This window comes from Pogonomyrmex barbatus, unplaced genomic scaffold, assembly GCF_055798465.1.
Source record: "Pogonomyrmex barbatus isolate J1 unplaced genomic scaffold, ASM5579846v1 scaffold2, whole genome shotgun sequence".
Lineage (NCBI taxonomy): Eukaryota > Metazoa > Arthropoda > Insecta > Hymenoptera > Formicidae > Pogonomyrmex > Pogonomyrmex barbatus.
In genome coordinates, this window is record NW_028297116.1 from 20,780,684 (window position 1) to 21,069,041 (window position 288,358).

At 38.0% G+C, this 288,358-nt stretch overlaps 1 protein-coding gene across 2 annotated transcripts; it reads right to left on the reverse strand.

The window, feature by feature from the left end:
• Nucleotides 1-31,561: 31,561 nt before the first annotated feature.
• Ddr (discoidin domain-containing receptor 2) lies at nt 31,562-200,191 on the reverse strand. 2 transcript variants are annotated; one of them, XR_016138987.1, is made up of 20 exons: nt 199,167-200,191; nt 154,794-154,861; nt 106,743-106,988; nt 101,339-101,441; nt 87,047-87,278; nt 74,691-74,838; nt 72,487-72,666; nt 67,978-68,117; nt 67,282-67,489; nt 64,093-64,248; nt 61,092-61,267; nt 52,980-53,100; nt 51,637-51,788; nt 50,273-50,586; nt 47,399-47,590; nt 44,412-44,504; nt 41,903-42,044; nt 37,867-38,016; nt 36,820-37,090; nt 31,562-36,486 (listed from the first exon to the last, which is right to left on the reverse strand). XR_016138987.1 is itself a non-coding variant. In XM_011643757.2 (19 exons), the coding sequence occupies exons 3-19, from the start codon at nt 106,921-106,923 to the stop codon at nt 36,929-36,931; spliced, it is 2,850 nt and encodes a 949-aa protein (XP_011642059.1). In that variant the 5' UTR covers nt 106,924-106,988; nt 154,794-154,861; nt 199,167-200,191; the 3' UTR covers nt 31,562-36,928. The 2 variants fall into 2 exon arrangements, 1 of the variants encoding a protein (XP_011642059.1); XM_011643757.2 differs by having other exon boundaries at nt 31,562-37,090.
• Between the last annotated feature and the right edge of the window lie 88,167 nt (nt 200,192-288,358).

Consider the following 288,358-nt stretch of genomic DNA (forward strand, 5'->3'; position numbering starts at 1 on the left):
TTATCAAAATAGAAAATAATTAATTTTTCTGCATTTGGTAAAAATAAAAATATACAAATTTCAATATAATCAAAATGAGAGTTTTTTTGTTAAAACTCAGATACGTTAAAAATTCATATTCAATGAAATGACATTATTAGAAAATTACAGCTAGATATCAAAAAGTAGAATCAAATATTGGAAAAAATTTATCTTTTAATTCTGTTAATGACAATTTAATTGTTATTTTATTAAATTAAACTGCTTCCTTAAGATAGATCCTGCGATAATCTTAGAACTTAAATGGGAAAATGCAGTTTCCTTCATCCTACTTAGAAGAAAAAATACTTGTTCTATTCTCCTGATAAATCATAGAGGACTGATACTAAATTCTACGTAAGTTTTTGCAGGATCTCGTGTTAGGCTTGAGCTAGACGACCGAGAAAGTCGACGAATAATGCGCACTCGCGTTATTTATCGCCAGCAGGTATGGTTGGTGAAAAGTTGCCGTGATATCTCGGCGAAGAGGCAAAGTAGAAGAGGCCCTTGGCACCCACAAATCTGCAGAAAGATATTGGCAGTTTGACTGGACCCGTTCTGTTCCCACTTTTTTGTCGCGGTTCAATTCTTGGCCGGCCACTCGCATCAGAAACATTTTGTCCTCGTTACTTTGGCATAAAATTAATTTTCATGATTGTATAATACTTACACTATAGTATAGTGTAAGTATTATACAAAAACCGAATTTTTCTATTTTAATTTTTATTAAAGTTGTTTAATCCAAATGGTTTTTAGATGATCAAAAAACTCAAATGCGAAGTTGAAAGTCTGATATTCAAAATAGCAAGTTTAATATCGCAAACTAGAATATAAAAAAATTCATGCATTTGCATAAAAATTGCTTGTGAGTTTATTCATGACAGCAAAAGCTTTAATAAGACTGGTTGTGTTGTTGAATAGAAATGCATATCACGTACAGTGTATGTAGTGAATTACAGAGAAGTATAAACCAGGAGGTACACGGTAGAGATTCGCGATCTAAGAGATATGGAATTTGGTTTCATGTGCTAGGATTTTGCGAATGCTCCGCAAGAAAGCATTCTCGGCTTGAATGCACGCGAGAATTCGATAAACGGTCGATCACACGATGCGCACGATTGACTCAATTTCGGCTCGAAATTAATGAGCGCTAGAGTTTTACGATCGGCATTCGATCGTACAATCGTGTTCATTATTTCGCCAAAATGCGCTTTTCTCTCGCGTTGCATTTGCGTTTTGAACGGCGGCGCAGTTTCCATGCAAAACCGCGTTTACGTTGTTGTATCGCGAAGTGCTTTTGAAATTGATACGTCCATCCAACCGTGGAAACGCAACCCGTAATGTACACATTTTCTGGCATCCGATCACCTACATCCCGAGTTACACGCAGATCAATTTTTATCATTAGTATCCGAGCGTTCTTATGAATGTTTCATTGTCATTCGCGTAACGGTAACGGCCGCCGCGCGCGTTGTTGCTGCGTTGCTATGTTGCTGTTGCTGTTGCAGCCTGATGCGTGCAAATTCTTGATTTTCACTCGTATCCTCGCTGGGGATAACTCGCCAGAAACTGACCGTGGCAGTAGGTAGCGCGCCAATGAAATCCCGCGGGTTCAATTTTTTTCCCCGACCTCGTTTCTGTTCGATCTCTCTTTCCCAACGAGCGATTCTTCCGCATTTTACATTCTGCCGTCCACGTTGGCCGCCAACACAATACGCACGCACGACCGACCGCAAAATTGCAAATGCATCGCCATTCTCTGTGCGACCTTCCCTCTTCCTCCTCTCGCCCTCTGTCTCTTTCTCTCTCTCTCTCTCTCTCTCTCTCTCTCTCTCTCTCTCTCTCTCTCTCTCCTTTTTTTTTGTTTCACGTGCGTCTCTTTATCTAGAATCATAACTTTTTCAACCAGTCGATAAACTGTGCGTAACCATGCGTGTACGCAGCACCGTTTGTATCGCATCGCAGGTGCAGCAATACCGCAGGTGCTACAGAGGCAAACCCCGTGTCGTAACAAATCCCCGGAAAACGACAGCTACCATGATTAACTCGTAATAAGCCAAGGAAAAGGATACGTTAATAATTAAGTTTACAAGCCGATAGGTAAAGCCGGTGTCTCGGCAATAATCGTCGGCGATACAAACTTCTCATTACGGAGAGTAATTAAAACGTGCGAATATTAAAATGATGACCTTAATTACGCGCACCGTGCACGTTTGTTGTTAACTCAACTGCGGAAAGCCACTTCTATAGCTGTTGCTTTAATCCAATCATAAGAATTATTGCGCGTAATCACGTATATTTAAATGTCCCGATTATTTATTCACGATATTTATGGAGACAGGATCAGTACATGATCAGCGTTAATTATCGATACGGGAACAAGTGATACAATTACTAGTAATCGATACTATTATTCATTTTTACTATTATTCATTTATAAAATAGACCATCAGTCATATCCAAGTCATCAGAATTAAAAAAAAAAAAACGACGTTATCCTTAAAAAAAATAATTCTGTTCATTGTTGTGCTCGTATCAGAATGGATTTCGTTAACTGTCGGTATCGCGACTCTTTTACGCATACGTATGCAGCCGAGCATATATTAGATGTTACGGCCATCAGCGCTGTTAGGCTGCTATCATGGAAATATTTTCGCGGTGAACGGACGATTGCGTGTCACGCGTTGGTTGCACGCGAAGAATTTTGCGGCTACTTCATAACCATGAACCGCATCGATGACATACGGGTCGTATATTTGACGTATACCGCTGACATCGGTCGATCGATCGCTTTATTATTTTATATATCTCCGGTATCATTGAAGGACCGCAGCTGTGCGTATTTGACAGGTAATAATGATTTCAATAAGACCAGAAAGATATAACTGCGATCCGATAAATTTCAATTTTCTTTTTTTTAATATGGCAAAAAAGTCATCTTAATTAATTATTTAAGATATAATAAAGTTTTTTTTCTGTCACTTAAATTGCTTTTGTCACTTTAATGCAATGTAACTACATTTCTATTTTCATCGATTATTATCTATATCTTCTTCTTCAATTTTAGATAAAGGCGATATTAAAAAAAAAAAAAACAGGTTTGCAGTACAAAAATATAATAATAAAAATATAATCTGAAAAAATATAATTTTTTAATAAATTTGCGTATTTTTAAATATTTTTAAATAGATGCGCTATTGCAAAATGCATACTTGGCCTCGGCGAAAAAACTCCGATTAAAATTAGATCCGCTTTCCAAGTGACCATCTAACAATTATCTAATCCTCTTATAAAATAATAAACGGGGTGTCAGTGACATCGGGCTATCGATCAAAACTCGTTACCTTATTTTACGGGGGAGAGGATCGCAAAGGCACTGGCCGACATCTCACCCCGAGGAAATAATAATTCATCGTTTGATGCGCGATCGCGAGTGAAGCATCGACGCTTCGATGAATTAATAATAAACACGGTGCATCCGCATAGGATGTTGCTTTGCTAGGCGTGCCGATGTTCGTCGCAACTACACTATTCCGGCTCGACCGATCGATGATATTAACGGTTAAATGGAAAATGCACGCCGAAGTGAAACGGCACAGTTATTTGGGTCAGCCGCGGGCAATTCTTGATAATGTTATTATATTTGACAAAAGGGATCAATTTAAAATTTCCATTTTTTTTACGTGGCATTTAACGCAATGACCAATGTCGAAATCTAGGAGAGATTTTTTTTTTTTATATAGTTGATCCAGCAATAAAATTTTCCATTGTTAAAGTAATCTCTGTGCTCGATATTAAATTTTAACATAGAGAGATATTCTTAGTTATCGAATGTGAGACGATCGAATTAAATGTAGAACGGTTATTTATTAATCTTCTGATTTTGTTTGAATTATGAATAAATTGTGTAATTGAATTGCTACATGCGATGATCGAAACTAATTCACACGTTTTAAACAGTAATAAGAGAATGGATGCATTTATGATAAATTTGCACGATAAACACGATTAACGTAAGCTGTATATGTATTTTAAACTCTGAGATTTTTAATAAAACAAACATGCGTATATATAAACGCGTTTGATTTAGTTGTCAACGTCATCGTCATAAAAACGGGAAAAGGTTTTCCTATTAGTTAGCTATTTTAAGTTGACATTTAGACCTACGCATGTTACATCTTTCGCTTTATTATATTGAGAATAGTGATGTTCACGTGCAACGAATATACGAGTCGTTGAACATTGCCAAAGAGAGCAAAAGAAACTAAACAAAAGATACCAGATTGTACATGAGATATTGGATAAAAATAATATAATAATTCTGATGGAATTCTCGATTTTTACTGACAGTTTCCTCGCCTCTGAGAGTTTCTCCTTAAATCTTCATTTCTATAAATCCATTCTCTCGTTCTTAGAAGCACAATGGTGCTGTCTTGAGAGAGATTCGTATTAATGATCTTCTCTTTTCAAAACCTTAATTTACTGACTAGACTGTGAAGAGGTAGCCATAATAATTCATGCTATTGAAAACTCTTGATAATAATATTTTAATCACTTTTACTAAAAACATCATATTTTTGAAAGATTGGAAATAAAAAAAGAAAGAAATCCTATATATATTTAAAATATTTGCTTTCCCCGCCTTTTAATACGAAAATTTTGCGAAAAAATATTGGTTTACCTTTTTTTAATGATATTGATATGGTGGTTGTAAAATAAAATAATATCGTGCATGCTAAGAATTGCGCGGTAACGATTATTCCCTCTAACATTATTCTTTTAAGTTTAAAAGGAATCGTTTATCTCATTTTATATCGCAGTCGATCGCGCGTGCTGCTCAGCTTATCATGCTCGGCGACGGCGAGCACCTCGAAATTTACTTCTGCGTACTTACATGTACACGTTTGTCGCGTTTCGTCGAGCAGCTGATCGATCACACGCCCGACATCCGTGGAACGTGTCTTTTGTGTCCCTTCGGAGGATATTCGCGTCGAATCATCCTCTCCGCGTCAGGCACAAAAGTGTCGGGTAGGCTTTTTTCGGCTCTGCCATGCCTACAGGTGTAAATCCGTAAGCAGAGCTCACCGAATCAAGATTCTGCTTAAGATTTACGAGGATCCTACTTCGTCTCTCCGGTTCTTCCTTTAGCCGTTATTCCCCTTCGCGTTCCTCCCGGCATTTCTCTTTCGGAGGGGAATTTCAAGCACGCGAAATTTTCTGCACGGCCATGCAAATTAATACCGCAAATAGTAATCCCGCTTCATCGTTCGGAATAAATCTACGAAGGCGACAACACACCGGGAACGTAAACTCCTTGCCGCCCACCTCGTTTACGGACGTGCTCGAAATGTTGCGGTTGGAAAGCGGCCTGTATCATCTCTTTGCATTTGTCATTGTTCCAAGCGCTCGTTTACGGTCTTCCATCTTTTAGAGGTAATAGCGGATTACCCGTTAACCCTTTACCCATCAAATTTATATATTCAAGTAGCGACTGGGAAGATAATCACCCGAATTATAGCGGAATGCGAAGAATGAGCAGATGGTCTCTCTGGGATATTTGAAACGAAGAAAACGTGACGCATAATTTTACAATCATTTGGATTTTGGAGGAGAATTAGTTACTTAAATTTCCTAAATCTTTTACTCATTGATTAGTTTCAGATATTGAAAAATCACCTTTTCGTAATGCAGATAGGTAATAAAATCAATCTTATTAACTTTTGCTCGATTTAATAATCAATAAATACGAAATATAACAATAAACGTCAAGCAATTTGTATGCAATTTATTGTAGAGCACTTTGTATAGATGAAACAAAATGCACGAGTACACTATCGTTGTATCATCGGACATTTGCTTTCGGTTGATCGAAGGATTTCATGTACCACGCACAATCCACTCGAAATTATGGCGGCGCATTGATCGTGTAATCCGCGTACATCGTTATGCGATTACGTAAATTCATGCTTTTGAAACATGACAAACGATCGGCCACGTGACGGAATATATTCCGCATGTTGCAAGTATACAATTCAATTTTTATTCCCAAACGGATCCCGTTAGCCGGTATTTCGATGAGACAACCACGATATACGATTCGATTCGGACGTAATTTATGGTTTTCGCACGTTATCGTTCCCATCTAACTCGGGAATAATATCATCTTTACAGTTATCGATGTCTCGAGGTGGTGGCTCAAACTTCGATTTCATCCGGCGATGTTCCTTGCAATCCGTTTTCGACCCTTTTTTGGACGAAAGTCCAGGAGTTGAACGATTATTCACTATATGCCGTTTAAGATCACGACTGACAAACCTATATATTATAATGTATCTATATTACATGAATTACAAATTATCTATTTTTTCAAAAATCCACTTTATCTTTTATATTCTTTTTTTATATTCTTTTATATTCTTTTATATTCTTTTTTGCAGTAATAAATTTTAAATAATATGTTTTCTTCATAATATGCTTTCTATGTTTCTTCTTTTAGAAATTACAATTTATTTTCGACTAATGGGATGAAATATTTAATTATATTTTTTTAATAGCTCATTTGATAATTATTTTTAATGTAATCTAATTAATAACAAGCTTAATCGTCATAGAGTTATTATATCTAAATATAGTTGGTGTATGATTTTATTTTATCGGGAATCTTCTCTGATGGGGAAATTAAGGGTATGAGACATTTTATCTCGCAATATGTTGTTTCAGATTGCATCTAATTCAAATTGATGGTTGCGAAAATTTCTATATTTATACCGATCGGTGTATCGCGAGGAGAATGATCTGTAATCATTGTTTACCTAAGTGTCTTCTTCTTCGCCACCCAGAGATAATATATCGCACAAATTTATGCACGATCACGCTACGTCATGGGCAAAGTACTCTATAATTTGTCATGATAGTATCATAAAATATACCATACATCCTATAATAGCAATTATTGTAACTTGTCATTCGCCGATGATGGAGTGCGATGAGATTATCCAAATCACGCGCGTGTGTATGAATAAACTAATTGATCGTAATTAAATTTATTATTTATTATTCAAAAGAGTGATGCGCGATCGTGATATATCTAAGATCTTGATATTTTTTTAATAAACAAAAATCCATTCTCTCCGGGAATTTCTCATTTCTTTATTATAACATATTTGCAATATTCGTGTGTGTTTTATTTTTTTAAATTTTCTGCAGATTTGAGGGGTTGAACGCATCAAACTCCAATCACGGATGGTAACGAGAGCCGCTATATGGCAGTTTATCGGCATCAGTGATCCGTAATTATAATTAAACGTTAATCACGTAAAACCAGAGCCAGTATGCCGCTGAATTCGATTGCCCCATATTAGAGGATGAGGGATGAAAGATGGGGGGAGGAGAAGAGGGGCGACGAGTTCAATGCTGGAATACAGAAAACGATTGTCCTGCCGAACATTAATAATATAACTCAACATTGTCCACTGTATCCCTATGATCGAAGTCTCACTTAATTATCACTGATTTATCTCGCTTTGACAGTTTATAATGCAGTTTGCATGACTGATTATTATGCTTGATTAGATTTTGCCTATTATACAGAGAATTATAATAAATGGTCCTTCATGTAAAAATTACAATACAAAATTATAATGTTAACAGTAGAGAAGTAGGACAAAAAGGTAATTATAAAGTTGACTCTCTCTTTAATCCAAATCCTTTAATCCTTTTGTATTCTAAATATTAAATTGTTTAGCCTTTTCATAATAGGATATTCATACAATATTGAATCACTCGACTAAACATATGATGTTCATACGAGAGAAATTTGAACATCGCATAGGAAACCATTCCGCGTGGTGCAAAATGATAATAATTATAATTAGCGGGTAATATGTTATTGCAATTAATTACAATTGAGAATCAACGTTAATTGATATCGCGCGGGCGTAGACGTAAAAGCATGGAAGTAATTAAATTCGGCGGATACACGGGAAGGAAGATGGACGGCCGCGAGTAGAGAAAACATCTGTCGTGGGCTGACATTAAGTACATACGTTCGACATCGTCCCGTTTTCGGGACGTTCCTACGATCCTGGTCGTTAGAATCGAGCATCCGTCCTGTACGAGAGAAATTATGCACGGGTTTGCGAAGACGCCGTCATATATTATTCAGGATTCTGTTCATGGGAGTTCAACGACGGCACCGCACGAATTCATTTTACTTTTGCTCGTCCTCTCTCGGACGGGCTTTTTAAATGTTCTCTTTTCAATCCTAGACGATAAATTAAATATTACTTTCATATTTGTGGCTACCAGCTGCGCCCGTGAAGCTATACATACATTCATATTCCTTTTCATGAATGCTCGGAGGAATGTAAAAGCCACATAAGCTACGTGAGCTCGCGAGTCTTTCAAAAATTCTACAGGACATTGAACTTAGTTTTAAGTCGTTCCTTTGTTGCGTAATTGCAAATTCTTCTAATATCTTTTGTTCGAGTCTAACGAACAAAATTTCATTCTCTTGATTTTGTGCGTGAGAGCATGTTTAATATACCAACTAAAAAAAAAAATAAATCCTGTCTTTATAATATATTTGATATATCTTTATATATATATATATAATAATTTACATATATTAATATGTAAATAATTATAAAGAGTAACAAGATTTCATCTTTATATTCGATTTGACAAAAATAGAAACATTAGGTCTGGATGATGGAAGAAAAGAAATAAGTTAAAAATCGTAAAACTGCGAAAAGTTAAATCAAAAGTAGTTCGGAGGGATCGAGATTCTTTTAATTTCCGATACGTCGGGAGTGAGTCGGAAGAACACGCGTTGTGCGGTGCGGTCATTGCGAAGCAAGACCGGGCAATTTATGAATTATCAATAACTGAGGAAACCGACACGTGTCTGTCTCACCGCAAACAGTAATAATCATTTAATTGGATTACATTATCCGCGACACTGTGACCACAATATTCCACAACTGTGCCAGATATGTACACATATACGAGCGACCATCGGAGAGGGTAGCGCGGGCTGCAGTGAATTCATCTGACGCAATAATCCCGAATGACGTGCTTTTGCGAGTGCCTTAGAGTAAACCGATTACCACATCGGTCCGTAGAAGGGAGGCAGGGAAGGACCGGGCGAATGGAATAAAGTTATTCACGCGAGCAGGGTGAGAGCACTGGCCAGGAATCGCCCGCCATTCCATTCCATTCCAGAGATATACGTATGTGAATACGTGGTATGGCATCTACCTTTATTACTAGGGAGTCTTTTCTCGCTGTATCGTGTCCAGATCGTAGGCTCCATTTTTGTAAATATACGAGAGTAATAAAAAGATTGCACGTAGGTGGCCTGTAATGCGTGAGAGATCGAAGAATTCAAAGGGAATTGAGTGAATTGAGTTAACTTAGTCGGGCGAGAGAACGGGAAATTAACGTGGAATGATGATCCATTTCATCATGCAGAGTATGGCGCGTGCACGAGCATACTTTACATAGCAATTTCATTTATTGCTAATTTACGAGGAAAAAATATTCAACAACATTGTGGAGCGATATAATTCCGCGTGGAAGGGTTATTCAGTAGTTAACAAATGGAAAGGATTACGCGAGGACAATGAAATGTCTGGAAAATGCACAAGGACGAGATGACTAAAGTTATTCACGCGTAAGGGCCGGGAGCAGCGACCAGGAATTGCCCGCCATTCCATTTCAGAGTGGTACGTAGATGCTCGAGGACATCGGGTGTACCGGAAATATCCTTCCTTAACGTTAAACCTCGCGATCTTTCTCGGGCAAGATGCTTCGTGGCAATTTTACACCAAGTCTTAATTACGTTATCAAGCGATCCTCTTTATGCACGGTCATCACGCCGACTGCTATTTTTTTTCTTTGCGGCATTTGTCCTCTCTAATCCAATTAGAAATCTTTAAAAGACAAGGAATCCTTCAGTCAGTGACTAAAATTAATTAATATATTCTCCGTAATGACTTTCTTAGATTATTGCTTTATTGAATTCTTATTTGGTCAATATAATTCAAAGTATCTATTTTCTATAGATAGAATGTATATTTTAGCGAACAAAGTCATTTGAGAGAAATGGAGAGAGAGCAAGAGGGGGAAAAAGAGAAAACAAAAAACTAAAGTAAAACTATATTTAAAGATGCATTTATGGAAAATACTTAAGTTAACTATATTTTTTATTTCTAACAGATTGTGTATATATTTTTATCTACACGCAGATTTGATATTTATAAATCGTATCATTTCGCAACCTTTCTTAAAACTTCATTGTTTCTCAAAACGTTTGTCCGAATTTTCTATACACCCTATGCACGTAGCGCTCGCACAGCCCGCACGGAAGTGAACGCAACAACCGTCGTGTCGTGGACGCCGTGGTTCTCGGTCAGGACAGGCATGCAGACGATGCGTCGTGGCTTAGGAGCGGTGTCCTGAGTGCCCGCACGTCACCCAATTCGGATTCCTATATATTCTAGGGCCGAGTCATCCCTCGCGATACTCGTTTCTACCGTCCAATAAAATGGAAATGTCCCCGCTGCTGACATGAGAAGCCTAGGAGAGGAGAGGTAAGGTATCCGGGGGGAGAGAGAGCACGGATCGCTTTTATTGTCCTGCTGCAGTAAGCAGCATCCTAGCATCACGCGTAACGTGGTATGGAAACACGCGTCAGCGCGGAACACTACTTTCGATCGGACGCGTCGAGTGCTTTTCATGGGGCTTGTGTCTCGCTGTACTTTTGTATCGAACGAATAGGAAACGACGGTCGAGAGAAGGGCACACGTCGCACACGTGGAACAACGTTATTGCATGCACATCGGGGAAACCGAGGGACCGTAACGAATTCCGAGTCAATTTCGCGAGATGGTGAAGGATGTTGCGAGGAGAGGTTAATAAATATAATAAATGGGACTACACAGAATGCCGAAAATATCTCGGTATGTAAATAGACGATAATTCGAACGATGAGACACGTATAGAATAGCGTGTATTTCCAAAGTTATCTTCGCGGAGTCGAAGCTTTCTAGGGATGAGCAACAGTGGGTGACAATAGCAACGGCTTAATTGAATTACATCGACCGCAACATTGCGGCGCGTCAGGAGGTACGCACCCACTGCTTTTCGTGACTGCTACCGTCTCATTTACCGTAATTATTGAGCCAACCTAGTATAGGGAATCTATTAAATATACATTAGAATTGACTTAGATTTATATCAAATTTATTTAGACGAAATTAAAATTAGAAATGAATTATGAAATGTAATATTTCCTGTATGCAAATTAGTAGATTTCCATTATGCATTAATCCATAAAAATATTTGTTATAATCATGTATACAATTACATATACATAGTGCATCTTTTTATGTAAAAAAAAATATTCGTAAAATATTCGTCGTATTTATTTAACCGTATTTATTTAATTTAATTAAAAAAAGACGCACAAAATCTTGCGCGATTGCGTCTATATGTCTACAATTCTTTCTATTGCCTATAAAAAATAATATTGTATTTCTGCTACACAAATAAACGGCGAATACGGTGCGAGATATCTAACAAATTTCGTAAAACAAGTACGACACGACAATCTGCACTTGTCTGATCTCGAACTGAGATAGTAATGCTGCGACTACCCTCTAAGGGAGTAGTAAGTGGGATTAAGGGATGATATAGAGGGTTATCCATCCTATGTGTGCATGACACCACCTTCCTTCACATACATGGCTGTCAAGTTTTTGATAAATCGAAATTGAAAGATATTCCTACCTTACTTGGTAAATGTTGAACAATCAGTCAAAAGAGGAAGGAAAAAATTTTTTCTAAAGATAAAGCTAAATGAAAATAACAAAGCATAATACTTTCTGTATTATATATACCAGATGTGTCACATAATCCGATACGATAAACTTCTTCCGTAAAAAGTGATATATTGTATAATATCTTTTTTCAGATATTTTCGAAAAATGAGATAATAATATTTCAAACGTAATGTCATATTAATCTTAATTGACGATGTTACGGGTGGAGTAACGCAAATATATTATATCAATAACTCGTGAAAGACGTATTGTCCGGGTAAAAGCGAATAGAGATAAACAGCGTTCGATGCCGCAAGAAGAAAGACGTGTATATGAAGTTACGTTATCGAGGAAGAGTTGGATATAACGTGAGCTATCGGGAAGTAATGGGTTATCTGGTACATACCCATCCAGCAACCAAACAGATCCGTACCTCCGAGTAGTCAGCACGCGAATAGATATACGTCGCTTTTCAGCCTCCGAGTCGAGATACGTTCGTTGGTCGCTCAGCGAAAGCGTGTCTTCGCATACCACCGTACATATAAGGACGAAGAGACACGTCGCTGTGTTCGCGTCTGCGTCCGCTCGGACGGGGGATGATTTTTGCGAATAAAACGAAAATGCACTCGATAAATCGAATATGCACTCAGTTCAGAGAAACTATCGATTTTTCGCGCGCGCGCGCCACCGGAAAAATATGGGTCACACGTGCGAACGTTAGCCTCGCGTGAAAATTTGTTTCCGGGATTTGTTTGTCGGGAATCGTAGCCGTCGCGCCGCGAGCGCATGAAAGCGCGAGAAAAGTCGATTCCGGGGGTTAAGCGTGGATGCACTTTCCGAACACTCATCCGACTCTATGAGTAACGGGAGGCTCCGGAATACCGCCAGTTCCGTGTGGGTTGCGCGTTACATGAGGTGTATGTACGTTGCCTCCCGGATTGCCCGGTTATTGGCTGGCCTCCAGAAAACCTTATTGTATGTTCTTCTATTACGCCGCGGTAGATAGCAATAATTTACTTTGTATGTCGCACGTGTTTCCTCGATCTTTACGAGATTCCTCAGCATGCTTTCAACTTCGATTTCGCATGTAGAAACTCGGTACACCGTCGCGACTATACACGCCGATACTTTTCTGTATCGAGAATGATAAAAATATCGAGAGACTTAAGAAACGTATGCGCAATAGTTTGTCTTTTTATTTACGGTTTATATTATGGTTTTTACGAGACATTTCGATAAAATTGATAGTTGAGCGAAACGCTCCAAGAGTTCTTCTATTGTAAATCCGCGCAGAAATGCACGAAATGGGGGGGGGGGGGGAGGAATGTTTAGAATTACATATTTTACTGGCAGCAGGCCGGAGTGCGAGTACTTGCGTTTTGGCTTCTTTCCAACGAATATTATAACACGAGCTTGTCGTTTACAATGCGAATAAGCAAATTACAATGCATTTTAGGCTACTTAATATAAATTGAACTCATATGTCATACTTGATATGACTCGTATCTTGTTCCTGTCTATTGTAAAATGACTTAAAACAAAAATAATTAAAAATTCAAAACTATTTTTGGTTTTTCCATCAAGTAACTATTTAAATAAATAAATAAATATATATATATATATATATACATACAGTTATATAGTTTTATATATATAGTTATATATATATACATATATATATATATATATAAATTCTCTGTGATTGGAGTTTCCAACTTTTGCAAAATCACCAAACACATCGAACAGTATTAATGTAGATGCAGGGATTCGATAATATCACTAATGCCGAACGCGAGCACAGGCGGTATGAAATACTCGTCTCTATAGAAAATCTATAGTTTGAAGAGACAATATATATGCGTATGGCGGAAATGTTGTATAATATGGAAGTATAGTCAGGCAGGAAGATTACCGCCAGATGAGCATCGGTTCTACTCATTCGTCGTAAACACGGGATAGGACTAGAGACATACACAAGCGAACTTAGTAGAGTAGATGAGACGGCAGTACCTACCGAGTGCCTTCGGGTTACAGCGAATAAATGAGCGTCATTAAGCGGCGCTGTTTTAAAGGACGGTGACTCGTTTGCACCGCCGAAGCGCATCTCGCATTTAAGCTCAAGAATACTCGACTTTTCCTCGTTTGTTCTTTGACTATCGCTCTATTAATTGTGGCCATTAATCATGCTATTCACATTATACTATGAATGAACGTAAGCAAGGTTATGATTATGGAAGGCTTATTTACAATTAATTAAAATGTTAATTAAAATATTATTAACGTATTTATATTTAGTTTGCCATTTTTTAAATTATTATTTTAATAAATATAAAATAAATATAAAAGAAAGATTACGAACTTGTTGGTTAAACACACATAAAATTTTATGTGTGTTTTTCCTCTTTTCAAGCGCGTAATTGATTATATTCTACATTGATATTTTCAATGAGGCAAAGCATAATCGATTAATAAATATTATGGTCTTTTATTTGACAAAGAAGAACGTACACTATCTAATAATTAAAATATAATTTTCTATTGGCATTTTACGGACTTTATTTAAAATAAAGATTTACGAAGTTACTTTGCAGTCTAGTTTCACGTTAAGACCTAAAGGAAATTGTAAATGCGATTCTGCGCAAAATGTTAAATCAATTACATAATGCGAAGGTTTCACTTATCGTTGCTAATAAGACTAAAATAACGCTACTTACTTAGAGTTAATTTAGTGATAGTAACGTATGCGTGTGCGTGCATACACGCGCGCGAAAGGAGTTCCGTTGAAAAGGTATTCCAAATTGAATTTAGTTACCGTGGCTAGAACCGGTATCGTATAATGCCGCTTTAGTTGCAGAACGTTGTTGCCGAAGCGTGCGTTTGTATAATGCTACACTACTTCGTAACTGGGTACTACCTTTACGTAGTCTTCGTGCAGTATACTCATGTTATGTATGCGCTTTAAGACTCGACCTTTTCCGTACAACTGACACGCAATTTTCCTGACTTTTCGTAACAGCGTAATATCGTGTTACATCAGATCAAATAAAAAGAAAACTGAATATTTCCTGACGTAAGGGTCGATATTGCCTCATTACGCATGTCAACGTGATGCATGTATTGGCATATCGGCGCATGTCAACAAATTAAAAATAAAATTTTATTATTAATTTTATCTCGTGTCTAATATTATCATTGTCATATTGAGACTTATAAAGGTAATTACTACATTGGAAATTTGAAAGGAAAAATTCTTTTTTGGGAAGCCAATACATGGATGTTTAATTATGTATATCGCACTATTAAAAACGTTTGACATTTCCTGGAAGTCTCAATATCTTTCGAGTCGATTTTAAGTCGCCCGAGAATAGCTTTGACCGCTTGCAATGTGTTAGAATATGACTAAAACCTTTTTTAAGAAAGCTTTGCCTTTCCTCCCTCGATTTCCTCCCTCAACAAGTGTTACGACAAAGGGCTATACCACGACTCACTGAGCTTTAATCGAGCACAGCTTGCACGAGGTCGCTACATATGTAGTACATGCGTTGCGGCAAAAGATGTTTTCGTCGCTTTGATTCACTCTTTGGAGGCAGTGAGAGCGATGGGAATGTCGATTTATAACTCTAAATCTTAAGCCCCAAGCTTAATCATTCACGTTACCCGGCGTGGCTTCTACATTTCGAGTATTCTCTACGCACCTCAAACGATAGAAAACCGATGGAACGCAATAGACAAAAAAAAATGAAACGAATCAAAGAAACGATGCGTTGCCATTTCTGGAATAAAAACAGGCGCTTTGCCAAGACGCTGAATGTTATCGCCTGTGCTTTAAGATGCTTTGCTTCTACCTTGCCTTTTTAATGAATATAAAACGAAAGGACACGAGCGTGATGCCACTTTCATAAATATTCGAATCCATTTTATCGCTTTATATGAAATTGCTTTCGGTCTTTTAGACAAATAAATTGTTAAGTTTTTTCATTTTTAAAAATCTTATTGAATTATGTGAAAAATTTTGTTGTTTGTAAAGGTTTGGTTCAATACAGATCTGAAAATAATATTGTTAATCATTGAAATACATATACAAGATGTTTAAATTGGTTGCTAGAATATAAAAAAATGTTTACAGTACTATCACACATTTAAACGTCCAACAAAATTATTTTCAGATTTATATCTAATCAAATTTAGTTACTTCTGCATAACCATTTTTCTTATATTTGTAATGTAAGCTTTACGAAATATATATATACATATGTTCGATATTCTTGTCAAGATATTAAAAAAACTTTCTCAGTTATTTCAACTCTTATCATCCGTTTACAATTCTATATTAATCTTCTTTAATTTATTTATTATTTAAATTAGCTTTTCATACAAATTGGAAAGAAGAGAAATTTCTTAATCTAAAATAATGTTTTTAATGTATTTGTAAAAGTCTTATTCTATTATAATGTATAAATTTCATATATTTATTACATTAATGGAGTTATATATGTGAAAACTGTATTGGAATGTCAATATTCCAGACAATAACGTTATACGAGCCATTCCGAGCCAGATTATTTTAGAATTAGTAATTTTATTTTTGTATCCTCCCGTATCAATAGTTATTACAGTATGTAACTTGTTATTGTGAAAACTATCAACAACGGCTATCGCGTAGCGTATTATTATGCATTGTTAACAGGTATCAATTAGATTACGTTTCACGTGTGCCTGTGTGGCACACAACGGCGATAAAGTAAATGCAGTCGCATTTACTGCGACAGGTAAACGAGGAGAACAATGTTTTCATTTAGCAAAAGCGACGAAATATCTAACAATGTTCCTTAACTGGCCGTTCGCCTGGTGCGTCTGGCCTATATTGTACGGCTTAATGTATGCACTTTGCGTTTCACATTACACGGTATTACCGCATTACCTGCGCGCCAGTGCGGATTCGTAAAACAAACACATCGGTTCGAATGGCGTAGTTACAGGTAGCACCGACGTGGCAATTCCGAAATTAAGGGGAAAGGGTTAGACGCGCGCGCGCGCACGCGCGTGAGCGCCCGCGCGCGGGGGCGCGTGGGCGCGCCACATCCCGAAATTTAATAATCTCGGTAAGTACACACTTTCCGGTGCATTATCGCGGATAGCGAGTCGGGACGCAGCGCGCCGCAAAGCGTTAAAAGGCAACAATGAACGCCGTGAGCTTTTCCTGGCGCTGCCCGTGATTTAATGCGCGATCCACCGCTCCCCGCCGGCTCTCATATATGTCACGCGAGCACACGCGTGCACGACGTATCACGTGCGGCACGATGAGGGTCCAAGGTGAAGGGAGAAAAAAATAGGGGAGACCCATGAGCCGTTGGTCAGCATGGAGTCTTTACACCAAGGCTCCTGCGAATGTTATAAAGATCGGATATATTATTGATGACCTCGCGTTCGCACAATGTGTTCAATCGCTGACGAAGCGAAAGACGTTTTCGTGCTCCGGATTTAAAAAGTCCTCCGATTGTTTCGGAAGAATATCGTTCAGCTGCGCGTGCCAAAAGCGAACCGAAAGATCAGAAATGTACCAACGTTTTTAACAACGCGTTAAATTTGACACAATTATATATTCCCGATAACAGGATTATTCAGAAGCGTGACACTGTAATATTTTTTACGATACAATCAATGATCTCATAAAAGTTTCTAATTTTTAATAAAATTTTATAATATTATATTTAGTAATAATTTTATCATTTAGTAATAATTTTATCATTTTATCATTATTGCCATTTGCATAAATTTGATTAAATTTTTCTTTTATTAAAAAATATTACAGAGTTCGTTTATATATATTTTACCATCGCGACCGGTCACTTATATATTCGCCATTAAGTTAATTATCCTTTTGCTATAAATTTCAATCTACTCTGGAAACATTTTTCACAATTAAATTAAATCATATTTGGCATATCATTCCTCACGTGCTTAATATATTAATTCTCCGTAATGGATACTTTTTCATTCAACATCAATATCATTAATTCGAATTTTATAAGGTTGGAATCTCGAATTTCAGGTCCTGATTAAGATTCAAGAATATGAAAGCGAATCGTACCAGCGAGTCGGTCGCTTTGAGAGTAAATGCTTTCATTAGTTTTGATGGGGCAAAGCGTAAAGTGGTCGTACTATCACCGAAGTAAATTTCAAAGGTAAAGAATTACTTAGAGAATGTCCCTTCGGCAATTATTTCAGACTGCTATTTAAAAAAGGAAGTCCAAGACTTCGGTTTAATAAAATTTTGTCCGCGTGTTCCGTGAAAAACAGGCAATTTCACAAATAATAAATGACATATCGCGTGACTCACGATTCATCGTTTTTCGCAAATACAAATACATTCTTTTTTCGCTTTAGGGATCTATGCCGGACGCGTCAAGTGTACAAAAGAACGAATTTTTGGGATTGTTAGAGGGTCATCTTACATTTACAACACGAAAGATCCTCTCCAGTCGGAATCATTTAAGAGTGCGTACGCATGCTGAAAGCAAAAATCGCGGACGCGCTGTATGACGCACGGGAGGAAATGGAATTTTCGTACCTGCATCCCCTTTCTCGAGGGGAGCGGGGTGGACAGAGAGAACATTAGCGTCGTCTCGATTCTCGCCCCTTCACTTAAGAAAAAAAAGGTTTAGTCACGTTCGCTCGAACATCGATCGGCCTTCGGTTACGAGGTACCGAGGACTCGACTTCACTTCGTTGTGTTCCTCGCCCTGTCGTACCTTTCGTTAAAAATTCCCTCTCAGCTAGGATTAAATTCATGTACGTTGCGAGACTGCCGACTGCGTTCATCGGTGAAAGCTGCGATTTCCCATCTTTTCATCTTTCAATGTTTCGCGACACTCTAAGACGTTGGGAGATGCCGTTCAAAAATCATCGGTGGCTTTTAGCTTAAATCATTTTGCTTAGCGATGCGTGTCTCGCGCGAGTTGCATTTCCGTCATGGAGAGACAAGATGGAAAAATACGGGGAGCTCGTTACTCTTGGGGAAGATTTAAATTACAACGAAAGAAAGGGGTAGCAGTTTCCGTATAAACGTAGCGACTTACGGAGGATTTGTCTGCTTTACGTTGCTTTTACCTGCATTATTTCTTCTGCTGTCAAGAAATTTTTCCGTCTTAAAATGAAATCGCGGTACTATGCGTCGCGTAGCATTCGACGCGAATCTTTTTACATCCCTCGCTTTTGTCGCGTGGGTTACTTTACGCTTCCCTGCGTAGTGGGCTACTTTTGCGATTGGGGTTTGACTTTAGAAAGTCGACCATGGGTCGACTCGCACGACTTCCCGCCCGACAGCTTCTCCAATAAAGGCTGTATGCGAAATAATTTTGCCGAAAGTTGAGTGCATTATGATGAATAGGTGGTTTTTACATTGAACCTATTAGGCACAACAGCTGATGCTAATCAACTGGAGGAATTAAGTCGAAGAAAGAAATTAAAACGTAACATTGAATCAATGCATATATGACAATAAAAAAATGCAAATTTTTTTTTAATTTCCATTAAAATCCTCTAATTTAAAAAACAGGAAATAATGAAAATAATAAATTTCATGATATTTTATAAACAACAACAAAACGCACACTTAAAAATATTTATTTAGAGTCGATAAATTATACTGACAATAGAGATTAATTAATATTAAAAATTTTTAATCTTATAAAAAATGCTAAAACTGATACACTAAATTGACACACACAAATACACATCTTATAGTTTTAAGTTTAAAATAGTTTTAAATATCGGATGCTAATAAACCAAAATGATGCGAACTATGTTACGAGAATATTAAAGCATGTCATATGCAATATCATATTTGCAATATGTTTTTGAATACAAAATTAAATTTTAAAAATTTTGCAAGTGGTACAACGTATACAAATATTTTCATGCTCTTGTTTGATTTTAATCTGTAGAGTGGAGAAAAAGATTAAAATATATATTTGTAGGCTTTGGAAAGCTTCATGGTGCGCCAGAAATTCGATATGTGGCGTGTTTTTACTGTGCGCAATTTTAAATCCGTTATATGTAATGCAGACGTTATTATAACGTACCGTTAAAGTATCCAATTTCACACGATGGAACGGTATTAGTTCAACTGTATTCCATAGAATTACATTCAACCCCGCATCGTAATTATATCATATTTAACATGGCAATCATGCTATACTATTCAGACACGAAATTAATGTCGGTTTCTTTCGAAATTCTCGTGTCGACCGAATATTATGAAATAAATATTATAAAAAATACGCGAGAAGTTTAATCAAATCGAAATTAACTGTTACATAAATAAAGAATTTTAATAAGCGATTTCTGTATGCTACATGTAGTAGAAAATTTATCTAATTTTAATCTCTCGTTTATCATGTAACAATTGATAATATCAGAATAATTACAAATATATGTATAAATAAACTGACAAATAGAAATACATATTCAAAGATTTTAATAAAATTCGAGAACGTACAGATAACAATAAAAGAGGAGATAATTTTTTTATCGTCGCGACTGACTGGTTAATTTCGATTTGATTTTCTGTTAATGGCAATCGAAACAGCAAAACGTATATCTACTATGTCATCATTTAATTTTGCTGATGTTTAGCACGCAATACGGCCCAATAAATTCATTTTGCAATCCGATCTGGCTTATTTCGTACGTGTAACTCGAGATGTGCGTTTTCCAAAATTGGTAGCGTTCAGTTGCATTGACTGCAACAATTTTAGTCATACGATTTATACTATAACAGAGATATTTAATTTTATGATTCTATGAGATCTCTCATTTAAAAGTAGAAAAATGGCGCTTTAAACATTGATGCAATAACTCAAGTTTCTCTTTATTGTCAGTTTTCCCATACATAACAGATTTTATGTAATTACAAAATGTTGTCTCAGTGACATTAGTTCATTTAACAAAATTACATTGCACCCGTCAAGAGGTAATAATTTATTTAACATTATTTAATATTTTAAAAATTATATAAGTTATTATTTAATAATTATAATGTTATAATTTTATCTCGTACCGTGCATTAATTCATTATTAAAATATATGAGAAAACAAATAACAATTGATAAAAAGAATTATAACTTTCTCTGATAATAATGAAAATAATGAAATGACATAAAGCTTATGACATTTTGAATTATTCATTATTTTTAAAATAACTCGACACTTTCCGGAAAAAAGACTGTTTAATGTCAAATTTTAAGATGAATTTTGCATTTTGTTATTATAGTCTCTTTTTCTTTTATGTTTTTATATCATTCTACTTTTAGGTCATGGCTTTATCTCTCTCTAGCCTTAGCTGTTCTTTCCGACTTCTCTTTAACTCTTAAATTATACGAGTATCCTACAGTCCTTATACACGTCATGGAGCATCTCTTTAGTCTTTTTGCGCATGTGTGTCACTAACGCGAGCAGAATCTCAAGAAAGAAATATTGCCGCGATATACTTGTTGGCATAAAAATGACTGAAATATCTTTTATATCTTTTTTACGTAACATTTTGAAGCTACGGAAATCGTGAAAAAGACAATGATAAGTCTAATTTGTTGGAAAATATAAAAGTAATGAATTCGGAAGAGAATTATATAAATAGTTTGTCTTATATATATATATATATATATATATATATATATATATATATATCTGGAACAAGTATTCTGCAAATTTCCAGTGAAAATGAATGGTTTTTAGCAATCCGATATCGCATGGCGAATTGAGTTGCTTTTAGTAGATTGAAGTTGATTGCGTAGATCAACGTCGCTTGATCCAAAATTAATGGAGCATAGTCCCAGCGTTTGCGCGTGCGAAAAAAAAAGCCATTTCAGTCGTACGGGCCAGCGTATGAATTTCATTAAGCTATTTCCATTGGAACCTGATTTCATCTTTCATTTAGCTGTATTGGCTGGAACTTCGCGAAGCAGCCATTGACGATGTTATAACTTTGTTTCGCATTCACGTATATATACCGACCGAATAGCTATACACGCGATACATTCGACTTCATTGTCGAGTATGGCCGGGCCCGGGTAGGAACTTTGCAAAGATCTCCCCGCGATCCGGCGGATCGGTGAGTCTTTGTTCACCTTTGTTGGCCGCCGTATCAACATCCGCATCTCTCGCAGCGGAGATTCCTCTATGGCAACTCGCGTTACATATACAGGCGATAAACGGCATTCGCACCTTTTATTTTCAATAAACGACAATTGTAGCCAAGAATAGTTTCGTTCATTCGCGGACGTGTTACTTACCGCTTGGTCATTGAACAGCAAACTCCGCTCTGAGGCAAACAATGGCGAATACGTTTTGCTAATGTACGCGAACGATCGAAGAACAGGCGTGAGAATCGGCTTTTAAACTATTACTTCTTTTAAAGCGGAAACTATTGTCCCGTGACCGTTTAATTCCAAATAACCAATTGTCTACGTCTACATTTTCTTAAAATCTTTGGAAAAAAATCCTTTTCTTGAATGACTTAAACTTTTGTATCGATATGTCAGAGATGTACATATTTCTTGTAAGTGAGCTACGACTTTATAACGTCTATGGAATACAGTTAATAACGTATTTATTGAAGGAACAAGTTTTTCCAAGAGATAAAAGAGAGGTTGGCGTATGGTGTACGGATTGGGTTAATTTAATTGAGTAATCGTGAATAGAGGATGAGGCGGAAAACATTTCGTTGTGCGGAAACACACACCGTGTACCCGCCTCGTTGTTTTGAGAGAATAAAACGATCGTATGATATTTATTCGCGATATATCGTTTTAATTGAAATTTACATGAAGCAAAAAACTACGTTGCGCCCACGTAATTTTCGAATTGGCAGGATTTTATGTTGCTGCTAAAATTTACGCGTCTATTATAAAATTGTTTGTCTCATGCTTTCCTCTTTATTTCATCTTTTTTTACGCACTTTGCATTACATATTATTCTATGATAAAAGCGCATTTTATTAATGTATTAATTTTTTACATAATGTCATAAGTCTTTTATCAGTATTATTATATCATTTAATATATTAATATCGTTAATATAAAGCGTTCAGAAAAAGCATAAAAAATGAATAAATAATAAAAATTGTAGTAATAAAAATTTATATCCTAAATATAAGATCCCGTCATTATGACGTCATTTTGCTATTTGGGATATAAGTGTAAAATTTACTTGTTGTCACTAATTATGATATTTTTTTATTTAATGAAAATATCGTTTATCTAATTTCTGCTTATTTAATTTCCTTCTGTAGAAACATTTCATATGCTATATGGCTTTTTATATACGTTAATAAACTATTTTATATAATATTTCAACGTCTCTTATAATTCTCTTTTATATTATGAGAATCGATTGCACGAGTAAGGTTTAATAGCATGAAGAAATGTGATATTCGATCCGTTGATCATTCTCATGACAATTCCGCAGCTTTTTAAAGTTCGGGAAATATAGCTGAATGGATAGCACGCGGAATGAGAACTTCCGTGTCTTCGTTTATTTCTGCGGCATCGAAAGTCTGCTCACGTTCTCATCCGTTAAGCTACTTCCTCGACGAGCAAACATCCAATAATTCCGTTCGTACTTTTTTTCGCAGAGTAAAGCGTCACGGCTAAGATAGATTCGATTGCTCTCTAATAACGTAGGGAACTTTAGAGGATATTTTTAAGAATGCGAAGAATAAAATACAAAAATGCAACGATCAGTAATAATGGCCAATTAAATGGTAATGCAAATTAAAGTAATTTTATATGATTTGATATTATATGTATATTATAACGTTTTTGTTTTATTTTTACGCTGTAGTACATCACGTAGCCACAAGCTAAATAAAATAATATATCCCGCACGCACCTCTTTTTCTCTATATTACACAGAAGCAGCAGGTGCAAACGGCACTAGCCGCTGTTGTTACTTTCAAATTAAGAAAATTAATGTGAATGCGAGTCTGGTACTTCACGAAATTCCCTCCCTCCATATTCTATATTCTCCGATATATAATAAAACCCGCGGGTGCAGTTGGCCTGCCCCGAGCTAGCTGAGGTCATTACGGATTATTATTGGGTCGGCGATGTTTAATATAATTTATTATCAGGAGTATATATATATATATTAGATATATTATCGTGCAACCTTCCCTTTTGCGAATTTCTCGTTTTCATTAAATATCGAGGAATGCGACGTTGGGCCCCTCCGCCCCGTCGGTTTTTCACTATTCATTTGGTTACGGGAAATCGTAAAAACCGAATGTTTGCATTGAAATATTTAGGCTGATGTGTTACATTTCTCTTTTAGTAGGAAAGCGAGCGCGTCAAATATTTTGTCATTCAGAAATTGAGTAAATAGCATTTTAGAATCTCTCCAAATAGCGGATATTCGATATGTGGCAGGGTGGTACATATGCGTTCGCCCGAAAATTTCGGCCTGTCGTTATTCGATCGCGTCGAAATAAATTATAAACGACGCGGATAACGCGATGTCGTGCGACTTGGCATGCGTGTCATTTACTTGGCGGAGATTAGCTGAATCTAACGCGTTTTACCAATGACTTTCGCGCGCATTTCTAACGGCCGATTGTATATTATAGCAATATATTTAACGACGCGACCTTCCGTGTTCCCGCTTTCTGGCGACGGGTGGAAATGAAATTTTCCAGCGTTACAACGAATTGGTTATTGCCAGGAGCGATATTTCCTACCGTACACGGCGCGGGAATTTACAGCCGCTATAAACGATCGATTATCTTTCGGTACAATGTAGCGGCAGCATCCGTCCGTGCAATTCTATGAGTTCGGCAGTAAATATAGTTCAGGGAGATAACCTTTTAGAAAAAGAATTTTGCAAAGCGCGACAAATTTTTTAGAAATGTCGATTAAAGATAACGTTTTTCAATTTCTTCGAAATAGAATAGCAGTATTTTTGTCTTCCTTATTATTTGATACTTGTAAAATCTCAAATAACCTGTTATTTGATACTAAATAATACAATATTTTTCATTTTTGGAACACCGTTACCGCATATTGCACATGTTAAGATAATTTAATTATCTGGACACTTTTACATCGAATTTAATTTAATTCTGCAACTTAATTTTCACTTCGTTGCTGCAATATTAGAATATATATTTTAAGAATTCAGCATATATCGATTTGAAAAAAGAATCGGAAGATATAAAGATAAATCTAAATACGATGTGACTTAAATTTATTGGTTTTTTTATTTCTTGTCAGGTAATTTGATAAAAAGTAATATACCAGCAGTTTCTTTCATTAGAAATGAGCAATATATGAGAATTTGAAAAAAACAAAGGGGAAAACGTCAAACAATTATATTTACCATGCTGTATAGCCGGAAATAAGAGAAATTTAATCATGAATCGACAATATCATTGTTACGCATTTTAAACGCTCGTATGATACTCAAAAACACGCAGTGTTCGAATACCATGACGAGAATCGACAAATTTGACGCAGTTTTTCCCATTTGTATGAATGCCGTTTTCAGCATGAATAACAATTCCCATTTATAACGAGAAATATTCGTTCGCTGGCGATAACGAGACGCGGATAATAAGAGAATAACTAGCATCACGGAAACGTAACAATTTAGATAGCCAATCCATCTTCGCGCATGAATATATTTTATTGCGTTTACCAATAATTAGCCATTTGATATAAATACGAGAATCGGTTGTTTTAATTGTTTATCAATCGTTTAAATTATCACTGAGAAAAAATGGAAAAATCCACTTGTGATTGAACAAAGTAACTTCTTCATTTTTATTATAAAATATTGAATCATGTAGGGTATCTTACAAAAAAATAACTGCCCGTATCGACTGTAATTAATGTTCGTAAAAATTGCAATAGAATAGGCGATTAATAATTCCCTTATCTATTGCTTGTTAAAAATGAATAAATCGGGCAAAATATTTGTTTCAATAAATAGTTGTCGCCTCGATATGCGTATAAATTATTAATCGCGGGAATTAATAAATCGCTCGAATTGACAATCGCGAATTATAATAATCGTAGAAAATGATCACATTTCGAGAAATAATAAAGGTGGATAATGTACATTTTGTATAATATAAATAAAATAACTATCAATAAATATATATATGTTCAATCTGGAAAAAGATTAAAAAATTAGAACTTCTTATAAAAATTAAATGCAATTAATTAATTTAATAATTATCAAATAATCATAAAAGTTTTAAAATCTCTTAAAATAAAACTTAAACATAAAACTATTTTATATAATTTTAACATATTTTTTGCTTTTTATAAATAAATGCACATACATATTCAAAAAAATCTTTGAATATTGTTTCTGTCCTTGCACCAGCTGATATGATGTTCAATTCTAGAAAACTATATATGGCGGCCAAACGCAAACTTCAGATAGTATTTAAAAAATGTAATTTGAGCGAAAAAAATTACAAATCTAAATTTTTCGACAACATTTTTATTCAAACAATTAATTTTTTCTATACGCATGATATATATATATATATATATATATATATATATATATATATATAAAACTTATTTCATCTTTTTTTGTAAGACTCAGTAAATAAAATCAACTAAAAATCAACTAAAAGTTTTAAATTTCAAAAATATTCAGAATTTGACTTTTATTTACAATTATATTTAATCTACAATTATACTTATACTTAATCTTAACTTTCTATCTGTTTTTTCTTATTTTTCATTATTTAAACATTAAATAAATTCAAGAATACAATCAATTAAAATACATTTAAAATTAATATTTAATTCTCGTGACATTTCTAAAATATTTAAATTTTGTTTTCGTATAGAATATTTGGTAAAGACATGATAGATTAAAACTTTACAATTTATTTAAAGAAAGTTATTATTATTATTTATTACTTTTTATCAAAGTATATTTTAATTATAAACAATTTCGTCAACTATAAATCAATGCATAATTCCAGGATTAAACATTTGTTTATTCATAGCCTATCCTAGTCAAATGAATTTATGAGATATTACATCTCATAATAATATTTGCAGATCAATTATCTCAGATTAAAATAATAATTTATCATTCACTGATACAATGCGCTGCAGACTACAACTACGTTGATCAGCAAAATGCAAATATAAAATCTAAATTAAAGTTAAAGACAAAATAATTAAGTCCTCTAATACTGTTGTATTAATTTAATTCTTTATTTGTTTTTTAAATAAACATTTAATTAAATAATTATTTAATTAATAATTTAAATATATATTTCGGAAAGAAACTTTCCCTTTTTTAAATATAAACTTTTGTAATACATTTATATTAGTGAAAATAATGCCTTTTATTTTAATCTTTATTTAAAGTAATTCAGATAAACTCAATAATCAGTAATCAGATCATTCTAATAAACGCGGAAAAAGTTAATTTTTGTAAATAGTAAATAAAATATAAATAGTAAATCATTTATTCTAAAGTTTCTCCACCATTCGATATCGTCTAAGTGATGAAGTCTCCATATACATACACACATACATACGTAACACAACACTTGTAGAAACGCGGTTAATTATGGTCATGTCGGACTTCGTATGATATTTGCGATATTAATCGTGCACGCGATCTCACGAAATATAGAAAAGTATTATTACTAAACAATCGATTTTTCGTTATTTTAATCATTTATTTCGACAATTTGTTGAATTCTTGATTGTTACTCTGCTTTCGTTCCCGAAATAATAATGGATGAACTATATTTATATAAGAAATAATCGAAATGAAAAACTCGAAGAACGATGCTAGATAGAATCGTGTGATATGTCTATTTCGATAAGTAGATTTTTTGACATATTTAGAAATTGTTACTTGTAAAGTTTATTAAATATGTAATATGATGAATGCTATTCACCTTCAATACATGATATTTGACATGATACATGATTATATATGATGGTGAAGGACATTAGCGAAACAAATGAAGTGACCGATGAAGCACCCGATTTTGCAAGCGATTTTGTGTACAAAATAATTCAAGATATATTATAATACAAAAAAACGAATTCTAAAATCTTTCCATACGATTATTTATTGATATACTAATAAACGTTTTTCCCATTTTATCGTTAAATTTTCATCGCAAAAGATTGCAAGAGAATTCAAAAATGTCCGTGGCATTTCGCTATAGTACATGACATTACAAACAATCGAGTTAATTAAGATAAACACGATCATCCATCCAAAAATATGCGTTCGAAATTTATATTGTACATTTCGATTGCACGTTGATTTCACGGAATGCATATATGTATTATTAATATGACTAGTATCATGCTTTTTTGCGAATATTTGACTCTCACAATTTGGTGATTTGTATTATTTCGTATTCACAATTTGAAAATTGAATTGCATTCAAACCGGCGAAATGTTTAAAATGCAATAAAATATAAATAAATCCGTCTCATATTTAATTCTAATGAGAAAATTGTCATTTTTAAAATAACCTAATAAATCAAATATATCTAATCGTAGATATTAATTAATTATGTGGATTAGCATATTTAGCGTTAAATGTTCATAGGAAAAGATTTAATAGGAAAGTATTTAATATTGTGTTAGTTATATTTATCACAATTGCCAAGAATATTATAAAAATGCAAGAAGTAACTCATTTCAATGTTTTGTCACATGAATGCCATGATAATGGAATAATTTTGCGTAGACAGCCAGTCATGCATTAAAATAAATGTCGCATGCTATTGTCACGCCAAAAAATTTAAGACAAATTGTGTCATAAGTATATGTTTATATTAAATTTTCATCAATTTTAATATGACTTATCTCATTTAGTCTTTTTTCATTGAGAAATATATATTAAACTATATATATTGCAAAAATAAATGATTCTAGTAGTAAAATAATAGCTCTGTAATAAGCTATAGAATATATATATATTTATTTTATTACTAGATATTTTTTATAGATATTTCTTGTGGATTACATATATTTCATTATATATACTACACATATAAAATATGTATATATTTATCCTCCGTATCTTATATTTGAAATTAATTATTAATAAATAATAAGTCACTTTCTATTAGTAGACTCGATCGATCCGACATCGAACTCATATATTACTTCACGCTGTTAATTCGAAAATTATGGTCAAATTACATTTAACTTGTGAAAATAGCGCGACGTAAAATACTTTCAAATTCACTCATCAATAAAATAATATTTTAATTTTACCCCATTATCGAAATGATAATTGTCATTTTCTATTTTCTCGATTTCTATAAAAAAATATTATAAATAATTCGCAAAAAACATCTGTTTTTGTAAATAGTTTTTGTTTTAATACAAATCATTAATTATAATAATAAAATTCAAACCATCACGAACGCTCTGATAAGGTAGAATCAAGATACCCTGCAATAATCCACATTTAATTTCCCTGATTATGTTTAACTGAATTCAAGGATATACAAGGAGTAAAGTTATATCCTTCATTATGAAGGAGGAAATCTATAGCCGTGTATTGATTATGCTGAACTCGACTGGAGCAGAGCAATCCTTCATTCCCTCGTCGTTACCTTGGGGCCGAGTTTCCGGGTTGTTATCGTACATTGTCGAGAGAACGCAGTATCCCACTGTTCATAATCCCGTAGGACAACGAGGGATTGGTGAGGTCACGGGTGAAATGCTTTACGATGAGTTAACATCGACTGTGTCTTGCTTTTTCCGAACAGACTAATTATAGCATATGTAGAATATTACCGCATAATAGACAGCTAGCTGAATTTGACAGAAAAAATGAGAACGATATGCTTTTTTCAACTAAAAAATGAGAGAACCAATTTATGAAATGATGAACCAATTTATAGTCGATTTAACTGTTGTAACCAATCTATATATATCTAGGTACCTGTCGCTTATATAAATTGATTTAGTATTGATATTTTTGCTATTTTTTTGTGCTCTCGTTCTTTTTTTTTTAAACAAGTGCTTGGCGCTTTGAAATCTACATAATTTTTAATGAAAAAAAAAAACAAAAGGCTTATTTTACGTATATTACACTCAATAAATTTCTTTATACATTAAATATTGATACCACATAATTGATGTTTTTCCGGCGGCAGATAGCTTTTTGTCCTACATACGCCTGAATTATTAATAGCTCCTTTACCTTGCGGGTATCAAAATGGTCGGACTGCTTGCTCGGGGGAAAAAACGAGCATTCTGTCGTACGTAATCTGATTGGACGGGAAAATTTCCGAAGGTGCGAGCGAAGGACTAACACCAGCGTGATTCCGGGCTTTCTCACATTTCGCCCCTTGGCTTTCTCTCGTCGTAAGGTGGCAAAGCAACACGCGATACAGGGTATCGGAGTACTTGCCTCGCTTGCTTCGCGAGTTCTTATCAGATGCCAAGGCAAATCCATCGTGCAAATCCATCTCGATAAGAGCTATTCGTAGAAATAACTACATGGCGGAGTCCAATTATACACGCACTCTGTCGTGGCTCTCTTTGTCCACCGGCGGCGATATCGCTCACGGTGCGTGTCGCCGCAAGGCGAATCGCCCACGTTCGATGGTTCGAAAACGCAATTCGTTTTCATTAACCGCTCGGTAAAAAGTTTACGATGGCAGGGCGGCACGAGAGAAAGTAATGATTTATCGTATATCCCCATCGATACTGCGACCGACGCGGAGAGTTCTGAAAGAAACGCGATATTGTGCCATTGACGTTGATCCAATAGAGCTCGTTGAATTGGTTTGATTGATTTAAAGTTGTTTCAAGTGGCTACGGACATTTTTCACGAAATTTCGACAATACGCGTGGCGCGGGCCATTCATCGAACAATTTACGTCCGTGGTAAAGTGATTTGTCGAAAGAAAGTGTTACTTTAATTCCGAGAGAGTGCAATCAAATGACAAGCGAGAACCGCAGGCTGATTATTTCGCTTACACTACGAGGAGAGAGAGAGAGAGAGAGAGAGAGAGAGAGAGAGAGAGAGAGAGAGAGAGTTTCCGTAACAGAATCCAGAGAGAAGCGATAGCTACGTCTCATGTCTACCTACGTCAGTGCGGTAATGAATCGGAGCGATTTAATTAAAGAATGTTTTCACGGGAAAAAAGAATATCTCGACGAATCGAGAAACTCGAGCGTGCAACCCGTTTAAATTAAAGGCGGAAGGAAAGAGGGGAATGGAGAAATAGGAGGAAGTAAGAACGAGTACCTCGGGATAATGGAAAGGTTGCGTCTGAAGATATACTTTACAGCGTAGCGACGTATTTTGGAAATATTGCCGAGAATATTACTCGCGATGCAGGACTTACTTAAGTTCACTTAATTTACGTAATTACATTCCCGCCGTCTCTGGAATAAAAATAATTTCGAAGGGAAGGACATTAAGAGAATATAAAAGGATTATATTGTGGAAATATAATATGTTGTTTGCACACACATGACAAATGAATTTATGAGATACGCACGCATGGAAAATATCATGATGGCTTTCTTCTAGGCGATGTTATCTAGGCGCGTATCTCTGACAAGGTAACTTAAAGCCTTCTCGAAAGCGGAAACACGTTATGACTAATGTACTTACCTTAGCTTCGCGGTCTTGCTCCGAGCGTCGGCGTACGAATAAATTGGGTTCTGCGAAAGGATCCATAGGCCAGACACAGAAATCAAAGCGTTGAATATTTATTGTAAACGAATCGCTATGTACAAACGTATTAAATACAGATGCATGACATTTATACAGGATCGCAAGGGGAGAGTAGGACAACCGGGAAGGTACGTCTGTGATCGCGTACAATAGTCAATATGCCGATAACAATAGATAACTGGCCCTACACTAGCCGCTCTGTGCGCAGTCTGCTTATTTACAACCCATTTCGCCGTTTATATTTGCACGCAGAGATTGGCGTGTGCCGTTTCGCCCGTGCATGTCTAGCAGCCTGGAACGACGATATTTATTTGTAAAGGCTGTCGCGGCGCGCGCGCAAGGGAGAGAGAAGGAGAGAGGGTGAGATAAAGGGAGGGGAGGGAGACAATGAGAGAAGAGTGAGAGAGAGCGCACGCGCTCTCTATTTAAATTATTCGACAGACACGGTAATATGATAGACGAGTGTGAACTTGAGATATATGACGGGTTCTCTGCACGAATCAATACAGCTTTATATCGCACGATATTCTGAATAATTTTGTATTTTGACAAATTAGTGAACTCAAATACTTACAAATACTTTGAAAATGATGGAAAATGATGGAACTATGTGAAACGTTAAATTTATCGATTATTTTTCTATATATTAATTTTTACGTAATAATATGTAAATTTTTTTCATTTGTTCACGAAAGAAGATATTTAACAAAGAATTATAATTACCACATTTTTTACGTGCGCGAGTCATTTTGCGAGTGTGGTTGCAAATGAGATAAAAGAATTCGAAATTGGCACGCGATACATTCGGTCGATAACACAACGCAAGGAATGCAGGAATTTAATTCAATTTGTAATGCTGTTCCATTTTGTTCGATTCTATCCTGTATTTTAGCAAAGCAAAGATCGTGTCTCTCGGCTGATACCTCCTCGATCCGCATTGAGAAACGAGCATGAAGAATGAATAGTGAGGGATGAGGCGGACGAGGGATGAGGGGAAAAGGGCGAAAAAAAGCACGGCCGCGTGTTTCGTAACGAAGGCAGCAGATATTAAATTCCATCGGCAAACGCGGAATCCGCGTGTACTCGGAGCGTCCGAGTTTCGACTTTTGTTTGCGTCTAACGGCGAGAGGCGAGTGCGCGATCGGGCCGCTGCCATTGGCTGCGTACGCATGAAAAATAGAGCTCGTTTGAGCTGGTAAAAGAGAGAACGCGTTGTTCAACGAAAATCAGACTCCCAGCGAACGTGGATACGCTCGAGCGATGCCCGAATAAATTGTGTAAATCTTTTTCGTTCACCAGAGAAATGGTAAAGTTCTTTTCTCATTGAATTGTATTTCGTACCACTGCCGAAGCACATTTTGCGATATTGTCTTCTTCGACATATTGGTCGATGCATTGAATTGTGTTACGTATTAGGCGATTAAGTGACGTTTTGTCAGAGAGAAAGTTCCGAGACGGTATAAAAAAATCTTATTTTATAAATTTTTCAAATCTTCCTCTAACTCTGCTACAAATGTCGCTTACCTTTATTAACTTAACGCAGCTTAATAGTTAGCTTAATATCACTGTGCGCGATTTAAAAGGCTTTTGCAGTGGGAGGAATCGTGGATTTTGCGGCCTGATCCATTTTCAAACATCTCGCCGATGCGCTCATTGAGGAAGAAACATATAATGCGAGATCAAAGTCGATGCATTTACAACAATTAGGGTCTCGTTATTAAAAATTGTACAAAGTGTCTTCTTTTCCGTCTGCTTAATAGATTATCGCTACGTTGAGAATAAATAGTCGGCGGAGTTGATTCAATTACGTAATAATCTACAATAATTTTCACATTTACGGTTTTCTCTGAACGTCAAGGAGAACAATCTTCCTACAGAAAGAACAGTCATTGTAAATTGACTTATCAAAATCAATCATCTTTCAAAATAAATAATAACGATATGTACAAGATATGTCGAATTTCCAGTGATAATTATGAAAGGTCTCTCTCCATCATTAGAAAGATATGTCATTATTTAAAGCATATTCTTCTTGTTGTATAATTCACTACATTTTCGTTAAATATTAATACAAAACGTTTATTTCCAACAATTCACTTATTTTATTAAACCGATATATGAAGCTATATGCGAAAAATTCCAATTTTGTATTTCTTTTTGTAGGAAGAAATACATATAACGTAATTCGAATCACGTTCGATCGTGCAGGAAGCTTCAGTCTAAAATTATTACTACGTTATATATTTTCTCAAATAATTATATATACATCAGCCCTGTAAAAGATACATCTGCGAATCCTGCAAAATCAAACGTTTAGATTTTCTGGTAATTCACATACATTTGAAAGATTAAACATGATTAAACATTATATAAAAACTCAAGATAATTCAGAAAGTCAATCACTGGACCTCGAATTGAAATCATGATGGATATCACTCGATATATTCGTTTCGCTAACGCAGTGGCAGTAATTCCTTAAGATAATATTCTTAACTCTAGATATAGAATTATCAACATGTCATATTGTAGACAATATTATAGATTTCTCGTCTTCACAATTAGTCAAGCAATAATTCAACGAAATTATGTAAAATCCTTAATCTATTGTTTATTTGTCGTTGTTGACTTATAAAAATTTAAATCTTGAGCTGAATACTAAATTTATATAATGTTTGATTAAATAATTGTAATTTAGATGTGTATATAAAGAGACATTTTCAAAATAAAACAAGCAAAATTATTATTAGAGAATAAAATAAGAATAAAGAAAATAAAGTAAAAATTAAAAAGATATTTTTTAATAATCCCTATTTATTTAAGAATAAAATAAATTTCTCAAAGAATACATTACAAAAAGCAATGAGAACTCTCTTGCATAATTTAATCATACACATTCATTGCTTATATGTTCTACTTTTAATTATTTTACAGATCACGAGCATGAGTCTCTTAGCCTGCACCAGATTACACACCTAGAACAACATATCGAAATTTACGCGACGTGCAATCTTTTGAACGTCACGAAATATCTTTGTGGTGTTTTGCACAACTATTTTTTCCTTTCGCTACACAGAATCGTTCTAACAAGTATATAAGTCTTTCAGTATTTCATACTAATGATAGCCATTTACCTGGAAATGTATTTTACTGATGTAACATACAAGTAGAGAGCCAAAAAATTCAGAGAACAAATGATAATCAGAATTCAATCATTAAATGAGAGAAGTATAAGTAACTGAGAATATCATATTAAATATTTGTGGCCTCTCGTTCACAGGGAGATTTTTATATATATCAAATCAAGCAGAAACATTTACCGGGTAAATCGCCCTCCTATAAACTTAACGTCAGGTCACATGTGCTCCTTTTTCCTCTAGAATCACGATACATGCAACTTATGGCTTTCGCCAAAGCCGAGCAATGGGGCACGAGTGAAGTTTCGTGTAACGATAGAGTTGACGACCCCAAAACGATTATGCGACACAACCGTCAATAAAATGCCGGTTTCCGAATAGATAATAATTTACATCGTCGATTAATCCTTTAACATTCTTTACACACTTTATATGAATTTATATTGCAACCTCTAATGGTATTGTCAAACATTTATGCACTTCGGCTAAGCGCATCTTAAGCTTAAGAGTAGTTTAAGGAAACTTAACGTAAACTTAATGCGGCTTAAGATTACATCTTTTCTCATACCCTTCGAAAAATGCTTTTTGTACGGCGCAATGATTAATTTTACAGAACGTTCCTCTTAACTCATTTCATAATTTTTTTGTGTATTGATAAGCTCCTTGAAACGACGTTCGTATAATTCTTTCTGCGCGCCACAGTGGCGAGTGTTCAATTAAAAAGTTAACGAGAAATCGTCGTCCGAGTGAATTGGAAGGATATTGGTCTTGCAATTAAACGGTCGGATGAACGATAATTAGCCTGTCTTTACATTTGTCTTCTCGAACGATAGCTTGGAAAATAAACTGGAGCAAAAATCGCAAGCAATTTCGTTAAACATCGCCGGAAACACATTGATTAATATTATAATCGACTCGATCGTGTATACTCACAATAGATTTTGCTTTCCTAAAAACAATAACTGTTTAATTGTCTTAAAAACGATATATGTATACATGTATATATATATATATATATATATATATATATATATATATATATATATAGATCTATATCTTTGGAAAAACAGGTTTCTTTCGCAAATACGTTTTATGAAACTGACATATAAAAGGCCCGAGAACGAATAACGTAATCCCACGTGAAAGTCGGCGAAACTCCGACCCCGGATAAAGGTCCACATTTTTTTTTTTATTTCAAGGGTTGGAGTTTAGAAACGACTACGTTATTCGTCGGCGGAAATGTTACGTACAACGCGCGATTTTCGAGTCCGATCCACGTATATCCCGAACGTGACATGAGTGCCGTTACGGCGGGAATATCATAAGCTTGTTTGCTGACAGTATCAATTTCGGAACAGCGTATGTGCGATTTATCGAACGTGCTCCCCGCGTATTGCCAGCACTAGTGACGTTCCATTTCGTATTGAATGCCACGGATCAAAATCATAATCTATCCATTTCGATTGCACGAACGTGGATACGCCATGGATGTTTGGTATCATTATCGCGAGGCTGGTTATCCCCGTTTTGGTCAATGGGCAACTTTTGTAGACGACTGATACAAGAATAACGACAGAAGAAGGAAAACGTAAAGAAGTTGCGCGAGAACAAGTCGGAAACTCGAATATCTAATCAAGTATGTAAAATCGAATTTTCAACGACGACGATACATGTAAAATTAATAATAAACTCCGCAAATTGAAAAATAATATGCTCATAAAAAGATTAATATTCTATTGCTATTGTCAAACGTTTCATTACGATGGATCTTGGTGAGACAGATGTCAGTTCATCCGATAACAGTCTGCAGCTTTGATTGGGATAAAGAAATGATTAAAAAAGCGAATTTTGTATAGGCTACGTTTTCGTAGTTTGAACACGGACGCTACAGGCAGTGATTTGTGCGATTCAGCTATCGATGACATTCACAGCGCTATTTACAGCGATGTATGATGACGGTAACAAAGAAAATAGTGTTAATGTCGTGAACCGTGAAAAATTCTGAGCGCGATTAGCTTGTTCTTCCCTACGTCTTTTACATGCGTCATCGTACAATATAATTATCATCGACACTCGACCATGCTGTTGCAAATGATTCATGTTCATTACAGACGATTTATAGATCATCACCCTAGATACTAACTTGGTCTGACTTGGTCTGACTTGGTCGATGAAGGGCAGTTCCACCAATTGCCGTTTAACTCGCCAATCATAGAAAGCCGGATAAGATTCCAGCCTTCTAGTTCTCTATATCAAGTATCGTTCGACTCACCGGGCTTGTAACCGAGATTTTTTCGTTGCAGGAACAAGTGGATCTCGCGGAAGTTTGGTCGGTCAACGTCGTTCCTTTGCCAACACTCGCGCATCAGGTCGTAGATCTCCTTAGGACAATTCTTTGGCAGCGGCAGAATCATCTGTGTGAAATAAGCGCAAGTCGATTCTAACGTCATCGTTTATACATCTAACGCGAACTGAGCATTTTGTGGTAATGCATAATAAATAAACATGTAAATGTGTAGTTTCGCGTACGAGATAAAAAGCAGATTGTTTACTCTCATTTCAATTTAACGCGATATTATTAAAATAAACGAAACGGAATTAAAAAAGATATTTCGTAATTAATTGTGATATTTATTATGTATAATTAATCGTTCGTAAATATTAATGGTCTGCAAAGCCGAGAGAACAGAATAACAATTCTTACAGGGCGCGTGGTAGTTTGAAGTACTCTCGACGTTGGTAAAATGAACGCGACGGGCTCGAGTGCGACGCAATATTTATTACATTATATGAATTACTAAGCAAGTAGTTCTGCCATTTTCATGAAAACACATTCGCGACCCACTTTCGTAATTACATGTTCGACACCGCGCGCGTTTATTTAAACCTGCTTTTTCAATGACGTTAATTGTCCTACAGTTAGTCTCAGAGAAACAGAATACGTCCAAACTACTTCCGAAAGGAGCTACGGAAAAAAAGAACAAGAGAAAAAAAGAATGCAGTAAAAATCTACGGAGTAAGGTAATCTACGGAGTGAGGTAAGGCTGAAAGACGGAATAAATAGCGACGTTCAAAGCTCTGAAAGCTTCGCGAGGCACTCGACGCGAAATCAAGTACTCACTGTGCTCATTACATTAAGTACGCCGGACACAATGAGGAAAGAAGTCAAAGAATTACTCCGCGCACTTACCTTCCGCTCATCCTCCTGATAAAAGTAAGTTGCGTTCTCCACTATCCGATGATCTGGAAACTCTTCGAAAGGCTGTTCCCGTGCGAACGTCAGAATTTCCCACAGCGTGACGGCGAACGCCCAAACGTCACCCTTGCATGTGTGCCTTCCCTGTATAATGCAAATACATCGAAAAAAATTTTACAAAAGTTCGTTTGTTATATTCGTTAGACAGTTTTTTCACTATTTGCAATTTAAGAGCGCTCGAAATTTATTACACTCTGTGATATAATTGGACAAGTGTATTTTACAATGCGATATATATTTGCGATGAATATTGAATCATAAATATTAATTAATATCAATTCCGTCTGCAATGTTACACGCATATAAGGATTTATTAGGAATAATAATAAAAATATAAATCTAAATATAAATCTTTTTTGCGGCATACACGTTTAAGTTAATATCCGTTTTTGGTAAACCGCAAAAATAATTAAAAGCGCGACTTGCTCGGCGCAGAAACCTAATGTTTGAGCGTGAAGGAGTAATTTATGGAAACTGTATGCGCCTTCGAGTTTCCCAAAGTTCAACCGAGTAACTCAGTTAAGCCCAAGCTTCGCGGAACGCCATAAAGCAGTTACATGATTTTACTCTTTTCCTCACATTGACGGTTGGATGTACCTTCCGCTCCCTTTGGCATGTGTATGAGCCGTCAAGCAAAATAATTATATGATAAAATATTAACGACAAACTATATAAAAGCTTTAATAGTAAAAGTTTTATTTAAAATCAGCGATGCAATTATGTAACCATAATGTTTTCTAAAATGACAAAGACAAAAGATAAATACTCTTGTGTTAATTATAAAAAATATAATTACATATTTGCTATTAACAAGGTTTATAATAATTTTGTGAAAACAAATTTATTTCGAATTACTTATAAGATTATGGAAAGAATTATAACGAAAAAAAAAAAGAACAAAATGTAAATTTAAAAAGGAGATTATAATAAAGTTGGTATATAATATCGAAAATTTGAATCGATTTACGATGAACGATTGTGTATTTGACGTAAACTTACTTCGACTTAGGTACTTAATTATATAATTTCTACTGCCGGTAGTATGCTGAGAAGATTGCATATGCGTGTAGAGTTTGTAGTTTGCTCATGTTTGGGAGGATCTTAAGACATGATTCGATTATTTATGAAGTGCACGATACAAAATTATACGCGCATCATTACTTCTACATTAATTCAAATTGTTGGAGCTAAATAAAGCGCATGCGATGAATAACGATCTATGCAAGTAATGAATCAGTAATAATAATAAAATATAATATAATATTAATACATAAAGTAAATATCATTTGAACATATATATAAAAGAAATAAAATAAAAAATACAATTACCCTCTGCAATTACTCTCTGTGTGAATTAATATTTATCTATTTAAAAAATTTTATTATGTTTCATTTGTTATTTCCGATAAGAAATAAAAAAAAATTCTTTAATTAAAAATAAACTAAATATACCGTCATAATGGCTTAATAAACTCTGTGATAATAACTTTGCAATTGCCAAATAATTTCTATTATGAAGAATGATCTGCACGATTGCAAGATTTGATATGATCGATATGAAACTATTAAATCGACACTAATCCCAGGTAATTCTTGAAGCGATATTTCGCACGTAGAAACGGGATCATTTCATTAGCGGCACAATGGCGGAGGTTGGATAAATGATGGGCAATAATGAAACATTAATGGCGCAGTCAGTTTGAAACGACGATGCCAACTAGCTATTCAATACTATATTTCCCAGCCTCATTTCTGTTTCGTCGAATTACCATTTTGATATTAATTTGCCATTACACGAGTACGATAAATACACACTTCCGTAAATGACAACAAAGAAAAGAATATCGATATAATATCTATGCATAGTTAATAGATACTAAAATTTAATTTATATCTTTGATGTATAATTAATTTTCCACATGAAATGGTAATCAATGAACAAAAGCGTGTAATAGATTTGAATTTATGTAATATATAAAAAAGTAACGATAACTTCATAATTCATAAAAGTATTAACAATTTATAAAATTTTTTATCTTTATATCTTAATCATCACATACACATGCATGCACGCACAGAGACTTTTAAAAATTATTTATGACACTTTGCGACATTAAAACGATTAAATCTATAAATTACTATATTTTTAGTTTTATTCTTTGTATATTTAAATAATTAAATACTTAGACTGTCAGTTAAATTTTTTAATAATTGAGATTTTATATTTAAGTCGCTTTTACAATCTCTAATTTTCGAATATTTAAAAACCTTATTATAAATATAAACCTAATTTATAAATATTTATGCGATCAAAATTATTATCCGCATAAATATGTTACATATTGTTACATTGCAAATATACTATTAATTGCGCTGCTATTAAATGTATTATTATTAGTCGTCGTCTGTAGTGTCTGACTATAGCACGGATATTCCACTGAGCGCGCTCGTAACGTAATGTTTTTAAGCGCCAGCGAAAAAGTTCACTTCCGATAGGTTCTAGTCGGCACATATTTTTCCGAGCACATATTTTTCGCGAAAAGTAAACGTGACTATCTTCCATCGTCGTCCGCGTTGTAACGCCAGCGGAAACAGTCATGTTCGACGCGAAACTCGCGAAGCGGAACGATTGTGTTTGGATTGTCGAGCGGTTAAGCCGAAAAAGCCGCTCAACATCGAAAATGAATTTCCAAACGAGTATCACATATTTTCTCCGGCACTTTTATAGCTCAATGATGCGTATCGCGCGCGCTGCGATGGGGCAAGCTCAATTCGCTAATGCCAACGTGACCGCAGACGACTCTATCGGCCTGATGTCGAGCGGTTTCGCGGATCAACAGTTTGATATTGACACGGGCAATCGAGAAATTAAAGGCAAGATACATTAAATAAAATGTAAAATCTAATTATCATTCAGAAATAACGGAAATTAAGCTTTGTGTTTGTCTTAACTTTTGATAAAAAAAGAAATTTAAAAGAAACTTGTTCATTTCCCATGAGTTCAACAGAAATCTTTAATATGATTTATTTTGCGAAATGAGAAAGATTAACAAGAAGAATAATCAAATTACACAATTCTAAATCAATTTTATCACACATGACTTGACGCGTGGTATCGATATCAATCGAGCGATATAATTCGTTTAAAAAACGGAAATATCGGTAAACGTAATCTCATTGGCAATAAAGGAAAGCGCGTTTTACGATTCATTTTGCAATCGTGCACACACACACACACACACACCACACACCACACCACACACACACACACACACACACACACACACACACACACACACGCGCGCGCGCGCGCGCGCGCACGCACATTTTTGATAATCCGTGCATCGAAATGCTTTCCTTTTGATGCTTTTGTCGCGTTTATAAATTTGTAAAGGATATTTCTTCACTGCAGTAACCGTGATGTGCATTTATGATGGATAGCGAAAAAATGACCGCGACTTGGGCAACGCGCGATGTGTAACGACGGACAGGGGTTTTACTTCCAGATGTGAAAAACAATGGAAAAAAAGCACACGTCCGAGCGAAACCGAATTTCATCGCGTGAATGCGTAGCCGTAGTTCGTCAAAACGACACGTTCCACCCATGCGTAGAGTGAAATCAAAACGACCCGACGCTCGTCCTCTCGCTTTTGTCCCCCTTTTCTATTTCGCTCGTTTACGAGAGAAAGTCGTTTGTGCCAATTTGATTTATCCTCTTTTTTTTTTATCTATAATTCTATCGAACTTTCGCATCGCCGATCTTTATTGCCGCTAACGTGCGAGCGCTCGTCTAAATCGGAAGCTTCCGGGAAAAGCGCACACGCTAACGCCGCACGAGCGCTAAATCTCCCTGCCCAAAGGGGAAAAATATCGAGAGAGAAAGAGAGAGAGAGAGAGAGGGGGGAGCGGGAGAGGAAGAGAGAAAATATCTAGTGTTTAAATGTACAATAACTATTCATTATACACTCACCATTAGCATTGATTCCCATGGCATCCATCGAATCGGTAATGGAGGACGTCCTTCGACACGGAAGTAATCCGCCGCATATGCGCTTCGTCCACTGCCCAAATCAGATACTTTAACGGTACATCCGCGGCACACTATACAATTCCTGAAAAACATTGAAAAATATTCGCCTCTTAATTTCTGTGAAGCCCCCCTCTTTTCCGCCCCGCGGGGATATATAACATATCCCAAAATATTCCCATCTCGCAAATTTTGACTGAAAAACAATAGAATTATTTTTTTGATCAAATTAACACTTCCATTCTTTTTATTAACGCTGGCCGTGAGATCTCTGCTAACTGCACAACTGCAATATTCTATCGGCTCGTATCGAGTATACGGCCAAATGAATATGTGTTTGTGCGTTCTATTTTTTATATTCTGCACGTGGCAGCCGTATCAAAAACAAACAGAAGAGTTTATCGAAATATCGTACAAGCATAACTAAATGCTAGTTTTCCAGTCTATGATTTTTTTCTCGTACAGTTAAAAAAAGATTTTAAATTAATATTTTTTAATTTAATTCTATACGTAGTTATAGACATGTTTAACTTTGTAAAACGTTACATAACACAAAGATATAAAATAAATATGCATTGTAGAGAAAATTGTAAAATAACTTGGTGATAACTGTAAAATAAATCAACAATCATTGGACAATAAATTTTTCAATAATTAACGGATAAGGATTCTTTAATGGAACATCTGCGTGGCTAATGCGTGAAATTGCATCTCATTTGCGAGCTCGTGGAAGCTTGCATTTAAGCAGCTCACGGCAGGTTCATTGCGAGCATGTCGAAAGCGACGGTCGTTTCAAGTTTCGCGCTGATTTGCGCGTAAACCTCGCCGTTTATCGCGCTCCACGGTAAAGGGGTGATTCGTGGAGCGACGAGGGGATGGTTTAGTAGCTGCCACGACGCTTTTATTTTACGCGCAACGCTGGGTACTTTCACACCCGTTGTCAACGTCTGCGCGCTTTGCCTGATTTGCCGGCAAGTTTTTCTACTTCTGGCACCGTAAAAGCCTTGCTCGTCGACCATTTTTTTTTGTACCCTCGGGAATTCAAACGCAATCGCGCTCTTTTACGATTTGTGAAATCGCCCCGAAACGCGTAAATGCGTGTTAAAATAATTGCGATTAAAATAATTACGATAATTAAGATTTCAACTCTTCGTGTGCGAAATACAAGATATGCCGAAAGACTTAATGAAAATTTCGAAAGACTATTGTTTATGCAAGATGGTTGTAAGTAATCAATAATGTTTTGAGAAAACAGTGTCTGAATTTGCATGACATAAATAACAAATTCGGTTTAGCTATCACTTTGGCTATAATTTGATTTATTTTTCATTCCATTTCTGTTGTGACTTTGATACAATTTTCAAAGATGGTATCTAACATGACACCGTTTACTAACTAATAGTGGAACTATTTGCCGCATTCGCCATTAGAATTTAACTCCGTGAATCAAATTCTATAAATCATGAAATAAATTTCATCCCTTTCGTCTAGCTTCTTGTACCCTCGCTACTGTTGCGACAACGATCGCGCCACGAGGCATGATAATTAAGGTTTACGATTAGAGTTAATAATTCGAACACGTGGCCCGAACCCTTCCGGCCATGCCTATCCCATTCTCTTGCTTTTAATAGCTCTACGATATTGGTTGTCGTGCCGCGCTGCCGGCGCTGTCGGGTTTCAAGAGTTTCCAAATCGCGTGGAGGGTGGAAAAGCGCGGTAGGGGCAAAGCGGAATTGTTACATATATGAAAAGAGAATGAGACGATAAAACAATCGACCACCGTAATAAAGCAATCGTAATGCCCAGAGGCATGCTTTCATACGCTTACAGAGAGACCGAATAGAGTATGCATTTGTTTGTTTGTTTGATGCATGAAACGATTCTGTCTAGCAATCATTGTGAAGCATTGCAGACAGAGATTAAAAACTTTTCTTCCGCAAATAAAATTAAGATCAGATACATTTAATACATTTTCCACTAAAGGTATTGTTATAATAGAATGTATTGCATAACAATTCATTCACAGAGAAACACATTAAAGACATATAATTAATCATATGAATCAATACATGTGATTGTAATCATGATATGACTGCACATTCTTTTCAATTTCTTTTGATCTTGAAAACTAATATATATATATATATATAAATAAAACAATAAAATACATCTGAAAATTGTTGAATTATTTTATTGCATAAAAATATTAAGAAATCGCCTTTTTTACTGTAAAAATGAAATAAAATTGATTAGTTTATCGGGAATATCTATCATTTCATTTTCCGCGTTCGTTCTCGTATAAGCTTGTCAGAGCGAAAGGAAGATTGACGGGTGGTGCGGTACGTGTATTTAGTTTCGCTTTCAAGACAGCAAACCAATAATATGGCAAACAACAGCTGCTCATTAATGAGCGAGCCCTCAAAGCAACTTATGGGAAACAGCGCACGCTTACCTTGTGGCGAGATCACGATGCACGAAGTCCATTTCCTCGAGATACTTCATACCGGATGCTATTTGCGTGGCCATGTAAACCAATGTGCCGAAACTGCAACATGAAGAACGGGGTTGTGAAGTTTACTCGGAGAAACTCCTCGGTATACATGGCCGAGGCGTTTGTAGCGTCAACGCCACAAACAGCGGACACTCGACAAACATTTTTGACGCAAGTAAAATAAGATATTCCCGTTACTTAAACTAGTTTATAAAGTAAATCAAGGAGTTCAGATTAACTTGTCGCGTTCTCTTCCGTACACGAAGACATATTTTATCTTTCATAACTAAGGACGATGCGAATCATTATAATGAAAAGGAATATTTTTCCTGTACTGGAAGTAAGTAATGCGTGGGATTTAATGTTTCCACTTTAATTTATATCAGAAAAGATTAAGACGACTTCTTTATCTTGTGCATACAATAGACTCGTTTCTTCATTATTTTTATATCTCCAGCAAAATTGAATTTGAAAATTGGATTGAAAATGCGACAAACAGGTATGATCAAGTGTTAGCATTCGCTGAGAAATATTCGTCGACATAGCTACGCACTAGGTTTTTGCTATTTTTGCAATATGTAGGATACGAATCATTTATATTGAAACGGGTCGACTGCGTGGAATTTCTGTGAAAAATACGCCGATAGAATCGTTTCGATGATAACATCCTATCACACTTAATGTTGTTATGGCATAAATGTATATATACATGAAACGAGAAAATAATTTGAAAAGGAATTACAAGAAAAATTTGTATTTAGTTAATATATTCCTATCTTATTATTGGTCATATTAGGTAGATTTGTTTTCAAAATTAAAATTTTTGAACTCGCTGCATAAATTATAATATAGAAATAACATTTTATTGGAACAATATCATATGTATAGTATATTTGTTTTTACACTAATAACAATTTGTAAATGACTTTTCCTTAATGGAAGTATCAGTACAATTATATTATTCAATTGTGATATGTAAAATGTTAACTGCACGAATTGAGTTTGATTTCTACGCACGCTTTCAACTTATTAAAACGGAGAATTTTCAACGTGCGATGTGTCTGATATCGCGCCGTGTAAAAATTACCCGTGCGACTCAACGTTGCGATTCTTAAAGCTTCATTTGCGACATTGGCGAAATGCGATTCGGTTACCTAGAAAGCGGCCATGCTGAAAGCTCGACTATCCTGGATATTGGATTTGCTCGTGCGACAAACTGACTGCAGTTAAAACGGCGACTCGCAGAAATAAATGAAAACGATTTCATTTATGAATGTCAGTACATATGTATGTCGGCAATTTAATTAACCACTTGGAGGATACTGCCGCAGATGCGGCTGTTAAGCGCAAGTCGTTTGTATACGTAAGCGTTTAAGTCGCGCGCGATAAAATTATATGTACTTGGACGATGCAACGTGCGATTAGTAGCAGATCTATCTTCAGATTTTTCAAAAAATATTCGATGAAAACATACATATATCTCACGTATTATCACAATCAATATTGGCTTTATTTCACATCCTAACAATGTGTAAAAAGAATTAAAAAAAAAAAATTTGTAAAGGAATTTGTAAACGAAAATTAAAAACTATGATGGTAGGATACAAAACTGATATTTTTGCTATTGTAACTGCGGAATAGTAAATAACATATCTCGCATTGCATAGACGCGAATGATTGAATATCCCGTACATCAATATTTTCCGCGGCACTTGATGGGAACAAAGCGCGATCTCCGGCGGCTGCTTCATCTCGCGCGAAAGCTGAAAACGATCGCGCGGGAAAACACGCTTCGCCGACACCTGTCACGAGCACCGATGATCCTCTCCGTCGCTCACCTCTCATTTTCAGCCGATTTCTCGTATTTCGAGTACTTTCCGTACTAGTCGTGGCCATTGCCCGTTTTCACGCGCCCTCTGGACGTGATTGGAACTGACATTCTTCGCGGCGACAGAATAAAACAAAAATTCGCACAATTCTTCCTATTCGAGTAGGGAACATATTGTATTCAAGTACGATCATCGTATATTTATGGCAACATAAAAAGTAATCATTCTACGCTGTACAGTCATTTACATAAATCATTTCCCGTTGACGCTTTTGCGATATTGTATAAATTGTAAATATTAGCCACTTCTTCATCAGAAAGTCCGATGAATATCTCGATTTTAAAATTAATATATAGTGACACACAACAATCTTGATCATTAACCTAATTATAATAGTCAATTAATATACGAAACGTTTCATTTTAATTAGTGGTTATATTAAGCAGATTTATTTTATTAGTTTTAATTAAATGGATTTATTTGTCGATAATTTAAAGATGAAGTTGTAATAAGCGCACTTACACGAAAGTACGATAATCATATCACGCGAAATTTAGGACACGTCGAAATATGGTTCATTGATTTTATGTCAAAATGGTGATGATCACATAATTGCATAATATCTATTTCGGATGATATGTTATTTACTTCGAGTGTCGCAATGCCGATTGGCAGTGTGCATTAAAGCGGACATTGATAATGTATCGCTTTTAAAATGATACAATGTTACAAATTATTCCGCGCCGTAATATCAAATTTGTGTTCATTAAATTATGTTAATTACTCGAATAACGACCGTATCCGATACGCATGCATTTTTCGTCCTGTACCTGTATGTCGCGGCCGAGCCGAATTCCCAAACGATCTCTTAAAAACGTAACGGCATGTATTTATGAACAACAGAGGACTATTATGGGATATGCCTTCGATGATAAAACATACGTTAACATCTAAAGTGTGATGTAAATGATCACCGGTGCGTTGTCAAGGAATAAAAATACAAAAATTTTACATAGGATCATATCATGTGCACATCCGATATTACGCCACCTCTGTATAACGATTGACGTATTAAATGGCAAAAGTCTACACGTTAGAAAAATATTATGTTTATCATACCTGAGCGTCTTGGCCGTGTGTAAATTCGAAGTTTCAGCGATATGACTCTGCAGGTATTGATTCAAATCCCCGTACTCGCCGTTTTCCAATACAATGCACATGGGATCGTCCTCGAGGCTGGCACCGAGTAGCCGCGCGACATTTCGATCGGCGAGTCGTACCAGTCTTTTTGCTTCCTGTTGAAATTCTATCCTGGAAAACACATGGAGCATGCGGAAGTAATATCTTGATAGGTGCCCACGATACCAAGGCCACGAGTATTGAATACGGACGTGGATATATACACCGGAAAAAATGTAGAGATATTCCGTTCCGGTATCGTTCGCTTGTTTCTCGAAAGCTTTCGCTGTCTCGTGAAAGAGAAAGAACACGACGCAAAAGCGAAGGCAAGGAGGAAACCCACCCGGCAGGATTATAGCGCGAGTCACGAATAATAACAACCACGAATAAGAAATTGCAACTATTGTGCTGCACGTGTGAGTAAATTTTAACGAAAGCATGATATTAGCTAAGCCGTTAAGCTAAATAGTGAATTCGACAACAACAAGATAGATCTGATAGATAGATCTGAAAAATTGAAATCTGTCTTTTTGAATTTTTGACACTCGTAAAATAATTATCTCTTCATACTATAAAATTCAAGAAATAAAAAATTTATCATACAAAACGATTAATAAGTTGATTTATATATTCGGATAATTTCAATTTTATCTGATCGTAAAATGTGATCATTTCATAGACATTATGATACAAGATAATTCCTAATAATCCTGTGATATTTGTGCAGTTATTAAAAATTTGCATTTTTATATTGACTTCTGCGCATTTGCATAGACGAGCATGCTTTTATTTAGAGAAGAACACGAATATAAATTTCAGATAAATGTGACGTATTATAATATTGACTTCCATTGATGAAATACGCATTTGGTCGATCAGCATGCTTTTGTACGTCATATTAATTTTTGAGAAATATTTAAAAAATCGATATTTTTTTTTTCACCGGGTACGCACGCGCGATGTAAAATTATTTAATTGAAAATGTCAACACGGAAAATAAAATCCTTCTTGCAACGGGAAATTCAATCGTCAGGCGACAAGATGTAATAGGATCAAAAAACGAAAATCTATCAAGCAGATTGGATTGACAGACTTTTTCGGAATGTCTGCCATAGCCAACTGAAGGAAGAGCGTGGAGAAGAATAAAGGCCGAGGATGATCGCGCTCTAACATGAGTTGCATCCATTTCGTGGGCTTTTCCCAGTCAGCAAAATGTGTTTTGTAGACAATGCTATTCGTGATCCTGTCTGCGGGGATAATCCTTTTGCTACTGCGACAACACGGCGTCGGACCGATGAATCCGGTACGACGCGCTCCGCTGCCTCTACCCATCTCTATCGGCCTATTCCGAGTGAAAATCGCAATCGTCCGGCGAACAAAACGTTGTTACAGAGACATCGCGAATGCAATAAAAGGAAAATCTTTTATTGGCTGACATAGTGCTCACGGTTGAATTGCAAGAATCCTCGTTCACGTTCGTCAATTCACATCGTTTTCATATTGTATTCTTAAGTATTTCTTGTAAAAAAAAAAAAAATAATTTCTCTTCAAAGTGAAACAGTATCGAAGCATTACGCTGTATATAATTATGTACAATGCGAAATGCGAGACATTACTCGCTGCAATTTGTAATTTTTATCCATTGTATTTTATATTCATTATATAGATCGTAAATAATTATTTTTCTTTGCACGATATTATTCAATAAAATTAAACATATTGCGCCGAGTATCGTTGTAATCAGTGGTTGCTGGTTTTCAAATATTCCAATGAAAAATCTGGGATGAAGCACGTACAGCGCATACGCGCTGATTCGCTAAGTAGGTCATAATGGTGGATTTAGATGGGAACGGGATTTTCGAAAATTGCGAAGCATAAATAACATTCCGGATAAACAAGATTATTGACAAATATTTCATGTCGCCGGTCGCGCCCCCCCCCCCCCCCCAGAAAAAGACCCTTTGAATACAGAATATTTTTATGTTTCCAATTTTCTAAAGGTGAGAGAACTCTCTTTCCCTCTTTTTCTCCCTCTCTCCCCGCTTTATGAAAAATTATATTGACGCGGACATGCGCATGCGAGCACGGACGAGTTATTCGATTACATGCCAATCATCGATCGCTTAAAGCCCTTCCGCATTATCCGGCCGCATCTACTTAATGCGCGTAGCGTGTCATTACATTCGGAATCACTTTGCGCCGCTTTATTGAATTACGTCATTAACACGGCGCTCTATAATCTATTGAAATAATTTTCTATCGCTATACGTACTACTTTCTTTTTCCGTTTTTATTTGCTATTAAGAGCAATTATTTTCTGAGAATCAAAGCGTAACATACATTGTACATATTTGCGACGATGTTGACGTTGTACTTTAATCTTTTTCGAACGGTAGAGTCAAAATGTCAAGTGATTTTACAGTATTTAATAGTTTTAAGTATGTAATAATTAATGCACTGCATCAGGATAATGACGGTAATTGCTAAAATTTAAGTGTTACAAAATTTCACGTTATCATATTATATTACGTTAAATATTGTTATCATTCATATAAATAGTATCGAGTATTTGTATTCGTAAGATACAAGAATAGAATATATGTCAAAGCACACGATGACTTTTCATTATAAAATAGATAATGTGCTAAAATGAAAATGTTGAGATGTCAATTATCATTTGCGACCGCTGCTGTATCCTATTGATTATGAAAATGATTATTCTCCTTGCCAAAAGGCCAAACATTTAATATTCATAACTCTCGCTTTTATATAAACTTTTATGTAAATCAGAGAAAATTTATATACGGTTCTTACCTAAGAGCATCAGAAGAGCCTGGTTTTAAGGATTTAACAATAACTAGATCGCTAGTGGTGTTCCTGAAGATCTCGTCATATCCGGGAAACCTGTCAACTTCGCAGAGGTGAACGTCGCCAAAGTATCCGCAGCCAAGATTTTCAACGATGTTGAGCTTCTCCCGTGGAAAATCAAGGACGCACTCGGGTATTTCCTCCTCTTCCTCAGTGAGCATATCCTCCGGACTGTAGCTAGTTATGCTGCTGGAAGCTTTTGCGCTCATTGGCGGTGGTGTACTGGGCGTCGGCGAGGGTGGCAGTGGTGGTAGAGGACTCTGCGATGATACACACGCGAATTCAAAAATTATTTCTTCTCGAATTAATTTGGTGTATCAATATGCCATATAAATATATACCGAAGCAAATACTTGTAAGCAAATATTTGTACTTTTATTCGCTGGACGAAATTATGAAATGTGAAAAAAAAATACGATATTGCCGTATAAATGAAATGGAATAAATATTCCTTCTTTTCTATATATCAAGGAAAATATTTTGATAAATATTTAAATAAAAGATAATATTGCGGCTCATAATCACGATATTACTCTTTTTCGATACAATCTTGCTTTCCCGTAAATTAATCAAATCTGATAATATAATCAAACAGAAATACACAAATGCACGCTCCCCCTCATAGAACTACTATAATCAATAACCACGCCCTTTACATTATCGCTCTATAATCTGTGTATGCCCACGAAAGATGTTTTCTTCGCGCTAGTTATGATTGATAGTGCTCCGTTGTTTCCTCGTTTTTCGGTCATTAATCCTCATAATTCACAGGATGAAGTATTTTGCGTCGTGCATATTGTGTAGAGTAAACAACCCCGGTTGAAAACGAGATTAAGTCGGAGTCGATATACATATATAATACAATGATATACGCCATTAAAATATATTTTATGCAGCACGTAATTATCATAGTCCGTATAAATATTTCAACGCTATGAAAAGATTATTCATCATATGTTATTTCCATTTATCTTCGTGAAAAAATATTTGACTACTTATGCGAGCATTATTTCCGTGGAAGTCGCATTCATATTGCGCCATAGCGGAAATATTACACGTATATTTGGACAATCTTACGGCGTAGAAAATTGAAAAGTCAAGCGGTATAATATTCGAATTAACCTCGTGATTTACATAAGCTCCACTGGCCGGTTTCGCAAGGTTGCCTCCCTTTCGGCGATCGTGACGGAGATCCGACGGTCACGAGATGGTATTTGACACAGTTTCGCGTTCCGAAGTGCTCGTGTTAATGCTAGAGGAGGGCTTAATCGGCGCGGATCGCATGTCTACCGTACATTTTTGCGACTCACCTTACAGATCTCCGTACTGGCATAATACTTTTCCGGCGGAGGTGGTATGGGCGGCGGGTTAGATGGATATTCTTGGACCGCCGGAATTGGCCTGGCAAGATTGATCGTCGAGTTAAGCAAGAGCGGAAGAACCGGCTGCACCTCGTTGTTCCCTGTCCGGATGACGCGAGAGCGAAGCGGGAAAGAATCAAGAAATTCGACAAAGTTAAAAATATAATCACAACTAGTCGTCGACGAGAGAGAGAGAGATTGCCGCCTGCAAACGCCTTCTCCCGTTCCCTCGCGTTGAGTTTCCAAGTTTCGGGAGATCGTTACCATTTTTTAATGAGACTCCGTGCAAGCGCTGCGAAACTCCAACGTCGTCCAACTGCAGCAAATGAAGTTTTTTCGGAAACTCGGAGAATGAGAGGAGGAGAATGTCTATTTCAATTTATTACGGTATTGTTACGATATTGTTACCTATCACACTTCTCGCACACGCAGGCTCACTCATACGGTAATCGTGAGACATTCGTGGACAATCGCAAAATTAGACTCCCGACGCTGTCAATGGATCATAGCGTTGCTGCCGTTACCGATAATAAAGTTAATTAATCAAAGACCTCAATCTAATTCGATTAAACAAGGTCGCGCGACGCAACAAACAGTCTCTCTGCGGACTGCGACTCCCGCTGTGTCCAGCAAGCTGTGCCAACTACGAGACGCAATGGAATAGTTTGTCGACTATTCCAACTACGTCGTGCGGCCGCGGCAAAACCAGGCGCAGAGATTCGAAACCTCGGCTTGACCGTCACTTGGGACAGCCCGTTAGAATTCCCGCGATAACACGAAACTATCCATGTCGAGACGAGGCAAAGTCAGCGAATGCAGAAATGGAAACGTCTTCGGCGAAATTGAACATAACCGAGACGCGGAACGGTCAATTTCTGACTGTTACCGTTGCTGAAAATAACAAATTAATTTCAGACAAAATTTATAATGTACAACAGACTGTCAATTATCGGTGAGATTGATTAGAAGAATGAAAAACAGTCTGTAAAATTTAACAGTATATAAAAATTTTTTAAAATATAATAACAAAAAAATAAGACTGAAAACAATTATTTTGCATTATTGGCGAAAGCGGAACAAGTTAAGAATCTGCGAAGAGATTGATTCGACATAAATTTAATGATCTCTTAAAAATCTTGCAGCAATTATGGATTTATACAAAATCTTCGATACGTGGCATATTTAATATGGTACCTTATCGATAACCTTTCTCTAATCCCGACTAACAACGAACCGAATTGTAGATACGAGCGGAAACGAGTGTAAGTGTGACTTTTAATATTGATACCAACCAGTGTAATCCGTGGTTTTGTGTAACTGCGGCGTTGTTGTGCTGTAGGTGGCTGGATGATATTGCGCTGGAAGTGGGGGGCAAATTGGCCCCTTGTCCTCACCCTCCTCTGGCACGGAGACCTGCGACCGAATATCGAGCGTTATCATTAATGCACCTTACATTTATGCACACGCCGACCATGTATATCGCGCGGTAAAAGCGATATACTGTCGGTTACTCTCTCCTGTTTTCCGCTCTCTCCCCCTGCTCTTGCTCTCCTCAGTATATTCATAGCCGACGAAACGAGGAGACACAGCGCGAGGTCCCAAGAGGTTGGCGCCGCGTCTGGTTATTGTGTACCGAAGCAGCAAATACCCATTGGCCTATCGACTTGTTACGTATCGCCGATTGAGTAATTTTATTTTACGGCACACGCTACCGTACAGTAGACAGATGGTGGAAAGTAGCGCAAGCTTATTTTTGTTACCGATAGAAAAGATAATGCCGAAATGACTCCCTAGCCATTCGCCAAGCTTCGTAAACATGCTTCTCTGTTGTTCGTTTCGATATAATTTGAATTTAAATTTTATGGATATATTTAAATATTACGAAATGTTTTATTCTTCAATCTGTGTCAATTCTGAAAGTCGTTAATGTATTTTCTATAATGTGGTATCGCTCGCATTTACATACAAATACATTAAATTTATCTGGAAGATTGTGACTAGTATATAATATAAAGCAAAGTAATTTGAGGACAAGAACGAGATTTCTTTCTGCTGTAGCTGATAAATATATCAAATCTTCACGTAAGAAATTCAATTTTAGGGTCATGCAAAAGGATAGTTAAAGAAAGATCATAATGAACATTTGTCTCATTTCTCAAATATTTAATAGAAATCACGAAACATCGGTATTAACAGCAAAGTACTCTCGATGTTGTGGCGTAAGTTGCATTTGCGTTTCTCCATTAACGGGATTCGTCATGGTAGCGCGCTTTCATCTAAAATGCGACGGTAAAACCGCGCGGGTGCCCACCCGTAAAGCTCTTATCTCGCGTCACTTCCTCTCGACGCCTTTATCTTGGTTCACAAACCGTACGAAAGTGCACGAGGGTCTGGACGATCGAGCCCGACATGCCACCTCAGGAAATTAGCAGTTTTATTATAACAAACAATATAGGGTGCCGCAGACACTGGGGGGATGTTTACGTCGCGGCTCCTCGTCACTTTTCTTCGCACGATAAGACAACTCGCGGAGATCGCAGGAGCACGACGGCTGTTGTATACAGTGTGCGCGCGCGTGTATGCGTGCGTGCGTGTGTGTGTGTGTGTGTGTGTGTGTGTGTGTGTGTGTGTGTGTGTGTGTGTGTGTGTCGCGATATAATATCCATTGATTTTTGTGTTGCTCCAGGCATGGGTGCCGAGGCTGACTTGCGAGGACGTAGGGGTGGGTGTTAATTTCCGTTTAGGGAGCGTTAGAGGGTGCCAGACTGATGAGATGCTGCGGCGCAGCCGTTAAGATAAGATAACCACTTAGCCATCGGGATTCTACGCGAGTCTCACTACTCTGCCCTCTTTTGCACTGTCTCATCGACGTGTACATATACACATATACGCCCAGTGTTACATCCCCCGCCGCTTTTATCTTTCTCGATCGCTCGCGTTTCTAGTACGAGGACTCGCTTCCCGCCATCGGTTTTAACCATCTAACATCTCTTTCTCCATTAGGGCTATCTGAAGTCCTGTCGCGACTTTCCGCGCCCTTATGGTCGAGCATTCAAAACGATGTCGACAGCGATCCTCGTTCCCACCGATCGGATGCCGAAACGGCGTCGCGACGCCGCGATGGCGGCTTGGAAGTATTATTGTTGCCCGAGAGATAGTAATCCAGTTTATGGAAACGGCTTTGCTTATCGTCGTGCAAATAGTCCAATCGGATATAGCAAAGCAATTCTTGACGCTAGAAAGGATCAAAGTTCGCAGCTGCTAATGAGACAATCGATTTAGATCGATGTTTGATTACACCAACCTGCATCCTGAACGCATGATTGAATACCGTTGCACGACTTTTAATATTATTATTATCAAGATGATTAAAAGTTTATTTTCGTATCACCGGTCTAGCGTGAGATCTTGTTTGTACGTCATATGTACCTGACAGAGAAGAAGAGAGACGCGATGAGCAACTATTAAGAATTTATTAATACGCGAAGTTACGAGAGCCATCGCGTTAACAAGCCGGCGATAAATGGAACAACCTGAAATAACTCGCTTATTTTTAACGATAGAAAATAACGTTTTAAAAATAAAACAACTCGGCATCTAACAACTTATTCATTGCTTTTTTTTTCATATTATCCAGTTTAAACAAGACCGAGAAAATAAGTTTTACAGACTTTGTGACTGTGATATTTTTAAAAATATGAACTACGTATTTAACAGCGATGATTCAAAAATAATAAACATTTTCTTTCGATCGTTTAATACATTAACAAAATTTTCACTCGTGAGGGAAAAGCTAAATTATTTGGAGAGGTGGACTTTTACTGACCTTGTGATTTTAGGAGCCTTTCATTGTCGATACAATCATGAGACGCGAAATAATATAGCTTTTTCCCTTCACGTGTGATATATCAATCGATCGTACAAAAGGACCCTACGGATTCATGCATTCGTGATTCCTTTCGCAAATCCGAACACGTTCGATTGGCCATGGAATGGTTTTATCAACGTATCAGTCGTCCGGCATTGTCTGACGTCAAAGAGGGGAAGCTTTGATATCTTTTCTTCTTTATAAGTTTGGTATTCTGAACACAGAATATCGCCTGGTGAAATAAATTATCGGCGCTAGAGGTGCAGAGAGAGCTTACATGCACACGTTCCGCGGGATTTATCGAAGTGGCGTATTTGTTCAGAGATATTGCGTGTTTGCCCGCATACTAATCGCATATCGAATTCAACCGCGATTACGAGATCGGCAAACGATAGCACCGAATAATCTCTTAACGAGGGCTGAATTAAAGGTGCGTTTAAATTGAGTGGATTACTGATAATTTACGTGAACCGATTCCCGTCAATTTGACCCTTCATACAGGAATGACACGAGGCTGTGAGATCTGATTTCAGATAAAGAAGAAACAAGTTCGTCTTTTCCATATCATCGTAAATATGATAAAACGCAATCACGCGTTTGCAAAATTTTATACACTTTTTTATGCAGAAAAAAATGTGGAAACAACAAAATGTTGGAAACTGAAATTTTCTGACGCGTGTAATGCGTTTTATATATTTATATTTATACGCAAAACGATTTGCTCATTATTTGCATTACTATTTCTACCTCCGTTTACGCACGTTACTAATTCGAGAAAAATGTTAAACTTATTAACTTAAATGCAGCCCGCCGGAAATACAAACGGTGATGCGAAAGGAGTGCTGGGTGTAGAGACGGAAACGAGAATCGAAATCGTGAAACAGGTTACTCGACAAAATCCGTGAAGTGCCAGCGAAAAGATTTCGAGCACAAAACGATCCTCCATTAATTAGCACCAGAGTGCTTTTTGCAATTTTCATTACCATGAGTACATCTTCGCCTTCTTTCCGCAAAAGGCTGCGCGACCCGTCCGGAGCTGTTTGCACATTTTCCAACTCTGTCCAAAAGTGTTTCTCATACGTTTCACTTGTTTCATGTTTTTTAATAATTTTTCATAGCACTGACCTGCTTTTAATTAACGCATTCTCGTCTTCTTTCTACTTTGGCATATTCTGTTGTCACAAAACGTTCTGTCCCTTGGATATTATAATTATTATATCTAAAGAGTTTTCAGCATTTTCAACTTACAGCGACACTTTTTAAACTTCCAAAGAAATTTATGACAATTCTCAAATGTTTCTGCATAAAAGCACCGTTTCTTCTTCCTTTTTTTCCTAATTCTGTTTAAACATCGTCAGTCTTTTCCAACAATTTAACAGATAATTTTTTTAACCATCGAGTCGTGACAGTGCACATACATAGATATATTTAACTCATGGCTAGGATTACAGCGCACGAAAATCAGAGAGCTTGTTAGTTTAAATTAAAATAATCTGTTTTCACTCGACTGTCTCTCGTATCGAGTCCCTTTCCGAGCTAAACTCGGTAATCGCATTACCACTTACTTTTGCACGGGGTCTCTCCTTCAGCCGTACTCTTTTCGCATGAAAATGCAGAATACGGATAAACGCGCGCGTTTACAAAGCTGCGCCTCACATTCGACGATAATAAATTTTAAATTTATTATATGAATGAAATCACGAGCGTATTTGTTATTGTTTGTCCGATACGTCCCGCGCATAACGCATATGATTCACGCACATGCCCTTAAGGCAATGTTGTAAACGGGTTTATTTATTGCAATCCACTGATATGTGGATAATTCAATATAATTTGATTTGCTAATTTGCGAAAAAAAAAATAGCCTGACCTATAATACGCGGATGAGCGTTTACGTAAATTAAATAATCCCACGCAATGAAATCTGGAACAAGAATTTGCTGCATCGTAAATTCCCGGCGAGGAGGGAAAAAAGAGCGCAACACTTCGCGGAGCTTTAAGCGATATACTATCCCGGAGTTTCCCTCCAACGTATTAAAGCAGACCGATGGAGCTGCCGTGTCAAAAAAGAGCGAGTCTTCCATCATACTCGCTCTAAATGGGATCAGACAGATCGATATGGTGTCATCCACGAAACAAAGTTTAGTTTTCACAGTTCATGATGCTCGATAAATCGTCGGGGTCTTGTGTTCTGTAAATTGTCTTCCTGACCACTCCCGATAGAGGGATAGGATCAGTTTCTACGACGAAATGGATGTTCGAACGTACGAAAACTCGACGCTGATAAATAAAAATGTACCCCGTGAAAAATGGCGGATTCAAACGCGGGATCATTTGCGATCGATAACAAATGAGCCGCGGTGATTAATAAGTTGTAGTTTGCAGTCATAGAGTGATTAATTAATTAAGCGCTGGTAGACGATAATACAGTATTTAGCAAACGAGAGGCGATGAATAATTATACCGCAATAAATTGGCGTCTATTTAATTAATGACAGTTCGTGGACAAACAGACCTCGAAAAAAAATGTCGGTGTTTTCGATATGGTTAAGCAGATATCGGATTTTCGTCGGATTGAATCAGGTACACGCGAGCAAAGTGCGAACAAAAGAAAACGTTGTTCCTTCCGACCCGTATTGCTCGATAAATTGACAGCGGTTTCTACCTGGCAGACATAATCTGCCATCTTCTCTGGAGATCCAACGTGGGTCGCAGGTTGCACCCAGGGCAATAGGGTCATTTCGTGAGGAGGAGAGGAAATCGGGGGTGGCTCGCGCAACTTCAAGACGGGACAAGTAGCAGGTGGCTAATGCCGGGAACGTTGGAGCAGGAGGAAGAGGAGGGAGGAAGGAGGAGGAGGAGGAGGAGGAGGAGAAGTGTCGGTGAAGATGGGCGAGGAGAAGAAGGCGTTTGGAGTATATATGACGCCGCTTAGCGGCGGGTGAACGACGAAGATAACGCACGTCTTCCCGACGACGACGGCGTCGCAATACGGCCATTCTGGCAGCTCTTTTAATTAAGTGGAGTCAGCTCGACTACCCGTGCACTTCTTCGGCGGCTGGTAAAAACTTAGCCGTGGAAGATATTGGGTTGTCGAAGAATATCTTGAGTGATGTATGGTAAAAGCGGGAGAGAGACGTGTGCGCATTGGTTCGAGCTTCGCCAAGCGAATGAAAAATATTACATAAACGCGTTCCCCTTTCGTGTTCCCCCCGCTCCTCCCTATATTTACCGATAGCCAGAACTGATTGAACACGATTAATTAATTCCCGCGCATATTTGCTAAATATATGAATATTATGATTATTTCTGCATATCAAATGTGATATGAAATATTATATAGATTATCATTTTCAAACTGTAAACTCTAATAGTAGAGAACTTGCTTGCTAGAAAACTTCTTGATTCCTAGAACTTTCTTTCACCTCATTTATCATTATTAATAATGAGCCGAATGAAATATTCCGAGTGACTAATTAGTCACCCTGATAGCTAATGTCGCCATCGCGAGTCTTCAATTTATTTCGATAGGTTGTTAGCGTCGTTATTAATTGTCGACTGTCGCTTCGTACGTTTCTCTAGTTGCCTCCATCCGTGCAAACAGTTAAGTTAGGAAAGCTCCAAGGGTTTGCAAGCTCAACTGTCTGGCACTCATTATTTCTCATCGTTCAGCAAGTCGTTAATTACTGTCTTCCGTTATATCCCGCGAAAAAGGATGGGAAAGTACTGAAGCTGTCCATTTCTACGAACGAACTTCACTTTGCTATTAATCCGGTTAGAACAACAGTGGCTTGGTAAACATACGCGAAGTTCTCAGAGTTCTTTCTTTTCTCCGTCTGCCTCACTTTTCTCGCTCTACTCAGTATTAACTTTTTGCGTAACACGTTCAATTCTCTTCTAACGTTTTATTCCTCATTCTTACTTTCTCGCCTCTCATCGACGGCACTTTCTATCTATAGACATTACTTACTGCAGAATTCACTTCTTACCTTGTTACCTTGCACTAACCATCACAAATCGTCGGTTTGATTTCGCAGATAACAGCGGTCTAATCAAGTAACAGAAGATACGAGTGTACACTTTGTTCCTCGATTTTTCTCTCTTCGGCATTTTTCTCTCTCAAACGTGTTCCGATGCTATTTTCAAGCCAATGTAAAATTTAATTGTTAAGTGATCTTGATGTTGATCAAATGATCTTTTATCGCACGAAATGAATTTCGAGACGTAAATCATCACGCTGCGTAAAGAGCCAAGTTTAACATTTATAGACTATACATCGTGAAAGTCGTGCAAACTGTCCACCGGCGAGGGCGGTAAACGCGCGACGTTAATAATTCTTGTTGCTTCGTAGGACAGGAGTCGGAGCGGAATTTACGACAAAGTTAGACATTCCGCGTTAGAACGAGGTGCGAGACTGAAAACGTCTCTTTCGCCGGAAAACGTTTCCAGCGGGTTCTGCCGCTACGATGGAATGCGACGTCAGAGAAAAATAGGATCGTTCGTGTGCATCACAAGATATTTTTCCTATTCGTTCTACGCATTGTATCGCGATGGGAAAAAGTGACGATATTTGTCATGCATATAATTTGTTTAAAAAAATCTTATTAATCATAATTTTTTTTTTTATAAATATAACTAAATGTAAACTATTATTATAATTACTATTAATGCGTATAAGTTTCACGATTGTGTGAATCGCGAAAAGATAAAAGCGCATAACGAACAAGCGTCTTTCTAATCGTCTCGTTCTAGCACGATCTCGTTTGCGACTTCGCCTGAAAGAAAATATTTGATCGCCGCATTTTCCCCTCTAGTTACGCGCACGCTCGTACCTAAACCGATGTACGTAATAGGTAGGTATAAGTTATTTTGCGCGATTGCTCAAAAGCGCCGTAAAATGACCTGAAAGCGTAAGTAAATAGATGTGCCTGTTCGGTTTATTAAAGTCAGAGGCAAGACTACGGCATTAAACCAGGTTGGAAATCGAGCAAAGAAAAATTGTGACCGAAAAACAAAATCGTCGTCATTTAGTGAATTGTTAACATCATTGTTAACATGATAAATCACTATACAAAAGACTATCTACTATACTTGAATCTTTAATTAATAATTTTTTTCTTTATGCGTGTTACGTCCAAACCCTAAAATTCTTTTCTATGTAAAATCTCGAAAGAAAAGTATGAAATAAAAGGGTTAATGCTGATATTTCATGTAGCGTATGACAAATTATGAAAGATTGAATATATAAAGAATTTATGGAGATTCAAATTCTTCACTATTCTTTCTTATTTTAAGAAATACTATTTTCGTTTACATGTATTTCAAAATGAAAATAAAACGCCAGTAGATTGCTTATGCTATGAGTTTATCTCGCTTATGATGAAAATGAGTTTACTTTTACATGATAAAAGAAGATCATTTTACTAGAAGTCGAAAGATTTGTGAATACATAGAGAGTCTGCTGACTTAATATTACAGCGGTACTAAATTATGTACATAGACATGCATACATGTAGTAGTCGATCTTTATAGTAACCTTGAGATCACCCTGTTGATCGTAGAAGGTTGACGGCGCGAGAGCAGCCTTGAGCCTACGGTTCCTATAGAAGATGAACATGATCGCCGCGAGCAGCATCACAATTACGGTCGTCAAGATGCCGATAACTAAACCGACGAACTGCCTCGATTCTGGTTCCTTGCTTTTATCTGGAACTGAAAAGTGGATATGTGTGTAAACAAAGTGTATCTATATAATATATACGTGTATATATTGTATATATAAACGATTGAAGGTGTATATATAGTAAAACAGATGCACCCGTCATGTTTGGGGATACGGAGGGAATTGATTAGCTCAACGATTAACGGGTTACACCGCAAGCTCAGTGATCTTGTACATTGTCACTGGCTTAAACTGCGCTCTAGAGATAATTTGCATTAATTAATCGCAACATCGATTGTAAGTCCTAAGGATTCGAAGCCGGTCCTTAACGTTTAAATAATTGTCCTTTGTGAATCCTTTCGTGTTTTTTTTTTTTTTCTAAACGATTATTTGCTATAATTTAATCGATCATATATTCAGTAATTCTTTCCGTGAGAAATCCTTTTCATCATCTTTTTTATCTTTCTTTATTCCGTATCTTTTAGAATAATAAAAATTAAATGTAAATTAATAAATAATAAAAATTAACATCGAGATTATAATTGCATCATTTAACTTTTTAGTAACTGCTAATAATAATATGATTCTCCAGAATAAAATTTTCCATTTAACTGAAAATCAGGATTTCTATTCTTGTCATTACAATTGATAAATTTTCAGATAATTGTGATTGCCATTTTGAATCAAGCGCAGTGGAATACCGATAATCGTACTGATAACAAAAGAATTTCCTATTAATAATATTTCGATGTTGTTACAGACAGCTGAACCGTGCGTGTACATGATAGCGAAATCACTCGTCCATGATGCTTGATGCATCAAGCAACACGACCTATCACCGTGGATAATCCTATCACCGCCGAGGTAACCTCGCATAATGTACGATGGAACGATAATGATGATTGCGTTCATCACGAAGCTCGTAACTAGATCACGGTTGATCAGTGCCCGGCTGAACAAAAACAATATTCGCTGATGGCTTTCGTAGTCTACCGCAACAGCCTGATCATCGCTCGAGTATTTTATAAATCAATAAACAGGACAAGAGAACGATCTCATAAGTCATTAAGTTATTTCATAATTATCTAATTCCGTGATATAATTGCTCGTTGTCAATATATTTGAAACAAGAGGTTTATACTCAGACATTTAACATTATTAAATAGCAAAGTCATAAGTACAAAATAATAAATATTTAATTTTTTCACATACAATGATATTAAGGTACTTTATTAATAAATAAAAAAATAATTATTAAAATAATTAATAATAAAGAAGAAATTTATCTTAATGTTTCTTCATAAAAGATAGAATAATTTACAACGCACGGAGATTGAAATTGAGCCACTAACTTTTTCTGATGAACTGCGATAAATTCTTTTCTTCGTCTTTCCTCCGAATAAAAATATCAGAAAGAAGAGAGGTTAATTTTCCGGATAAAGATATATCTGCGAAACAAAAAAGATTTATCTTGTTTCATGCTCTTGTTAAGTTTTCGTGTTGATCTCCTTTTTCTTTTGCAAACCAATTTTGGTATAATAATGTAGCACAACGGTCAACAAGAATGCAAAATATTATTCTTTCTAATATATCGTTGAACGTTTATTACATTAGTCCGCAGATTATTATCGCGTTCGCGCATTTGTACTTTTCTGCGCGGTGTAATACGTAATGAGTATTTGGTATACACTGTGCTGCAAGTGAGAAAATGTAAATGCCTCGTCCTGCTTTCTTGCGCTTTATCTCGGACGGATTTAACAGACGGACACGCAAAGAGCAATTCGAGCAATCGTATACATAAATATACAAATCTATTGAGCACGCGAATTAGATGCTGGCAACAGTTATGAAGAAATTTCAACAAATCCGACTAGAAATTTCAGCAATTCATCTCCGTGTGATTGAAAGATTTTACTCTTTCGCAGTACAAGTCGCGGAATGTCATCAGAAAGAGAGATGCAAATTAATTCGCCGTCCATCTTATCGTCGAGAATATTAAGTGTAATTAATTAGCATTAAAAGTTTCGTTAATGGATCTTGGTCTTTTTAGTAGTATCTCGATACGCCACGCCACGACATCTCAGTCGAACAGAAAGTTAAGGAATTAATCAGGTTAATTGCGCGGCTTTTGTAAGGATAAAAAAGGTATCGTTCTATTGGTTAACAAACTCAGCGCAGCCAAGGGACAAAAGCGACCATTTTCTTTCATGACATTTCTTTTGCAGGTAATCGAGGACGTTCCGAGGGACTACTCGATGTACTTTTTCGCGCAGTTTTTTCGCTCTCACAAGGTTTTCAAGCCCCATCGTCACCGTTTCTCCATTAATTGTGGTGTAAGGACGCACATCAGAAAGAAGATTTCACCAAAGATGCGGCTTATTACCTTCCAACTTCATACTATTATGACGTCCTGACATGAATAATAGAGAAAGTCAATTATCTGCGTATAATATTTTTCAAATTACTATCTCAATGTATCAATTTTTATATTTTTATATTTTTATGTTTTATATAAGTTTTCATGCATTCATTTTGTCCCAATTTTAGATTTTTTTAATCCAATTCACAACTTTTAATAATCTGAAAAAACTGAAAAAATTATGTGACATGTGCCATTCATAAAATATGGATTCGCGATAAATGTACATTGCATTTTAATAATAAAATATTCAAATTAATATTTCTGTAATAAATTGCTAGCACAATCGTCGTGTAATGATTCTCTTTCCCGACATACAATTCATTCATGATACATCGAGCTCATTGTTATAAAAGATGACAAGGAGAAAAAGCTCGGTGAAAAGAGCGTCAATTACGCGGAAAATTATGAACGTAGCTTACCGAAATAACAATAGAAAGATCGGACAGGACTTACAGGTGTTATCTTTACTTTCCTCCTTATTAAAAGTAGCCTTCACTTCGTCTCTCTGCAGTGGACCCTCGTTATTTTGATAGGGGCTGCCGGTCGCCAGTACAATGGCGCTCTTGTTCTTCACCTCCTCGTCCTCGGTATTGTTCCATTCGGAGATAACTGTGCATTCAGGATTACAGCTAATGAAATCCACACTCGTCAAGCTCGCATTAAATAGCCGAGCCAAAAAATATCTCGCCCACCGTGCGTATCGTACGGTGAGGAAAGCGTTATTGAAGCTAACTAGATTAATTAATGACTAGGTAAATTCCATTGTAAAATCACCGATAATGCACGACTAATCGACGAATTATTAGAAGCGGATTTGGTATTTGGCATTGCGATATCGGCAAAGAGAAATGTGCGCGATACTCAGAAACGTATTAAATTCTGTGCGATGTCTTTTGACGTTTTCGATCGGATTGTACAAAATGTCCTTTGTGGTCATGATGTGGACACAGAGGATTTCATTTGTATGCGGGATAGTTTTCTACGACATCGATCGTTCGAAAACGAACAAATATCGCGACCAGAATTTAATTCGCGTCACACGCAGCTGGAATTTCCCGTTAGGCAAACTGAAAATTAGTACCGCGGCAGTTTATCGACTAATGGACACCGGAAAATATTCCAATTTTCGAGCAGTTAGACGCGGTTCGTACGCGCAATTTATAAAAAGGAAAATTAATCGAGGTGAGGCGCGATTGCCCTTGATGCTTTCGCTGGCTGGGGTGGAAGCTCGCGACGCGGCTCGCTCGGTGGAAAACTCGATGTCGGTGCCGAGGGGACGCGGACAAGCGAGAGGGGGTGAAGGGGGGACAGGGGGGCGATATATTTTCCTATCGATGACGCGGCTCAACGAAGCGTTTGTGCGACGTGAATACGAGTTATGTGGTATACAGGTGACGAGGAACATTGGTCGTTTCTGGGCCGGTTGGTCCAACTTATCGCTCGCAGTCAGAGGAGGGGAGGGGGAAGGGGGAGGGAGGGTGCGCCGGAGTACGTCGAATGATTAACGACGTACCCACTCCCGCGGTCGGCCTGGTGCAACGAAGCGACACAGAACTTTCGAAAGCTTGCATTACCAGAGACCGGCAGCTAAGTTCCGTCTCGGATCGTTTGAGACGGATTAAAAGAAATATCGGTGATCGATATGCGGTTCCGTCGCATGTCGGATTAAACCAGCTCATTGGCTAAGTTGCCGTAACAGTTGCGTTTTGCCGTTGTAGGGCCGCGGACATGATCCTCTTGACCGAACTTGGAAGACTACGGGAACACCAGTCTTACGCTGGTGCTGCAAAATACATTGTCTACTCTATATCACATTAAAGTGAGAAACGCGCTTTTAATTCCTAGAAAAAATTCATGAAGCTTTCTATCGTGGAAGTTCTAGCGAGCGGAGGAGATTACAGTTTTGATTCTAACTTTGCGTTCGTATTTAAAGAACCTGGAAGTTCTCTTAAATAAGCTATATAGTCGTAATAGCTTTACAAACTCATAAATGTTTAATAAAGTTTACTATTCTTATGCAATTGTAATTTACCGCGTTTCTCGATCGCGATCCCTGTTGATATTTTACGTTCTGTAATACTTTCCGCATATGCATTTCCGATCTATATGGGGATTTGAGTTACTTCATCTAAGCAAACAAAACTATCGTTTCTGCAACAAGTAAAGAAGAAAATACAACAAGCGCGTTTCTTGAATTTGCAAAGGGGAAATGTTTCATTTTGGAAAATATTAATCTTCAACGAAACGTTACTAGATAAATTGTGTACTGATGAAGAAATTATGCGTCGTACGTTGTTTAAAAAAAACAATGTGATATTACAATGTGCAGTTTCGTAGAAATAATTTATAGTTAGAAGTGAAATACGCCCGAGTTTTATGTGCCACTTGATATGGTGACAAAGAAAATCACTCGCTTCAGCGTTACTCTGTCGAAGTTATCTTTCGTGAAAGGAAAGAACACAGCGCACTGAGAGAATGATTAACGACGGCTTCGCTCGTCTGGCTCGTGCAACATTCCGGCTTTTCGAGACAAAACTTTTTGAGAGTGTATATCCGAGTGTGCGTCTATGTGTGAATGTATATGTGTGTGTGCGCGCGCGCATGTGTGTATGTGTGCCTGTCTATGTGTGGTAAGTAAGTTTCGTTTCCGGTCCGTGACCACGTGCTCTCATTCGCACAACGTGCCGTGGATACTTCTGCTTTTTGCCTTTCGCGGTACTTTAAAGTCAGGCGCACAGCAGCGTGGGACTAAACGATTTCAGAAACTTTAAATGTTTCACACTGTCTTTTATTCGGGATACGATACTACTGTCCGGGCAATTCCGACAGTAAATAGTATATGTAACTGCGAAGAATGTTTCCCTTTTATGCTCGTACATATTACGTTTATTTTATCAAGATCTATAAAGAAAAGGAGCGAAGTAATAGAAAAGAATTATTTATTTTCATATTATAAGTGGCGAGAATATATGACATAGCACATATGACATAGCATTTATAAATTGAAAAATAATAAAGCTCTTTAGCTCGGTATATTTTTTAAATATCTTGTCTCATTACTTCTCTTTAATCGATTTTGTGTATATTGAATACTTTTTTATATCTCTACTTGAAGTCAGTGAAATTCTCTACAAGAGAAGTTTATCTTATATCAGTTTTAGAGTTGTACGTATCTACCGTACATTTTTCTCGAAACTACCCTACCGTCGGAATAATTTTTCTCTTCGAGTTTCGCGCGCACGAGCTTCGAGACGATTTCCTTTCTGCCGTCTACAATATCGTCGTGCTCATATCTTCGATAAAAAGTATGTCACTTAAAATTGGAAATCATGTCGGATCGCGCGGCCGTAATAAGACGTTTCGAAGCTATTCTATTTTTAGATTTCAATTTTCGGGACCGGCTACTTAGATTTTCCATTTAATTTAAAAGTGCGTTTACAGGAAGGAAGCCGCGCGCGAGAAAGGACAAAATTCCAGACGATGTTTTAGCTTCGCCATTACTTTCGGTCATTGCGAGGGCGCGCGAGTGTTATTGAAAGTAACGCGCGTTCGGGAGATAAATTTCGGCTGCACGTGGGATGGCACGTGGGAGGAAGGAAAAGGGAAGGAAGGAGGAAGAAAGGGAATCGATTTTTCTCTTACCTGATTCGAAGATTACCTCGCTGAGCATGATCCACCGTGCGGCGAAGTAGAGCTGCAACTTTAGGAAGCGGCCGGCGCGCGAATGCAGCTTTATGGTGACTTCGCGCGCCTGCTCGAGCACCTGATCGGGTATGTAAGAGAAATGGACAGGCTCGCCGGTAAACTGGTTACCACCTGTGCCGAGGTAGACCTTCGCGTATGAGAAAACCTGCGAGAGCAGCAAAGAGATCGTTGTACGTGCGAGCGCCTTATCGGGAATAGAATCAAGCGATTGGACGGCGCTCGAACGAGGTGGAAACAGTCGCGCGTGATCGTATCGCTTCTTCGTCTTCGGGGATGTCGTAAGACGTATCGTTCATATCGCTCGTAAAATCGAATTAGATCGAACGTATACATAAAGTGCCGTTATATAGCGGCGGAAACACTATGCTCGCTGTGTAATACATTTTAGAGAGATAGATCGCGCGGATGGAAAATAATTCGTCGAGCGAGCGCGAGACGAATTCGCCATCGATGAAAATATTAAGCTCGCAAACAGGCGGCGCCGCCGGAATTGCTGTAAATCGCGAGGAAATGTTTTTAAAACCGCGGTAAAAGCGCGGAGGCGTCGCCGAATGTGTGATCGTGAAATTTACGGTAGTTCCCCGGAACTCGTAACTTCCGAAATAATGTCGGTAACGGCGCGAAAGGCGATACCTGCACGTCCTTCGTGAAGTAATTGTTCATGTGTAGGTGTATGGCAGTGAAGTTCCTCGAGTAGTCGAACTCAAAAGTTATTTCCACCGGACGTCCGAGCATGTTGGGTGTGTCGTTTCGCCAGCCGACCCATTCATATCCTTGAACAAACAGATTATTCGTTATAATACTTCGTAACTTTGACGAATCCTGAAAAGAAGATAAAGTCAAGTGCCATTGGCTAAAGCTGGACATCTTTGATATTGAACTTATGAAGTCTCGAAAGATTATTATTGAGTTTACAGTGAGAAGTGACAAGCAAATTCTTCGAATTTTTCTTTAACAAAAAATTATTAAAAAATTTATCAATGAAAATTGACTTTTTATTGAATAATGGTATATGATTGTATACATACAATGTATTACTTATTTGTGATTTTTGTGACGCTTTTTAACAATAATTGAACGTTTGTATGTTACATCAAATTCATCTTTTACACATAGAGAGAGAGAGAGAGAGAGAGAGAGAGAGAGAGAGAGAGAGAGAGAGAGAGAGAGAGAGAGAGAGAGAGAGAGCGTATCCAATAAAAATTGTAACCTATATATGTCACGTAAAAAGATTCCAATACATGCGTTTGAATTAAAAAAAAAAAAGTTTTATGTTGCGGGTTGTATGGTACGGTAAACCATTTATAGGTGCGGTGTACGCACCTATAAACAAGACAATAAAATCTGTAACGCGAATAGTGGACAATTCGTGCGTGACATCGAATTTATTTGAATGTAGTGTAAACGAAAAACGTATGCATGAAATAAACAAATGTCTAACATTTCCATGATAAATATATGTTATGTACATATTACATATAAATGATGAATGTAATAATGAAAAACGTAGGAACTTTTTTGTAAATTTTAACTTATTACTTATACTTATTAATGTTTACTTATTATGTTTATTAATGTTTAAGTTCTAATTATTATGGATAAATCGATTAGGTAAAGCATCAGGGGAGGAGCAGACGGAGAAAGGATTTTATTTTTCCACTAAAAACTTAATAAAAACTGATTTTCAATGAGGTAATACCAAAAGAAGTTTCGTATAACTTAAAGTCTTCCAGGAACGAAGTGCTGTGCTATGCTGCCGTTTTACAACGAAGATAACTTAATAAAGGTAACTCGGTAACTTAAATAATTTGCAAGCACGTGACCTTCGCAATTTTCTTGGGATTCAAAGACGTTTTCTGTTATGTAATGCTGCCAGAAGTCGTGCGAGGGTGTCCGCTTAATAGAATTTAAATTACCCGTTTCAGATTCGCAAGTTGAGCTCTCGCGTGGGACTCGTATGCTTCCTCGAAACGTTAATTACGTTTCGAGTTTGTTTTCGTGCTTTCTGTTCCTCTCACTTCATTTCTCCCGGAAATGTTCCGCTTGGTATATAGCAGCGCGAGAAGCGTGGTACGCGATACGGAAGAGTTTCGAGCTATGGAGCAGCCGCGCGCGGCAGGTTATTGCGCGAGTCTCGCCATTAGATCCCACTATATGAGTACATGTGGAAACACACGTGTCCCGCGGGAATATGCGGATTGAAAATGGACTGCAATAACCCTAAAGCCTGGCCGGCACCGGCGCGTTATGCGTTTCTCAGAAATGTCTCTGTTACTTTCAACATTGGTTCCGAAATCTCTAACTACGCCACGTAGCTGCATTTTTCCATGTGAATGTCTACACGCGAACCCGGCTTATCACTGTTCATCATTTATTGCGCTGCACTCACCGGAATTAATAACGAAAAAAAAAAAAAAAAAAAAAAAGAAAAATGAAAAAAAAAGTACTCGTATTCCCCCGACCAGCATTTCTGCGGAAAAAATGTACATGGAGTGATGATTGGATTTTCGAATACATGAATACTTAATAATTTAGCTTTTTTTAAAAATTTTAGATGTTCAATATCTGTTCTCAAATTTCACACTTCTTGGCTGTTTTTATTGATAGTTTTCAATAAGTCTAAATGTTTTTGCGTAAATACAAATGTAAGAGAAATAACAATATCACGATGTATTCATAATCCTTCAACATTTTTCATTTATATTTTTTTTTCTGTTTCCTTGACACCTTTTTACATATCACGAAATGTTGATACATAAATCCTACTGTTACCGCCTTAGAAAGATCTGTTCTTTACACTATAAATTTTTCCTTTATCTTTTATGTCTACTTCTTGAAAAAAATCCCCGAAAAAGAGATGGTTGAGATAAGGAAAGAAAAAAAAAACGACGGGGTCCTCCAGTCTCAAGTCCAGCATTGCTGCTTCCGCGTTTCGATTTATCGCTCTCTCTGGAAGAGAATAGCGTGTTCGTTGTAGCGATATAAGAATCTTAGAGTATATTAAAACTTAGGAGAATTTCAATCACGCAGTTTGCATTGTACGCCCGCACGCGACTTTGTGTTTGGATTCCTGTGCGACAACTACTACGATCGTCCCTTCCGTTTTCAACAATATACCGGGGTTCGCGCGGTGGCGTTATATCGCCCTGACCTATCCGCTTTCATATAGCCCCCTTCCTCCCTTAATATCGTCCCTCGAGTAAATAGTTTCCAGTTTCCTGTCGTCGCCGCCTTCGGCCGCTATCTACCATCAATTCTGAACCTTCACGAGGATCGTAAGATAACCACGCTGGGTGGATATATTGTACCAACACCTCCGCCAGTTGATGATTTTCTCCTTTAAAGCGTTTCGGAACTGTATAGTTACGAGCATACAATGCTCGTAAACCAAATATAAGGATGACCACGAGCTGTCAACTGCCATACGTTTCATCGATACTTTATTAAACAAGAAAGTAGTTTGTTACAAGATCATTGTACTATTTTAATTGATATAGATAATTATATAATATGTAAATTTTCCGTAGCATTGAGAAGATCTATTTCAAGGATCTTTGGAAATAATTTTTTAAATAGTAAATCATTGTTGATCATTTCTTTCTACGAAAATTCATAAATATATTAAAAATACTATTAATATATATATATATATATATATATATATATATATATATATATATATACAATAAATATATTTTTATATGTATTTCTGTAATTCTTTTTTTATTTTTTAGTACTCGATTTCTTTACGCAATTCTGAAGTATTTTTAAAAGCTTTCGTATGGAGGTGCCGGTGCAAATATCGATCTTGACTGGGAAATTCATCTCGACTGGAGGAATATCGGACGACGATGTTTCCCGGTTTAAAGAGAGTCGGGAGAAGTTGTACGCAGTTTTGCCGGGTTTAAAAGTTTAAGAAGGCGGAAGTACGATGGTGTATCCGAGTGTACCAACGGCGGTGAGGGGTATCCTGTGGCGTAAATGGAAAGACACAAATGTATCCAGAAGGCGAGTAAACAGCGGCGACTGGTTGCAGCCTAGCTCGCGGTTCAATATAAATGTAAATTGGAACAGATTCGAGCGGCGCCGTGGAACACGTTTGGCTCCGGAGCCCGAGCTCTTTCGCCGGCCCTCTCGGCTTTTCTGGATTCCGCTGACCCTTTCGACTTTCCCGTTTACACACCTACACACCTGGGGTTAGACCGACAGAAAAATTTCATTTTCATTTTGGCATACGCGCCTCGGAAAACGGACGCATCTCACGTCACGACGACGACGAATATTACACCTGATCAATCGTTCGAAAAACCATTTCCCTACACGAGCACATCCTTTTCAATTAAATTTTGACGGTCATTTGGTTCCCTGAATAAAATCCGTAGGACAGTTATCATTGACACCACGACGACGCATTACTTCCAGCCGGTGTCACGCGCATTAATCATCGCTTCATTAAATGGAAAAAACTTTTCAGACTGATCAAACGTATCCAGCAAATCGATTAGGAAGTGAGCATCCGTTAAAAACAAAAAAAAAAAGAAAAAAAAGAGAGAAAACATATCGGCAAAGTAACATGTGTTTTTGATGCGCGAAATCAAGCGAATAAAACACGTGTAAATTGAAAATTCATGAAATAACGAAGCAAATATATCCGTTCTAAAACGGAAGTTATCCGAGATATTTTCATAGAATTCTCGTCACACATTCACATATTTCAAATTATATGCGCTACGCTACGGGGAATGCATTTCATACATAACGGCTATGTACAGGGATACTGATGTAGTGTTTTAATGTTATTCAAGATACGTTGCGCGCGCTCTTATTTCATTCACGCTCTTCTTACTCGGTCGATTACATTAATAGGAGTGTAAGACGGTTTGAAACAAGAGGCGTAATCGCTCCGAGAGACGTGCAGTCCGCGTTACAAGATTACAACACGGGTTACAGGATCTCGGGTTCGCTATTTAGCTCGGAGAAAGAAGTTAACGAGTAAGATAGCGTGAGATACCGATAGAATAAGAAGACTGGACGGTGGGGCGGACGGGGGTGGCTCGCGGAGACGGCTCTATCACGCTAATCTAGACACGATCTAGCGCTGGCGCTAATCTCGTTCCCTGCACGAAGCAGTCCGTGCCTTACCCTTTCCGTTGCCGCTGACGTCCAATCTGAAGTTGTCGGGACCCTTTTGCCCGTCGACAAGTTGACCAAGTCCCCCGGAGAGGTAACCCGCTTCTTCGCGGCCATCGTACGTCCTGTCGGAAAGGTCAACCTCGGAGCCTCTCTTGATTCCTTGGGGCATGGAATACGAGACGAGACCCTCTGGAAGAACAAGAAGAAGTCAGATATAAAGAATATATAAGCTCCTGAACTATGCATCATCACGTTGCTACGTGGTCTAGCCATGAACGTTTTCTCCCGACAGTACGTGATAAGATTGCGGATATGGTTACGGGTAAAGCGCACGTCGTCGGGAAGAAGTAACGAGGGTCAACATTTTTAATCTCGGTGCCCCGAGGATTACCGGGATCGATCTGAGACGGTGTCACGCGATAACTAGACTAGAAGACTTGTGCTTTGATGCGAACGTCGCCGACGTCGATCTCTCTTTCGTTGCGTCAACGTGTCGCGCAATTTTCGTTAAAAATGCGCCGGAGCGAGCGACTTATGTCAGAGCAAAATGTGCTCCTAGACTGTCAGACGTCAATAAGCACGAATGAGTTACACGGTTTTGTACTTGGGAGGGAAATGTCTCTCGCTGCTCGCTCATACCAATCGGATATTTTTCCGTTCAGTAAATTGTTTTCACAAATTTCAGTATAAAATATATGCGCAGAGATATGCTTCCCTCACACATTTCGCAATGTTTACACGAAACAGTTGTAAAAGACCGTTTTGATGAACGCGTCGATAGAACAAAAAAAATCAATTCAATTTGCGTAGCTTTTTCATCGATGACACTGGACAATAACAAAGCGTCGAGCGTATTTATTGCAACTGCCTATTGTAGTTTCATTAGCGTCGATGATAATAATAATAATAATAATAATAATAATAATAATAATAATAATAATAATAATAATAATAATAATAATAAACCCTTGTCAAATGTGGGAAGTATCTCATTACGATAATTGCACAACGTGTAATTCCATGTCTTCAATATATCTTCCGTCTACCACTTGCATGATCTACGGTCCTTGCCTCGGTAATGGCCCGAACGTTTGCTAATGCTATTCGTAAGTCACAATTTATTTTGCAAGTCAATATTATTGGCAGCCACTGTAATTGTGCGTTTAAACGATATAACGATGGTCGGAGCTATGCAGATGGCACAGTTAGCGGCTGCCGCATAGTTCGTCGAGGTTGGATTAATGTAGACGCAGCTGTGGCTCACGGCCCACGGTGATCATAAATCTAACTTAATCTCAGATTCGGGAGAAACTGACGCGTTACATCGGCGTCTCGTCAGATAGTCAGCGAAGGTTGACGATTCACGAAAATTCAAGTCGAAATCTCCCGGCAAACGGAATACGAATCGATTACACGTGCTTCAATGTGCCGTCACACACATCTTTATATATTATTATTTAATATTATTAATATTATTAATTTATTGTAATATTATTATTTAGTACTGTTACAAGTTTCTTATTCTTTATTGTGGATAAACGTGGAGATTTTATAAGCAGTTTCATGATAAGAATAAGGAAGAATAAGGTTTATGACTAAATTTATATTTGTCTGGCACTGAATAAAAAATTTCCACCGTATTCTTTTTTCGTATGCCCTTTCTGATTCCACAAATCTGAGTTACAGTCGAGATTAAAGTGGCTGCAATCTCTCGTCAAGAAGTTCCGGGAAAATGGACGCAGTCCGTAGCCGATGTAAAATATAAAATGCATGATAACACGCAAGCGATTCCAAAGGGATTTCTACCGCTTGTTTCCAGTTTTATCTTTACAAGTGATAGTGCAGGTGTTAATGGAATCGTATATAATTGCTTTCGCTTATACATAGCGTGAAATTGATTCATCATCGTAACTATTATCACGTTAAAATATATAACGGCTCTCTAATTTGATTAAAAAAAAAAAATCCAATTATATCTTTTTACATCTCGAATAATTTTATATATTGCATCACCGTTTTGCGTGCAGTTAGCGATAAAAATTTTTTCAGATCGGACTGGAATATTTTTTTCCATTTATCGCAAGCATTTAAAATTGCTGAAATATGACGATCCAACTATATTTTCGTTGTAAGCGAAATGAGCAGCAAGTTGCTTGCAAAATAAATAGATGAGAAACGTAGTGAAAAGGAATATGTCCATATATTTCACTCACCTGTCCATGGACAGCCATAAAGCTCTACGCGCATACATACTATACGCATATGAGAGGTGTAAGGGATAAAACGGATCTTTGTCGCGACAATAGCTGGATCGAAGATCTGTTCCTCTTCCGAATATGGATTGTTATTGCCCACCAGAAGCTGCAACAAGAGAACAAAAAGATTGTTAATACTATTGTAGGCAAAAATTATTGCGATACGGAGACAAGCGAAATATCCCAGTTATCAAGAAAAACTGTAATTTGAATTCTATGATTTGTTCCATACGATATTTTTACTGAAACGAGGGGGTTTTTATGTTGCCTGTGTATGTATACACAATAGAGACGCACGGTGAAATAGTTAACTTTAGTCACATCCAGATATTTCTGTTCCAGTTGAAAAGCAGGAAAACAAATATGCATTTCATAGTATTCGTATAGAACCTGTTTTTTGTACTGTATGTAGCTTTTTATTTTATTATTCAGAGGATCACACGCATTTTTCATGCTATACAATTTCGCAAAAGATAACATTGAAAAAATACGTTTTTAATTCTATTGCTGTACAAACTATGTAACATTTTCAAATCCTTTTATATAGAACATATATATATATATATATATATATATATATATATATATATATATATATATAGTATTTTTTCCCTATATTTATTATTTCAAAAATGTCACTTGAATTGCGATATACGTAAGGTATCAAAATACCGTTGTCGCAAGTAAATCCGAAAAGAGATAACGATCTGTTATCTGCAATTTGTCCATCACGATGCATGAGGACACATGCAATGTGATTGCATTTGGGAATGAGGCTGTCCGATGTTCATTGGAACATGTTTACAGCACTAAGAACGAATCTCACGGACCGGAAGCGCCATTTTCCGGATCCGATTAGTAAACAACAGTCCGCCGTGAACCTCCTCTAAATGTAAATGCAAACGTTAAATCTAGACTGGAAGCAGAGGCTTCCCGTTCCTCCCATTCGCATTCTGCAATGCTCCATATATACATTCGCGTCTCTCACGTCGTATCGCAGAGACGTGCACGGGGGTATCGTCGTCATCGACGAACACGAGATTAACAGTGAAATACGAATGTCAGCGCGCGTCCGAGGAAGAGATCAAGCCTACCGATAGGATCGACCAGGTTGTTTGAGAAACAGGGTCTTAAATTTGATATACGTGTATATTACCGCGTGCGCTGATAGACATGTTAGGGATAATAATACTGTATCTGCACCGTGTTTCGCTCGGAATGCTATGTAATTCAGTAGCTGTGTCTGTATCCTGTTCTGTTTTGCATTCTGAGCATTTGAACGGATTAGCGGTTCTCATCTCCCGTTATATTCGCGTCGTAAAGTTTTATCTGTAATTACAAGCTTATCTCATCGCTAAAATATTGATAATACGCGAAGGATCATAATACTGTTAATCGACATGCTTGTTAACTACACGAAAGATGGTCTGTAATTATCATTAACGTTTGAAAAAGTGATTTTTCTTTCTTTTCCCTGGCATTAAGATAAGAAATTGGTACGATTATAACAAATCTTTTTTTGAAAATTAATCTAGTCGAACAAGTCGGTCTGGACAAGTTATATATGATACATTTGTGATATATTTGTTTTTATATTCACTTCGTTGTACCAATAGGAGATAGAATGGGTTGAGTCTGATGATGTGAAGCTTTTTGTGATAAACACTATTTTATAGATATATTTTCATTTTCCAAAGGTATATTTTATATATGCTTTTATTTCCAAAAATCAAATGTCAAAGGTGTTTAATCAATTTGAAAGTAAATTATTTTTACGAAAATTGAAGAAATCGCCATAAGCTACTTTTTATTTTTCTCAAGCTTAGCGATCAATATATTGCTTAATTGCCATTCACGTTAGTACGAAGTAATCCATATCAGCGTGCAGATTATAGAATCGTGTAGAGAGCGATACATGACACGTTGGATCGTCCAAACACGCCGACCGTCGTCATCCCGAAGAGCAACGGGTCCGCGTTGAAATATGAATATTCGCGCGATACCAGACATCTCTCTCTCCCTCTTCTCTCCTCCCTTTCCCACTATTTCTCTCTCTCTCTCTCTCTCTCTCTCTTCCCCCCTCTCTCTTCACTGAAAACCGAGTGCGGTCTAAATACCGTGCACAAGCGGAGTAGATGTGACACAAACGCTAATATGCTCTATACACAGAAACGGATCGTGGCTCGAAGTGGACATCAGCGACCATTGGCCTTTGCTTTGATTTGTGTTACTGGCGGTACCGCGATTAGAATTTCTAACCAGGAATCTGTTATTTCGCGTTAATCATATAAAGCGTAGAATCTGATGTCCATATAGCCGAGAGGTTGAAACTCGGAACATTCGTGCTGCCGGAGCGTCGTTTTGGAATTTCAGAATTACAGTGAATAGTGGAATATCTCGCGTATCCCAACGCTGATAGTTATTTACTCTTTGTTCGTTTATTTATACGCAACCTGATATCACCCTTTTATTGACGAATGTCATAGAAATGTCGCATATCGTTAACAGAGGTGGGCAAAAGTGCAATTTAAATTAAGCGACGAAATAAAACTGGCAAATTTAAACTTCAAATTTACTCCAAATATCCCGTTCTTACATATGTCATATTTAAGGATAGTGGAATCGTGAGCTTAATAAGTTTATAGATAGTATAGAAAGTCCGCAGCTGTAAACGGCCCACGAAGTTGTAAACGGCACGCAAATGGAACGTGCCTCTTGAACGGTGGGCCGCAACGGCGGAGTGGAGTTTCCGCTATATCGGCCGTCTCGAAACGACCGACCGCGGATGCATTACAACTGCAACTGCAACGTGCTAGAATACAAGCCAGACCGAGGTCTACGCGATAGGAATAATTAATACACCTATATATAAGGACGCTAGGGGGGTAGGAGACGCTTCTACGATATCGTCTCACCGACACATAAAATTGATGTCTACGCTAGGGGCAAGTGGAATCTCCTTCTGAACGCTTTGCCCGAGTCTATAATTTGTCGGCACAAAGCTGAGAATAGTCTCGGCTGTCTTAGATTATGAACACTATGATATCCAGGTGATATTTCTAATAATATGCGTATAAATAAAAGACAAATGTATGAATAATATGTTTGTAATATCTGCCATTTTTAATATTTACATATTTATGATACGACTGATTTTCAATTGCCGTTATTTGTTTAACAATTTTAAATAAAAAGATTGAAATGTATCTTACAGATTATATTTATTTTACATTTTGGATGAATTATATTTATTCTACATGATTGGATGAAAAAAATAATACCGTTGATGTTCGTTTATCTGCGGTTTATCGTGAAAAATAATTTTCGTGTTTTTCACAAAAATATTGCTGTCCCCATCAAAATACGTATTTGATAACTGTTGCAATTTTTTTTCGCATATGACGGCTATTAAATAAAATCGAAGATAAAATTTGCGGTGTCGTGATGCTTATTGTTGAAACTCCGAAAGTAAAACTTCATTCGTAATATCGGTTAATGCGATTGCGAAGTGACAACTGAAAAAATGTTAACGGACATTTTTATAGAAATTTTACGAAATTTCATGCTGTTACGATTATACGTGTATGTATACTAAATTTCATATGTGTAACGCTTTTTAATTTTAATATATTTCAGCGTTAAAATTCGCATCATTTTGCGATGCAATATATCGGCGAATTTTTACATGCTCGTTTTTATATTCACACAATTAATGCCATCGATTTCGTTTATACTGCAGGACAGTCGACCTCGTTTTGTCTCAGTAATAAAAAACCTCGCATCTTATCCTGAGATCTCCTTCCATTGTAAGTGTAAGGAAACAGTTCTCAGGAGAGAAACTTTGAGAAGGTTAGTGGGTCGATCGAACGTATTTCGGTACAAGACAACGAAAGAAGGAAAGTTTATGTTACGCTTGCGCGTTTATGATCACCTCGTCTCAAGCCGCTTAAGATTACGTCGTTTCAAACGCGACCAAGCGATGTGCTTTAAAACAATTATAGGTATACCCCAAGTTTGCGACCAACAATCTTTTCAAATTACAATTTTCCACATAAACGAAAATCGTTCTGCGATTTTCTTTAACGCGCACTTTTACTGTATGCAAATTGTTGCAATTATTTTTCTCGGCTATTACAAGTATCGCTCGCAGTCTATAAAATAGCAGAAATTGAATATTATCACGAAGAATATCGTCACGACGATGACTTTTAACATTTATTTAAATAATACGTAGTTTTATATTCCGAATGATTAAAAATTGACACAGGATTATTATAAGAATCGTTAACACACCGAGTTTGAGATAGCGTTCATTAACTCGCAAGGGTCAAAAGGTCGAAGCCAGATAACCCGGACAGATGGATCGTCTTACGGAGGCGAAAAAGCGGAACGGGCTTACGCGGCGCGTCCTATTTCCGCTCGCCCGGCCTGTAGGCAATTACTTTCCTGGGGGCACCCTCGTGGAAAGGAGACCGCTTCTAATCTGTTTGCGGTCGAAATCATGCTCTCTGCATTTCCTTAATGAAGACTGTTTCACCTTAACATCCTTAATTTCGCAAAGAATCACGTCTTGTATATGCCGCTTCGTTGATGTGCGAAAGTCATTGTTTCCGTTCATCCCCTTTATAATAATATGCTGGAACGTTCATTAATTTTTGTTTTACATCCCACGCAATTGGATTACCTGATAAAATGCCTGAATTATCTGACAAATTAAACTTTCTTCATCTAAATTTCCCTGAGAATCTCATTATTAACCGTAGAATTACCATGACTTGTGACATTGTGGCGACGTACGTTCCCATTCTAATTTGTCTGTAGCATGACATTAGATTCCCTAATACTTTGCTAACAAACTAGTGCTTAATTGTAACATCCCTAATTCCAAGAGGAAGGAACCCTTCTCTATCTCGATTAATGTTAATTAATTTAATGTTAATTAAGGTAGAATTCTATACTAAGCGTTATTTCGACTTTTCATTAAAATAAGATTCAGCGGAAGGTGCGCGGTTTAATAAAATTAGCGTTACAACGTATAGCGTATAAATTATGTAGACGCGGTCGAAACAATGTTGTAACGTGCCCGAGAAATCTAGGATACCCTGTATAATCTACTCATGAGTGAACAAAGTTGGCTCGAACGGGTCTTTCTCTCTCATGTATAAGCGAGTGCTTCGACAAGTATAAAACCGAGGGAAACAAACCTCCTCCCCCGAGTAGCAAGGAGAAGGAGGATTTGACCCTTTCGTACGTCGGTCCGAGTGCTCTCATCCGGATTGAAACGCTCCTCTATCGAGACTGGATTTCTAACGAGGCTAGTGAAGAGAGGAACAGAGACCGGCACTGTAAAAAGAAGGAGAAATGCGCACAATATATAGTGGAAAATTGTCACCGGTTCATGCGGTAATCCGCTAATAGCGTGTCCGCATACATACGGCCGTACGTACCGATAATCCATAATCCATCGATACTGGGTAGAACCAATGTGCATATGTCCACATGGTAGAGAAAGCGCGGGGTATATATATATTTTATCTGCACATATATTTATGTCATACCTGTGCGGATTAAGAGCAATTTTATGGCGATCTTCCATCTACGGCTATCGATTATTGAACTCCCGTGAAAAAGAAGAGAGAGAGAGAGAGAAAGAGAGAGGGGGGGAGGGGGAGAGAGAGAGAGAGAGAGAGAGAGAGAGAGGGGTGGGCGAGATAGATACATATACGCGTAAAAGTTTCCTATGCAAGTTTATCGTATTCTTTAATTCCATCCAACTGAAACAACTGAACTGCATTTTCTTTCCGTTCGAGAAATATGGTTGATTTTTCAAAAGCTTATATCCCGTAAATCCAGTGGAAAAATGGAACGGTAGCTGTTCTGGTTCGCCTGAACGGCTTTTCTTCTTGATTTGTCTGACTAGACACGGACCTCCGCTACTGACAACGTTAAGGATAAAACTGAACGTTAAGGATGAACTTTTCATTTCTGAATGGAGTAACTGAAGTTTGGATTTCCAACGTAAACATAATCAAATATTAAATTACATAATTTTGCTATTTCTCACGATTATACTTATACACGACTATACTTTATACGATTACTATACTTTATGATGTGAAAACTCCATGAAATTAGATTACGTGACCGTAGATATGAGATGTTTAACCTTCCTAGAATTTATTAGGTGCAAGTTATTGTTTGCGAAATCTTCGCTTGTTTGCTCCGCTAAAATTTTTCTTTATAAAAATTTTAACGTGATAACGTAGTGGGTATCAAAATTCGCTGCGTCACAGGTTCAGTGATTACATAATGAGAGCGGTTCTTAACTATTCCTTGTTTATTTTTTAATATTGTACATCCGAGCAATTTTACTGCGCGCGAATACCCGCGATAATGACCATCACGTAATGACTGGGGAGCCGAACAGCATTTCGTAATGGTGCTCGCTATATTGCAATTTGAATTTCGTTGAAATCGGTGAAAAAAAGGGGTGCCGGGTGCCGCGGAATGAATATGTTAATTGGCTCTGGAATTGGCTGTCCCTATCGGTGATTGATTAAAATTCGATACGTCGTGACGCTGCCGCGTTGGCCGACCGAACGATGGACGAGAGGGTGAAGAGGGCGAAAGAGCGGCGAACACGACCGGGTGGGAAGGGAGAGTTAGCATGACTGCAACGAACCGGCCGTTCAGGGAAGTTACTTTGCGGATAAACGAGATTGAAATTTCGATGGAAATTACCGCCGATACCTGTGGACTTAAGCGAACTGTCACCAAGTCAAATAGCAGTGACGACTTGTCGATTACGTCAGAGGGTGCGCCATCATCCAGCATGCCAGACTAAGAGAAATGGAAAAAACGTTTTCGATGTTCGCGTCTTAGTTCACTTTCCGATATTCCGCGTCTTGAATTGCTCAAGAAGTCGACTGTGGGATTACACAAAGATTGACGATATTCAAAAGTCAGAAGATACGTGTTTTTCAACTATTTTATCAGTTTAATCGCTCAAATTAGAATACATTCCAAAAATTTATGATCCGACGTATATTGTAAATTGTTAAGTTTTCAATAATCTTAGCCGCATACATTTTAAAACTTACATATAATACTGGGATATATTTTGCATAGCAGAGTGCGGTGAGGAATTCTGCTATGCAATAACTCTCATGGTATAGGATTTATCGTAGTGCATCTCTGGGAATATTATCGTAGAGAGAAGCTGCCGAGTCTTGTTTCTTGCATACGTCATCAGCCTTTTACTGAAATCCGCAAGATTCGAGTATACAGAGCATAGCGTAATTCATGATACAATGAAAAAAAAAAAGAAACATGTAATGTTTGTTTCGCGTAGGTAAAAGTAGGTAAAAGATTTATGATAAAAATTATTTTATTATTTTTTGAAAATTATTTTTTAAAGATTATTTTTAACTTCAAAGATTTAAGAAGATTAGTATTTACAAGAAAGCCAAACATGAAAAAGATTATTTGATTTCGAGCTTAAGAGTTAATAGAGATCTGAAGGCGGTGTATTGGCACTTTTCCAATCTTTAGAAAACGTTGAAAATACAATTTCCGCAAAAGATAAAGCGGATAATACATAAAAGTTGGAGAAATACGAGAAAAAAATATAGTTCGCGTGAAAGAATAAACAAATTCATTTAGCTCTGTCGCGACAGGTAGGTTCAAGAGCCGCAGCGAGGACTGCTCGTATTACAGGGAAGACGTATACGAGTTACCGTGGGTGTACCTCTCTCACAAAGTCTCGTCCGTGCCGGTGTGTCGGCGTTAATGAAACACGTCCACCGTTGGCAATTGTCCCGCCGCAGGCACGACAGCGGCCGTCCGAACGTAAAAGGAAGAGGCGCGAGCTGGTTGGCTGCTGTATTCCGCTCCGTTTCCATCAGGTTGCATCCAGCAGCCCGAGGTCCGGCTACTCTCCGGCGTTTCGTGAATTTAGATGAGCCCGGCCTGTCCGGCTTAATTCACGTGCACCTCATAAGAAGCGAGTCATAATCTCCCTTTCGCACGGCGCGCACGTTCTATATTTTTGTTTCGTTATTGGAGTAATGTCGCAGCCGGTGACCGTCGGCCGCTTTTTTCGGCCTGAAAATGTAACCGGTTCGTTGCACGCGTCAGCTCGGCGAACGTAAAAATATAGCTCAAGCTCCCTGTGCCAGACTTTCCGTAATATTCATCGTGTTTATCGCGCTGCGTTTGCACGCACGATCGTACAAATACGAATAATTACGTAGTCGCGAACTATATCTTTAGACGCGAAGTATATGTTTTTGTTCTCTAAATTTTTGCGCGGAGATTTAACGCAACATCAGACGCGCGTATCATTTATCATATGTTATTATTCATTTTTCTTCTCTGTGTTGTCGTACGTGATATATTCATCGCGTCAATTCTTAATTGTCATGTATATCTCTGCATTAACTTCGCTGCATCGCCATTATAACAAAACGAGGAAGTACTTGATCGGATACCGAAAAACTCTCTTTCACGTTACCTGTTTCGTCTGAGATATGAAAACGGGAGCTACATCTACCGTGGAAAAATGCCTGCGGAAAGCTCAGGTCACGTACAACGGCGCGATAACATAGTCGCTCTTCCTATTCTTCGTCTTTCTCTTTCTTCCTCTCACTTCCTTTCGCGCTCATCCCCCTTTCGTTTTCTCATTCAAGACTGTTCGTTCTCCCCGCCCGTATTCAAAGTGCAAGGAGCAAAAGGAAAGAGCGCGTGCACAAAGATCACATGCCGCCTAGATTGAGGCTGCAGGGTAAACGTTCGTGTTCCCTCGTACTCTTTTGCTTCTGGGCGTTCTGTCTCTCCTCCACCTTCGAATCTCCGGCTTGCTCTCTCGCTTTGAGCAAATCTGCGTGAAAATGGGAAGAACGTCTAGTACGAATCATGCTGGAGGGATAGCGAAAAGTGTGTACGTTGAACGTGCGCCTATACGTGCACGAGGGAGGGCATAAGTGAGAGAGAGAAAGAGAGAGAGAGAGAGAGAGAGAGAGAGAGAGAGAGAGAGAGAGAGAGAGAGAGAGAGAGAGAGAGAGAGAGAGAGAGAGAGTAGTGAGAGATAACCGTGGCGAATATCAGAGCCCTTCTGATGACGACGGGGTCGAATAACGAGGCCTCGCCATCCACGATAGGACACGGTTCGGAGTTGAAAATTACTTCCGAGTCACGGAGCTTTTCCTGCGGGGCCAGATGACGGCGACGACGACGCCGACGACCCTCCGACGAGTACCAGCCGGAGGTGAGTTATGATAGTCTATCGAAGTAAGTTCGTTACCGATGAGATTCTTGATTTTCTATTTATCGGGAGACCGTAAGGCAGCTAGGTAATAAGTCTCTTCGTAGCCGTTGCCTCTCTCTCCCGGACGAAATTAGTTCTTGAAGGAAATATATTGCGGATGCCGAGGTAAATACTGAAAAATCCCAGTACTTCGGGTAATCTTTTTTCTATTACGACCAGCAATTTGCGACGGGGCACGATAAATTCGCGCGAGCGAGTGAATTTTAACACTTATACGTGATAATATCATATCGCCGGCATTGAATAATGTTCGTGGAAAGATAGAGCGCCCGGGGCGATGAAGCGCGCGCGAGAATTCAAGAAGATGATTACTGAAAAAGCAAATAAAGGATGCTTATGAATGAAGGAATCATGAATGGGAAAAATCAACATAGTCAGAAACGAGATTTCGGATTCTATTATCCAGAAATAGAAGAAAGAAAGAGCCAATAGTGGATTTTATCGGAGGCCGCAAGAGAACGGCAATGCATTTTCTCGCTTGATCACGGAACTCATTGATCCCACGTTATTATTAATAGGTTTGTGCGCGCGTATACTCTCTCCGCATAATGGAATAAAAATGTAAAAAAACAGCGAGCACGGCTCGAGAACGCATCTACCGATAGTATTTGAAAAATGAACCATGCTCGTTACGATTGATTATGACTTACTGCACCATTTTGGTAAGCGGAATAAATGCACTCGCTTTATTGTGCATCCATTAAAAATCCATTTACCAATGGCAGCTTGTGGATTGTAGGATAATAGCTGCAGCAGCACTCGGTGTCCGATAGAATAGCTTTAACTACCGATTTTCTATCGTCTTTAATTATGCCGTTTGATCGATTCACTCACCAAATTTTTTTCTGTCTTCGTGACTAATTCACAAGTCATTTTACCACTAAAATCTTTAGAGAGAGATACGAGAATATATATTGTAATTGCTGCTGCCTAATTAAATCTCAATTTAATAAATTTTATACTGTATAAATCCATATGTTTAATAATAATAATTCTCTTGACAGTCTTCTTGTACATACTTTTCTGTGCCATTTTATGTATCATTTAGAGTGTAATAAATTGTAATATACCAATTATCTTTTAAGTCTTCAATAATATGTATTATTTGTGCTCAGATAAGCCATAACTAAAACTGTTTACATGAAACGCTCTTATCTAATACGAATTTAAGATTACGTCCATAGAATCTGAGTAGTTTCGTCGCCACAAGCAAATCGCTTAACCGCCGTGATATATTTTGACGGGCTAATGGATATCGCGTACGGATTATCATGCTAAAGAGACGTTAATTAACACGTCGCATCCAGTAATGGCCGTTCAACCGGGACAGAGGTTCTCATATATGCAATACCCGTATCGTGTACGGCGTTTCCTAGATAAAAGGAGGACGGAAATTAACATCAATACTGTAGATTGATGTTAACTGAACTAAGTTTTATATTCCGCATATATAATTTGACGGAAATTTTATGATTTAACACGACATACTTAGTTTCTTATATTATAAAAATACTAATTAAAAGAATATATTTTAGACAGAAAGAGAGAGAGAGAGAGAGAGAGAGAGAGATTTGCATTATTTTTATAAAATAAGACATTGATTACTAACTTTAATTCAAGTCAATCAATTAAATTATTAAGTCATATTAATAGTGGGATAATGCAATATAAAGATTGCATAGTTCTTTCCATAGAAAAATGTCATGAATATTCGATCTCAAAGATTCCGAGAATTCAAATTCTCGGAAATCTATCGAATTAAATGATTCCATTTCTATTTGATGTATTTACTGAAATGAATGAAATCTCCAAACTCGCTTTTCTGATAAAATTATGTTAAAGTTATCATTTAATTCCTATAATTCCTAACTAATAGATAAATATAAATCTTTAGGTAGATAGATCCAGATTGTGCTCAAAAAGTCATTATATGAAACCGTTCTATAAACAAAACTTATAAAAAAATATTGAAATAATTATATATATTTATATGATAAATATAGAATTCATTTTATATCCCTCGCTTATCAGATTAAAAGCAGACGGCAGTAGCTTTATCAATTCGTAACTATACTGAATAAGTCAGGAGAGGGAACTTGAGTTAAATCCAGGAAATCGAGCCGTTTCGTACGGAGTCTGCTAATTTCCCCTCGACATATGTAACATATGTATAAAGTGAAATAGGGGCATTAATATCTACTCGTAGCTATGTAGTAATAAGTAAAGGAGTCGGCAGATACTCCATTATAACTAAAAGAGCGTACATATATTTGTAATAGACATTAGCACAATGATATATAAGATTAGTATAGCGTAGACTGCATTGGACGCTATATCGAGCAATCCGTCTTCACAATGTGACACAAAATGACGAGATTTATTGGCAGAAAATAAATTTCGTTTTACGATTTTCCAATATTTCATCTTCAATCCCAACCGCACAACGCCTGTGTAAAACTTTCACGCGGAGCGTCGAAAGAATCGAATTTCGACACATTGCCGCGAACTTAAAATAAAATTCAATTGAAAAGTCTGATGATTTTTTATAGTATCGTGCACACCGAAATGAATTACAATCAAACTGTGTTGAATATAAAAACCGCAAAATTCTTTTGAAAAAGAAAATGTTTTTCTCTTTATAAAGATTCTTTTATAATAATTAATATATACATATGTTCATATAGAAATATGAACTATGTAATAAATATAATAATAATCATGTGTTTATACATGTCTAAATTCGGTGTAATATTATTTACAAGTGTTATTAAAAATGTGCAATTCAGCAATTTTTCAAATTCATTGTCAGCTGTCTGATAACAAGCACACAAGCACTTCAAATAAAGCTAAGCATTCGCGTATAAACATCGATGGAGAAATTTGGGGAATCACCTAATATCTACAGATGTGCAGTCAATTCTGGCTTACGGTTCCCAGGAAAGAAATCTCGAGCGCGATTCGATCGATGACCTAGCCAGATGGTACCTACCTCTATGCCACGTCGATTCCTCCATCGCACCCACTTGTTGAACCCCGGCCGCCAATACTCGACAAAGTACTCCTCGGTGTACTCGACCCCGTGACCGTTGCCGAATCTGCCCTGCGTCCTGGTGGACGTCAGTAAGCGCGGAGCGTGCAGATTCACCTCTAGGTATTCCTTGCCTTCCTTGGTTACCATATTTCTCGGGCACCAAGCGCCGCCACCCTTGTCTTGTCGTAGCCTGAGAAACCGAGAAATTATACCGAGGAGTTATTACGAACGCTCTTGAGGGAAGTACGTCGCGTGAAAACACGCGAGAAACGCACACGTACAGCAGACGCGACGTATATACGTTTCGCGTGACAAACGCACAGGCATTCTCTCGTTATGCTTTTCTAACCGTGCGTGTTATGACGGCTACCCCGCTCGTATCGAGAGGAAGATAGTAAAAATGATATCTAGAATAGAGGATATATATATATCACGATTATCGCGGATTTATTATACGGATGGTATAATTAATGAGATTCCCGTCCTAGTTCTCTTTCAAGATCAACAGCCGCCTGCGTGTAAATTAATGACGGGGCGATTGATTTACGGGCGATCTTTGAATCTGAGCACGCTACATCGTCGAGGTTCACGCGATATTGATTATGAATAACTTATTTTGCAGCGAAGCTTTTATCGCGATAGCAGCTTCTTGTGGACAGAGGAAAATGGAAGTAATTTTTTCTCAGGGCTCTTGGAGAGTTCGCAAAAGGAGAAAGGAGACTGATGGTTAATAGATTCTATGAAGAAAAATCGTGATCATAAAAGACTTATGTATAAATTTAAGGAGAGATAAAACAATAGAGGATCTATAATTATAACTTCGTACTAATTTATATTTTCAATAGAATTGGAATTCTATAAAGCTTTATTTTGATATGTATCACGAAGCTAATAGATTTCAGAAATTAAGAACAGGGTTGAAATAACGATGTATTAGAAAATTATTAACTCAAGTCATTAACTCAAGTCATTAACTCAAGAATCGATAATGGTCATTTCAGAAAAAGTAAATCTGAGAGCGATTATATTCTACTCTAAATTAATAATCGATTCTTTTCAAATTTTATTTATTTCAATCAAGAACTAAATTATGTGAATATTGCTTTTTCCACAGATATACATATATTCCAATATTTTACATGAGTAAAAAAAAAGGAAATAAATATTGAAAGTATCGAGTATTTCGCAACATCGCTCTGGGAATACGCGGAAGCTGCAGGATGCACAAGGCGTATTCTGCCGGCGTCTTCCAATTCTCTGAATTTTCAAAGCTAGTTACTCTGACGACGAACCCGCTAAATTAAATTCCGGAAATATATCTTTTGTCAAGAATTTCATGAGGCATCGACTCGCTAATTAAATCTTAAAACGAAACTCCGCGCGAGCACGATGAGGAAGTTTATAAGAGACACGATCACGTTATTATTATCAGGTGTTATTTCCGACACGCCGTGTCACGAGCACACGCCCGGAAATCCATTGAAATACACATATCTACACGCACGGCTGTGTCACAAAGGATGGGAGAGAGAATCTCCATGGAAATATTTCAGCTGGTTCAGTCGTGGAGGACTGCTATACATATAGGCGGCATGCCCGCATGTAAACAATAGACCAAGCGAAATCCACTGAAAGCGTTTGCGGTTAATTAGGCAGCAATGCTGTTAACAATGTCCTGGCTTCAGCAAGGCCCTCCGTAACCTTGCGTTGCAATCCGTCGCAATCCGTAGTTACGCGGCTCGACGAGCACGGGATTTCATTCAAATAAAGTCACCGCTACTCGTCCTCACAATCAATTTCGCGATAGCCCGAGAAGATGCTATTTATCCGATAGTACAGCCCATCCGATTGTCAGCGAGATTGCGATCAAGATAAAAGAGATATGGAAATTCGAAATTTCCATATAACCACGCTGATTGCCGTAAATGTGTGTGATACCATACATTTAAATAGAGCGGATTGTTTTATAATACAATGCGTAAGTCATTTGCTGTGAATCGCGGTTGATTTATTGAAATTTTCTATTTATCGTTATCTGCCCGGCTACACATCGATAATAACGCTTTCTCCTCTTTTCATATTTATTTGTGGTCGGCATTTTCTATTTATCTCAATTCATGATAAAATTCGAATCGAATGTAATTCAATTTCTGAGATAAAATAAGCTGAATTTCGCTAATTTAGATATTAATGTATTTTATTATTGTAATATTTTGTTATATTATCAATATCTCTATCACAGATAAAAACAGAAACATAATCATAAATTTTACATTGTTCGAGAATACAAAAATATAAATTATATCGGAGATTTTGTACATACAATACAAGATTATTTTCATTATTTCATTATTTTGAGAAGTGACTTCCGTGGCAATGGGTACAATATTGACCGTATTGCAGTACTTCCGCTCGTTAATTGCGCCATCAACGTTTCCAGATGCTCCGTAGGTTGAACGTAAAAATAAAAGAACACGGTGTACCGGGAGTCGTAAAAATTCCCTTACGTGCTTTCTTCGAATCTGAAAGATTCATGGCGCAGAAATGTTAGGCTACTTCATTGTTAAACAAAGAAATGTAAACGTACGTTCTGAAAATCGTTTAAAACCCTTGCATAATGTTTAATTAAAAAACTTCTACTATTTTTTATTTTTTATTTTCAAATCTTGATTATAACAAGTCTTTATTGTTAGGAAAATTTTGTTATGATTTATTGTGTTTATTATCTGATAGTAATAATAATTAATTTCGATCAATTTAGTAATCTAAAAATCGTCTTTATAAAGGAATTTGTTGCAATGATTTAAAAAAGAAATATAACGATGTAATATCATCATTATATTAGTGAAAATTCAATATAATAAAATTTAATGGCACTGGATGGATTTCTTCTAAAAAAATACATTTCATGTAATAAAAATACATTTCATGTAATAAAAAATTCAATATTACAGATATAACATTAGAATCAAAGTACATTATTAGCTATAAATATAATATATTACGATAATGAAATATTTACAATTAAATTAGATGAAATCAAATAATATGGAACCGTTGATAATTAAATTCTCCCTATAAATATTCCATCTCACAGTACATTTGCGAGGACCTTAATTGAGAGAACGATACAGATGCAACGCAGTGAACCATCGAGTTGTGGTTCTTCCAAAAATAAATGGAGAGTGCAATCTTAATAGGAAGCCAATAGTCTCCTCGGTACAATTTACGGCAGCCAATCGACGAACCGACCAGCCATCCTATAGCGCGGGTACTCTAAAGTGGTCTTCTCGAGAAATGTACGAGAGGTAAGAGAGCTCGGTTCACGGGCCGACCAGAGGCATTACGCCGCCTCATCAGTCGAAAGGTGCATTAGCATTGCTAATGATCCGCGATCGTTACCGCCACACGCCGCAGCTATCATCCGCGCCGCTTCGTGCGCGGTGTGTTTGTTATTTGGAAGTGGGCCACGGCGAATGCGGGAAGGAGAAACAGTATTCCAAAGCGGATAGGAGAGAGAGGGAGAGACCAGTACCCCCGTTAACCGGCAATAATTTTCGCACGACAATATCTTGCAACGTCCTGTAGATATGCGTCCATTGTTTCATTCGGCTAAAACACTAGCGGATATATAGTTCGACTCGGCCAGCCATAGAACAGAGAATTTCCCGTTGCCTTTTACGCGAAATTCCCATGGCTATTAACAAATTGATGCGTCAAGCTCTCTCGTCCTCCCACCCTCTCCCCTTCCCTCCTTTTCTCGTTTTTGTGGATTTAAAGCGCTTCTTCGCGAAATATCTTCCGTAATTCTGTAAAACGCCCCGATCCGTAATCCATTAAATTAAGATTATTGTTTTATCACGATAAATGCAGAAAATTTACGTAAAATGAGCGATCCCCCATTATTAATCGCGAAGAAATATACCGCGTACGTTTGCAAATGTGATATAATGTGTGCACAGTAAATATTGGATCGCAAAAGATATTACAGAGCTGAATTACTTACGATCAATAAAACCATTTTGTAATTTGCACCATTTTCCTTTGTATGCGCCCCCGTTCATAATTAAATATTTTTCGCGATGATGAAGCCGATCGTCATTTTGAACACGTCCGCGTATACGTATACGTATTATATTCCACGATAGCTACATCTGATTTCACTCGGAAAACTTGAATTTACCAGCCGCAACAGAACGTTGACCGCCGATCGCCTTCTACCTCTTCTTTAAGGCATATTTATATTCAGGCCGCGCATGAGCCCGCTTTGCTTTCTTCTATTATCTCTTAGCGTGCCCAGCTTTAGTTCGAGCCCTCTCCGTCCCGCCGTCGAGAAATGGCTGGTAAAAACTAATTAAATTTTCCCGTGATATGGCGATTCCGATGATAACCGTTATTACACTTTCGGGAGACCGTGAAGAGAAACGCGAAACGAATAAAATGGTACAGCAGCCGCACGCGTTGCGCGACATTTTACGACCGTTTCGGGGCTAATCCCTACGCTAATTAGACGCGAAATGAGCAACGATTACGTCACCCCGGCGAAAGACAAAAACACCCGTTATGCGAGCGGCGCGAGCTATTTTGGAAACAAATGCTTCCACCCGGACTGTGCAGAAACCCGACTCGAAAATGTGTCACCGGTAGGTGACGATAGGCACGCTTCCAGAGACAAAAGATTAGAAGATATGAGATGCTCGCTGAAAAATATATGACTTTTCCCTTTTTCGTTTTATGTCATTTTGTTCCCAGGAAAATAGCTCCAAAGTGTGATAACAGCATAGCTGTTGGAGTGAAAGAGCTTCCCGTAACATGATAACAATATAGTGAAAGGTATCCATTTTATCCATCCAAACTATCGTTCGCCTTATCATGTGTAATTATTCATGTGTAATTTAAGCAAGTGCAGTGAAAAAATAATCATTGCTTGTTTTTCTTACTTATGCGCTTATATTGCTCCAAATATGATAACATATTTTATATTTTGTCTGCGCTTTTTTATCTGCGCTAATACATTAGAATGTTCATAAAAAAAAATACCTTTAACTAATAAATTTACTTCATTTTAATTTGCGATTGCCGACAGGTAACGATTGAATGACGTGATATAAGAAGTGTGAAATTTAATTACTCAAAGTGTAGAAAATTTAGTCTACCTTCTCTACACTGTGAATAATTAAATTTTCATGCTGCTTTCCATATCGCGCTGTTCAATCCTTATCTGTCGGCGACCGCGGGTTAGGATAAAGTAAATTTATCAGTTAAGGAAATGTCACTTTGGCGTTGCGAAAATATTCTTGCAGATCGAACTCTGACCTTATGCTGGCGCTGAAATAGGTTCACAGGAGACCTGGTCCTCACCACGGTTCACTCGCTTGATCGAGCTTTACAGATAACGTGTAGTACTATCATGGACTGCATCTGCAGCGAGTGCACATAGACACGTTCTAGCAGCGCGGGTTATAGCGTGCCGATGTGAGAAAGAACGACGCGCACACTAACCCCCCTCTCCCCCCCCCCCCCACACACACACACACACACACACACACCACACACACACACACACACGCGCACGCATGCACGCACACTCACGGGCCTCGTTCTTCCTATCTTCCGTGCTCGCGGGCATTGTTATCGAATATGCCGGGAATGCTGCTGCCGAATATGCCATCAGCCAAATGATCCGTGAAAATTCCGGCTGGCCTGTCCGATTTTACGCGAGCGCAAGCTTTTTCCTTTTTCCGTACGCGCCGCGATCGAAGCGAACGGACAGCACTATCGTGGAAAGAACCGGGGGGATGGATAGGAGCGAGACGGTGCCGGGATACGAGCCGGGAATGTCGGGCCATCGATATTAAAACGTTCACGAATCACAGTAACTTTCAAGAGTTGTGCGCGCGAATCGCGCGGTGTTATTATTCCGAACAGGATGATCAGCGATCGCGAACGCGAAAGCTCATAATGCGTCGAGGAATTTTATGGATGATACGCTGTGCTCTCGCGCAAGCAGACTTCTAAGTTTGCAGGGAATTAGGTATGCGTTAACCCGCTAACGCGAAATTTTATGAATGGAAATTCTTTTTTTTATTGCTATTGGAAAATGTAAAATATAAAATAGAAGCTAATTTTTCCCGAAAGGAAACGATTAAAATAGCTTTAATACTTTCAAACTTGCCGCATAATATAATTTGCCGTCTTAAAAAGCGTCTGTATTGATTCCACGACCGACTGAGAATAAGCTTCCGTTGTGTATAATTTAATTAAAAAGTGAATATACAATTTCGAGATAAAGTTATATTATTTAAAAGGCTTCTCTGATTTCGATTACCCCAATCTATCGTGGATTTCTTTAAACTATAAGCTTCATTAAAATTTTTCAATTAAAACAGTTAAATTAAGATACTTTGTATTTTTTGATTAAAATAATCTAAATTAACAACGCGACTGCTTTATGCGCCATCCATTCCGGGAACTTTTTCAACATTTGTTTTTTCCAACAACGATATTATATTAAAAAAGTGCAACAACAATACGATATGCCAACTGCATTGCGTTTATAATTCAAGTTTAAATCACCAATGCTCCGATATAAAATATCTGCGGTCTAACAATAAGGAAACATCTTGATACGTGTTAACGATGTGAATAAAGCCATTATCCAAATTTAATGGTAGTCGTTGCATCATAGATTGCACATTGCAACTCCTATCTGTTTTTATGGTCTCTATCTTTACTGCGATCTTCCATTAATTCGGGATTTTCTCTTTTTTTTTTTTTTTTTTACGTTTTACAATAGCTACCGTATATATGTTGCTGCGACGACGTCGATCGAGGATCTTTTTTCATGGTCTGGCATCAAGAGCGATAACCGAGATAAAGCGGTACCGGCATATACATTTATAATACCACATCACCTTATCTTGTCGCCCTTGCTTAACGCGAGTAAATAGGAGGGAGAGTCAAAGCACATCCGGGTCGATCCCACGGGATGCCTTCGAGGAGTCAAACTCAATCTGCAAATGGCACAATCCCATTTTCGACGCTTCGACGGCGCTTGATCACTCTCCTTTAAAGCCAGATCCGTAATGCGCCTCGTATATTTCTCTTTATGGTCAAAATGATGTAACACAATGTGTTTCATTGTCGTGTATTCCGTGCTAATCCACTCGCTTCGGCTGAATTATTACTCGCGGCTCGGACGTAAAGATGGGCCATAAGGGAATCGTATAAGTTATATGACGATATCAACATTTGAATTTCTCTCAAGATAATTAAAATGTTTCAACCGTTATACGGTGCAATCGTACATTTCGCAACATTCTCCTCGCGCGAGATAAGGATTATCATAGAGAATAGAGAGGAATGCGCTTCTACTTCTATATGTAGACTCCTACATATAGAATAAAATTGAAAATTATCTCGATTCTTTCTGCCTAATGGCCAGGAGCTTTGCAATTCTTTTGATATACGAAATTTTCTATCATGATCCGCAAATTTAAAGTAACATAAATTCCATAAAGCATACACCGTATAAATAATAACAATTTGATCAATCCTCTGGCGATTCTACCGCAAGGGAACAAGGGGAACATTAATATCCGCAACAATTTAGAAACTTTTCTACAAAACCTGTACGACATCGTCCAGAATGACGATGAAAATTGTCTGGGCGATCATATTTCAGCGCCGACAGCCCGCACAATTCGCCGTCGACTCGACCGGAAACTATCTCGGGCGAATATTTGTCTCGCGGGTCATGTTAAGCGACCCAACGTTTTTTCGTTGCGCTACACTGACAGAATTCGGCGTTGTCAACGAATCTAAAACTTCGAGTCATGTAGCGAATGTATCGATATCCAGCGCGGCGCTCAGCGGTCGTTAGAGAGAGAGTTTCGTGATTTTTCGGAACAACGAGAACTGAAAAGTTCCTCTAACAGCGGCAGCGCTCGATGTACAGATATGAAAAATCGAGTTTGTCGCTAACGAATAAAGGAACCTATATATTTTTATATTTTGACATGAGCATTGTTTTAACAAATGTCATCATGTGTGTACGTCTAATCAATACCCGTTAATAACTATTATAAAAAAAAATACGTTTTCTCGTGACGGACTTTAAAACACAAGCGCGAAAAAAGATAAATAAAAATTACGTTTTCGAAAAAAATTATATGTGCAATTAAATCTGTTTACTGTATTGTAACAATTAGTTATAATAATTTTGAGGAGCAGTACGTCTTTTAATAAACTTCTTCGTGTCATATAATTCTTTTTCCAATAATGCGACTAACGTATAACAACTTTAAGTTTGTAGTTGCAACTTGGTTGCAAAGCCTAAGTCTTGTTTTAAGAAAGAAAGTTTCGAAAGACGTAGTACTAGTTGTGTCTATTAGAAAAGATATTCAACAGTGAGAATTTCTTAACATCATATAACTCCTAGAGAGATTTTCGGTTTAGTGACACGTATAATCAAGTTCTAATAATTATAACAATTGGAATTACTGGACGTAAACTATAAATTTTCTAATCTATCAGCCTTAAAAATAAAAATTACCTCATCGAGTGCCAAGTTTAAGTTCTTTTAATAGAAAGAAATAAATAACCGGAAGGTGCGCGTTATGTCGATATTTGCGGAAGTCACAGGAAAAACTTGAATATATACTTGTCGAATCAAGTACGCCCGTGAAATTTGAAAGTCACGTTGGCAATGACGATTTCATGGACGAATCTCCGCGATCGTTAACGGAGAATTCGTTTCGGTTGCTCACGATTTCCTGACAGTATGAGGAATAGAGAGAGATAGGAAAGCCCGATATGTCAACGTCGCTGATATTCGATGAATCGGGACTGAAAATCGCGCCCGTGTACACGCACGCATACCGAGATATCGTATGCACATAAATGCATATATATATATATATATATATATATATATATATATATATCGTCGTAGATATATGTGTATTACGTGCGACCGTGCGAGTGGCTCATGCACGTGGCGCATGTGTGTGTGCAGCTAAATATAGGGAGCAACGTTCACACGCTCGACACGGAACGCGAAAGCGGCGAAATAGATTTTCGTTATCGCCACGTTCTCCCCGATTCGCATACGACAGAATAATATCTCTCTGAGGCAGATCGACTGCCGAACTTCTCCATGGGAATTCGATATCGCGATACGCCTCCCGCATTGATATTCCGAAAGACGCGAGACGCAAGATATCTCCGATGTGATCATCGGAGGCACTCTGGAAAGAAGTTAGCGAAAGAATGCGCTTGCGTTAACGAATAACTTTTTCGCCGAAGAGGCGTGCGTTTTCAGGCCGGAGTCGCTTAAAACACGAACTTTCGGAGTTGCGCGATATAATGTGCTCCGCGCTGTCCGAGTGAAAGAAAATTGAAACATAGCACCTTCACCGCAAACAGAGATGAATTAATAAGACATAATCTTCGTGGCAACTTACTTGTATTTTAATGACTATGTTAATTCAGCGAAGACAAAAGTTCTCTGTGAAAGACTGTTATCGCTTTTGCTGCGAAGGTTGTTTGTCGCTCCTTCTTACTCCATCCGCTTTAAACTAAATCATCCTATACGAAGCGAATCCTAATGTCGTTAAGTAATGGATGTTACATCGATAAAAAAAATGGCTAACACAAATAGTATGAAAAGACTTTTTAAGTCTGAAAAAGGGGAAAAAAAGTCAAAACACATTCAGAAATCAAAACGTGTTGAAAGTCTTGACAATAAATATCCATCGTAAAAAATACGCTTTAATAAAGCAATAAATATTATTAATATTATGCATGGAAAGAATAACGTATTATTACTTAATTACTTTTGTTGATATACATAAATGCGCGTGTTTTTAACGAAAAGCAATAATATTCGTTAATGTGTCGCGATTATTTAATTTCACAAACGTTTGTAGACGAGCAGCATCTGTTCTCTACACAAGCTCCTCTTTAAGCATGCTTACGACATCCCATCGACTTTTGAACTATTCCTCGGGGCGCATCCGCGTCATACATCTTCACGCCATGGAGTCTGTTTTGCGCACGTTGCGCGTAAATACAGCGTGTCGCGCGCGGAATACTTGTTTCGCTTATCAAAAGAATTCCACTGTTCTTGGCCCGGGTCCCAGAAGAACGAACGACCGGAACTGAATATCAGCGCCGTAAGACGGAGTCGGTCGCTGCTCAAGGATACCCTCGAAACCTCTTGAAGATTTATACCACGAAAGCACATCGTCACGCGAACGCGAGGCCTAAGCCACGAAACGCGCGGCGCATTTCCGGTGGCACGATACGATGGTGGTGGTAGCCGAGTGCCTGTTCCATCACGACGACGACGATGACGGCAGAGGCGCAGTTGCTCGTGCGATACAGGCGTGCGAGAAAAAACGGTCGAGATACCATGGGAGGAGGTAGCGTTACATAAATCACCGAAACGAGTGAGCTACCGGAGGCACGGGGTTTTCGAATCGTAACAAAGTGGAAGATAGCCCGGCTCGAAGGCTAGGAGAATATGGCCACCATTTTTCCTCGGCTTCGGCTGCTGAAAGCACACGTAACGGCGTAGGACAGTTTATGTCCGCGTGATTCTGGGGGTCTCCCCTTGCCTCGGCAATCTCTCACCACCCTCCAACCTCCTACCGCTCCTTGGCGCGTCGAAGATTTTGGCTTGTCACGCCTAGGTCTTCGTACTCCTTTTCACATACCCGTTTTTTTTTCGCCATCTCTCTCTCTCTCTCTCTCTCTCTCTCTCTCTCTCATCTTTCCTCGTCTGTATATCTCGTTCCACGTTCTCCCACGCCTCTTACATCGAACTGCCACCTCGTACACCTCCTTTTCGTGCCAACTCTAAAGCGATACGAATGGCCACCGGCACCACATACACGAAAACGAAAAACTTTTCGTTGCACGTACCGGCATGCCCGTCCACTTTTCTGTCCGGGCCTTTATCGATCGTGTCTCTTTGTGCGTGGACGACGCGCTTTCTCGCGCCGTCCCGACTTCCTTCGTCCTTTTGTATTTTGTCCACTGTCTGCTCCTCCATTGTCTGTCCTCGAGCCGTTATTTATGCAATGTATGTTGTCACGTACGCTTATCATGACTACGCTAAACGTACGCTTAAAAGCTGAAAAGGCTCTGACTTAATGAAATAAGTCTCAGCACTCCAAGTTAAGTAAAACTAAAAATACGAGATTGTAAAATAATGTGAATGTTGTTTAATCTCTATGTATTATAAAGAAACGAAATATATGCAAAATTGACTCGTGAAAAATCTTATAATGAGATGAGATCTTATAATAAGATGATAAAACATAATTATGTTCTTACATTTATCTACTATGCACATCTTACTTATCTCCGTGCAGCAAAATGGATAACAATGATCTTAAAATGTCTCGGGGTTATTTTGTCGCAAATCTTCTCTAATAAAATGTACGATGCAATTTCGTTACGCCAAGAACTCGGCTACATGTACTTTGAAATGCAGTATTTTAACGCTACGTGTATAACGTTGTATCATATTCCGCGGAGTAGCGCATGGCGGAGCAATATCTTATCTCGAGTCCTCTGCCCCTCTAGGGCAGCCCCGACCTCATAATGGATATCTATCTTTCATCTATAATTATAATCGTGCGTTGGCGTGATACATTTCACGTTATCGCGGATCCCGGCACGATAACACGTGTATCGCGATAAGCATCAGTTACTGAACTACCGCGTCTGAAACTAGATTCAAGGCTAGATGCTCGTGAAACACCGCGAGTGTCTTCGCTCGAATACTCTCTGCTTCGTGACACCGAAAAGATTTTATCGCGATGAGAGCTTCCAAAGTGATTACCAACGAGAACTGAGAATCCTCCAATTATATAATCGCAATTGATAGTTACGGCTGATACGTTTGCCGTCCTCACGATGTTAACTCTCTAATCGTATTACGATCTTGTCTTGAGCAAAGAATCTTTATAACACCTGTAATACAAAGTATATATGCATGAAATATGTTATATGCAATATAAAAATTAAAGATTGTAATAAGATATCTATATGTCTCAATAAAATAATAAATTTTTATGATATTATATATTATATACTACATATATATATTTTTCATAATATTATAACAAAATGTATATTTTTTTTATCACATTCTATTTATATCAAAATTGACAATTTATGTTGAATAATGTAAGAGCAAAAGTAATAAAGAAAATTTGTAAAGTGACAAGTTTACATATCAAATAAAAAGAAAAAAGCATATTGGAAAAAATTTGGAAGCTATTGGAACGTATGGGTAGAAACATTGTAGACTCAACATGGCGAGCGAATCATGGTCCTGAAAAATTAATCGGTCCCGGGATGTCGTACCCCTTTTGCGAATGGGAGCGGCGCCTTGCTCTAATACAGATTTATTGCCACCTAAGAGCCGGAGCCAGGCGTTCTAATACAGGTATTATGCTGACGCAGGCACGAGGAATTTACACGAAATTGGAGGTAATTTGTAGGGGTCGAGCGCACCCCCTTTTACCGCCGCCGTCGCCGTCGACCCCCCTTTCGGTCGCTGCTACCCTATCCCAAGTTACATCGTGCCGGACTTGTGTGCGGCCGTGTATCCCGAAACTCTCCGGTAAACGACTTGCTCGAAGGACGTAACTCTCCAGCGAGGGCTATCCACTTCGAAATATGCAACGGCGTAGGCCGCTTTTTGATTTACGGAGTAGATCGTTAATTAAAACGTCACGGCTGATCGGCCGGGCGTACGGCGATTTAATTAAAATTTTTTAATTGCCGAACGCAGCCTACGATAGACGAACGGTCTCACCGCGATGGTCTTCCAAAAAGTGTCTTCCTCTTTTTTTTTCTCATCATCGTCGTTGTTTTTGATGGCACTCTAACAAGGGTATCGAAACACGAAACCGGTTATTATCGGAGATCGTGTCACGGTTTTCGGTGGGCGCAAAGAGCCTATCGTAAATTGTCGCGTATCGTTGACGAGATCGATCCGCTCGACACACAGCTCGCTTCTGCGGTCTACGTGTTCTGGATAGGAAACTCGTTATTAATGATGGGAGTGCGAAGAGACTATATGCACTAATCGTGAATGATAATCCTCCAATTTCATCGAAGCGATCAATCTCAGTTTTTTCGGCTTCGTTATTTGATTCCAGATAGATTATTATAAAACGATTAGAATATTCACAATTAGCTTATTTGTTTTATGTTCACTCTTCTAACATTTCTTAAAAAAACATAAATATAAAAGTTTTATGATAATTCATAATTATCGATAAATAGATAAACAAGAAGCGTTAGCATAAGCGAAAGGAATAATGAGGCGTTTTCCGTAAAATTAATTTGCCAATTATCGCATGGACGAATGAAAAGATTTCCATTTCTTCATATCCATCCATAATCATCATTCGTTTCCTGATAACAAAGTTTTACAACCGTGCTTTTGAGGCCGCATGCTATTTAAAATTTTAATACACCTAAGGCGCGGAACGCAAATGCCGTACTAGCTGGTGATTTTAATCTCGGTGTTGTAATAAGAAATAAAGTGAACCATGCAGGCTCACTAATACTATTGCGCGAGAGACATTCTTTCACGTGTCACGCGATTTACATTGCGAGGTTAAAGGAATTTCGATAATACAGTGTGATGCGAATGGCAATTACCTAATTTAATTTTACACAACATAACATGAGACGCATTATATGTATATGTATATATACATAGCATAATAGCACACATACAGATATATATGTGGGCTACTATGTTATATTTCATCTTAAAATCTGTTTCGAGGTAAACTACAGTTTTTTAATTAATTAAAATGTGTAAGGGAGGAAGAATATTTTACTTTCTAATTATTTGTATTTTAATGTTTCCTACATTTTTAAATAAACCATCTCAAATGTACATTCCAAATTTGATGGAAATACATCCAGCCGGTTCTGGTAACATGATTAAATAAAGAGGTACAATAAAATAAAGTAGCCTAGAAAAATGGAGATATGAAAATATAAATTTCAAAAACACAAGTTGCAATCATTGTGAAAGAGAAGAGCATTCGAATTTTCAATTGAAAAGATGTGACAGGAAGAGGACAAATGGGGAGCCGCTATAATGATAAACAGTATCCGAACTAGATGATTACAAAAGCCAGATATTCGTTTGACTGAGATGCCAAAATGGTCGACCCAGTTGTCGGTAGTTTCGTGATACGATTGTTCCTTTACCTGGCATGTTTCGGTCCGAGGCTGGGATCGTACATAGAACTCGCCGAGATGTCTTCATCGGGGATTTCTCCACTCTCCATGCCCAGAGCCGTGGTGCATTGTCCTGGAAACAATTCACGATGGCATTAGGCAAAATTCAATATCAATCTTCATTCCGTTAACGTCGCGCATTAAAATGAAAACTTCGAGTGGAAGATGGTGACATAATAATAGATTATTATTCCGGAGAGAATTCAGCTCTAGCGAATCGCATTATCGAATAGTTAATTTTACGTCTGCATTTTCATTACAAAAGATTCTCGACGGTTTTATCCTGGAGCCTAAGAATTTCGTTTTCAACAATCTCGTCTGCCGCTAACAGCACTATCGCAGAGATGTGCAAATTTTCCGACGAAATCCCTGGAAACGCCGGTCGCCACAAACATGCGACTTCGTATTCCGTTGGGTACACACGAGAAGCAATTTACAATCGTAGCGAGTGTGCGCTCGCGTCGCCTCTCTTTTCCGGTTTCTTTTTCTTTATAAGTTAACAGCTATTTTCATGATCACAGAGAAAAATGATATATTCGAGTTATCAAATAATATAATAATGTAAAAATATCTGTTAGTTAACATAATGCAATAACACAAATGCAAATATAATTATTCTTCCTTCGTTTTGTCTCGTCGTTACGAGAGACAAAAGTTGACAAGAGAGGATAAAAATAGAATCTCATTCTATCTTAATGGCATTTTAATATGTAGATACGAGGATTCTCTTTTTACTCTCGTCTCGACATCTTTGAATTGGAGTCAGAGAGATACTCATGTAAAATGATGCATAACGCTGCCGAGCATTTGCGCAAGACGGCAATGAAACGGCGCTCATCCGATATCTTTTTTCGCCGTTATATAAAATGTCTGCGCAACGTCACCGGGAAGAATTGATAGCTGGAATATCAACTGGCAATGGCACTGGCCGATGACAATGTCGGGTATATATGTACGCGTACATGATAAATTTTCAAATCCGCGGGAGTCAGCCCGGCTAGTATATACCTTGTCGCGCGTGTCGCTACGCTTAAACTACGACAGTGCAGTTACGGTGGAAAGTTTCAAAACTGCAGAATGCAGCGGACGTGGGATTAGCCCGGCCTCCGGAGCTACTACCGGCCGGCTATGGTCTCCATGAGCCGGTATTACGGCGAACAAAACTTCGTTTGTGTTTGTAACTGTCCCCTACGTTTCACCTACCGTTCATTATACGGTGTAGCCTGGTCCAGCGTGTTGCGGTAACGCGACTAAAATCTACATTCGATACGTCCGAAGATGTCAAACGCTAGATTATCGCGTTCCCCTTCTTTATTAGTTACTCTATAGTTATATCGCAATCGATAAAAGAACCCACATTCTTTTTATATTCATTAAATTTTTATTACACCTCTATTAAGTTGGAATCCCCACCATCGCAAATCGAGTTCGCATCTATAAAAAAATTTAGTGCTATTTATGTGCTAATTTTGTTGCTCTAGTCCGAATTTTGTTGCTCTAGCTGTTTAGCAGGAAATCGCGTTCAAAGTTGGGGGGGGAGGGCAATTCGCCATTAAGCTGAACTCCTCACATAATAAAAAAGAAATATATAGACAGTCGTATAAAAAAAAAACAAATACACTAGAATTTTTAAGTTATTGCTCTAACATAGCGTAAAAATATTTCAAAAATTCAATATTTTTGAGAAATAATATTACATACAGAGTACTGCAAAAAGTAAAAATACTAAATATCCAAAATATTTTTACGTAAAGTTAGAGCAACAAATTAGCAACAAATTCTGATGTATTTTTGTTTTTTGTTGGTACAGCATGCCTATATAATTTCTTTTTGTTCATATGTAATTATTTTTTTATACAAAATTCTAATTAAATCAAGAAAATATATAAATATATAAATTTTATTTAATATATTATTTAATATTGTTTAATATCATAGAGATATCATTCTATTGCTATATATCCGAAGAATATTATGGAAATGGAAAATAATATTTGGAACATTTGATACAATGGGAACATAAAATATAACATTCTCAGAATATTATAAGCAACAAAATTCGGACTAGAGCAACAAATTAGCACATAAATAGCACTAAATTTTTTTTATAGATACGAATTCGATTTGCAATGGTTCCAGTTTAATAGAGATGTTTTTGATTAAATTGTCAAAAGAAGAAAAGATAAACGAAAATTCATCTGCAAACAAAATTGACAAATTAAAAATTTTGTTCATTCCCACTGGCGTAATCTGATAAAGATTCAATCAACTGAACAATAGTTGAACAATTCAATATTTGTACTCAATGTATCATATAATATTCATACATACAAAAAAGTAACATAAAGAGTATAAACTCACTCTGTTGTCAATCATGAATGAGAATAAATGCGAAAATTTATTTTTGCAAACGCGCGATGAAATAGCTGCTGGAGATTAAGAAGATAAATATTACAAAACTACATTTCGCAGATTGTGCCAAATGCTCTTTCCGCTGAGGATAGTTAATACATTGTACAAAATGGTTGGCAATGATATATGATTCATTTAACGAGGTCCATTTAGCAGAAGTTCTTTCCATCGTGTTTGCTGTTTTATTAAAAATTTTACAAATGGAAGTTATGATTTTTACAGTGCGTTATCAACCTGGATTCTTTGCATTTTTTTTTTCATGAAAGTTTTTGCTTTTTCTTTATTTATCAGACTTTATTAAATTTTCTTACACTATCTTTTACTCAATTTAATAATAAGACGCCATTATTATTTAATAACCATAAAACTGATTCTTCATTTATACGTACTTCATTAATTTGTGTCTTGAATTTTGTGCACTTAAATATAACACGTTTACTTAAAATAGAGACAATATTGACTGAGATGTGAAATTCCACAATTAGCTACTTTAATAAATTTTACAAATAAATTTCAGAAAGTTATGTTCTATTTCTGCAACATATATACGTGTGTATACAATTATTTAATAGACATTAAATCTTCTCTTTATGCAGACCGCGCAGCTTCGACTTATTTGCATCTATATATATATATATATATATATATATATATATATATATATATATATATATTATATATAATATTCGCCTTTATATTGCATCCGTTAATGCGACACAGTACGACTGAGATGAACTACGCTGTAATTATCGAGCTAACCTGGATTTAGCACGCTAGTGCATCCAATGTTTTGCGTTCGAAAATTATCCAACAAACGAAATATTCGTTGCAGTTAATCAATCATTGCATTGTGTTTTTTTTTTCCAACAAAACAGATACGCCATACGAGTGTGAAAATATTGCTAAATATTTGTAAATAAATAATAAATGATTATTATGTTTTAGTTCTTTCAGAATTAATTTCCCCGTCTGTCTGCAATATCTAAAGTATTAATGATATTCAAAGTGCAATTATCTTTTGTAGCAATTCATAGACGTATTTTAACGTTTGTGCATCTGTACTTTGCTACAAGAGTACATGGCGTATCGTATATATTGAATATCCAATGTATACGATGATAACGGCTATGAACTCGAGCTTTAGTGTCATGTCCCAAAGCAATAAGTCAAGCTGACATATTGGGATATCCTAGATGCGATGTGTTTTCACGCAACATGCTGGATAATGAACGATTTCAATGATTCGTGACATAATTGACAGTCCGATTCACCAAAAGTTCAAATATATTCAATGTTATGATAATTATTAATTAATAATTAATATTTGTATAATGTTATTAATTATTCCAATTAAATATTAATTATTAATTAACATATGGAAATTAAATTAGTCAAAGAAATACACGATGCCGAGAATGGAAGAATTGTAAAATCTTTAAATATATCTAACAACAATTTAATATTCTATAAATATAAAAAGGTTATTTGTTACGAAGTCATATAAAAAATTTTCACCTAAGTTCACAACAACTGTTTCCAACAATTTTTCTTTCGATATTCTTTAAATATTATAATTTATACAACATTTATACATGTTAGATATTATAACTATATTATTTTAAAAACAACTTAAATAATATAAAAAATTTAATTACGAGTAAATGCTAGTTAATGCACTTTCTTTATAAATATTTTCTTTCAGCATAGCGTTGTCTTGCAAACAACAATTAATTTTGCATAAAAATATAACGAATGAGCGATAAACAACGAGAATCAGAAGCGCGACACGCCAGAACGAATCGGCACAATGAACAGCCTGCTCACTCGTCTGCATCTGAGCAGCTATTAGATAGTATTGTTAATTCATCGTGCGGCTGACATTTCATTTACGAGGGTACAATGCAGGTGTATATAAAAGGGTATGGCATGGTAGAAGGATATGGTATATGGTATTATTGCGTACGCGTTCCAGTGCCGCGGAAAGAGAAAAAAATTATTACGCACGGCAGCCTCGGCGATTGTCATGCCTCTTCCGCGCAACAAAAAAAAAATAGAATTTCATCCACAAATTTTCTTATCAATATGTATTTAATTTTTCCTTAAAATTTAACAATATACTACGAATCGCATAAACAATTAATCACATTATCGTATATTTTCCTAATAACAATTCCCGATAATAATTAATTAGTTATAGTATGTATATGCGAGCTATGATGGGATTTTGACATTTCTTTTTAATGTCACTTTCAGATTGAGAAAATAAAGCGAGAAAAAACTTTGACAGATTATGCTGTATAATATGATCAAGAATAACAAATATTCAGTCAATATAAAGTCAGAGAGTGAAATAAAACGAGAGAGTGAAAAATAATTGAGCAATCTTCCGATAATTAAAACTGATGATGCTGTAATTAATTTATAAATATATTACCGGCAGCAGTTAGTTTACTATGGAGTTTGATCTACTTAATATTTTCATCATGTAGTTTATTCCAGGAATGATGTAATTTTAATTAAACTAAAATTATTGCAACTATAAAATTTATATATGAAATTACCATATATCGTATATAACATTAAAAGTACTCTGTCGCGCTCTGAAAATTTTATATTAAAGAAGAATTTTTAATGTTACATATTTGAGGACTAGTTGCTCACAAATTAAATTTTACGTGAAAAATTGTTTCCAAAGAATCACAGATATGTGGAGACACATACTCATACTTGTTTCGAGGCTATCAGCATTTTAGTCTCGAGAAACTTGCGGTTCTCTCCACGGGATGCCTCGTATAAGATTTTCAATCGCAACCTCCTGACTTCGCGCGACGACGATGCGCTCTGGGACAATGGAGAAGATTGTAAAGAGAGGAAGTTGGAAGGGGTCAAAAGAGTGTCAGCACTTTTCGGAAGTCATAAAACTTGGATATGTGACGCGTACAGGAGTTCGAATTCGACTTACCTAGATCCGTGCAGCGACAACGCGGCAGGGACAATAGGACGAAGATGGCGATCAGAAGTCCTCGAAGTGGAGTTGGATCAGCGCTGGGACCAAGAACTGGCATGTTACTGGTGACCTGGGCCGTCGGCACGCCGATAACTTGCTCCTCCTCATCACTAACTATCCCCTGTCCTGACCGCATCGGTCATCAAGCACGTTCCTAGCATCGTGATGGTCGCAAGGTGGTTACAACCTCGTGTCGATGTCCTAAGCACAGAGTAATCCATGTTAGTCGTCCGCAGACACCTCGAAAATGTTGTGGAATATGAACCGATGGTTAATGCGAGCGACGATACGGGGTTACGATAAAAATAATCATCAACGGTCATCTCGAGTACAATTTTCCTTACGTACGTTATTCATTTAATGTAATCGTAACATCCGATTGTCTCTCCCATTTCATTGATAAATTTATCTTATAGTTTGAGCAACGATTCTCCCTGAAAATGGTGTCGGTTGTTATCGCGAAAATGTATTGTAGGTAGAACGCTACAATGAAATTAACTGCCATAGTAAATTTACCGGCACAGAATAAAAATAACTTACTCTTACTGTTAAAAAAGTGTACTTTTATATGTATCTCTAAAAACATTTCTCAATGTAATAATCAAACATTCGCTTCTCTAATTAAAACAGATATCTTATTAAACAATATATACATAGTATCACGAATAAAATCAAAAATAAAATAGATGTTTCTTTTATGTCAGATTTAATTCAAATATCGCTGATCAAGATTTAACTAATAATGGAGCAAAATGAAATATGCAAATAAAATATTTATATTCCTGTCAACAAATCTGAATCGTTTTTTCGATGTAAGCTGATTACCGCTGGCACAATGTAACGGCCATATTTATGTAAATATCATTGCTAAAACTTGCATTTGTCGTGTAAAGCGAGACTCTTATCGTGCCGGCACGGCGGCGTAGACATTTGTTATCATTTTTGCAAATAGCGCTCTCCACCCGCCCCCTCGTCCGTCTTCATTTTACGTCGCGCGCAATCTGCATGATAAGAGGTCTATTTTGCACGACAAATCGGCTCCCTAAATATCGCGTCCGCGAAATAAAATCACTCACCATCGTCCGAGTGGCGCTTAGTTAAAAAGCGACCGTTATATTCAAGATTAATCACACTCGCCGTGCTGCAATTTCAACGGCTAATTCGTGTCACTCTTGTACACGGATTATGCAGTCATATGGGTCGCCGACGAATAGTGGAAACATTACTACGCCATGGGCTATGAAATTTTAATTGCTATTAGTGAATGCGATCGTTTTCGGGGAAGAGGTCGAGAGCGTCTACGGTACTGCTGCTGTTGTTGCTGCTGTTGCAATTGTATCCCGCTTGTATGTACCGCACGAGGATGGTACACATCCTATGGTATAAGTATGCATAGTTCCATATGCTGCAATTGCAACTGTAACACCACACGGATTTCGCGTCACGCCTCATACATTATTCACACCTCGCCGGAGGTGAAATTATTTTTCCCCCTAGCGTTAGTATTATTAATTTTAGGCGTTAGTCCAACGTGAAACTCCAAATAACCGCTGTCGTCCGGTGCGTTTTGAGTGCATTCACGCAGCGCGTGATATAACGATTGCATTTCTCGATGGAAGCATCACCATCGTTCCTTCAAAGTCGCGCAACATAATGTATTCGACTGTCAAACTTTTCGACAACTCTATACATACATTTCTGCATTTTCAGTTTCAATCTGCATTTTCAGTTGATATTTTCACTGATCTTTATCTCAACATTTTCATACTGCATTATTCAATGCACTATTGACCTTTTGATATAAAAAAAATATTTTATCACCTGTCAAGTGATAATTCCACAACATTGTTTTATTATTTATTTTTTTATTATTCTGTTATTGTTGGAAGATTCACTTTCATTTTATACATTGTGAAGATTTAATGCAATATATAAAAATATCTTACAACTGTGTGCATAATCGCATTATATAATTGTGGAGTATTATTGTATCATTATAATAACAAATTATAATATAATTATATTACTATTAAATAGTTGTTTTAGCAAAATGTCTCTTATTATTGAATCATAAATAATATACTGACACATTTCGATCGTAAGGACTCTGTATGCTTTTTCCGCCACGTCTAAGATATAGGCGTAGAATACGAACGAGGCCCTAAAGCCGTCAGAAACAAGTGTTGCGCACAGTATTGAAGTTGTAAGATACGGCAATACGTATGCACCAAAACCTATAATGGAACTCCAGATAGGTTGCTTTGAATACTCGATGGAGCTCGAGAAAGCTATCGGGTATGCTGTACCTTTCAGTAAAATCAAGCAAAACTCAACGAGTACGCGTATTACGCGAAATGGGTAAAGCTCTGACTGAAGTTACACAAGCAAGATAATGGAAACGTGCTTTACACCGGGGGATGGTCACCAATGTTGAAAAACGAGTAGTCTCTCGGCACGTGGGGTCGTTAATGCTCCTCGCGTACAATACCTTTTTTTTTAGATAAAATACATCCAGAATCACTGAGCTCTCGTCGAGCATCCACCGCCGAAGAGGCATGCCTCGCCTCGCTAATTATTTATAATTATCGATCACTAACGAGCGGTGTCCAGGAGAGATCGCATTACGTTCGCCCCGAAGCCAACGGCTTCGCAACAACGTCTGTTTTGCTCTCTCGCTCGTGGTGCTATTACAGCACGGTTGCGTGATTTTATAAAATTTGTCTAAGGGGAGAAATAAAGAAAATTAGAAGGGTGGACGACCATATACGGCGCATTTACGGCCAATCACGCCGATGTGACGTAAGATGGAAAATTCTCTATATAATGTGTTACGCGAGTATTACGATGAGATTGAGATTCATTCACGGTGGAAAATTATATATTAAAGTTGATATTAAAGTTTCATCTCGAATTATGTCTGGTAATGTACGCGACATGATCTATATATAGCGATACCGCGACAATAATTTACATTTCAAGTATCTCCTTAATACGATTTGACGAGCTGTGGATATAAAACGAATATTTCTCTCTAGACACATCTTTTCTTCCAAGTTTCAACTTCTTTAAATCTGTATACTGAATTACGATGTAAAAATAAATATTCTCAAAAATTATCGTACGTATAAAAGTTTCTCGAGTATTATCAAAATTTTATTATTATTAAATTATATTATGGTAAAGTGGAGCATTAACGTAAACATATTAGTCACACATTGTTTTATTCAGACAGACTATGCTCTGTTAAAAAGTGCGCGAAATCGATTGATGAATAAATATCAAAGGTGACTAGTTGAAACAGTAACTTTGTTTCCGCTAATCGTGATAAACGTTTTCAGCAGTTAAAATCTTAAAAATTCCCGCTTCATAGGTCACTACCTTGGTTCCCTTTTCTTGTAACGGACGAGCCAGACGGTAGCTGAAGGAAGGAACAAGCGAGAGATTGAACGAGGGTTGGGATCTGCGAAGTGAAGGAGGGAGCGCTCGGTCTTTTGTGTGCATTCGATAGCCCGTGCAAAACAAACAAGCCTACGAGACACAAAACAGGATCCACGATGCAGAAGCGAGTCCCGCTTGTCCAATGGACGTTCCTCCTTTTCTTCACGGAATACCGAGCACCGTCATTACCTCGTATATATATATACGGATAGCTCCACGCTTCTCCTTCGCTGAGTGAAAGAGGGAAGCGACGGTGGGGAAACACGGGAGCACAGGAGGACGGGGTAAACGGTAGGATTTTGCGATGCAAATTTCATTCCTCCCTCTTCCCTCCGGCACCGTGCTCGCCCGACCTTCCTAGTCAGCCCTTTCCACCTATCTCCATTCTTTTATTTCCCACTTCTAGTTTTCTTTATCTACGACCGCCTGCGCCCCTCTTTTTAAAATCATCTCGCGGGAGTCCTCTCTCTCTCTCTCTCTCGTGTCGTCGAGCACCCCGACAGAATTATCGCGATCGCCTCGCTCGGACGGACACGCTTTTTCGCGGTTCGTCGCGATTTTCACGAGGGAAAAGCTCGGCAAGCGGGGATGGCCTAGAGGACTTGTCGCGGATGCGGTAGTCGGAGGAGCCGGGGAGGAGCTGACGGTGCTGAAAGAAACGGAGGTGGGGAAGCGTCGGCGGAATTAATTAATTCTGACAGACTGCTATCCAACCCGTCCTTTTAAAACGACAACGCGTCGTCACGTCCGTCTTTGATGAAGGAAGAGATCTCCACGTCCCTGGAATGGAAAAGAATCAAGCCGGTTACTCGATGCGTTGATTCAATTTGATCAATTTCAATTGAACAAACTCGACGACTCAATAAAAATAATTAAAAATGACAAGTAGGACGACGCCTTTTTAAAGCTGAAGTTAAAGCTTGGAGAGAAAATAGAGCGGTCCCGCGTAAAGATTGAAAGCAGAGTTTTCAACTTTTCACGGTTACTGAAGTAATTCATCAATCCCACTGTATGCGCTTCGTGAGAAGCTTAGTTGACCGACGTATCGATGTATCATATATCTCGCAAGACAGCGACGTTCCCATGTGACTTTTACTCAGATAGTTTGAAACTAATTTGAAAGCGTCCAACTCACAACATCCTTTTATCTACTTTTTATATTAGTATTAACCGTTATTCTTATCAATTTTCAAACCTGCGGACTTTCATAAAAACTGTGAGTCTGAGATAATGAAGAAGTTAATTAACTTCTGTAAACTTTTAAAAAATATAAAAAAGAATGTCCAAGACATAAAATTATTTTATTAATGTGGAACAGGCGTCCTCGTATCCACTTGAGAAAAATCGCTTAGGTTTTTCTCATAAATGCCACGCGTTATTCATTTTGAGTTTATCTATCATAACAAGTAGCAACACAAATTAATGTAATCCTCGTTAACGACCGCAGAAACGACGCCAGACATTAAACTCATTGCTCTTAGGGGTCACAGCTAATCCATACTGAATTAGCTGCAAGAGAAAAAGAGCGGATAAGGAACACCGCTCCTCTCAAGAGAGAGAGAAGAGCGTACGGGGAAGAAAAAGTGTAATTTTGTGAAATTTAAAAGTCCACTGAGTCCGCTCGTTGTTAAGCAAGGGTTTAGCGATTCTTCCGAGGGGATAAAAAGTGTATATAAGTGCGATGGGAATAAGAGCGTACACCTAGCTGTGCTTACTTCGCTCCGCAGAATCTGGTTCGATTCGCAGAGCTCCCTCGATAATGCAAGCATCGTTGCTCGTCTCGATGGAGACGATTCAGGTGAGGCTTCGCTTGGAATTATTCGGTTTGTACCAATTTCGAGCCCATCTCGTCTTCCCTCCGCATCTCCCCTCTTCGACTACTACCACTTGCGCCGCTGCCGCTTCTACTTCTATTCCATCCACCCTACCTACTCGCTGAGCCAGTTCTATGTAGCCGAACAATCGTACCGTCTCCTCAGGAGGAGCCGAAGGATTTGGGAAAACATGGTTATCGGATCGAACAGCGCCACTTTCTGCTACCGGCAGAAAATCTCGCGGGAACCTAAAAGCTGACGTTTACACCTCAAAGAGAAAACTGAGGGGATTCCTTCTCAGAGCGGAAAGATCCGATTTAAAATTTCGATCCGCGTTAGCCACGCACGCTATGTTTATATAATTAAAAATCATTTACATACACGTAGCGTGCATAAGTTTAAAACATTATGCGAAACAGCACAAAAATAATAGACGCAAAAAAATATACGTAAAAGTATAGGTAAAAGACTATGTAACTTTATAATCTGAGCTAAACATCGATGTTCTATAGTAAATTAATATATAAAGAACTTTTTCGATGTTATTGCATCGTTGAAGCGAGAGAATTTGGTGTTTTCAAGACGTCGACATTTGTGAGGCCGGAGACTGGAGAAGTTGAAACTATCGCTACTGTCAAGTTAAGTACGCCACTTATCGCCACTCGTCGCGGCTCTTGGAAACTATGAAGCTTTCGAAAGCTTTCTGCTCGAAGAAGAATTTCGCATGCAACGGCATAGCCGATATTGAACGCGCCATTCTCGTAAAACTTGCTCGGATTTTGTTGTAGAGGTAAAAGAACGATATCGCTGGTATTAGAAATTTTCATGGAGTCAAATAAAATCCGTAGCAATCACAAAAAAGAACAAATAAAACAATACTTGTGAAAAGTCAGTTATTATAAATAATTGTTTATCATGTTACGATAAATGTATTTTACGATAATGTATTTATTATTTACGTTTATGTAATAATTTAATAAATTTTTAAGTCAATAATTTAAATTTAGCAAGATGATATTTGGAATTACAGCTTAAATCACAAGAATAAAAGTTTAATATTCTGATGAAGTAAAAAAAATCGCATGCAGCGCCGCTGAATATAAAAGAAAGCGCTTCTTAGTACAGACATTTACATTGTTTCATAATGCATCATATTTTTATGCAATCTCTTCGATAAAATGGTTATTACTCTTTAAAGTAACTATTCTATGTTTATCATTTAATTGTAAGACATTTCTTTTCTTTTAAAATTGCTCTTTGCTGCAATTACTTACAGACGACAGTCAAGTACATCTTTTTCCTCTTAAAATGAAACTGCGTCTGAGTATATTTCAACCGAAAAAAAGGTTAATTATTTTATAACACGAAAAGGGAGAATGATAATAAATTGTCATATATAAAAGATACTCCTTTTAACTGGGAATGGCACAAAAACTTTAATAAGAATTCACAGTGAAATCTTCCGTATTGAATTTCAAATATGATGAAACCATATCAAAGAAATATTCGCATTTTAGTATCTCGATATCGCCTAATTGTAAAATATTACGCAGAAAAAAAGGAGGAGGAATTCAATTTTAATTCCTATTCCCAACGGAAGATATACATCGATGAAACGAATATTTGAAAGACTTTTGAGCATGTTAATGATCGGTATTCACTCTGTTTGGGCAGACGCGTTGGATTTCCGTCAATCAACGTGGCAATTAGCAGGATTCACTGAACGTGCTTACTCAGTAATCGGCTGACACTATCTACCTGCACAATATCAACAAAATTATACAGCACTTAATAGAAAAGAGTCTAAGCAAGTCTACATAATTTATATACCGTTGTAGATATTTACCATACACAGTAGTTTTCAAAGATCCTTATCATATCTCAGAAGTTGAATTAATAAAATATATAACATTTAAATAAAGAACGAAATAAAAGAAACACGATATGTGTATACTTAATCGATTAGTCTCGATCTGTCTCCAGAGATTTATTGCATTTTTAGTTGTAGATATTATTACAAACATTTGCATAAAAGTACGAGCGAAGAATGAAACTGCATTCCGATATGTCCCAGTTCGAATCAAGGTTTACCTTTAGCCGTGGGCTTTATTGTTATCTCACGGAACAGGAAAGTAGCCGTACAGAGACCTCTCTCTCCGTATTTTGCCTAGAGCGTCAAAATATCTGGGTTTAGCGGCCGTCCTTTGTGTATACTCTGCACGCTACTGATATCTGCACATTGTATGCTATAAAGCACTCGCGAATTCACGATATTTTAAATTGCTAGTTGTTTGATAACTACTATCTAAACGAGTTCGGACTAAAGCGTCAGATAGGAAATATTTCAATGTCTTCCAATGTTATTCAATGAATCGCCCCATTGTTTGAGAAAACGATAGCGTTGCAATTGTACTTAAGTGACGCGGAAGCATTATCTTAAATCTATTTTCAAGGATTAAAATTTTTGCTTCGTATACTTGTACATTTATAAAAAAATGTATTAATAAAAATCCGTAGATTATTCGCGATACAAATCGTGTATCATTATTAATAGGATTAAAAGATATGAAAATTTAAAAAATAATATCAGATAATACAAATTGAATTTAAAAAAAAAAAAAAAACTAAGATTATGGAGAATTTTATATATTTCTATTCAGGAATTTTATATATTCCTATTCAGGAATTTTTATTATCACTCTTTCTCATCTTTCAATTACAATGATAAAGAGAAAACGCTCTTTTTGGAGATTGTGCATTTCGAGAATAAAACCGGAAAATGTATCTTGCATTCATATGTTGTCGTAAAGGATAAGCACATTTTCGCGGCGAGAAATATCACTTGTTGGAAAGACAATGAACGATAACTCGTGAAACCTGACGTCCGAACATCTCCATCGCTAAGCCTCGCAGTGCGACAATAGGGCGCATTTGACGCACCTTGTCCTTTGGTAAATAGCACAATCCGAGGACACCTCGTTTTGATATTTAAACGTTGTCCGCTGGTCTATGCTCTCCATACGAGCACGCACACTTTGATTGAGGTATTCATGGCAACCATGAAAAGCGACCCCGGGACATTTGCTCGTGGATTTCCTCGCCGTGCCGCTTTCGTGGAGAATAGCAACGCGCGGAACAATAAACGCCGACCAGGTGGAGGAAATATTTTAACACGGCATTCTGCCAACAAAGTGAGCAATTATCCACCTTTTAGAAACGCGCCGGCGTGATTTCATGCTTGAAATTGCTTATATGCGCTTATACTTGAATATTTTTTTTTAATCGATGTATTATTGACAATTAGTTTCTGATACCAAATAAACCGTAATATAACAGGAAACTCTGGAAAACATTTCTGTACGTATATAGGTTATATATTTTTACAGAAAAATATTTTCATTCCGAACAAAAGTTGTTACACAAAACGAGGAATTTATCCATCGATTAGTGAAGTTACTATTTATTAAAATAACAGTATGATATTTCGGTATTGTTTAGAAACAAATAATGCAACGGTAGTAGAATGTTATTTCAATAATAAATAATTGCGAATAACAACTGTGCACAATAGTTCATGGGTAAAATGCACTCTGCCGGTAACGTTAGAGTGATTATGGGAAATCATACGTTAAGCTCGGTTTGACGTTATTTGTTTCAGTTTGATTTAGAATCACGACGTAAGGATGATCGATAAAGCTGGGGGTCTTCTAGAAGAGCGTATTCATCGCCGGGGAAATGCAAGATACAGCGCCTCATGGAAGTCAAGGAAGCGTAAGGAGCTAACTTAGAGAATGGAAGGCTCTTCAAGGAGTAGACCATGGGTAGTAGAAGGAGATTGTCGGGAGCGGGGGTCTCTCGGAATAATCTCTTTAAGAGCTCCGGTATTGAAGCGCAGTTTGAACGGAAGTCTCCTACTCGACCGCAGCAACCCCTTCTCGATGGTTGTCGCGATGGTTTCACGAGCGTTCATAATCGACATAGTCCTAGTTTATATGCGGTCATCGAAATACGCGACGATACTAAATACCGTCGTAAAATAACTTCCCTCTCAAATATTAACAAGCTAGTTGCGCGATCCGATCAACGTATATCTCATAGTGATTACCTACTTTGTTATTTTAATGACGTAAGTATCGTGTTATCCGACGACAGCGCGTCCGTGCGCCGAGCTGAGAATTAATTATGATGGATTATCTAATTAGTTACAAGGAGAAAAATGTTTTATTAATCGCCCTTTTTAAAAACGACGGCGCGGCGTACGCGCGCGGATTCTTATCGGCGGCGACCTCATTCCGGGTTAATTGCGTGAAAAGTACACCCGGTACATTGTGTGCAGGGGCGACTTGGAACAGCGGCAGCCATCCGGCGTAATTTGGTGGATGATGGGCCTATTAAGAGCCCGCTGAAATGTTGCGCCATTCTGGACAATATATATCCGCTTCCGTTTTACCCTGTCATCGCTATATTTCGTTCGCTTGGTGACATATCTTACATCGCAGCTCATTAATTTAACCGCGCATTTTTCATGACGGTGAACTTAACGAGGGAAATGCGTTAACAATGTTTCAGCGCATTAAAAAATGTTGACGTTAGCTCGTGTCAGGAACGTCCAACAGTGGAATGATCGCGCGTTTTCTTGGGCGCGAATGCAAAAAACGGAAAGAATCCGGGGATTTTATACCTTAATCGTAACGTTTCTTGGAATACGTTGCAATTCTATTACGTACTTGCTAGCAGTGAAAATGGCGCTTTATGACGACAGTCTGGAAACTTCGGTAACATCCGCGAGGCGACACAACTCACCCTATAAAGTCGACTTTATGGGAAAACTAGCGGTCTTTTCCTGCCGGTACATTTCTTTTCCGCGACAAAGAAGTTCCGCGGCAACTTTAAGGCTTGTAAAAAATCGTTTTGTTTATCGCAGCCGGTGGGCAAATCACTCCCGAAAACGGGCTACGGTCGATTAATGAAGGTTTACAAGGGCTGCAAAACGTTTTACGTTGTGTTATGCCGATAGTGATCGCATGTACCTCGTCGCAATCTTGTTTTTCTGCGTTTTTATCAGCACGAGAGGCAGACGAGAGGGCCGTACTTAAATTTATTTTAAAAGCAACGCGAGGTACTTCGTAGCGTGACCTCAATCTGGGACTAGTTATCAACACAGATCTCCACGGAGAATTGATTTCGTTAAAGGAGGAGGAATGCTATTACTATTACTGGAACTTTAGCATTGTGAACGGCTGGAAAATCGAAGACGAGTTTCGAAAAGTCAACACGCGATAGCGCGAATTAAAATTTGCTTTCTCAGATAATTCAGAAACTCCACGCCTCTCGGACACCCCTCTTTCTCTTCTGTTGTCCTCTATTCTTTAGCAAATCTCTCTCTCTCTCTCTCTCTCTCTCTCTCTCTCTCTCTATCGCATTTGTTTCCGAGTCTTTCGAATGGATCCGACCAGTTACCAACGTTCAATTTGACTTCGGAACTTTTCGCGGATGGTATTCCGCATTCCTTTTATTCGGGAAACTCGCGAAACTTGAATGGCATAGGATAGACAACGGTTTGCGGTTAGAGTGAGATGAGTTGAAGCGCCGGAAGATGAATAACGTGCGAGAAGGAACGACAAATAATATGAGAGACGGGCGGATAGCGTAAGAAAGACCGAGGGACGGTGTGAGTAGGAACAGCCTCGCAAGGACGGCTAAACGACACTTCATACATGAGAGATTATCGCGTCTGGCGGGCGCTGATACCAGGGATGTTTCATCCCTCGTTCTCCGCTATCCCTTAACTCTTCTTAGCGCGCCACCACGACCGCATCCTCTCTCATCTTCAGCCCCATCATGCCAGGTTCATTACTCACATGCAAATAACGGACATTCCCGCGACTGAGAATTTCCTGTTTATACGTGCCGCCGCCATGTCTTTTAAAAGTATCCCCCTTTCTAACGTTGGAGCACTTCCCTCTGGTTGTCCTTTCTCTCTCGATCGACCCTCGTGCGTTCTCGTTTCTTTTTTATTGAGGAAAAACGGAGACTCTTAACAAGGAGAACGGGAATGAGCGTTATTAGATTTTCAATATTTATGAAGCGCGCTATGCCACGCGGTACCTCCGAGGGAAATACAATAATCGTTTCCGGAACGACGAAGTTCGCGGGTTTGTAAAATCTAGTTACGCGGTCCCGAGCGTAAGTTAGATTAAATTAAATAAGACCGGCGAGAGCGGTGCCACGAATCAACCGCGAGCGCTTCCTCTCTTTCTCTGTCTCGCGCGCGCGCGCGCGCGCGCGCGCAGAACTTCCATTCCGTAGAGATCGAAAGTTACGCGAGTCGAAAGCCCGTCGGGACATTCTTTGTGCCGAGATTCAGGTATATCGTATAACCGTCGGCGTTAGAGTCGATTCTCTTTCCACGCCGTCTTTTCCTCGAGTTGCCTCAACGGTCATGAAGAAAGAGTGGTTTTGGCGGCGAAGAAAGAGGGAAAATTCAGCCACGCCGATCTTATGACGGTCGCATTAACCGGTCGGGACCGGAATGCGAGTCACGTAAGAGCGGGAGCGAAATTCGTCGTTTAGCTTTCGTCGACGCAGCCCTGTCACCTCGTACGTACAAGCGGCGAGAGGAGGCGAATGTAGAGAGAAAAAAAATGGGAGAAATGAAGGAGAGAGAGAGGACGGTGGCGTAGCGGAAAAATAAAAAGAGCAGACATAGCGAGTGGTAAGAGACGGTACCGTGAAAGAGGGATGAAAGAGGAACAGGGGGAAGGGATGGGGGAGGAAGGGGGGTTTAGGCGAGACGTCGTGCACGGTACTGGTCTGGGAAGGCGAGATCTCTGTATTCGCAGCAGGAACCCGAACACTCGATAGTGTGCTTTAGAAAAATTCGTGACAGAACTGTTAAAGCGAACGGCGCACAATTTACGTTATTAAATCGGCGGAACGGCTCGAAGCACCGGACGAGTGCTGCCTATTCGATGTTATTCCGCGTTTAAGTTCTCCTTTCGATTTCGCATTTACCCTCCCCGCTTGCGCGTCCCCGCGACCACCACCGACCGTTTATACTTCAACCCCTTCGTCGCCGGCTAGGTGCTCCAGTCTAGCCGGCGACGTTCCTTGCTTTTCACGTACTTCGATAAGATTCTTCGAGGTTCCAACGCGGAGGCCATAAGGCAACCTGGATTTCCGCCGAAATTCAGGACTATCCGTCGGTGGTCACGTCCGTGCAACGGGACGAATTCGGAATTATTCTACCCAGTGACGGTTTTGCATCATCTACGTAGTGGATTATCGATACATTCACGCGAATATGAATTTTTACCACTTGGTACCTTTATTATTATTAGAAAAAGTATTTCATTATATACAGAATGACTCATATCTTTTTTGTACACTTTGAATTCATTACAAGTTATTACTCGAGTAAATTCTTTTACTGTTAAAGTTATATTAGTAATTATTTGTAAAAGATATATAATTAAATTACAACTAAAATTTTTGTACTGGTTGGCGAGGTATACATGTAATAATGTGTCGATTCGCGATATTTAATGGATATGTAATAAAATCATATTATATTAAACGTAATATATGTATCGAAATATTCTCATTTCTCGTTTGTAAACTTAATATTCTGCACAAGCCAATCATACCACAACAAAATATATCGCTATTACATTGATTGAAATTGGCATTTTTGGGAAAAAATATTCTCCCCATCGTTGCGAATGAGCTTAAATAAAAACTAAACAATTAAATAAACCAAAGAAATATTCCATTAGCGTCTATCGTTTCGCCATCCCGAGTATCCTCTCAGCGATATATTTCCGGTCAGAAAAATCTCTGTTTGCGAGTTTCCAACAAAACTATTTGCCACTGTCCCATTGTACCGCAAGTATATACAGATATATTTCAACGGTAAAAAAAATAGTTCATCGGTAATAAAAACAAAAAACGTTAGTAAGGCTGGATCGTCCCTATAAAATATGATAACGCTCAGAAGCCTTATAGTTTCCAGTGGATGTGCCGTTGCAAAAACGTCATAAATATGCAGTACAGCGATCCGATGCGTGACAGGTTTGTTCTCAGGAGGTGTTGGTCTCGATTTACTTTGCATAAACCAGTGTATAAGAATTGCTGCTTGACGTATCACATTACGTCATTTAGGCTTTTTATGACACTTGTGGACACTACCGTCTTAGCTATCATCAAACATAGAAGCATTGAAAGCATTATTTTACACAAATATTTTCGCGCAGTTTATTCCCAATTCCCAATATTTATTTATGTTTTTCGAAAAATACAATCGCAAAGTGATTGCATTAGAATCTATTTATGGCTAAGCCATCTTCTGCAAATTCACGACTTCCCAAAGATTTGAATGCAAAAGCAAAGCTGTTTTTTTTTTTAGAAACAGCAGATAAAAATTAAAAATAGTCAAAATTAATTTCAAATTATGTCTGATTGCCGACTTGAATATTTAGCTTTTTATATCTATTAAGATTCTTTCAAAACTGATATCTGATTGATATGTTTTTTACTTCTGTCTACTATGTTCGTTATATCTGTTAGGTGTCAAATGTCAATTAAGATTTATATTTTTGAATTGGTATACTAATTTCGTTTCAGTAATTTGATATGTAGCATCATGACAAGAACGGATAAATGATGTTAATTCAATTTGACTCGATACCATCCAAATAAATTTAATTGCAACAATAATTTCTGGAATTGCAATCGTGACCAAGTAGACCGTAACTTAGCGCATCCAATTATATATCAGCAAGAAGTATATTTTGTGCGCATTATTATGATACCTATTTTGCCACGATATTGCCGAGTACGTATGACGCGTTTACAATTTCCGCAAATAGTTAAACCGTTCAATGGTATTAAATGTGTTGCGTGCGCATAGCGTCACTACATTATACGGTACCTCATATATGTGCAAACATTTGGCAAAATCTATTTCATCACAGTTCACCGTATTAACCGCAAGCAAGCCCATGGATCGGTTATGGACACGACGCATAAAGCTCGGTATTATTATAATTTCGCACTCAAAAACAGCCGTTGAAAATCGATCGGAAAGCCGGATCAATATAGCGTACGTATGTGTGAAATACATAGGTCAAAACACGTAGAGAGACACGCCTGACTCACTATGGCTTCCTCACTACCCTCCGTTTCTTATTGTCAGTGTAAAGGGCGATTTCTCTCTGCGCGGCGCGCAAAACGACGTTACTCCGCATTCGGAGAATTTAAAATGAAGTCACGATTTCCTATATAGAATGCCGGGTATCTACTCGCGCGAAATACTTCGGGATAAAGGCGCGTAGCGGATAGCTCGTGCCGATATATAAGATCCGCGCGATCTCTACCTTCTCTACGGAACATTTTTACCAAAAATAAAAATAATATGCAACTGGGGTTATATGACGTATGATACGTCAGCGGTATTTTAAATAAATTGTCGCATTTGTTAAAAATATCGTAGATTGCGAGATTAGTAGATTTTAAAATGAAATAATAAAATAAATGTATCAATAAATTGAAAAAATATATCAATGATATGAAGTTTTAAAATAATATTTAAACAGTTATCACACGAATATATACAAAGTATTATCGTTACAAATAATATCTATTTTACTTGATCATAACCAATAATGTTGCAGCATAATAAATACGAAAAGTAGACGTATATTATTTTAAAAGTAAAAATAAAATTAAATATATATATATATATATATATATAAAATAATAATTCCATTTTTTAATTTTTAACATCGATTTCAACTTGTAATTTGGTCTTGTTCTTTAAAAGATGGTTAGAAGCTCAAAGCGCATAATAACAATAGCCCCATTTAATTTCCATGCGATTCAAAGCGGATGAAACGTAACTAAAAAGAAAATAAAAGGGATAAAACGTAACTAAAAAGAAAGTAAAGGATATACAAATTGCGAATTTCGTTGCTTACCCGCTTTCGACAATTTCGCGGCGCTGAAGACCAAAAGCTCGTTGAATCCTTTGACGCGAAACAATTCGGCGCTACACGGGAGAATATAATAGTTTAATGCGTAAAACTTATTCGAGTAGCCACTACGCGTACCAGCCAGATGGTAATTTTGGAATTATTATCGTTTATGTTATAACTTTAAAATATTTGTGTTGATTGTTGACCGACTACATATTTAAAAACAAACATGGACCAGTAAAAAATTTATTAAGCATAAAAAAAATTAAACAATTATTTTGATAAATAAATAATTATCCTTTGTCCAATGTTAAACAAAACCAAAATTAGTATAGTAATCTCTGTTGTTTAATTTTATTCCAACATGAAATTACAGTTATTTTATTAAATGCTTTTAACGTAAGAAATTATACTTTGAATTTAGAATGATATATTATGATAGAAGCATATAAAACATTAAGATAAAAAGCTATTATTTTACTAATAATGACTAAACGCCAATATTTTTCTCTCATGAATTATCTCTATTTCCCGATGTCTATATAAAAAATAATGCAATCAACTGAATTTTATCTTGAGTATTGTAAGTAAAAGAAACTAAAAAAAAAGTGAATTTAATTCGATACCCCTTAAAATAAAATCTGCCTATTTGAGAATTTAATTAATCGATTAACTATAGAATCTATTATAGAATCTATCTTATAATATAATATGTTAACAGAACCAATGATATGATTGGTATTGACCACACATTTACATCAAGATCATTAAGAACAGCTATGGCTACTATCACTAATACCAAGTGCATCTTCAATCTCAAAACAGAACGCGATCCTAGAAATTTCGTGACTTTATAAAATTAACAGAGCAATTTTACTAATATATACGATTTCTCTAATATAATTGCAGACGGCTATTCTCGAATTTGCCAAAAAAGTAACGCTGAGTTTTTAATCATGGCTTATTTCGGCCAATGATCGCCAGAAGAAAATGAAGATTCGAATTGACGCTAAATCGATAGTTATCCTCCCTTCCAAAAGAGATGCGCTTCGCCACTAATATCGTGGTCATTCCTCGTAAGATTAACGATTTGGTTCTCTCTATCTGACATATTTCTTGACAAGATTATTAAAATTCATTTTGATGCGATAATGGTTTTTTTTCTCTTTCATTTCTGTCTCCTATTCAACAACTAAATTCCGCTGCAAATATCGCAGCTTTGTTGTAGTTCCGCGTGGTGAGGGGTGTCCAAATTATATAATTAATACACAAATAACATAATTAATATGTATATTAGTTATACTGCTCATATTAGTGTCGGTCCACAATAGTGATTTAAGCTTTAAGAAGTAAGAAATTGACCAATTATAATCGAATATGAAAAGAATAATCGACTATGATTGGTCAATTTCTTACGACTTAAAGATTAAATACTTATTGTGGACCGACACTTAGATATATTAAGATTGTCTCTTGAAGACGTCAAGAAAACACTTTCATGAGACTTTCGATTCAATATCAAAATACACATTTATCAGCGACGGAGGCAACGGCGAGTGATTCATTTGAAATACATTGAATTGAATAAAGCTTGATAGTTATTTTTATAGAAAATTATCATATTTATCTTTAAATAAATGCGTGAGTCAATAAAAAATAAAAAGCAGCTCCGTACATAGCAAACTTATGATTATTCAGCAGGCTTTAACAATTTTATTTATAAAAAAATAACCGGATACATAAAATCTGATCAAAGGGAATAAATCAATGGCTGCAACTCGTGAATGGATACATTCACATATTGCCTGACGAAATGAAAGGTTAAAAGATTGCTTGCCGGATGAGTGAGGACGAACGAGACTCTCCTACTGTCCGAGAAAAACGATTCAGGAATCCAATTATTTCGCTTTCTCTCTCTTTTTAACTGTTCTAATTAAATGCTCAATTCCATTTCGGGTGTGTTTGGTGTTTTAGAATTCGCGCGATTTAAGTTCAAGCGTATTTTTATATCAACAGCTTACATGGTTAGCGGTGAAAAACATAAGTAAAATAGATATTTATAAAATTAAACGATTAAATAATATATATAAATATTATCATATCATCCATTTTTATTTACACACACAAAATTAATGTATTATAAGCATACTGAAATAAAAATTACTGCAGCCAAATAAAAATTTCGTAAAATATAGAATAGAATAAAATAAGAGTGTAGAATAAAGTAATATAAAATAAAATTATATAAATATTTATTACTATATATACATATATACACACACACACACACACACACACACACACACACACACACACACATATGGTATTTATGAAGGCATGCCATATAACGATATAAATATAAAATAAATTTGTTTTAATAATTTCTTACTCCTGCAAAAACTTTAATAATGTAATGTTTATATATTAATAGAATTGTTAACTTTGTAATTTTTTGTCCGCTATTTTTTTATAAAAAACGCGTAACATGATGTATTATAAATAAGATTTAAAACTGAAAGATAATTGTTAATAATTAAAATTACTTTTTATAGTGTTTTGAAAGCAAATTAATTCAAAATTGAAATGTTTTGTTCGAAATTTCTCCGGTGACAATGCTCATATTTCGTACAAATATTAAAACATGTCACATTTTCACTCATGAAACTTAAAAGGTGTTATTATATGTATTGATCATTTACAGCCTATGAAGGGAGGAGGGGGCGATGAGTAATTGCAAAAGCGCTACCAGAGGCTGCAAGTTTAAAACGAATACGAAAATTCTCCGGTGTGCGGCGTAACAACATCAGGCACAGAATCAAGCACAGTGTATGCGGCCAGAATTTGAGCGTTCCTTTGGGATTTTCGCCCTGCATCGAACTACCAACACGTAGCTACCGTAATAACGCTCGAATTTTTGAAGCGTACACATAGAACCGTGATGGCACAATATTGATCGCGCGCGATTTGTTCGTATTGTTCATTCTGCATTTTTTAAACGCGAGAAATCGCTCGTTACCACATACATGATTTGTTGCCAGGCGTCTTCCCAATTTACCATTGTTCTTCTAGTAATTTCTTATTTATCTTAAGATTTTTTTTACCTTAAGATTCTGCGGAATATCATTAAAATGTAATCTCTAAAAATACGCGTTAGAATCGCGCGATGGAAACTAAATTAAAAATGTTGCTCCCGCGTTTACACAACCTCGTTCGACATTACAGACTAACAAAGATTCATGAACTTTCGCATCGCAACTGGCTTCAATTTTTTGTTTATGATCAATCGGATATTTGCAGTTTGCTATCGACCTTTTGCGCGTTGCGACCTATCCTATTTTTCTTTTTTTTTTGTTTTTTTTGTTTTTTTTTTTTTTCGTTCTGTCGTTCAATGTATCTCGCAATTTACAATTGCGTTCTCACGTTACTCATTTTTTGGGTACAGATTTGCGTGACGCAAAATACGTACGCTTTGATTTCACAAAATCGTAACCTATGCGTATCTCTTTGTAAATAAAATATAATTTACACTTCTCTACGTTTTAAATTTAGCACTTTCATCGCGGCAGCATATCCCACCGATTATTATTAATGAGAATCAATATCTTTGCATAATACTTTTGCATAATACCTTTGCATAATACCTTTGCATAGTCTGTACAGAGAGATTATCTAATAAAATATCTGACGAAACATTATCAAATAATAGGGTTTTAAATATAATAAGTAGTATAGAATAAATAAAAATAGTAAGCAAAATATCTCATGGCATTGTTTCGACTTAACGTGGAAAGTTATAAATTTGACTGCGGATAATTAAAAGAACTGTAAATAATTAAGAAACTTTCTTCTTTTCGCTTTCGATTTTACTTTTATTTACATATCACCGAGAGTTATGACCCATTTGAGGGGTGCTTTCTCGCAATGAAAATGAATCTCGCGATTCAATATTTATAGGGAATGATAATCAGTCCTATTTGCGAAAATTGTAAACGCATTTAATATTTGCGCGCGTCCAATGGGATTTTCCGCCGCGTTGCGTGTACGGCCTTGCCGCTTTCGTTCCGTTTAATAGCCGGCGAGAGCTACTATAATCCATGATGATAAATAATTCCTATACCAGGGAAAATCCTTTTCAGCTTATTCACCACGTATTACTCGTATATACGCGGATTAGAGTATCTCTCTCTCTCCGCGATACGTATTGGTTGCTATTTTCCACGTTTTGCTATCGTTTCGTAACCTAAACAGCTAAGAAACTTCTATCCGATTTATATGGCAGATTTTCCATCAAATTCTGCGCTCCCGATTATTTAGTTATAAGTGGCCTACGAAGCGAACAATTCATTTGCATGCAAATACATCTTTCCAAATAAACTGAAAATACACATACTTTTTCAAAATCTGATTGGAAAGGAATTAATTAAACTGATAATGTATAATCATATTAGAAACCGAGTTGAAACGGATAGAAACGGTTGAGTCTGTGAATCGTTAAAATCAAGAATCTGGTTAATTTATAGGAATGTTCAGCCGCATTAATGATTCTACATTTTCCGCAAAGGATTACCTGTCGATAATCCGTTATTTCCGTCGATGCACGGTATCTAATATGAACGTTTTGCATATTCTATCACTATATGGATCCGTTAAATTTTTAGCAGCACTTCCGGCGATTCTATTGTCGCGTCAAATTATTCAATATTTACCATGGTACTTCGTTCATTTGAAAGACTGACGCCCATGTATTCTCGTCCATTTTTATCGAATGGTATTTTAAAAATCTGGATGGCGGAAATGAAGGTATTTCTGTAGGGTACGGGTATACCTAAGCGGGAAGCGAGAGATAGGAAAGATGGAAGAAATGACAAGAGTCGAGGCGCGGAAACGTTCATTAATCTTTTCTCAGTTTCTTTTCAATTTTCCTTCTCTTCCCTTTGCGTACGAATGTACCTGTGGCGTCCATACAATATATACACGACGCTTGCTCCTTGTACCCTGGAAAATGTTCCCCCCCCAGAAGGCAATTCTTGCAATTTATTAACGTCTACATCTCGGCATTTAACGTAACAACTCGGACTTTCTACGATACGGATGGAGACTCGGAGATGAATTTGTCGTGGTGCATCTTGAATTCACCGAGACTGCTTTTACTGTGTAAAGGATGAACGTTATATGACATCATAAATTTATAACGTTTTGCATTTTCATGATGATATCTCTCTCCACGAGCTCAACAGTAAAATAAATTCTTCTTAACAACGTTTTGAGATATTTGTGTTAAAATATCAGCACTGAACATACGTACTTACGTACGTATGTATATATATGTATGTACATAAGGTAATTACAGAGGTAATCTTTTACATTTTAATGCTACATATTTTAGAATGCAACACATTTAACAATGATTTAACGTATTACTTTTGAAGCTAATGTAAGAAAAGTAACATAAAAAATCAAGAATAAAAAATAAAATTAAATATTTTTATTTGCACGTGTGAAAATGGTTTTTAAATTCGACTTTATCTATAGAGTCTATTCCATTGGATCGAAAGTAATAAGTATGCGGAACAATCTTGGCTGGAGAGTGAAGAAATCTCGCGGAATCGGGGATGAGGAGGTGGATAGTGGAAACCGGAGGGAAACCCCGGTGCTCCTCTACTTTTAATGAGCGGTGAATCTGCCTGTCCTATAATTGAAGCGATGTTGCGAGCGCAAATTGCAGAAACCCACGACTGGCGCGGCGGAGAGAAACTACGGCAGCTAGAAACGCAGCTAGCTAAAAACTTTTCGAGTGGCCAGGTACTCGAAACTTACAGAAAAGTTCAAGCATCCCTCGCTTTTCAGGCGGCGGCGCATTTTTATTTATACTCTTACGTGCCTATCATCAAAACTTTTTCTTTAATCGCTTCTAATTGGTTGCGAGATATTAATTCGTGCAAATATTTCTCACTTCAGCGAGACAACTGTAGAGATATATATATATATATATATATATATGAAATTCAACGAGTTAATTTGAAACGGTAAAGCTGAGAGAGGATATTTATAATCAGGTTTAAGCATTATCTCAAATAAAAATTCATATTACAAAAATTGAGAAAAGAAAAACAAGGAAAAGAAAGAAAACAGTGATTAAAAATAAAAAAAGATAGAGTACACAAAACTAAGAATTTATCTTCATTTGTAATAAGTTAATAAGTATAAGATATGCAAAATAAAAAGTCATTTTTTAATCGACTTGTATCTCTGGTAGTCTGAAAAGATTAAATCGTGCATTATTTAAGCCAACGTTATGGCGTAAATTTGCATGTTCTCAGAAAGTTTATTACTTTATGATCCCGTGGTGCATCTTAAATTTTAAGAGCACCACGTGAGTATAATTTTAATTAAACACCTCTCTACTGCGCATTACTGAAAAAAATTTCAAATATATTTTTAAATTTCGGGATCAAAAATGTGTAAATAAAAAATTTCCAGCATAATTTGAAAATTATTGCGTTATCATTTCTTCCCTCGCTGATAATATGAGGAAAGAATGTTAACTGATATTTAATTTCTTTTTTTACGAGAATTGTGGCAACAGAAATCGGACAATTGTCTTTGAGTGTGGATTGGATTCAACACATGGAGCTCATCAAAGATTACGGTAAGTCATTCGAACCAACAGATCGCTGCTGAAATGCCGCAATAAAAGGGATTTATTGCTTCGCAAAGGGATTTATTGCAATGTTACTTATATTCTCGTGAAAGATGATTCTCACACGTGATCTATATTGTTGGTCTATATTGTCTATACTGCCAAATACAAAAATAGTAACGACAATGATTCTATCAAAGAACAGAAGAAATTTCATTCATTGCAAGATTCATATGACACGTTAATAAATATTGCAAAGACTTACATATATCAGTAATGACACTCGTTCATGTTTAAATTTAGAATGAATTCTCTAAAATATAAAACTCTCTAAAATATAAAAATTTTGTACGCTACGAATGAATGGTACGAATGATAAGAAAGGACACAAAAAATCCAATATCAGATTCATATCGCAGCTGGAATGTGCAACCGTGACACGTAATATTCTGCAAAATGCAGCAAATATTAATAATATAGTTTTTATCGCGCGCATGCTACCAAAATAAACTTTCACGTGAAAAAAAATTGCACAGCCAATGTACACACGTCATTTGCAGAGACACTATTGTCAAATAGATGGCAGGGATCGGTGAACAATAAACTATATAGACTCATTCGCTAAAGATGAAAAAGTGGTGTGACTAGCTGACGGTACGACATACCGAAGCGCAGTATACAACTGATTAAATTGGCGGTGAGGGCTCGCGGCAACATGTGCACAGCAACTCGTGCGGAAAAACGTCCTGGTAACACGAGCTATCCGTCACAATCAATCAGCGCGAAAGGAATGTCGGTTAGAAAAAATGAGCACTCCAATATCCTTGCAAGCTTTAACTGCGCTGCTCGGGCTAATATTGCGATGCGAAAGTTCTCTTGAAATTTTCTTGTCAGACGTCTTAATCATGAAAAGCTCATCTTCTTGCACAGAAACAGAAATTCTTTTTCTTGGCGATTTTATATCATAAAATAAAAAAAAAAAACAAAATTAATAGAAATAATTTTTGAAGATTAAAAGTATGTTAATATTACGGTTCAATTTTTTTCTTTTTTCTTTATATGACATTCATAAAATTTTTGTAAGCTTTTGTAAGATTTAACCGACTTACGCCACGTTAAAGTCGCATACGTATCACCTATGAATATTTAAAATTTTAACAGCAATTATTAAGTGCGGCGATCTATTAAGAGAGTCATCCTTTCTTAAAACTTGTGAAATCTTCATGGACTTATCGAACCGCAAAGTTGTACGTATGTCGTGACGACCACGGTACGACGTGACGTACGATATCGCGTTAGAAATATCGATCGAGCAATTATTCTGATATGAGTTACGGCGGACAACGATCGTGAATTAGATTAAGCCGGTGACACATGGTGATATGAGTTACGGGATCATGTCCGACGTAGACCAAAGCGCCGTGAAGATAATATGGGAAACGTGGAGTGCGGTGCACTATCTCATCCTTTCTCTCTCTTTCGTCTCGGACACTCCTCTCGCTTCGGCTTACTAGCTCTCTACGAGCAGTTCAGTATAAACGGCTATCCGGAACGGGTCAGCAAGATTAGCCGAATCGCATGGAAGCACGAAATGGTCGGTTGGTAGTGTAATAAATTCCGTCTGTTATGAATTCTGGTTTCTAGTTCATCATAAACGAATACACTGTCGAGAATGTCGAACAAGTCTCGATAAAGATGTCTCGATATTGAGTATCAAACGGAACAATAGAGATCACTTGTCGTATATGTGTACAAATCTAATATCAACATGTTACTGGATATTGACGTAACAGTACAATCCCAGAGAATAGACCGCCGTCATCAAACAACATAATATGTTTCACGAAGGCTCAACACTACCAAATATTTGATATATTATACATCATATCCAATTTTTCTCTACATGTCATGTACAAGCGATATCGCGACATAGAAGATACATTGAAACCCATTAGAAGAAGATATGTAAGACTATTTTGCATTCTTATAATAAATGAAATAATGTAATATAACATATTTCTTTGGAGACATTATTCTCTTATACTCTTTTCTTATGTTTTATTTATAGCGTTATGCCTTACTATAAGATCTATAAAGTCTATAAACAACCAGGTCAGAAAGCTTAAGTGGATTGCAAAGTGTGTGTATATAAGTGTATTTTCATAAATATTAAACTTAATATATATTCTCTGATTTCCGCGTATTAGGAGATTGTAATGTTGTATATTGTAATGTTATTCATGTATACAAATGAAAATATCATGTAATGATACTGTAAATAGAATAAAAAGGACTACAATATAATTCAATCTGTTTTTTCTTCGTCCAATTCTATTGTCCTTCTATATAACAGTTTAGGACACAATAGGATACCTTGGTCAGTTTAGTAGATTATCCGGATCACAGCGAAAATACGAAGTTGTTTTCGATAGCAGCGAAACCACGATCCGTTTTCCATTCTCCGTAATAATTCCGACAAGCGATTCGAAACATCAAGTATCGATCTATAGAAATTTAATAATTTAACCAATAATTAAGTGAAACATTCTGTATTTTAATAAATTGACAACATATATGTATGTCAAAAAGAAATCTTAAAAATACTGATGTGAATTCTTTATCATTATCTTTATCATGAGATAAAATCAGTGGATAGATTGGTTAGTCAATGGAAAAGAGCAATAAATATCTCGAGAAAACGTATATCTAGTTATAAATATCATGTGAACGTAAAATCCCGTCATTTTTATCTTTGACTTTTATCTTTTGACTACGTAGATATATGTTGCACGTCAATTTTCGACTTTTCTTTTATCTTATAATCGAACAATTTTTTTCTCCTGTCCTACATCGAGACCTTTATTTGGGTTCGCTCACTAATAATTCATATCTCAATCTAATAAGGGAGTATCTAAATAATCTTATGTCCGAGCTGATTTGCAATTCATATCATAAAATAAAAATAGATGATCTTTGTAATACTTTGCATTACTCTTCGAACAATTGTTGATGTGAAAATTGCGAATGAAGCTATTTTTATATATAATAATATATATCGGAATATTATTACAATTAAATTGTTATTATTAAAATTCGCTATTTAAATTCATTAGTTATGTTACGATAACGATTGTAAGCATGATATGTTCCAATAAAAAATGCGAAATGCGTATAACATAAATACATTTCTCGTCCGTACAATCTCATCGGTTTACATTGATTACACGAAAAATGCATGAAGCGCGTAATAACGTAATTGAATACCGCGGTTGGATAATTGCGGCGAAAACTTACATAGATGTATTTACGATGGTATTAACGCGAAAATGGTAGCGCATCTCATCGGATATCGATCCATTTGCAATTCAGGCGAGCGCGTTTCTGCCCTCGCTTCTCGCGTCATAAATTAGCAGCGAATTCGCTTCAAGTAAATCGAAGGAGGAACCATGAGGACTTCAACGATTAGACTCGTCAGTCGAAAGTTGCCCAAGTTTTCTTTCCCCCGGCCCACTTCGGCACCTTCTTCCAACGTTATAACCAACCACCTATCGCACGCTTCTCGTAAGCTTCCAAAACTTACTTCTGTCGAGAGCACTGAAGAGCGGATGAGCGAGAGCGTGTCCGCGGAAGAGAGAGAGAGGGGAGAGAGAGAGAGAGAGAGAGAGAGAGAGAGAGAGAGAGAGAGAGAGAGAGAGCGAGAGTGTGGAGCGCATCCGCGTTAAAGAAAGAAGGAAGGAAGCCGCGGCAAGTTCTCGCGCATCTCCCTCGTTCCTCCTTTTTCTTCCGCTTCTTCCCTCGAAAACTGCGTCGGCAACGAAAAGCTGATCGTATTCGCCGCGGAATCGAAGAGATGAAAAGCTAACCTCCAGGCGCCATCTGATAATATACCTAGGGCAACGGGATCGAGATCGTAATTGGCCTGACTTCCTATCGATGCGGAGAGTCGATGCGCGACGCAGCCGACGAAGAAACTTGGCTCTATCGATTGCTTCATAGCCGGCGCGGCGCGGCGGCTGGGCCGATCCGCGGGTCAGTGATTCGAGTGCGTTTCCCTTTCTCGTTTCGAATTCTGGTTCTCTCGCCGACTTTATCATCCGCTGTTTCTACTCTCGCCTATATAATTTGATCCCACGATGCACCACTCTCTTCCTCTCTGTCGCCCACGCTCGACGAGAGTCGGAGGAGCGTGTTCGCATAATTCATAGGATTTTGGCGTTAAAGCGAGAATGGAACTTTCCCGGCTGGGTCCCGAGTAGCGAGAATTCAGCTAAGTGATACGCCGGTGCATTCCCCGTCATAGATTCTCCTCGTTGACAGCGACAGCGCCAATGAACTGGGTCGACTTTGGAGCACCCAGGGTCTCTGTCCCTTGCCTTGTTCTCTCGGCTGTTTGTACATTGTTGGATGCTTTGTAGCGAATTCCGTAGATAACATCACTCGCAGCGGCAGGAAATCGCTCCAAAATCAAGCAAATCAAGTAGTTATTTCCTTGTTTAATGCTTGTTTAGGAACCTCAGGGATTTGCTTTCAAACTTCGCGGACAGTTGCTCACAAAGTTAATAGATTATATTAGTTTAACATAAAAGCGCCAAAAAGTCATTTTAGATTTTTCCTATAAATCGAGTTTCTAATTTTCACGTAATATCATGACAGATATTTTATTATTTTTAATAGCATCTAAATTATATTAATTTTCAGGATCTGTGGTATCGTTATTTAGTTTATTTAGTTTCAACAAGTCAATAGGATTCTTCAAATAGCCGAACGTATATGATTAAAGAGAGAACATAACGTGTAATCCAGTTGTTTAACAATTACCGTACTGTAATACGTATTGTATATCCTGTTTTGAACAAACGTGCTCGGTATTATTTTATTGCAAATGCAGCAAATAATACAGAGAATCGAGTAAAGGCAAGACAATTGAGTAATTATTTATTGGACCTTGGCATGCAACATCACGAAGTCTCTACAATTACCAGAGATAGGAGATTACCTAAGCGTGCTTACCGTCGGACTTTCGACCAAAGACCTTCATTAAGAACAATACCGCCAATGAGCTTAGTCGAATTCAACACTCCGGACTATTGTCTTATCAACGATTGAATATATGCGGTTTATTGCTTTATAGTCGATGCTATGTAGTGTGCATTATAGAGAAACTGTTGTAAGTGGAATAATCAAGTCTTTCACTTACGTATAACATGGTTTTCCAAGTAATTATAATATGAATATCAGTTACTAATTTTTGCAATATAGATAATAAAAAAATATTTTTAGTGATTCTTATTGATCTAATAATTGTTGTTACAAATGTTTTGTTGAATTGCTCACTGAAAGAAACAAAGCTTCAAAAACATCTCACTTTTAATTAAGCGGATTCACAACAAAATGTGATGATTTTGAATGATTTTTATTTGGAGGATAATATTGCACATTTGTATTCTATATTCTATATAGTATTATAAAGTATATAAAATAATTAATATCATTATATCGATAGAATAATACCTATTTATCGATTGTAATAATTAATGCTAATTAATTTCTATTAATACTAATTAATATCTACTTATAACATATCTACTTATACGATATATTTAATCCTCTATTGTCATCAAGAACTAATTATTTAGAATTCAGAAAATGAATTAATCATTTCTCTAGAAGGCGACCTACTTTAGACGGATTTTAATCAGAAATGCATATAATTTTTTAAAAATAATGCATAAATAATAAAATTATGTATATACAATAAATTAATATAATAAAATGCATAGATTAGTAAAACTAGATTACATAATATTACATGTTACATACATTAATAATTTTTTGCTTTTTTAGTCCAGTTTTTAATTCCAGCGTTCTTTGAACGGCTTATCTCTATTATTTGATATAAACTTATGTATTATTACATAATTATGTATTCTCTCCACCATCCTAAATCTTCTTCGTTGACAACAACACCGCGAACGAACTGGGTCAACCGAGCTTTCAACTTACCCCTCTCTACTTGTCCGTATCTCACGAATTGTTCCACATTGCCGCTTCGTAGGAGATTCTGAGCACGACGGTCGATATCATGGAGAAATAGCAGGACGTGCATATACAGAGGAAAAAAGAGATGTAAAAGAGCTCATTTATCTGATTTTTAAATCCCTGCGCGTCTGTTACATTCGATGCAGATATGTTTGATTGAAACTAGCGATGCAGATTTAATGCGGATTTAATGTGCATACGAATACAAGTTTCTACAATTTACGGATTTTACATCATTGTTCGGCGAATTTATTATCCTCCTCTCTTACTTTACTTCCGCCTCTGATAATCGATGCGATAAAAATATGGTTCGACATTATATGCGCGGGGACAGCTATTGCATGTCCACGAAGAATTACATCGTATTTTAAATTGATGAATACCTCGTCCGTCTCATATCGGTACAAATTTAATTAAAGTTCAATTAATACCCGTTAAATCCGTATTAATTCAGGAAAATCAATCAGATTTAATTATCGCGAATACTATTGTACAGTTCAATCCGCCAAAGCGAAATATTAAACGTGTCAGCAAACGTATCGACACGCGAATCATTACTTGTTATTATATTTTCTTCTTATAGATTCTGACCAGCGTACATTTTTTTTAAAGAAAATCTCGCGTGTTTATCTCGACGGCGTGCGTATTACGTTACGTACATAACGTATTACGTCAATGTACATAGCGTAACAACGTATGATTCTTTATCTCAAATGGCGAAATAAAAAATTCATACATAAATCCCAACGCGGTAAACTATGCATTGCAATTCGGTGAATAATCTCTGCATTCTACTTTGAGCTTTGAAACACATCGAGATTACTCGTATAAATTGTGTATTTCCTCATCGCAGTAGAATTTGGCAAATATGTTTGTCTTCGCGGGACATTGTCGAGAATATTGGACAAGTTTGCGTGCCGATCAGCCAATCGGTTCTACCAGTATTATATCCATGAAACGTGCATGGTACGACAGGACGGCCTACGATGCGAGCTCGTAAAATCGCCGAGAGATTCGGACGATAACCAGTGTTTTCCAATTTCCGCCACGTCAAACAGCCAGATACAGGTACACATGGCGATGATACTCGCCAATAGCTCGAAATCTCCGGTCCGTAAAGAGACCGCTCCATTTTGTCGATAGTAGACAACGAATAACATTCCACGAAATGTACTTTACTGACTTCTGTCTCATCTTTTCGCCTAATGTCTTAACGAAGAAAGAAAATGGAAACAACGGTAACGAACAAATCGCATATTCAAGAATCGTATATAAAAATTTGTTAGCCAAGACCGGTGCAAAAACGTCAAGATATTATTTTATCGTAAGATTATAGTGTTATAAATACAAGTTTGCGTGCAAAAGAACAAAAGTACTAATAATAATCAAAATTTTCGGCAGTAGAGTAATACTCGCAAAAACGATGAGGTTAATGAAGATATAAATCGCGGCGGAAATATTCTCTCGGGACTTTCAGATTTTATTTTCCCGAAAATAACAAACGGCAGTTGTGACATGGTTTACAATGCGGTCGTACACAAAGCTTTACAGAATGGTACCATGTGTGCTATGCCGCCGTCAAAGTACAACCTGAAAATTAACAATAACCGAGGACAGCGGAGTTACGGCGCTTGTCACGGCAGTTCGTTACGTGTTGCATTCAGGCTTCGAGTGTTCGACGTATAACCGATTCGTCGTACACTTACAAAGGAAATGGATACGTCGAGACGGCAAAAGCTAAGAAGAGAAAGAGAGGGAGAGGGAGAGAGAGAGAGAGAGAGAGAGAGAGAGAGAGAGAGAGAGAGAGAGAGACTGTGGAAAAGTTGGCTACTTTCCGAGACACATGCCTCGTCTGCACTTCGTTTGTGCATCACGAAGGTTGTACGAAGGGATAGGGCATTATACAACTTACTTCGTGGAGGGTACACGTGCGGACGCGCGTACTGCAAAATCAGAACGGGTTATTTCTCGGTGACAGGTGATACGGAACCTATTCGCGTTGTATGGCAACCCGTGCCAGTGCGATGTGCTACTGGGATGCACTCGGTATACAAAGACGCACGAGTGTGTAGGCACACGGCGAAGGCATGTAAGTAACGTCCGGACAACCGAGTGGAACGACACGAGGGAGGGTACGGCATTGGACGGAAAGCTGAACTTTGTGTATCCATGGTCGAGGGAAATATCCCCGTGAGGGCATCGTTGAACCACTCTGTGTCACGCCGTGAATGCGAAACGCTCGTTTCAACGACAGGTGACAGGGTTACGTCTGTCGAATACGCAAAATCGCGGAAAAGTACATGTTTAGAGAAACGTGTAATAATATCTAAGGACATTTGCAATATTTAATTACTTAATGAGTGTAATTAAATAAAATATGATAAAAAATATATACAAAGATGATTAGAATTTTCTTGGAAATGTCGCGAGTAAAAATTACTTCTGTACGCTTTCTGTAAGCTTTTGCCGCCTGTACTATTAATTACATAGTCAATTGTAAAATTATTATGTTTGACATAGACTAAATATGTTTCCCAATATGAAAATTTATTATTTTTTATTTTTTCTCACCATCCTGTATATTTAGAAAATTATTTGCACGATTGTAAAACTTTGATCATGTTCACGTTAAAAAAATTTCTATAAAGTCGGAAAAACTCCAAGTATTCCAATTCCTCAAACTATGTGTGCGGTCAATTGCTTGAATCACGTGCTCGAGAAAGAAAAAAATTCGCGATCTTAAAAGAAAGGAACTACTTAACTAGCTCTGAAGAATGATAAAGGAAATGACCCTTTCTTAAGAACAGACGTTCTCTTTTTGCCACTTCGATATTCTACAAACTCCGGTGGAGTAAACGAACTAGCAGTAAAGACAGATTACAGATAAATTTATTTAGTTGTCACTTATGTTAGGAACAGCGATATTGTAATAAAAGACAACGAAAAAAACTGGTCTAGTTCAGAAAACAATTCTGGTTTTAATTTATAGACATATAGGGAAGAGGCGTAATCAATAATTTTAATCGCATGACAGAAGAAAAACAATAATAAAACACAAGATGTTCGAAAATTAGAAATTTAATTTCTTGCAATGAATATTTTTCATTTTTCGAGATAAATTGCACTTAAATGGATTGCAAAGTTTCTGTGCAAGAGAAAATGTTTTATTTTCAAACAACTGTGTTAGAAATGATATTACGAGGAGTTATACTAATAAAGCTAAATGAGATCATTTGGTTTTATATTCAAGTATTTAAACGATTCAGGGACATGTTTCACCGAACGAGAACAAGAGAGGAAAGTGTATAGTTACTAACACAAAGCTCGTTTTGGGCAATAAATCATGCGCGGCGTGTATCGCTACCTACGTATCGTCCAATACACGCGCGTCCAACGCACGCCACGTTAAGTACCACCCAGACGTTATTTAGCACTAAAATATTAGCACGGCGAAGCCGCTGTACGACGATTAAATTACGACGCCGCAAGACTGCACGCCTTCCGGTAACGCGGGATATTTAATTTTCACGGTTGGTTTCGATGATGAAACAAGGGGATTAAGTAATCTCATTTCCCAGATTCTAAAGAGACAGGCAAGCCGCTTGCGCCTTGGACGAAAGTAGACGGGTGGGTATACATAGACTACACACAGGCGATGAAAGATAAAGCGACTTTTGTGCACATCTCAAGTTCGGATGAGGAAGAGGGCGAAAGAGGAGAGTAAAACTTTTCAATCTTATACCGCGCGGAAAAGGCCGCGGGAAGTGTCGAACAGTCTCGAATCGCCGGCAAATCATTCCGAGATTAACCAAAGAGACTCGCGTTTTCGATTCCAATCTTCGTTCCCGTTTTATCCGGTCGAGCTCGTTCGCCGCTTTTGGGGGATCGATTTGTACGATAATGAAGTTCTAATCTCTGACACGGCGGGCTACGGCGTGGAAGACGTCCGGCGCAATATCGGAGACGCGTTGCAGGAGCGATCTACACGTAAGGACGCCTGGAAATTGAATTATAAATTATATTCAGTGGCGTCACTTAAAGCCTCGGCGGGGCAAATGCGCGGCGAATAATGTTTCGTCCGCTGGGATTTAATTACGTTGGCGTTTCGAAGTAATTTAACGAAGGGTATTGCCAACTTCGTCCGTAAGGGAAACAGACAGAGAGAGAAAGAGAGAGAGAGAGAGAGAGAGAGAGAGAGAGAGAGAGAGAGAGAGGAAGGAGCATGAAATTACGCCGTACATCTCCGCAAGTTTAATGCAAGTATTTTACAGTAAAAATATCAAATAAAAGTTGCATGCATGCGAGAGTGTAGCCATTGCCCATTTCACGTACCTGTCGTTTTTTTATTATGTTTCATATCGTATTTAATGAGCGCAATCAATGAAAGATTTCTCAAAGAGAACGTTCCAGTTACGTTAAAGTCTTCGATTTTTAACATTTACAAAATTATTGCGCGAATAATTTTATTGATTGTACGATAAATTTTCACAATAAGCAAACGTTGAACATTAATATTTCGTGCTGTAACATCAGAAAGGAATATAAGTAAATAATAAGACGCACGTTGACGAGCACATTTTGTTCGATCTAAAATGTCTACTTATTTTATGACTTTTAAATATCGCACGTTAATTATTATCCACAATGATCAAATAATCTAGTTCGATCCGCTAACAGCAATAATGAACTCCATCCTTCTCGGTTGCTGATTATTAGTGTACATTCCCTTCGCGTTGTTTTCGTTATAACCGTAGTTTGCAGTTGCAGTTTGTTAATGTCAGCCCTAAACGGCAAGCGCGGTGGTTTCTATTATATCGCAAAGTACGAGCCTGTTACGCGCTCGAACCGCGCTATTAGCGCGACGTTTTCGGCGGATAGCGGAAGAAAATCGCGGTGAAACTACTTGAATTTAGTGGAAGACGTCCAAATATTTCATCATTTAAAGAATTAGACATCGGAAGCATGATTTTTTTCAAAATATGACTTCTTCATCTTCCATCTATCTCATTTACCTTGCAAAATCCGTCCAAACAATTCTACGAATCGATATTTGTTATTTCATATTTGAATTACTGAGACAAGGTAATTCTTACTTTTATAATTGTACGAGCTGGTTAACTTTTTATTCGCTCTGCCGAGAGCAGCATACCTAGACGCGTTGTTAAAGGTTGCTCGGGCATCCTTAGGAACACGAGATTCGATTCAGTGAAAATATCACCGTGAGCAGTCTTGCGGCAGTTCTTGTTAACGGGCGACGAAGAGAAACGATCGGCCGTAACTCGAATTGCCGAGTTGCCCAAGACCATTCGGGAACAGCGGCATCGCTCGCCCGGTTTGGGGATAACAGGTTGCACCGATGTAGCGCGTAAAAGGGACCAGGGAGAACCCGAGCGAGACATATGCAAATCGAGTGGGCGTTGCTTTTAAATCAATGTTCTCGCGCATTATGTGACCACTATGCGGACGTTAGCCGTAGGTTGCGTGATGGTACAGTGTGCGTTCTTGCCGAAATGGCCCCGATACGTCGATATGGTATTCGTAGCTCGCCCGGTGGGCGACGCTTGGTCGCCTGGGATTTGCGGGATGGCTTTTCGTGCTTAATGACTGTCGGGATACGATCGTGCCGGCGTATTTAGGAAATTTTATGAAAAGTACAAGTTTGCGTGACTGCACGGCTACGCTGCGTCAGCCGACATCGTCAGCCAATCGTACTTTCATTATTATGGACTCTTCGGCGTGTTAACATTGATCAAGTTTTTCGTTTGTTAAGAGTAGGTCTCAGGATCGATCGTTATATAAAAAAATGTGTTTCTCTCTTCTGAAAAGAGAAAAAGAAGAATCTTTGTTTTCATTTATTTTCGGCCAGGAAAATTTATACAGACAATGTCTATTGAGATTTTGTAGTAGAGTACAGAGTATTGACATTGTTGGAGGGAACACGACGAAAATTTAACCGAAAGAGCAATATTTTGGAGACAAATTCTACCGTACGCAAATTTCTTTGCCGAAATGTTATCCCAGTTTCCCTCATATTGCCTTTCATTTACGCAAAACGAATTTTTACACATGCGCTAGGGAGAATCGAGTTTCCATCCGAGTGAAAGTTACTCGACACCGTTGGACGGTAGTAGGTAGGACGAGAGCGAGAACGAAACACAGAAGCAAAGCAAAAGAGTAAGAGGGACGGGGAAACACGGAGTGGAGAAACCTTTACAGCAGCGGCTCCGCCGACGGTCCTCTTTTTTCCACCTACTGACGCCGCGCAACATTCAATTTTCATGTTCCGCACGCAGCGGTCCACCGCGTACGCGCAATCTATGTACTTCTAGATACCGTATGTGCGTATGGTCATGTATAAATACCGAGATGTATATGACTATCAACAATAATTCGAATACGCCCGGCTAAGCATACGCGCAGTGAAGTTGCGATAAACCAGATCGCCGGTCGCTCGCACGCATACACGCACGCGAGCGAATGCGTGCGAGAGCGACACAGGGCGCGCGCGCGCGCGCCATTGAACGTATAACGCTCTCGATAAGCCTGCGCGCACGGGGTGGTTACTTCGTCCGGCTAACAGGTATGTCTATGCATTCGTGTTCACTACATTGCGTGTCGGGGGCGTGGGGCGATTCACCGCAAGTAATTAGGTGATGTGTTTATCGCACATCAGTTACCCGCCGGCACAACGTGACGGACTAACTAGTGATAATCGATTATCACCCTCGGATCGAATTTTTCACAGTTCGCCGGCGTCGCGTTACCAACGCGTGTGCACGCGTGTACCGGATCCGGTACACGCGGCGACCGGCGGTTATCTCGCCGCGGACGACCGTCAACGCGCCCCATTGGTGTACCGATGCTCTTTGTCAATCTCAAAGAACGCATTCAAGTGTTCGCCAATTCGATCGTAAAACTTTCTTGAATTTGAGATCGATCGACCGTACCAGATTATCCATGAAGTTTTAATAACAAATTTGAATAAATTTATTTGCTGAGTAACAATTCATATTGCACAAATATTCAAAAGACATGCTTTAGTCATTAATTTCGGCTATCTATAATTAATATTGCTTTGAAAACTAATTGTATCTTATTTGAAATAGAGATTTCAGATTAAATATAATAATTTACATTTAAATATAAATCACTTATAATACTGACTGTATGCAAAAGTACATAAGCAATTTATGAGCGTTTTTTTATGAGAATATTTGAAATTTTCAGATTCCATGATTATAACTTTTTCTCTAAGTGGAACGCGAGTGATCGATAACTTTAAGATCGCGGTTTCTCTGAGTCACGTTGATCCGCACTGATAGAACTACTTTAGAAAAACTCGAGTCGAAGAAAGAGCTGGCTATCTCTTTCTATCTCTTCGACCCTCCCCGTTACGATCGCTTAAAAAGCAGAAAGAAGCTGAACGCCTGGCCGGGGCGAAACGCGTATTACTTGGAAAGTGTATGTCGTTCCGCAGCCAAGACGAAACTTCAGTCGGAAAATTGTGGTAAGTAGGTAATCCCGGAATCGATCGGAAGGGACTTTCTGGCGAACTTTAATATCGTCCTTGATGTCACATTAGAGAAGTATCAGAAAAGACGTTATCATACAAATTAATTAGAAACACAACGTTTTTCTAACGTTTGTTAAAATAGAATTCTCTTGATATTTTAATGATGTTAACCAGATAAAGTATCGTGTGTGATTTGACAAATATTAAAAATATGTTTGAAAGCAACGTATTAAAGCTTTCAAACATATCCGAATGTATTCGAGAGAGAGACAGTTGTTTTCCAAATTTTCATACAATCGACGGACAATGGCGTTTATTGAAAATTTGTTATTCCGATGGTGTATTAAAATTTAGCTATAGTCAAGAAAGCATGAATGCCTGAGTGAAGGTAGTTTCAACATCTCGTATTGTTTAACTGGAAAGTTTCTCCTGCTTGAATACTCGCCATGATTAAAGAGCTGCCTCGTCGGTGTTCTCGCAATGAAACTCGCCGTTTCCAGGACAGACATTGTTCTGGAACTCCCCGCCGCACGACGCGAATCGACTGTTAAACGTTGCGTTCGCGCGGGGCGGCATAATGCGCGGAAAAATAACCCGGTTAGCCCGCGCGAATACGCAATGGACCATTTACAGAAACGCTAACCCAGTTTTGCATTTTAATATTACTGTTGTCAGCGATCCGCCATATATATTGTCACAATGGCAACCATCCAAAGCGGACAATGCAACTGTGCTTTAACAATAGTGCATTAAAAGATATGAATGTTTAATGGACCGATGAAGCTACAAGAACGAATCGATGAAATTACATGTTAATAACTCAAGCAAAATCAAATGCTTTTAATAGATGCTAATAATATAAGTTTTATCTCACGTAGCAAACGTTTAAAGATGAAATAAATTCGGATGATTGCATTTTGTTTTTATACGATTTCATGCCTGGGAATAAAAGTGGACGAAGCGGTAATAAAGTGGACTATAAAAGTTTTAAGACGAGAAAGAAAAAAATAGAATTTTTTAAATGTATCTAAGATTTCACGAGGATTGATACATACAAAATTAATTTTTACTATTTTAAATATATATATATGTATAAAAAATATTCAATCAATTAACATCGAAGATGTCATAAATAGAATGTATAGGATTCATAAATCTAATTCACAAGCATCAGACGCGAAGGAAAAATTTTCGCGAGTTTTCGTTCCGAAAACTTTCATGTAGAAATTCCTTTTACAGTCGTTTCCACAAAATCTCCTCGTCATTATTCAGGAAACCTCACTCGAGTTTCAAAACTCGGTACGTGAGATTTTTTAACCGGGATATCTCCTAAGATCTATCTAGTCAATGTGTTTTTAATGATGTATCGTGTCGATCTATTTTAAAAACTGAAACTTTTCAAAGGAAGCGTCGACTTGGCACAAATTAATCGATATTTTCTCAAGGCAAAGGAAAGTCTATTCGTTTTTATAACTACCGCTGCCGTCGCAGAGGAGAGAAAATATGTTAAAAAGGACTTCTAAAAGCATCATAATACGCACAGCAAAATGTTTCACGGAAGAAAATGTGGTCAGGTTTCCTCGCAGTAATTTCCACGATTGTACAATATACCATAATTGGTAGTCGCATATTTGCTTTTGCCATCGCTGCCTCCGCCGTGCCGCAAATTCCTATAATATTGCAAAAGGCGCGAGTATTGCAGGGATATAAATTGTCCGCCGTTATTTTTCACGTTCCACGTCTGATATGGCTGGGAATGCTCGCGACTCATTTCGACGCGACACATTTACGATCTTTCGACGAATATAACTTGATTGGATATTTCGGACGAAGTTATTCCGCGGAGACGATGCGTCACTTTATTGACGCGCGAGCTACCCGGCAATTGATGTTTTTTAATATGTTATTACGAGTCGAGGAAAAATTAACCGTCGGTCCGTACGAACCAATCCTATCAGTGTGATTAATTACACCCACACACGCGTATACTCGCTGTCTGCCAGCATCGGAGTTTGGCAGAGAGCACAAAAATGGCAGAACATTGTCGCACCAACACGACACATAATTTATGTACACTCCGTTACGACGCTACGATAATGAAAGAGTCACGATGCGAGTTAATTAACTCAGCGAAACCGGAAAAAGGGACGTCGGAGTCGATTAGAGTTGGATATACTTTATCCGCTTACTTGAGCGGACCCTTTTTTTCCCCTCTTTTCTCTTTTTGGGGGGAGGGGGGAGGGGGGAGGAGGAAACGGGACGCGTGGAAACTTTTTGATTTATACCGTGCAGCGTTTGTCCGTATTTCTCCAGAAGTTTTTCTTTCATAATGCAAAAGATACACCGGCGCTTAAGTGCCGTTTCGAACAGTTGCGTTAGCGTTACGCTACCTTCGCGCACTGCCTTTCCGTCTCTTCATTTCTCGTTAAATTTTAAATTACATTTTTCTTCAGGCGGCGAAATATTTTCTTAACCCTACAGCGAGGCGCGTGATCGTTCCATTCGTTTCGCCGAAACGAATTCCAGAGCGCCGAGAGTTAACAGAAGCTTCGTACGAGCTCTCGCAACTTACGTGGGAGGCACCCCTTTTGGAGCACACGCACTTCTCCAATTTCACTAGTGCAGATTGTGAATTCAGCTTAACTAACCTAATTCGATTTCTCTCAGTGCAGTGGGTCATATCGGCAAATTGAAGTTACTTGTCTTTCCAACACTATGTCGCGTCTCTCAATTAGTCGGCGCACAAGAAAGCCTGTGACCTTCTTTGGTGCAGAAGCGCACGACTTCCGGAAGAATCACAATGAGCTGCGGTAACATTCTATGGTTACTGTAAACTCTCCGAGAAAACTTTTTGGTCCGAGCAACGATCTTGGAATTTGTGGTTCACACTATTAGAATGCGAGATGTATTTAGAGCCACGTAATCGAATCTGTTTGTCTCGAAATAGCGGTAAACGTTAATTAGAAGATTTCAATTTTCATGCATCTCCATTCTTTGTTGTTCAATGATATCGGTAATGAAGATAACATCTCGGCCGGATCGCATGAACGAAAAAAGCAGCGTGAAAGTTGTAATGCAAAAACAATTTATTTTAGCTGTAAGGCGGAATGTAGATAAAGGCAATAGGAAGCTTTATAAGCTGAATAGGATTATGAATAATTAACAAACTGTCTTGGCCGTTATATAAATCACGTCTAATGGATTTTGTATAGCTCCCAATGCAATTGCCTTCCGTTCTGAGAATCTCTCTGCGCTTACAAGCGTTACCTGAATACCCACACAATCCCCCGGTGAAAATTCCATCTCGCTCGAGGCATTGCTATTCCAGCGAACAAATTCCAGCGCCACAGCAATTAAATTCTAAGACGGTGGCGCTGATGAATCGAGCTTTTTTTAATTACGGGGAACGAGTGCGGAATAAATTCTAACGAAGCTCCAGCGCGTCTAACATCTCCTCACGATAGCCGGTAATCGTTGTCGCCGAGCCGATTGCGAAGGCGCGTTACACGGACGGAAATGCAGACGCATTCCAGACAGTGATTTTAACAGCGCCGTTTCGCGAAACATTAGGATTACCCGCGTAACGCTGTCGCAGTTTAACGGTTTCCACGTTCGAAAGTAATTAGGTTAATTCCACTAAAAGCCCGCGTGGCCGGAGGCACGCCGAAATTATCAGCAGTTTTACTCGAGTTCGAGCGGAAAAATAAGATTAACTCGGAAACTACCGGGAACAATGGACACGAATCAAAATAAAGAAAAAGATTAACAATCCGCCACGGCTAAGCGGACGCAATTAGTCGCCCTTTATCCACGTCGCTATCCCGTCTATATCCCGAAACGTCCCGTTTTTTTAGCATCACGATTCGCGTGCCATCGTGAAATATGAAAATATTCACATTGCGCCGAAACACTCGACGTCGCTTATATATCCGCGACACGGTCTTTCCGGACACGTTCGTTTCCCGATCAGTCGAATTCCTGACACGTTTTTATTCCAAGTACATTCCCGTCGCGCTGCTCGAATAGATTTCGCCGTAGAGGGATGACGTGGTACCGCGCAGGAGAGGACGGAATTATCGATGTCACGAATGTACTCGTGCACGACAGCTACTTCCTGGCGCATTGCCGGTCACTGCTACTGGCGCGACGGCAAGTTTTTCAATTTCCAGGCCTCGAAACTCGAAAGCCGCCCGTTATCATCCGAAAGGCTGCGTGCCGCTCGCAGGAGGGGACACGCGGAGGGTACGTCACGCTAATCCAGGAGCCGTGCCCATGCAAGTGAGTGTAGCGACATCGTCTGTAATTAGTTTCGCCATTAAACGACTTTGAAGTTTGCCTCGGCGATAAGCGCGGCTTACATCGCGCCGGCACCTTCGCCCATGTAATGCCCGAGACAAAAGCCCGGGCGAAATTCCGCTGATTGCTTCGTCGAAAACACTTATTGCTAGTGAAAATGCATGAAGTTAGAGCGATATTTAACGATAAGAATCAACCGACGTGGACTTTTAATTATGGCAAGTGATTACGCCGCGAGAATTTTCGTGCCCCTTTCCGCGTAGCTGCTCCGCGTACGCTCGACTTTGATAATGCGACGACAATAAAACGCAACGATACGCGAGAGATAAAAGAATAAAAATTATTACTACAACTAATAGTATTAATGATATTATCATTATTATTCGCTAATTATTCAAGCGGATCAATATTATTAATCTCGCGTGTGCATTCGTAACGCGCACGCGGCACGTTTGTACATCGGCAATACACGTCACGCACTTGTACATTGAAGTAAAATAACTTTCGCTTCAGCGGATCCCCTCCGTCTTCCACATCTAGAACATACAATAATTCTCCGCCATGACAACGCGGCATCCTGTCTATTCGCTTAAATTTGCCCCGAGCGAGCGCTACGACGAAATACTCGAATATCTCGGTGCTCGTTGCAAATCTGATCACGATTTGTCTCGGTTGCGATGATTACGTCGCGATGACGCATACCGAGGCGAACGCTGCGAAGACTATTCGAGAGATTTATCGAGGAAAAGATTGAGGAAATACGCAGGCAGGACGGAGGGATTAAAAAATTACAAACGATGCGATATTTGCGACAAATTGCTTCACGAGTGAAACGCCGCTGTGACGAAAGGCGTTGTAACAAGCCAATACGTAGAAATTCGCATCGGCGGTAGTCACTGCGCGAAATTGCTTCTTATGAAAAGTTGTTCGGAGAAGGCGTTCGCGATGGTCGGGGAAAATTGTTGGCTGGGCAAAAGAAGATTGCTACGAGACCGATAAAGTACGTAGGATGGCGGCGGAGGCGCAGGCAAGCCGCGCGGCAGCAAGAAAGACGAAGACGAAGAAAAAGTAAATGAGAAGTCAACTGAATAATATCGCGACGGTCTGTGTGTTTGCCCGCCGAGAAGTTTCGAAGTAGTCGGTCGCTTCGTTACAGCCGCAACTCCAGTTACAAGTCCACTTACAAGTAATTAGCTCAACAAGCATCGAGCCAAGGGCGAGACCAGACTAGTAATCCAGTAAGCGGTCGTGGGGTAATCGCGTGAATCCCTTGACGCTTCGATTACGTTTCGAGATCGAACGGCGGGATCGTTATCTCGTATCATCTGCGAACCAAAGCTATGAGTTGTTTTTCTCCCACGGAGGGCGGAGCAATTTGTTAAAAACATATATTCGGGAGTCTCGTTAGGTAATAAATTATTCCGCGATTGTCGTTCGGAAATTTATTGCCGCGTCCATCGCTCATGCATCCAACAATATACCGCTTATATTGGATGTACTTTACTGTTGAATTTTATTTTATCACCGGAAATGCTTTCACTCCAAATACAGATAAATCAACATAGAGTCAAATGCATCAAATGCGTCACTACGTAAACCTTTCGTTTTTATCGTACACACCTATATACGTTTGCATTCCATTACGCGCCGAGATCGACGTTACGCGATTACATTGATATTCGATTTAACGCGCTTGAGAATACGCGCATTTCAACTCAGATTCAGGTTTATCTCATTCTTTGCTGTCCGACGTGCGAGAGGAAAAATTTTAGGACTTTCCCGAGCCAGCAGAACTCATCGTCGGCTCACGTCGTCGGTGCATTGATATAATGCGGCGAAATAAGGGATGTGCCCGCGGCAATTTGCAAAATTTATCTTACCGGCGAGCCAACCAGCGACAGTGGCGAGATAGTGGCGGCTGGATCCGGGCGATTTTCCTATCCACGAAGCGATTGTTTCGTGGTGAAAGCTCACATTGCCAAAAGCTATGTAATCTTCAAGCCACACTATTAGCGAGTCGCGCTATCGTGCAACATATTTTGTGGATTTAAAGCTTAAACGTATCTGGCAAGTTATCACGCGTAATGGCTCGCGGTATATAATCGGGCCAACTTTTGTCAAACTTTGCAGACGTTTAATAAAAATATCTAAACAGCAATATGTATGAAAAACTTTATATCTGCGATTTTTATATGGTTAAATAAAAGAAAAAAGAGAAAAGAGTTAATTACTTAGAAGTTCTGATTAAGTGAACTTACATACCGCGGAATCGCTGTTGCGAATATTCGGAAAACGCGAGGAAATGCTTTCCTCTTATCAATCGTGCATCAATGCAGGTTAAACACGCATAAAGCTATGCTATGCACTTTAGCATCACAAAGAGATTGCGGCGAAAACCACGGAGCTGATATCTCGCTCGCCGATATCGCGAAAGCTCCTCCTCGGCATTCTACCAACAGCAGTTTGCGTTGCTGGGCGAGGTTGAGCGCGCGCGAAACTTTACGTCGGCGCGTAGTATAAAGCGGATAGAGGAAACACGAATGTCGAGGCAACCACCGCGTCGATCCGCGCTCGTTGCTCTCAAACCTCCGAGACGACCTAATAATCGGCCGGCGGACGTCCACGGTCGAGAGGTCGATCGAGATGGCGTCCGAGGACGGCGGGCCAGGATTATACCCCGGAGGGAAATCGCCGAGAAGGAATCAGCACGATCGCGGTGAACGACCTATACGGGCGTATACGTACAATGCTACTAGAATCGTTCCGGATTACCTTCGGAGATCGGCGATTTCGATCTCGACGGCGGCGCCGACTACTCCTAACATCGGCGAGATCGAAATCGCGAGAGAACTCCGGCGTAGCTGCATCCCGATTCGCGCGAAATCCCGTAACCGCTTCGATTTCTTCAAGAGGCATAGGACGCAATTGTTTTCTGATTTCTGAGGTGCACCTGGTACCGTTTCACAGTGATTTTCTCCGTCTCTTTGCTGCCTCGAATAAAGATTTTTTTTTTTTCTTGTAACGTAAGATCGCTTTCAAAATTACATTTGTCAAACATGATTTCTATAAGAGAAAATAAAATAGTGACGTATATATACAGATAAACATGGAACCATATCGATACTAAATCTTTTGTGATATTCGATTCCGTAATAATTTATAATAACATGTAATATTTTTTCCAATAAAAACACTGTTCTAATTATATATTAAATATGGATTTCTTTAATTATTTCTGATATACTTTTTCTATAATAAATGAAGGAAAAAGATTATTAGTTTCTCAAACTTTCCTTGTATCGGGAATAAACTTTACAATCTTGTATATGTATATTATATTATAGCGCTTATCTTCAATACAAAAGACGCACCTGCTTTCTTAAGTTTCTTTACCGCTACATCAATATTAAGAAACTATGTCATTTATAAAATTAATCTTACTTTTACGTATACATTGTATACATGTTATAATACTTTCTCGGTAAATTCTGTTAACAAATCCTCGGATAATAAAGTTAAATAAAAATATATGCCAATATATTTAGTATTTATAAGTTTCTATAAAAATAATGCAATAAAGTCATAATAATGCATTTATAAACATCCTCTGCATATATTTCAATATTCATATGAAATTAAACTGCATTTAATAAAATAAACATCAATAATCAATAATCTAGTTCCATTCGTTAAAATAATATTATAAAATCTCATAAAATCAATGTAAACATGAAATTACATTATATATTAATTATCGCATTTAAAGAACTTTGCAAAATGCATAATGTTATCTTGGGCATAATTTAATATTAAATGATGCATTGTATTTATATTCTTCTTTTATATCACAACAACAAAATTTTCTTAATTATAACAATAGAGCAATGCAAATACCAAGCTGTCTTAAGTGCAATAAGATCCATCGTGTCTTACGCGAAATTCTAGTTTATAGCGCGTACTTGTTACTTGATACAGTACCTTCGTCACTTAAAATCAAAAGCGGATCGGATCTACAGTAAGACAACGCTCTAGTCCGAAAGCAGATCTAAGTTCAATGAAGATAGATATACATCTGCGCGTCTGTGAAATTAAGCGTTTCACAAAATTGATTAACTCGGCAAATTGTCTTAACAATTCACAATTTTTAGGGAATGTGAAAAATCTTATGGGAAATACGGCCATTTCCATAAACATTAGCATACGTTAATTAAGATTTAAATGTAATTACATTTTAAAATTTCGTCTATATGGTGAAAGAAGCAAAAAATGAATTACAGCATTAGTAAAGGATTACAGCATCTAGTATGACAGCGATATTATGCCGGTATCCTGTCTGGCTGGTCAAAGCTCATCTCATAACACGACGACTCATCTTGAGGAAACAGCTTTTAATTCGCATGTTTCTCGCCGCCAGGGCGGCGGCTTATAACTGTGTAGCGGAGGGTGTAAGCTGAGAACAATGGTGCCAGTCATATCATCCGCTTGGTATTCGTGGCACCTTCCACTCCCGAAGCATAAGGATAAGAGAAGAAGAGATTTAACACGGAAATAAGACGATTACGGCTTAGCTTAACGCTGTCGCCGCTAAAATCTTACGCTACGCTACCGCCCATCTCCTTCTCACTTTGACTTTAAAGTGATATCGCGAATGAGAAATGCGAGAATTTTACTTCAACTCTTCGATCCGTCGGAATGGAATGTCTCTCCGTCATCAGACGAACTTTAGATCGTTAAACTTCTCGATAATTCAATCGTATTTCATTACCGTGAATGGAGTGTATAGAGAAAGGCTCTCTTTATATACGCACGATGAAAATTCGTGCAATCGACGCTATACATGCGTCAGGCACCAACGATACAAGAAATCAATAGAACAGAAGCCCCTTTTAGAATACGATAACGTTGTTATATTGGTATACGCGTCAATAAACAGAGGCAAAGCGATGAATACATCATCGCAAAATTATGTAACTATGGTTCCGAAATTGTGTTAAGTATCTTCATAACTTTCGCGCGTACTTAAACTGCAACTTCTATGTAACGTACACGTATATACCGCGGTCTCATTTCTACAGCATTCGCCGGATGTAATTAAAGTTTCGTCCGCAGAGAATCAAGCACTTCGTATTAGCGAAAGCTTCCACGTTCTCACTTTTTTATCGTATCGATCGCATTCCCTCAACCCGCGTTTCCCACAGATCGTTGCATCCTCGAGGCGATCCTATGGTCACCACGTTCCGCGAGATATTATTGGCCTGAGTGGAGGAAAGTGAGTGAGCGAGCATGTATATATGTGTGTGTACGTATGTGTGTGTGTGTGTGTGTGTGCGTGTGTGACAGATAGAAAGAAAGAGAGAGAGAGGAGAGAGGGGCAGGGGGGAGCACAGGCTCGGCTGCTGTCCGATCGGATAAGTTTAGCGGGACCAATTGGAAAAGTCGGTCAAGTGCTCTCGTGCTGTCCGTATTTGCGGTCGCAAGGGAGGATCGTCATCGGGTGTCCAATAGGGTGATTCCCACGAGGAACCGCCGGTCAGCTGTGAGCTTATTATTTCTGATAATAACAGGTCAACCGATATATCGAGGCGAACGGTTCGCGCGCGGAGATTCCCGACGTGAATTCCCTCGTAGACATATAATCCGCTGGTCCGCGGCTTGATTGGACCGACATCGGCAGGTCGCTCAATATATTTCTATTTGAATCCGCGTGATCATTCTCGTCCGGTGGATAACGACGAAAGAAATTCTCTCATAAAGTATGCTATCCGTGAAATCAATTTTAATCACGGTTCTGTCGCCCGAATCTATTTACTTAGAGATTGATTGCAATTTATAAAAGGAAGAAGGAGTGTGCGCTGTGTGTAACGTGTATGCAAAATATGATCGATGACGATATGAGAATTGTATCCGTGGCGGATGCCAATATTTTGCGACTGCAAAAGGATTACATACATTTTCTCGTGATATTGAAAGTTCACGTTATTCACAGTTATTTGAAAGATTTTAAAACGGACGCATAATATTGGTATCCATTATTGTACTTTTCAGGAATGTGTATCCTGAATCTTTATTTCAAGAAGGCATCTGTCCATTTGTGTAATGAGGTTAATACAATTTATTAAAGGAACGCGGAGCGTGCGAACGAGTTTCTATTCACGATATCGCGATAAATTAATGCGTTTCCATTAGTCCCAGAAACCGTGTTTTAGCTTGGCAATGTCCATGGAACATCCACGAAACGGGAAAATGCTGAAAGGATTTCTCTCCAGTTCCGTCGCTCTGGTCGACTCTTTTCGCTCCAGCAAAGAACTTCCGTAATTCGCTTACGCATTCGCAATGGACTTATCCTTGCCTCCGTTTTGCACGCTTTCCCAGGACTTATCCGACCAGAAATCTCAGAAAGAACTTATTAAAAAGGACGAAAACGTGAGGAAAGAAAAGTGGATGGCGCTGAGAAAATGAGGAAGAGATCATTAATTGGCCTCACCAATTCAATAGAACAATTCGAATTCGACGACGTGGGCATCATTCTTTCATCTCTCTTTCTTTTTCATCATCGCCACCCGTAAAATTGTTATCTTACGTTGAAATAAATAACAAGGATTTACTTGTTTTCTATTTCTAGAGAATTACGCGCTTATAGAAAAGGATTCAGATAGGACAATGTTCAGATCGAAGAGAGAATATGATTACATCTTACTGGCGTAGTTATTTCAAAAGTCGCGTGAATAATCGAAACCGCGCGATATATCTTATTTCTTGCCGCGCACAAAGTATTTGAAATCGAGAAGTAAATAATGAGCACGATTTATCTGTGCTGCATTTGTCATGTCGCAAAATCCAGTCACGGATATTGGAAAAACATTCGGAACCGGCGGGATGCCGGCAATAAGATCGATAAAACTTGAGATGCGGTAACGACGTGAGAAATCTAGGTAAAAAAGCGTGGCGCGAGAGCGACATTTGCGTTTCCCGTTAAAGTTAGTGATAGTAATGGCGGTAGAGGTGGTGGTAAAGTAATTTTAGGGATTTTTAGTATTTTCTCATTTTCTGAAAGGCACTTTTGTCCTCTTGGAGAATGCGAGACTTTACCCGGACTAATGCACGGTAATCGCACGGCAGCTGACGAAGGCTCCACAAGCCTGACCCCACGCCGTCATGAATGATTCAGTGAGCGGACGTAGTACGGAGGGTCATTATCGTTATAAAGGGGAATGAATTTTACACGAAACACCGTAGACGGTGCGCAATAACGCGTGACATTCATCGCGAGGGAATAAGCTTCATCGCACAATGAAGAAAGCGCTTGAATTAACAGGTAAGACAAATCGGTCGTTCCAATATTATCGAACTATATACACAGGGACAAATGAATCATGAGTACAAGAAGATATAAAGGATTTATATATTTAATAAATACAAAATTAAAGAATTGAATAACGTATTTATATCCAGAATCGCACTTATTAAAAATTTAGAGAAGCTGAAAGTCTGCATATGATGTGATATACTAAAAATAAATTAATTCTACTTGCATTTCCTTCCTGATATACTTACATTACCAATTCAATCTCTTTCAATTATCAATTTTCTCTCGCATAATTTATAATCCGTGTTAAAGGAGCAATTTTCATTCTCCGATATAAAGTCGAAAATAAGACGTGCAGATATTGAAAATAGTGACTCGGGCTTTGGCCTGTTATACTCACGTGCTTAAAAAGTATCTTCCGTTATTCTTTTTATGAAATTCATGTTATAAGCCTCTCATATGAATTGATTGGATTGGCTCGAGCGGTCGAGTAGTAATTCCATTTTTGAACGCGAAAGCCGACCGAGATTCATAGTGCCACGGACTGTACCACGGGTATATGGACGCCGTAGCTTAGATTTCGATTTTGACGAAGCTTTACGCGAGCGTCGAGTGGCACCAATTTTCGCGGGCCTCGTGAAACTCCCGATGTACAGGACGGATGAAACTTTATGAAATTCATGAGGGACGTCGGTGCACTTACCGGCCGAAGTAGCTTGAAACGAATATTTCCTGGAAATCGTCGCCGCAGGGAGTAAGAAACTTTTCATGGATTTTTATATAAACTTCGGATCTTTGATTCAGCTCATAAAATTTTCAATTGCGAATGAGCGATAGTATCGGAAATTGAATATCTTCAAACGTTCTCTGAATTTGTATACAATTGACGATATATCATTAAGCGATAAAATAATCGTCTACTTAACCTACTTTGCTTTGTATACTATTATATTTTTATGTGATAAAACTCAAAATTGTGAATCACTTACCGGACATGTGACAACTTCCACGAAGAGAGCTGAATCTTTCACTGCATCTTCGATATGCTTCGATGTACCTGCAGACAAATAATTACATTAAATATAATTAAATGATGATATGATTAGCTAACTAATTATCGTCTACTAAAAAAATTAGAATTTTTATTATTATTTCATTTAAGAATTTTTAATTAATTTTATTAAAAATAAATAGTTAATTTCATTAACGCAATTACTTTTTAAATAACCATCAATGATTCGGAGGAAAGACCAAAGTACGGGCATTCACAGCTTTAGAAAACTTTAGTGTGACGAAGTACTTGAGAACTAAGAATGACCAGCGGTAAGAAGTTTTATCCGTAGAACACGAAGAGGAAGTGAGTTTGCAGTACGAGTGCGAGTGCGGCAAGATCTTCGGAAGCGATCGCGACTATCGCGAGAAAAAGGTGACGGGGGGGTGCGCATTGATTTCAGGCGAAAGGCGGACGACGTCGACGTGATAGTGCGTTTCCATATGTATTCCAGCATTTTAAGGTGGTCGGGCAGTCGATACCCTTCTTTATCATTTTTATGGTCGAGTAGGAGGCCGTGGCGGAAATGTCCGCATATTTATTCGCCGGTGGTGGCAATAAAACACAGGCCTGCGCGCATATCCAACTGTCGTGCCGGTGTTTTCCCGTAGCGTATAATATCTCGCTCAGGAATTTCGCGGCGGCAAAAAGTTTCGGTATATGCGCGTGTGTAAAAGTACATCTGATTCGAGTAAAAAATGAGGATGAACGGGTCGGATCGCGGCCCGCCTTGCAAACTTGATGAAACGTTGGAAGACTATTCCCGGCAGATTCATCGGCTAACTTTAGCCGCCTTCTTCGTGCGCTTCTTCGGTTCCCATCGAAGTTGTCTAACTTCATAGTGGATGTGTTTGATAATGGCATACCTCGGAGTACCGAAGTTCGTCCACGTACTGCCGGGAAGCGACTCGACGCGTCTATACCTTCGCGTATACAAATACTTTGATAAGTAAGAAAAAATAGTGAACGCGTTTCCGATACATTTACTTGTACGCATTGTGGCGATGGATAAGTGTATATAAGAAGAAGCGTATATACATTCGTAGGAAGATATTGGCATTTAAATGTATAGAAGAAACTATTGGACACATGGTATTATGACTATGGCAGTGTCGTTTTGGAAAACTTTCAGAATTTATCTGAATATCCTTCTCCAATTTTATCTACAGTGACCATATTGAAGATTTATCCGCGTATAAATGTAATCCCAACATCCTCCTAAAAATCAATATCTATAAAACGATACTTGATAACTAAACGAAATCGTCCTAACGAAATTGTGTGATCTGTTTTTGCATCAGATCGAATCTCATGTTACACGTAATCAATTACATTGACAAGGTCTTTTGTCTTAAAGGATAATAGACATGTCACAATACTGACATTAATGACATTTCATGAATTTATTCAAGTTGTAACACTAAGCCTGATGACTGAGAATGATGGAATACATCTGTCACTCTAATAATTTTGTACGTTTCTGGAACAGTATCAAATTTCTGAAACGTGCGAGAACATTTCAATTTCTGTATAACGTAAGAAATGAAATAAATTAATGAAAATTTTCGTAAAAACAATAATTTTCTTATTAAAACAAAGATCAAAAAAATTTTTTTTCAATTTCTTCGATAACACGGTTTTCTAAATGGAAAAGCCTGAAACCGAAGAAAGTATTAATAAATATCCATAAATCAGTCTTGCACTTTGCCAGGACTTCGTCACTAGGTAGAATAAGTAAGAATATATAAACCTATACAATATCTATATATTACATAACTTTCATATTATATGATTTATAACATTTCATCTCGGTATTCCGTCTTAACTTAAATTTCGCGAGCGTCGCTGTACAGTACCTGCTCTTCCTTTTACACCCTCTGGGACTTCCAAGTAATCGCAAGTAGGCGGAAGTGCGGATCTAGAGACGTAGAGACAGACAGACGAGTAGAAAGCAAGCTATCGCGGTACAGTAATCCCAGCCGTGTTTTCTGGGTCGGTTGCATCCGGGATTGCGATACCCAGGGCGCATTGTCTCCACGAAATACGGTCGCGGAAGGAACGAAAATTATGCCCCTACCGTCCGAAATGCTTTATTTCCTCTGTCGGTTGATTCGCACATTTCCACCCCCCCCCCTCTCTCTCTCTCTCTCTCTCTCTCTCTCTCTCTCTCTTCCTCCTCTTTATTTTTTTCTGCTTTGCACGTCGAAAAATGTAACATAGAACATTTGCCTTCGCGATATCTTGAAAAGATCGAAATCTTAACGTTAAAAAGAGATTGCAAAGGATGCAGCAATGCAAAATGTAAAAGCAGCAAAAAATGAATGGGATGGAAATGAGAGTACAATAAGTGGTCAAAGGATAACGAAGAAGAAGAAAACGAAAAATGCAAAATAACGTGTATCAGTGTTGACTCGCGTAGAGGGTAAGTATTACGAATTAAAGATATCATGCAGCAGCAGCAGCAGCAATAGCAGCAGCAGCGAAAAGAATGTAAGTTTAAACAACGTAGATCAGACATGACAGAAAGAAACAGGAGGAGAAAGTCGTGTGTGCCACGACTTTAAGATATCCTTTCCTATCTCATCCTGATCCCAAGGCACGCGTATCCCTCTTGCTCTCCTGCTAAGTGGATATCCTTCTGCACTTCTTTTTTTTCTTCACGTCTACACAAACCCCCATCCCCTTGCTATACCTGTCTTAACTTTTTTTCTGTATGTCGTTGCCTCTCATCATCCGATTATTTGATTTATTTTCTCGATCAAAACCTTTGATCTTTGGCCTCAAATGGAAAGCAACTTGGCTCATTGTCCACCGTGAAATTCGACGGAATCGCGAAAAGAAAGTCGCGAATTAATTTCAATTCCCGCGATATCGAAGAAACTTGTCAGGCTGAATTACGCTTGATAATTTTTGAGTCAACGCGGAGGATATTTCGTTTGCAAGTATAATTCTATGCTAAACGCTGTAATATTAAGCGCAATAATTAAAATCGCGGTTTCACTTCAGGCTGGAAGCGACCTGCGGAAGCTAGAGACGTCTTGGCAAACGAACGATGCAAATGACGAGGATTACGTATTGCGAATTCTTAACGAGATATTCTTTGTTTCATAAATCACGAAAAACTTGGCGAATATTTCATCGATAATACATTCCGCATGTAGCCTAAGTTCTAATTTCTTTTCTGCCATCGTGTGATAATGTTTAATATCGCATTACCGTGGCCGCGTGATGCGAATGCGAAACGAAATTGACAAGCAATATCTTATAGTCGCATTACTCCGCGAATGCATTAAAGCTTTTGTTAATTATCATTAACAGATCGGCGCACCCGGCCATCTGTGCATTCGTAATCGGCAACGGCATATCCATAATCTATGCGCGTATGCGAGTCGAAAAGTGATTGTCGATATCAGCGTGAGAATTCCCGGCTTACGTGCATAATTAAGCACAAATATCGTCGCATAATTGATCGTGTACGTTACATTATGCAACATTATGCGGAGCACGATAACGGTGTAATTCAATGTATTCTGATTACAGCCCCTCTCTAACCCAGTTTCGGATTCTGATTGCGGGCCTGATTATATTTCGCAATGTCCACACGCGCGCAGTCGCTTTTTGACAATTGAACTGAACTAGTTACGACCGTAATCGATACATGCGCTTCAATAATAAAATACCATACAATTATTTAACAAAAAGAATACGCGTCCATTTCACACGGAATTCTTAACGACGCGGGATATGAGCGCTAAAAATAAAATGTAAAAGCCTACATTTACTAATTTATCCAAGACACGTTTTTTTATTAATAATACGAATTCCAGATTATACATTTGCTACCATGATTCTCTCTGATTTCATCTTAATTAAAACAAATTTTTTTCAAAGGAAAAGTATAACATATTAGTTCTCAATACCGAAAAAAAGCACAATTAACATAAAGCCATTTTACATTAATTTTGCGATAGATCCTCGTGTAATGTCTCTCGATATTAATCATATTGTTATCATTAACAACAATGCAACTAAGAGAATCCATTACATAATAACTTGATACTGACAGCCTACTGTATGAAGCTCTTGTATTCTTGCCGTCAAGCAAAATAACTAACGTCAGGGTGTGTAACAATTTGAATACATCGAAACACAATGCGAACCGACGCAAACGGTAAACCATGCATTTACATGGCTTTCATAGTTATATACCGTAAACTTCACGTCGTATCATCCACAGTTGCAAATTAGCGTTAGCTTACGTCAATACAGCCTTTCTTTCTCGTATCCGTGTTTCATCTCATCCGCCGGTTACCAGCAATTTCACTCAGATATACGCGCGCGCGTGTTAAGAATATCGCGCATTTTTCAGCACTTCCTCCCCCAATACATCGATCCATCCGTTGTCTAAATTTCCGAAAGAATCACATACATCTGTTTCGATCTGCGGGGGTGGGTGGGGGCGCGCATTTCGCAACAAGCGCATTTCGCGATCCATCACGGCGGGTTCGCCGAAACAAACAAGCACGGAACGCGTGCGGAATATCGCATCTCGACCGGCGACGTCTTCGCGGGCGATACCAGAATCTCCTTCGCGTTTCCCTTCCTCATGGCTGGAAAGCCGTCAGCGGAGGCTCTTCCTCTCCTTCGCCGACGCGACGAAATAAGATACTTCGTGAAAGTAATTTCGCCGAGAAAAGTAAGTTTTCGTCGAGTAATAGCTTCTGCGCTGTTCCCACCGACAGCGGCGGTACTCCACGCGACGCGAGCACGCGAGGAGGAGGATGAGGAGGAGGAGGAGTCGAAGGTGCGCGGGAGAGAGCCCATCTCGAAGGCAGGTCGGTTGGTATTGCCGGAAGAGATTCCGCACTTCGGGCATCACCGGTAGGGGCGAGGGTTGAGGTTAAAGATCAGAGTGTAACTTTAATCGAGGGGGTGCCCTACTCCCCACTTTTCTACCGCGCCATCCTTTTCTAAGTTTTTCCCCGACTATTTTCTAATGTCTTTTCCGAGATAAATATATAATATCATAGAAGTAATATCATCTTCAGATTACGCGTATTTATTTGATGATTTTTTTTTTTAATTTACAAAGAATAGCTTGTGTGCGATAATTGTATTTACCACATATATTAATAACTTCATATCAAATATTTAAGGATTATTGAATTTGCGTGAAAATGTAATTATACGTCGTGGTGTCGATATCAATTTCACATCAGCATGACAGATTCATTTCGCTAATTTTGTTAACGCTAATTAATTTTAGTATTAGTTTAAATAATTTATTTTTACGTTCTATTTCTAAAAGAAAAATTATTAAAATTAATTCATATGTTCATTTATATGTAACTAACATTTAATGGATTTCTCGGATTGCAATTTCGATTAATTATTTCGACTAATATAAGGATATAGATTTTCCATATATTATTCATGATATAATAAGAATGCACGTCTATATTGAAATCTATACGACGAGAATTATCGCAAGATTGACGTCGGACATATGAGCTTGTATGGCTCTTATCTGGATACTTTGATATTCCCGATGATATCTGCGCATAATGAGACAATGTAGATCTTGAGGGATATCACCGCGTCCTATGAACCTGACTATGAGTGACCATTGATTACTGATTACTGTTTGAATACGGCGAACCATTAATTACTGCCTGAGCGTGCCCGATAATGCCCGATTGTGTGCTAAATCTGACAGCCTGCTAGGACAGAATGTTCATCCGCGCCCAAGCAGGCGTAATCTAGAGCAACCGCATCGCCATCGTCCGGCTGGACGAAGCGATGTTCATTCGAAACATTATCGATCCCGACACCAGTCATTTGGGAGAGCATAGAGCGGCGGGTAATTAAATTAGACAATATTCGGCGCTCGTTGAAAATTTGGCAAACGCATCGCGCGCGAGCTACTTTCATATCTAAATGTATATGTGTCTGTTCCAGGGCTGCCCGCACACTCTGGGACACCAGGGATATCTTTACGTGAATTTTCTAGCCGCCCATGGTGGGAAAGTGGGACGTAAACGCGAATTTCGCGACGCGGTAAAAATAAAAAAAGAAAAAGATAAAAAAAAAAAGATGGAAAGTTTACACATTTTCATTTTAAGCGCGGAGGGGACACGGGGGAGGGAAAATGTCAGCGTACGCGCACTAAATTTCGTCCGAAAGGCCGTACTTTTTACTGCTTTTCTAAGCATTGTGCCGGACAGAGTTAACATACAATAGCGCGGAACGTGCTTGCGACGTAGCAACGCGCGTGCGGCGCAAGGTGTGCAAACTGCTGACTCATTCCACCCTTCCGCTGTCTCCCTTCACGCGCATCGTCCACGGCAGATAATAGCATAGCACGCGAAAAGAATGGAGCGAGAATGTATGGGCGACATGTATAACGGGGTGCCGTGCTGCCGCACGTACACACACACATACACACACACACATACACACACACACACGTAGACACGCGTGTGTACACGTACACACAATTTGGCATTTTTGTAGGTAATTACGTCTTTATCGTCCGAAAGCATCTAAAGCTCGATATATCGTAAGGCAATGACACGCTTACGCTTATTGTTAAATTTAGCCGGCCGTTGTAAACTGTCGGACGCGCAACATGCAATATTGTATCACGTTTTGACACATTCGAAGTTGATGTGCACGGTTTTGTCTACGACACAACGAAACCCACGAGGGAACAACGAAGGACTACGACGAGAAGTTGAATGTTCGGTATATAGTCGACCCGCTACGCTATTTGCCGACACCGCACAGTGAATGTAACACGAAGCCGGAATTAGCGTGCTCGCTATACTCGTCGAGCTCTGATTACGTATTCCAATCAGAGCAGCTGATGAGAATCCTCACTTTTAGCGGGAACGTAGCGTAGACGATATTAGAAATGTCCGCGGATTTGGCTGGATCTAATTTATTACGTTGATTATATCATGTGCGCTGCGCGATAATCCACGGAAACTCGTTTCCTGCCGAAACAGGACTAATAATACATCGCTATTCGGACGACGTTTTATTGCGTACCCTACGGCTATTACTAAATCTAGTCCAAGTTGATTCATAGTGAGTAAGATGGATGCGAAGTACGAATCGCGGAATTAGTTTCGCAATGTACATATATTATTTTATATATGTAACCATTTAAAATTGATACGAACGTTCCTGTCTATGTGACATACATACTAGATTTACTTTTGCGTCAATGTATGTATTATGGATGTTATAAATACAGATTTACGACAAAGCATATATCTGTAATAATTTTTACTGTGACAGGAAACGATAATACGTCACTTCACCGTTTTTAATTGATAATGGAAGCGTCCCAAATTTATCTTGTAAAAAAAAATAAGTTATATTAAACGTGATATATAATTCGAAATAAAATTCAGCTATATACGATAAAATCTCGCGTAAGCTGCTTTTCTTTATTGCTTTTCTTTATTGGTTATTATTTCTTTCATTATATAATTCGTATATCCAAAATTTCTGGCAAGCTGATCACATGTGACTCAGCATACGAATGACTCATACTTGGAGACTCATATTCTGCAACTTAAATTCCCGGCGGAAATGCCGAGGTGCATTAAGATTGAACAAAGAGTTTCCGATCCATGAAAAAGCCACGCAAAGTACATTAATCCTGTAAAGTCAAGATTGTTTCTTGTCACCGGTATTTCTTGGAAAATAAAACAATGAACGAAATGACGACTCAAGTTTCTCCTATATTTTCACCACCTTTGATTTTGCTTAATCATGAAGTTCAAAAATCAATAAAGACTAAAGAGATTTGTTTTGTAAGGAAAATCGAAAATTTTAGATTGCCTACGATACAGTTTACGCAAACAGTTTCTCAAGGTTTGACGAACTCTTTTTTCCAGCAACGTCGTATACTTTAAAAGTCGATCCGTCGAAGATTCGTTCTAAGACGTAGTGCCTCGGGTTAGAAGTATGCGCGCTAAGCAAGACGCGTCTAAAGCTGGGATTTTCCTCCCGCCGGCGGGAAAAATTTTCATTCCGTGTATCCTCGTGATCGAAAGATTACCTTACGGTGGTGTGCGTACCCGGCAATACATCCGACAGGAACATAAAAAGCTACAAGGAAGGGCTTCCGAAATCCTGTGCTCGGGCTGAGCGTAACTCCTGAGGTTGGGTTCCGCATACCGTGGCCGTACGTTACGACGTAATAAACTTCCATCCCGGGAATCATGCCAAACATCTTCGAGATTAACCTCTTTCTCAAATCCACCCCATTCTCTCGACAGTTTCGTTCACCCTTTATGTCGTACCGCCCGACGTTGTTCGGGCCGTCTCGTAATCTCGAGCTCATTTAGCGGCCGGCACGCCACGACTTTCCCGCAGAACGGTTTTTACGCTTTATCAACCGGCCATCAGACTGCCCCAATCGTGTCGCGGATTTATCACGCAGTGAATTCTGAGTGCGAACGGGTGTAAACGGTTCTCCTCAAATCGGCTCTTGAGGAACGAACGAACACGACCAAACGGATGTCTAGAGGACATCGTAAAAGCTAGAGCCGTCGCGTTGTTCCGCACGTGTCTTTGTAAGCTGATTATGTTTTTATATTATAAAAGTCTTGATTTGCGCAATGCCCTTCGAAGAGCGAAGCCTAACTCCAATTACTGGGGAACAGCTTTTTCGTCAGTGGCTCACGGGCTTATTTCCGGTGCCAGTAGCTACTGCCGACAATTTCATCCGTGTCCTCGTATAACGCCCCAGTAGTAAAAACTAACGCAAACTTCGAGGACCATTTTCGCGAAACAGTGCTCACAGCACGTACTGTGTATTTCAGTATCGCTTTCATTTCCAGTAAATTGCAGCATTGGGAAATAAGGTAAAAGCGTGGCTCCCGTGGGTGATGCTCGCTCAAAAAGAACTACAATGCGGTGATCAATCTTCATAACGCACAGTAACTTCCAACGCGCGTTTCGAAAATAATGCGAATACTCGAACGAATCATTATCTGGATGAAACAAATATATGATGTCGCGTTCGAAGAGCATAAAATTGAATAATAATTCCTGGAAAAGCAGAAAGGCAGATGGGGAGAAAAGGCGCGCGAGAAAAGGACAACGGAATATAAACCGCGGCATGATGTTATGAGATCGTAAATCATTCTCTTAACGAAAGTCTTTGTTGTAATTTATGCGAAGGGAGCCGGTAAATCATTTCGCGAACCAATGGGGCAATTTGTAACAATTAAGTCCACGGCTAGCATCGGTGCTGCGTGCCGGAAAAGGGACGATATCCTCGCATTGAAAAGGATGCTGAAACTGGCTCCGGCCGTGAGAGCAACAATAAGTTTTAATAAACACGGCAATTGTGGCGTGTGCTTTGAAAAGAGTTCCGAATCGTTTTATCCTTTCATGATCTCGTATTATTTTTTCAAGAGTCTGGTAATTGAGCTCAATTGTATTTAATTGAAATAATATAATTAAATTTCAATCTTCTTATCAATCGCTAATTTTACTGTAGCCGGCTTAATAAGTAAATCGAATTATTACGTAAGTCTGTACATAATTAATTCGTGAATATCAATCGTCATATTATTTTTGTGCAATTTTAACTAGAAAAGCAATTAAACGTGATATAGTAGGACAGAATTTTTTCATGAATGAGATAGGTTATCCCTCGAGATTGCAAAGATAGCTTGACGTATGTACGGAGAAATTGGGAAAGAAGTTATTTCCAGTACGAGTGATAGATTACGACTATAGCTGGAATTGCGCATTTCTACGTTCGCCAATTTCGGAGGCACATGAGAGAGTCGTGAAGACCGACGCGGGAAACAGTACATTCGAGGATAAGCTCTCATTGAATTTTCCAAACGCATCTACACAGGGAGTGTCCAGATTTATCGGCGCGCAACGAGAGGAAAGGTAGCTAATGGAAATGTAAATCGGCCTTAGTGACTCGTTTGCATCGTAGGCGGAAATGCACGGACGGAGGAAGTGCACCGGCGTGCGTGAGTGCGCGAATCAGAGAGTGAAAATAAATGTCGGGAGGATTCGATTGCGGCGCAGAGTGAGGAATGGTTTGTGTAGCAGTTACAACGTCGTTTCGCCAGGATGACTTTCCGACGATCGCCAAATGAAAGAGCCCCGGGTGTACTTGCGGCGGTGGAAACCGCGTTTTGAGCTTTTACGTGCGAACACACGAGTATAAATACCAATTGAAAGCGCAACTTTGTTTTAATTTCGACGAATTAGCATCTTGATCGAGCAATAAATAACGTTTTTCTATAATTTATAAAAAATTATATTTTTAAAGAGAAAAACAAATGTAGGATATTAATTTATCTTGAGGTATTCATATCCATCTTCGATCATAATTTTCTTAAGACTTTACAATTTTTATTTTATAAATACGCCGGTAAAAACATTTGGTAAAATAAAATGTTATAAAATTAAAATAAAATATGATTGCCTATATATTGTCAACAGAAAATCTTTTTCGATATGTTTTCTTTAAAGATTGAACTCTGATACCGTCTATTCACGGTCTATTTATATCAGTGGATTTCGTTCCTTGGGGACAGAACAGAAAGCGGAGGCGGCCTTGGTGATCTCGGTGGTCGCGTCAGTGGAGGGATCAAGGAGTCGCTCGTTTGTCAAATACTTATCTTCGCCGGTGCTATAAAAGGACTAGTGGAGTTCTTGAAGAGTACACGGACGATTCGAGTACCATCGTTTCCATTAACCGACACTCTCGCGTCGTCGTTAGACGGACTTCATTCACGGCCCCTCGAAATCTTGAATTAACGAGAATCTCTCAGCATGATCTAAGCTAGCATGAAGAACACAGATTCGTAGAAAAGACAGAGGGAATGTCTATCGTTTTCAGTATCTTTTGTGATTTCTATTTTATTCATTTTTACTCGATTATTAAACTAAATTTTAAAAGAGATCATTTTCAAGCAAAATTTATATATATATGTATTTTAATTAGAAAATTTTACGTCATCTTAAACGACAGTTTCGGCAAACAAAAGACGTATCGTGCAATCGTTTCTATTCGCGACCTGATATTGCCCGAAATAAAATGTTGACGATTTTTCCTGTACCATTTGTTTTTTACGTTGTACATTTTAACCAGCCTTTACGGCGCGGTGCTTTTCGCCTCAGTCGCAAAATTGCGAGAGTAACGAGCTAGCTCAGCGCGGCATAAAGTTCCGAAGCGTCGAGGCAGAATAAAGTAATAACTGTAATTGATCTGATAAGTTATTACGCTGACCGACCGATGGATGCCGCACACAAAACCGCCGCGCGTACCCCTTTGTTGCGCCCATGCGTGTGAATGCGCGACGAGAACAGGCGGCTGCAAAAACCTACCCCCTTTCGGCGCTCCCCCTCCGAGGGAGTGCGCGCTGCAGATTATTATGCAATAACGCTGCTGCGCTCTTTCCGTCCCCGCGTATCGGCTCGTAAAATCGTTAACGAGCATTCTTCCCGCCACTTTGCTTCTTATCGAACCGTCGGTATTTTACCTATCTATTTACAGGCAGGCACGGCACAACAGTCCGGGCAGAGTGCCTCGAAGAAAATTAGGAACACTTCGCCGCGAGACGTGAATATCGATATTCCCCGGTACGAAAAAGCGAGCGGTGCTATTAGTCGACTCGCGGAGCACATCGGAAATTTGCGGCCCGATATATTCCTGCCAAACTCTTCCGCGACAATTGTGATTCATTAATATCCGATTTTTCCGGTGACAATTACATCGCCGAATACCAAACAAGGGTATATTCCAGATAAATCAACAAAGGGAGAAAACTCGAGTGCGTGATTACAGATATTGTTATGCGAAAAGTGATAAAAATTTGAAAATTGGCCGGGCGTAAAAGAGATCGTTCCGAGAAAGATCGAAAGTTAACATTTATACATATATTTCCTAGGCAATATTTAAAATTACAAAGTTTCCGAATTTTTTCATGAATAAATTTTGCGAGTGTAGCAAAAGTGTGCGGATCGTAGCATTTAATTTTCGGAACGTAGTTTGTCGAAATGTAGATACAATCTAAAGCATGATACGGCAATGCTTCACAGTAAAGCGGCAGTTATCGTCCTGGGGCAAATTTGAAAATTCTGTTGCGTTACCTGCCGCAACGAACGATACCCCCATTAAGGTATTCCCGCCTGCAGCTACCCTATCAGTGCAGCGCACATAAATCCCCGTTCAATTGACGTTACCTTTAGCTCAATTAGATATCCGCAAATCCATCGTTTTGTGCCCGTATGCGTTGGTCGCTGTATGGTTTTGCGCAATCTGCGGTGAAACGCGAAATAACACCCGAAAGCTCGGCCATGATGGCTGTTGGTTGCATTATACTATGCGCTAATTGCTACAAAGTTTTTGATACACCACAAGGCACACAGGATTTTCTTTCATTCGCTTTTGTGAAAAAAGAGTCGACTATATTTTATAAAAAATAGTGAAATTTCCACCGCGTTTAGTGTGATAGTGACAAAGATTACCTTCCAAAAGATTACTATTCGTACAAAAAATTTTTATTTCTCATAAAACAAATTTTCAATTTTCAAATAATCAAACAAATAGTCACTACGTTATTCCATGTAACTTCTTGCCATTAGCAATATTTAAATTCCACTTTTATCGTCAGCTTGCCAATTTTGAAAAATGTAAAATAAAAATGAGTAATTTTACTTTATGTTAATAACAAAAATATTACTAATCTTATAATCTTTTTGCTGACGTCAGAAGAATCAAATTTTCATTTTCGTCCCATATTAAAAACTTAACAAAACGAAATGGATCTATCATAACATAATTAATATCTACTAGCCAGGAGATGCTGTCATTACCGGTTTCCCTATGATCGTTCATAAGGAGAGATTAGCGACGAGGAATCTCAATCACGCACAGCCTGCTGGGAAAGTTTCTTGAATCGCGTCCACTTATTCATGCTCGGAGCGAGACAGAACTTAGGTAAGAAAGAGGTTAAAGGGTGAAGGGATGAGTATTCAGGGATGCATCATGAGGCGAAAGCGCCATCGGAATATCCAACATTAGGATATTCGAGCGACGAATAATCTCTGACCCATATTACGTTCAAGAAAAAAGAAGAAGATGTGATGCTGATGACATAGGAATTTTTGTGACAACTCTTTCATGATTGCTCTTAATAGAAAACTTTTTAACTCAAAATAATTTATGTAAATCATGTGTTTTATATATATATATATATTCGTACAAAATTATCATTTCATAAGAAAATAAAAAATGGCGGTAATATGCACGCCTTATGTTGTCTTGAAAAAATATAAAAAAATTAGATTAAAATATCACTTAAATTTATAAATTCAAAAAACTTGATTAAATCATCAGTGAAAAGAAAAAGTATGAAAATAGATATTTTGACTTCATCTCATTTTTTTACTTACGACACAGTTTCATTTAATAAGTTTAATAATGCATAACTAATAGCTATTCGCTAAGTAGTCAATTAACTAACTAACTTTTAGTGAACATAATATAAAGTAAAAACAAAAGAAGAATCTCGAGGGTACTTCTTCCTTGTTCGTTTTTATTGCATAAAACTTTCTGTTTAACTTGCGCTGGATTGAGCGACGACGACACAAGAAGGTTAAAACGAGTTAATCTGTCCTACGGAGACAAACGTTTACTTTGGCACGTTAGTTTGGGGTCATTCATCTTGACTAAGAATGAATAAATTTATAAACCTCCTTCCAACGCGGAACCTCGACGCCTGTGTAAGTATGTAATTTCAAACGCGATGGTGGACGACTATCGGTTTCTTGCGATCGTTCTCAAGCAGGAATTAACGCGATGAAGAATCTCAATCAGCGGTGAGCCGTCCAATGAAGAACTTTCCTGAATCGCATCCACTTATTCACGTCCGCTAGATGAGAAAGAACGGGAGATAGATAGACAAATGGAAGGAAACGAACTTGTGAAGAGAGGTACCGTGAAGCAATGAGACCAGCTGCGCTGGCAATAAAATGGCGCGCGAATAAAGTGACTATTCTGAATATCCCGAATGAAGATCTTATGGAAACAATACGCGCTAAATATCGTGCAAAACTTGCACGAAGCAAAAGGTCGTTCAACAAATTGGCAATTACCTCTAAATAAATTCTTCCACATTTTCGCAAAAATTTATTTTTGTTTCTAAACCTCGAAAGTAAACGAGATGAAAGAGTGACTGGTGACTCTATACGTAATGTGAAGTTTTACGCGACATTAGGATACATTAGAACGAAAAGAGAAAGCACATCCAACTGTCTAATATGTAAGAAAGAAGATATATATGAGAATCCGATAGAACCCATACATACGGGATACGAGTATGAGAATAGGGAAAGCGCGAGCAAGAACGCAGACAGGAAGTGAGTATGGAGAACTCGTGCCGAAGTTCACAAGAGTGTCGTCCGTCCCTCGTGATTTTCCGAAGCGTGGCGATAGTACTACTAGTAAAATATACACGCGTGAGTGCGCATACATGAGTGCGCACGTAGGCACACTCCCATGCGCCTTCTCCTTTCAGCGCCTGCTTCCAAGACCCTATAGACTTCCCTCTATCACCTTTCATTCTTTAAATCCTTCCTTGTCTGACAAACTTATGTCTTCAATAGCAAGTCTGTAAATAAATCTTCGGGCCTCCCCGGAGGAGATTCTATGTCTCTCTTGGGAGTATAAAAGAAGAAATTGAGAAAAATCGTGGGTGTATCATGGCGTATCGATAAAGTAATTATCGCGGGCGGAGGCTTTCATTACGACACGGTAGATATCGATATCTCGTGCTTAAAGACGAACAGGTCGAAACCTGACCTTAACTGAGACTCCCCTGAAAGAATCTCGCCGGTTCTCTTTATCGAAAGTAGAACAACGTTGAGCTCATGATAACGCATTGTTGCGTTTGTCTACGGACAGTTCGCGCGCGGCGAAATTAATACGCGTTTATTCAAATGGAATTTATGACAGTGACGGAAAAGCGATCACTCTAATCTAATGTGCGCGTAACTTGATATGATAATATCAAGAGTTTCGATTCTCAACTTTGAAGTAGCGAACTTAACGCGAAATGCAGGCCGAAAATTATACAAGTTTCTATCCTCAGATTAGGGATTCGCGATGTATCTAATGACGTTATTAGGGTCGTTGCTAGGAAGTGGTGCGCTTCTCGAGAGTAGTTGATCCCAAGGTAGCACTAAATTTCTAGCTTATAATGCGAGCTAACTGAAGTATGAGGGGAGAACAGGGCAACGTTGTTGCACTTCCACGTGTTTCTCTATATTCGTCCCCTCGTTTCCGCGTCGCCCTGCAGCCGCATCTTCTCGCGGTATATTCCTTTTCTCTCCATCTCGCTCCGAATGTATGTAAACCTATGGGAATGACCTTTGTCTAACGCGCAAACAAATACAGTGCCTACAGCGTATACTGCACTCGTGCAAAAGCGTCATAACATTTCCACGGCGTTCCGCCTCTCGTACAAACACTAATTAGAATTTCCTCCGTTCTATGAAATTCCGACTTATGGATCTGACTACAAAGATTTAATTAACCTGTCACGTGATACCGGGCCGTTAAATGCGAAATGCACCAAATCATCAAAGCAATCCAACACATTTTGTATATTCAGCGCAAACGCTATTGTGACTAACGCTAATTATCTCGAACGTGAATAAGTCAAAAAGGAATCAAATCATAAATTCGCTCTAACGCAATGGCCTGCACGGCTGATTTACAGTACATTCTCAAAATTGTATATTCCCCTTTTGTGGGTACGAGAAACCCTAGAATAAATTCTCTAATATCCGCGTACAATTCATTCCATTACAATCGCCACGTTCGACGAATCAAAGAACTATATTCCGCGGCATGCGCGCACATAGAGAGAGACTCGAATCATCGACTAAGTTCATCCAATAATCGGTAGAACGAGGCACTACAAAGTGAACATAACGAGAATCTGGTAAAGCTGATATGAGCGTGGTTCAATGTAACAGGTTCATTTCGGCTCCGTGCCGTCGGTAAATGGGGCAGACTCATTTCACGCAGAAGTCGACCGGACGGCGCGACGTGCCGAGATAAGAGCAGAACGGAAAAGAAGAACGTAGAAGGAGTGATCGAACTGAAGCACGGTTCCGAAATGAACAGAAAAGGTAAGCGAGGAGTGCCAAATGGGAATTTGAGAATGAAAAAAAAACCTTGGTATTGTTGCCACGACTTGACGATTAACGATGATTGTAGCAAAGATGATGTATTATTTTGGAAAATAGGCTTTCGCAAAGATGCAGCGGACCGACATAAGTACACATCTGCCAAATCGAAACTTTCTCAACGGGATATGTCCAAGAAACCGGAAACTTGCCATCCGCCCTTCGCCATTCTACTTAGCTGTGTTGCTCCCGGTTAGACTCGGACGAGCTCTCACAAATGCCGACCCAGTCACTCAAACTAAAGAGAGAGGGAAGGAGACAAGCGACAGGAGGAAGGAGGAAGTTAAAGGGTCGACTGTCAGACGGTTACCTCGAGTCATAACGTTCGTTTGCCTCTCGCGACGAAGCTGCGCTTCTTCTACCGAGGTAGAGAGCCTCACGGAGGAATAACTGTTCGTAATAATGCAAAATCGCTTCGTGACTGTCGTCTGACTCTCAGGGCAGGAGCTTCGAATATTATGCCGGTTCTACTTAGTCCGGTCCATCGTCTTATGAATTCATGCAGATACCACTTTTATTACGCGAAACATATTCCGTGGTGTCTTACTGCGAGCCATACTGAAAACACTATTTGTTTATTTGCTGGCGCATTAAAACGATTCGAGTACGCTTCGAGACATAAAAGTACTGGTTTAGTATCAATAATGCTCGAAATGCTCGAAAATAATAAATTGTATGACGGTATAACAGAAAAATCGTTGGAGCAAACTTAGCATTCGTTTTATACTCGCGTTGAAGTTTATGTTTATAAGAAATTTTTTTATATATTAATTTTATATTAATTAACTATATCTTAACAATTAAATAATGATAATTTTTAAATGTACGTTTATATTTTTAAAATAATTTTATTCCCAAACAGCGCTATAAGGCACTAATAGCTTCATTACTTGATTCGATTTTTTATTATCAATTTTGCTTCTGACATTTACGTCGCAAGATACGATGGATCTTACTAAATGAATTAACACCGTTGCACGAGTCTGGTCTCTTCGTGCCGTGAGCGTCAAAGAGAGTAAAAACGTTGTCAGAAGGTATTACTGAACACGTTAACTGCATAATTAAGCGGTGTATAGAAGGGGAGATGAAAAATAACTATCTGTCTAACGCTTTTGTCGGACACCCTTTTAGAAAGATCGCAATTAGCAATAAAGCAGGAGCGCATCGAAGATCAAGCATGTGTGGGTGGATTAAGTGACATCGTAGCGTCAAGTATAGAGTTAGCTCGACTTATCGCGATGTACATACTCATTAAACTGCTCATACGGTCGCAGCATCAATGTCGAGGTGTTTGTCTCGTCCTGTTATCTTCGTTTCTATGGAACTTGTCTCCCATTTTCACATGCATCTCCTTAAATAAACTATCATTGTGTAACTTTACACTTTTGACTATACCGACGATAGTATTAATTATTATGTATATATAACATAACATAACTTTACTATATATATATATATATATATATACTTGACGTTACGATATCACTAATTATATATATATTTATATATTATATTTATATATTTATATATACATACATATATCGCAGTTTATTCATATTATGCAGTTTAAATTCTTCTGCATCAATCATTTATTTCTTCTATATATATTATTTTATATATTTAATGAATGTTGTTAAATATCAGAAAACATACATGTGTAAATTAAAAATATATGAAGTTTTATAATAAATTATTTTATTTTAAAATATATCAAGTTTTATAATAAATTATTTTAAATTGTGCTTATTATTTATATTCTCAAATTTCTGCAAGCTTCCAATATTTGTTAAAAAACATTAATTTGAAATAAATTTCATTTCAGTTATTTTTATTCTTTTCTTTTATTATTATTTGACTTCTTAGGATCTTTTTTATTTATTACATTAGACAACGCAGAGACATAAAACTGAATTATCACCTCTATTAAGTTGGAATCTCCATCGCAAATCAAATTCATAATAAGTAAAAAAGTAGGATATTAAAAAATAAATACACATTTTTGTAGTGCTAGTTTTTTGTTAATTACTCTTTTCAATTCTTTCGTGTTTTTATTTGTAGATTTGATTGTACGGTACTCTGTAGGTAATATTATTTTGTAAAAATATTGAATTTTTTATATGTTTTTGCGTTCTGATGGAGCAACAAATTAGCACCAAATTTTGATGTATTTGTTTTTTTGATACGATACGCTTATTTTTTTATTTATACTATATCTACCTTAATTGCAAGCTGGCTTCTCAACTTTGAATGCGATTTTCTGTTAAACGTCTAGAGCAACAAATTAACGCATAAATAGCACTAAATTTTTTGATGAGTGCGAACTCGATTTGCAATGGTGGGAGTTCCAAGTTTAATAGGTTTAGATGTGAATTATCGATGACCAAAATACATGGCTCTTGCACATGTGACTGTAATTTGTCGGAAATATGAGAGATATCATGTACAGGCGAAAAATACACGCGGATCGTATTGCGATGTCACTCATGGGAATCGTCGAGGATAAGCTCGCAAATAACACGACGCGGCGCATTCGTTTTGTTTGCTCTCTCACTCATCTCCCTATTTTATATCGTCGTCATTTTCTCTTCTTCGAAAGAAGTGTTAGTTCGAAAATGCCAATGTTTCGGCTATCTAAGATAGGCGACCATGATTCCCCGCGCCACGTTTAACGTCAAAGACAAAATACCTAATATTCTCGCCGGAGCACGGAAGTGGAATTTCTTGCTCGCGTGGAAGGAAACCGCTAAACCTCGTGTACTCAATAGTAGCTTAAGGCGCCTGCCTAGGTAACCTTATCGTATCCCGAGGTTCACCAGCGGAGCGTGAAATTTAAACCTACCTCAGCCACCGCATAATCAACATTGTAAAATCAATGGGTCGTTCCAAAAACTGTGTGCACTGTGATCAATGGACAGAATAATTCAAAGTTAGCGCTTTCTTATTGGCGTCACTTGGTTCCTTTTTTTATGATATCACTATTTGAGTAAAAACTTTTTTCGATATATATAATATATAGAAATAATTACACTTTTCATGTATACTGTTAATGGTTCAGCATTATCTTGCGCGCGCCAGTGTTATTTATTATTGTTATTAAATGTATACTGACTTGCAAATTAATTTATGTAGCCGTCCAAACAGATTTCGGACATAGAACATGATCATGCATTAATTAGAAACTTTTCGTTCGATTATCAAAATTTCCGTTATAGGAGTTAATTATGAATAGATTTCACAATGCTTTGTATAATCCGAGGAACGCGCTTCTAATTTATTAGAAAGTACTTTAGATTCATTAAATATTATTATGCACAAGAGAATTGGTTACAGATTACTCGACAAATTCATAGGCGTCTGGGAATATTATAAACTATCGCAATTAAAACTCTATGAATGTAAGTTCTTCGAACATTGACTGAATTGAATTGTGCATTTTACTTCTTGTTTTCCTTTTTTTCCACTTATTGCTGCTTATAATGAAAATTATATATTATGTTCGAAGAAATGCACATAGTTTTGTCACTTTTCAAGAAAAAAATTTTCACAAACTACGGACTACACATCGGCTGAAGTCCATTGGCTGAAAATAGAAACAGAGTTAACTAGTCGGCCATAAAGTTCCGTGTCTCGCACGTAATACGCTTCGCCTGGCTTCCGACAGCTCTTTTCATCAAACAGATTCTGACACTTGGACGTCTCTCTTTCGCATGATTTGTTGCGATCATAATTTTTCATTGCGATTATTAAACGCCTTCAGAAGTAATGTAAAACGTGTAAACGTGAATCATGCGACCATCTTGTATTCAAATTAATATTGAAAAATATTTCATTTTTTTATTTATAAAAAGTAAAAACAATTATTTCTGAAATCCTACCGAACTTTTCTGTTCAACGATGTCAGCATTGTTTGGTGTATTTGAAATAATGCAAATTTCGACGATCTCATAATACAACATTATATCGTGACCGGTAAGCATCCAAATTTGGTGAAATATTATTACAAGTCAAATGGAAATTAGCCTGAACGAGAGTGGATACTCTCGTCGCTTGAGAGTAATTCGAGAAATGAAGCTATAAGATTCCCACGTGTGGAATAATAGGAGCCCTCGACCGGAGTTGCCTTCACGAAGCCGTTTATCAGTGGTTAAGGGTTAACTAATCCGTCGTAAAGTTCCGCACCCGCACATGACCCAGCTTCCATAATTCACGAGAAGATGAGATCTGACTTCGGTCAGATCTGCGTTAGTAGCATTTCATGCATGATATAATTTAATGTGACTGCAACATTACTGCTGATTACGTACGTCATAGCTATTATATTCTACGTAATTCTTGATTTTCATAACGAATGTAATATTCTGACGTCAAGTTGATAATGAGATAACATTATAATAATGTTCAAATTTTACGCTGTTCTCTTTTTATTTCCAACAAAATTGCCACAAGGAACAAAATAAATCTAGATGGAAAGTAGAAATAAAGAGATGTTCTGGCAATGCCATATGCAACACTTGAGAAATCTCTTTCTTTTTTAAAGAATCCTTTTTTTTTTATAACGCAATATCCTTAAAACATTTTACCGCAAGCTCGTACAATGCCGATCGGAATGGTCCGTTATTGACCTATCGATAAATCATGAGAGCTCCTCAAGGGACTTTAAGAACCGAAATAGTTTGTTCAGCGAACTCTGATCCGCTGTAATGCATCAAACATCATCCCATGAGAAGCTCTGGCGCTTCTTCGATATGAGGAGTTTCTCCTTTCATCTTCGGATTTATTAAATCTTATCTTTCGAAAAATGCCAATACGAAGCCTGCGATTTTGACCCAAAGTGCATTAAAATTTTATTGTGTAGTAAATCGAAGAGGTAGAAAGAGAAGAAAACTCATTATAACTCATTATAATGTATATTATTTACGATATATATATATATCTTATAAATTTTATGTTTTAAGTGGCTGTAATGTTAAAGTGACTATATTCTTCAAAACTGTTTAAAGTTAACAGATTATGTCATCATATCGAGAATGGGAAATTTTTAAACGCGTGATCAAGTATTGATTTCCTGAAGGCAACAGCAAACGCACGCGAGCTTAGATATCGTCAGGATAATGAGAAAGTTCAAAAATAGGCATTCGGATCGATGCAAGTATTAGTTGGTCCTTGGAACAAAACGAAGCAAATGAAATATTACTCTAATTTTTGCGTTTCTTTTCTTTAATTTTCTTCTTCTCTTACCATATAATTATGTTAATGATTAAATCATATTGTGATCGAGCCAAAAATATCTAAGTAGATAATGATAAAATAGTAAGAAATTATTGTCATCTTTTTCTATTCAATATAAAGTTGCTAATAAATGTTGTGAATATTATGGTAAAAGAAAAACGAAAAACCGAGAAAAATTCTACAGAATGACGTTCATTAAGGTGAGACGACAGTTAACCAGGAAGAGAGGGAAGAAGCAAGGGGCCTTCAAACTAAACCACCGCCACAACCCCGCAACCTAATCCAATATAAATCTCCAGGTATAAAGCTGTTCCGATTAATGGCTCGACAAACCAATGTGGTGGAGACCAGGCTACGGCTATATAACCAGGACCAACACCCCCGAAGCGCAACGCTCCCTTCCTTACACTATTCGCTCTTCGCGAGCCACTCCTACCGCCATCACCATCAGCGTCGCCACCGACACGATCCCTGGCTAGATTCTAAGGTAGTTCGATCGTAAGGAAGGAAGAGCAAGTACGTCAGGAAAGGGACCAAGAAGGAGGAATCTACACTCTCAAGACCTATCCCGCCAACTTTATTCGGAACTTAAGAAATGGCAGAGCTAATGAGCTTTTAAATTATTCCGTCCTAGTACGAAGAAGGGGCGTCTACATAGGGTCAAAATTGTCAAGCAGAAAGGGGTAGAAATAACGACGGGCAATATGGAACAGTCAAACGAAATCATGGAAAACGGCAAGGAGTGAACGCGATATCATCCGGACCTCTCGGTAATAACCAGATGTGTGATTCATTACGCCAATAGATTAACATCATAATTTAATTATAATCACAATTGGTTTCGATAATTAATCTATTAAAAACCATTTCTCTCATGAGCTGCTCATTATCCGGATATTACCGAGGCGTTTGATACCATGCCATTTTTTAACTTAATTGTATCGATAATGTTGAAATAAAATTTTAACGAGGAATATAGTCGAACATATATAACGATGTCCAGGAAAAGCGACGAAAAGTATAACGTATAAAAATATCGATACCACTGAGAGGTCGTATATACGGAATCTCTGCAAGCGGATGGTCGCACGGGTCATCCGGATGACGAATCGCTCTAATAACTGCGAAAGGTAGCCAAAGAGCTTTCGTCTCTTCTTTCAAGAGGTGTTTTACCCCTCTCAATCACTTCGCCGGACATCATCCAGATTTCCCTTTGAATTCCCTGCTGTAAACGGAGGAAGCGGAGAGTAGAAGCGGATCGATTATTCAAAGCTAAGATAGCGATTGAAAGTCTTATTTATTAAGAAAACTACGAAGCAACTAGTCGTCACGATGTCGTCATGACAATATTTCACTGTCAAAACGAATCTGCGTGTTTATGGATGATAAAGAACCGAGGGTTTACATGCTACAAGTCGTTGATGATCACAAGTGGAGTATAAAACGGTCGCTTTCTTGTTAGATCGAAATACAGCTCTTTAAAGAATCAATAGTTGGAAAGATTTACATTTCGTATATAAAGTAGTCCTCGATAATATAAGAGGAAACATATCATAAGAGGAACAATATCTGTCGATATATATATATATATATATATATATATATATATATATATATATATCGCTTATGAACGTCACTTGTGCAACTTCACAACTCAATTTTGCGATTAAACGTTTATCACATATAACTCAAAATAATGTTGAAATCAAAATTTTCTAAATTACAAAATATTCAAAGAAATTTAATAAATGTAAAAAATAAATTTATTAATTCCGTGATATTTATCGCCAATTTTGTCAAACTTATCACAAAATCTAAAATCCATTCTACAACAATGAATTGAGAAATTCGAATCGGTCAAATGCGAATCGAATAAAAATAGATCCAAAGAAAATAGATAGAATATACGTATCAAACTGCTACGTACTCTGAGTATCGGGATAAAGGTTTCACTCGTGGATAGAAAATATCCCGCCACTTAGACATACGTATATGTATCCCAATAGAACGAGCGAGTGGAGAGGCGCTCCTCTCTCAGATCCGGAAGTCGAATACAATAAGAACGCTCTGCAAGACTGTTTCCCAGTAGATAGAGGGCACGGAAAAGTTGCGTAGCAACTCCAGATAAAGACGTAGTCGCTGAATATAAAGGATAACCCCGAATGCTGGTAGGTACGAGAAAAGAACCATGACGTGAAACCAGTGAGAGTGAAACGAAGAAAGAGAGGAGATAAACGCCCGCGAGAGAGGACTCGGAGAAGAACGAGATGCAGTTATATACATCTATCTCTGAATATTGGAATAACTTGAATGCCGCTTTTCCGACGTTTGCACCTCAGCGCCTCTATATACACAAAGATATTCGGACGATTGCCAGGAACACGACATTCTTTACGGTTCCGGGGTCCTTTTTCCCCGCAGAAAGGTGGAACGGGCAAACGCCGACGGTGTGGCGGCAAACGACGGTTAAAAGCGACGGTAAGGAATTCCTCACCTTTTGTCGAGTATAGTATCAAGCTGGTGCGAATCGATGTCTCCAGCTTCGTTCGGGAACCGAGATTCCGCGCGATCCGCGGCTACCCCATCTTTTTTCACCGCCTCGCGCTCTTTGTCTTTATCCGATGGCATGAAAAGCGGCTGTAATCTCAATTCAAAGAACGAGCGCGAAGGACGGGATATGTTCAATCGATCTCTCGACGAATCCATCGTCCCCCTCAGCCGGTGGCTGCGATTGGTGGGAAAATGTGCCGTGCACGAGCGAGGATGAGAGAATCGAATTCCGTCGGGCGTTTACATTTCGACGTCTATTTCTGAACATTCCGCTCAGAATTTCCGCTGTGTGCAGCAGGACGAAGTATCGCTGAATCATGAAATCGGAAAGGGTCAACAAAAACTTCAATAATCGTTGATATAAACAACCAGAAATGACTTCGCGCGGAGCACGAAAAATAATCTCGAAGCGAAATACGATGAGAAGAACGCGACTTTCATAAATATCTTTTCAATATTTTTTACAGCACACTGAAATATTGATGAATATTTTTATAATAAACTTAGTATTATATGGTACAATATAATACAGTATAAATATTAAATATATATTTATATGTGAAAGAAACTTCGTTCTCGATAACAGAAACTACGAAATTGTTTTCATAAATCAATGTACCTTACATTCATGTTCACATATTCCGTTCTACGCATATTCACATTTAAATGTGCACTCATACACGCATATTTGTACATTAATATTTTAAAAATACTTTGTATAGCATCTATTTAAATTATTATAATGATATTAGCATAGTTTAGTCGTAACAATTTTTCATAGTTTCTATGCTACTACAATACAATATAATATAGTTCCTTTCAAGGCATCCTATGCGATATTATGCATTACACAAATTACATATTTATAAGTGAAAAACAGTAGTTGTAAATGACCATAATATTAATATTCTCGTTTAAAAAAATTATTAACAGAAATAAAAATAGCAGAACAATAACATAAATAAATACTTGTTACATGTGTTTACACAGCTTTTATTTAATATCAAAGGTACTTTATTTCATATTTCCGTTTTATTTATGGAGTAAAGTTCTTATTGAACGCGTTATGCCGTTTTGATGTTGGGTTTATACAGTTCCTCCTAAAGCCCTTTTTCATTATCTGAATTGCTAGATACAATTTTTAACTCGTTAGAGCTTATTGTTTCAAAACTTCGATACTGAGTTTTAATACATATAGTGTTGAATATAATATAATGGTATAAATAATACAAGTGCATATTACTCGATTGATTGAACGTTTAAAATAATACATTTTAACTTTAGCTTGTTCATTTTATTAAAACTTTTAATACAAACACAACTTTACAGCAGTTAATAATTATTGTTAACTGATATAAGCTTCGTTTTAATTTCCGTGAATATAATATTTAAATAATTTTTCATTTTTATAAAATGTCGAAATATTTGTCGAAATCAAGCTAATGTTCAACTAAATTTAAATTACGTATTGAATTATATTAAAAATTTGATTACGTTTTTACTTTTTACAAAATATAAATTATATAAATATAAATATAAATAATACATGCAAAGTTAGCATATCATTTCGTAAAAATTCATTGAGTTCTGGCTTCATTTCTAATAGTTTTATATAATTTTTTGTTTAATTAGACAAATATATAATAGTTCTAGCCACCAGTATATGTTCGTTAGATACGTATTTTTCGGGCTTTATCATAATTATTTTAAAAAAGGAAAAATAATATTGAATATCAAAATTCATTTTCAAACTCGTGTAGAATTATAAATTTGTTGAAAACTGGCAAAGTATATTAAAAGAACACGATAAAGTGAGTCGTTGTATGAATATGGGTTTCCAGTTTATCCCGGGGCAATTTCTGGGCTTCAATAATCAGAATTATCTGTTTAACTTATAAATAATAATTCTTATTTTAAAATTATCATAATTCTATAAGAGCGATCATGATTTATTCCATTACTTACTAAGGAGGAAGATACGAAACTGAAAAATGTCATAGAAGATAAGTTACTGTCACCTACTGATACATATTCTTTGAGCGCGATTTATGTCCATGATTTGTCCGCAAAATTCCATATCCGTGCTATCGACAGTTTCCTTCTAGGATATTCTCACGTCAAATACTACTTCCGGTTTCGACGATGATCCGACGATAATTCGCGTTGGATTCGATTCGTTCGTCGATGTAAGTCCGCGGTTGACCTCACCTTCCGCCGAAAGTCTCGAACGTAATACGCGAATTCGACGCGATTATTCATAGTCGGAGACAGATAATCGATATTACGTCAGGTAGACGGGTGGCGGTCGGTGCGAGGTCTCGCCGACGACGTCGCGTCGGGATTCCAACGTCGGAACGTTACGAAAATCGATAATCGTCGAACAGGTGCGGCTAGACGGGAGCGCCGTGCCGACGTTTGAATTATTCCCACCAGCGGGGATGATCGACGTTTGACACGATTTGAAGAGCGGCCATTGTTTCGGATATGCACTCGATGTTTGATTAAGGCCACAGCACACGTGTCGCGACACACGGCAAAAGAATTGCACGTCGTGCTGATTGGAGACGTCGAATCGATATCGACTGATCGATCATTCCCGTATTAAAACGTAATGCCTGATAAAAAGCGCGATAAAACCGTCAACGCGCTCGTAAAATGCATGTCGATCCACCGTAGGAATTTCCACGAACGTATTGGACGCTTTTTATTCCGCGTGCACCTCACCACGATACAAATACGGGTATGCGAAGAAATGAGGCAGCGTAACTTAAAGCAAAGTGGAATTTCTTCTCCTCTGTATGACGCTTGGTACATCACGCGCCATTGTTGGCAGAGCTGTAATTCATTCCGGCAGAAGGCGCAATTAAATATTGTCGGATGGTACGCTGCCATATTTCAGTTCGGCTTGACAAACGTTTTCCGGCAAGCATAAGGCAAGTGGAGAACCGGAGTTTCTTGCATTTGTCAAGATTGCGAACGTTCATTCGTCTTGTTGTTTGCCGTCTCGTCGTCACGTCGGCTGGAAACGCCGACGAAATTCTATTTTATCGAGCCTGCACAAACGCTTTGAAACAAGCCGGCATGCGGATCACAATGAAACCCCATACCAAATGAAAATTATGATCATTTCTTACAAAATTATGGGTCAACCATAACTTGTGGTATAGCGATTGAAAAATGCAAGCAATTTCACCGCAAATTAACTATATCTTTCTTCTATCTGTTATATTAATATTAATATTAGAATTATTAACATTATGACATTATAACATATTATATATCATTAAAAAATTATATTTTATAATTTAGAAAAAAATGTAGAAAAAAATTATTATCTTACAAATTTTTAATATTTAATTTTTAACGAAATTTTGCAAGATTTTGCTAGATACGATGTTACTAAAAACCACAATTTAACAATATAGCAACAAAATAATATCAAATAAATTTTTCAATTCAAATCAATAGAAAAGAGTTTACAAGTTTCGATAACAAATTTTTTTCAACGCGATAAAAACGTCGAGATATAAATCCAGTGTCATTTTACATTATGTTAATAACCGCCTTTTATGACTGTTTCGTGCTACTTTTGTGTCGTGTGAGATGTAATTAGCAAGTTTAATAGTTCAAATTGCAAGAACGCATATCGCGTATTATCTTGGTGGTGGAAGACGGTGATAATATCGCAGCATCTCCGATATATACCTGCAATTATATATCGTTCTCTCTCTCTTTATGTATAGTGAAAATAGTTCCCAGGAGCAAAATGCGTAAATGCCTCGGGTTTCTGCCTTCGAAGCTTGTATGAAACATTGACCGTACCTCTAGCCACGTCTAGCGTGAAAATGCATTAGATATCGTTATTCTAAAATCATGAATAAACTATCTTCTCACTCAATAAACAGTGATTACGACTACGCAATTTTGGTTTGGTTTTGATTTATTAAACACTTCCTCTGATTAATTTAATTTCTCGTATAATTGTTTTATGTACGCTGATCAAAAGCGCTCTCACTCGAAAGTTTCTATATAATTTCGCTTACATTTTATCACTTAAATGTCGGTTTAACACGCATTTCATAAACAGATTTCTCCTTCTCTCTCCATCCCCCCCTCTCTCTCTCTCTCTCTCTCTCTCTCTCTCTCTCTCTCTCTCTCTGTCTTTCAACGTTTACACGGTACATACAGCAAAGTAGTACAACTTCACTGTGTAATTATAATTAGACATGATACGCCAACAGGTTATAACAAGTTATATTATTCCGTTATTCAAAGGGAGGCCCTTCACATGATATAAATGTGACATTTCTAGATATTCTCAATTGCACAATCAACGCCTCGCGCATCGACGGAAATTATCGTGGGAGCGGTAATTACAAGTTTCTGCTTTGATAGGATGCATTGTGTATGCGTACACATTCGCCGTACGTTGTCACTATAATTATTACTAAACAACGCCGTTCTCGCTATTGCCGGTGCAACGGGCTATGGCAACAATGCTGTGTCAAAGCGATGTCAAAATATTAGCTGGTAGTTGCGTTTGAGTGCAATGATCACCTATGCAGCAGAGACAAGGTTCCGGGTTGCAAATTGTGACAGTAACTCGCGTCAGAGCGTCAGCAGGAACGTAGGAAAATTAATCAGAGTGATAACGCCTGGCTATCGCAAGGGGATGCGGAGGGGGGAGGGGAGGGGAAGGAGGAAAGAGAGGGATGGGTGTGCGGCAGTACGAAATGTCGATAAATCATAGGTGACGATGCGGGACAAAGAGTGGAAACAAAATCGACTTGTCAATAGCGCAGGGAAATTAACGTTCAATCGAATGGGCGAATCAGCGATCGGTCCCTGTCTCGGCATATCACGGCGGCCAAAATAATTCAGTAAATTGTTTAATCGATTAATCCGTTCAGCAAGTTAACTGGTTAACCGCGCAACACCAGATATATCGAGCGCTGTACAGATGGCTAATTGTAAGCTAAGCTACTGGCAAAGTTTCGGCTTTAAATATCCGTACGTGTATCGTATGCACCGTGTGCATGTGTTACACGTAGAAAACGACGGTGTTATTATCGTTAACCGACGTGCCTGCACGGTTGTAATCCGTCAGTGCGTTGCAGCTGACGCGTGGATATGACGAATTCCCCGTGCGCGAGCTCGGACAATCTAGCCTGGGCCAGTAATAGCGAAATTTCGGCATCCTATCCAAACAGTGCAATTAAAAAGATAATATACGACAAATTATTATTCGCTATTTATTATAACGCATCATTTGACCGTTTTCATCGCCATCCATTTCGCGTCTTCATGTTTCGCAATCGATTTTAGATAAGTATTAATTTGCCTAATTAGTTAAAACAATTTGCCACATTAGGAAGATTTGTTTTTATATTCATATTATTTGATTATATATTTGATTATATATTGACTTGGTTTTCTAAAATTACATTCGATTCAATAACAATAAATAACGCGCGCGTAAGCAGCATTTTTACAAAAAAAAAAAATCTCAAAAATCTGAATTCATCGAAATGCCGAAATATATCATTATAAATCCGGCATTTGCTCTCGCTGGAAATCGTTCGAAAGCGATATCGATATTACGCGTATGTGTCATAACCGCAAACAAGCATCGAATTGGCGGTGTTATAATTATCGTTAAACAAGCCGCTTCACGTGATTGTAAACCGTACGGGCGTCGCACAGCTGTCGCATCGAGCCGACGATTCCGCACCTGCGGGCAAAGCTTGCGCGTCAAAGCCCTGGTGAAGTATTACCTTGTGCATTCGAGTGCAATGATTACCGATGCAGCGGAGCGAGACGGCCTCGCTTTGGAAAATTTTGACGGAGTGCTGCCGTGAATGCCAGTAAAAGCTCTGGAAAAATGGATAGTGATGGAGAGACCGTTACGGTAGGTATAAATTCAGTTTGCCCCACGAACTGAATTTCATCATATTAAAGTTTCGTACGCGCGCGGACTAGTATGACGAGTATCACACAAATATATTTTTTTTTTTGCAAAAAAGCCCGAAGAGCTCATAGCTACCGTTTCATATCAACGATTTGTCCGCCAATTTCCTAATTTATCTTTTCCTAATTTACCTTTTCTCCGTGGTTTATAATAGTAAAATGATAATAGTAATGAAACGTTATTGACAAATCAATATAATAAATTAGTTTTGGAACTATATATGCTGACCTAACAAAGACAGAAGCACGCATATTTATAGAGAAACCATTTCAAGTCATCAGTTTATTGGATACGTGCACACATCAAATTTTTCAGATAAAAAAAGGTAATTTATTCCACTTGTAATAAAGAAAATAACCAGATGTTCGAAATATCCTCGAAAAAATTATTGTCAAAATGGATATTTCTTATCCATATGTACCGTGTGTCAGTCAGACTATATTTTCACTTAAAAGATAACAAATGGTAATGCGAGAACGTTCCAAGCGAGACCGCTCGGCAATTATTGTTGAGAAATGCTGATTACCCTATTGAGCGAGAAGCTCCGGTATAACTAGGAGTTCAGAATATCTATTACCTCCTTGGAAAATTCCTTTACTAGACAAGTTACGGCATTTTTACAAAGAATGTGCGCATAGATATTGATCGTCAAATTCATTTTAAAAGTATTCGTGCAGCCAATGATAAATTTTCAAGCTATAATCTGGGAAAATCAATAATTTCACCATCATTCCATTGGCATGATCCTGTCGCAGAACGCATATATATTAATTCTATAAAATTAACCGCGAACAAAGCTGAAACGTGGCGCATGTTACGTGACATCGGAATGCATAAATCCACCACTAGGATCACAGAAACACGTTCCCGAAATTTATATTCCATTGAATTTCAGTTAGCTATGAGATTTATTTCAATTAGTTATGAAATTTTAACGTTACCGTTAATTAATCAATAATCGAAACGTTAATTTTCCTATCGAACGCCACTTCGTTAGTTACAAGTAAATCGCTTATGTAAATTCGCAAACACGAGATGATCGGCACGTCACTGAAGGACAATTTCATCTCCTTCGATGTACGGTTCGATGATGCATGCAGATGCATCTCCGGCGATATCAGGGCCGATTAACGTGACGAAAGACGTTAACGATGTCACGGGGAGAGCAGAGGGACGCGCTAAGTAGCGTTTAATTGAACGCCCATTCGAGTTCGTTAGTACACGGCGGCAGTTATAGCATCGTAGAGCAGCCCCAGGCTGACTATTAGTAAGAATTTAATTATAATTAAACGAGAGGTAACGTAATATCGGCGAGCTTATCGGTGTAAACATTCGCGAAATAATCGCGATGAAGGGTGCTGGTGCCGTCTTGATACAAACGATAAGATATGCGGACGTTTTTTACGAGATAGTCGGCTGAAATAACCTGCCAGCTCGCTTATGAAAGAATCCGTGTTGGTGCGGGTTCTTTGAAGAAACCCGAGAAGCAGGAACACGTTACATGCGAGTCGCTCGGACGAGATCATTTGGCAGATCACGGACGATAATTTCTATTTAATTTGCATTTTTTTCAACGCTGTGTCATCAAGGAACACCGCCACTCTCATATAACTAATTAAGTCGTTAGACCCCGGTGACATCTGCACGAGATTCATCGTTACAGATTAAGATTAATTAAGTATCTGAATAGATCGATGTATAAGAGAGATATGCATGCAATAGTAAATTAATTGGTCTTATGTTTATTTCTCTGCATGATAAATTATATGATATATTAATCAAAAGTTCTCTCGCTCCATGCGCGCAAATGTTATTTCGCACAAATTTACAAATCACAAGAAAAATATCAAAAATATGAATTTTTACAATAATTTTGATGTCAAAATCTGAAAAAATATTATATATTGTACAAATTCGTGTTTTTGTTAAAAAAAATAGAATAAATTTTTAAATAAATTAAAAATTCTTCCGTTGCTTTTTTTACGTATAAAGTTTTTAGTCGCCTCGCATGAAGTATCGAAATCCACCGACACAAAGAAAAAAATCCACACCAAAACGATTATAGAAATAAAAAAAAAGTGTTCGCGGAACAAATTGCTCTATCTCTAAAAATCGCTTTTAATCTCTGCAATCTGCAGTTTGCCGTTGTTACGCGACGCCGATTACCAAAAGAAAGTGAACGTTTTTTTCGTTTTTCCGAGATATCCACCGTACCTTGGCTAGCAAACGATTTTCAGGCACCTCGGGAGAAGCTTTTAGAAAATCACAGTCCGGAGCGAGTATGAGAGAATGTATGTTGTACAGTCCTGGAAGGAGAAAAGAACAAAGAGGGACGAATCGGGCGACCGAGTCACGAGGAATAATAAAGAACGGAGAACGAAATGTATGAGAGAGTCAAGGGGAAGTCGCCAAACGACGGAGACGCCGGTGCGCGAAGTAGTTCAGCCGTTTAAATCACGATTTTTCCGGCCGCACCGTCACTCGCAGAACCCATCGATATACCGATCGATGTCGAACAAGACCATTTGCACGAATCGACCATGCCCCCCCCTCCCCCGTGACAATTAGAGCCATATCGAGAACGATTAATTCTTCTTTTCCCCTCATCGCGGATTATTCTTACCTCTGCGTTTTTCCTTCGCACATCAGGTTTCTTCCGCAAGGAAAATCACAGGATTACGAAGCCGTCAAGAACGAAATAAGCTGCCTACGTATCTGTATTGCGCGAGAGGAAAAATACGAAAGAAAAAAGCGACAGATTACGAGAAAGGTTGAGCCACTTCGCTTAAGCTGGTATTAAGCACATAAATAACACAATAAAGGGAGACGCAGGAGGAAAATAAACAGAGAAGAAAGGGTGAAAGACGGGAAAAGGACACACTGCTCACCCTTTATAGTTAATGTACCGTAACTGTACAACGCGCGCCACCACATGGTAATGGATTAATTTTAAAAAGAGATTCTACCGTTGTTTAAGTCGCGAGAGAGAAAATGACTTCTATTTTAAGATAGCAAGACGTACTCGGCAATTAGCGAATTAAATTTAGTTAGTTTCCAGAAATTTTCGTAAAATGTTAATATAAATTTTATATTTATTCAAATCTCAGAATAACTATTCAATAGCCCGGTAAATTACTTATCTGACTAATTTCTACAAATTTCAATAAATTAAACGATAAAACAATTAACGTTTCTTTGTTTATACTTATAATTAATACATAAATTGACAATATTTAATAAGAGAATAGCTCATATCGGTTGAAAAATAAACAAATAAATAGACAGATTTTTTTAAAGACAATATAAAGATATGAACGTTTGTATTCAAAGAATAACTGATGTATGATTTACGACATTATTGGCTGCATCACTGGATAAAATATGGTCAATCGATTCAAATCAACTAAATATAAACGACATTCTTTATGCTCGCTGATTTATCACTTAATGGAGCTTCTTTAGTTCAGAAAGGTTCGTTAATAGTGACTGAAACATCAGCAGCATCCACTGTACTGTATTATTCACTTGTGTCCCAATCCGGCCGTTGCCCCGAGCCATTGCTACGAACTTCGTATTGGGCCGTTTAGCTCGGGCAACCGCAAATCGATATCTGGTTTAATAGCCAACTCAGTCTTTGAAGGAAAAATTGAATAATTCGACGAATTTACTCGAATCACACGTCACATCGCGTCACATTCTTTACAACTCCCACAAAAAACACTAATAAATTAAAAAATAAATTATTAGTTTAAATGTACGAAATGTCTATCATTAAAGATTCGAAATCGATTCCCCTAAATATCGTAGATATTTATAATGCAAATTTGCTTTGGGACACTAGGGAAATTGAGCGAATTAATACCATTGTAATTAAATAATGCAAAAAGCTGCACACGCATATGCAAATCGATAAATTAATTTATTTGTGATAGACTACTTCGTTCCAACCACAAACGACGTCAGCTCTGCGAATAGAAAATACGGGCTGTTCGTAATTGAAGCTTGCAACTCGCCTGCTTAATTCACTGTAATTAGAACGACGATAATCATTTACGACAACAATCGATTTTAGTTGAGAAAGAGTTTATGAAAATTACATTCCATTTTCCTTATCGATCCAATATACGTGGAATTTTCTCATCAGCGTAAATTTACTTCGTTGGCCCGCGACCCGGCCTTACCATCTCGGTTGCTTAGCCATAACTCTCGCGCGTGCGAGCAACCGTGTAAGCTCTACATCCGGGCAGTTTTGTTAAGAAAAATAACATATTGTGGGACATGAATTTATGATAACAAAAAAACAATTTTACAAGCATCGCAGAGAAATACACAAAAATATTACGCTAAGGAACAGCTTAATGATAATATTATAATTGATATTATAATAAAAATTTAACAGCATTAATGACAGTTTCAATGTAAAATTTCATGAATTACATGAGAATGGTCATTAAGATCTATGTAATCTTTTGAACTTATAGTAATAAACTATATTGCAAAAAATATATCACGGAGATTGACATGATTCTATATTCAGCTGTATCTCACACATCACATAAATACAAAACACACACACACACACACACACACACACACGCGCGCGCGCGCGCGCAGTTAATAAAAGAGAATAAATGACAAATTAAACGTCACCAGGAACGTGAAAGCTGTCTATTATCAGACATAATAGAGAACAGAGAAGCGAAGACGAGCAATGCAAATGTTTCATCAAACTATTCAACGGATAAAGCGGGTATTCGATCCATCATTGAAAAGCTTTAAAATTCGAGTGCAACAAAGATGTCGATTCTCTTTTATACTGCTGATTTAAGGAATTAAATTATTCGGCTTAATTTAACTATAACTACGTGGTCGTACTTTTTGAAATACGTTCTGTAACAATTGTAATTTTGTGAGAAATAAAGCATACGAAAATTTAACTTAAATGGACTAGCTATTTATCTGTTTCACTCTATGAGAAAAAGGCAAAACGTTTTGAGGCGAAACTCTAGCGCAAACCCTGGTTTTTCACACTATCATTCATGCCGCTGAATCGTGAACGCGCAGCGTTATCCGTGCGGAATCTTTATTTGCCTCGCGATGCGATTTATGCACAAAACGATAGTAAAGACAGACCAGGGTCGAATAGAACGTTGTTGCTGATCGAATGTAGCCACAGAAATTTATTATAACTGTGCATCGTTTATCGGGCGATACGCGTGACACGTCATGTCCAAGGTAATCAATCACAATGTTACTTTGATTGCTATAGGCAAGGAATTAACGATTTGCACGATATAACAATAACGATCACATCTATGGATATGAAGTAATTTTACATATTTTTCCCTCTAAACATATATTTCCCGTTCAATTTGTTTAGCGCAAATTATTGATACTGTTTATTTTTTTTTAAATAAATCTTTTTAAAACATTACGTTAAAGTGACAGCGAGATAGCGGAAAAATTTATCTTCAATGTATCTAAAACGAGCCCTCTATTCTTCGGTGTATCCGGCTGCAAAAGAGAAGCGGCATCTCGGCGAAACATGTTCGTGCTATCATTTATAGCGCTATGTGTGCTGTGTGCTGGTATCAGTTCGCGTAAAATATTTGCGCATCTCTGGGTACGTCAAAAAAATGAGGAAAAAAAGGGACAAAGGAGGAAAAGAGGGACGCAAAACGGAGAAAGAGCTGCAAAGGCAAGAGAAAATGTCTGGCCTAGGAATGGCTATGCGAGCGTGCTCCACTTTCCACGCTGATACGGCATGTCCGCCGTGTAAAATAAAACGTGTCCACGGCGCACTTTGCCACGACCGAAATTCTCAAGCGGTCCACGGTATTTTTTCCTCCCATTTCACTTCCGTACCAAATTGGCCACTAGCACCGTTTATATCGCGTTTAATATTGGTCCGCGCGGTGACGTTAAAACACGATAAAGCTTCGAGCATGGTGGACATTGTAATTTTTCGTTGCATGCCGCGTAATATAATGACTGCACGAAATACATTAGTGAGAAAGAGAAAGGGGAGAAATGCATAGCCCCAGAGTCCATGGTGACTGATAATCTCGCTCAACCCGACTGCGGGCAAAACTCTTTCACGTTTTTACACCCGTTCGATTCGTACGATCGTACAACGTGCGCTTTTGTACTTTGCTACGGTATCCGTTAAAATCTTCTCACGTACCAAATCAAGGAACAGAGTGCACCGTGATATACGAAACTTCGACAAGTTTCAGTCTAACCGACTAATTTCTACGGATCGGAATCCGGGCAAAAGTTTCGGCTGTACGGTGCTTTTAAAGCTATGATTGTCAGTTTAGCTTACCTAGTTTACCGACTTCGTCTACCCTTCCTGTCCGCCGTCAAACGAGTATACCTATCGCGCGTGCTAACTAGTTTCAAACATAAACAATAAGAGATCGTTGGCACGAATTTCCTTCTAAATTGCGGTGCGTCCAAATCGTTATCACTGCACGAATCTATTTTATCTGACTGCTACTGATCCTCCTCAAAATCTTTGCATAATAATTTTTAAATAATATATGAAAAGAATCTAAATAAAACTATACATTTATTCATTCATAAATTTAAATAGAAAGCAATACAAATTCTTGCATTTTTTTAAAAATATATATATTAAAGATATATATAATATTAATAATTGTATAAAAGAATATTTTATTTAATTTTTTTTTACTTGACTTTGACTCTAACTCTGAATTCTTCATACAAATTGATCTTTTCATTTATTTGAAAAAAAAAACAATAATCTAATAAAAAAAAAAAAATTTGTATTTTAAAAGTAACAATTTAAAGTTATTTAAAAGTAACAAATGTTTATTTTTATATTAAAAGTTAATTTTTATATTAAAATAAAATTGTATCACTTCTGTCTTTCTTCTAATGTTTTCTTCACTTTAGAATTTACTACACTAACTCACTGTTACCGTGTGAACCAAGAGAAGCAATATTTCAGGCTAACCGAAAAAGATCGTATCCAATCCTTAGTAATAACTACCATACAAGAACGATGACGCGACACTCCACGTTCGTTGGATGACAATAAACGTACCAGCTTGTTTCTGAAGTGAAGCGTGCCCGGCACAAAATAGAGAGAAGCGGAAGAGAAAAGCGCTTATCCCAGGAGCGATCCCGGTCGCACGTGACAAGGACATTCTCGTCGGTCGCGTTGCGGTCACAATTTCCAAACTCGCGCGACTACCCCCGCGCGAGTCCCTTATTTAGGAGGAAGTGCTGTCCCTTCCCACGGGGGCATCAATTTCTCGAGCACGCGCGATGTACCGCAACGTTTACGCGGAAATTCCGTGCAGCGCTCTCCCAACTAACTTGTCCCCAGGAGCCTGTAAGACGTATCTCAATCCTTGCGTCGCGGGCGCTCGTTTCATATCGTGTTAACTTATTTTTCCAATATCTGCTTTATTACGAAATGCCAATAATGATATAGACGGCCGCACGGCCGATATCGATTATTTTATTGCCGTTGATTAAACGTGCAACGCCTTCCGAGCAATATTAGCTCGTTATTCATCGGTTAATATACCACACCATTCAGATTTTCCTGCATTACTGATTAAATGCTTGCAATTAGCTTTTCGTCTTTTAAATTTGTTGAAACAAATAATCTTCCGATAGAAATACAATCATTTATGTTTTTATTGTATAAATAATTTTGTTAAATTAATAACATTAGAAAGTAGCTTAGATTATATTTTTAAATATTATGTCATGTAAAAATAATATTTGCAAAAAAAATACTTGTGCATAAGTAAACAAAAAAGTTTGGACAAAATGCATACTTTTTGCTACGCAAACTGTAATTTAATTTATTACGAATACAATGTGATAAATGCAATAAAATTAATGTAAGAGTACGTAACATTATTGTAGATAATTAAAGAAAAAAATCAATTGTAATTATATAACGAGTTGAGTGTAAAGTATATTTTCTTAAAATTGATTGCGGTAAGCAATGTTCAGACAATAATTTTTTATGTTTTATTATTATAATATAAAGTATATATTTTTTAAACAAAACTTTTCTTAATTTTTTTGCATATTCTCCATACAATACAAGTAATTCTCTTTCCCATTTATATTTTAAAAATTGCATATTTCCTTTTATTAAAATACATAAATAATTTTTCATGAGAGAAAGAGAAAGAACTTTCTTGAGATTGCGAGCATGAATGGATAAATAACCGGGCTGTTTCATTTGCGTAACTTTACTAAACATGAGACTCGGTGGAAGCACGCAAAATTCCGAGGACGAACTTCGTTGTCGAAACTTGTTCTTACATCGACACTGTCAATTTCCTCTCTGAGAAAAGACTTCTCTTCTGCACGACGCTCCCGTTTGATAACGACCAACGACGAAGATATTGGCGCGATTTCTAGCTGGCTACAACGGAACTCACCTTGGGGTTACATACCACATGGCCTCCGGCGCTATTGCAGGAATACTTAAAAGGGGTGGCTAAAGTATGCGCATCCTTGGTCGGGGGTTAAACACACGAGCTGTTGCGACGTCGTCGGGCCCGTCAACGTGTCGTCTCGCATACGGATTTTCAATAACGCCTGCCTGGATCCCCACCGGTATTAGAAAGAAAAGCACGCAAGCGAAACGCACTCTTCCAGAAGAAAAACTCGTCGGTACGATCGAGCGTTCATACGCGCCGATTCTATCTCGGTCTCCGGAATTTTCTCTCGTCCTACGTAGTTTAATATTAAAAGTCGTGAGATAAATAACTCGGCATTTTATTGAAGAGAAAACCACAGTTTTATTCAAGAACTAACGTAGCATTTTGCATTAGGATGTAGGGTCTAAACTCACCGCCAAAGTTACGCCTTAAGTTACGTATCGGCACGTTAACTTAGCCAATCCCAAAAGTTAAATTGACAATAAATCAGTTCTTAAGCCGTTAGTAGCATATCGTGCGAGACATAGAAGGAAAGATATTCCACCGCCGAATGTATAATATTATCGTTCGAAGTTCGAAATAAACTATAAATTAACTCGTATATATTATTCGTGTAAATATATTTCATACTGTTTAGAAAAAGATATTTTTTCCTTTCTCTACTATTTTTAGAATAATTAAATATTAACTAGAAAAAATAATTTCTTAATTATAATATTAATATACTATATTTAATCTACCTATATTTCTCGAATGAGATGCAACAAAAAGATTTTCCTGGGAAAGGGTCTTTCCAATTTTCGTCACCTTACATGCGAACGGCCGACCTTTATCCTTGATTACTGTATTAAGCACTCGACTACTTTTCCTAGGTCGTTATACACCACCCTCGTAATGGGAACCCAAGTTAACGAGATCTGGCAAGGCGCATAAGGAACTTAATGCAGGGACAAAGTAGTATAAAAAAAACAGACGGAATTCTTATCGACTTTGCAATCGTAATTCGTGTACGCAAAAAGTTTGCAAAGTTTGATCGTTTCTTCTAGTGTTCAAAAATACTCGGTGAAATAATATTTGCGCTCTAAAATTTTAATGTTTGCTCTATTCAAAATAAAAGGAAAATAAATTTTAGTCAAAATAAAGTAAAAGAGATGTTGCTGTAACGCGTAATTACAAAGATGAGTATAGCATTTACTCGAAATTACTGCCAATAACTAAACATAAATTTTTCAATTTTCAAAGAAATGCTGCTAGCAATATCTGTTCTTAGTAATATCTTCAGTGAAAATTTTTTCCCAGTATTTCGGTCAAGTATCACCATTATACCGCAGAACATTTTTGCACGTATGTTCCTCTTCACTCGTAAATGGCGCAACAATGATGGTGAGTTTCTCTCGGTCGGCCAACCCCCTTCGTGCGAGGATGCGTTCGCGCCGATACGAATGGCTGCGTGCAGCAAGTAAATGGGAATTTTAAGTGCACTCACCGTTGAAATGTACACAGGTTGCCGTCGGCTTTCGCGTGGCCAGCTGTAAATGTAGCCGTCTACCGACAATGGCGCACGCTAATGACGTCAACCACGACAGAAGTCTTTCGCTTTGTGCCTCGCGGAAACGAATGCCGCTGGATTCGCGAATGCAGCGCACGCAGCAATTCGGGATCTCGCAAAACGGCGGAAAAGAAATTCCCCGCTGGCTGCAGCGGCCTAATAAAAACGTCGCGCGCGAAAATGCCGCTGCGCTGGCGGTCGTACTATGCAAATGGATCGTCGGGGCAATGCCGGGGCAACGGTACGTCGCGAGAAATTTTCGCGATATTGGTATTCACTCTGAGTTTAACATTGAAAATATGAAATTGTTTCGCGGATGGCTGTGCATTTACGATGAAATTTCAAAGCGAAGAATGTACGCGAGTGTGGGTGTAATTACCGACGAATTAAACATGGCTACGCGGCGAATAAATTCACATTGGGAGCGGAAAACACGGGAAAGGAATTCACAACTTCGCATTCCATCCTTCTGATGTCGGAATGCTATTAATTTTCCATAAATACGATGGATTTATATTTGATGTCATTCTTATAAAGAGCAATGTTATTGGCCAAAATATTCGCCGACTATGAACCATATAGTCATGATAATACGTGAAATTTTATTCGCGTCATCGCGAGTGGTCGGTTGTAATGAATAAAATGTAAAACGGTCATTTATTTAAACTATCAAATAAACGACTGTTAATTAGTCACGTTTACACGCTTCTTAATTAATCAATTCACAGCCATCTTGCGCTTATGACTGAAGTTACTATTCGCGCATACTGAGAAATATAAATCCCTATCACAGCTGCACGTTGTATTCTCCGCTTCCCTTTTGCATGTAAAGTAAAACATAATTTATGAGACTTCAATTCGAATCAGGATAAACTAGAATCGATATCTCAGTGGAGAAAATTTGTCGAGAAGTTATTGATACGGGCGTTCTAACTTCACGTCATCTAAGATTGGATTAACAGAGAAAAAGTCACGTGGTCGCTCCTGTGATCACTCCAAGGCTGGGAGGATGCAGTTTAACATCTTCTTATCTAGAATTTTTCAATCTTGCGAGTCACTTGCGCGAGAAGCACGGCTCACGATAGCGGAAAATGAATGCCCCGGCGCATAAGTGTATTCCCGTGTAGTAAAGATGAGAATGTTAGTCATTCGGCCTCACGTGACTACGGACTTACATGTCGGTGGCGAGCACCACGGCGCGCTATCTGGAATCTTTCAATTTCTCATACTTTCTATGTGCGAGAATCAAATCACGATTGCCGATCGCCCAGAATCGTGAGCTTATACGCAGAATTCGAAGCCTGACTCGATAACGATGGTTTATATTTGTAATCACGTGTAGAAAATATCGAGAAGTAACATACTGCAAAAATTCCAAAGACTTCCAGGCGCAATACGTTATGATAAGTACAACGCGTGACGATATTTATGATAGAGCAGTGGGATCATAATCATATCATGAAATACGGTTTTTATATATTTTTATATATATATTTTTTTTTTTATATAAGGAGAACACTATTTTTTTTTATATAAGGAGAACATTATTTTTCTGCTCTCATTATCTGCTATCATTCGTAATCTTCAGTTAACTCGTGGAAAACCGCAATTTTGAATTCCGCCGTATACATTTTGCATGCACGCGTATTAAGTCCATCCCGGCATATAAAAGCGTAATTACTGTAATATTCAGTAAATACGCGTACAATCCAAACAATGGAACTCTCGGTAAGCTGATCATCGATTTACTCGTATTACGTAAATTACAAAATTGCTTGTAGAAATTAATTAACGTAGTTCAACATAGGTAAGTTCTACAAATGAAATTTAATAATGCACTATACGTAAACGTCTATTGGAGGTAATTACGGCTTTCGTTAATTTTAATATAGTCAATTCCAAAATGTCTCATAAAATTACGTTAAGCATGTTTTAGAAATTAAAGTTAATTACAAATGCAATGGAAAAGGGATTTTCCCCGGGATCCGCCGCGTTTCTTTTTTCCCTTCGAATAATGGAGAAAGACGATTCCCTTTGTCGCCAAAGTAAACGTCGACTACTGCTAATTGCGGGATCTCGTGCTTCGAAGTCAGGGGATGTATTCGCGATAAGGTTCCTTGCATGACCTTAACGAGACCTCTAGACGAGCAAATTCGACGATCATGCGGGAAAGAACGCACGTGCGATTAACATCAAAGCCGCAAATGTAATTTCACCGGCTTCATAATTGTTTCGCGTCTATTCTAATGAATAAGAAAGAATATTTCTTTTTGCACGAGACACACAATGATATATCTTTTACATCCCTAAGCGGCTGTGCAAATGAAACCGAAACAACCTCACTAAAAAGATCACGGAGGAGATCTTTTTTCCCCTTCGTTTCTTCCTCCTTGCCAGTTGATAGCCGGTTTTAATTCTCTTCGCCTCCCGCGCCGGGGAGTATAGTAATGACGGACATTAACCAATTAGCGCCAGCCCTCCTCATCTCTCTCTCCGCCGGGCTACTCTTAAACGGCGCGCAGAAAGACGTTCCAAAACGACCGACTATTTTCGGTGCCATGTACCCACAAAATACGGATCCACCAAGGTTCGGCGAATCTTTAAAGTGCGGGCGGATATATTATTTCTCTGGCGACTTTTTGCACTCTCGAGCGGTGTCCTTTGCGGACGCAATTAATCTCCGCACGATTTAACCCTTTGCCGTGTCTAGACGTTTCGAATATCGTATTTCGTCTCTCGGAATTTTACATGTAGACGAATTCGAAATGAAATTGTATCGTATTATGGTTACGTATTCTTTATAAGCTGATATTATTTAAACTACGTGTCATCAAATTTGAGTAACCTAAAATTAGTTTAAAATATACAATAATCATATCATTTTGCAATTAAATCATGTTAAAGATAACTTTCGCATTTAAATTTATCTACGTTAATGTTAATGTCATGTAAAAATAAAGTGAAAAATATGATTCTTTGATTAATAAATAAAAATTCTGCTAAAGCACTTTAGGTAGTAAAATATAAAAAAATATTTTATTTTAATCCTTATAATATTGTATTATCTTAATCCTTAGTAATATTGTTACGAAATACAGTTATCATTTAATAATCATGTATTTTTAAATTTATATCTTTAAATTTATTTTATAATTATATTATATTTATTAAGGTATATATTAATCTATATTATCTTAAGATATAGACAAATATAAATTTAAAAATATACACGATTTATTGACTGACTGCTATACTATTAATATATAAGAAATTCTATATTCCTATTATATTTGTCTTATATTTCCTCTTTTCTTTTATCTCAAAGAAAATATTAAAATAAAAGGAATAGTTAAGGGGTAAAGATGAATATTTCAAACATGCCATTTCAGAAATATACAAGGCGATGAGACTGCAACTTAATCAAATTATATACAGATCAACTCCGAGAAATCTCGTAATTGAGAAAGTATAAGTAATAGCTAAAAATGTATTTACTAGTTCAAAACTCTCTATGACGCTGATATCCTTCTTTAATGATGATTAAATATTCATGTCCGATGTACATCGTGACAAGTATAATTGAATATTCATAGATGTTCGAGATAAAAGGCCTAGAGACTATATTTCTACATATGACGCATATTCTATGCCTTTTAGATCTATTGGAAAATTATATGTACCGGATAAATAAATCGCAGGATTCCGGAGCAGTATTTTATAATTTAGCACGCGTTGTACGATAAGCATCCAATAAGCTAACTTCACAAAATGCTGCGATTTTTCGTATTATAAATGATATAAAATAACTATAAAAAATATTATAAAGAAAAGATGAATATGGCATGATAAATACGCCATAATATTACATTGTGACATAAAAGCAGTTATTTTAATTTTTTACATAACGTTCTTCTAGCTTACATTAACTTGATTTTGACCTTGTTTCTCTTTATTCTAAATTAAAACAAATGTTCTCATGTCGCAACACAATATGCGCTACACCATCTGCAAACTCTTCCCTTTTCCGCCAAAATCCAATTTGCAACAAAATAAAATGAATCCGAAATGGATGGCGTTAATCAAAATTTCAAACCGCTTTAAAAAATTAATCGTGAAAAAAATTCTCTAGCGAATTGAATAATACACACATGCACACGTGCGATCCAAGATTTAATTAAAATGGTTTCAAATTGCAATTTTCGGCAATCTCGTGACATTATTATATCACGCCTCGCATTCTCGGACATTTCTCCTGTAGATGAACCACCGACTGATAATTTCTTGGGCGGACTGCTTCAAAATGTTATAAATGTTGTATGATATATTACTCACCCTCAGCTAATGCACCAAGTTACACCCCATCCGACGGGAGGTTTGGAAGGATGGTCGCGCGCGCACACTCTCCTCTCTCTCTCACACACGATAAGCCCGAGGGATGAAGGGAGTGGAAGACCAGATGGAGTTCGGCACCGAGCAAAAGTTAGGCTAGGTCACGTCAACGCCAGATTACGTCGAAGACGATCTATCTCTCCCGCACATCCGCTGAAAAGGATCCCTCTCATACGCGCGAGAGGACATCTGCACGAGCGCGAATTACAGGCGTTCTGGCATCGTTTTGGTTGGAACACCCAACTCCGCCCAATATATCCCTTTGAGCGTCGATCGAAGTACACTCAATTGGCAAACGTCGACGCGCGGATGATGCGTTCGTGCGATCGTCTTTTGAAAGAGAACGCGCGCGTTCGTGCCGCGTACGATCTCGCGGGGGTCAAGTGGACCCTTTTCGCCTTTCGTCGTCCTTTCCGTCGCCGCGATGTTCCTCCCGAATGGAAAACGATCCTTCTCTATCGGATTTTTCATTCGCACGAGCGTTTCACACGGCGGAGAATGTCGAGGACGAGAGCTGCGTCAAGTCTCGGCGACGACAGTTTCACCACGCTGCTCCATTTAAATGCGCGACGATCTCGCGTGACAGCTCGAAGCGGCGCGTGATTACACGGATCGTGTCGCACGTCAATCGATCTCTGCGTTTCGACGAATAATTTATGATTAAGAAACGCATCGGCGGCGATATATCTCGGATATATTCCGTCTCGGTTTCCGTCGCGAGATTAAAGCGCGACGATTTAAAATCGTGACGCGTTTTGGAGGTCGCGGCAATTTAAACTATCCTCTGTGTGTGAACACACTCTCGAGTTTTCACGCCTGTCTGTCAACGTATTCAAAGCACAACGTTCGGGGATGTACAACGTGGTGTATCTCGCGTGGCGAGCTGACGTATGCGCACACGCACACAACGGAACGACGGAATCGCGAGAGAGGGTAGCACACCACCCTGTCCGATGCGCGGTTCGAGTACGACTGAGCGAGCCGACTCGAGCTCGGCGAGCCGAAAGCCACGAGCCGCGTTAGCCGACCGGCGACGACGGACCAATCAGCGTTAGCCTCCGCGCAAGCAGTCAGATACTCAATGATTGACCATATGCTCGCATTATCGTGCGTATCCTCGTACGGAGCCTCGCGTATAAGAGAATCAACAGTAAATTACAAATGAATTAATAATATGTTATTAAGACCTGTGGCAGTAGTTTGTTAGTAATTAGATCTTGTTTGTAATAAATAAATTATTTAGAGTTAAGGTCGTATTACAAATTTTTTATATTTTTATTCTACACAATGAAAAACTTACAGCTTATTCTAAATTTAATATAAAAGTTTAGCGATGGTTTAGGATCTGGATCAAAAATTATTTAAATATAAAGTGGAAACATGCTTTAATATCAATGTAATTACAAAATAATGATAAAAATCTCAATTTTTGTATATATGTACTTTAAACTTTGTATATATATATATATACGTTAAATATTCAAGATTATTTACATGAAGTTTTATTACAATACAGAGATTAGTTAATCTGTAAATAAAAGTTTAATTCTTATTTGTAGAAGAACTAATTTCTGTATGGTAATAAAACTCTATACAAACTATCTTAAATATTTAAAGTACTCATATAAAAAAAATTGAGATTTTTATCATTATTTCTTAATTACATTTCTATTAAAGTACGTGTTTATTTTATATTTAAATAATTTTTAACCCATTCTAAATCATCAAAATTTTTAATTATTTTTAAATGTGATTTAAAATAATTTATAACTTTTTCATAATTTTTTTATTGTAAATGAAAATAGATGTAATATATTCTTAATCAATAGATAAAATCTTATGTCATTGCAATTTTATTAAATTACGATTTAGCAATAAGACTTAATTGTTAATAAATAAATTCCTATATTCACTGTATTTAATTTAAAATAACAGAGTAACACCTTCTACAAAAATTGGGATATTTTAATATTAATTTTTCATTACTGCTTATATAATTATAATTAAATTAAGATTTAATGTTTATTTACTGAAACCTTGTTTTATATAAAATTATCATATCACTAAATTGTCGTTTGATTTTTGCTGCTCCTAAGTAATCAAAGTAGCATTAACCCACGGTTCTCCGTGTTACTTACTCGTATTTATAGATCGCTTTCTTTTACGTAAGTAAAAAGCGACTCGCGTGTGCAAGTCAATATCGAGAGTGCCGAATGAAGTACCGTGCGATCGCTTAGCGTGTTTCGCTGTGTGCGCGATCGTATTTCACGTTGGCATATTGCCGTACATTCCAAATGACCGGCGCGTACATATAGAGTACGTACGTATTTTGAACCAAATTTTAGAATATATAGGCAATAACTGGTCCAAGGGTACAAATAAAAATCATATTACGTAAAAATATGATAAAAAAAACTCCAAACTTCGATTTTAAAAATATAGAATTTTATAAATATATCATATTGTATTACGAAAAGAAAATGTCAACACAATATATATATCATATTCTATTATGAAAAGAAAATGTTTGCAACGGTTTTAGCTTCGTTTTTTGTATTTTACGTTGGAAATACTCAAATCATACCGTATTGCATACGTTTCGCGCGTTTTTATTTGCTAATCGAACGTGAAAATAAACGTCAAAAGTACCGGACGCGATATCACAATAATACGATCGTAATAATATAAATAATATAAAATCACATGTGTGCTTACACTACGCGTGTATTTTTCAATATTTATATTTGTTTGTGAGGTAGAAGAGTCTGAAGTAGAAGTTGGCGCAAAAGATGAAACAGCTGACGGCAATACAGCGGCTGGAGAGTAAATTTATTCGGTGCATGCAGATGATTTAATTTTAATTTTACCTTAGCGAATGAAAAATAGAAGTTGTGCAATCTTGAGAAATAATAAATTTTATGCAAAACCTTATATAAACTGTAGCACAAAGTTATTTCGGAATAATATATAGTAAAATGGCCTTTCTTAAACATTATTGCGACGAACCAATGCGGCAATATCAATGTTACTGCCAAACAAGATTTCGGTCGCGAGATAAAGAAGCGCTCGACGCTTCGGAAACGGTGCGATGAGGATGGCACGCGATTTGAAAGCACCCCTGATTGGTGCGATTGGTGCTCTTAAGTATAAATACAAGGAGCAATGCGACTCATTTCACGTTTTTCGAGCTTCTTTGTGTTACGGATCCGTGCGAATCTTAACGAGAAGTCGAGTCTTCAAATCGAAATTGTATCGAAAATGATATGTGGGGTGACCTCTCACGTTACATATACGCGATAAAGACAATAATTCACAACATTCATAACATAGTGTATGTACGCAACAAAGTACCGAACGCGATATCATAACAAACATATGTATTTATTAATAATAATTGTATATTTTAAACCAAACTTGATTAATAAAAAATTCTTGGGAAAAAATATTAAATTATAATATGATTACTGAGAATATCGACAACAATTGATTCGAACGTCTTTTTTGATATCCCAGTCTTCAATTGGCAGCAGTTTGGAATAAAAAAATACGCTTTCAAATATTTTTTAAATAAATTAAAAGCCAATATCAATGACTTGTTATTACAACATTTTTATTCATGTTTACTTTGCATATGTATAAAAAATTCGGAACCAGTTTTAATAGCATATGATATTTCAGTATATTCCAATCTTATTCTGTTAATTCTGAATTTTAGATTTAATCAATTTATTTTGTTATTATATTTATTTTGTTATTATATATTTTCTTATGTTACGTATTATTATTTATATGTTTACTAATCTTTAATTCTACTAATTGTAATCCGGTATTTATAAATAAAAGAAGCTGTTTCCGCGAGCATTAAATTATTTGTCTCTCTCTTGTCAGTTTTTTTTTCAATAATCTTCCGTTAGGAAATTATATTAATTATAAGAAATAAAATAAGCTCGCATTAATTTCATATATATATATATTTTTTTTATATCTTATCTCAGTAATTTTCTATCTATCTCTATAATTTTCTATCTACCTCAATAATTTTCAGATATGTCTTAACATATTTTATAAATAAATAGTGCAAGTTTTTCATATAATTTTATGTTAAATAATATCTGTCGCGGTTAATGGAAACCTTTTCAATGTAATATACGAATACATTGTTAATAATGCTAATTATTATTACCCGGAAAACTTTGAAATCTCAACTTTATATGAACTGCTCGAATTTTACACCTTTTATCTATGTCTCATATATTATGCTAGCTCTAAATTTTATGACATGTAAAGCATACGCTCTTTATAACTTCTCCCGTGGCGACGAACATCATGAAAGGAGCGCAATCTATGGAAGCTATTTTGATACCTTAAAACGCGGTCGGAAAACCAGATAAGGGATTTTACTGTAGCTTGACGAACGACAATGTACCAGGCGAAACGAATCAGGGATTTTTAGATTCCGAAAAGAAACCGATATCACGGCGCGGAGTTTTGCGGACGTTCATGTATATGTACATGGGAAAGCGCGCAAAATACGAGATACGTCGTGATGAAATTCGAGGGAGGATACGATGCGTCCCAACGACGAAAAATACAGTAGAAAGGAAAAAGAAAACTTTCCATTAGGGACACGGTCGCGTATATGGTAACGTCAGTGCACGTTTTCTACGTGACGATGAAGGAATGGATTATCGGAATATACGGAAATTTCTTACCATACGATATATGAAAGTGTATCCTTGTAAAAGTCTCTTTGTCGTTGACTCATATTCGCTTTTCAATATTCGTATTCGAATTTATCAAGAGTTCCTTATGGTACAATGTAATTTTTTGAGCCTTAGTGCCTCGGCGTATATCGTATAAAAATTGAAAAAAAAAAAAAGATATTCCAATAGATCTTGCGATACATACATCATTCTCGCGATTTTGAGAAATAAATGTACCAACGTGATAAAATCGTGCACAGTGATTTATTCGCGATAAATAAAAACATTATAAGCATACATTTTACACTAACATTGAATGTAGTTTGTTGAATCGCGTATTTGGTATTTTATCCCATTTAAACGGAATGTGGGGTCGCATTCGTGACAACATGCTTCAGCGTTTTTACCTTCTGCGTCGCTGAACCGATAATCTATTTCCAGAAATATATTTCGCGCGCATCTCGCTCACGACGATCGGATTGATATCGCGAAACACGCTGTGACGCGTCGTTTATCGCTTTCCGCGCGAGTTTTTCCGGGCATAGGTTACATGAAAAGGTCCGCTTCTCGGGTAAATCTAATATCGTTCTTATCCATGTCTCGCGAAAGAATGGAGACACGAAGAGTAGCGTAGAAAATCGTGGGCTTTGAAGAGAGACTCTCGTAAAATTCCTCGTAAAATTCCTCAAAAAATTCTCCTATATTCACGTCATACGTGCGTAAACAAAGGAAGGAATTACATGTTATTTAAATACGGTAATCATATCGCACAGTATTACATCCTGCAACTGTGCTATTGATGCAAAATGAAAGCCAATATTAACATCTATAATTATATTCGCCAATATTATCAATATGCGCTGCACATTTCTATTGTCCGAATAGTTAAGTCATAAATGACAAGTGACGTTATTGTATATTAATACAGCCCCAGCATAATTATTGTAAATTTAGATTTAGCATTAAGTATTAAAGGATTAATAAGCATCTAATTCAGCCAATACGAAAATGTGCATTATATCTAAGTAATAAATAATAAAAAAAATAGATCGCATTTTTAAATTCCATATTTACCAGAAATTTTAAATGTAATAACATTAAGTTTTTCAAGCATGTCAACAATGAATATTAGAAGAATAATATATAAGGATAAAATTTCTTCCAATATTTTAGTAGGAGATGATTTATAATAAATCCTTCTCTAACTTTTCACTTAATGTATAACTCATTCTTTTCCTTCGCGTCCTCTCATAATCTGACGTTTGGCAATTTGATTTTACAGATGGAAAAGGGAAAACAAAGTTATTTTAAAAATGTAAGCTTTGTTTTACTTCCATTTGCGCTTCTTCCATTCTATTTTTACCTCAAAGAAAATTGAAATATATATATATATATATATATATATATATATGAAACATGTGCTACATAAAATCTTTCTTCTCCTATTTATCAAAATTGAAAGAGGACAAATAAGATACTTATTACATTATTAAATCTTTCAAGTCCGTTTACGTCTTCTCGATGTCTATTCATTTGCTGTTTCTGTCTGTAATGCCTCCATTAAGTTTACAATTATTCAATTATAGCGAGTACAAATTCATATACGACAAAGTTAAGTATCTGGAAAACGATACGACAGGTGAACAAGATGGAAACGGTAAATGCCAATGCCTATGTACAATTACGTATACACATATCTACTATATGTACGCGGTTTTCGCGTACATACTGTACATACACACGAGTGCACACGCGAGACTCTACCAAGAGGAATCGACGATCCTGTCAACATACGAGCAGTTCGCCTCGTTGATTAGCTGCTCGCTTGTAGGCACGCCGCTTTCGCTTGCTTTCATCCCACCTAAATTCAATACACCGCAATTAATTTCAACACGTTACGCAATAGTGACTCTTTATTCTTTTGCGAAAATGTTTCCATTACGCAAAGAGGAGAGAGAAACTGCGAGAAGAGAAGATCCGATTTCTAAACTGATCCAAGAATACGCTTTCAAAAATTTGATAGTAATACATATTTATCTAATAAATTTTAGAAGAAATAAAAACACGGATTATATATTTAAAACTCGTTACAAACAAAATCAATTAAATCTTTTAGGGTGCTAATATCGAAGGGCTTTTACAGATGCTTAAGATGACAGATGATTAAATGTTTCTGTCTCTTTTTTTTTATTTAATTTATAAAATATTTCAATAGCTTAATTCGACAATAATCTTTCAGACAAAGACATATTTTTCCCATATTTTAGTCAATTAATTTTATAAACTAATCTATCACATATATGTTAAACCGATTATGTAATCAATGTAGTACAAATTGGTAACGCATTATACGCATAATACTCGTTGTATAGAATACATTAATATGTAAGACCATATAACAATTGAGCGATATTATCACCGGCTCATTAAGTTTCGATGAATTCGTTTCTCCATGGTAACTACATCTTAATTAAACTCCCGTAACGTATTCGTTAGTCTAACTTGGCGTATATACTGCGACTTCGATATCGGCCCTCGCCAATGATTGGTTCACTTGGAAGTGGAAACTGAACCACGGCTAAATCCATGCGCGATGGTTTAACCGGGTCGAATAGCAGCACCCTATAATCGAAACGTTATAGCCATACGCGGGAGTGCAGATCATGTTATACGATCGCCTCCATTAACATACATATATACTTCCATGCGATGTATGCGTGATTCTGCGAGCGTGTATCGTGCCGCGAATGCTTGCGCGATCATAGGTGCATGCCATTCCATGCGGCGGTCGGCGCCGTTTTCGGCTGATAAAAGGGAGTTCATAGAATACGGGGACTCATCAGGATGTCCGAATAGCTCGTCTGGCTATATCGACATTCCGCGCGTCTCTGTATCGAAATCGATTCGCTGAAAGGATCAAAGGAGATCCATGCAAATGCGTTATTATGCGAGACGCTCTGGTAGCCAGAAATTGATAAATATGCGACACCAGAATGCCGCATGCTAATCAATTTCGCTGCGTGTATTTGCAAGAATTACGTAAATCATGTATTTATACCAGAAATCTATACAATTTAATGAACGATTACATGAAAATAATTTCATCCTTTTTTGTCTTTGAAAAAGCTTTTTTGTTCTTGTCATCTTTCTATTCATTTTCTATCTTATTCAACAACGTTTTATTTAAAATAATTAATAATAATTAATAATTTTTTAAAAAATTTTAGAAAATATAAAAATAGTATATATAAATATAAATATTAAAGATAAAAGGATTCACAGAATTTTCACATTATTTATAGTAAATCCAGACTGAATTTAAAAATTTATTATATTTTTATTTTATGAATTATAAAAAATATGTATATATATATAAGGACTTCTATAAAAGTTTCAAAATTTTCAAGAATAGTTTCATCTAATGACATAGTATGAACATTTTTAAATTATATCGTTGGCATAAACAATAAGAATCAAAATACTTTTCGGCATAAAAAAATAATACTGTAAAAACTAAACTTTATTTTAAGTCTCAACATTTTTGAAATTTCTGTATATATTTATAAAGATATTTATAAATATGTAGTGAGTTTATATTAATACTGACTTAGTCCAATGTTAAAAAAAATATCATTTTTGCTGTAGATATATATTTATGTTTCATATTATATTTTGAGCTACAACTTATAACTTTGCTTGTATATCAATGGAATTTCTTTTTTTTAATATAATACAGATAATTATACATATATAACAAGATTTAAAAATACATATATATAAATATTAATAAATATATATAAAATATAATTTATTAAAAATATATGTATAAAAATATTAATATTAATAAATGTGATTAACAACAATAGTGAAATGGAACTGGACAGACATGAATTTACAACTTAAATATCAGGATTGTAGTAAACGCCAAAATTACATAAGCGGCATACCGCATTTCCAATACTACTCAAAGTTAATTGGGATTCTGCGACGACAGGAAGTGGTAGAAGGCTAGTCGTCGAGCGTGTCGCATCAGGAAGGGTATGCGCCAGGAATACAGTAATTATGATTCTCGGACGCATTGCATTCAGAGGGAAATGAACTTCGCGCCTCGACACGAGACTTCATTAACGGATGGCCACGTTGAATGGAACCCAAACATACTAGTTTCTTGATTTAGGATTTCCAGTTGTCTCCACGGGGAAAAGAGGGTAACAGAGGATAACAGAATCAAGAGGCATGATTAATTATTCGTCGTCTAATTACCAATTACGACGACCGACCAAGACGCCATTGAACGTCCTTACTTTCCGCCGTTTTCTCACTTGCGATCTATTAGACTAATTATTGTCACACAACGTTGCCGTTTCTATTAGTCCAACTCATTTGGAACACGAATTCAGAATTCACTTTGGTTGATCGAGTATACATTAATTTGTTCCAATTGAGGAAAATTGCGCAGAGAAAATTAATTCGAAATAATTAAATAAATTCACAATGCCAAATCAAGGAAAATCATCTTAAATCAATGAATAAATCGATATGCATCATTGATAATATTTTTGCAGTAAAATTTTTGCATAAATGAGAAAATATATGTTACAAAAAAAATCTTGCATACATGTATGAGATATTTAGAACAGTATTTATGCATGTATTGAACATATAAGAAGATGTATCTGTATATTGGTACAAAACACAAATAAAAAAAATACACGTGTGATTTAAATTTATATTAAATTTATAAAAAGAATATTATCTTTATAATAAATACATTAAAGTTCTTTGATATAAAAAACAATTTATTTCAAATATCATGCCGTGTTACAGCGAAGATTAAATGATTATGCACTTAATGGCCAACTAATTAGATCTTTAGATTCTTCTAATGTACTCCACGTATATATATATAAAAAATACTAATTAAATAATTACGTTAATAAACGTGAAACATTTGACTCGGAATTATTTAACTGAAGTATATAAAAAAATAACGTAAAGTTGTCACGTTCTTTACTCTGTATAGGTCAATATTATTGAATACTAGTAGCATACGCGATCACCTGAGTACGCGGAAGGGCGCACGATAGGCGCCCAGGGCAAAGGACTGCTCTTCTTGAAATATTTATGCGTTTGCCACGGAAAGCGTAAATATTGTATGGGCCTTGATACCGTTGGATGCGATAGGATATACGTCCTAGCAAAAGGGAGGATCGAGAACACAAGCGGCAGCTCTCCCCTTTCGACTGAATCAATTTTCCTTATTTATCACCGGCAATTGTTTTTCGATATCGCTCCCTACGGGAAACATCGGCACATTTGGCTTACGGCGCATGTCTTGAACGTCGCTGTCCATCATAGATATTAAAATATATGAAAAATATCACTTACATTACGACATGTTGTCTCTTCCAATGTATTTCGTGATAGAACGAGTTAAGAGTAACAATACAAACTAACTCGCATTTTACCGATATATTTAAATTATTTATTATCGTATTATTTTACTTTCTCTAATTTAATTATTAATTTTTATATTATTTATTTTATACTGATCATATAATAACTGCATATTATTATTTTATTTACATTTTTCTTAATATTAATTATGTGATTGATCCATACAGTGATGACATAACCCTCCATCTTTTAAAAAGTTGAGAGAGAAAGAGCGCTAGTCAATCAGATACAAAGTGTCATAAAAGCTGCATGAAAGCATAAATTATATTTCTGAGATATTATTAAATATTTTATATTTAAAAGAGAAACTTCGTCCAACGTTCATTTAATCCTCAAAGATGTCTCGTCACTACAGGCCTTGGCACGTCGCGTACTTTTCCATAAGCTCCAGCTTCAGAAAATCCTTACTGAAAGAAAAAGATAGAGCTCCCCCATTAAGTAAAATGCCGAACAAATAAGGATTTTCCCTTGAAGCGAAGTACCTTTAGCTTTATCGGAAGTCAAACGAAATTCGAGGAGGCGATGCGGAATAGCATGCACCACCAGTGCTTTACTTTATTTATCGAAGAACGTTACTTACATGTAACACAATCCCATTTGATAGCTTTTTATACAATTCCGTCATATTACATTTTTTTCTCGTTAAACATTAATATTGCTTCATGTATAATATGGTAAGAAATGTAATCTCATATTAATTTTATCACAAATATAATTTTTCCAATGTAGTTATTTCAAAATAACATGATGGTGTATATTATATTACATTTGTCCAATATTTAACGGTAATAAATGGCAGACGTACATTAAAATTAACGCTAAACGCGTTAATTATGAATAGCATATTGACATATGGGCGATATGCTCGTTATGATAATTAAGTGGACGCTTTATCGTGTCCTGATTTGATGTAATCGGGTTTGGCTTATGACAAAACTATATTACGTTAATGATCCATTTTCTCTCTTTCTCTTTCTCTTTGTATTTCTCTCTTTCTCTACGCTATGAATAAATATAAATTATATTCATCATTTTTATCTTATGTATTCTTGCCAATTCCTTTTGACAAGACACTTCCTTTTGATAGAAATAACAATGCTACGCGATAGACAATCCAGAAGTAAATGCATCAATAACATATTTTGAATGCACGAACACATTGTTTTGCATAGAAGATGACATCATTCGATAGGAATTTCTTTGGGTTTATTGTCTCGCGCCCTTACAATTTACGAAGAACGAGCTTCGTTCGTTGCATCTCTACGTAACGACAAGATTCAGCGAATACAATGTTAGAATATATATTTATACATGAAAGATGCTTGAGGGTTCGCGTATCTTTTTCCGATAAAAAGTCGATGTAGAGAGTAACGAGAGTAACGATTAACTAAATACATCATTATAGATCTAAAAAAAAACTCAAAAATTCAGAAATTACATAAAATAAAATATCTAATATTTGAAATAACATAATTTCTTGAAACAATTATTAGATACAGAAAATCATATCATCAAAATTTTTTATAATTTATGAACCTTTAACTCTTCGTATTATTTTTAAATTGATAAATTCTGTAAGTTAAATTGATATTTATTTTCGCGAACACCGGTGGCAAAAAATGAGCAAATATACGTGACTTCGTAGTAAGTAGTTCCATTTCGTGTATCGTACGAATTTGGTCCTTGCTATATAAAGTCCAAATAACTCTTCTCCGCTTTCACCATTTTCCATCGACGCACGTTCACCTTAGATGTCGTCTCGCTAACAAGTTGGCTACGAAGTCGTGTCTAACTTGATTAATGGAATACTTGACTTATAGTTACGTAATAACTGAGCCTTCGTCCTTTAACCATGTACTTCATCACTCTCGTCGGCACTCGACATGTCAATGATGATCACGTCGAAAGTTCGTCCGAGGACTAGATTAAAGAAGGTGGATTTACGTGCCCGTTACACTTCGCTAATGTCGCGTGATATTCGCAAAAGTGTTATATGCATCAGCCAATTTAGAGCTCGACAAAATTTTATCCTCCCACTATAATTATTAGCACATAATATTAGCGATAACTAATAACGATTTATATCAAACGGTTTACCCCAAGGTATTATAGCGAAATTAGGTTTCGTGGTCGATCGAATATGTGCGAATATACGCAATCATTATAATAAATTTAGTTATACGCGTGTATAGCACAACAACATATTTCACGAAATAACCATTGCATTCCATGTGTACAAATATTTATAATAAATTGCAGAAGAGAAATTTGTAAAATATGTTTAATTTAATATTACGGTATGTACAGTATTTTACACACTCTATCTAAGTTGAGTTTCTTGCAGCCTGTGCACACAATGCAACTTTAAAATCTCCGAAATGCATTCGAAGTTTACGGTCTCGAAATAGTCTGGGTTACCAAGCCACCATACTCTTAAACTTTCTAGTTTCTACTCTAGTTTTGATATAGTTTAAGTCGCCAATGTTAAAAATTAAAATCCTGACCAGTCAAAATTACGTACAAGAGTTAGCACTTTTCCACTTTCGTAAATAATTCATCGATCGATTTTTTTTTTTTTAGTCGTCAAATTACAAAAATATGATGTGTGTGGATTTAATCGGAAGCGGATTACACATAAAAATGTTACGACAGGTCCGTTTAAGACTTTACGATAATGGTAGCCATAAAAACGCGGGCGTTCGGTTTTATTAACCCCGCGTTGTAAGTCACCGTTTTACTTAAGAAATTGGTCCTTCCACGCTGAAATCCCAACGATATTTAAGCCATGGAACTATAGCTTAACTATTTCCTGACCTTGAGCCCTGAAGCTTTGTTGGAGCTTTCCGGTGCAGATGCTACCAGTTACCAAAGCAACCGTCGCGGCAACTTGCTACCGATTTTTCAGGAGGGTATTTCTCGTTAAATTTAAATTCAGATAAATTAAGAAAGGCGGCGCCTTGTGGAAAAATAAGATTGAAGCTACCGTGTAGGTAGGAAAGAAAGTCTTCGTTCCTGTTCCCTCTTTCTTTCCTGCATATTTTCTCTTTCTTCTTTTTCCAGCTTTCCCGACTAGAAGGCAATGGGTAAGTTCGTCGGAGAGAGGTTGGATACAAGGGGTATTTTTAACAGAGTTCAGGTGAGGATTTGCATAGACAATAAGGGCTCCGCGATATATTGCGAGAACTTTTAACGTGCGAGCCTCCTTTCTAAGCTTCGTTCGCGGTATGAATAAGCCGTAAATAATTTTCCATTCAACTTTCCCTCTCGTGAAGCCGTGGAGCAAGTTGATTCGTATTACGAAGGGGCTGTCGACAGAACTGAACGGCCTCTACAATATCATAGTTTTAGACTCACGCGGATCTTTTATGATATGATTCATTCAAAAATTATTTCACTTCTCATATATTGGCCAGGTCAAGAAAATATATGAAACAATTTTTTTTATATAAACGAATTCTTTCTCTAATATAAATTAATTTTATTTATTATTAAAGAAAACAATAGTTAATATCATCTATAAATTAAAACGTTTATCTAAAAACAAAATCAATACTATTGTAAATTTATTAATTATATAATAATTTATAATTTTATCTTTATAAACTTCATCAAAATTTAATGTTCCATAAATGCTTATGCATGTTATAACTAATTTAAGATATAACTAATTTAATTTATTGTTTATAACATTATTGTTTAATAGTATTTTATAAACTATAAAATAGCATGCTCCCTCTCGCGCTAGATGAATGTACCAATAAATATCTAGAATATTTTCGCCAGATTGTCAGAGCAACTGTGGAAAAGTTTGACTCGATTCTGACCAAGGGTGGAAACCCTAGACGGTTCAATGGTTTCCCGAATGGCGGCGCTACAATTACGAGACTACGAGAGGTAAATTTCATCCCTTCAATCTCGTTACTATCAATCGCTCAAATAATTCACATTTATTATTTCATAAATTGATATAAGATTTTTCTTTAAAATTATAAAAAATATGTTTAACAATTGTCAAAAATTACAGAAAATAAAAAATTAATCAATAACTTAAAAAGTATATTATTTGCAATAAAATTTTACGTTTCTTTCTTTTATTCGCACATTGTTTTACATTTATTTTGTTTTTAATATTTGTGTAAACGTTAACAACGTCAGATGATTAACGAAGTGATTGCAGATTTACTTGATCCATCTCGCGTGCGTTTAATTTAAAATTCAATAAAAATTTATGAGGCCTATTCGCTGCTCACGATTAACCCCATAATTACTGATTTCAGCTACATAGCAACGCTGCATGTTTCAGTATTGGAGAGGTTTGGTGGGACTATCGATCTCCGCAGGTCCCGCCAGTGGCACAACCTGCAAAAGTACATCGGGCAATTCGCCGAGAAACGGAGAGGACAGGTCGCGAGAACGGCGTCATTACTCAAATTCTCATTAGCAACGCTAGAGCCGAGCCATCCAACGAGTTTACTAATTAACGCAGCCAAGGTGGTCCCTTAATATTAAGAGGAGAATTTCAAGAGAGAAGACGCGACAGTAGAATATATCGCTGCCGATTTTCATTAGCAAAGAGACAAATTTCCAATCGACGTGTCTGATTGAGAGTTATTTGTGACTGCTATATTCGTCTTTTTCTTCTTAATATTTTGTTTAAATCTGAAAAATAAACGTTGCGAAAAAGCTTTACTTTTGAACCTTCTATATAATGTCTGTTTTATATAATGTCTGACTGTCTAGAATAAAATTAGATTTTTTTATAATTAACCAATCTTTTACAAGATCTACGAAGATGTAATTAAAGTACAATAGTAAAAATATCACACGTTATTTTCGCGGCTGCTAAAACTGTTATGATTAAGAAATTATTTAAGTGAAAGAAAGGTTCAAGTTATTTATTCTATGATTGAATCTTATTATTGGAAACTTTTTGGAAACGCTAGGTATCCCATTACACGAGAGCAACGCGGAAATTTCTGCGCGCCTGCTGTGACAGTTTGTAAATAGGACTTTGAAATGAGATCTCATTTAACCCATTAGAAACTGAGCTACGCACGTTTCTCGTATGTAATTTACACATTTCTACACTTTCAGAACCCTTTTAATTGATACTAGTTTCCGTTGCTCTCACGTTAAAGCTGTATTTAATTACTTCACCAAATAATCAATATTTGATTACTTCTGTCACTGTCGACATTGCTGATTATCAAATAGTCCTTCGCATGTAATACATCTTACTTTGGCGACTATATCCTCAAGAAATATGAGAATATGAGATTAATAAAATTATTCCCTCCAACGTGCAAAAGTACGTTATATTATATTTTATGCCGTGCTCTACCTCTCTGGCTATTCAAGTGGAAACAGAGTTAATCTCATGCCCCGCAAGTATCAGTCTCAAAAAAGCGTAGCATGCCACGGAGTTGTATTTCTCTTTTTCCGTATACTCGACAACGTCACAGGCATGTATACGATGTCGTAAAAATCGCGCGGCGCGGAGGATTCTCAAGAATGGAGTATTGCTTTCCAGATATCCTATACTCGTAAAATAGCCTTAATGCACCCCCCCTTGCGACCGGTGCTATCGATCCTCGCTCTTCGGAGACGATGTTAGTACGCGTACGGTGCCGCTAGCACACCGTAGATGACTGTGCATTTCATATATGGCAACACATATTATGGTAGTTACTATGTCACTCCGTCATCTTACTTTCTGCCTTCTCGCGGGAATTCGCAGGAATCTAAATAATATTGCGTGCATCCGCAAAGCAATGACTTCCAAGTTTTGCAATCTCATCAGAAAAATAAGAACATTAAAAAAAAAAAGAAAATTAGCAACATTAACTAAATTGCTTATAAGATACTAAGATTATAAGATTTATCTAAATTGCTTATAAGATACTAAGCAATATAAAAAAATTGTGATATTATATAATTGAAATTAAGCATTCAAATATTTAATAAAAATGTAAAATTGTATAGTATAGTATAAAATAAGTTAGATTTACAACAAAATTAGTAACAAATTAAAGACCAAGATGTATTTTTTTTATTGAAAAAGAATTCTTAACGGATAAAGAGATAAGATTATATTGTTTTAGACTAAGTTTTAAGAAGTAGATGCAAATTCTTTCGCAACGTAACAATGATACGAAGTGCGACGTGAGCAATAGCACCATCGGTAATCCTTACAAATGTGCACGTTTCCGTACGTTGCATCGTACGATATCTAGACACCTGAATAGCATCATGAACAGTCTCATGAGGTCGCGCGGCATGTTTTCTACGACATGATACAGCATTCGCCTGAAAAATACCTCGTTGGATCACTACTTTTTCCATTTACCGCTTTCTATTTTTTTCTCCGTCCGTTTTCTCCCTCCGGCCTTCTTCGCCCTTCCTCGCCCCTCCCTCTCATTCTCCCTCTCTTTCTCTCTGTCTTCTACCATAGTGAATGATTAACGATCGGTGGCACAGAAAAGAAGCGGGCGAATAAAAGTGCACGGTCTCCATCCCGCCCGCTCGCTCGCATGGAATTTTGCTCTTTCGCGTGTGCCTGACATATTTCCACCGTGTTTGCCCGACTATTAATGCTTGCTGCGAAATAATAACGATATAAATCATCTAACTGATGTGCGATTTGTCGCGGTGAAATAAGATCCGTCGATATATTATCTTCCAGTAATATCCAAAACAATTATAATCGAAATAATCTAATCAATTGAAATAATAACGAAACGAAAACGAAAACAATTATTTTCTTATAAACTTCTGAAGGAGTGTCTGAGATTTTATAATGTTAAAGTTATATAAATGCATCAAATAGAATTTGTGTTTTTACCGCTACCTCATTTTCCTGATCTGGCATATTCTATAGAGACTCGCAATATTATGATACGCGTGATTTTCAAATTAGATATTCAGCATATTCAGCTTCTGCATACTTAGATTGATGTTCTCCAGAGCAATATCGTCATAAAGGGCAACTCATTAATCATTATGACGGCGTTAACTTCACTCAAAACAAACTCTAGTTTCAAGCTTTACAGCCTGGATACTGTCATGCAGATTTATCCTTAACAAAACTTATATAAATTTCAATGTCTTTTGAAGAAATGATATGCTTTATTTCAAAATTATTATTTCTATATCTTTTCTTGTAAAAAATATAATAATGAAAAATTAATTCATGCTATATGATGGATATTAACACAAATTGTACATAAAATTAGAAAAAATAATATCAATATTAAATAAATAATTATAATCAAATAAATATTTGTTGCTTACGAGTTTAATATTCTTAACGAGTTATGTAATATTGAAAAAGAAACATACGACATTTTTCAATTAATTCTATTTATATAATTTTAAATAATATATGAAATTTTAAATAACATATGAATATAGATTCTTTCAACGCTAGTTTTTAGAGCTGGCGAAGCGGGTGGTCCACTTGAAAATCATTAGGCCGGTGCCACTGATAATGGTACCCCCGATAGCAATGGTATTGCGGAAGGAAGATAGCAGACGCGACTCTTTAGTGTCGGCTGGTGAAACGGAAAGAGGGTGAAAAGGAGACTCGCACCTTTCTCACCGAGATAAAACGTATAGCCTCCATCAAAGTATCCCGTTCTTTTTACGACATGTTCTATTTAAGCATTTCAAATGCAGCGGCGGCGATTCGCGCTTTTTTCTGATATTTCTCCCCCCTGGTACTCAGCCGTCTGAGGGTCTTAATGGCGCGGGCAAAATGACGTATAGCAAAATTTAAGCTTTCTTTTTCATTTCTTGCGACCATGCTTTTAACAAGTGATTATTAAACTAGATAATGTGATAATGGAATAAATGAGCGTATAATAGACTCGATTAAAACTAATTAGCTTATTAACTATTTTATCTTGGGGAAAGAAAATATATTATAGCTTATCAAGATAAATTTTAATTGTATTTCTAGAAAATATCTCGTTAAAATGATAAAATACAGACTGATACAAAGAGATCGTTTAAGTATTATATTGAATGATGCGATGCGTGTTGTTATCGAATGCTACAATGAAAGAAGTTAGTCGATACTATAGATATACTTAGTACTCGGTAGACGGAACTAGAGAGATGTAATAACATAGAGAAATTCTAGAGAAAGACAACGAGAGCGAGTGGAGGAGTGTGAGGGATTGTACTGGGACGCCGAGGGGTGCCAGCAACCAATAGGGGTTGCATAATTCATAGCTCCGGCTACACCCGGAATTGCGCTTCGCTTTCGTTGTGTGTTTGCGTAGTGTCAGAACAATATCGTCTCGCGAAAGTTTCGCGGTGCCGAGAATGCGATTTACGTCTAAATTGGCAAGGTTACAGCGCGGTTACCACAGTTTATACGCGCTTGCATTGTCACCGCACAAGCGCGAAAGAATGCACACCGGCGACGTACACGTAATACACACACACACACACGTAACAGGACGTGACATAAAATCATTAAATTTATGAATTTGCGATATCATCGTGGTATATCAGCAAATGGATATTACCTTCCGCATGAGTTATAGAAATATTTCTTAAAAATAATCCTCCATCCACGATGGGAACATATTATCAATAACGTTACAGTTATTTTTAAGAATAATGAAAAAGCAAAAAATAATATATCGAAATGTTTTAATAACATCGTGTTCTTATTTTTAATATTTTTTACAACCATTATAAATGGGAAAAAATTTTATTAATAACAGTGTCACAATTTTATTAATAACATAGATCAATCAACGTGATAATATTTGAAGTGGCATATTGGTGACAATTCAGATCTCTTCAGAGAAATGATAAAATTCCTATTTATAACAACAAGAAAAAAATATCTGTGATGCTGTAGATTTAGCTTGTACGATACGGTAATAATGTATTGATTGTAACCATACAATACGAACGAGAATAGTACGGTCCCAGTTTACAAAGAGGATTTTACGTTCTATGTATAAAATATTTTCACGCCGGTAGATGCAATTATCGGAAACGTCAAATAACTTAGTAATATAGCTAGCAAAGTGTTTCTTTACGACGCGTATAAATGATATGCTGGAATTCTCAACGGATTGAATATTCGACTATAAATTACCCGATAAAAAATTATCTCTTACCGATACGAAAATCGCGATTTTCATCATTTATGAAATTACCGAGTTTGTAATCGCTTATAAAATTAATAAACTCGACTTGAATGAACAATCTTCTTGCAACGCTCTCATTTAAATATATTTATGAATACAGCGATGCATCGAAACAGACAAGCTTGTTTCGTGACAATTAAAACTAAAAAAGTCTTTATCGCGGCCTGATCGAGCGACGCGATGTCTGCGGTAGCATTAGCGGAAAACTCTTGTCCCTTTTGTGGGGGAGGAATGGCGAGAGAAGGGGAGGCACGGTTGCCGGATAAATCCATTCTGCGGTCAGGTTTCGCTTTCATCTGTATGTCGAGAGGATAATGGTTGTATTCCCAAACGGCGGTAGCGGCGAGAGACTCGCTAAGAGAGCGCAGCAAAGAGAACCTTACAGACACCGATATATGGCCGAAAGAGCGAACTCGCGCTGCTCTAAATCTTTTACACCAGATGCGAAGATGATCAAAGGATTCCTTCGTTCACGTACGTGCACTTCTTACTTACGCGTCGTAACTGAGATATAAGGGAAAAAGATGTTACACGTTCCTTTCCTAATGCCCCTGCATCGTTACAATTTTATTGCCCCTGTGTACATCTGTATATATGTACGTACCATTCATTTATGAGAACCCACTAATTTTTTATTTTATTTTACTTAACAATATTAGAGCATACCGTCTCCTTTATGTTATAAAAGAACTAAGAAATCCGTGCCCCAAATTGTGATTTATTTTAATATTTCAATTTCTTATGCTATTAAAAAGAAAAAGAAAACAGAGAAAAGTAACTTAATTTTAATCTTTATTTTTTTATTTTTTTAAAGAAAATAATACTCATTTACAGAAAATTTAATATTCATAAATATATTCTTGACGCTTTATTCCAAATCAATTTCTTTCGAAAGCACATTAATATGCAAATATAGTCAATAATATCGATTGTATGAATTCCACAAAGACACATGTATATAAAAGTTTCTGATCCGTTTTTTTATAGCTTTATTCCAATAGGGCAAGATATAAGGAAGCGACGTTTCCAGGTTTTGACCCTCCTTACTTATAAAAACATTTCGTCAACACGTGGAAACAAGAACCCCATGTTATTCAAAAATTCAATGAAAATGTAAAATGTCTACATTTATAAATGCGAGTAGAATTAAACTAAGACACGCAGCAAAAAATTCACTCGTCCAAATGTTAAATATATATTTAAATATATGTAAATATCTGTTATATTAAAAATGTATCATTTTAATTAAATTTTATATCATAACAAATATTAATTCATTATTTGAGGACGCGTTTATTATATATCAAAAGCTTTACTCAATACAAAAAAGATGTAGACATTTTTTTTCTTTTAATATAAAAATTAAATTATATGTTAAATTTCCTTTGTTATAAAAAAGATGTTCGATTATTCTAATTCTTTCTAATTCTACATTCGCGACATGCTAATTCATTCGTCTCGTCTTATTTTCGCCCACGTGTTCTTGTATAAAATTCAACGAGACGAAGTTCGCGGTTTAGTTTTCGAAAGTTTTTCACGAACAAAGTAATAAGAATAAATCGTCAAAGAGGCACGAGCAGATGGTGGCTGACAGGGATGCTGTAGAAACGAGATGGGATGGATAATCCCATGGGCGTTGACGGAAGCCCAGCAGATATATATGGCTCATGTTAGTGCCTATCCAGATAGTATTTGTTTTTGGCTAACAAGTCCGCACGTCTCATATCCGATAAAGATTTCTTCTGACGTATTGCCTGTTTACAGCCTGTTTACTTCCGCGTAATGACTTGATTGGACATTTCTAATTGACTGGGTCAGGAAACTTATTTGTAACAAATATTTTAAAACACTATGCAATTATTTATATATATATATATATATATATGTGTGTGTGTGTGTGTGTGTGTGTGTGTGTGTGTGTGTGTGTGTGTGTGTGTGTAATTTTCACTAAATTGCATCTTTTTCTTCAAAGACATTTAATAAACAATTATAATCTTAAAATTGCAAACTACTTTTCACTTTCTCTTTTTCATTTAATAACTTTCTCCTTTAATTGTTACTCAAATAAATTCATCAATTACCATTTAGGAGACGAATTTTTAGCGTAGTCAAAGTATTCGCCGTCATCGACATTGTTCTTGCTTTATGGCCGAGTCTAGCCACCCTCAAGCTAGACGAAAGTTTCACGACGTTTCTCCTCTCTCCTATTTCCAACATCCCAGAGAACCTTCGTTCTCTCCACCTTTTGTTTTCAGACCGGGCCGCGAGAGCAATAAAACCTTATTATACCCGGCTGGAATTTCAATGGCGCGAGCGTAGTGCATGGTGGACGTGGAAATGCGAGCCAAAGAGGGCTGCGAACGATGTGATCGATGGGGACATACGTCAACCTAGCGGGACGGACAGGACGTCGACGCGGAGACAAGATGAGAGGCACGAGGGAGGTGAGAATGTCAGAACGAAAGGAAGAGAGGAAGAAAAGGTAGATGTGAGTCGGAAAGAGGGGTGCACGCGGGCTGCCAGGTGGCAGCAGGGACAACACCTAACTTGAATACAAATTACCCTACCACCCTTCCATTACTAATCTTACGACGCTTCATCCCACGAACTGATGCTGCCAATCATGTCGACCTTCACGACCATGGATTACCGTCGTCGACGAGGTATCGTCAGAGCACGTAATTCGCGATGGATTATTGCGTCGCCTCAATCAAATCGTCGATTCCTACATCGCGAAAATTACAAATGTAATCGTGACTTTCTGAGAGGAGATTTATGTTACACTTTTTTGCTTTGATAAGATGTTAAAGGATAACAGAGAGGATTATAACAGATGCGATAATATTTAATGGATTAATTAAATGTTTGTAACGAAAATGTAATTAAATAAATGTTGAAATGAATTTAATTAATATATCCTGTTGTATTAAATGTAATAATAAATAATTAAATAATAAATAATATATAAATAATAATTAACTAATAATAAATAATTTAACAAAGATCCTAACAAAGTATTCAAAGATAAATTTAAAAAATTTAATAATATAACTTTTTGTCGGAATTAATTGAAAGAAAAAAATACGTAGAAATTTTTATCAACATATATATTCGTAAAAAACTGTATCACATATTAACCTTACAAATTTCTTTGTATTTAAATTTTCATCAAAATTTCCGATTATATTAAAATTTAATGCAGTATTTTGTAAAATATTTTATTTACAGATTATGTTAGCGTGTCATGAACTGCACGGAAGAGATTATCAATCGCAAAGATTCCGCACGCTTGGATATCATTTTGAGTCACGTTTTGGAAAGGAATTAATAAAAGCGTATAACGTATTACTACTTGCCGAAACGGTGTCGATACGTGACCCACTGAATGGACGCGTAGTAGAAATCGAAACTGCCTTTCATAAATCTCTCGTATAATCTGACAAATCCGGCGCTAATACGTCAAGAGACTCGTGCCGTGAGCGAGGTGATGGTGTATGTCGCGCGCATACGACGCAATATTGTCCGCGAAGCCTCTCTATTGTTCGGCTATTCGCATCAATCGGCGGCAGAAGCCAATATAGCCGCCGCCCGGCGTACGTACGCACGCGTGATTTGTGTCAAATATTCCGCCATAGATCCGAGCATTGTAATGGTTTGTTTAATACGACATTAGAAATTTGTTTCCGCCGACAGCTGCGAAGGCTGCGGCGGCATTGTGACGGTACAATAGAAACGCCTCGAATTCCCCGCGGTGTCCGGGGGTAGGTTGGGATAAAGAGAGAAATTTCGTACGTGTATATGTCGGACAGAGTGCGGCGGGATCGGTCGGGATGCAGAATGGAGGATAAATGCCTTGATCCGACCCTCGAACGAGCCCCCGAACAACGCTTAGCTCCTAGTGCTCCACGTGTGCCATTTCTCCACCTTTCCGTTAGCATTCCTCCGGAAATCTATATTTAAAAATTTAAAATACCACTCTCGCATCTCTACGTCTATTACCATCTACGTGTCGTTCCTCCGTTCGAAAAAGTACTAGGCTATTCTCGGATTGGACGGAAAGCGACTTGTCTGAATCGACGGAAGCAATCAAACTAGCTGTCGATAGCGATTTTCAATGGAACTGTACAGATATACTATTTTGTTATCAAATATAAAGCGATTACTCGACAATTTCTCAATAACAAAAAGTCACATTTACGAGAGAATATAACTAGATTTTAAAATAAAACAAAATGTAACAATTATCCTAAAACAAAATTATTCATCTCCTAAGTAATGTGCGGATCAAATGAGAAAATGAATATGAATCATATTTGATGTATAATGAGAATTCTACCAAGGTACATAGAACTTTCGTACTTTCCGTCACTTCGTGTATGTTTCGTAGATCGATCGATATCATCGCAACTTCCTTTGGAATGCACGCGAATCCCTTTTACACGATCGTGTTCTAGCCCTGTTCATTCTCCTCGGAGGTAGACGCTTTTCCAATTTTCCAGCAGCCATGAACAGGTTGGAACAATTTAGGTAACGTCGAGTCTGATCAAATAATATGGAGAACTCAGTCTGCGATATGGAGAGCGTAGTCTCCTTTTATGATCGTGTTCCAAATAGGTTCAACTCGGAATGAGCACCGCGCCGCGAGACGATAGATTTTTCCTTCGAAACGTGTCTCCATCGTTGAATACGACTCACCGACTCTCATTTTTATGTCCTACGAATGATCCATTCTCATCGATTACACTCTTTCGTTTTCACGTAGCTTTAAATGAGAATTACCAATGATACACGTTCAGCGAGTACCAAGTAAGAAGATCGTTAACGCGTTAAAAATACTGCACGTCAATACGCGCATTAAATCATCAAAACAATTAACATATTAACTGGCCGAGAAATTGAGGGAGAGGAAGAGAGACGCGACAGGAAGCCGAGAAGGGTCCCTAAAATATGCCAAATGAATCGGAGCTCAGAAACGGATGGAATGCTTATCTGAGGAGAAATCTTGATTTAACACTGCCGGATGCTCGATCGGAATGCATTAACCCGTTAGCCTAACGAGTCGTCAATGAATTAATTGATATATGCAAATCAGATTGGCAAAGAGAACGCTCGGGCGAGAAGAAATGCGAATATCCAGTGGAATCGAGGTGATCTTAACGCGAGCAGTATCTCTTATCGATAGAAACACATTGGCGAAAACGTCATTATCAATGGGCGGTGCAACAAAACGTACAGATACAGCTGCTTGTATCTGATGCTTCGATCGTGTAGCATCTGAATATTTATTGCGCGATTCACGTTACGTAGAAACGCTTCCTTTGATATTTTTAATCACATCGTTATAATCACACGGCGAACCGTCAAATATGCACACGTGGCAATTTGCAAGGAAATATAAATCACGATGGTCAATTAGCGTACCGATGTGCACTATCTTTATACATAAAACTTGGCTATAAATTCAACGCTATAAATTATCACGCGCAAATAACTAAGAGATGCACTTAAATTTTTGACGTATGTAAAATGACGAGTTTCTATAATAACGAGATGTTATACTTGGAGCGAAGAATATTCGCTTTGAAATTATTAATAATTAAAAAGATTCTTACTATTTTGATTCATTTTTGTAACTCTATAAAGATAACTCTCAGTATAAACGGTCTTTTTTCGATTTCTGTTGACTGCATATAAAACTATTTTTATAGAATAGCCCGAGAGTTAAAAAGCGACGTGTCAAACACACGCGTTATAATTTTTACATACGGCGGTCCAACCCTCTCTTGCAACATGATATTCAAAATCTGCTGTTCATCTGTTGCCACATATGACACGTGACGTATCGTCGTTACAGTGCCTTTGAACGATGTGTTCCTGTAATCTTATACCTGCAGCGCTGCTGAGATGTAGTTGCCAGTATTTTTTAAATATCATCAATGAGGAAATATCCGTGAGATAGCATATTTTTTCGTTTCATTATATCTATTATATTTTCTTACTAGTATTTTATTTTAAAAAAATTGTAAGAAATTGAATCACGATAAAAATAAAAGTAAATGTATGTTTAATTTAGGGGGGGGGGTCTTTAAATCCTACGTAAATTCTTCAAGACGAAACGCTATTAGCAAACCAAATCGATGCGGTATATAAAAATCATTTCGAGGGCGTACGTCGCGTGGGGCTGGCAAATCAGTCAATAGACGAATGAGAGCGAAAGAGATAGTCTAGAACAATGAGATTATGCGAGGCGTCGCCGTTCTGTGTACGCGCGCGTACACACATAGTTATGTACTTGGTACATCGTCGCGAGGTGCGCCCTGATGAGACAATGAATTCAAGATCACGTCTCTTCTCCGGTAGGCGCGAACTTAAACCGAGTTACGAAATTAAGTAATTTATATTTATGTATTCACCGAGAGTGTAACGAGATAGGCGCGCGCGCTGGCGCGCGAGTCGTTCTTGTCTTGTCGTTTGTAAAACAGGCGGATACGTTCCGCGCTGCTTTCGTGTTCACGTTGTGGCAAAATCCTGGCGAAAAGTCGGATTTGATTCTAACTTGAACTTGAATCCGTCCTCGTCATATCGCGAATCCGTACCATGTGAAATTCACCTGGACTTGAATCGCTGCTCAAAATCGCGTGAAAAGCACACGATGTGCACAGTTATAGGAAAATTTATAAACAATAACTCATAGCATTCGGATATTCGGATTATTATGGAAGCATCATATTATGGAATATGTGTAAAATGTTTAAGTTCACACCGAAAATCGAATGTCCAACTGAATGTATCGCGAAGAAGATCCAATAAATCCGAACGGATCAAAGCAATTTCCTTCGTCTTATTTAATAACGCGTTGTAGCAAGGCTCCATTTGTCTTTGACAACGTTTTGTACACCAACGCACGAACGAAATTAGAAGATAAAGATACACAAGGCGTTATTTTCTTTATCCTTCCGACTCCCCTTTTTCGCCGAAGTTCTTAAGCGACGTAAAGACGATCTCACGGGTGACCCATCGAGACACGCTTGATGTGGGAAATTCGCCCTCGTTCGTCACATCATGAAGGTCCACGAGAAGAAAATTCGTTGTGTTCCCCTCTAGGGAAGCACCGAAATGTCCTGTCATCTCCTTCGTCGTCTTCGCTTTTCGAAACGCGTGCTTTCGCGCCGTATAGATCGTCAAAATTACATGTCGGAGAGCAAACCCGAGGCATCATTACTTTTGCGACTTTTGCGAAATAAAAATGCTATGCTAGCTGTAGGCATCTCGGGAGTAACTGAGCCTCTAAAACTTGAAATTTATTATCACCCTTAATGATCCATGAAACCCATTGGAGATTTCGCAATTCGAATCGGTTGTCTAAATTTGAGAGAAATTGGCTCTTAACGAAATCCCTTAATGCACATTTGGATGCGATCGATTATGCAGCTTGCAACTTGAAGCATCAACCGAACGGTGGCGCCAGCCATCGCAAATGCACACTAATTTTAACAATATGATTTTTTTAAATATTATTGTTAAGGAGATTTCTTCTTTATGGTAATAGTTAAATAATAAAGATACAAAATATTTGAGTAAACTCTGGATAACACATAAAAATATATTTTAATTATATTATCGGTATATATATATATATATATATATATATATATATATAAATAATGTCCACAGATAGAATTCGAGTTTCTATTATATTTTGTCTGTTCTTGATTATTAATAAGTTTATTTGATTTTCAAATAATACGCGGAGAGAGAGAGAGAGAGAGAAAACCAGCAATTTTTTAAATTAATTAAAAACATAAAATGACGTAAAAAATATAAATTATAAAATTTCATAGCCGTGATGGGCGGAATGCCAATAACGATCGATAACGCGTCATTTTATTTTCTTTTATCCCGCAAACCAACGGGCGGAATGAGCTTCAACGTTATTAATATCGCTTGTCCCGCGAACAACGCACTCTTTGTAACCCTCTCTCGCCGGCTCTACCTGGTTTGGTATTCTGCATCGAATACCGGCCGCATAATTCACAAAACGATATAAGCCACGTAATAAAAGTTGCGTCATAGCCGATAGACGGGCGAGTTCAAAGAATGGGTGGAGATGAGAACAACGGAATTTTTTCCTCGGCCCTTCTTTCTTTCCCTCTCTCTCTCTCTCTCTCTCTCTCTCTCTCTCTCTCTCTCTCTCTCTCTCTCTCTCTCCTTCTCTTCCCCATTGTGCGATCGCGCAAACGTGATCGTGACTCGGTTTGCCAGTTTGGATTATTTACGCAATGATGTCGATGCGCGTCGGAGGATGGGCTCGTACATATGTACCGTATACACGTAAGTTCGGGCGAGTATATGCAAAACATGGGCGGAGCAGGCACAATCTGCACTGTCATCAACATACGCCAGAACACGACGTGGCTCTTCGTGACACATTGTATAGACGTCGTTCTATGTCGGTTACATTTAACCGTAAATGAATAATCGAAGTACAACTTCGTAGAAATTCCTTGAGCTTTCCAAATTTATCAAAAGAATTAATTACATTACAAGGAAACTTACTCAAAATTGCAATTCTGAAGCGATAGCATTTAACAATAAGAATAAAATGTTAAATCGGACTCTTGCTTTTGAAAAGAGGATGTAAAGAATTTCATGACATTAAATAAAAACATTGTTAAATCAATTAAATAACTCCACTAAGTAATTTCTCAAGTACTACATCAGAGAGATCCAACGCGCCTTTAGGATACAAAAAAAAAAAAAATAGCGTGTCTGCTGCAGGATCGAACGCGGGAACATATACGAAAGCATGTACGGAGAGAAGGGTTCGTCCTAGCTGATTCGGAGGGACGATTTCTCGAAGCTCGCGACTATCCATGGGCGAAACGTCAGTAGTTGTATATCTAGACTTGCATACATGCAGTTTCGCCGGTATGCGTGCGTGAATATAAACTCGCGTGTGAGGTACCCGTGTCGCGCTCGCACATGCCCCGCCCGTCCATCTTATCTCGACGGTGTATTTGCTCCCTCGAGGGCTCGACGACCCGCGGGATTAAAGCGTCGAGCGACCAACAATGAGCCAAGAAAATTCGTGCCCGCCGACGGGGCGATACTTCACGCGACGCGCAGAGGTGAACGTACACCTGATAAGAGTAGACGATATGGAGCTGACCACGCGCATGTCAAAGAATCGTGTAACGCGCTGATGTGTCCGGTAATTTTTTTTTCTTGCCATTTTTGCAGCTGTTGCTTCTGGCACGGTTGCTTGAAGCACGCCATCGGTTTTGAACGCACGAAAATGTCGAGTTTTCCATATAATTCTAACTTCGCACGAAAATAGGAAATGGTCTGAGAAACATACATAAACGCGATTGTTCCAGTCTGCAAAAAAATCTGTATTCCACTTTAAAGTTCAGAGTAAATCGCGTATATTTATTTTGCATTTATTCTGTTATCTGCCTAACAGCGGTAGTTACAATGAGAACTAACGGAAGTCCGCAAAGCTATGCCATAGCAGCATCGCCATAGATATATAAAATTGCACGAAGCGCGTACGAATAAGGGAAACAGCAGGAAAATACGCAAATAGATTTCACAGCTGAGTCTCGCTCAGCACGCGAATTATTCCCTACGGCGAAACGCTTTGAAAGCAATAAAGACACCGCGCGGATTTCCGCCAGCGCTGCGAATCGCGAGACGCGGCTGACTCATCACAGTGCAAACACTTTCCTCGATTCCGGCAAAGGCAAAAGAAAGAACGCACGAACGCTTAAACTACTTCTCGTGTTCTCCATCGGACGCGTTGCGGACGATTCGAACGTGTCAATTACAGCCAAAGTAACGGGGACATCTTCCACGAAGGACCGTCGCGCGAGTAGATAAGCGCGAGCGAACTCGGCTTGTTCGGCCATTAAACTAAATTCTCGCTTCGACGGCTCGTTAGTCGCGTGCACGAAAACGTCTTCGAAAAACCAACTTCGACGAGTTTCTGTTTTCACATTCGAAGATCCACCTCTTGATTTCTCTTTCTTTCTTAAGAAAGTTTAATCGATGATCCAATATTCTCTTTTCTTTAACGTGCACGAATGATTTACTCGAAAAATCTTATCAATTTGTCTTCTTGAAATCCAATATAAATTCCCCTATTTTTTCCAATTTTTTCGATTTAAATCTTAACGCTTTATCGCTGGAATGTTTGAAATAAATTTTATAGATTATTTCTTAAAGCGATTTGCATTCGAAAAAATTAAATATATGTATATATTAAATTTATAATGGCGCCACGGTCGCCAAGACTTTAATATTTGTTTTAGGGTAATAATGATACCAATTCAACATCCGACTAAACACGGTTTTAATTGGGACTTCGTAGCACAGCTGATATAAACTAACGAACTCGCAGTTTCCTATTCGAACGATCGTCAGAATGGTTACGTTGTTCTCCAATTCGAACCCGCCTCCTCGCTTTCGTACCTCGTTAACGGGCGACCACGAAGAGGAAGAAGAAAGACTCCGAAGATGGTACGAACCGATACAAAGTGAGCTATGCCCATCGCGAGTCTCCTTCGAGAGAAACTGGAGCTTCTGCTTCTCCATTTATCAATGAAAGCACCGTGAAGGTAGAAAGCGAAGAGGGAGAGTAGCAAAACAGTAAAGAAAGAAGAGGAAAAGAGCAGAGCCCGAAGAAGAAGATGGAAAGTAGGACCAGTGCAAACTCATTCGATCCTGGAATGGAGCTACCTGTTATTTATTAGATACTCTGGTAATAGATCCGGGTCTATAAAGTCACACTATTTCTAGATAATTGAGAAGAAACGAGCTTATAACTCAAGGGAAATTGAGAAATGAACTTATGCTAACGTTTCTAAAAACCTATCAAATTTTTGTTATAAAATAATATTGTTGTAGAACGTTTTATAAAACGATTATAATCTGTAATTAAAAGAAAAATTTTATAAATTTTTAAAAGAAGTCCAGATCGTAATTAATCAGAAATATTAAAAAAAAAAAAACACATTGTAATTGATCGTAATGACAGACGATGTACATTATGTAAAGAAATAACAAGGAATAATCGTAAAAAAATTTCTGTGTAACAAAGTACTTTGCTTCGTAAGTCAGCTGCGTAGTTTTATGAAGCACTTGATAATAAAGAGAATCTGCTTCACAAATTAATTTATTGAGATAGGCTCACAGCTGCTTCGGTAACAATTCTTTTTTCTCGCCTCGTATAATTCCGATAATTGAATATATTGCCTTTATTTTTGCTAAAATACATTTCTGAAATTTCAGTCTCATAAAACTGATTATGAGATAGCATTATTGATTAATTCGCACAAGTTATATAATAATAAAATAAAGTATTTAACATAATTTTCTATAAATTTTTATAGTATCCCTACCCGTATTTTCTTAATTTTACAACTTCTTATTTTACATTTAATATTTTAAATGATCATGATCATTATTTTTGTATTAGGAAATAATAATATCGCGTTTCTTTAAATGAATTTAAAAGGTATGTACAGCTGGGACTATCCTTTTAATTATTGAAAATCGATGTGGCGAACTTTGAATTATATATAAACTCGCATTTAATCTCGTGAAAAAATAACCATGCAATTCATCGGTACGATGCGCAGCGAAATTGTAACTTACGTTCATCTGCAATACGCAAATGTAAAAATACAGCAGCAACCAAGGAATAATATAATATATCGAAAATTATTATTATTATGTGAAAAGTGCTGCATGATTAAATGCATGTGTTTTTTTTTAATTCTTTAGTTATTTTCTAAATTTGATAAAATAATTACAATTTCCCAAATAATATAAATAATTCATTTTTAAGAAAAGATCTCTTTCCTTAAAAATAAATAAAATTTTTCTTTCTTAATTATAAATTTATAAGCTTTTGTATATAAAAATGCCTTTCTTTAATTCTTATTTACCAAATAAAGATTCCATTTTACATAAATGGAAATAAATAATTAAGTCCATAAATAGCAAATGACATATAAATAATAAATTATATTTACCTCAAGGAAAGTCTTCCAAGCTTCCTCCTATTAATTTCCTTCATGGCATACAACCACACTTCACACTCTTGTACAAAAACATGGTTAATTAATCGAGCGGCACTTCGCACGGCACTCTCGATATTAATATACATAAGTATACGTCGGTTACATAACGCGGAAAAATAACATAAGAAAATAATCACAAAGATCACAATTACTCGGTCAATTACACATTTACTCGGTCGTCGAATTGATCTGCGAACAAAATTCAAATGGCGGATAGTTTTAATAATCCATCAATAAACGTATTTTTGCTTCGCGTCGTACAAATGAAAATTAAATTGAGGGATTACATATATGATTAATATTTATTGATCAGTCACGCCGCAACGCGCAACTCAAAGTTAATCCATTTGTTAATAATCTAATAATTTGAAAATCGCGATGCCAATCTTATCGCGCTACCGATATTACATGAGTCAAGCTGATATCGACCTTCAATAAGCAATAAGAGTAAAGTACACATAAAAATGAGAAAAAAATATAACCGTCCTGAAAAATCCGTAGAAATATAGAAGTTCGTGCGATAATAATTGTTGTTCGGATGAAACAGTCGCTTTACAAGTGTTTTCGCACAAAACGCGATAGTCGCACTTGTGGCTGGCAATCCGATCGAGTCGCACCGCGCGAATGACGCACAACGATGTTGTACACCTTCCCATAGTATTGTGTACAAAAACACTGAGCGCCGAGCGCGTCGTGTGATGTTACAATGTTATGTTACAATTCAAAATATAACCGTGTACTATGACGTCATAGCCTCGTTTAAGGTAAATTATAATCCAGAGTATCGAGTTCTTCGACAGAGCTCTGTGTAAACTAGATACGCGTAACACGTTTCCCAGTTTTTATAAGTAAAGTACTTTACTTTTTATAAGTAAAGTACTTTACTTTCTATTAAAGTAAATAATAAATTTTAATAATAAAAAATTTAATGTATTTTAATAATAATTAAAATTTAATCTATTTATTATTGATTTAGTAATTATATTCTTAAAAGTTCCACGCGTATTTTTCTTAAAATTATAATAGCTTGTGAATTACTACTGTCTTATTAATAATTAAGGTTACAAATAACATTAACAATGATTTATAATATATATACAATATATAATATATATATATATATATATATATATATATATATACAAACTATTATACAATTTTGATTCAATTATTGTTTTTGAAAACAAAATTTTAATAAACTTTTTGTCACTATTGTCTGATTGTTACAATGTAATATCTACATATAAAAAATTGAAGTAAAAACAACTGTGTAAAAAAAGTTAATATCGTTCACATAGTGAAAATTAACATTACAAAGAACAATGTACGTACAAACATAGTGTCCAATTGTCGAATTTTAAAGTCGCTCACAATGGGAATTAATAGCCATGGGAGTTAAAACGTGTTTTAACATTATATAAGGTAAGTATATGTCGAGTATTCTGTCTTCAAATTAATTCCTATGCATAAAGCAATATGCATATAGCGTATTTTCCATTTTATTTTGCGAATTTGTTAGTATTATATAAATTTAGATTTAAAATTCTTTTATATGCTTGTGTACAAGGATATTAAAATAAACAATTTTTTTAAAGTGAGAAAAATAATTTTTTAACTTTTTTGTTAAAAAATCAAATTCAATAATTTATATATAAAAATAAAATTTTAATAACCAACTTGTCAATATTGACTGATTGTTATAACCTACATAAAAAAGATGGAAAAATAAAAACAATTAATAAGGGGGGAAAATCAATATTGCCTAAATATTAAATAAAAATTAATTTAAATATCATTGACTTTCATTATTTATAGAAAATAATCATTTATACATTTAAAGATTTCTGATTTTAATTAATTTCTAAAACGCTACTAAGGTATTGTACATAGGATGATTGCAAGACATTCTAAAGTAAATGGCTGCCGCAGTTGCGGCGATAGTCCGCTTGAAACGTAACGCGTTTTCCTGTAGAAACGTTGATTCAGCTATTCTCAAATTACCCGCCTCCTATTTTATAAAATGGCCGGAGTAATTATTATATAGTCGGATATATCATGCGCTTAAAAGGGATATGACTTTATTTAAAACCGGATTATAAATTTTATTCTACGGTACATTAATCCTGTTAATTAAATAAATTTTACAAAATAAAGAGATATACATGAACATAATTTTGCATATATTGGTAGAGACGGCACTTATTTCTCGTTTGTCGATAAACTTTCTTTTTCCTGCGATGTTTGCGCTTGATGGTAGTTGTTAATAATCCTTAATTTACCTTGAGCAAAGAAATACGTCAACGTCGTAACCGCGAGAAAGGGAAGGGTGGCGCGCAAGACATTACTCAAATACTCATTAGTACGGTCGAAATAAGCGCGCGGTCCTGGCTGCTAATTAACGCACGAGACGCGGCCGTCGTACAACTTGAGCTCTCACGGATGCGTAAGGGCGGTCTCTCAAGATATTGTGTCGCCCGTCGAAAGAACACGCAGGCGATTCGGCTTGGTGTGTGTGTGTGTGTGTGTGTGTGTGTGTGTGTGTGTGTGTGTGTGTGTGTGTGTGTGTGTGTGTGTGTGTGTGTGTGTGTGTGTGTGTGTGTGTGTGTGTGTGTGTGTGTGTGTGTGTGTGTGTGTGTGTGTGTAAACGTACCAAACAGGCATTACCTGTTTTAATTAGCCACGAGACTAATGCGGGATCGACGTGGCCAATCCGGAATTCCAGCGTCCATGGCCGCCTCTCCGGACTCATGGACAAGAAGATGGAAAGGGCAAGAGAGGTGTGCGGAACGCAGGCGAAGGCGATTTTTGCAAGATAAGAACGGATATCGCGTCGGAGATTGCGACGCAGCAACTTTTCAAGCGAACGTTTATATTACCGATAATAAGTGCGTCTGTCCGACGCGCGCATTTGAATACGTCAATAATTCTTAATATCTTTTTGTTTTCTCGCACCGTGTATATATAATTCGTTATCTTTTTTAAAGTTGGAATGACATGAACATCGCAGCGATGCAATTATTATTATCATAATTAATAACTTATTTGTTTTAAGAAAACTCAAATTCCATTTTTATAACTTTCTTTTATTACATAACGATTATTTCTACAATCGTGATAAGTTTTAATTTAGTGACTTTAGTGACTACAAAAAGAAAGAAAGTTTTATATTATTCACATATTCACACCGTAGGTATAATTACTAGGTACACAATTAGCGAGCTATTCTTGTGAAAAAGATTTCCTGACGCCGTTTCACTCTGCTCTTTAAAAACGACGTGATAACATTAAGAATCATAAGAAACGTTCTCAGATGCGGTTAGCCCGGCCGTTAAAATACGAAAAGAAAACAATTAATTAGAACGTTGCTTAAACCACTTCCCGGAACTGAGCGATCACGGGTCTGATGCATAACGCCCTCGAAAATTTATGACGGAGAACTTTCTTAACAGCCTGTAACTGGTGCGGTGTGCTTAAAGCAGATTTCAATTGATAATGCTTCGCGAGAATCGGTGCGAAGGCTCCGCCAGGAGAGCAAGCGAGATCTGGCGATGAAGGATTGCTGTAATTTCTTCCGGACGAGACTACTTACTCATTCTCCACAATCGCAGGCGGATTCAAGAGAGCCGAGGGGAGATCGCAGTGCCAGGGGCCGTGTATAGCGCGAGAGATCATGGATTTACGATAAATGAACTCAAAAGCGACAGAGTTTCCATGAAACTTAAATATACGCCAAGAAATGTCTCCCTATCGTGGATGACCCGGCCGTTTGGAGACACGAAAAGAAGCGGAGCTGTAAAAAGAAAAAGCTCGCGAGCGATGGGACCGCGTGGATACGGAGTAGAAAGACGACGTGGTAGGAAAGGATAAAAGAAAAGGAAGATAAGGACGTGGAAGACGAAGCGGTTTGAAAACTGCGATAGTGGAGTCGTTCGGACATACGAGGTCCTCTCATTAGCGGATCTGCATGTCTCGGTCCTCAATTATCCCATCCCTCTCTACGGGCGCTACTCTGTTTTCTCTTCGAAATTCCAGGTGGACGTCTAATACAATATAACAGAGTTCATTTCGTGCCAATTTGCATGTACCGCTGGCTAATTCCGCGAAATTGAATTTGTCGCCGCGCCTTTCCTCCCGCACGTGCTCTCCGTTTGTCGGTCGGTATCCGAATTCAACAAGGATCTGTCGCCGGTTCTTGACAATGCATGAGCTGTTGGACACATTGACTAGCATCCAATCGTCATAATTCTTCTTTTGGATTTTATTTATAATTGGATTATTCAAATTACACCTTTAAAAATAGTCTGATTTTGTATTTTGTCTCTATTCTTCTATAATTAACATCGTGCATATTTATTTATAAGTTCAAGTCTATTATGAGAGAAAATGATAATCCATATTGGAATTTGTACACGAATATCTGCGGTAAATTCTGTCGTCGACACGAAAAAACGATCAATAAATCAATTGCATACGAGTCCGCAAGCGCGTAAAGCAAGTCGAAACTTGATGCTTTCTACATAGTAAGTCGCATAATAATATTCAAACAACAAACAATATACTTTTATATCATCTGAAATTATATTTGCTACAAAATTGCTATACAAAACATATTTATTATAAAATTGTTATGTAAAATGTTATAAATTATTATGAGCCATTGAACCAGTATGAACTTGATTATCATTCGTAAGGGGAAAAATACAATATGCATTACACATTTATGCAACTAATTATATCTTACATCTCTTTGAGTTTTTTATATTCGCATTCATCAGAAACAAAAAAATTATATCAGATTGCATTTGTAATATTGAAAATAATAGAAGCAGGGTATTTAATTTTGAATTTACTATGGCAAAAATTCGTTTTAAAATTAATTTAAAGAGAATTCTTATTCTTGAGAGGAAGGACAGGCTAATGGTACAATAAATCCCTAATATAGATTGCGTTCTAATGAATTTTGGAAACGCCGTTAGGTCAACAGTGCTCGGAGAGAGATCTCGTAAAATGTTCACGAGGATATCCGCGAAAAGTTATATGAATAGAAGCCAAGACTCACGACCGTTTTCCACCTGTTTCTACCCTCAGAACCCTCTTTTTCCTCTCGTTCTCACCCGCGTTCTCTCGCCCACTCTTCGAAACAGTATTCCACCGGTCGATACAATGCATGGGTCTCGCAGTAATGACGTTAAAACGCCGAGGGATGATGGTAGGGCCTGTGATTTCTTCGTTGGTATTTCCGGAAGAAATTTAATTTGCTTAATCGGCATTGGGCCAGCGGAATGGGAAATCACCGGCACAAAGTTTGAACAGAGTTACTCTCGAAAGGAGAAAATTCATTGGCGTAACACCGGTTTCTTCCGCCATGTGCAAGTCGTTGATCTTAGCCAATATCGCACAAATAAATGAAGAAGGAAAAGTATCGCTAACTCTTGAAATTGTCCTAACACGTTTCTTTTTTTTTTCTCGCGGATTTTGCCTTTCCTTTTACCTTTTCTTTTTACCTTTTTACATTTTCACTTTCTGCTTTTTGATTTCCTCTTTCTCCCTGTCGACACCATTGTGCTGTTTTTTAAACTCGGTGTAGTCGGTGTCTTTGCCGCGTATTTCTATAACGAGCGAAGCTGGCGGAGAGGGATTGATTCGGTTTGCGTGGCGTTTCAATGCCAGCAGTGGTGTCGTTAAAACGCATTGTGAAATTAAACGTGGTGAGCACGTAAAAGCTGTCTGCGCCTAACAAATGACCCGTCAAACGAGACAGCAAAAGCAACCGAGCTGCGCTTCTACAGAAACTTCTGAATGCGGCTGGGCATGAATCGGGCAAGACGCTGCTTAAGAGCAGTCTAAGTACGCGATGATTTTCAAAACTAAACAAACCATGACATCGCCCCTTTCATTTTATAACAGCAAACGCTGATTAATTTCCATCTCGTTAGAAAGTATTCTCATTTTATCTCTTACACAAGTATTATGTTTAAGGTAAATGTAATTAAAAGACATCAAGTAGTTTTTAGTTTCTTACTTCTTATTTGCAAAATATCATTATTAGTTTTTCTCAAATTATTATTTATTATTTTATAATTATACATAAATTAATTTTATTTGTGATAGTTAAAATAAGTAAATAATTTAAAATTACCTTTCAAAATTTCAACTCGTTAACTTTTAATTTAGTTTTCAGCTCGTTAATTATTAAAAGAGATAAAAACATCCAATATATTTGAGTAACAAATTTCTTTTAAATATCTTGAAATTTAATAATAATGACTAAATTGTTTTATGTCAGAGTAACTTTCTTTCAATGAAATTATAATATAAAGCCGTTCATTATCTAAATGCAGTACATTCCCCTTTATTAGGCCGCCACGTTTCGCTTCGCTGAACATTATCCCGTAATAATACGTCGGAAAAGAGCAACGAAATAGTTACGCCCATGGCCGTCGAGCTGACGCGCAAAATGCTTTTCCTCGCAGGGGCATAGGGGAGGGGGTGTGAATGGGTCTAAGAAAGCGTCGGCGGAATACAATAATTACTTCACCTCAGATTTACGAGGACCGGGAAATTGAAATTTTCGTGCCACGCCGGGCACAGAGGGGCAACGTGCGCCGTTCGCACGCAGTACAGAACATTTTCAATTATGGCATTATAATTTGTTGCCTCCGTCGTGGTAAAGCTCGAATGCACGGCTGTGCTCTGTACGGATTATATTAATTTAATTTCATCTTCTTTGACCATGTTGGCCGACTCTTTAGACGCGGCCTCAATATATACACGCCGAATTGCGCCGTATTGCGTAGACTGAGGTAGTACTCATCTCTTTTCTGAACGTTCGTTAAAAGTTTGGTTGATGTTAACATATCAAAAGATACTGTATAATTTAAGGGAAGAGAGAATATCCAGCGCTTCTCTATCAGACTTCCATTTTAACCGCATCTTTGATGATACCGAATTTACGTGTCGCATTCGATGTTGAATCTGCGAACGGGGAACAATCAACCTTCGGGGCCCTATCTTTGATCGAATCGTCGCTCTGCTTTTGCAAAAGGAGAAAAAAAATAGCTCATGAAAGTAATTAAGCTGAACCGATATTGCCGGCAACTGTGCTACGACCCACGTATACTCTCAGGCGGTGGAGAGAAAAAAGATTGGAAGGATGGCTCGGCGGTGAGGGGGGGGGGGGGAACTCCGTCGGAGCTTTCGCTAGGGGCGGATGTGGTCGACGGCAGGGGTGGTTTGCGCCGCCGGCAGAGGTAGCACGGAAGGCGCGCAGAGCGCAGACTGGAAAAGGGTGGCTCGGGTGGAACGGGACAGGATGGAAGGGCACGAGGGGAAAACAGGGGTGGGTAGAATGAGCGGCTAGTGTCAACACTCGCTCACTTTGTGAACCCGCCAACTCGCTGCAAACCCGGTAGCGCGATATTAACGTTTCCCCCGCACGTAGCGTCGAAAATCTACCCCGGCCTACCACCTCCTATCGTCGCGCTACCACCCCCCGCCACCGTCCGCCACCACCGCCACGAAACCCCCGCGACCACGAACGACCACTTAAACAAACATTCCGCGCGTTTTATTTGATATTTTACACATGAGTCGGTCGAAAATGAAATAACTCCGTGCGATACGTTTATTGAACGACGTGCTTCGTTCGGCGTGCTGGCTCGCACACCACACAATGATACAAACGAACACACGTACGTGCATATATCATATACGTGCTCGCAGTCACGAGCTCACGGTCTGTATATAGAGTCGTCTCAAACAGACGTTTCTCTTTGACGTCGGTGCTTCTTTCGCAAATTGCACAGTCCCGAACATGGCGTACGCGATTCGATATCCGGACACCGTTCGCCGCATGATATGACGAAGCCACGGAGGGAACGGTCGAGTGCATTAGCTTGAAATGCAACGCGCCAGCTATTTGTCTATTGACGCATTAGAACGGCTCTTCGTCGCAAGCATCGCGAGGCAACGAGATAGTGGTTGTTTGCCAAACGGCGAAATGTCTGCTCGTCTGTTTCGTTGCCCTGCTGTCGGGTAACAAACAAATCGATTTACCCATTGCACCTCGTTGGTCACATCGGCGAACGAGTAATACATTTGAGCTTGGGGTGATCGATTTCTTGTCTCGGAAACCAGTTTCCTTTGTAGCCTATACCTCTCTCTTTACTACTTTCTATATTGCTTATTTTCCTCCCCGCACAAATAATCTTTTACTGGTATTATATACCGATGCAATAATATTCTTATTCGTAAAATCTGCTGAAACTATATTATAATATATTTGTAATATCGATAATAAAAGTCCGTAACTCGTAAAATATAACTGTATTTCTTTGTAACAGCAACATAAAATATCGCCATTTGGTCTGCGATCGAAGTGACATTAATCCTGGATTTTTTCTCCGAGATTTAATGGAATTCCATTTGTATGACCGGTAATATTCTGGTATTTAATAATCGGCCATTCCCTTTTAAGCTTTTTTCGCCGGGCGCTGAAGCTTTAAATTCGGATGAGAACGCATCGACGTACGTTATCGACGATCTACGGTGTGTGTAGGTGACGTTACACTTTCATCATTCCTCCCGATACACGGTATTTGGATAAAAAGCGCAGCGCAGGGAAAAAGGTGCATACTGTATGCGGGCGTTAGACGGTCAATTTCCGCGGCTTTGATTGGCGGTAGGAAAGAGGGGAAACATTATAACACCGTCTGGCATGACGTTGCAACGCGAAGTGCAATTTACTGCAAACGGTCGCGGTTTAAGCCGGTGATAAACGATCATGCTTGACCATGAAAGGAACAAAAACGGAATGACTTTTCAACAATTATTATCCGCTTATCAGCGACAAATCATTATACAATGATGAAACCGAGCGAAGTCAGCGGTATAAAAAAATCAGCTTCCGTTTTGAGTTATATCAAAATTTCAAAAATTATATAGGGTTAAAAAAGATGGGAATGTTTGAACCCATCGTGTTTGCCCTCGCGGGAGCATGCATCACGCGAGTGCCTGAGCTTGCACTCGTAGGACCAAAGAGAAGCCAACACGAAATTTATTTTCAACCTGTCAAGACGATTTTGCATGCACCGTGGGTGCCCGTCCCGATCATTACGAAAGCGTCCAGGATCGCGCGAAGGGGAGGACTGCTCGATCAAGGTGGAGAAACGCAACAGAATGGAAGAGAGGGGAAGAGGGATGTTGAAGGTAAGAGAGCGTGAGTTCTCGCTCGTCGGGGTTATCGTTCTTTATTTCTTTTCTCGTTGCTCTCCCTCCGTTCCTTCCTTTATAATCTCTCTTCGGTGCGAGCGCCGTGAAGGCGACAGCACGTGTGCGTGCTCGATATCTATCGCTCCACCCACGCATCTGCTCTGAGTCCATGGGGATCGACCGACGAGCGACCCCGATATACGGAAGGGAACCGGCGAGGCCTTGTTTATTTCCGAGATGCGACAAATAACGTATATTTTAGCGAACGCACTAATCGCCAGTTATTAATATTGCATCCACAGTCCGAGTACAGAATTAGGCGCGCATCCCCTCTCGGATATCCCATGGTTCGCGATAATTGATTATCGCGGATTCGTCATATCCAGCTTTCCTATCTAACGCGACCTCTGTCACTGTCGTGGCATTGTTTCTCCGTCTCTCTGAGCGGACGAGTCATTGCTGTAATTGTTATCCAGCCGGATTATGCGAGTATACCAATGGTTCAGCCACGGGCTACTATTAAGCTCGCCATTGTATCCTGTATATTCTATATCCAACAAACTTGTTTCCCGAATATCCGTGAATAGCAGTTGGCTACACAAAATACAGTGAAAACGTAAAGCATTCCTTTTCCAAATGTATTTGTTTTCATTTATGCATTTATTTCCATAGATATGTCAGAAATACATATCATATTCCACAAATATAGAATGTGTGCAAGATGCTATTACAATAGATTTTAAAATTATCAAATTATTAAGAATTTTCAAGTACAAATATTAAATTACACTTTTTTTATTGCCTGTAATTTGTAAAGAAAAAAAGAAAAATGATTTCTATTTACAGCAGTCAATTGATATAAAAATTTTGTGATATTTAATTTGATATTTGATATTCTCTCTCAATATCAATAGAGATTGTTATTTATACGAAAATGGTAAATATCTCGACCATTATACATCGATCAATGTTCCGTTGAGCGTTTAGCGTAACGTGCATGATATCAATTCGCTTTCGATGATCGGCTGTGAGCATCAACGTGTATGCCGATAGGAATCATTTATTAATTTTACGATTCGACGATTCACTGCGTTCGGAAGGCAGCGTCAGGTATTAATGGTATAACGCCGGCGCGGGATCATTAATCACATGGGCGATCGGCGCACGATCCATTTTTCGCACATGCTAATCGCGGTTTATTAATATTGCATCGATTACGGCCGTCGTACGGCTTACGCGAGGGGAGAATAATCGATGGTCGTTGAATTCGTCATTTGGTTTTGCCTCTATCTGTTATCCGCAAATCCGTAAGGATTATGCGTATGAGCCTTTATCCCGCGATCGGTCGCCGCTGGATCATCATGCACATGTGCACCAGTACTTACGTCTAAGCTGGAAATATCTCATACACAGGCTTATCCAAACTCTGCATCAACAGAAATGGCGGTTTGTACGGAAGCTATACGCGGAGATCCTTAAGATAAATTTATTTTCAAGATTGAATTCGCGAGGTACTCTTAAACTAGAAAAAAAAATCTGCACCTCTGTGACGAGGCAACTACATCGTTGCGTCATGCAACAGATCAGATGTGTACGCGATTTCTTCCCGTATGATACATTTTTACTTTATGTTATTTGTGAAATAATCCTCAAAGAAAAATATCTTCGAAAAATTATTAACGTGACAAACATCTCGGTGTACTAGATATTACGGTAAGAGCGTATACTTCTCACTTCGTTGCACGAACAAGTAATTAATCAACTTCACTTCGCGATATGTCACGAAAGGTCCACTCTGTCTACTTTCGGGTACAAAATCGAGACATATGCTCGGTCGCAGGCGGTCGAACCTGGACCGGCTCTTTGGATTCGCGCGACCCTTCGTGATTTAATGGATTGGAATGGGCCAAAGGTCGATTACGTAATTGCTGCGAGTACAACGCGGTTCCAGAGAAGAGGAGAGAAAGCGAGAGAGAGAAAGGATAGCTGAAACGATATCTCGAACTTTCGCGAACGCCCATTTATCCATGAAGAATGGAACCCCACATTCTGAATCGTACTTCACGAATTGGTTGCTCCACGCTCACAATAGCGACATCGATTGATCTGAGAGACAATAACGGTTCATCGAAGCCGAATATTAAAAGTAATCTCGAATTTTGTTTATTTAAACCTGATAATAAGCTCTAAATTTTTTGAAATTTTTTTAAACACTCAATATGCAACAATTCAATATTTAAATGATAATATTCATCTATTATATGTTGAAAATTTTGTATTAATCGACGTAGAAAGTGCACGTCTCGGTGATTTCTGGCGCGTATTAAATAAATGCATGCATGAGAGCGAGAGAAAATATTTATGATAGCCGACAATATCCGGCTCGAATAAAGGCGCAATTTGCATAGAATCAATTTTACCCCGCAAAGCTCCGATTTTGATTATGCGACCAATCGATCCGGTAATTGATAAATTGTTATTAGTCCCCCAATATGCTCGGAGGCTACCTTTCACGCCACCGACGTGATTTATGAATAATCCTGCTCATAACCATCTACGCAGAGGGTGGTCCCTGCGAGTACCATGACACGAAAGCATCAGAGATGTAGCAGCGAAAAAAGCGCGCGCGCACACACACGTACGTACACGTGGCATATACATGGCATATCTTCTTGAGTATTTGATGAATATGACATTTTCTACGCTACAAGTGCAGTGTAGATAAACGTTGCCTAACCGAGCCTTTAGCACGATGTCGCACAGCCATGCTTGAATCTACGCGAGCTAATCGTCGTCATTAATTATTGGATTTATATTGTAGTGTACATTATGTAAGAAAAGCGGCAAAGCATGACGGACCATCCATCATTCCCTAAAGATACGCCTCCTCGATCCTCCACGAATGCCACGTACGTCATATTATCGTGCGCGAGTGTAGATGATACTCAAATTTTTATAAAAGCGCTTTATCTCTTTTGAATATTACAGATATTATACGGCTGAAAATTGAAAGATATGCATTTCTATAATTAATATATACATATACCCCTCCCCTCTCCCCCAAATATTGCACAGCTATGGACATTTTAGTTATTTTTATTAAATATTTTTATCTGATGAAATCAATGATATAATATAATTTATTTCAACCTGCTATGAAACAATAACGGATTTCAAATGTATTTGTCAATTATTCAGAGCGTGGCTTCCAACATATCGAGATATCACGAATGTTCGACGGACGATTAGCCAGCTGATAGATTGTCTTCGAATCAGCCCCCTAATAAATTGATTGTGCTTAGTCATTCTATCGTGTACCAATTTTCCCGAGTCACCAATTATTTTATTCGAAGTGGATAGGGTGGTTAACTAAGTGCCGGAAGGCGCTGCCAGTCTTGGATAGTTTTCGCAAAGATATTTTTGGATAAGCGCCAACACAGGACAGTGAGAAACGAACTTGAGACAATGAGCCACTATATATTTTTGCGTGCAGCATTTTTCTTTCTCCGTCACAAACAAATCTTTTTTTCATTAAGAAATCGCTTGACGTTATTTAAATCGATTGTAAAAATTAGTTTACAAATTCTTATAAGAGAAAAAGTATTTTACGATTAATACAATGCCAAGTATAAATCTGTACCAAATTCACATTTTTAATATCTGAATGTTTTAATACTAATAACTATTAATGCATCCCTTTGTCTTTCGACAAAAAAAATTGTTATTATTATAACGACATTACGTCGTTTGAAACACGTCGAATGCAGATTTTTACACAACATGTGCACGTACCCGCGAGTCTGAAATGACACAAAACCCCTGTACGAAAATTGAACACGCCGTGTAATCGAGAATGAATCGAGAATGCGACCAACGAACTGGGCGAATAATTTCGGCAAAGCTGGTATCGCGAATGTAAACGGCTACTCAGAACCACCGCCGACAATAATTGAAACCGCATTCTCTCTGCCCATTAATGTTCCCTCTCTTATCTCTTTCAACCATTCTCTATCCTCGCCATTCCTCCTTGTCATTCTCACTTTTACATTCTGTGGTTGTTCGACAATTGTTCTCTTTTCCTCTTCTAACACCAAATCTATGATTTGGAAATTCTCTATAGGTGGCTGGATGGACAGTCGCAACCTGCAAATATATGGGTTACTCGAAGCAGAAGCTTCGTACAAATTGAATTTGTGCAATTACGGGAGTAATTACATCGGGATTAGAACTATTACCGGAGCACCCATTACGTCAATGTATCTCGTCTTACTCCAATGTCTCTCTATGGAAGACAAGTGTATCTCTATCTTCGATTTTATCAATTATTTCACAATAATTTACTTTTCATAAATCTTTATTAATAATCATTTCATAATTAATTTTAGAATAATCTTTTTAGACACGTGCTATATTTTTAAAGGGAAGAAATAATAGAACATATTTTATGGACAAATGTATATGTCATATTTAAATAAACTTCCATTACAGAACATCTCAGAAAATTGAAAACTGTAGCTATAAAACGTAAAACTACATATACGTAAAAATGTGTTGTCTGTTGAGACCACTTAGGAAATGATACTATTCGTATTGTGACTATGCACCTGCGCTACTTCTAAAATTATACGTATTATAATCTTGTCAAAATCTACTACATCTAAATTGAAACTATAATTATTTTCTTCCTAAAATTTTCAACAGCATTTTCTTGCAGTCTTATTAATAGCTCCACGCAAGATCTTCCTCACGCGAGATTTAGTTCATTTAGTTCAGGAGATAAAGTTTATAGCCCTTGTGTTTCAAGTCTTCTCAAATTTCACCATGTCGAACCCCATGCTGGAAGACCACGGACGGTGCAGTGTAATGAAAATCAGTAGGGTAGTTTCGTTGCAGCATCGGACGAAGGCACGCGGCGGATCGTGAAAGGAGATATCGATGTCTGGCGGAAAACCCTTCGCGGCGAGAGGGGTTGTGGCCACGTAACGCGACGGCGACTCTGCGTGTTCTATCTCGTCGACGAGATGCAAGGTACAACCACCACCGGCAAACAGTTGTAAAGAATTCGTGCACCTAGGTCCGTTGGTATATGCCAGAACGCTATCTACCCTGAACAGCACCCCCGCTAACTACCATTTATCGCGCGCCACGTCGCTGCGTAATCAATTCCTCCACCGCGCGGCTCCATGGCCGGAATTTCAAAACTTTTCAGTCTTCCCTCTTCTTCCTCTTTCCCTGAACGTACTCTCAGCGAACGTACCCTCAACCCTGCTATGAGTCGCGTCTCTTGACAGGCGGTCATGGATGAGGTACGGAAGACCTCCTGCGAGGTTTCGCCGAGTGGCTTATATCAGATTAAACTGCTGTTTCCACCCTCCACTAATTTCCAATTAATTATCTCTGCACTGAAGCACCGTAAGAATGTCGCACGATTATATTTTTAGAGTATCGTAAAACTTGGAAACTCTTTACGATGAAATTTCATGTAAAAATTGACAAAGAGAAATGTGATATTCCTTGCAATTAATTATTAGTGAACATTAAAAAGTCTAATATTAAAAAGTAATATTAAAAAAATATATATATATTATTAATTTATAAATACAATATTTATTTTAAATTGTCTTAAAAATTATTATTAAATTAATTCTATTTAGGATTTATTTTTATAGACTTATTTCGGAATTATTTACAAAAAATAGAATTACACAGTAGTCAATTTAAATCAACTGTGCAATAAGGTTTATAAAAACGATAGAATTATGACACATGCATCAATCAAAATCAACCTAATAAAGATTTCGTTTCGTTTTTCTTTCTGATTTTTTTTATAAAAGCGGCACGATAATCTGTAATAATTCACTGCAAACTTATCTTAAACTAACAACGCTTGAAATAAGAAATGCGATAAAATCGCGGCAATGGAACGGAGAGACGAGTCGATACTCGAGAAAAGGTTTAGAGCCATAAGACGTTTCCTTCCACTCTCTACTTAAAAAGTATCACCCCACAGTGAGGTCGCGCTTAATGGACGCGAAAAATATTGCGGCTGGTTGGGGGACAGCAAGTGGGGTGGTTATATACCGTTTCGTGGCCGTACTTGGCATGATCCTAAAGCGAAAAGCACATTTCACAAGCTCCAGGACCCGTCGTGTCGGCTTATTACGTTCTTTCCATTATTCAATTAATCGCGGGCATTTATTATCATTATCATTAAAGGAAGGCATGAATTGAGCGAAAGACATGCATTGTTGATAATAACGTCACGCCGGCTATAGAATTACTTAGCCATATCCTGCTTTATTGTTAAAACTGTGATAAGCGTCCTACTTTACAAAGCATGTAATCGATCAAACGTTCTGAGAGGAAGAAACAGAGAAAAAAGTAGAGAGAAAGGGAGAGAGAGAGAACATTTTTCATTTTAATAGGTGATAGTTAAACTATTTAATCGCGCTTTAATTATTCTTTTATTAATGCAATAAGAGAAAGTCTGAGAGAGAATTCGAAATTGAAAAGGAACCGATTTGTGAAAGAGTGAAGTATAAGCAAAGTCTAAGCCGCAAAAGACAGGAACGAATTCCTTTAGATATTCCTTGCTGTTTCATTTCATATATATCTTTACTGTGCTTCGAGGTTTCTTCCTTCGACCAGTCTATATATTCTGAGTCAACGTTCTACCTCAACGATACGGCAGGATGAAACGGAGTTATGCGCCTCAGAATGCAAATGAAAATTTGGAAACGTTGCTTTTAGTCTAGTCCTTGAAAGGATATATTCACGAGTAGTTCACAAGCAGGAGCAACGCAAAGGGAATTAAAACAGTTGTTATGTCACTCGGAGATAAATTGTACATGAAATGTTAATTCATATTTGATATTCTTGTGCTCTAAATACATCTTTTTAGATAATCTTACATTTAACCATACATTTGTGTGAATGTTTATTGTATTTTAATAATACTGTTCAATAACTGTTCTACACTATTCAAATATCACTAAATTTTTCTTAACGTCTCCGTCTATTTTTCACGAATACAATTTATAAGAAAAACATAAAAATGTAGATCTCTATATCACTTTCTTACTCACGATTTGAGGTAGTTTGACTTATCAGTCTATCAATATTCGCGGAGCGTGATCGGCAACGTGCGGGAATCAAGATATGGGTGACCATCTCAGAAGCATATCAAATTGGAAGTATCGGACATGGAACACACACGTTCGAGATAGACTATATGGCGTCACGCAAAGGGCGAGAAGGGTTGAGCGATGATATGAGAGACTAGACTCGGCCGCGAACTATACTGGGAGGGCAGGAACGGAGGACCGGATTGATTAATAGGGGGTACATCTGTTACCGGCGAGCGAGAGGGTGGATATGGCAATAGTCCGAAGGAGGGATAGCTCGCAGTTAGCATTAATCACTGCAACACGCCGCGGCCTGACTGTCAGGTCTCGTATAATGCCCATTGGCGCGGAACCAGTCTGTATTTTCACCTGGGACAGAAAGCGCGGGGTCCCGTTCGAGCACATCGGAGCGTATAAACTTGCCGCTTTCTCGTAATTAAGTCTCGAATTTCTGCAGTGTCTTGCAAGTGTTTAGCAAACTGCCGCGAGTTGGCTAGTTTCGTCGAGCATTCGGTGAATTGCTTCGCAACAGACAATATCAACAAGATGAGAAATGTTCCGTATAGTTTAACATTTGAGGCTGTTGCCTCTTGGTTAATGAGGTTACGGAATTATATACATGAGAAATAACCGAAAGCGAGATATATCTCGCAAATAAGATTAAGGATAAGATCGTTTGCGAGCCAATCATGTAAACAAAAATTTGTATTAATATATTTTATGTTATTAATATATATTAATATATATTTAATTAATATATAAGATCTTTTTGAATAATTTGCAGTGATTCGAACGATGGCTATATATACAAGTGTACCGGTTTTGCAAAGGTCGATCGTTCCCCCTCAAAAGAGAGTTCGGCAGATGCGTAAGCCCCCTGCTGAATACTGTACGTAAAGTACCCGAGATTCCTGGCATATTGCCCCCTGGTAGCTGTAATTAATGAAGGGGGTATCGCAGCAGATACGATTACTTTTCGAAGGGTGCTAACACCAGCTCAAACTTTCGCTTCCCTCAATATATTACAATCTATCTATTTATTATATTTAATTCAACAGTCAAGTGTATTTATAGCGCTACGCGTAAATCACATTGCATTGTGCGTCACTCGTTAGATCGTGCATCAGACATTGATTTTACCATACGAAATGGTATGCGGCATACAAATCCCCGCATGAATTCATAAAGTATGCTCAGGTTATTAGATATTTCATTTTGCCAGCCATTAATCTCACTGTGAATTATGATACGTTCCATTATGCACATTCTCCATACGTTGTATTTAACGTCGACCACAAAGGGAATAATAGAAATACATCTTGCACGGTTATTTCCTAAAATAATTTCTTGATCGGAAAAAGTGTACGAGTTAATTAATTATCATTTGTTTATTTATAAAATATTAATTGGAAAGTATTGTTATAATTACTAGCTGGCGTAGAATAGTGCTACTGCCCATTTCCATAAACCTCAATTACCGTGGGTAGTTCGTCACGTGGAAGACGTACAGATGGAATATTCGCGTTCGATTCAAGCTGGATTGATACAATACGAATTTGCGGTTACACCATTGTGCGTAAATTGAAATACGGCAGACCGATCGTATATCTAGAAATCAATTAATGTCTTTTAAACTATCCAAAACATTCCTATTTATATTGTATATAGCATAATAGCATGGCATGTATTTTTCATGTATTCCTGATTTGATTATTTTCTCTTTTACAAAAAATTAATAACTGGTTATTTAAATCAATATATCTTCTTCATATATTCGAGAAATAAAAGTATGAAATGTATTATATGTTGTACAGATTTTCTCTTGTGAAACTATTTTAATAAATTTTGACAAGTTAGCATATCACATAAAATAAATGTTTATGTACTCTATATTATTAAAATTCTTTTTTCTGTATTTCTTGTAAAAAAAATCAATTTCTTCAATCAAATCAATAAACGTTAATACAACTATTAATTATATTTTAACATTTGACATAATTTATTTATGTAAACATATCATAACAGTTTGCATATATTTGAAACATTAACGATGGCATCGTTCATGCTTCGAGCATGGCTATTCCGGCTTGCACAGAATATCTGAATATGGAAGCGGAATAAACTATATATGCGTGGGTGAGCTCGTCACATAGAAGACGCGCAGATGGAACGTTAGCGTATGAATCGAGTCAGAGTGGTACAATACGAATCTCTCTGGTCTCGCCATTGTGCGTGAAAGGCCATAATACGTCAGAGATCTTTAGTCATGGCCGTCGTAACGACGTGACGTTTACATCGGTCCCGCGGAAATTACTCCAATTAGCCGCGCGAAATCAGCCTACATGTACAACTTCCAGCCAACACTTGTGCATGTACCACATGTAAAAATAAGATACAACGGCCACCAAAAAAATAAGTGGTATATTTTTCTGTCTCCTGAAAGGAGGACAGAATAATTTGCTTGACGCTGTTAAAGATTGCTGCAGAAATTGCCTGTAATAATTAATAATGTCATTATTGAAATGTCATTTATAATTTTTTTTAAAGTGCTATGCATATTCAACAGCTAAATATTTTAATACATTTTTTTAAGTTGATGGTGAAGGTGAGAATTGTTAAAAAAAGCAATCGGACACTTTCTTTGCTTTTACTTACTTCTGTGTTCTCTTTGTCTTTTTTCTCGTATATCACATTGATTGTATGTAAAGTATATAATAAAGTTACTTTGATATTAAAATATTTCAGACATGCTTGTAATATAATTTTTATATTTTGCATGCAAAACCGCTCAAAAATTATACGCAATAGAATTTTCGGTTAATTAGCTCACAATGAATACATAAAATAAATTCTTATGTACTTTGAAATTTCAATTAACTAACAATTTACCGTGTTCGAATAATTATCAGTTAATTCAAAGTGAAGACGCCTTCTCTTTAAGCATCAAGCTAACCACTGCATTATTTGAAGCTTGGAAGATAATCTCCAGCGAATACCTGGTTCGTACTGTTCAGAAAAGTTTCTCGATTAAAATTTTTTTCGTTCCTCGCTGAGTACGTAGAATAGGGAAGATGGAAGGTAGTGGACGTAAATAGCATTGAAGGATCGTCTTGATAGCCGTGTAAATTTTTAACAAATTTAACATAAGTTTATCTTAATTCTTCTTCTTATCGTCTAAAAAAATAACTACGTTATTAAGATACCAGAAAGTAAAGATTATATTAAGTATATTATTTTTTATTATTTTAATGAAAATTTAATGTTAATTAATAACTTTAAAAAATATTAGATAAGATAGATTTTTGAATCTGAATTTAGGGAGTGAAATTTGTATTTGTTTAAAATCAAGGAGAAACAAAAAATTTATCTTTTAACTGAACAAATATTTTAAATTTAAAAATTATATTAGCAATACTATACTCGTAAGAATGATGCTGCATATTTGTAAAACTTTCCGACGTCGATTATCTGTGCAATAACATATTTTCATTTCATTTTTATAAATATTATATTAGCGATATTATACTCCTAAGAATACTGCATATTTGTAAAACAAAACTTTCCTGACGCTGATTATCTGTGCAATAACATATTTTCATCTCTCTCTCTCTCTCTCTCTCTCTCTCTCTCTCTCTCTCTCTCTCTCTCTCTCTCTCTCTCTCTCTCTCTCTTATTGTGTGATTACATTATATTATAAAAATTTTAGAATTTTGCTCTTGTAAAAGTACACGCTCTTTTGATAAAAATCCTATGTAATAATCTTTGAATCTCAGAAATGACACAAAAGAAAATCCTTGTTTAATTATCGTTTCAAATAATTTTGCTAACGAGAATTCTCGGATTACCAAAAGATATATGAGAATAAATGGCGAACCGGTGGTAGTCGAAGGATGCAACTAAGAGGAAGAGCAGTCGAAGTGCGTCGGGGTCTGTATATAAGTTTAGTCTGCGACGACGTACGGGAACCATGTGTCCCCCGTCAGAAAACATCCACAAGAAGCTTACTGACAAGTTGTCAGCGCGACGTCCACGTTTGAGGGCCGACGAGAAATGTCAGAACGACGCAGTGTAAACACAGGAAGCGACGACGAGGTAGAAGACAGCCCTCCAGGAAGCAGTGACCTCTTCTGATCGTTTTCCCCGTAATTTTTTTCCCACGTCGGCACTTCCACGTAGTGCAGTTTCGTTAATCCAAGCCCGTCTAAGCCGGTGGATCGTTGATAATTCACATCTGCACCGAGCGCGACGCGGATTCCCGAGTGTAGCGTTACGAATTTATTCGACATCTCCACGCGCGCGGAAGAGATTAAAACGTGAGCGGAAAAAACGAGGATCGGGGAACGACGGCTCGTCTGCGAGCACGTGGATATCGTTGACACTCGTTGAGCACCAGTCAGGCGTTAATTGCGACTGACGTGGGTGCTGAAAGACAACATCATAGTGTGAGATTAGACCGATTGTTAATATCGTTTTTTCGTATTTAGTATTTTCAGTAATGCACTTTATAGACATAGCAAATCAATGTCTTCGTGTGATGTTTGAGAATTATAAAGAATTTTAAAAAAATTATCTACAATGTTTTGATCTTCTTATTAATTAATTATTTGCATAATTCTGTTTTTGCTTTATCATAAATAAAATATTAATCAATTTAAATAGGATGGACAAAGATAGAAAGGCAAGACATGACACAGAGACAACATATGGCGCTTAAATTTTTATTTAAAATACTCTCTTCAGATGACGCAAGTTGATAAGTACATTCCCGTTATACGTGCATTACAGAACCTCACGTTGACAACGTGATCCGCTGTTATAATCTGTTACCAGTCATCCATTGGATCTCCATAACATTCGGTGAAAATCGCCAATTGCACTGCGTGAGGTCTACCATTTCGGGATCAAAGGTTCAGCGATATCATATTCTGACCTGTAATCACATACTTCCCACGCAATTTCATTTAAATATATATAGACACATGAATATTATCGAGAATTCTACAAATATTTTTTAAGACCTAGTAATTTTTTTGAATTCTTTGATAAGAAATTTTAAAAAATTTTCGTAAAAGTTCGTAATTATCACATTAAAAACAGAAAAAAATTAATATATGTCTTCACATTGTTGAAATCTGCAGGAATCACAAAACTTTTATTCAGAAATTTATTAACTAGAAATATAAAACTTTCTCATGCGTCTGGTTCGCCAATCGATTACTTGTGACAACATACTACTTAGGGTTCGCGGTTATAACTTTTCATGAAAGAAAAACGAATAAATAAGCTTGAAAGTGGCACAGTTAAGTGTAATAGTCACTTAGAACACCTGTCACATATCTGTCATAAAGAGAATCGAATATAGCCTATTATTTACCCTTAGCTCTATGCATAATGTAATCGTGCAACTTTACCTAAAATGATATTATGTTAGAACTAATATTCTTCTTGATCATCTCAACTAATACAAAAATAGACACAGAACTTCTTCGTTTGTTACCACGCTAGAAAATTAATAAAGTACATAAATCAGTGCATCCACAACGCATATTTATTGCTAGCAATTTATCATCTTAGCTGTCTAATCCGGAATTGTCTCGACACAGCAAAGCGCGCGAACTGTTGCGCGAACATTGGAAGGTAACGGAGGTCGGTTTCGATCGCTCGATATAATCCGGATTCGCGTCGGTCTAGAGGTCACAGGTCGTGGGGTCAGGTCGTCGCCAGGTGCGGCGGCAGGTATACAGGGGGTTGGCCTGTAAGGGTGCAACCACGAGCGCCCTGCAGTCGAAACGGGAACTATCGCAACTTAATATCGATCCGGTAATTCTCGCGGTATAGTCTGTGTTTTACTCTCTCTCTCTCTCTTTCTCTCTCTCTCTCTCTCTCTCTCTCTCTCTCTCTCTCTCTCTCTCTTTCTTTCTCTCCTCCGAGTTTCCTCTACCTTCGGCCCGTTTGCTCATACCGTCCATCTCTTTCTTTCTCCAACGCTTTCTCCCTCTTCCCTCTTATGGCCATACATATATTCTAACTAGCCGCCTCTCTCCATCTCCTTCTTCCTCATGGTGGTTAGTCCTTCACTTTCAAACTCCCGACCATCGCGGGAGAGTCAGTCGCAATCAATATGGCATCCTACTTATCTCCATGCCGAGAGTTTTCGCTTTTATCCTCTCGACCATCGCTCTGACCTATGTCCGAAACCCTGTTATTGGCCCGTGCTTCAAACTGTACTCGGGACGAAAGTAAAAAATATCGAGTTTCTATGAACTACTTGAAATGTTCCAACTTCCTTTCTTTTCCTTTTATTTTCTATTGTGCCTCTTCCGCCATCAAACCGAATCCACGAGAGATATATGTGTCTTCGAGTTTTGCTTTTAAAGCTACTGTCCACTTTACGTAGAAATTTTACCGTGGGAAGGCATCGATGATTGAGGAAAGTACATTGTTATAAAAAATTGCGGCATTCCTATTCACGATGAGATTCCGCATTTTAATAAACGCGCCGCGCTAGATTGCGGTGATTCGTCGTTCAAAATAGACGGTGAATGCCATCCGGAGCATCCTCAGGAATTTTATCGATCGCTTCGGATAGACGTGTATGCGTGCCCGGGTAAGAGTCCTGTTGCCGCGCGCGGCCGCCTTTAGCTTCACGTGCTTCCGGTTGACGACCGATAAAGCGTGGCCGATTTGGATTGCGTAACACGCCGCCGCACGCGCTACTACGCACTCCGCGGAATGTTGATCGAACACCGATAAATACCTGCGCTCTACATGCACACGCGGCACATTCGTTGTGTAATACCTTGGCGTTTCGGTTTACGAACAAATAGCTGAAATTGTAAGGGACGACTAAGAATGTGACGTGGCCATAATATCGACAATCAAATCACGTATTGTGACATGCGTTCGCATTAAATTATCGAGAATCTATATAGTATCTATATAAAAGCAGATTTCACGATTTAGCAAATAAGCACGTGTCTTAAAACAGAAAAGAATCTCATCTTGTAAAATCGAAGCTGAGAATTATCTGCGATCGTACTATATCTCTAGTATTAATTTTCTTTATTGATATATGCCGTTCTTTACGTTCTGTCTGGAAAAGGCAGATATTAGATCATTTCAAGTTTAATAGATTCTTAATAATTACCGAAGACGTGGCTGAAACGTGGTACCCAACGACCGATCTATTTACTGTATCTATAAAAGTTTACGGCGTGATAAATGCAATCCGTCGCCAATATCGCGGAGTATTACCTTCGGGGTGTTCTCGTAACCGTGTTTTGTAAGCCTCCTAATCTATCCTCTAGACAAAATACGTGCAAGTCAGTCGAAACAAATATCACCTCCGAATACCCTTCCTCCTAAATTCGCTCTTTCGCTAATCTGTCATTTAGCCCGCCGTATTAGAAACATAATGAATCTTCAGCGTCAGCGAACCCTTCCGCGTTTTCTAGCCCTCGTGAACGAGGAACGTGAGCGATGGATCGGGTCACGCGCTCGGGACGTGGCGCCGAAGATTAGCACAAAGACCACGGCTGCGAAATAAATCAATTAATGCGGTGTCGGGCGAGTTGGTACCATCTCGCGCGTCGCGTTAAGCTGCCGGATGGATTGACATTTTTTTTCCTCTCCTGACGGCACCGCCCATAATAAAAGCCTCGACGGGATTTTCATGTCAGTCGACGGCTAAATAAACTTCTGAACAGTGCGATGCCAGTCGGTATAGGTGAGAAACACTTTTTTTGCTCCGTCTGCACATACACACGCAAGCGCACGCAAGCGCGCGCTGGTGCAGAAGCGGACCGGACGCGTCGGGAGATAAAATGACGTGCGTCTGCATCGTCATTCGTGATAATGGCGGTGCAACGTGCATTGCGGGCAAGGGGGCGGGTTTTTAGGAATGGGCGACGGCTCGTTTTCGCTGTCATTTTAACGGCGACGTGCGTTATTGTTTCGTCCAGCATGGGCACGTTGACTTAAAAAACGCAATCTATTGTAACTCGCGACACGGGACGTTTTGTGAAATTTGGCTCGTTTACATAATGCTGTCGCAATTATTTCCCAGATTATGCATTTGCTTCAGAAATAACATCGACTTTATGGATTTATTGGACTTCCGTCTAATACATTGGATAATATTATATATACGTAGTATTCTGAATATAGAAAATAATCATTAATGGATGCTGAAATTATTATAGTTATTTCTCAAGCAATAATAAAATATAACAAATATAAGACTTTAAAAATTTCCTCTTTACATTACATTAATTCATTTTTTATAACTAAACTATAATGATATAAAATAGTATTTGATACTGTTTGATAATTATAACGTCAGTGCGAAGCAGTAATTTACAAAAGATTTATAAATAATAAATTACATTTATAAATATTAAATTAACATTGTTAAAGTTATTTTACGGCAAAGACAATCGCAAATTCTCCCTTCTAGGAAGCATTATTAACCAATTTACGATACGCGTAGAGGTGTCGAAACTTGTAGGCGACAGCTTGTCTCGAATAGAAAAAGAAACGGTAATTACAACGTATCCACAGCTTGTCCTCAGAACTTGGTTAAAACCCTATTCTAACATATTGACAGGGAGTTGCCATTTGCCATGGCCTCGTGATGCTTTACGACCCCATCGAGAACTAGCAGACTACTAACTATACACCCGGAAGGAGTTAATTGACGATATTCGCTCGAAACTTTGCAACTTTCGCACCGCCTGCCACGCGATAGATATATACACATTACGCCTCGTCGACGGCGGTAAAAGTGTCACGAACTTCTACATTATTTACGATAGAATTTCCGTTATACAAACTCTCCCTTGACGCCTGCTACTTTGCGCAGCGCAATACGAACCAGTTCGCGTTGATCGCAAAGCGGTTTTTATCAAGAGGTTCGCCGAAAAATATTTTCCGGGAAATAATATTTGCTATCGATAAGTTGCCCAGACTCGGAATGGTACCATGATACGGATATACATTATTTATCCTGTCTTTAATATTTTTATCCATCGTCGTTTCTCGCGTCAATCCATCGCCAGATAGAAAATCCATGGCTCCATTTGGCCATAAATAGTTGCCAACACATTCTAATCGCATGTGCATACAGATCGATGTTCTAAAGGTGGCATTTCTCGCACGTTCGTGACCTCTCTTTCGCCAGAAATCCATAAATACACAAGATTAAGGGGATACATCGTCGGGTAACGACGACGACTTGAGTACGCAGATTTGCGCGTTGAACTTGCCCGTAAACAGCATTGATACGACAAGGATTTACATTACGCTCGTGTATTTGCAGAACGTGCGTGAACATCGAATATCTCTGTCTTCTTAACAAATAGTAGCACTTGACGTAAAAGCAGAATAGTCCCTAACGTTATCACAAAGGCTGCTGCTACACTTATGACAAAAGCTCATGACAAACAGTGAATCTAAATTTAATAAATCCTAATTTAAATTAAATATTATTTTTTTATAAAAATCGAAATTTGTTCCTGCATAATTATGTGTATGAAACGCAGGAAGTAGGAGAGCACTGCTGAAAAGATTCGATATCGAAAACGCGCGAGACGTTATGGCAACGAGCACGCAAATCGTCATGTTTATACCAACGACATTCCGGGGTATCGCCTTCGGCGCGATGGAGGGTTTTCACGTTATTTGCGAATCGTGCATGCCCGTAACGTGCAACGTGGGTCAATTGCGATGCAGCTCTTGTAGGAGAGGCACGAGATAGTGCACGGTCGGTGGAGGCGAAGTCGGAGAAAGAGGGAGGGGCGGAGAGGGATAGAGACGTATGTCGGTGAGCGCAGCGCGGGGGGAGGAATTGGATTGGCGAACAGATGCGCAGCACGATCGCGAAGCCCGATGTATTGCGTTTGCTAATCCCCGACATGGCTGACAGTATAATACACCGCTTTGCAAACAGCAGCAACATCCGTGCCGGTGCTGCTATTGCTGCCTCGCAACCCCTTTGGCATGGCCCTCGACCTAGGCGAGTACATACGTATTACTGGTTTCGCGCGTAGGTGTAACCATCGTTTACGCACGCATATCCGCGCAGCTACGTGAATCGTCTCGGTGCACTCGCACGTGGTTGTGCACATTTACAAATGCGCGCACGTGTAAAGTCGTCGGGCGCAACGGAGTCGAACGAGACAGTTTAACCTTCCAATCGACGACGACTTCGTTCACGTGCCCTTTTTCGCTTACGCGTTCTCTCTTGCCCGCGTTCTTCCTTTCGTTCTTCTCTTCCATTCTGGTATCCTGGAAACTACTACCAATTGTCTCGTATAACGGAAACCGCATCGCGGCTTCCAGGAATGTTTGCACGTCTTCTCGACTCTCTTCCTGCGAGTAATCGAACATAAAAGTATCGATGAGCTGTAAAAAGAAATACTTATTGAAATGTTCGAATCATGAGGTATTTCGTTCTTCTCGATTTTTCAGATGTCTGATATAGATAGACAAATTAAAATGTATATAGAAATCCTCTTGTACATTTTAAGGAAAAAATCCATTTGTTGAATTAATGCATAACATGATTTACGATTATGTAGTATTTATGTAAAACTAGATTGTGTAAGGAATTACACAAGCAATTTTTTTCGACTCTAGATGTCTCTTCGGAATTCGCTGCGTTAAGACTGCTGCTATTCTCAGAGAGAAAAACGCTTGGGATCCGGCAAAATGCATTCAATGTGCACAATAGCTCAGCAGCGAACCTGCGCGCCGCGAAGCATAATAATTTCATTTTCTCTTCCTCAGGGCATAAGACAAGAGCAGAAAAAGTGCAAGGAGACCGTTGACAAAACCGACGGCACGTCCCGACGGCTCTCGATCGTTTCGTACTCGGAGTTCCTCTCGAGTCTCCTCCGGGTGCGCTGCGTGAATCAAAATAGAACGACATTTTCGGGCGACATTTGGAAACGCGATTGTACAAAAGGGGACACAATGAGCCATTGAGAATAGGAATCGAGATGAATGTGAGCCAGCCTTGGGGCCTCTTGCGCAGGCACTCAGTGCCTATTGGGCACGAATGGAGGACGGGCTTTCCTGGGAACCAGATAATCTCGCTTATAGAACGTAGATCTCGAGTACCCGGTACCTAAGAGCATCTATCGAGTGCACCTATCGTTGATAAAAAAATGCATCTTGTGGTGAAAAAATATTTGGTGAAAGGATGTCTTTTTCGATCTCGATAAATTGGAGTATGCTTATGTAGATAATAAAGTATTTCTTGTACATCCACAAATCTTTTTATTATTCAAGGGAGAATTTATTGTAAACATTATATATAAATATATAAAATGATATAATAAAATGTACAAAGTAATATATTATATAAATATATATATATATAAATACTCAATAAATTCTATTTCTAATCTACAATATTATGTTGCGCAAATAAGTATTATTGTATTATTTAAAAAAATAGTACTCGTAAATTGATGTTGCGAATTTTATGATGGTGTTTCTTGATCGACAGGACGCCAGTGATAAAAACTCTAGTCAGACCGCTATCAACGTTATTTCAAGTCGAGTAAATCGTCCAATCTCAGCTGCTGCCGATCAAAGCGCGCGATTTCTCTTTTCTTTCACCTCTCACCGCTTGACGTGTATTGTCTTCGATTCAAAAGAGACATCGAGATCGTTCATTGATATATTATCTGTAGTCTGAGTTTCCGCCCACAAAACCTTTTGTATCTCCAACGGGAGCTTTCGTTTTATAGTTATAAAATTTAGAACTAGAGAAACTCTATATATAATACATTGGAATAAAAATATGTTCCTTAAACACAGAAATTTCAACTACTATTACTACGTACATCAAGTACATTGATATAATTATGTGTAATATAATTCATAAGAAATTTAAATAAATGTAATTATACATTAAATAATATAATAATTAACTAAAACGGATGTGAGAGACATATGCGGAAATAATTAATACCTCGCTAGCCGAGCGCCACTTTTGTGACATAAGAGATAGCGACCGCGTAAAGCTAATTATCCCCCGTGTCTGGATAGTTTTAATAGCTCAGAATGTGCGGAAGCGTTTGAAAAATATGTAACTTTGTCCTTTAACTGCCAGCATTATGTTTCCGGAGTCCTTTCACTCTGCTGTACGCGGAAGAGTTAAGTGACTGATAAAGCCCCTGGTGAAATCCAATTAGAATCTTTTAATATTTATCGACGTCTCGTTGATGAGAGCCGGCCCGTGGCAACAATATTTTACGCTTTCTCCTTAGGTACACGGCCTCCCCTTGATAATTACGAGCGTTCACGACGATTTATCTCCCTTGACACGTACATCCCGTACGTCGGCGTGAATCGCTCGTAATGCAGACCTTCAAAGAGCGTGCCCGAGCGAGCGCGTATGATTTTTACGACTGCATTAATACGCGGACGCGCGTGTGTGCGACGAACGTCGGAAGATTCTCCGAACTGAATGAGACATAGGCTGATACATAAAGTACGGCATCGTTTGATAAACGGACGTCGAGAGCGATGAGATAATGGTGCTTGTAGCGCGATAGCATATCGTTTCGTCTGAATCGTTCTGTTGTCGACGGATCGGCATCCTGAAAAAAAGCTTTGGCGAACGCGAGAGGCTAATGACACACAAGCATCGCGGTTGCGTATCACAGCTTATGATATTATAATAACCTCGCCTACAAAACGATAAATATAAGCTCTTCAAGTGTACATATAATGTCTCTATAAGAAACTGTCTCTCTCTCTTGCAATCGGATCTCTTGCAGTCTTGCAATCATTGGAAAAATAATCGGTTAAAGAATGGATATTTGTTTTAATTCTACCGCACATTTTGTAGATTTTACAATAGTTTCGTATGCAAAAAGAATAATGAGCAAAGTGCTCGATGAACGTCATTCTAGAAATCGTCACCGAAACGATCAATCAATATTAGCGTAGCAGAGGAGAACTTGCAGATTTCCCATGGAAATTCTGATGAGCGCGTTCTTGCGTAAAGCTCTGATAAGCAAGAAAACATTGTAATGCCGATAACTTTTTTTGTCGTCTATCGATACTCCAGCTTCAATTTCTCGCTGCCTTTCTAGCGCTAATTTTCAGATCGCCGTTATCCTTACTAGCGAGATTTCCATTTCTTTGCTTATAATTGGATACTCTTTCCAAGCATGGTACCGGACTATTATCCATTCAGATGAACGACAATTCGTCGCCTAAAGAGTCGTTTTAACGAGACCGCCGATGGCTTAAATTACCATATAACCTTTATAAAAGAAAACGGTTTTACGAAATAACCATTGCGGCATAATAGGATTTCTAGAGAATAGCTTTCGTTTCTCGTTATTTTATTTTTTTTTTTTCGAGAGCACTTTTGATGCTGAAAATGTTTCTTCTTCGGCTTTTTAGTAAACGGCATTCTAATTGCCCGCTTTGGTATATTGTCGAGCAAAGTCGTGAGTTGTAGCCGAATACGCGCGATAAAATAAAAAATGTATAGTTATTTGAACTGAGCCAAAGGCGAAAACGTTTGCTAGAGCTATACGCAAGGGCGAATTGGACCACCAAGATGTTAGGAAATTTCCCGGAGGACCGTTGGAATTCCGAGGGCTCGCTTTCGCTCTGCATGGATACTCGTGGGAGTCTGATATACTAAAACTTGTATGCGATTGCACAGCGGGTTACTTTCTTGTTTTCCCAGAAATGTGCGTAAGGTGGATTATTTGCGGATTGTGGGGTAATCTAATACGAAAGAACGTGTGGATTAAGGTTCGCGCGGTGATATGCGGACGAAGTCCACCATTTCTCTTTAATAATCCTTGTAATAAATCCGGAATCAATTTTGCATGCACCTCCGGAGGTCGTCGTTCGGTATCTCGTACGCGAACAATGAGCGTACGCGACGTCAAGTACGTTAATCAATTTGCCGAAAAGATAATGGTGATATCGTCGCCGCATCTGAACTAGCATCGTCATCGTCGTAGTTGGCGAACGACAGCTTGTAGAGCGATCGGGCGTCGAACGAGCGACAATGTCCTCGCGTTTCCCTGATACGAGCGAGTGCCTCTGCATACGGCTTTGTCGAAACTTTCGGTCCTGTATACGGGCACACGTGTGTGAGTATATCCAACTACCGAGCCGGGATACCCTTGAAAGCGTACGTTTCCCGGTGCAGAGGGCTGCCTGGTTATACACTGCAGGCAGGATATTACGGAAGCAGGTGTGTACGCCGCTTAACAAACAAGGAGTGATTAATAGCAGCCTCTCGTTGCCCTCGATAACGCGACGTCGTCCCCGGCGAGCCATCCCCAAAGGCGTCATAGCCAGGTAACTGCGTTCAACGTTATGACGCGTCCCAGACTGTTTTGCCAAAAGTGCACGTGACAAATTGTCGCCGTTTACAAAACAGTACTTCGTCGCCGCTTTCGCATCGAGTCAGCGTGTTCATAAATATGCGGAGTGCATAAATATGCGATCCGAGAGCGAAATGCTTTGATACTTGCTTGTCATGTTGCATCATTGTCGCAACGTTGTAGTCGCGCGCGTATTTACATGGAATGAAGCCGTAAAGCCGTAAAGCAAATTTTTTCATAAATTAAATATTAGTACATCTGTGTAATTAATAACACTGTCTGCATTGTATTTTATATCACTTCGAACAAATAAAAATACAATGAATTAAACAAGATATTTATTGTCACATACAAAAAGATATTTTCAATTTTATATTGTAAATGTTTACATACCGCGTTCGAGTTATCAATGCATTTCAATCGTATTCAAATAAATGCTCCATGAATTTATAATTAAAGCATCAAGATAATGAATAATTTCAAAATTTCGTGCTCGAATGTGAACAAAGCGCTAAGATAATGCGAATCGCCAAAATAAGATTTCATAGTAATTTGATACGATAACGAATCTTGAACAATATCGATTACAATGATTACGAGGATTCGTCGACAGCGGCGTTCCGCGACAGAGACAAGCGACAAGGACCGATCTGGATCCTCGCTGACGCGCCGGAAATTACATTCCACCGTTGGTGCTGTAATAATGGGGCTAGTGGACGCGATAGGAGAGATTTTAGGGTGTGCCTGTGCGTTTCGCAGGGTCCAGCAGATAGGCAAGAGAAAAAGGATGACGATCTTGTTTTCGATAGTGATCGCAGTCCGATCTATCATCCGACATCCTGAAACGCCTCCATGACAGTTCGCAACACCGTAGGGTCGAAGAGCTGTAATTGACTAAGAGGGAAATTACAGCAATGAAGTTACTCGACCGGTTCGTCGAAGGGTAAAAAGTATCAACTCGTTAAACGATGGCGGGTTCAAGAAAGTTTCCGATATTCTAAGTACAAAAAATTATGAATGAAACGAGGCGTTAAATTACTTTGCATTAATTCTTTAAATTAACAATTGGCAAGCTTTACATCTTCAACATTAAAAAATTAAATATGTAAAAGAATTTTCTTTATTGCAAAACTTAGTCCAATAAGTCCAATAACACATTACATGACACTGTTTAAGCAATCGTTATTGATAAAGACAATTGCTTTTTTTATCAATTCTCATTGTACGACTTTGTTAAAATTTTATTATAAACCGTATAATTATTATAATAAGACATAGAATCAATTTATTGAATACACGATAAGGACACGTCCAATTTACTACATTATTCTCTGGCGAAAGGTCAAGTGGATCGATATACGCGTATGTAATATGTGGTACATCAAAGGTAATAACGCTCCCATAGGTATTTGCTTCTGCATATAAGGGATAGCGATCAATCGATTATATGCATCCTCCTTTAAACGGATATTGGACTATGCATGTTCATTCGTTTCCTTTAATCGCTATTAAATATAGGTACTTTGTTATCTACCGTCATTCATAAGTCATTATTACTGCTTTATAAGAAAACGCATTTAATGAACAATTCTCTATGCAGAAAGTATTAAATCATGAAACGCCTTAGGTTATTTTATAAAGAAGATTCCTATATATGCATTATGACTTTTAGAAATATATAAAGAAGTGCATAGGGAGAAAAACGTTAAGTACTTTTCAGGCGTAAATGCCACGAGGCCACGAAACAATGATCGTCTGAGATCCCGTTCCTTCTTTTGAGATGGAAAACGTTGACTGCAAGGGGACTACACCCTGAAAGACTCGATCCACCCAACTGTAAATATAGCAAGAAATATAAGCGCCAAGGGTTGCCAATTCGAATTCATGTTGATCAAGTTCGTCTTCCTGCCATTAGCAGATTGTATAGCGCTCTCTACTGTCCTTAATTAATTTGGTGGAGATTTCAGTGTCGACTATTTCTTCAATTACTTGAACAGATTCAGATTATAGTCATACCAGTAATACCAATCAAAAACGATTTTGTCACTCAAAATAATGATTTATATTTATAAGTAATAAATATAAATACGATTACAATAATAACAAATTTATTTCGCAATAGATAATTTTCGCAATAGGTGCATTGAGATTTATAGCATTACGAGGAGTGTATAAATCCATTCGTGCACCAGTTAACTCCACCAGCAGAGAATTGATCAAAATCGCTGAACGCCACGGCGCTACGAGTATAAAAAAAAAATTCGCCGGCGGATCCACGGCGGAGTATCGTCGGTTCAGAAATCTCGCGAATCTCGATTACCGGCGTGCGGGCAACAGCGATATCGCATCCGCGTCATAAATCAATGTCGAATGCGTGGTAATCGAGCGCGATACGCTCTCGCTGTGTCGGAGGCAGCCGGTATTAATTCCATAGCCGACTCGAGCGAAGGTTAAGGCACGCCGGGCCCTCGGAGAACTCCGAAGCGAGGACACACCGCGGAAAAGAGCCGCGTGCAATTTCTGGCTGTTTTGCAACCACCCGGCGCGCCGTTCATCCCCATCGTATTCCTCTCCGAAGGTTCTTTCTTCTGTAACTCACTCTTGTCGCCGTCGAATCACTCTCTCTCTCTCCCATCCTCCGTTCTGTTCCTTCTGCTAAGTGCACCTCGTCTCCGTTATCCTGTTCCGTTACTTCGTCCCTGCTTCTTTCTCCCTTCCTGCGTCGTCCGGTGCGCCCCTCGATGAAAAATTCCTGCCACGGGCGAGCGATTCTCGTGCACCGATAAAAAATAAAAGTCCCAAGCTCTCGCATTTCAACTCCCGGCGCGACCTAAGATGATTTTTTGCTGTTTCCGCGCGAGTTCCGATATTGTAGATATTGTGGATCACCCTTCAATCGTTGTATTTCAAATCTTTTTTTTATATAAAGACTCTGACAAATTAAAAAATATCAAGTGCTGCATATTTTAATAATGTGCTTCTCTTTTTATCAATAATTTGGCGCCACGTGCGATATGACTTTAACAAAAATATTTTTTACCTCGACTATGTGTCATCGATTGTACTCAGGACGATCCTGTCAGTATAAAGGATGGTCCTGGCTGGTTGGAAACGGTCCAAGTTGAACAGGGTCGCTGTTGTATGCCACTAGCATCGCGCAATGGGCCGTGCTAATCGCTCTACTCAGAGCCCCTTTGTCCCCCTCATCTCCCTCCCCCACTCTTTCCCTCGTCCCTCCGCCCTTGCAGTCACTCCACCAAGGTTCACAATGTTCCTCTGTCCCTGAAATTGCGTGAAATCATATCGAGCGCTCCACCGAGCGTGCCATACTTTGCTAACTGCCGACAGACGTCCTATGAACGGGCACGCCCTTTTGCCATCTGAGAAAAGTTCCGTCGATCTGGCTCGAAGTTTTCTCAAGACAATGGCACAGTTCGGTTGTCGCGGTCGTTAATTCCCGACTTCACGGATTTATAAATGCTCCGTATCCCCTCTCGTAAGCGGACGCGAACTCCAAGAGACGATTCTACAAATATTTAATCGCGCGACGTCGCCGTAACCCTCGGCAGCCCTCCGTTTTATGTATTGTGAAGTCTTTCGTAATTACAGAATCATTATCATAATTTACTTTTTAATTTGCGTTTTTGCCGCCTTAATAACTGTCTTAAAAATTGTCCTATCGTCTCATAAATTGCAAAATAACATGGCAAATTAACATCGTTCGAACAGATCGATAATTTTTTTTCTATTTCAAGTCAAACAATAAAATAAAATCGCCTGTGATTAATCTAGCAGATAATTGGGCTCTTCCGATTTAAGGAATGGGAGGTCACCGACGATTCTCTTTTCAGAATCATCATCCAATCGCCGGAAATCGCTGATCCCCGCGCGGCTTCAATAACGAATGAAAGGTGTGCCTATTCCTAGAAAGAAGAGGAAACCTGCCGGTAGCGATAAAATCGGTAAGGATAAATTGAATCGGGGCAACCCCATCGATTTGAGGTTTCCTTTGATCTTCGAAGGGTCAATCCTGGTGAACCTCTCCAACGAAACTCGCTAACCTTGTGGTCGGCCCTTGGCAATACTTCGAGAAATCGATGCGACGATGTCGTGAGTTCTTATCAAAGGGAATTCTCTATGTAAAGGACTCCTTTAACTCACTGTAGTAAACTTTCTTGTCATTATCGAGCCCAGTTCCACGATGTAAAATGTCACAACAATGAATTCATGTAATACAAATCTCAATTAGATTTCTAGAATAATAACACGTCTTTCGTCATTTATGATGCTTTTCAAATGCAGGATTATTGACGTTTTGATTTTCTCAACTCAATATTACTATCTTAATTTATTGAAATATTTAAGTTATTTAATCAAAACTCTATATTGAGAGAATATTTTAAATAATTGCTTGTTAAGAAAATTTGAGTGACATTTCATGTTGGTTTATTACTACATCTCAGCCGCACAATTTGTATATTTTATAATCATTCGACGCTCAAATAAGCACAAATATTACGTAGTGGAGTGACAAGAATAGTATTAATCCTCTTGAATCCACTTTGAGTACCATCTTATGCTTCAATCGCTCATTAACAATTCGTATCAGCACTCCAGATGATATTTTCAAGATGAAATTCATTATTTTTCATCGTGTCGTAGCTCGGAGATTAGTGTCGTTTTAGCTTTGAGTGCCAACGATGACGACGACAATGACGACGACGACGACAACGACGGCGACGGTCTATCCGAACGATGCTATTGTGTCGACCGGGGAAGACAGTGGTGGCTTTGATTACGACATTGTGCGGAGGAGAGGCCCAGACTTGCGCCGTGACTTTGCCTGCTTAAATCGCATTCACAATGTTTAGCAGTCGCAAATGCGCCCGCCAAATCTTATCGTCTTGCACAACACTGTGTCGCGATTTCCGTAATACGCGAAAGCATTAGCAACATGATGAGAATATTTTGTTCGGTTTAAGCTTTGTTCCTGCTCCCGAAATTTCCATGTATTTGCATCGTATCAACTTTGAGAAAAAAGAACGTTCTTGAGATATATTTTCACAACTTCCTTAAAACATAATTAAATAATTTAGAATCATCAGGAGTGTGTCCTTTCATTCTTAAAATCAAAAGATATTAATTGACTGATCTGTTAGATAAAATAAAATAGTTTTGTTTGTCACTTGGAGTGGAATGGAAAAGCCAATCTTCAAATATCGCTACTTCGTGATATTAATGCGTAATATTATTAAATAAACTGCATTAAATATATTGCAACTCTCTGCGTCATTATTCAAGCGTATAAACAGCGTAACTTGATTTGACATTTATACTATCTGCAGTCGCGTATTTTCTTGCGGAAAAAAAGCCATTCCCTCCACTTTCATCACGTAATTACGCCGCCCGAAATTGCGTGTCTCGTTCCGATCGAGTCAGTTAAATCGATCACTGTTCTCCGCGCGGACGAGACTTTACCGATTGGAAATTTCGGCAATTTAACGCGGCTTATTCGATTTCTTCAGCGCCGATATTTCGCAATCCTTCGTGAGAATTTAAATGCTATATTGTCCGCGAAATTGATGCATGCATCGTACAGTGATATTTCACCAAAAAATTCTATAAGATATTATTATAGTGCCATTCAATTTCATTGCATTACGTAGTGTTGTACATTTATGATGCACATACATAATCTGCACATACAATAATTTTTGACGAATACCTTTGTATCTCAATTTTCTAAACGTTGTTATAAATTACAATTTATATTATATATGTGGTTTATACATATGCATTGGACAATCAGAAAAAGTTGGAAACGATAATTCTGCCGAACACGTTCGTCATCAGACAACGAATATTTCCCCTAGGATCGCTGGTACTTTTAATTTGAGCTCACACCCGAAAAGTTTTATCCAGTTGGCCGATCGCCGAACGTATCTCGAACCAATTTCCATCGGCGCTTCCCTTCCAGTCTCCTCGTCATTCTCAAATTTGTAGAACCGCTCTCTGAAATAAGAAAGAGAAACGGAAAGGAAAAATATAACGTAAAAATGAGCAACGCGGCAGAATAAAAAAAAAAAGGAACGCGAAACGAATAGTCTTCAGGGGACATGCGAAAACGATCGGGATGAGAAAATTACCTTCGATCGATTGACCTTGGATCCGATAACACGAAAGATGCGGAAGGAGCTGTATCGCGAGGAAAGAGAGTCGGATGCGGAAGAGAGAAAACAAAATAATGTGGGAGAGAAGAAACAGGAGCCGGAGGTCCCGTGAACGACGGAGGAGCAACGCGAGAGATGTGGATGGATCGTTCCCAGGGGACGTCCATGGTAGATGTGTTCCATGGCGTGCCGCAGGACGTGTCCATGGTGTGTTTCGTGTCGTGCTGCGGCGCACCGATGGTACGGGCTCGATCGCGTGTGTCGTAGGTGTGGGATAGTACGTAGTTGTACGCATATATACATAGGTATGCCAGGCATAGAAATGCCTCCACCCTCCACCCTCCAGGCGAGTATCCCTCAGGGATTCCCTCTCGCGCAATTAGTGGCCTCGTCGCTGAGTGGTGGGTTGGCCCTTAATTATATCTTTTAAAATATCCGAGTTAAATTGAAAAGTCGCCTTAATTATATTTCGGATACCCGGTATTATGCTTCGAAATCCCGCGAGCCTCCCGGCGTATCGTTCCGCGCGCCCCGGCGCGGTGTATTGATTCACAGAACCCTCAATTATCCTCGACGCGGTGGATCCGTAGGCCTGGTTTTTCTTTCCTCGCTGGTATCGGATCCTTTCTTCTTCTCTATTTGGTTCTCTCTCGTTGAAGCAGTCGGACTCCGCGGATACAAAGCCGATCGTGAATCATAAGCTCCCAGCTTAACGACCCGTATCTTTGAGAAGCGTCGGCCTCTGATGATGAATTTAAGGGTTCCCTTCCTTGTTTCCAACATCTTTTTAAATGCCATTGCGAGATCGAGGATGAAAAAAAAAAATGACGGAGCCTTTTTGTAAGTTGGCAATGTAACATTTGTACACGCGTTTGCATTTTATCGGTGTATAATGCAAGATTAGATTCATTATATTACATATCTATTTCTTCTTTCTTCTCTTCAAACCTACAATCTTTTCACGCATTTTAATATGAATAGAGAACGAGGGTGAAACATTTCTTCGGAGGAATATAATCTCACGTCTCTTTCTTTGCAAACGAAGCAGAGTCGTTAAGATGAAATGCGTAAAATGAAAAGCATAGATATACGCTTTGGAGGTGCGTGAAAGGATTTAACTAACATTATTAACGCAGAACTTTTCTCTCGTAGAGTAAAATCGATGCCTGTCATAAATAAAAGATCAGGCAGCCAATTAGAAACTCTGCCCAAGAAATTAATGAGTCCACCGCCAACGCAGGTCGAGCGCGTCTGGACCTCTCACTTTATTATTAAAATAACGTATAAGATTTTCGAGATCTCAAAGATGGCCGGTGCAAGCTTGAAATTTTCGTTACATCATATTTAACTGATATCCACGTCCATGTAACTTACAAGATAGATGACTATTAGAAATTAAAATTTAATTCTAATATTCATCTGTACTTGCAATTTACACATTAATCCCGTGGTATTTTTAATATTCGAATATTTCACTAAAACAGTTTTTAAAGTTAGTTTTGGCGATGTCGACGAAGTTAGGAGAGCTTAACAAGATTCCATCTTGTTAAAAGTCCACAGGAAGTTTGAGCCATGAGAAACAGCGTTAAACGCGGATGTACGAGTACCCGTTGAAAAACAGTAAGTGATTAATTGTGGCTCCTTATTTAACTCTGCGAAAGTTTCTCGAAAATTTCCTGAAACCGCTCGCCTGCGAAAATAGAAGATTTTAAGCATTTCATAATAACAGCAATACGAATTATCGATTAAGTATTTATTGCAATTGATAATATAAAATAATTATCTGTGCAATGACATTATAATTTAATAATTTCTGTTCACAAATAACCACCTATAAGAATTTAAAATAAATAAGAATTTAAATTAAAATATTAAAATATTGAATAATATTTATATTAAAATAAATTAATATAAAGTAATTAAAATTTTATTAAAATTATTAAATTTAATAATATAAAATAATAATTAAATTTCCATTTTTTAATTATATTTAAAAATATAAAGAATAATTAAGAATAATTAAGGAAACATTTATTTTTAGAAAAAAATCTGTTTTGTAAGACAGTCATTGTCGATAATACAAGCAGATAATCACGAAAGCGAATACAAGGGACATTTCGGCATTCTCGTGATAATAATCAATCGGATCGATTAAGTTTAACCTTACTAAAGCTTCACGTATCTGTCGCTATACGACGTTTGTACTTCCTTCAAATTCGTATCTCAGAACGACCATCGTCGTCGACGTGACACCTGCTACCTCGCTTATCTGACCGACTTCAAGTCTTAAAATCGTCCCACGTGCACAACCACGAGTACGTTTGCGCATGTTCTGGGTGTCACACATCGCGCACACACGTACAAGCTGCGATAGCTTTGGTTAGATAAGCTGCTGACAGTTATTAACTTTGTTCAAGTTGCTTCGTATAGTTTGCGCATCCAAAAGCGATCATTAGTGCATCGAGATATATCGATCGACTGGCATATCTTAAAATGCGTGACAAGAGTTGACCAAACAGCTTACACTTAACAGCTTAATAATGTTTAATCTTTCAATGGCTTTCGGGAAAGTTAGTAACAATTTGAACTCACAGCATTAATTTTTCTTTCTAGTATCTGATTCAACAATTCCGCCTTGGTAATGATTTGTTCATTATTTTTATCACTCCTAAACACTTTTCCATACTAGAGATAGATTGAACAAGTCTAACATCACAAAATACCGATAAATACATGTTACATGTTTTATAACATTGATATTTATAGGAAAGAGTGTCGCGTGTTGCGTATACTTTTATCGTCTTCCCTTTTTCGTGTATTTTTTTTTCTTTCTTCTCGTTTTGCTCGTTCTACCGAAACGCTTACACCAACTATCTGGCGTGACGCTTTTATTCGCTTTCACGCTGAAATGACAGGCACGCCAAGCGTGCGCATCGCTATAATTACGCCAGTCATCGATAAGTGATCTAGGCTGTGAAAGATACCGCAGGTCCGATTATGCATGTCGGCGATTCTGATCACTTTGTCATTTCCAGCGAACGAGCGCATAAGCGCCGGGAAACGGGTGATGGTTTATTACTTTCACAAAAGGCGATCATTATATCGCGGCGCGCAATCTGCCTCCTTTTTTTCGTAATTTATTGTCATCACTGCGGCATGAACCGTTGCGGAGCGTTCCTTCACGTATCATCGCGTGCACAAACGTGCAGATATCGATGCGCGACCGATATTATTTGCACGAACTTTAACGGATTGCAAACGTACACGCGATTCGCAAGGCCAATTTGCCAATATATCAAAACAAGACTGCGGAGTTTTAATGCGCTTATGATATATGAGTAAATACAGCGATTATTTTTTTAATTAGAGTATGTAATTATTGCATTTAATCCCGGCACACATGAGCGTGTATGCATATGCATGCACGAAGGCGTTTCTGCTGGCGAATAATTTCGCATTATCGCAAAAATAAATTTTATTAATTATGGAAATGCACTTTTATGCAAGAAACCGCGGTAATTATCGCGATTAATAGCCTGGGCGAGAACGTATCATAAATAATTAATAGGTAGTAAGCTTTTCTCAACGCATATGCTATCAGATAGCGCGGCCAGTCCGCCAAGGCAGACGGCTTTAAATTTCATTGAAAAAAAAAAAAAAAAAAAAAGAAAAAAATAGAAAAAAAAACGATACATTTTTCGCGTAAAGTCCACCGCACGTATAGCCAATCAAATATTAATGCTCGCAGTTGTTACATGGTCGGGCAATTTCGAAACGAGCTCGCCATCAAGCACGGGTTATATGCCTCGACCATAAATTCGTTTCAACTCTCTTGCACGTCTCTCTCTCTCTCTCTCTCTCTCTCTCTCTCTCTCTCTCTCTCTCTCTCTCTCTCTCCTTCTCTCCGCCCCCAGTCAGTCAACCTGGGAATAGCGAAGGGAGGTGATGGTAGCGGGTACCAGCGAGCAGACGAGCGGAGTGGTTGCGAGCACCTTCCAGCCCTATACGCGAGACGTGTCGTACCCGATATTCTGGATATTGATAAAATAATGAGTGCATTATTAACTCGGCTCGTTCGTGCGGGTGCCGGTGTAATGTGTATCGGCATGCGAGCCCTCGTTCGTACACGCACGCGCTCACGCACACGCGACCCGGGTCGCATGCCCGACGCACGCATATACACGCACAGGGTGTCGGGGAAATATCGATCTTCGAGATCTGAAAGTGTTGCGAACGTTCCCACCGTGCCGTGTGACTTAATTAAAATGGGTAGTAATGAAACGCGTGAATCGCGTGAGATAATTAAGTGAGCAAATCGGTACCTGTCAAATCTCGCGAATAAATACCTCGCGCGTTTTCTACCAAAACTCACATGTTGTTATGTATCTTATTATGAATTTCTATGCGCCTTCTGATGATTTAAATGATCGAATATGTTTTATTGTAAAAAGAAGATAATTTTTTTTAGACACACTGTATATATGTACCTATGCATCAACGTCCTCCCTTATGCATTTTTCTCTGGATGGACGCGATAGGGTAGGAAAAACGAAGTTGATATCCGTAGAAGGGTGGCGGTATGTACGTGAGGATATGCGTGCATGCACTATATTGATCTTATAACTTACGAGTGCGTGTCCGCAGGTAACTCTCACGCATCAAGCATATAAGTTTGATCTTGCGTGCGTAAACGTATCTTGCGGTTTGTGCAATCGTATAATTCCCGTCTTTTGTTTTTTTGGCTCTGGTGTTTCTATAGGGTGATTTCAAAATTACCGTTAGCTCCAAAGACATTAAGTGTGAAGCTTACATTTGTCTTCTCACATTCGTTATATATATTTTTATATTTTTATATATTTTGTGGACAAGAATAATCAAGTGTTTCAAGCAGTTTTTATCTTTTTATAATCATAGCAAACGTTTAATAAAGTATTACAAAATAGTCAAAAATTTATCACAAATTATCGTCTGCGCAAAATAGAAACAAACAAAATAGAAAATTTTAATATTATCCTAAATGTAATAATTTGCATTATGGAATATGCTGAAATTAGATATTTACAAGCTCTCTCAATATTTGGGTATATTCGAAGATTATCCACTCCTACGGGTCGTTATCATTGTCGTTGAAAAACGCGTTACCCTATGTGCCATTCGCGCTATATTGAAGATAGGCAAAAACGAAGAGGTAGCATCGAATGAAGGAGTAGAGGGTTAGTGGTTTCGCGAACACCCCCGACACATAGATGCACCTGAGGCCCTCCGGTTTCCAAGCATGCTAATTCCCACAGAAGGGGGGGGGGGAGAACAGAGGATGCTTTAAGCTTGTCTGTGCCGAGCTTATTGTGTACCGGAAATGCAAGGATAGCAGAGAAAAAAGGTGGAATAGAATGGACAGTTCTTTCTTGTTAGTAACAAGGTTCGAAATGCGTCAGTTCTCGAAATCACCGTTTGGTTATAGCTGCTACAATTTAATTATATATCTATGAATTGTTTGTAACAAATATCTATAAATATTAAATAAAAATAAGGTCGCACAGTATAAAATCGCATAAAAAAATTCAAAATTTTATAAATTATCTTTATAAATACTTTTTGATTATATATTCAAGAACTGATACATTTGTATATTTTTTTCAAATAAATTTTGTCTTTGTAAAAATTGTGAAAATTACGCTATTTTTTATATAATTAATTTATTTAAAATAGCGATTTTAATATGTAAGGAGATTTAAAATAAAATTGCAATTAAATTGAAATTAAAATATCACTAGCATTATTTTGTCAACGTTGATATTCTAAATTTGTGGCACGATTGAACATGTCTCTAGCAACGTCTAAATAAAAACATCATTGAGTCGGAATGGATGACTGCTGTTTCGCGTTTCACTCTCGCAGTTTCAAAATACTCCAGAAGTTATAATAGCCGCGTATTCGTTGTCCTTGAGCGCGAGAAGAAATTACGCACGCATCCGCGCTGCCTTTGAACAGAAAATATAATGACGAAGATCGGTCTGTCTTCCTACGAAACATCGTTAATCATAACCAGAATACTGACAATTTGCATTTTTAAAGACAAATCCTTTGAAAATTTTCCCTTAACATTTTTCTCTTCCTGCCGTCCTTTTCCCCCTCGCCATTCTCTCTCTCTCTCTTTCTTGTGATTCACTGTCGGCGAATAGCCAGTACTTCGCGATAAAATTATCGCCATAGAGCGAATGTTAAAGTGAGCGCGCGTGATAGAGGCGCTCGCGAAGCATCAAAGAGCTATAATTGGACGTCAGGTTATAAGGGGGGTCTATATTTAGGATGGTGCCCGCAAAACAGTATGGGAGGCCGAACGGGTACCTACACGTAGGGCCTACAGACGCAAAGGGCAGACCTCTTAACGTCACGAGAGCCACGAATTATTGCGCCATTCCGGTCACTTAGGGTGCGACCGGCCCTTATTACGAGTACACCCGCTACTCCTCGATGTTGCCTTTTACTCATTTCCTCGTCGGTCGGCCGCAACATTTGCCCCTTCTTTTTCCCTGGTTTTCTTCTACTTATCCGAATCTTGCTCGAATTCAAGAATTTCGTTTCAACGTCAATCGCGCGATTGTTCGGATACCCCTTCGATTTTCAATTATATGCTGTTCGACGCGGTTTTCGGTGACCATCGATCGAAAATTACTTGATAACAAATTCGATAATCGGAAAAAACGGATATCTTAATCTAGATATAAATATTTTTTTCAATTGGTAGTTTTTAGATTCGATATTGATTTCAATAACGAGTGTATGTGCAAAATAGCATAGTTAAATATTATCTTGTATATTGGATAATATAATTGCGAATATAAATGCTTTATTTTGTATTTATCTAAAGGCAACTATATATTTGTTTAATTTTTCATTTCTGTTTTTAATTAAGCGGCAACTATAAAGATTTTATACAGAAGAATTATAAAAAATAATAAAAAAATTTAATGTCACGGCAGTAGGCGCTTCTACCCCAGAGTTTGGTGAACGAGACGAGGGTGAATAAAATCAAATTTACGCTTAAGTACGAACGGGACATGATTAATGTATGTCACGTAGACTCTTGGATAGAAGGAAATGAGATGCCCCGCACATTTAAGAATGTTTTTCGACACGAAATTTTTTTACGGTGAGCATAATACGGTTACGAACACGGAATAGCGAATAAACGAATACGCATATTTCACCCAATTTTTGCCCGCGTAGAAATGACGAAATGCTGCCCTGCACACGCACAAAAAGGTAATCAGGGTCATGTATTGCGCGATATAGAACTGTTTCCAATGTCCCCAGCTCCGATCTAACTTTATGAAAAGAATCTTGTATTCAATTTAGAGAGGATTCCAAAGAGACATTTTTCCCCGTAGTATATCCCCTTCGCGAATATCCATAAGCCTATAAGTTCATCAAAATATTTACGGGGAGCCTTCCTTTTTCCCAAGCCACCTGCAGTATTTTAATGCAGATCGATGAAGGACGCAGATGTACATCTAAAGTTTCCAAAGCCGTCCGCGCGCGCGCATGCAGTGCCTCCTAATGAGCCCCAATGTATATCACTTTCTGAATACATATAAATTTGCCAGACTCTCTCTGCGAAATTCGTAATTATATATAGAAAGAAATTCAGCATCTTAATTAATATATCATATAAACGAAATCGGCTGCAAAATTGCCACTTTATATCATAGCTTTATATTCGTAAGATATACTCGGAACATTTATATGATATGTCATTTATCATATATTCTTAAAATGGACCTTGAAAATCTCTTTATTTACATTATTTAGCATTATTTAGCAATTTCCATCGGTTTCATCCATTTTAAAAAAATCGATCATGTTCCTGATGAATAAAGGAATGTGTAAAGCAATTGAAAAAATAAAGGGTTAATAATAATTTAATTGATATAAAAAAAATATTTCGTGCAATTTAATCCTAATCAAAAGAAATTAGTAAATTTAATCTTATATTTAATATTACATTCTTCAAAGTCAATCTGACTTCCAACAAAGATTTAGTTTTTAAAATAATATTTCTATTCGAGCATTATTATAATCTTTATGTGAGTGATATCTGTCAATAAGAATGACTATATATCTTCGTTCGGGTAAAAGGCTTACTTAAGAATTTCCCGCTGATCAGCAATTTTCTGACCCGAGTACTTCGAGTACTCATGACTCGACGAGTACTCACCCTCGAAGTCCTCGACCGTTCCTCGACTGCTTCCGCACTCTCTCCGAGAATATAGTGCTCTATGCGATAGTTCTTCGTGACTCGAATCTACGCGTCTCGATTTCCGTCGGACGGTTAGTAACAAGAATCGGCGATGACGTGTACTTTTTCTTCTTTTTGCATCGTGATCGACTGCATTAACGCGTCGGCGAACGCATTGTCTAGAAGCACACGAGACGTGAGCTACATGTCAAATGAATAAAAGAGCCAATGCGATATTTGACGGGGACAAATTAATGCAGTCAAGCATCGAGCGATGTGAAAGAGAAACTGGTCGGTGCGGGTTTGTATCTCTTGTTTTTATTGAAAAAAATTCTATGTAGTCATATTGACGCTTTTTATATAAAGTTTCTTCATTTTCTGCATTCTGATTAACTTCATAATTAAATGAAGCTTTTAATAAAAAGTAATTATTATTTAAATTATAGAACACAATGGTATATATTTAATTACTTATTGCATTTCATATGCCATGTTAGGGAAATTGAAAGATATAATATAATAGCAAAGAAATCTCTCGCGTCTCTTTTTCCACGCGCGAGATAACGATATTATTTTTAAAAAATTATCTACGTCATGTTATAATTTTCCTGACAAACGGCGCTACCGTACGAATCCATTAAAAAGCCTAACGAAATTTTACTCTTTTAGAATTCTCATCTTCTTTTATTTTGCCAATTTCCATTTTCGCCGCACATGTCGTCACTCCCGTCGCGTCGTGATAAAAGTGCGGTGGCGAAAGTGTTGTCCCGACGTGTACGGGGAAATATGCTAAACGCCGAGAGAGTTCGAAAAGACTGGATCCGACCCCTTTTGCAGGGGGATTAACAGAGTCACGGTACGTATGGCGTAAACGTACGATCCTGTCGCGCGTCACGGCGTGGGTTCCGGCGGTATCTGACAGGGGGTTGAAGACGGCTCCATTCTAGATCGGGATTAAAACCGACAGGAGGAATTCGAAAAAGCAACCCTTGACAGCTTAATACCGATCAGAATCTAAGCCGGCCATTTAGCCATAGAGATGGTTGTGAGCCTACGCAGAACCGATTCCGGCTACCGTCCTATTTGCCTATGCTTTCGAAAATTTTCTATCCTTTCCCTTCTTTTTTCTTCTTGGCATCCGAATCCTCTGATTCCTTCACGGTGAATACGCACACCAAGATATTTTCAGAAGCCGTAAATAACGCTATTGTAAATGTACGAGCAGCATGGCTGTGAAACAGATTTGCTTTTTTCAATGGTTTCTTCACGATCATTTTCATACTCTGATTTTCCGAAATCGTGAGATCGGATGTGGTAAACTGGGATTTTCATGAATCAAAGACCGCGATGTTTATTATCAGATTCAGATACGTATATTCGTGGAAACGATGATATCATTTTTACTTGGTTCTGTTTGAAATCCTCTTAGCCAGTTTACATTAGATAAAAGTAGATATCACTAAGCTTTGCTTTCTTATCTACCGCTTCAAAGGCGGTATATTTTTAACCCATTTCTATTTAAAGATGTGTCACTGAACTCGAAAATGTAGGTTATATCTACAGAGATAGTATCTTCTTATTAATTAAAAAGAATTTCATATTTAATATATTTGTTACAATTATTATATATGGAAAATAGCTACTAGAGACAAAGAAGGAAAAATAAATTATATATATGCATTTGTGAATGACATGGATAAAAGTTGTTCGCAAAATTACATTTACTTTTTTTCTTTTTGGAAAAAACGAGGGTCCGACGTGTTAGCATATACAGATAACGATACCATCCTATTTCCCGAAAAGTCGGCATTTTATTCGGGCCGCACATGGACGGCGTTATACGCACGTTCGAAAATATCGCGACCAGCTAGCGTACGCACGATCTGGACGATCCTTCGCGCGTATACCCCCGGGATTTAACGAGGGATGGCCAGGATCTGGACTGTACCCCCAAAGGAACAGCCGGGATATAGGAAATACAGGACCGTCGATCTCCCGACGCGGAGCAAAGCCCGCGAGCTTACGAGTCTAAGCTCCTCTCGCCGACTGCCTCGGCCATCTCTCCTCACCCCCCCCCCCCCGAAAAGGCTTTCGCCAAATCTCTGGTTAGCAGCTGCATTTCTCATATTCGTGCCTCTCTCGCAGTTGAAATTGAAGATTCACAATACAATATATCAGGAGTAACTTGCATCGTGACTTTCCTTTATTGAACATGCTCTTTGCTCGCGTTATTGATCTCCCTTTCATAAATAATATTTATAGATTATATTACTTACGTATACTTTGAAAATATATTTTGCAAAATACGAAACATTAATAAAAGCGTAACTACATTAAGATATGAAAACGTTATGTCAAACACTGAATTTATCTGAGTAGAACAAGATGCGAGTATAAAAAGATAACAAAGATAGATAAGTCTTTTATCATTTCATATTCTGAAAAGAAAATAAATTTTTCTGCCTCTCTTTAGCGACAACTGAGGGACAACTTGAAACGCTTTCCTTCCAGATATAAAGTTAGCTAGTCAGCGTATCCTTTTTAGTATTTTGACTCATTGCGTATAACGCGTGAGGGTGGATTTTCTAATATATTTCAGGTATGCATGACGCTTTTCGCGATAAGATATTTCAATATTGACACCCTGTCAGTATTTACTAGGCGGCGCGAAAGATTAGGCGAGCAGTCGGTACATATTTGTACAGATTTCACTTTGAATGATTGTGCTCCACCGATCGTCGGTGAAACGCTGAAGATACAAGGCGCTTTGACGACGATTTCAGTTCAATAGCATTTCATAACTGATACTGTTCAAAAGTCTTCGTCGCATGCGTCAAAATCAATATCTATGCGCAACAAATGCGATTTTTGTTTGGGGGATAGATATCACAAGATAATAATAAAAATATCATCGATATCTCAGACGCGTGCATTATACCGCAATTGTTCTTATTTGTTAGATACATAATTTGGAAGAAAGAAAAATACATTTCCGCAGCATCTGGCTTCAAAACAATTATGAAACAGACAATTTAAAACCTGTGGTTATTAAAATTGATTAAAAACACGCAGATGCTTTCTGAGATTCGAAACTTTTTTCGTTAATTAAACACAAAGGAATCCCAAACTTTTTTTGTTAATTAAAGGCAAAGGAATCTCGGCTGTTCCCCGTATAATCAGTTTGCAGTCATTCCACCAGCATAAGCTGCGCTTAAAGCCAGTAAGCATAGATGATGGCCGCTATTAACGCAACGCAATTAGTGGCTACACGCTTCCTCGAGAACCCGCTGGTACAAGACAAATCTCTTTTCTGCAAAATTACGTTTCACTACAAACTAAGAGGCTGTTCTTACTGCTCTTGTACCGGAAATTGGGAGAGATTTCTAATGCTGCATTCTCTGATATCATGCTTACGAAAGTCTCGCATGTTCGAAATGCTAATGTAATCCATAATTACCTGTTTACAAAACGATGCCAAGTATATACGCTTTACATTGTTTAAAAATAATACTAATATATTATTTAAATATCTTTTTCCGTAAACGCTCATTTAAATAACATTTGTACACATTATATAATTTTTTTCATCATGTTCTGATATCAAAATTATTATATTTCATAAAATATAATAATTTGTATTATAATAGAATGGTAAAACTAAATTTCTCAAAACTTATGTTATTGTATTCGGGAGATATGTTTCTATAAAAAATTTTTTGAGATATGAAAAACAAGATAAATTTTATTAAAACAACAAAATTTTATAAAAAAGATGTAATAATACAAAACAAAAAATATTAGACTAAAAAAGTTTAAAAAGAAAAATGTTTAAAAACAAAAAATCTGTTGTGTTGTTAAGTCAAATATACGATAGATATAAAAAGACATCTAAAAGACGTCTAGAAACGTCTAAACATCTTTTAGACGTCTTCTAATAAGCGAGTTCAGTGACAAGGCTCGCGTGTTCCGCGACATTCTTCGCTGCTGAATGGACACGATTCAACGAGCACGATATTATAGTCGTAGTGCAATATGTATGTCCGTATTATCTATCCTAGACTATGCGAGTTTCCGAAGTCAGCCATTCGCTAGGGGCAGAGGTCGTAGCTCCGTCGAGGTACCAACTTTGATTATGGCTGTAGATTTACGTCGAGGAAATTGATAGGGGAAACAGGTATATCACTAAGAACTTTTCTATTCTCCGACCGGGCAGTGCATTTCATTGAACAAGAACAACCGCTTAGGACGGCGTTGTACAGCGTTTATGCAAAGTGGCTAATGAAAACGAGCTTTTTTAATTACCGCAAGTGATTTAATATAATCTGATATAATCCCACAGCCCATAAAAATGTATAATCGTGTAGTCACAAGAGTATAATGCTTCTCTCCCTACGGTATTATCATAACATGTAATCAGGACGAAGAAATTAATTATTCTACTTGGATTGACCACACACTCTTCAACTTGTGTATTATAAAGAGTATTATAAATAAGTGTATGAGTGACGAAAAGTAATAAAGAAATTACAGGAATATGCACTTTCGACATGCTGCGCGCGCGATAAACGGGTGTCTTATACAAGATCATATTATGACCTAAAGTGACTCTTTATTGTCTCACGTTAAACGACTCCATAAAATCGTAAATACGATAAAACTATATACGACTTGCGTGCACAGTATAAATAGTACGCGACGGTTCTTTCAGCGCGAAACGAAAATATGTTCGCACCCATGCAAACGTACCAATCTCTCGCGACGTTCCGTCGCGCTTAAATCAACAGTCTAGCCGGTCGTACACTCCGTCGTGAACATTCTTTTTCTCTCCTCTCTTAACTTGATGCCCGCAAAGAAACTCCTCGTATCATTCACCATTTCTCGCTGGCGCATTCAAGCACACGTTCGGATTGAATGGCGTAAAAGAGCGCAAAAAGATCGCACCGGGACGGGAGGATCAAAACACGTGTAATCTGACAAATACAGCTTCCCAGCGTTAAAGTATTTATACAAATAATTACCGCACAACAGCGGTTCTCAGTTGCGTATTTTCGTCTAAATATCTAAAAATATCTAAAAATTTCTCCGTTAAATAAATAATAATAAATCAATATGTTTACAACCGAATGCATATTTGCGATGGTCCGATTGCGTGGATTGCCTTGCGAATTTTGTTTATAGCATTATCAATTCTGCATTTAAAAATTCAACAAATGTACTCCGAGAAAGAAAGGGACAGAGCGAAATAAAACGAAACGCCCGGCATGATTGAGCGGTGTACCATGCCGACGTCCGACTCGATCGAACATGACAGCGCCCCAAGGCGTTCCGACGCTAATGTATTCGAAGATCTCAGAACGAGATACTTGCCTTTCTGCGCGAACGCATCGCGCATCGCTATTTATGCGATAGACATAATACGTGCCAGAGAATACGTCGTCTGAGAAGCGTGTAATATTAAACGGACAGTAGGGTACGAACGGTAAAGATGGCTAAACCCTTTTTGGTGCTCCTGGGGATTTCGTACAAGAGCGCAGCGAGATCGGAGAAACTCTGCTGGCGGGAGTCAATGCGCCTTCCGAGGTGGTGGAGATGGTGAGAAAGGCAACGGCGATGGTGGCATAGGTATAGGAGATAGAGGCTCCGTGGCACCTGCAACACCTGCTTGTTAGCGCCAGCGCGCCAACTTTCCGCAAGCGAGCCGGACACGTTCTCTCTCTCTCCATATTCCTCTTTGTGTGAGGTCCGTGCGCCTCCTACGGCTCGTGCGACTGTGCTATCTGTACGTATGTGTGCGCCCGTCTGCCGCACACCGTCTACAGTTGTAACGGAATCGGCTGGGAACTCGACTTGCTGACACCAGTCGATGCAGAAGTACACGTGGCGAAAGAAGCGACCGCGGAATACAAGACACCGCATATACGAGCCGGAGTTTGCATGCGCTTGAAATTCTGCTGCAAAAGAGATTTCCGATGCCATAAGCACGGACGAAAAAAACAGTTCTGCGACTCCGTTACTATTAGCGATATCGAGAAGAGAATACCGTATCGATTATCTATGAATATATATATATCACGTACTCCGGAATGCTGGTGTAATGAATTACTTCTTGTGGTATTATTGATCGCAATATTTTTTCCTATTTAATTCTCTACAAAATATTTCTGCGCAATAATTCTCAAAGGGGGAAAAAAAAAGTGTATATTCAAATATACGAACAATGCTCCATTCTCTTTAACGCGTATCACATAACGCAATCTATGTAAAGCCTCCAGTATGCACAAAGTCCATTACGTAGATTCGAAATAATGATTTCATAATCATGACGTAGCACATACTGGAGTAATACACAGTACACCGTAAGATGTCGGGCGATAATAAATCTGCGGCGACATTACGTAAAGAGTAAAACGATAGCGGCGCACACACTGGCGAACAAAGAACGGAAGTCCGCGAATCGATTGCACGCGCTTCCTCCGATGCCTTCCACAGGCGAAGGTGCGTCACCCTATCGCGATGCACACACCTTTTGCGCGTGTATGCGTGCGTCGCGGCGGAACACGAAACGGAAATCCCCGCGCGCGCGTGCCAACGCGAGCGTGCGCACGCGACGAGCACTGGCAACATAAAGTCCTCTGTTTAATATCTTTACGAGAGCCGGCGAAAATGATGAGGTTTCTTGTTTTTTAATAATGTAGCCGCACACACCTGAGCCTCGTAACTCTCGCCTGCGGGGTCGGGGACTCTCCTTCTCCTCCTCCTCCTTCTCTTCTTCCTCCTTCTCCACCTTCTCCTCCTTTTCCTCTTCCTCCTTCTCCTCCTCTTCCTCCTCTTTGGTTCTCTCCTCCGTGGCCGTCGCGAAAAAGTTGCTCGCTTCGACCCCTTCGCTGTGGCACCCCTACGCTTATATTCTTTCTTTCTTTCCTCCTCCCCCTTTTTTTCCTTCCTTCGCTTGCAAATGCTAACTGGCTCCCTTTCTTTTTCGCTCGATCGTGGGTGTCGTGCTTTCTTTACATTCCACGCCTTTCACGTTACGTCTCTCTTTCCACGCCGCTATTTACCGCTGCGATTTTGTTCTTGTTGCTTCTACCGTAGGCGCAACCTGCATGCAGGCCTGATCGTCTTCATCGCTTAATGATGTAACCGCTGAGTGATTTTTCTAGTGTAAATTTCTATCCAATTTAGCAGAATTATTATAAGTATTTGAACATATACATGTCTCGAGATCTTGAATGATATTCAAGTATTAACTGTGGGATTTTAATAGATTCTTCACAACATCATTTTGTGACGTCAGATTTCACTATTTCTTTAATTTAATTTCTTTAAATTCTTTTTTTACATACGTTTTATAAATTCAATTCGTTTATTTCTCATCCATCTCATTCATCGTTATTTTCACTTTCACTCTCGTACCCTTCATATTTGGTTTACTTTGTAACGCGTCCTCGCGTCGCTGTAGCTTCCTTTCTTCGAGTGCTTAGCGTATATTTCTGTCCAGCTTCTAAATCTACCGTATGACAAAACCTCGGAGGCACGGAAATATTTCGCGGAGGTATCTCTATTTCCTCTTTGCGAGTGGGACGACGACGCCGGAGCACAAGCAGGGTAGAAAAACAATTTCGCTGCGTCCTCGCGTCAACACACGGCCGGGCCGAATTCTGTGAAATTCGATTCTTCCCACTGCGCTTTTCACTTTGAAAGCTGCTACGCGATGGCGGGCTGTAAAACGTTCGTTGGTACGTTGGCGCGCGATCCTCTCTGTGATGCTCGATATTACTCGGTGTCCCGCGTGTAGCCATTGTGTGCCGACCAGTACGATAGTAAAAGTGACAAAGGGATTTCCCAGTAAATAGGGAATAAAGTATCGGCCGAGAGCTTTCTTGCGTCGTGATTGTAAATTTGTTAAAAACTTTATCGTCGCGCCATGTCATTAACTCCATTAACGGACCTTTATTGCCCACTCTCACGACAAGAGTATCAGCGAGAACAATGTAAACTCATTACAAAAGAACAATACAGGTTACGATACGAAATTATCGTTAATTGTTGAATTTTATGACTGTAGCATTGTGTAAATAGCAAAGTTTATTTGTACAAGCAGGCTGCTTTAGCTGGATGTTTGTGCTCAATTAATGATCGTAATTAATATGCAAAACAAGAGCGCGCGAGTAAAAATAATATATTTACTTGAAAAACAGATACGTTTTCTCCTCTAGACCACTCTAGTCACGCGAAGTCTCCCCCTAGTGGAGCTTGAAAATAAAGCGCTCGATTGATATTCAAAGGCTAGAAAAACATTATTTTCATTTATCACAAACAATTAAGTTAAATTGTTCATAAATATTTCGCAACTGATCATTTGCTGGCGCGTTTGTGCCATGTGTAAATTCGCGATCAATAATGTCCAACCACGCGAGACGCAACAACATTGACGATTCTCGGAAAGCTGCGTGGCGGAAAGATTTAGCAACGCCGGACCGACGCACACGTGCTCTCGTGAATTTTTTGCGAAAATCTGTCACGGACCGGATGAGATTTATCAACGCTCTCGCAAAGTTTGCGCATCACTGGCGCACAAGCGGCCGCGCGAACGACCGCGCGCGCCTCGTTCCCCGAGTTTTTCGACGGTGGTACGAGCATTTTAATTGGGCCGCCGGGTGGGACTGTCGGAAGAGATTTTCCAAGACGCGCCACCGCCGTCGCGAAGGGACCGCCGCATGATTTACAACATCGCCCAAGTGGGAAAAAAAAAGTGCCGCAGAAAAATCCGGAAGTCCGTCCCGCCCTTAAATCGCCCGGGACCGTCCGGGAATTCCTGAAGGATATACGTTGCCCCCCCTCCGATATATAGCTCGGCATGACGAGGGACGCGAGCGATAACGTGGAATGCACTCGTATCTCCCAACGCTAGCGCGCCGGACAACTGACGTTTTTTTTTTCTTTTTTTTTTCCGCTGACCCAAGCACGCGTTAAACTTTAATCACGTTGGCTCGCCTCTTCCGTCAGAAAGAGCTGCGTGACTTTGATAATGTGACTCGCATGGTTAGCCGGTTAACTTTTAATTTCCGCGCGTGTTATCGCTCGTCGGGGGGAGGAGGGGGGTGGCCGGGGGGAGCAACCGAAATTTACATAGTTTTGGGTGTACGCGCGGTGCCCTTTGTTACACCCCCTCCTCTCCCTCCCTCGTGACAGTCGAAAAATATATATAAAATAATCCGTTTAAAAGAAATGTTACGGTTCTCCTCGGGGCTTCCGCCCTCATAACTCGCGTCACTCTTAAGCGCGATGACTCCGTTCTTTTTCGACACATTCCCAGAAACAAGTTTTCGGTGTCTCCCGCACGACAATACTAATCCACGTTTTCACGGTTGTTCCGCTCCGAGATCCGTGAAGTACGAGTATGGAAAGCGACGAGCTCTCGCTGAGCGCGCGGCTGCCCCCGAAAGTCAAAACGGATGATTCATTCATTCGTCGAAATCGCTTCTCATGGCGATTAATGGTGATGGTCGGCGAAGCGGGCGTCGGATTAAAAGCGGCCTAAACGTTGAAATTTTCACGGGGTGGTGTTCGGATCGCCGCTGACACCAGCGCGCGCGGAGTACGGGATTTCAAAGGCCACCAGGGCGGCATGCAGGACCGGCGTTACGGATTGTTCTTCCCGGTTCTCCACGAGCGGGTGTGCCAGTTGGGGGATGAGAACTTGGCGTATACAATGCCATTGTGTCCGGGTGGCATAATGGCCAGCGGCATTATAAATGAAACGTCTGCAACTAATTTGGGACGGGCCGTGGCTGCGCGACCGACATCGTTCCAAGTGTCCGAGGTGGTCGTGCCGTATTCACACGACGTCGTAAACGCGTGTCCCCGCATTCCCGCCCGCGGATATGAGCGTATACAATCTCGCATCCTGCGAACAGCAACCGTCTGCCTCCCTCCGATCAATATGCTTCCTCGCGCGATAAAAGGAAAAGCAGAAAACGACCAACTTTAAACTTGCCGCTGTCATCTTTCGCCTTTCATCTGCTCAGAGAGAGAACGGATCTTCCTGTCGTATTCTCGATTGTAATCTTACATCTCTTTCTGTAGCAACGTAAAATTCCAGTTGGTTAAAGAGCTGAAAAGCGCAATGACTAAGAAACACGCGATTAAGAGCGATTAGAGGCGTGTAATGATTATAACCGATGGGATTTTATTACGTGTATTGTTTGATATATAAAAGCGATGAATCGTATGTGATGTTAAAAGCTTTAAAAATAACAAATGTAATCGGTGACGCTTTTTCCTTCTCTTATAGAATTCGTATTAAAGTTTACCGGTGAATACGTAATAGGCGGGATCAAGTGGATTTAAAATTAATTCGGCAGAGGGAAAGAAAGTTTCCAGACTACGGGCGAGTGGGAGAAGTTACGCGGAAACGAGATTAGTTTATTTTTACCGTCCAATTTAATAATTAGATATCATAATTGAACTAAGGTTCATCAAGGGGAGTACCGGCTGAAAAAGTTCGTTTGGTGAGCAGCGGCGTTTCTCAAAGATAATTACGAAACGGGCACTTGGCCACGTTCGTTTTCTTACTGACTTTCGCAGCAATCCTGACGCTTCTGCTAGACGAGAGTCAGATCCCCGGCCAAGAGGATAACTTTTTGTTGTCGTAGCTTTCTTCCTCTATCGGCCTTCCAGTATCCTCCATTTTTACGGCAACAAATCGTAAACGGCAACCAGCGACTATGGCATATACGCAGCTGAAAAAAGATTTTGTAGGACTGTTAAAACAACAGCCGTGACAAACGTTCGTGAAATAGATTTTCCACCCTCTCGTCACTGGCTTACCAGACTGGACTTCCGCTACTCGCAGTTGATCCGATCGCGAAAGCAGGATTTAGTAGAGAACCCGAGAAAAATATATTCTTATTGCTTCTCTCTATATACTTTTATTTTATCTTAATTAAAATTTTACATTATGTTATCATTATGCGACATTATAATTTATAATAATCATTAAATGTGATATAATAGATGACATAAAAAAGAATTCGAAAGTCAAAATAAAATAAAGTTATATTATACATTTTATAGAAATGTTGAAACCGGAAATAAGGCAAAATGTGGCCAAATGTGCCAAATCTAAAAACTCCAAATTTATTATGTTTGCGCCCTTCCTTTTCAATAGCATCTTTCATTAATCTCTAGCCCGCGGTTTCCCATTTTTTGCATTAATCGTTCAAAAACGTCAGACGTTTGCGCCACGTGGCATTTCAGTTCCGGATTCGTCGATCGATCCTTCATCCATTTTGCCGCTCAAACGGCGAACGCCCACAGACCGAACATCCACAGACCTTATTCAGAACGTGTTTCGCCGGTGGTTTTCATAGCACCGGAAGGCCATTCGACGCGATGAGCTATACGCGCCTTCCTGTCAGCGGCTAACGAGACCCGCCCCTCGCCGTCTTATATATACGCACCGCTTTTCACCCTGTTGGCGTCCCGTCGTGCTCTAGCCAAACAGCATCGGACACTTCCACTGCTCTTCGTGTTGGAAGAGGAAACTTGATTTACTGCCCACGAACCGTCGAGCATTTCTTTCTCATCGGCCCAGAGAACACCGAGAAACTTTTCTTTCACGGTCGTTATCGAGACAAGTTGCTCTTGTTTCCAAAGTGGCTGCACTTTGTTCTTCTACTTCCGAGCGCTATGCATTAAAAGATAAATCGGGATCGATAATGGCTCTTAATTACAAATTTATCCGATTTGGCGAAACGAAACCAAGAATTATGTCATATATGTTATTTTCAAACGATTTTCTTGCGAGTAGGTACGTTAAAATAAATTCGTTCATTATTAGAGAAGACGAGAATAATAAAACATTAGGAATATTTTACTTTCGATGAAGTAGTCAGATGACGCAGCGAAACAATCAATTTACTTCAAATCACTTCCACGAATTATGCGGCATTTTCCTGCCCGTCACTTAACGCGATGTCACTGAAGAAGCTCTTTGAGGCGCTGGTGTGAGGACGGACGAGATCGTTGATGGCCATTGCCGTTAATTAAGAACGTAAGTGTAATTGGTGCTGGCGAATAGATGCCACTCGGTTAAATTTAGAAGTTGAAGACGCGAGAAGTGGGAATTCAATCGTACGGCGCAAGACAATGCAATGGAACAATGAGATCACTCTTTTCAGGTTATTACCTCCCTAGGGTGTTTATGGCAGATTCGCTCTAGCGTGAGAAATCTTCCCCACTTCTGGCCGTGGGACGGTGGCAACCACCGTCGTCAAAACGGTAATTAACCACCGACTGCCTTTCCTCGACGTCTGCTCGCAGCACTCTAGGCAGCTAAGAGGTCCCGCTCACGTGCTTTTCCTCGACGATCGCGCAGTGTGTGGTCGGACCGACAGGTACTTCTGGGAAATCGAAACGTGTCTGGCCATTATTAATCTCGCATCGACCGACATGAAATATGATTTCGGTCGCCCCCGCACCCCACCATCCCGGATCGGAAGGTAGCTACACCTCGACAGTGGATACCACTGTCTAGGGAAGAAACACTTCTTATAATGCGAAAAACAACGTTTCTCCGATATAAAGCGTAACAGGTTGTCCAATGATGCGTTTC

Coding starts and splice junctions, on each gene's coding strand:
- Ddr (XM_011643757.2), bottom strand. CDS start 106,923: ATGCGGTCAGGACAGGGGATAGTTAGTGATGAGGAGGAGCAAGTTATC. Junction 51,789..52,979: donor CAAAACCACGGATTACACTG/GTTGGTATCAAT, acceptor TCATCCGGACAG/GGAACAACGAGGTGCAGCCG. Junction 44,505..47,398: donor CACACGGCCAAGACGCTCAG/GTATGATAAACA, acceptor TTCATGTTGCAG/TTTCGGCACATTGGTTTACA.